Genomic DNA, 288,358 nt, shown 5'->3' on the forward strand with positions numbered 1-288,358 from the left:
AACTAAACCTCTTTCCTTTATAAATTACCTAGTCTCAAGTATGTCTTTATTAGCAGCATGAGAACAGACTAATACAACTGGTTTATTATAAAGGGTACAACTCAGGAACAGCCAAATGACACTGATGCATTAGGCAAGGCATGGGGGAAAGGGGTGTGCAGAGCTTCCATGCTCTTTCTGAGTGTGCTACCCTCCCAGCACCTTGATGTGTTCACTAACCTGGAAGCTTTCTGAAACATATGCTTTTAGAGTTTTTAATAGAAGTTTTATTACACAGATATGATTGATTATATCATTGGTCATTGGTGATTGAACCCAATCTCCATCCCCTCTCCCCTCCCCAGAGGTCAGGGAGAGAGACTAAAAGTTCCAACCCTCTAATCATGACTTGCTCTTTCTGGTTACAGCCCCTGTCCTGAAGCTATCCAGAGACCCTGGACACCAGTCATCTTACTAGCATAGAAGATACTTGCCACTCAGGACAGTCCAAGTGTTTTAGGAGCTGTATGCCCAGAACCAAGGACAAAGATAAAATATATTTTTTATTAAACTACAATAAAGAATTATCAAAAGTCGGCCGGGCGCGGTGGCTCAAGCCTGTAATCCCAGCACTTTCGGAGGCCGAGACGGGTGGATCACGAGGTCGAGAGATCGAGACCATCCTGGTCAACGTGGTGAAACCCCGTCTCTACTAAAAAATAAAAAAAAATTAGCTGGGCATGGTGGCGCGTGCCTGTAATCCTAGCTACTCAGGAGGCTGAGGCAGGAGAATTGCTTGAACCCAGGAGGCGGACGTTGCGGTGAGCTGAGATCACGCCATTGCACTCCAGCCTGGGTAACAAGAGGGAAACTCGGTCTCAAAAAAAAAAAAAAAAAAGAATTATCAAAAGTCAAAATTTAAAAATGAAACAATCCAATTAGGGAATGGACAATAGACATGCCCCGACATTTTAACCAAAGAGGATATACAGATGGCAAATAAACAAAAAGGTGCTCAACATCCTTAGCCATGAGAGAAAAACAAGCTAAAATTGCAATAGTATATCACTATGATATAGATAGGTATGTCGTAGTAATATACTATTGCGAAAACTAAAATTAGTGATATCAAATGCTGGCAAGGATATGCAGAAAGAGATCACTCATATAACTGGTAGGAATGCAATATAGCATAACCACTCTAGAAAATAGGTTGGCAGTTTTCTGAAAACTTAAATAGACTTACCTATGATCCACAAATTGCAATTTTGGCTATATATTTTAGGGAAATGAAAACTTATTTTCATACAGAAATTTGTGTATGTTTAGAACAGCTTTATTTGTAATAGCTCAAAATTGGAACTACCCAAATGTACTTCAATGGGCAAATGCTTGAACAAACTGTAGTGCCATATCCATTCTATAGAATACTATTCAGCAACAAAAAGGAATAAACTACTGATACACACAACTTTGATGAACCTTGAGGAAATTATGCTGAGTGGAGAAAGCCAATTACAAAAGGACACATAGTGCATGAATTCATCTATATAATGTTTGTGAAATAACATAATTATAGAGATGGAGAACAGATGAGTGGTTGTCAGAGATTAGAGATGGAGGAGACATAATGGTGTGCTCTGAAGTCGTAACATGAAGTGATGATACTTTCAAGTATTTTGATGGTGATGACAGTTACACAAAGCTAAACATGCAATAAAATTACATAAAGCTACGCACACATGCAGTAACTGAAATCTGAGAAAGCTCTATGGATTGTACTGATGTTAATTTTCTGGTTCCAGTATTACACCTGGTTTTGTAAGACGTTAACAATGAGGGAGGGTTGGTGTAGAGTACACAGGACCTCCCTGTACATTTCTTGCTATCTTCCTGCAAATCTATAATAATTTCAAAGTAAAAAGTTTAATTACAAAATAAGATAAATGACTAATCTCCCATTCATACCACCTTTTCTAATTTTCACTAAAATGCCCATGAAGACAATGAATAAAGATGAAGATTTACACCAATGAATAATCTGAGTATATCCTAACCTCTCCTAACCAGAAGATAAAAAAGTGTGTGCAGATTTTTTTCTCCAGATTCCCCAGATTTTGCTTAAGGTAAAAGGAATCAAGAAACAGGAGAAGTGGGGAAAGGGGAAAGAGGAGGATAAACAGAAGGAGAAGAAGCAGGAAGACAAGGTGAGAGGGAAAGGAAATAAAAGAAAGAGAGTCAGGGGTGGTGTCATGCCTATAGTCCTAGCTACTCAGGAGGCTGAGGCAAGAAGATCCTGTGAGCCCAGGAGGTCAAGGTTTCAGTGAGCTATGACTGCACCACTGCACTTCAACCTCAGAAACACAGCGAGATCATGTCAAAACAGAAGAAAAGAAGGAAGAAAGGAAGGAAGGAAGGAAGGAAGGAAAGAAAGAAAGAAAGAAAGAAAGAAAGAAAGAAAGAAAGAAAGAAAGAAAGAAAGAAAGAGAGGAAGGAAGGAAGAAAAGAAAGAGAGGAGAGCAGACAAAATCACTTCATACATGTCCACTGTCTGATGGCTAACTCAAAGATGAAGAACTTGTACCAACAAGAAAGGGTTGCAGTAATTCCTCCATCTTCTATCAATGATCTAAAAGACAGTGATGTTCTGTACTGTACCCTTTCCCTGATGCCTTTATTTATCAGAGCAGAGATTCCAAATCCCAGAAAATAATTGAGCAGGAAATAGATAAGGAAATAAGTCTACGTCAAATTCTGAAAATTAATTTTCATTTCAGATAAAGCAATATATGTAGGTCAGAGATTAAAATAACCCTGGTAGCAGTACATGCAAGGATTATACACACACTTTTTTTTTTTTTTTTTTTTTTTTTTTGAGATCTATTACCCAGGCTGGAGTGCAGTAGCATGATCTCGGCTTACTGCAACCTCCACCTCCTGGGTTCGAGCTATTCTCCCGCCTCGGCCTCCCAAGTAGCTGGGACTACAGGCACGTGCCCCCACTCCTGGCTCATTTTTGTATTTTCTTTAGTAGAGATGGAGTTTTGCCATGTTGGCCAAGTTGGTTTCGAAATTCTGACCTCAGGTGATCGACCCGCTTGGCTACCCAAAGTGCTGGGATTACAAGCATGACCCACCATGCTTGGCCTACACACACATTTTATGTTGACAAATTATTTATTTACTGGGACATTAGAAGATCACATGTCAAAGAATGCTTAAAGATATCCATTAACAGAATTTAACAGAGGCTATATAGCTTGCAAAATATGAAGGACAAAATAAAGAAAATGGTATATAGAGTGAAAACTAAATCATTGAATGACAAGAACATACTTTTAAAGAGAAAACATTGAAACAACAGAAATATTATGAAAGAAATCAATTGTAACAACAAGTATAAATAGATGAAGCCTCACCATTAAGACAAAGATTCACATAATGGAAAATAATGATAATAGCGCCTACATCATTTTTTGTTTCACTTTGCTTTAGGTGTTTTTCCTTATGAATAAATAAAACATTTTTAAAGATTTGCAACATTACTGTCAAAAGTAAAATTTAAAAACAAATAGCATTAAATGAAACAAAGAACTTGCTCTACATTATAAAAGATCCAATAAAAATATAACTATCATAAACCACTATGCACCAAATAACAGACCAACAAAATATTATAAAGTAAAAACTACTACGACCACAATAAATAATTAATAAAAACATACAAATAGTGAAAGTTGATGACATACTCAGCAGAATAATTTCACAACGAGTCATGCAAGACAGACCATCCTTTAAGCTGGTTTGGACCTAACACCGAGGCATTGTCCCTCTGAGTATTCTCTTGAACACTTCATATAGTATAAGATTTCTCTACTTCAAATGACAGAAACTTGAGAAATTCCCCGTTCTGTGTGAACAGCAGGAATTTTTCCATCTGCTTCTTTCTGGTAGTTCTTTCCCTTGCCTTAGGTGGGTTCCTCAAACACATGCTCTGAAAACTCAAGGGGAAACTTTCTGGAGGTTGCTGGAGTTCTTTCCCTTTGCAATACTCTTTTTACTAGTTCTTTGTGAATTCTGTCCACTTTGACTTTCCCCAAATTCTCAACGAACTCTGTCTTCTCAATTGAGTAAGACTGGTAGCTTGGAATCTTTCTCTAGGGAATCAGTGGGGAAACCATAGGGCTAATTTCCTTTGTTTATCTTATTTGAGAAATTACTGTTTATACTGCCTGTTGTTCCTAGGTTGGAGAACCATCCTTTATACATTTTGTCTGTATTTTTTTTAAGTAAGAGGGTAAATCTGTCCCTGTGGTTCCATCAGAGCCAGGAACAAAAATCAATTAAAAATAATTTTAGCTTTAAAAAATAATGAAAAATAGAAAATAAAATACATGGCCAGGGAAAAATGAAAAGTGAGCTAGCAGAATTCACAAGAGGAATTAAAGATTTTAAATAAAGAATCAGGAAAAGAAAAGCCACATTGAAAACCACAAAAACATTAAAGGTACAATAATATGAAGGGCAAGATTTATAAAAATCCTATTAAAAACAAAAACAGAAAATGACAAAAAGAAAAATTAGAAAGGAGATAATACAGAAACAGAAAGCAGTAGCTCAACATATGCATAACTGGTATTGCTAAATTTAGAGAACTAATGAAACAGCAGATTATTTGAAATTATAAAAGAAGAAAATCTTGTTAAAATAAGAGAAAATTTGAATTTGCTGATTAAACATGCAAATTTCCTAGGTAAATAATTATGCTGAATAATCAACAGAAAGATGTGTCTAAGAGCAGGATAACAATTACAATAGTAATAAGAATAATTTCACTAAACAGGCAAAACTGCGGGGCAAAAAAATAAAATAAAGTCATCTATTCAGCCTGAGAGGAAAACAGTGGGTTTAATCTGACCTCCTACTCTTCCCATAGCAACATTTAATGGCAGAGGAAAGTGGAGGAATATTTAGAAAATCCTATAGAGGAGGAGAAGATGAGCCAAAAATACAATGCCCAATCCACTCATTTTATGTCTGTGGTAACAGAAGGGCTTTCTTAATTTTGAACAGATTTTGGGAATAATGAACCATTAATGGGTTGTTCTTTGGGAAAAAAAAAAAACACCTAATAAAAAAATCTACTCAAGAAGGATTCAATCAAGAGAAAAATATTCAAGGAAGAGGAATTTATGTTTGTAAAGTACTGGTAGTAAGTAACTGTTGGGTACTGTGCTCAGTACCTGGATGACAGGATCTTTCATACCCCAAATCTCAGCATCACACAATATACCCAGGTAACAAACCTGTGCATGTACCTCTGAGTCTAAAATAAAAGTTGAGAAGAAAAATGCTAGCTTGATTTGTAATGGTTTGCTTTAATATAACAGTGGTGTGTAACTTAGTACAAACATTGAAGGCTATCAGAAAACTCATGAATTTTGATTATGGGAACTGTGAAATATTCTATATATATTTGAAACTTATAGTTACTTGTTTTAGGATATCCATAATAAAACTCTTTCATGTGGTTTTCTGGGTCATTGTTTTAAGGAATAAGCTTGGTGTATAATATTGAATGCTCTTGGAAGACTAGATCTGTATATTTTCTCTTTTATTTCTATAAATTAAACAATATTAGGAACTATCTTTTATGAAATAGAAATTTAAGAAATATGTTAATCACTATCTATAAAAACAAAAGGCTTTTTAAAAAGCACTGATGGTAAACAATGAGAAATTTAAATATATAAAATAAATTATATTTACTGTTGTACAACAAAATGAAAGTTTATAGACTTTGGCAATGTAAAAGATATTTATTTTAAAAGGTGCTTGTTGGTAAAAAAATGTACATTTGCTAATATCCTTATCTTTAAGAAGAAAGGTCGAAGGCTACTGTATTAGCCCATTCTCACACTGCCATAAAGATACTAGCCAACACTGGGTAATTTATAAAGGAAAGAGGTTTAATTGACTCACAGTTCCACATGGCTGGGGAGGCCTCAGGAAACTTACAACTACGGCAGAAGGGGCAAGGGAAGCAAGGACCTTCTTCATTCGGTGACAGGAGAGAGAAGTCAGAATGCAGGAAAACTGCCATTTATAAAACCATCAGATTTCATGAGAACTTACTGTCATGAGAACAGCATGAGGGAAACTGCCTTCATAATCCAATCACTTCCTTCCCTCAACATGTGGGGATTACCATTGGAGATTAGATTTGGGTGGGGATATAGAGCCAAACCGTATCAGCTACTGAAAAAAAGCTGACAAATTTTTTAAAAATTGAAGATAAGCTACAGATGGGGAGAAAATCTTTGCAAAAGACCTGTTAAAGGATTGCAATTCAAAATATACAAAGAACTCCTAAGGTTCAACAATAAGAAAATAAACCACCTGATTAAAAAATAGGCCCAAAAGACTTACCAGGCAGGGGAGATACCATGGCCACAAGGGTAGTTTTTCCCAGGGCAAAGCTTATCTATTGCACTGAAGACATGCTGACCCCTGTGATTTCCCCAAATGTGGGAAACTCAACTGCATAATTTGTGGTAGTAGCATACTGGATGCATCCTTTCCCCTGGTAAATAAAAGGAAAAAATGGGCCAATAACCTGAGCAGACACCTCACCAGAGAAGACATACAGATGGCAACTGGGCATATGAAAAGATGCTCCACATATGTCATTAAGGAACTGCAGATTAAAACAACGAGATCCTATTGCCCACCCATTAGTATAGCCAAAATCAAAAACACTGATAATGCTACCGCTATTGAGGATTTGGAAAAAGAACTCTTATTAATTGCTGGTAGGAATGTTATAAATAATATTACAAAGACACATGTACCTGTATGTTTATTGCAGCACTATTCATAACAGCGAAGACACAGAATCAATCTAGGTGCCCATCAATGGTAGACTGGATTTTTTAAAACATGGTACATATACACTGTGGAATACTATGCAGCCATGAAGAAAAACAAAATCATGTTCTTTGCAGCAACATGGATGCAGCTGAGGCCATTATCCTAAACAAGTTAACACAGGAACTAAAAACCAAATACCACATGTTCTCACTTACAAGTCGGAGCTAACCATTGGGTGCTCATGGATAAAGATGGCAACAATAGAACAAAGGAGAATACAAGAAGGAAGAGGCAGGGCAAGGGGCAAGGGCAAAGTTGAATTTTCTTTTTAATCTTTTGAAAGGACAGTTTTTGGCTCATGAAGTCCAAAGGTAGATCTAGCTTGAATTAGTGCTAACTCAGGGGCTCAAATGATGTAATCAGAATCTGGTCTTTATCTCTCTGCTCTGCTCTCTAAAAATAGATTCCTAGGAGATAGTGGAGACATAATGAATCAGAATCCCTAGAAGTTAAACTCCAAAATCTTTATTTAAAATAAAACAAAATAAAAAACCTTCCCAGAATAATGGCACAAAGCTCTTACTGGTTAACTGTTTTATCCATGTATAGCAAGGTAGTTACAAGATTCTTGCTGGCAAAAACAACTTCTTTAGCATTCTAATCATATATAAGATTGTGCGAGGTGAACATAAAACAGGTACTCTGCAAAGTCTGGTAGATCTGGGAATGCTGGAAGCCTCATTCTTGTTGGCATCAAAAGGTATTTGAAAAAAATTCTGATAAGCTTTGGAAAAATCTGGGCTAGTAAAAGTTCAATTGGATTTAAAGTTTTTTTTAAACAACTATACCCAGAGGGTATTAGTGAATAAACGAAGAGAAGAGTCTCACACAGTATTTCAAAGAACTCTGTTCTTGGCCCCACATCATTCAAAATTCTTTTGAATTTGGATAAAAATACAGATAATAAACATCATATATGCATCTGACAAAACTAGGAGATTGCACATAATAAAAGTGTATCTCATAATGTTCTTGAATAGCATGACCAACCAAACATTAGTCCAATTTTAGTATTCTTCCAGTCTCTGCATTATAAATATGTTTTGTATATATACTGTTGGCTCCATTTGCCCCCTAAGCATCAACATTTTGGCTGCCAGCTTGTCTGAACTTATATGTTTACAACTCTAAATCTAGTGAGAAGAAAAGCTTTTCTTTTCCAACAACTGAAAAAAAAAAAAACAAAAAAAAAAAACAAAAAAAAAAAACTGGCCTAATTTTTTTTTTTTTTTTTTTTTTTTAACAGAACAGGATACCATACTCGTGAAACACCATTCACAGCAGCCGAGGAGACATCACAGTGATTGGCCAAGCCTGAGCTCCATAATCACCACTTGGCAGCTCATGTTGGTGTCAGCCACACCTGAGACACACATAGGCTAAGACTGGCTGGGGACAAGGGATGAAGATGGGGGCGTGTCCCCAAGAAAACTTGCACTAGAAAGCAGACTGGCTCCTGAGCTGCTAAATGATTGATTAAGTCAGGGTCGCTGCTCTCCAGGAGCTTATGTGCCACTCAGGAAGATGTCTATGTGAACACATAGTGTAAGGTGGCAAATGCTGGAATAAGGGTTTGCAAGGTAGAGAGGCATGTAAATTCAGGCTGGGGGCCAGGACTGTGTTTATGGAAGGTTCCAGGAAGAGTTGAAGTCTGAGTCTAGAAAGATTCCCAAGTTTTTATGGGTAGAGAAGTTGAGAATGATCTAAGGATATTTCCACGCAGTCTAAATATAAGATTTGATCCCCTTGAAGGTAGAAATTATGTCTTATCTTTGTCACTCTGGAATGTAACACAGCGCCTGACATGTTATGGACACTCAATAAACGTTTTATAAACCTATTAATATTCCCTCAATAGTCCTCAAAAAAATTCCATGGGGGATTTATAAGACGAGTATTTAATCTCATTATCCAGAGAAGGAAACTGAGATAAAGAGATTAGGTCATCAAGATCATGGTGCCAGCGAGTGATGGTGCCAAGATAACCCCCACAAAGACAGGAACATATGCAGGCCAATCCAAGCCAAAATCTAGTCATGAAGGAGGCCATAAATCCTAGCTTTATGTTATTAAAGCAGCAAAATGAGAAACAAAGGAAGGTCAAAGTCTTACTGTGGTTAGCAGTTCTTCTCATAAAGCCCACACCACCAGATTTTCTTCTAATGATTTCAGATGTCAAGTGGTAAAAATTGATTTTACAATGTTCTTGAGTAAATAAGTACGGGAGAAAAAATTGAGGAGGAAACATGTTTGTTTGGGTGAATTGCTAAGCAACACCACACATGCCAGAAACTCCTTTTGGATTTCCTTTCGAGCTGGAGACCACGAAACCAGTGAGTACTTCAGCTCATGTCTGTTTCATCAGTTCACACTGGAAAATAAAAGCCAAACAGGCAATTCTAATAATACAAGAGTCAGAAGCGTGGAGACCATTAATATTAAATTAGACTGAACTGTTTAAGGCTGCCTTTTAAAATGGCTCCTTCAAGGGTCCACAGTGGCATTGAGACTGAGGTGGGATTTGTGCAGCATGTCAAGGAAGATCTACCAAACTAATGAAAAAAAAAAACAAAAACAAAACAAAACAAAAAAAAAACAACGAACAGCAGCCATGCCATATTATCTGTCCCACTCAGTATTTCCAGACCCTACAGATTATGGAAATTTTTAATGCGAAAACAGGATTGTGGCAATAAGATGAAAAAAACTTTGTGCATGTCACTTATTTAATTACGGAAAACTTCTTATGAGAAGGAAGGTCTTCAGATGGTATTAAAGGAAGGAATTCTGTGGGTAGGGAGAGAAATTTACAGCCTCCGGGCCTGCTTGAGCAAAAGCTGGGCACCCTACAGGGGAGAAACAAGTTAACATAAAAGCACGAAAGGAAATCTTAGTAAGCCAGAAAGAATGAATAAGTATTTGAACAGGAAATATGTTAGATGGCTGGTGTTGGGTTTATGAAAATTAAGATTCAAATTAATACTGAAACTCCCAAAATGTAAGATTTAGGGTGCAATGGACCAAATGCTATTTAAGTTGTATTACATAAAAAAAATGCTGTGACTTTTTAATGATTACGTTTCTTTGTGATAATTTGTAAAGAAAAGTTTGGTTAAGCACAAATATAACTAACTCTGAGGGGTGTATGTGCAGACACATTTCCAATCAATTTGAATTTTTTTAAGGGTTAGGATGTAGTTTCAAGAAGAATATTTCAGATTTTATTTTAATTAGTAACTGACACCATAGAAAGAAAAAAATGCCTATTTATGTTATCATTATTAACTAGAGTCTGTACTCCTTAACATGCATCTGAGCCCTTCCATGACCTGGCCCTACATACCTTCCCTACCCATGCCAGCCTGAGCAATCTCCGAATCCCCTCAAACCCTGTAAAGTATAAGCTCTCCTCCATGAAAGCTGGGCTTTCCCCCTATTTCATGAACTGATGTCTCTCCTAGTGTTGTGCTTGGCATATAGCAGGTGCTTAGTAAGTATTTGTTATGGAAGCCTCTAGGATGGGCACGGAGCTCCTGCCCTCCAGAAACTCACAGTCTAGTTTGGAACAAAGACATCCACAAAAGCAATTATAATAGATGAAAATGGTTGTCATAATTAAGATACAAGAGCTAAGAATAGTTCTAACACTATCAGCATGTACGTGTCAGTGTTCCACATGCTATGGTCTGAGTGTGTGTGTTTCCCCATAATTCATACACTGAAATCCTAAACCTTCAAGGGGATGGTATAAGGTGGGGACTCTGAGAGGTGATTAGATTATGGGAGTGGAGACCTCACAAATGGGATTAGTGCCCCTAGAGAAGAAGCTCAAGGGAGTGCTTTTGTCCATTCCACCATAAGACACAGCTAGGAGGTGCAATCTATGAACCAGAAAGTAGACCCTCACCAGACACCAAATCTGCTGGCAGCATGATATTGGACAGTCCAGCTTCCAAAACTGTGAGAAATAAAGATTCGTTGTTTATAAGCCACCCAGTATATGGTAGTTTATATAGCAACCCAAATGGACTAAAACACACACAGTAGATTAATTCACCTAATCCTCACAACAACCCTATGGAGGTGGGCATTATCATTATTCCTATTTTTGCAGGCAAAGGAGATGAAGTGACTTGCCCAAGGTCACAGAGCTAGGAAGTGGGGAGCAAAACTGGAATCCAGGCAGTCTGGCTCCAGGGTCCTTACAATATATTAGTGACTGCAGGCACAAGCCATAGACTAAGTCTGACTCAAAGACCACTGAAGTTTCTTCTAAGTCTGGGATTTCAGATGATTGCTTCACTAGTGCTAATAGGGAAGCATAGACATACGGGGGAAATATTTATGATATCTCTTCCATTTGGAACACATTGGTGCTTGTTAAACTTTGGATGCCCAAGAATCCCCTGTGAAGATTCAGGATTTCAGCACTGAAATCCGGAATATTTTGAGTCAATAAGGTCGAAATGCGGACCCATTATCTATATTTTTAGAAAGTGCTCCAAGTGATGTTGGAGATCTTCTGATGGCAATCTGAAAACACTGTGCTAGACCTATCCTCCAGAGGACCCTTTGGCTCAGCTTCTGCATTCTCCTTCTAGGCCTAGCTCTCCTCTGCTGGCATGTGTCTGTAAGAATCCTTTGACTCTGCAATGCCCGTGGTGCTATTCAGGGCATCTTCAGCGTTAGAGTTTCCTTGGATGACAGGCACCATAACCCTTACTCCACTTGGTAATCTCTCATTTTTGGTCTGTCTCCTCTTGAGGGCCTGGGCTGGATCATACTCTGCTCTGCATGCCCAGATCTTAATCCAGGGCACAGGAAATGTCTTCAGAATGAATTGATGAATAGCACGACCCAGGCCTCTGCGCCAGACCCACCAGCCTTGCCTTTAAGAAGCTCACAGTTAAAAGAAGAACATGAATATCTAAATTAATAAACTGCAGGATCAGGTGATAGGTAGCCATAACTACCTAAATATTAGCAGCATGTTATAAGTGCATAAGGAATGAATGAATAATACTGCACAGGTGGATGGATGGCATGAGAGACCATGCTAGGGGAGCAGATTAAGAGCTATTATGGCTAAATTGTGTAGAAATCCTAATTTTCTTTTTTTTTTTTTTGAGATGGAGTTTTGCTCTTGTTACCCATACTGGAGTGCAATGGCGCGATCTCGGCTCACTGCAACCTCCGCCTCCTGGGTTCAGGCAATTCTCCTGCCTCAGCCTCCTGAGTAGCTGGGATTACAGGCACGTGCCACCATGCCCAGCTAATTTTTTGTATTTTTAGTAGAGACAGGGTTTCACCAGGTTGACCAGGATGGTCTCGATCTCTTGACCTCGCGATCCACCCGCCTCGGCCTCCCAAAGTGCTGGGATTACAGGCTTGAGCCACCGCGCCCGGCCAGAAATCCTAATTTTCTATACGTTAGAATGTGACCATACTTGGAGACAGGGTCTTTAAAGAAGTAATGAAATTAAAACACTTTGGGAGGTCAAGGCAGGTGGATCACCTGAGGTCAGAGGTTTGAGACCAGCCTGCCCAACACGGAGAAACCCCATCCTTACTAAAAATACAAAAAAATTCCCCAGGCATGGTAGAGGGCACCTGTAATACCAACTACTTGGGAGGCTGAGACTGGAGAATCACTTGAACCCAGAAGGCAGAGGTTACAGTAAGCTGAGATTGCACCACTGCACTCCAGCCTGGGTAACAAGGGAAAAACTATGTCTCACACTCAAAAAAAGTCATTAGAGTAGATCCTAATCCAATATGATGTATGAGAATAGACAATTAGGACACAGATGCATACAGAGGGAAGACTGCTTGAGGACAGAAGAAGCAGGACCATCTGTAAGACCAGGAGAGAGGCCTCAGAAGAAACCAACCCTGCCAATGCGGCATGAAAAAAAATTTTTCTTTTCTTTTTTCTTTCTTTTTTTCTTTCTCTTTCCTTCTTTCTTTTCCTTTCCTTTTCTTTTTTTTCTTCTTCTTCTTCTCTCTCGCTCTCTTTCAGACAGGGTCTCACTATGTCACCTGGAGTGCAATTGCCGCATCTCTGCTCACTGCATCCTCTGCCTCCCGGGCTCCAGCGATTCTGCCACCTCAGCGTCCTGCATAGCTGGGACCACAGGCATCTGCCACAAAGCCTGGCTAATTTTTGTATTTTTTGTAGAGAGGGGGTGAGAAAATAAATTTCCGTTAAGCCATCCAGTCTCTGATACTTTGTTATGGCAGCCCTAACAAACAAATACAGGAACAGATTATGAGAATTTACTAAACCAAACCACAGAAATTAAATTTTATCCTTTAGGCTACCAGGAGCCCACAGAGGTGTCTAACCATCAACGTGACAAATAAGCAGCTTTAGTTTTGGAATATAACCTGGAAATAGTGAGGACACCAACGTGGAGAATAAAGATGGAATTGACAGAGATCAATTGTTCCAATGTCGAATAACGCAAGACATAAGATAAAGCCAGCAAGAGTGAGAAACAGATCATATCAGAGAGATTTGTGGGGCAGAAGTAACAAGAAAATGGGGTGTAGGCGGTGAAGGGTAAAGGGCGAGCCTTCCATGAAGAAGAGTGACCTGGGAAGTGAGGAGGACAGCGAAGCCCCAAACCTCACCTGGGGGTACGGGAAGTGAAGCAGGTTCCAGAGGAGGGGACAAGGTAATAGATTTGGCTTAGGGATGGCTAAGTTTCAGACAATTGCAGAGTATCGCGTTAGATGTGTTAGAAGAGTGGAAATAAAGTTCTGTGCCTAGACCCTCGGGCACGATTCTGTTGCTAGATGTCAGGTCTGGCCGCGGAGGAACCGGAGATCACGGTGGAGGCACCAGCGATCTGAGAGTCCTATGAGGAATCCCTGGGATCCCCACAATGTGTGGAGACAGAAGCCAACCAGAGATCGAGAGAGAATCAGAGACAGAAGGCCCGCCAAATGCACAGCAAGTCAGCCTTGGTATTTTGCAAATGGAAAGATAGATTTCCTCGCCCCGCTGGAAATTTCAGCTCAGGCTGAATGTCACTAATTCACACCATCCCACCAAAAGGTTCTTTCCCTAAACTTTGGTAAATCGAGGTAGAAGTGACTGCCGGTTAATAACGGGCACCCAAGAGTTATCTCGGAGTCCGGCAGGCAGCGACAGCTCCAAGAACCCTTTCCTTGCAGGCGGGCGGGCGGGTTCGCGACTCCCTCCCTTCCCGGGCCTTCCCCCTAATGGAACGTGGGCTCCAGCGCCTGGGCTCTGGCTCCACTAGGAACGCGGGCCTAGGAGCTGCCGGGCAAGCGCGCCGACCGCGTGGGCGGCTCCCTCGCGCCTCCCCCCTCAGCGCGCCGCAGCCGCTGGGCAAGGCTAGGCGAGGCCAGAGGGAGGCGGGCCGAGGGGGCAGGCGAGGGACGCGGGACCGCGGGGAGCTCGGGGGCGGGGAGCAGGAGGCGGCGGGCCCCGGGAAGAAAGGAACATGGCTCCTGAGGCGCACAGCGCCGAGCGCGGCGCCGCGCACCCGCGCGCCGGGCACCAGTGACCGCGATGGTGAACTCCAGCCGCGTGCAGCCGCAGCAGCCCGGGGACGCCAAGCAGCCGCCCGCGTCCCGCTCGCCGGGCCCGGGCCGGCTGATGGCGGGTGGCGCGGCCGTGGGCGCCAGCCTCGCAGCCCGGGGCGGCCTCCGCGAGCAGCGGGGCCTGGAGATCGAGATGCAGCGCATCCGGCAGGCGGCCGCTCGGGACCCCCCGGCCGGAGCCTCGGCTTCCCCTTCTCCTCCGCTGTCGTCGTGCTCCCGGCAGGCGTGGAGCCGCGATAACCCGGGCTTCGAGGCCGAGGAGGAGGAGGAGGAGGAGGAGGAGGAGGTGGAAGGGGAGGAAGGCGGAATGGTGGTGGAGATGGACGTAGAGTGGCGCCCTGGCAGCCGGAGGTCGGCCGCCTCCTCGGCCGTGAGCTCCGCGGGGGCGCGGAGCCGGGGACTTGGGGGCTACCACAGCGCCGGCCACCCAAGCGGGAGGCGGCACCGGCGAGAGGACCAGGGCCCGCCGTGCCCCAGCCCGACCGGCGGCGGGGACCCGCTGCATCGCCACCTACCCCTGGACAGACAGCCGCCCCGAGTGGCCTGGGCCGTGAGGCTGGTTCGCGGGCTGCGAGGTAAGAGCGCGCGACCCGCAGCGGCTGATTCACAAACCAGAACGGCCGGCGCCGGCCGGGGCCATCGCCCGCCGCGGCCGCTCCCCGGGCTCCACCTGGCACCCCCTCTGCGTTCCGCCTCCCTGGGAAGCGCATTCCCCACCTCCGCTAATCCTGCCCTATTTCCGGTACCCGGCGCGGAATTCCACTGCGCTCTCGCTGGTGCACATTTATTGGATACCTCCTTCTTTAGGATATGCCCCCGTATTCTTTTTTACTGAAAATAAGTGAAAGCCTAATTAGAGTGAAAGAGTACATGTGAAGTTTTTGTTTCTCTTGTAGGGGAAAAAAAAAAATGAACCTTAATTGTAATGTAACTGATGGTAGTTGCAACTGCATATTTGCTAATGTCACAAAATCTAAAGGAAAATGTTATAGTCTCCCGCAGTTTCCTTCTTGCCTGGATGCTCCGTTGTGCCCTCATCCCGGTTGAAACGGTAACAGTACAGTACATACAGTGTTATCCAAGCTGTGAGAGGAGTGTGACAGATTGTCATTGATGATTTTTTTTTTTTTTTTTTGGTGATGTGTGTGGTTGTTTTGGGGAGTGGGAGCTGTTGAGAACGCTACAAATAGACTAAAATAATATCCGTGAAGTCATTTGGCTGTTTCTAATTCTAGACCTTTTTCTAAAAGCAGTTGCAAAGGAAAGGTTACATTGTTTAAAAAAAAATTTTGAAGTATGTTTTTAAGTAACTAAATTAATGTTCTTTGAAATTCCACCAAAACGATGAAGTCACCAGATACCAGCTGATAAATGTGTCTGAGTCCAGTCCGCCCAGCTCTACAAAAGGCAGAAGAGGAATTTTCAAATTTGCCCGTGCCCAGTAAGAGGACATGAATTTTCCAGTACAGAGGAAATTCTCTTTTTACAAATTTTGAAAGAGGTATCCTTGGAAAAGTGTTGCATTTGCTTTTACCCTCCAAATTATTTTAATCTATATTTTTATAGAGTTTCTATTTTCAGGTGTTTTGAATTTTTTCATTCTTCCCCTTCTGTTGGTTTTGAAAATCTTGCACAAAAACAGCCTAGATGTTGTTATAGCAATGTGATTAAAACCAGGTCAGGCCTACACTCAAATCCCAGTTCCACCACTCATTTGCTGTATGACCTTGAGCAAGTTACTTAACCTCTCTGATCCCCCAGTTTTTTTATTTATTTTTTTTTTAAGAGAGATGATTATAGTGCTTAGTTCTTGACTCACTGGGAGAATTAAATGCGTTAAGATATGTAAAATCTATTTGCCAGGTTGCTAATTAAATAAGTTAAGATATAGAAAATGTATTTGCCATGTTGTTAGTGCTTCAGAAATATAAAGTAAACATTTTGGTACTTCTTTTGTGGAGGTACTTACGCTACTTAATATAATTCAAGCATGGTGGGGAACAAAAGATCCTTTTTGGATAACCTGTGTGAGTAGATTAATAAAACACTAAAACCATTTAAGGTTCAAAACTGGATTAATACAAATTACATATTATTTTACACCATTTAAAATGTACATTTAAAAATGTTAAATTAAATAATATTAATACAAATTATATATTATTTTACACCATTTAAAATGTGCCTTTAAAAAAACATTCACTGAAGTGAGAGAGAGGTTCCTTTTAAGTTAATAAATAACAACGGTAAGTTGCATGATACTTTTAACTCAGTTTAAGCATTTGATAACACACCTAACCTTGTTTGAATAAACCCAATAACAGAATATAGATAAATAAAAAATATATATAAGTATGTATATAAATTTATTTCTTTTATAGAAAAATTTCAGGAAACAAAATGAATAAGCTCATAATCATAAAACTTCTAGTCAAACTGTGTCAGTGGTCTGATTTGTAGGAAAGCAGACTCAGGACTCAGGAATTTTTTTTTTCTTTTTTCAAGAGACAGGGTCTCACTCCCACCCAGGCTGGAGTGCAGGGAAGCAAACATAGTTCATGGCAGCCTCATACTCCTGGGCTCAAGCTGCCCTCCCACCTCGGCTTCCCAAGTATTTGGGATTACAGGTGCAAGCTGCTGCTCCCAGCTGAAAAGCTTTAATTATGTAAAATTTTAAAATAAATTGGTATTACTTTCTTTTATGAAGAAATATAGTTGATATTCTTGTCACTTATTAAATAAGCAACATTTGTTAAATATTTAGCACCTATTGTGAAGACAGCACTGCTTGCCGCTATGAAGAAATAAACTAGAATGCATATCACTATTTTCATATGGTTGAAAACCCAGAAGTGTAAAATAAATAGCCATGAATGGGTTGAAATTTTTCCCTCGCTTTGGATACTAATGACAGCAATCTTATATGCACTATCTAAGCAGTGCCCTAAGATCAGAACAGAAAGTAACTTGCAATTTTTAAAGGAAGGAGAAATTACTGAAGTTTGGAGTGGTCAGGAGTTTCCCTGGAAGTCTCCTCCTTTATGACTTTACTCAACTCACTGAAACCACCTGAGCCTCAGCTCCTCATTTATAAAATGGAGGAGCTGAACCTGATCTCCAAGGTCCTTTCTAGCTTCACCATGCTCTGGTTTATTGTTTAATGACATGAATCCAAGATGGATAACAAATGGTCATTTTTTTGCTCCTGCTACATTAGATAGATCTATCTTCTTAGCAGAAGAAAAATAGCAAAAAAGACATGTTTGAGGCCTGTTTGCAGGATGCATTGTATCTATCAGGGAATTAAGAATGTATCCCTAGATATTAGGAAGGAGTTGAAAGTTTCTGAGCAGGAAGAGAACTTGCTGAAAGGAAATTGAGTGAGCAGCATGATGTACAGGAGAGCTTGGCAGAGGGAGACAGGAGTAAGAAGACCCTCAGGAGGCAGCCAGTGAGGAGGTGAAGAGGGCCTGAACCAAAGGAAGCCAAGGAAGACTGAAACATTTAAAGATGGTGCCCAGACTTAAAAGTATCCTCAAGTATTTTTTACTCTTTTCTTAGCAAACTCTTTTTAATACAAAGATAAAATGTGGTACTCTGAGTCATCAAACTTTCTGAATTTCAGAAGTTGAATGTTTTTGTGACAGCATCAACCTGTTAAAGTCAGTTTGTATTTGTTATTTTAGGCATATATTCTTGGGCGGTTTTTTTTTTGTTTTTTTTTTTTGTTTTTTTTTTCCTAGAGAAATTATGAAGTATTTGCTGTACAAGTCAGGGTGGGCTAAACTGCTAAAACAGATGCCTCCCTCCCCTTCAGTACCCTGAAGAATAAGAAGTTAATTTCTTGCTCATGTAACATTTCAGAGGGTATTTCAGGTTAGCAGCAGCTTTCCTCCATGTGGTGATTAAGGGATCCAGGCTTCTTCCCTTCTGGGTCTCCCAGGTCCCAGTCATTGCCTCCATGGTCAAGGCTTAACAGCCACGTGCAGGTTCTGGTGGAGAGTGTGAAGAAGGCTCACCACTGCCGTTTCCTTAAATGCCTCATCCTATAAATGGCCCGCATCACTTTCACTCATGACCCATTGGCAGAGTTCTTAATTATTTAGCCACAGATATCTACAAGGGAGGCTGGAAAATGTAATGCAATCATGTGCCCAGGAGGGAAAAAATGAATTTCAACAGGTGGCTAGCAATGGCCTCATTAGGGCTCAGGCTTAAATGAAATAGTAAGTCTACCCTTATTTCTCCTAAAATAATTGGATCTTGACATTGAAATTGGTGTGCTGATTGTATTTAATAAGTGACTCCAATGCAGAATTAGTCACTATTTTATTTTGCCACACTTTATGTAATTTTTATTTTTTCTGGCTTCCCTTTTGATGTCTAAAGGGAAGCATAATTAGTTATTGGAAAGCTTATTAAGACTTAAAAGAGATTTGAACTTGGTTTTGGTTGATGCTACCACACAGAACTGCAAACATCCAACTTACTGCTCTTACTTTCTGCTCCTGATAGTCTATACACAGTGACTGATGAATTTAGCCTGTCTTAAGGCTTCAGAATTTAGTCTGATGTCACCACCAGCAGAGAATTATCCTAAATTACAGGGCAGTTGTGCCCCTCAGGGGATATTTGGCAATCTGTGGAGACATTTCTGCTTGTCATACCTGGGGGAATGCCCCTGGCATCTCCTGGGTTGAGGTTAAGGATGCTACTAAGCTATAGTGCACAGGACAGCCCCCACACACAAACACACACGTGCACACTACAAAGCAGTCTTCCACCGCAATTGCCAGGAGTGAGGACGTTGAGAAACCCTGCCCTAGACTGTTAAATTCAATGAGAAATGATGGTTTATTGCTCACTGTGTGCCAAGCACTGTGTTAAACTCCTTATATACATAGTTTCATTTTTATCCTCACAACAACCTGTGAAGAAAGAACTGGCATCTGTCACCATTTTACTGTTGAGGGCACTAAGCCTTCTAAAGGTTAAATAACTTGCCCAGGGCCACAACTATTAAATGTTGCAGTCAGGATTTAATTCCAGGCACTTTGTATTCAAAGTGTTTCTCATCCACTATGCTATATGCCAGTAGTGCCCAAACTTAACTTTAGCCAGCAATTTTCTGCATCTCTTTAGTTTATGAACAATGAACATTTATTCATTAGGACATGCAGGGTAAATGATACCAACACAGTCCATGTATCCAGAATTCTAATTGATCTAGGGAGTGGAAGAGCCTGCCTCTCTGTTTTGTTTTTGTTTTTGTTTTTGTTTTTTTTTGATTGGGATAAAATATACATAACATAAAATTAGCCATTTAACCATTTTAAATATATAATTCACTGGCATTAAGTAGATTTATTATATTATGTAAATGGAATTAATGCTTATGATTTATTTTCAGAACTTTATCATCCCAAATAGAAACTCTGTATTCATTCAACAGTTTAACTCCCTGTTTTCCCATTCCCTTTTCCCTGTCCGCAGTAACCGCTATCCTACTTTCTCTGTGAGTCTCCCTATTCTAGCTACCTGATACAAGTGAAATCAGACCATGTTTGATCTTTTGTGTCTGGTCATTCACTTAGCATAATATTTTCAAGGTTTATCCATAAGTGCAAACTTTCTTCCTTTTTATGACTGAATAGTATTTCAGTGTGTGTGTGTGTGAAATACTGTTCATTGTGTGCACAAACACACTGAAATACTAAGTCATACAAAGCAAGTTTGCACACATAGGCACACACGTTACATTTTGTTTATCCATTCATCAGTTCATAGGCTTTGCGTTTTTTTCCTACCTTTGACTGTCATGACTTTCCCTTTATTTTCAATCTGAACTTTACTTCATCACTTCCTCTTTTTCCTTTTTTATTTGTACCATAATTTTGAACAACAGACTTTGTATTTTCATTACTCTGGGGATTTTTTGAGGGAGGCTTGCTACCTTTTGGGGTTGTGATTACGTTGTGCCAGTAACAGAATCTATGCAGTCAAAAACGTTTATGGGACTTTCCTTCATGATAGGTATGAGGAATGCAGAGATGAATAATACAAGGTCTCGACTTTCAAGAAGCCCACAGTTTAGTAAGGGAAACAGAGGCGTAAGTAAGTAATTGCAATCCCAGGTCTCAGGTATGGGAGGATTCCAATAAAGAGAGGATAAGGCCAGGCATGGCAGCTCATGCCTGTAGTCAGGAGGATGAGACGGGAGGATCACTTAAGCCCAGGAGTTCAAGGCTACCCTGCAGAACATAGGGAATGGCAATAAATAGAAAAATTAGCCAGGCAGGGTGGTATGTGCCTGTAGTCCCAGCTATTTGGGAGGCTGAGGTGGGAGAATCACCTGAGCCTGCGAAGTTGAGGCTGCAGTGAGCTGTGATCACACCACTGCACTCCAGCCTGAGTGACAGAGTGAGAGCCTATATCTAAAAAAAAAGAGGGAGAGAGAGAGAGGATCAGATCTACCTCAGGAGGTCAGAGAAGGCTTCCAGAGGGAGTAAAACTTGAGCTACAATTTTGAAGAATGAGGGGGGAATACAAGGAGAAAAACATGATAGGAACAAGACCAAGCAAACCTGTAACTTCTGCTATGGAATGGGTACACTTTCTTGTAGACAATTGGAGCCAGTGTGGGCTTCTAGCTTAGGGAGCTGATACGATCATATGTCAATCTGAAGATGACTCTTGAAACAATGCAGAGGATAGAGTGAGGTGGATAGGCTGGTGGCTGACAGACTAAGGAGAGAGCTAATGAAGAGGAGGAGGGGTGATGAGGGCTGCAACCAAGGCGTATGAGCTGGGATGGCAAGAAGCTAGATTGAAGGGAGACAAAAACCATCAGAATGGTGGATCCAACTCCATGGGAGGGATAAAAAGAAGGCCTATTCTAGGATGAAACCCAAATTTGTGGCATGGTGCCAGTAGATTTCCAGAGAAAGAAAAACACAGTTTTGGGAAGGTGAGTGTGAGCTGTCTAGAAAATACGCAGGTAGAACTACGTGTTAACTGTAGCGTATACTTGTCTGCACCTCAGGAGATGGCTGATTAAGAATTCAAGATTCAGGCCGGGCACAGTGGCACGTGCTTTTAATCCCAGCTGCTCAAGAGGCTGAGGCGAGAGGATTGCTTGAGCCCAGGAGTCTGAGACCAGCCTGGGCAACATAGTAAGACACTTGTCTTAAAAAAAAAAAAAATTCAAGATTCAGGAGTCAATAACTATTTAAAGTAGAATGGACTATTCTATAGAAAATGGACAAATATAAATAAAAAGCCACTTCCCTTTCTAAAGGTGTCCCTGCAATCCAAATGAATACTGGGAAGGATTGTATTCATCCTTCTACACGAGGCTCACGTGTGTCTTAGCACAAAAAGAGGATTGTTTTATGATATAAATACATTGAGAATTTGGTCAGGCTATTACAATGAACTGGTAGTTCATATGGATTTGCATCTTTATACCATTCTGAAATCTAGACCAACTGGGCCTCCAAAAGGGCATTTTGCAGATTTGGGCTTGTTTCTGAAGCTACAGACAGGCCTCTTCCAAGCACTAAGTGCTTCACAAACAATATTTCTAATTCCCAGGACAACCCCCCAAAAAGGCACTTTCACTCCATTTTTAGATGAGGAAGTGGAGGCTCCTGATGTTAGGTAAGCTCCCAAGTGGTTAAGGCCTCAGTTTAATATAATTTGACTCCAAAACCCAATGTTGCACAATGCCTTGATAATAGGCCATATGGGTTTCATGTATTTCAGATGGGACAGGTTAGTGTAAGGCAAAAGATCCACAATGAACCTTTTAACCATGGAACTGAAATATTTACAGATGAAATGATACAATAGCTGGAATTAATTCCAAAATAATTGGGGCTGTCCTGGTCCATGGCCTGTTAGAAACCGGGCCACACAGCAGGAGGTGAGCCACAGGCTAGCAAGTATTAAGGCCTGAGCTCCGCCTCCTGTCCCATCAGCCGTGGCATCAGATGGGTGGGGATGTAGATGAACTAGGATTGGCCTTGAGTTGATATTGTTGGATCTAGGTGATAGATTTGTCACTATATCATCCCCTCTTTGTGATATTTCTGATATTTTCTAAAATAAAAAGATTTTTGTTTGTTTGTTTGTTTTTAGACTGAGTTTCACCCTTGTTGCCCAGGCGGGAGTGCCGTGTCGTAATCTCAGCTCACCGCAGCCTCCACCTCCCAGGTTCAAGTGATTGTCCTGCCTCAGCTTCCCAAGTAGCTGAGGTTATAGACATATACCACCACACCCGGCTAATTTTGTATTTTTAGTAGAGATGGAGTTTCACCATATTGGTCAGACTGGTCTCCAACTCTTGACCTCAGGTGATCCACCTGCCTCTGCCTTTCACAGTGCTGGTATTACAGGTGTGAGCCACCACGCCCAGCCAATAAAAAGTTTTTGAAAAACTATTTGGATAAAATAGTTGGGGAAATGGCATTTTTGTTGAAAGCCAACTATTACGTTTGGAATATCTTTTGTTTGGAGTTCTCCATTACAGAGTTCCCTAGTGTTCATGTTAAGAAGTAACATCGTGCAGAGGAATGCACTGTTGAGATCAGCATTCCCCAACCTTTTTGGCACCAGGAACCAGTTTCATGGAAGACAATTTTTCCATGGATCTGGGGTAGGAAATGTTTCAGGCTAAAAGGATTCCACCTCAGATCATCAAGCACTAGATTCTCATAAGGAGCAGACAACCTAAATTCCTTACATGTGCAGTTCACAGTAGGGTTCTCAGTCCTTTAAGAATCTGATGCCACCGCTGATCTGACAGGCAGAGCTCAGGAGGTAATGCACGCTAGCCGGCGGCTCACCTCCTGCTGTATGGCCCAGTTCCTAACAGGCCATGGACCAGTACCCACTTGCAGTCTGGGGACTAGACACCCCTGCTTTAGAGAATGTACTCTGGCTTTGCGTTCTGGCATTGGCTAAGCACCCTCTTAAAGGAAGTTGGGTCAATACTCTCATTCCATGTTTTTCCTAACAGCTGGAAACATTGAATCCCTGCAATACTGGGAAGTTACTCCAACTACAACTAGAATAGTTGTCAGAAAGACAACGGTTGATTTTGACGAATGTCACCAATTTGGACATGATTCCATCCTTAACCATTCTTACCCTATCAGCTTTACCAAATATGGAGAGTAGTTGGCTGCAGGACAGCTATTTTCCCTGCTTGTAGATGCAGCTATTTCTCACCCATCAAGACATAAAAGATCCCTGTACCCTAAGATTGATTTTACATACACACCAATGGGAAAATAGGATGAAAATTTTTAAGTAGTAAATACTTGAGGAAGTAGACAGAGTAATTTAGAAAAAGAAAATATATAGGGTCAGGCACAGTGGCTCACACCTGTAATCCCAGCACTATGGGAGGCCGAGGTGGAAGGATTGCTTGAGCCCAGGAGTTCGAGGCTACCTTGTCAATGTAGTGAGACCCCCACCTCTACAAAAAATTAAAGAATTAGTTGGGCTTGGTAGTATGCACCTGTAGTCCAAGCTACTCAGGAGGCTGAGCTGAGGCAGGAAGATTTCTTGAGCCCAGGTGGTTGAGCTGCAGTGGGCCATGTTTGTACCAGTGTACTCCTGCCTGGGTGATAGAGTGAGACTCTGCCAGAAAGAAAAGAAAAAGAATATATGGATGTATATCATATAAAAATATACACAAGGGAGGCCGAGTGCAGTGGCATGCCTGTAATCCCAGCACTTTGGGGGACCGAAGCAGGGGGACCACTTGAGGCCAAGAGTTCAAGACCAGCCTGGGCAACATATTGAGACCTCATCTCTGCAAAAACTCAAAAAATGAGGCAGGAAGATGGCTTAAGCCCAGGAGGTCAAGGCTTCAGTAAGCTGTCATCACACTACTATACTCTAGGCTGGGTAACACAGAGAGACCCTGCCTCAAAGTAAATAAATTCATACATATCCATTTGAAATGTTTCATTCAAAGGCTAGGATTAAATTGCCATAGGCCATTGCAAGTTTAGCTTGAATAAATTTAATATTTTTTGAGATGGAGTGTCACTCTGTCACCCAGGCTGGATGGAATGCAGTGGCGTGGTCTTGGCTCACTGCAACCTCTTCCTCCTGAGTTCAAGCAATTCTCCTGCCTCAACCTCCCATGTAGCTGGGATTACAAGCACCCGCTGTCACACCCGGCTAAGGTTTGTATTTTTAGTAAAGACAGGGTTTCGCCATGCGGGCCAGGCTGGTCTCAAACTCCTGACCTCAGGTGATCTGCCCACCTCATGCCTGTAATCCCTCCCAAAGTGCTGGGATTACAGGCATGAGCCACTGCACCCAGCCTACCTTGAAAATTTGATAGGAGTTTGTTTTTTCTATTTATAGGCCAAGCAATACCATGTATAAATATTAAGAATCATGGATGTTCCTTAGTGCCTAGTTGTTTATAAAACATGGGAAAGAATGAAATCATTGACCAAGTGAGGCAGGGCAACAGTCTTCCCTGGGAGTAAAGAGACTAGCATTCTCTACTGACATGTATTTTAGGCCTGGCCTCCAAAAGAAATCTACCCAAAGAAGTGGTGTGTTTGTGTCCAGGGTTCCCAAGCCTAATCTGTGGCTGCCTCTGTGTTATTCTAAGTTATAATTTTCCATGTCATCTAAATTTATAATAATTCTTTAATATGACAGTGTTTCAGTGAACAAACATTCTGCTTGCTGCATTTCTTCTGAGTGAGTAATTCCCTGACAACTACCAGATCTTGGCAGAAGCAAACCTGGTCATAAGTTATGCTCCACTCTCAGTGTGGTGAAACCTATGATGCGTAACACAGTGTTTTTGAATTCAGTGCTGATTTTCCTAAAGGACATTTGGGAGGAAAAAAGAAAAGGAAAGGAAATATCCAAATTCAGGAATAGAACTTATATATTATTATAGGACTTAAAGAATACATGGACACTAATTCGATGAACTCATTTATTTGAAGTAAAAGACCTTATGCTATTTTTCCCATTTCTCTGTGTGGCTTGATTGTGGTGAAAGTCGCTGTGTGAGTTTCCATTCTTGAAGGAGTTAAGGTCTGTGGAATCAAAGCGTGAGACAGCATGCAGGGGCCGGGTTGGTTTCCATGTCACAGCCAATCTAATCTTACCGAAAGGATGAAGAGGTTTGTCTTTTTTGGATAACGTTAAGGTTCTTCCAAGTAACCAGCAATGTGACTTTACCACAGTGTTCATTAACGGGGGTTTGGATGGCCACCGTGTCGGTTGCTGGCTGAGTCCAAAACTGCGGTCACCTTCTCCAGCAAGCTCATGCAGGGTTACGTCATCGTCACTCAGCCGGCCCAATGCTTTTTCCATCTGCTAAAATATAGAACATGGTTGCCAATTCTACCCTTTCTACAAAGAGAGACAGGGAACATAGATGAGTTGCTGCTGTTAAAGATTATATGTTAATTGGCATTTTAAAAACCTGTTAAATTAAGCACGCTTAGTGTGGGCAGTCACAGTCACCATGGTGTTTTTTAATAGGACAGTGTCTGCTCTTACGGAGCAGAGCTTTTGTGCCCGTGGGTTAGAAGCATAACATGTTTCTATATTGAAATGATTCTCCAACCAGGACTTCTTTTCATCAGGGGTGACCTAAAAGGTACTATGTGCAATATAGTTACATCTTGTTCTTAACTGGGTTTAGTAGTAGGATAATTATAAGGTTGTGTCCACGTCAAATAGGAAGAGCTGGTAAATTTTGCACAATTATTTAACTCCTCTGTTAGGCCTGCCGTATTTCCTGTTCTCTTTTTGAAATTTTACTAAGATATTGCTAATGGGCTTGGGAGCTTATAAAATGATCAGGATTCTTGCCTTATGTTTTGCATGTTGGGATAACAGTGGACCTAGATGTATTCGTAAATAAAAGGTGGACCTACAAAACCAGTTTCTCAGTTGCTTTCAAAATGTGCTAAGAAAAAATAAAATAAAAATAGGAGAATCTCCCTTATAGGTGATACTTTTCAGTTTGTGCTTTTTGTTGTTGTTGTTGTTGTTGTTGTTGTTCCTTTTTGCCATTTACAAGATTTCTTAAATAAAATATCTTTTCTTTTTTTCATTATTATCTTAAAGGTCTCTGGGGAACAAGACTCATGGAGGAAAGCAGCACTAACCGAGAGAAATACCTTAAAAGTGTTTTACGGGAACTGGTCACATACCTCCTTTTTCTCATAGTCTTGTGCATCTGTAAGTAAAATATTTCCTTCCACTAACGGAAAAGTTTTGAAAAGATTTGACCTATCCAAATCACAATTAAAAGGAGTTGCACCAGAGGAACAACTCAGAGGTTACTTCCTTACCTTTGTATTTAATTCTGATTTTTTTTTAATTTAGGTATTTGTTTATTGACTATCTTCCTATAGTAGAATGCAAGCTTTATAAGAGAAGGGATGTGATTTGTTCTTTGCTATATCCCAATTTCCCAAAACCAAGGATGGCAACGGAAGGTTCTGAAAAATGTACAAGAAAGAATTTGATCAAGTGCTCAGTGATTATGGACTTGCCATTAACACAGGAAGGGAAAGTCAAAGAGTTCTATTCCAATTTAGAATTTGGTCAAGTTCTCTTCTGCACTCTGGTAAACATTAATTAAAAATCAGCATTATCTGACCAGCCAGTTCATTGTCAGCAGTGACAGTTTTCACTATGAGATACACATGGCAACTTGCTAGACACCACAAAACCAAGTTAGAGGATATTTGTCTTAGATTTCTTAACAGTGAATGCAGCGTCGCTATTATTACAGTTGTCATCATTATTGTCATACTGTCGTATTAGTTAACATAAAGTCTGCATAAAAATTATTTCCAGAAAAATGGCTTTCCAAATTTGACTTTCAGGAAATACAAATAATGCCACTAATACTGCTTTTATTGGCATATATATGTAAAAGTCCCCTTCTTTTGGATTTGGATATGTTGTGTCAATGCATTATTTTAATTCATTATTTCTTCTCAATCTTTAAGAATTGCTGGCCTTTTACTCCGCAAGAAACTTGCTATAGACCCATGTCTTTCCTCTTCCCTTCTTTCAGTTTGTCCTCCCATCTTCTGGTAGGGCGAGAGGGACGCCTGAGCTAGACTAGTCATAGGAAACATTTGTCTCGAAGTCCAGAAAGCCACAGTGATGGATTTGTCCTCTGAATCCAAGGGTGTTGGATGATAGATTTCTGTCACCTCTCATTTCTGTCACGTCCTTATCACGAGAACAAATAAGGAAGCAGATTTATGACCCCAGAGTCTTTTACCAAACTCCTCTGAGAAAAGAGTTCCTTTTTTAAAAAAATTAGAGACAGGATCTTGATCTGTTTCCCAGGCCAGAGTGCAGTGCTGCAATCATAGCTCACTGCAGCTTTGAACTCCTAGACTTGAGTGGTCCTCCCACCTCATTCACCCAAGTAGCTAGGACTACAACTGCATACCACCATGCCCAGCTAACTTTTAAAACATTTTTGTAGAGGTGAAGTCTCACTTTGCTGCCTATACTGGTTTCCAACTCCTAGCTTCAAGTGATCATCCTGCCTCAGCCTCCCAAAGTGCTAGGATTATAGGCATGAGCCACTGCATTCAGCCTGGATGTGATATTTTTATGGTTTAAATTGTTAGAGTTTAGAAACTGAGATTGAGTTTGCTGCCTGCATTAAAATGGTGCTTAAATATTAAACTGCAGTGGCCTTGAATATTAACAAATTGATTAGAATTATAAAGTTATTCTCAATCATTACAGACAAATTTCTAATGTAAAATAGAAGGTAACCCCTCTACATAAGTCTAGAATTTCAGCAGTCCCTAAATGTGACTGAGCATTAGAATCACCCAGTGATTTTAGAATATATATGTGGTTTGCCTAGATCTCCTAACAGAGCCTCTAAAATATAACCTAGAGAAATGAGTTTTCAGATGCAGTGAAAGTAAGCCAGAGAAGTAAGCTAAAGACAGACAGTGTTAGAAACATGCCTAAAGTCACGTAATGAATTGGTTTTCTTGTTTGAGAATATTGTTGCTTTTTGTTCTTTTTCACATGAATCACATTTTACTTCTTATATGAGTAGCTATATACTTAAAAATTTTACTTTTGGAATATTGTAGAATCTCGGATTAAGAAGGTAGCTTAATAATCATATGGTCTGACCTCACTGGATGCTAAAATTCTCTTTAAAACGTCCCTCTCAGATGGTTACTCATCCTGCCTCCGATTGAACAAGAGTCCCAGGTTAAGGGACTTACTTCTTTGAAGTAGTTCCTTTCATGTTTCTACAGCTATGTTAGAAAGTTCTTCCTTCAGTGAATCCAGAGTCTATGGTTTGTCACTTCCACCTAGTTGCGCCCTTCAAGCCTATGTATACCAAGTATCTTTTCTGTGCTGCTTTTGCAGTTCAGCTCTTCGGAGGCTGGGAAACAGATACCTGATCTTCCCTAAGACTTCTCCAGGTTAAGCCTTTCCAGTTCATCCAGCTGTTGATTATGTGATTGGAGACACAAGTTTGAGTAACTCCCTTGATGGGCAGTCCCTCTGGCACATGTTCTGTTCATCAAAGTCCCTGAGAAAGCACACGAGCCTCCCTGTGGTGAGTGGGGCCATGAGATTCCTCAGTCAGACACTACACTGTGGCTTCTGCAACCTACCAGGGCCAGACTCATGAGATTGTCTCATCATATAAATGATTCTTTGGTCTCTTCACGAAAAACGGTGAAGCACTGTGTCCCCCAGCTGTATGTGAACTAGTCTGGAATCATAGTGAAGGACTTCTTTTTCAACCTTGTTAAATTTCATCTCGTTAGGATCTACCCATTTTTCAATTCTGTTGAAATTCTCTTGGATCTGGATTCATTCATCTCACATCAGCTACTCCCTGAAGCCTCACAGTATCAGCAGAGTTATTATCTTTGTCCATATCCTTGTAAATTATGAAACCAAAAAATATTAGTCTCAGAACATCAGTGCATTAATCAAGGCTCTGATTGAGGTTCACTTCATTATATTGTCATCCTGCTCTGAGTGTTCATAAACAAGAGGATAGGAAAGACTTTTGCAAATCCTTGTCTGAGTAATTCCACCATTCTTCTGATCTGTGAGCTGTTGACCCATTAAAAAGGAAGTGGGAATAACCAGGTAAGATTTACTCCTAGCAAAGCCTTACTGGTTTCTAGTGATTGAGTCCTTTCCCTGTTGCTTACAGGCCATCTTTTTAATTACTAGTTTTAAAATCTTGCCAGCAATGTCAATATTAAGTGACCAAGAATATCAAATTCATTACTCTGTATGTAAATGAGATAGTATACTTACCTCTGTGCCTGGGGTATTAGGCTGTTCTTGCATTGCTATAAAGAAATACTTGAGTCTGGGTAATTTATAAGAAATGAGGTTTGGCCGGGCACTTTGGCTCACACCTGTAATCCCAGCACTTTGGCAGTCTGAAGCATGTGTATCGCTAGAACCAGAAGTTCAAACCTAGCCTGAATTACGAGGCTTAATCTCCTCTCTACAAAAGATACAAAAATTAGCTGGGCATGGTGGCATGCACCTGTAGTCCCAGCTGCCCAGGAGGCTGAGGTGGAAGGACTGTTTGAAGCTGGAAGTCAGTGATTGCAGTGAGCCATGATTGCACCACTGTACTCCATCCAACCTGGGCAACAGAGCAGGAACCTGTCTCAAAAAAAAAGAGAGAAAGAGAAGAAAAGAGGTTTAATTGGATCATGGTTCTGCAGGCTATATATGAAGTGTAGCTCCAGCATCTGCTTCTGGGGAGGACTCAGGGAGCTGTTCCTCATGGTGGAAGGTGAAGCAGGAGCTAGCACATTATGTGGTAAATGCAGAAGCAAGATAGATTGGGGCCGGGAAGGAGTCACACACTTTTAAATGATCAGATTTCATGAGAACTCACTCATTATCTCAAGGACAGTACCAAGAGGATGGTACTAAATTATTCATGAGGTATCCACCCCCATGATCTGATCACCTCACACTAGGCCCAACCTTCAGCATTGAGGATTACGTTTCAACATGAGATTTGGATGGGGACAACATCCAAACTATACCAGCTTACACAATAGGTATGGTTTTGGAAAGCAGTTTGACATCATAAGAAAAGTATAGATATTTTTTTCATCAGAGAAACTTAAGTTCAAATCCCAGCTTCACCACTGACATGATAGGGAAATGTGGGCAAGTTAATTAACCTTTTTCAGCCTTTATTTCCTCATTCCTAAAACATGTATTTAGAAATATCATTGTGAAAATTAGAAATAATATATGAAAAGATCCTAGGATGCTGTCTGTCATACAGTAGTAGTATTAAGAAGTTATTCTTGCTAAAGATTGTTGAGAGCCGGGCGCGGTGGCTCAAGCCTGTAATCCCAGCACTTTGGGAGGCCGAGGCGGGTGGATCACGAGGTCGAGAGATCGAGACCATCCTGGTCAACAAGGTGAAACCCCGTCTCTACTAAAAATACAAAAAACTAGCTGGGCGTGGTGGCACGTGCCTGTAATTCCAGCTACTTAGGAGGCTGAGGCAGGAGAATTGCCTGAGCCCAGGAGGCGGAGGTTGCGGTGAGCCGAGATCACGCCATTGCACTCCAGCCTGGGTAACAAGAGCGAAACTCCGTCTCAAAAAAAAAAAAAAAAGATTGTTGAGAATGGCAGAATTATCTCAGTTAGTTCTAAGAGCTATAGTTTCTAATTGTTTGAGCACAGACTCAGATTTATTTGGAGCAGCTAACTGCTCACCCAGATCTTATTTTCCATCTTACCAATGAAAGTTTTGTTCCTGTCTTTTAAAAATCAGTCTCCTTAACCAAGAGAACAGAAATGACATGAGAATTAGGTAATCCCACTTTCTCTCTAATTCAGGATTTATTCTTACTTGAAACCTGAGAGTTGCTATGAATTCACCATTAAAATACTTATTAATATACATGGGTTACTGTTATAAATAGCAATAGTATTGCTATTCTGTGAGTTAGGTGTTGACATTAAAGAAAGGAATAAAGAATATTTAGAAGATCTTTGAAAACAATGGCTGGGCATGGTGGCTCATGCCTATAATCTCAGCACTTTGCGAGGCCAAGGCAGGTAGATCACTTGAGGTCAGGAGTTCAAGACCAGCCTGGGGAACATGACGAGATCTCATTTCTACAAAATGTGCAAAAATTAGCTGGGCATGGTGGCATATACCTGTAATTCCAGCTACTCGGGAGGCTGGAGCATGAGAATCACTTGAACCCAGGAGGCAGAGATTGTAGCGAGCCAGGATTGCACCACTGCACTCTAGCCTGGGCAATAGAGTGAGACTCTGTCTCAAAAAAAAAAAAAAAAAAAAAAAAAAAAAAAAAAAAAAAAGAAAAAGAAAAAAATGGAAAGAAGGTATTTGGTGAATCTATGATAAAAATATATTTGCCATTTCCTTTTTCTGTGCTCTCTACTCATTCTATAAAATTGAGTAAAAAATCTACAAGTTTAAACACAATAATAGAAATCACAAAAGTTAGTTGAGCAACATTATAGAAATGTATTTCTATGTGTCAAATAGGCAGCATTAAAAAGCAGAAAGCAATTGCAAAGAATGATTATAAGAAATATCACAAAGCATTAATATTTTAACACATTTGAAACTTAAAAATCACTGAGAAAAATGGTAGACTTCCATAAATATTTTACAGAGTAGAAAAAATAGGCCTGACACAGTGGCTCATGCCTGTAATCCCAGCACTTTGGGAGGTTGAGGTGGGTGGATCACGAGTTCAGGAGTTGAAGACCAGCCTGGCCAAGATGGTGAAACCTTATCTCCACTAAAAAATTTAAAAATTAGTCAGGCATGGTGGCGGGCACCTGTAATCCCAGCTACTTGGGAGGCTGAGGCAAATAATTGCTTGAACACAGGAGGCAGAGGTTGCAGTGAACCGAGATCACGCCACTGCACTCCAGCCTGGGTGAGAGGGCAAGACTCCATCTCAAAAAGACAAAGAAAAAATAATTCATATGTAGGTACAGTGGCTCATGCCTATAATCCCAGTACTTTAGGAAGCCAAGTTGAGAGGATCACTTAAGGCCAGGAGTTCCAAGGCCAGCCTGGGCAACATAGCGAGACCTTGTCTCTATTAAAAATTTTTAAATTAGCCAGGTATGGTGGTGCATACCTGTAGTCCAAGTTACTTGGGAGCCTGAGGCAGGAGGATTTCTTGAGCCCAAGTTTGAGGCTGCAGTGAGCCATGAATGCACTACTGCACTCTAGCCTGAGCTATAGAGTGAGACCTAGTGTCAAAAAGATAAAAAAATAAAAATTAGCCAGGCATAGTGACACATGCCTATAGTCCCAGCTACTCAGGAGGCTGAGGCAAGAGGATGACTTGAGCCTGAGAGATGGAGATGGCAGTATGCCATGATCATGCCACTGCACTTCAGCCTGGGTGACAGAGTGAGACCCTGTCTCAAAAATAAATAAAATTAAAATAAAATAAAGAAAATTTATTCAAATAGGGAAGTGATATGGTTTGGCTCTGTGTCCCCACCCAAATCTCATCTCCAATTCTAATCCCCATGTATTGAAGGAGGTTCCTGGTGGGAGATGATTGGATCATGGAGGTGGTTTCCCCCATGCTGTTCTCATGATAGTGAGTGAGTTCTCATGAGGTCTGGTTGTTTGGTAGGTGTCTGGCACTTCCCCTTCTTTTTCTCTTTCCTGCTGCCTTGTGAAGAAGGTACTTACTTCTTTGCCTTCTGCCATGGTTATAAGTTTCCTGAGGCCTCCCCAGCCATTCAGAACTGTAAGTCAATTAAACCACTTTCCTCTATAAATTACCCAGTCTCAGGCAGTTTTTTATAGCAGTGTGAAAATGGACTAATACAGAGACTTGGTACCAGGAGTGGCGTACAACTATAAAGATAACCTGAAAATATGGAAGCGACTCTGGAACTGGATGACAGGCAGGGTTGGAACAGTTTGGAGGGCTCAGAAGAAGACAGTAAGATGTGGGAAAGTTTGGAACTTCCTAGAGACTTGTTGAATGACTTTCACCAATATACTGATAGTGATATGGATAATGAAGTTCATGCTAAGGTGGTCTCAGATGGAGATGAGGAGCTTACTGGGAACTGGAGCAAACATCACTCTTGCTATGTGTTAGCAAAGAGACTGGCAGCATTTTGGCCCTGTCCTAGAGATCTGTGGAATTTTGAACTTGAGAGAGATGATTTAGAATAATTGGGAATGGAAATTTCTAAACAACAAAGCATTCAAGATGTGACCTGGCTTTTCCTGAAAGCATACAGTTATGTGTGCTTACAAAGAGATGGTTTAAAATTGGAACTTATGTTTAAAGGGGAAGCAGAGTCCAACAGAAGTTTGGGGAGTTTGCAGCCTGACCAAGTGGTAGAAAAGAAAAAGCCATTTTCTGTGGAGAAATTCAAGCTGGCTACAGAAATTTGTGTAAGTAATGAGGAGCTGAATGTTAATCACCAAGACAATGGAGAAAATGTCTCCAAGACATTTCAAAAATCTTCAAGGCAACCCTTGCATCATAGGCCTGGAGGCCTAAGAGGGAAAAATGGTTTTGTGGGCCCAACTGCTCTTTGCAGCCTTGGGACATGGCACCCTGTGTTCCAGTCACTCCGGCACCAGCTGTGGCTAAAAGGAACCAAGGTACAGCTCAGGCCATTGCTTCAGAGGGTGCAAGTTCCAAGCATTGGCAGCTTCCATGTGGTGTTTGACCTGTGGGTGCACAGAAGACAAGAGTTGAGCTTTGGGAGCCTCCACCCAGATTTCAGAGGATGTTTGGAAACACCTTGATGTCCAGGCAGAAGTCTGCTGCAGGGGCAGAGCCTTCATGGAGAACCCCTACTAGGGCAATGCAGAGGGGAAATGTGGGGTTGGAACTCCCACACAAAGTCCTTACTGGGGCACTGCCTCATGGAGCTATGAGAAAATGACCACCATTTTCCAGACCCCAGAATGGTAGATCCACCAACAGATTGCATTCTGTGCTTAGAAAAGCCGCAGACACTCAATGCCAGCCTGTGAAAGCAGCTGCAGGGGCTGTACCCTGCATCGCCAGAGGTGGAGCTGTCCAGGACCATGAGAGCCCACCCCTCGCATTAGCATGCCCTGGATGTGAGACAGGCAATTAAAGGAGATTCTGGATCTTTAAGATTTAATGAATGCCCTGCGGAGTTTCAGACTTGAATGTGTTTCAGACCCCTTTGTTTTGGCCAGTTTCTCCCATTTGGAATGGGAACATTTGGGTGCCTGGACCCCCACTGTATCTTGGAAATAACTAACTTGCTTCTGATTTTACAGGCTTATAGGCAGAAGGGACTTCACTTGTTTCAGATGAGACTTTGGACTTGGACTTCTGAGTTAATGCTGGAAAGAATTAAGACATTGGGGAACTGTTGGGAAGGCATATTTGGTTTTGAAATGTGAGAAGGACATGAGATTTGGGAGGGACCAGGGGGAGAGTGTTATGGCTTGGCTCTATGTCTCCACCTCAGTCTCATCTCCAATTGTAATTCCCATGTGTCAAGGGAGGGACCTGATGTGAGGGGACTGGATCATGGGGGCAGTTTCCCCCATGCTGTTTGCATGATAGTGAGAGAGTTCTCATGAGATCTAGTTGTTTGGTAAGTGTCTTTCACTTCCCTCTTCTCCCTCTCTGCCCTGGTACCTTGTGAAGAAGATACTTGCTTCTCCCTTGGCTTCCTCCACAATTTAGGTTTCCTGAGGTCTCCCTAGCCATTCAGAACTGTGAGTCAATTAAACCTCTTTCCTTTATAAATTACCCATTCTCAGGGAGTTCTTTATAGCAGTGTGAAAATGGACTAATACAGAAAGTATTTAACTTTAAACTCATTAGTATCCAAAGTAATAATGAAAATGGAGAAATGAACAACAAAATCATAGTACAACGTGATATGTACTAGGACAGGAAGAGCCCGAAGAAATCTATGAATTTCCATTTATTTATCTCTGAAAGAAGGAAACTTTCTTTGCCTTATATTCTAAAGAAGAAAGCAATATTTTATTTTACTTTTAAAAATCTTGCAAGGATACTAGTCTAAATATAGTTTTCCTAATTTGCCAGAGAATCCATGAAGATCAAGTTGATAACAAGATTAGTGAAGTAAAGGTCAGTTAGTTAATCTCACAGCAGCTGCAAGCTAATTCCATTTCCAGTGAAAAACGTCCTGATAGCTCCCCACATATCTTTTCACAACAAACAGTTTCAGTCTTAAGATAACAGTTTGCAATCCATGAGAAGTAACTATTAAGCCTTCGACTATGGCTGGAGGACTCCTCATCCTTTCTGATAAATTGACTGGACAAAAACTCAGTTTTAAAATGATAAGAAATAGAAGATGTATAGATGTACTTTACATGTGACCAAAATGGGTTGTGAAAACATAAGACATGGTATCCAAAAATACTGGCAACACAGTACACTGTAGAGTATTGGTTCTTTTATCCTTGCGATCGCGTGGCTGAGCTTACTGCCACTGCTTAGCATTGCAAGAGCATCAAACTGCCTATCACTAGCCTGGGAAAAGATCAAAATTCAAAATTTCACGTACAGTTTCTACTGAATGCTTATCACTTTTGCACCATTTTAAGTCAAAAAATCGGTAAGTTGAACCATCATATGTCCAAGATTATCTGTATGTAAATATTACACATCTTTCTCTCACTGTGAAAACAGAATAATACTAGCCAATACTAGCATTCTCAAAAGCACTTGTGTCAACAGTCTTTACCCCTTAAAGATTTTTCCTCACCATTTTACAATTGTTACTTAAAATTTTCTTTGAAATTTTAACCAAATCTGGATTAAAAGATTTGGGGTTTTTAGTGACTGAATTATTTCACAAACTCTCTCACTGATTCTGCAGTCTCACTTCTGCCTCCTAAAAGGCCCTTACCACGATCACTGGGGATGGTTCTTTTCAGCCTCTTCCTGCCCATTTGGTCCAGTGGTGTTTGGCATTCCAGGACTTCCCTCTTTGGCCTTGATAACTCCCTTTCTTCCTGTGTTCCTCCTTGCTGTATTCACTTGCTTTTCTTTCTTCTTTCTGAAGCATGTTTACACAGTATGTTCTCTGATTAGGCCTGGGATGATCTCTAGGTCTTTTTTTTTTTTTTTTTTGAGACAGAGTCTCACTCTGTCGTTGCCCAGGCTGGAGTGCCGTGGCATGATCTTGGCACACTACAACCTCTACCTCTTGGGTCCAAGCAATTCTCCTGCCTTGGCCTCCTGAGTAGGTGGGATTACAGGCGTACTCCACCATGCCCGGCTAATTTTTATATTTTTAGTAGAGACAAGGTTTCACCATGTTGGTCAGGCTGGTCTCAAACTCCTGACCTTGTGATCTGCCTGCCTCAGCCTCCCAAAGTGCTGGGATTACAGGTGTGAACCACTATACCTGGCCCTCTGGGTCATCTTTTCCACAGACAATGCTTCAATTAGTACTTGCATGCCAGTGACTCCCACATCCCACTCATGAGCTCTGAACCTGGCACCAGCTTCTGCTGGACATCTGCAATGGGATGTCTCACAGGCCTCTCATTGGTAACATGCCCCAGCCTGAAGTCATCTCCCACCCATCCGTCCAGCCATGCTCTCTAGCTCTCTTGAATCCTGTGTGTCTTCCTAGATGCTTCCCCTCCTAGTCTTCTGTGATCAGTCTGCCTCTTCAGAGGCTCTAGAATCTTCTTTCCTGTATCACTCTTGTCCCTATTTTAATCCTTATCATCTCTTTCCTGACTTATTCATTCATTAAGTTGTTTAGTAATTTAATTAAAAACAGATTTAGGCCCTGTCTTTAAATGTGGTAAGTGATACGAAAGGAGATGATTGCGGAAAGGGATTTCCCTACACGGAAGGCCTCTCTGAAGCCTGAACCAAGAATGAGAGAGAGTCAGAGGAAGAGGGAATTGTATGAATGAAGGCTCTGAGGCAGGCAAACACTCACATCATTCCAGAAACACTCAGAAACCAAGTGAAGCCAGTTCCTGGAGAGCAGATCATCAGAGGAAGATGGAAAGGTGACCAGTGGTAAGACCTGTAGTTCTGGTGGGCCTTGGTGAGGGATTTACAGTAGGAAGCCATGGTTTAAGTATGAGAGTGATAAGATTACTTTAAATTTTAAGATGACTCCAAATATGAACCACAGATTGGATGGAAGCTACTCTCCCTGTGTCTGGACTTTTTAGAATTTCCAAGCACTGCTGTTTCTGGAACCAGATTAATACAAGTCACTCTAACATTTATTTATGTATTTATTTAAGACAGAGTCTCACTCTGTCACCCAGGCTGGAATGCAGTGGCATGAACACAGCTCACTGCAGCTCGAGGGCTCAAGAGATCCTCCTGCCTCAGCCTCCCGTGTTGCTGGGACCACAGACACATACCACCAGCTTATTTTTATTTATTTTTTGTAGAAATGAGGTCTCATTTTGTTGCCCAGGCTGTTCTTGAACTCCTGGGCTCAAGTGATCCTTCTGAAATGCCCTCCCGAAGTGCTGGGGTCACTCTTCCATTTGACATGCTGTCTCACCCTCAAGATAAACTTTAAAATAACATAATAGGCTGGCATTTTATTAAGTGATCTTCGCTTACTTCTTCAGAACTGCCACTCCCTATCAACATCTGGTTCTTCAACCACATCAAACCACTTGTGATCTCAAAAAGCTTCGATGTACACTATTCCCTTTCTGTCATTCTAATTCCTTCTCATCCTTCAAAATCAGCTCAAGAGCCAGATCTGGAGAGAAGCTTTATTGGTGCCCACCCGAACCAGCCACCTCCTCTCAGTTGTGCTGCCACTCAGGCCCACCTCTTCATACAGGATTGTCCAATCAGACCAGCTCATGAGTTCACCGCCCTCGCAGGGTTGAGATGTAGCCGCGCACCTCTCAGTGCCCACACCTAGAGAGTCTGATGAAATGTTCACAACGTTACCTGTTTCTGTTTTCTTGTTCACTAGCACTTCTCATTTACTAACACACTGAATTTCCTGTAATATACCCACATAATCAGTTCAAGCTTAATAATTCCTTGATTTTTATATAGTGCTTTGCATTTATATACTGATGGTCTCCAACTTACGATGGTTCAACTTACAATTTTTCAACTTTATGGTGACATGAAAGTGATACACATTCTATAGAAACCATACTTTCAATTTTGAATTTTGGTCTTTTCCCAGGCTCTAGAGAGCCTTTGATCTTTTCCATACTCTAGAGATGGAGCCACAGCTCCAGGTCAGCCATCTGATCATGAGGGTAAGCGACCAGTAGTCTACAGTGTACTGTATTGCCAGATAATTTTGCCCAACTAGCCTAATGTAAGTGTTCTAAACATGTTTAAGGTAGGCTAGGCCAAGCTGTGTTGTTCATTCAGAGGTTGGGTATATTAAATGCATTTTCAACTTACGATATTTTCAATTTACAATGGGTTTATCAAGACGTAACTCCACTATAAGTCAGAGATCATATTGTGTACTGCTTTTGGTTTATAGAGTCCCTTCAAATGTTTGTTTTTATTTTATTTCCACTGCATCCCTGCATCGTGAGGATACGATAAGATACACAGCTAGCAAAGCAGTTAGGTTTCCTATGTGAAGTGGTGGCTTCCTCTTGTGGCAGATGACCTGGAATACTGTAGCTACGGCATCTTGGTTCTGCTGTCTTCATATCTAGTACAGTTATGTTTTTATGGCATCTCTGTTCTTTGGCCCAAGAGTTATTAAGAGAGGGAAAAAATTTCTTAATGGATCTATATATGTTAAGTCATGTATTTAATTCACACTCTTAATATTCCTAAGTAATTTTTGTCTGCTTTCTCTGTCAAAGATTGAAAGATACAGGGTTTTAAGTTTCCAACTACCATTGTAGTTTTGGTGATTCTTTTATTACTAACAGGTTTTGCTCTATGTGTTTTGATGTTCTGTTATTCAATACATAAGAATTCATTTCAGTTAAATCATCATGTATAGTATCTTTTACCAATGTAAAATAACCATGTGATCAAACTGAGTAATGTCCTCTGTCAGATGATTATAATACCACTAAAACCTTTCAAAAAATATTTCGTCCCTGATATGTTTTCTCATTCATTGATTTTTAACTCTGAGTGGGTTTCTTATGTCAATTCTAGAGATGCATTTTTATCTTTTAACCAATATTTAAAAGTTTGTCATTTAGTAAGAGTCTAAACCATTCACATTTCTTGCTTTTTTGTCAAATTTCTATTATTTTATATTTTCCTGTTAATTTTCATTTTTTTCTTTTGTTAGATGGAAAATTTTTTCTTTGCTTTTTTATCCTAGTGATTTGGAATTTACATAATATATACTATTCTGTAATACTCTTTGTTTTTAATATTTGAACCTATATTTTTCAATATTATTAAGAATAAAATAGTATTTGTTGCTATTTTGAAATGATATGCCATGTTTTTAAGGTAACTTTTGTTAGTTCACATGCTGGTTGTTTGGTTATAGTTTCTTTCTTTTTTTTTTTTTTTTTTTTTTGAGACAGGGTCTCACTCTTATCACCCAGGCTGGAGTTCCGTGGTACTATCTCAGCTCACTACAGCTTCCATTTCCTAGGCTCAAGTGATCCTCCCACCTCAGCTCCAGAGTAGCTGGGATGACACATGCACCCCACCATACCCTGTTAATCTTTTGTAGAGATAGGGTCACCCTTTTTCCCAACCTGGTCCCAAATTCCTGGGCTCAAGCGATCTGCCCATCTCGGCCTCCCAAAGTGCTGGGATTACAAGTGTGAGCCATTATACCCGGCCAATACTATGTTTTACCATATTTTGTTCTAGCTTATTTTAGGGAATACAGAAATTCAGAGGTTAAGACAAGGATTAAATAGCAGAAGAAAGATGTGTACATATGTGCAGATGTATTTGTCCTTTACCTTAGATATATTTTAATACTCTTGTCTCCTTTCTGGTCCTCATTTAAGGTTATCTGTTTGATGTGGTAAATTTTTCTTCAAAATTCATTTCATGTAGAGAGTGAATGCCACCTTCCAAGTGGGCTTTCTCTAGTTCCCCTTCAGGGACTTAAAGGAGAAGCGATGTTAACTGTTTTATATTTCCATCGCATTTTACAGTGTGCAGATGTCTTCACATATATTTCTCCATTTGAACTTTACAAAAGCCCTCGGTATTATTCTCACTTTCTAGATTCCAAAAGCAGGCTGAGAAGATTAAATAGTTGTCCAGGATCTCAAGACGAAAGACCCACAATCATGAACAGAGGCAAATGTTCAGGATGGAGGCAAGCCGAAACTCAAACCCGTATCTTTATGACTCCAAATTCAGGGGTCTTTAAGCTGCCACGTGCATGGCCTCATGGTGTAGCTGACCATCATAGTTTGAAGAGCTGTCACTCAGGTGTGCCATGGACTTGCCTGGGGCCTGGCACAGGAGAGGGACTGAATTAATGTTTTCTGATTAAATATCTGTTACAGGCTGGGTGCGGTGGCTCATGACTCAATCCCAGCACTTTGGGATGTGAAGCAGGGAGGATCTCTTGAGTTCACAAGTTTGAGACCAGCCTGGGCAGTATGGTGAAACCCCATCTCTACAAAAAATTAAAAAATTAGCTGGGCATGGTGGTGCATGCCTGTAGTCCCAGCTACTCGGGAAGTTGAGGTGGGAGGATGACTTGAGCCCAGGAGATAGAGGCTGCAGTGAGCTGAGATGGTGCCACTGCACTCCAGCCTTGGCCGCAGAGCCAGACCTTGTCTCAAAAAAAAAAAAAAAAAAAAGTTAATGATCATCCCCTCGAAGCTAGAAGGCATTGTTTGCCTGTCTGTCCAGCAGATGGTGCTACATAACCATGGGAATCTGTTGCTTGCCCTTTGGTGAAGCCATTAAAGCCAATACAGATCCTGAGAATTTCAAAAGCAAAAATCAATACTGGATTATGAGCGCTCAAGAAAACTAAAGAGATAACTTTTCTTTTCTTTTTTTTTTTTAACGCATGATGATTATATTTATTAACACACCACCAACAAAGAAGTTAAATAGATCCTCCAAGTTCAGGTCAGACGGGTAATGTGCCGACGTCGTAACAAGATTCAAGGGTGGCACATGTCACACAAACGTGTGATCACCCAATCATCACGCTCATGAACTGCAAAAGGATCAAGAGATAACTTTTCAATTCAGTAGCTAAGATACTTGTATCTACACACATATATACTTATGCCATGTTTATAAACAATATGTAATAATTTATCAAAATTCCTTTTTAACAGTAACAACCACAATAAACCCGCAGATTAAAAACTCTACAACAGTCTACTAATCAGTCAATACAAAGTACATTCGAATTCCGAGTTAATTTGTAAGTAATCAACTTAATCGTTTGGTTGGCTCTGAGCAGCCTTCGCTGCTTGCTCCTGTGTCATGTTCTTTCTCTCCTCGATTGACTGTAGACTCACAGAAGGCCTTTGCGGAGGGCACTGTACCCCTGTCCATCCTTTGTGGGAGTTGGCTAGGCAGCATGCTCCCAAGAGACACTACAAACTCATCTTGAATGCAGAGATCACATCTTGTTCATCTTCATGCCCAATATATTGTTCCATAAATATAAATGGATTAGAATTCTAAACTTTTATCTCAGCCCCAAGACAATTCTGAGAGGTAACAAGTCATATAACCTCCGAAGAGGCCTGTTCTTGTCCTAATTACATTAGGTCATAGGATGACAGGTGAGGGAACCAAACCCAGGGGACTGGAAATTATTCATATGTCTCTAGATACAGTATAGAAGTTGTGTGTATTATGTGTATTTACTGCTTATTTGATTGCTTGAGATGAACTCCCAAACACACTTGTGTTTGGATCATTATTACCTACCCCTCTTCTTAAATAATCTTAATTTCCTATGATGCTTGAAAGGGGAAGAGGGGCCAGGCATCGTGACTCATGCCCGTAATCCCAGCACTTCGGAAAGCTGAGGCAAGTGTGTCACCTGAGGTCAGGAGTTCAAGACCAGACTGACCAAGATGGTGAAACCCTGTCTCTACTAAAAATACAAAATTAGCTAGGTGTGGTAGCACATGCTTGTAATCCCAGCTACTGGAAAGGCTGAGGTGGGAGAAGTGCTTGAACCCAGTGAGCTGAGATTGCTCCATTGCACTCCAGCCTGGGTGACAACAGTAAAACTCCATCTCAAAAAAAAAAAAATGTTGGGGAGTAGGGAGAAGAGGGCTGTGTGAAGGAGAGATTTACTAAATAGCCCTTAATCCCAAGATGACTTCTATAGGTTTGAATATGATCCCTGAAAATTATTATAGGTTCAGGTAAGTATTAATCACAGGGGTATTCAGAACTGAGGTTTTTAAAAAGTATAAAACATGTTTCTTTCCCCTTGAAACTTTTTATCAGCTAAGTTTAGGAATTATAACATATTATACCTGCAATGATTAAAGTCCAGAATGAGACAGTACTTGGTAAAGTGCCGAAATTTATAATAGATGCGTTATAGCAATCCAGTTAAGGAGGAAGAGCCACCATTATTAAACATTGGTTAAGTGCCAGCCACCGTACTAGATAAAATTTAGTTATTTTTATTTACACACCAAAAAAATCCATGGGATAGTTGGTTATCCCCATCTTACCAAAGAGAAAACTGAAGCTCATAAAGTTTAAGGAACTTGCACAGGTCACATAGCAAGTAAGGAGCATAGCCAGGAGTCAAACCCTGATCTCCTTTGGTCTACTAAGCTTGTAAATGATCGTCCGTCTCCTTCCAAGACAATTCAGTATAATCAGTAAATGTCCATGGCAGGGATGTAGTTCAATGGGTTCCATTCAAGATTTGATTTGTAGGTGGGAAGCAGATATGTCTGCGTCGATCAGCCTCCTAGAAGAAAGAGATGATGAGCTCAAGTGGTGATTAAGGAAAGTTTAATGAAGGGACTAATTATAGAGATGTGGCGGTAAGAGAACCAGCAAGGGGAAGTCATGCACTAAAAAAATGTTACCACCTCCAGGCTTGAGAGGATTGGGGGAGGGAGTGGCACAGTGTGAACCCAGTGTGGCTGTGAGGAAAGGGATTCCCTCAGTGCCTTTGGCCAAGGTTAGAGTCTCTACTGCCAAATTGCATCCAGGTGGTGAGGGAATAGAGAATAGGGGTCGGGGGGACAAACTCTGGCCTCTGTCTCCCCAAAGGGCAAAGGATTCTAGTACAGTTAATATAAGCCTCAAGGAACATAACAGGACAGAGAAGAATGGAGAATTGTTCTGAAGGAAACAAACAATGACTTGCCCGTGTTACTGCAGGGAAGTATGCAGTGTGCCCAGCCAGAGGGTGGGGAGCCCAGCGTAGATAGGCTGGGGCCTGTGTAGATCAGCCACACTGGCCTGGAGGGTCTGAGCCGAGAGGTGGTGGAAGATGAAATTGAGTAGGCAGATTGGAAGTCCCAAATGTCAAGTAAACATTTGTGATCTTACTTTGATACTCAATAGTAAGCCAATTTTGTTTCACATAAGCCAGTATTAATATTATATATTTCTTTTATAAGCCAGAGATACAGGGATATATCCTAGAAGAATGATAGGCAGAAGGAAGGCAAGGGTGAGAGAAGACCCTGTGTGGATATTTGTCCTAAATGTTTATCTACCAGGAACAATCCCTTTGTGAAGGCTGCTGGTGTGTAAATGAGTGCCTGTTCCCTTGCGGAGTTCATTTGGATCTTTCTGTGTTCCAGTGACCTATGGCATGATGAGTTCTAATGTGTACTACTATACCCGGATGATGTCACAGCTCTTCCTAGACACCCCCGTGTCCAAAACGGAGAAAACTAACTTTAAAACTCTGTCTTCAATGGAAGACTTCTGGAAGGTATTTGCAAATAACTTTGAAAGTACCTCTTTATCACAGAAAATTGTTCATTTGGCTTCATCAGTGTGAGACGTAAGTTATGGTGAGTTATTAGAAGTTGCTCTTCCTGCTCTCAAAGGGGATAAACTAACATTGATTGAGAACTTTGCCTGTGCCTTGCACTGTGCTGAGTGTTTTATACCTTACCTTATTTAATTTCCATAGTAACTTTATAAGGTAAGTACTAAGAGTACGCCCTAGTTTGTTAATGAGGAAAGTGAGATTCAGGATGCTTAAATGCATACGGTCACATGGCTAGGGAACAAGAAAGATTGATTTTTTTTCTAGCCTGACAGCTACTTCTTGGTCCTAGTTTATAATTCATTCCATGATTCAAGATTCAATGAATATTTGTTGAGAATCTCCTAGAATGTAAGGCCAATGAGGGCAGTGTGCTTCTGCCTTGCTTCGCCTTTCATGTTTTGTCTCTGTTGGTGATGGTGTGTATCCCCAGTTCCTGGAGCAGTGCTTGATACAAAGTAAGCACATTCTTTCAGAGGTTTGCTGTTGGTAGGGCTTGGTGGCTCACGTCTGTAATTCCAACACTTTGGGAGGCCAAGGCAGAAGGATTGCTTGAGCCCAGGATTTCGAAACCAGCTTGGGCACAGCATAGTAAGACTTTGTCTCTACAAAAAAAAATTAAAGAATTATCAGGGTATGGTGGCACGCACCTGTAGTCCCAGCTACTCAGGAGGCTGAGGTGGGAGAATTCACTTGAGCAATTGCTTGAGGTCAAGGCTGCAGTGAGCCATGACCATGCTATCGCATTCCAGCCTGGGCAACAGTGTAAGACCCTGTCTCAAAAAAAAAAAAAATTCAATAAAAACCTTTAAACAAACAAAAGTCTGCTGTTGTGAAGTTCAACCCAACCCAGCCCCTTCCCAAATTGTCACAAATTCTAACATAACAGTGTAAGCAATGAGTGATATCACAGGAAAAATATTATAGCTGATCTGAGGGATAAGGGGCTTGGAATCTAAGAAAATTGGAAGGGAAATTGAAAAGGAAATGATTATTTCTCCTTGGGGAGATCATTTCTAAAATTCTTACTAAACCCTGGGGTCAGAGCTGTTGATTTTAAGGATAGAGACAACTGGATCCCAGGAACCTATTCATATATAAAAGTACTTGGCATCCAAAGTCACACTTGTATAATATGAATCTTTCACCACCTGAGTAGGGCAAATCAGTCCATCTCTGTTGATCATCTGATAATGATAGCACACTGAGAAACAGGTCTGTCTTCCCTGCAGGCATAGTTGGCTGTACAAACTAACAAGAGACTCTCCTATACACATTTCTTTGTGATAAATTCCAGTCTCCAAAGGGACAAGGAGGGATTGAGAGTTTACCATACAGCAAAACAGTCCAGACAGATAAAAGGACCACCAGATGCCAGGCTGGTAATCAAAACTATAGCCTTTTTCTCTAAACAAGTTTAGAACCATGATTATGTGGAATACTACTTTAATAAGGGAAAGTGAAGTTAATCATGACCCCACCTTTGTCCAAGAACAAAAATCAGAGCTGCCACGTATTAAGTACCCACCCTGTGCCAGGTGTAGTGACTACACAAAAGATAGGTTTTCCAGATTCAGGAACCTTGGTTCAGAGGACCCAGCTCAAGGCCTCATAGCTAACAAGTGATGGAGCAACATGCTATCCCAAATCTCTCTAACAATAAAATTCATTCTTATCACTCTGCTGTTTTCATAGAGTTGCTAAATGCTTGGTTATGCAAACGTTCCAGACAGGAGCAAGACAGCTGCTGAGCTTAGAACTTTTTCAAAGATGTTTCCTTTGCTTTTAGTTTACGGAAGGCTCCTTATTGGATGGACTGTACTGGAAAATGCAGCCCAGCAACCATACTGAAGCTGACAACCGAAGTTTCATCTTCTACGAGAACCTGCTGTTAGGGGTACCACGCATACGGCAACTCCGAGTCAGAAACGGATCCTGCTCCATCCCCCAGGACTTGAGAGATGAAATTAAAGAGTGCTATGATGTCTACTCTGTCAGTAGTGAAGATAGGGCTCCCTTCGGGCCCCGAAATGGAACCGCGTAAGTGTCTGAGTCATTGCCACTTGGTGATATTCACTCATTCATTTTTGACCTCCCACCATCATTCATTCATTCATTCATTCCCTGACACCTTCACCAAGGTGAAAAGAAGTTCAATGACTCTTCAGTGCTTATATTTAAACCTTGGCCAATGTGACCATTGACTTCTCAAGTTTTCACTACTTTTTAACCCCCTTTCAGTTTCTACATGCTATTTTTCAAAAGACTAAATCATTGACTGTATGACCCACAAAAAGTTAATTATCTGAGCCTTTGAAAATTTCATTTAAGACGCCCTGGGCCCTGGTTTTATAGGTCCAGTAACATCATCCACTAGGTTATTTAACAGTATGTTTTCTGGTACAGGAACTCTTTTTTAATGGATCTTACAAACCAGGTATTTGTTCAGAATGCAGTTATTTAATATGTAAGCTTATGAGACAGTTTTCTGTTGGGTTTAAAGCCCATTTTTCTCAAATGTTTGAGATTTTATGTATATATTTGTGCATGTGCATATTTACAGGGCTTTTTGTGCACTTTAGTACCCATACTTAAACACTTAAACATCTTGTCTATTAACGGAGGGCACTTACTATTTTAGAAGTATTATAGTTTTATAAAGAAATGAAAAGACCTCCCAGGCTGTTTCAAGGTGGGCCTTTTGGAATTGCTGTCCCTGGGTATGTCACTGGTCAGAGTGATCCTCTAAGCTTTGCTCAGCTAATTATGTCGGTTCATCTAGGTTTGTTTCTTGGAAACCGAGTTGCCCAGAATCCACATTTGTTACTATGCAATCGGCCATCACCTTTACAGTTAGTATATTCTTCATGTACCATCCGTTGTATACTCTATTTTATACCAGGACTTATAAGAAATAAATCTAGTAAAAATTCAGGTTGGGCACAGTTTCTCATGCCTGTAATCCCAGCACTTTGGAAGGCCAAGGGGGGCGGATCACTTGAGGTCAGGAATTCAAGACCAGCCTGGCCAACATGTTGGAACCCTGTCTCTACTAAAAATACAAAAATTAGCTGGGTGTGGTGGCATGTGTCTGTAGTCCCAGCTACTCAGAAGGCTGAGGCAGGAGAATCACTTGAACACAAGAGGTAGAAGTTGCAGTGATATGATATCTCACCGCTGCACTCTAGCCTGGGCAACAGAGCAAGACTCTCTCAAAGAAAAAGAAACAAATTTAGTAAAAATGCAGAGCTTTAGAAGAAAAGGACTAAAAAAATCTCAAATGACATTATCATCCAAGTTATGATAGTGATTTCACTTTTTTAAAAAAAATTTATTAGAGATGGAGTCTCATGATGTTGCCCAGGCTGGCTTCAAACTTCTGGGCACAAGAAATCCTCCAGCCTCAGCCTCCCAGGTAGCTGGGACTATGGGAACATGTCACCATGCCCAGCTTTATTTTGTTTTCTAATGTGCCTTTTTGTAGTTCCTACAAAGCATAAGCATGCCATCATCTATGGTACCCTTTACAATATTTTATTTATCTCACATCATTAATAAGATACATCTATACAGCCACTACTCTGTGCCAGACATGATTTAAGAAGTTATTTAACACATTATCTCATCTGCCTTCACAAAACAACTCTAAAATAGGTATCATCTCCATTTTATAGATTAAAAAACTGGGGCTCACTTGCCCAAAGTCACAGCTAGCAAATGGAATATAGCCAAGATTTAAGCAGCCTGACCCCAAAACCCACGTTTCATCTACTAACCCTCTTCCATATTAATTTATCTTCCATATTAATTATGTTGTTAGAGTGGCTTCTTGATGCCCTCAGCTCCCCAGAAGTGTTCAAGCTTCCTGATTTTATTTTGTTGACTGCTGTATTCTCAAAAGCTTGAACAATGCTTCGTATATAAAGATCCTAATAAATATGTGTTGTTTGCACACATGAATGAGGGATTTCCACTCCACGGTGGATTGCCAAAGGGGACCTTTCCTGTCATATCTAAACCATCCCTTTATTATTTTACATTCTTAAGTCTCTCCCATTTCTTCTTTCTTTCAACTCCAAACTTCTTGGAAGAATAGGATTCATTTTCCACTTCCATTTCCTTACCCTCGATTCACCTCTTAAAGCTTAGGTTCTTGCTTTTGACATTTCACCTGGAAGCTACCAGGGACCTCTAGTTAGCAAATCCACTGAACAAATTTCAGTCTTTATTCCTTTCATCCTGTCTGCTAAAAGTGGCAGTGTTGACTGCTCATTCTTTTGACTTCCATGAAGGACTCTACACTTTGGGTTCTTTTAACTCTGAAACCCCTTTCTCTCACTTCTTGTCTCTTATTCCCAGGTTCTATATTCATGTGTCCATCTTTTCGTTCTTGATTTTCTTTCCCTTGATATTCGGATGGCTTCCACTAGCATCTTTGTTTGGTGACTTATCATTTCTTTAACGATGTGCCAAGCATGCCCCCATTGCTAGAAGTCCCCCCTCTTCTAGCAGTGCCCTTGATGCTAGAGAAACAAAGCAGCAGGAAACAGAAGCAAACATTCTGTTTTCACGGAGCTTGCATTCTAGTGATACAAGACACATCTCTGTTCACCTGGATGTCCCACAGCTCTTGTGATTCAATATGCCCCAAACTAAACTCATCATTTTCGTATGGATCTGCTCTTCCTTTTAATAGCACTGCCATCTTCCTCTTGCCTTAAAAGAGACTCCAGAGTCGTTATTGAGCCATGTTTCCTCCTTGCCCCAACTTCCAAATCAATTGCCGAGTTCTGCTGGCAGTCACTGCGGTGACACTCTCTCACGCCTTCCTTTCCCTTCCCACCTTCATTGAGTGAATTCAGGCCTCATTACCTCTTGGTTATTGCAGACGTTGCTAATGGAGCTGTGTCAGGGGTCCCTAAGACCACCCCCAGGTTCAGTGATTCACTGGAAGGACTCGGCATAGAGGCATCCTCACTCCTTCTTGTTTGCCCTTCACAAGCTGACCACAGACCACCGTTCTTTATCATATAGGAGCCAAACTAAACTACTTGCTGAGCTGCTTATATGTCTTCTTAGCAATGGCTCACAGTTGCAAATGCCCTTCCCATTTGTATTAAACTGTTCTCAAACTGCTGATAAAGACATACCCAAGACTGGGCAATTTACCAGAGAAAGAGGTTTAACAGTCTTAAAGTTCCGCATGGCTGGGGAGGCCTCATAATCATGACAGAAGGCAAGGAGGAACAAGTCTCATCTTACATGGATGGCAGCAGGCAAAGAGAGAGAGCTTGTGCAGGGAAACTCCCCCTTATAAAACCATCAGATTTCATGAGACTTACTCATTATCATGAGATTAGCATGGGGAAAAATGTGCCCCCGTGATTCAATTACCTCCTACCAGGTTTCTCTCACAAAATGTGGGAATTGTGAGTTACAATTCAAGATGAGATTTGGGTGGGGACTACAGCCAAATCATATCACCATTCACCTGTGTAAGTCCAGATCCTACTCACCCTTCACAGCTCAGGTCCAACAAAGCTTCTTCCCAAAGTCTTTTCTAATCCATCCCTCCATTGCCGTATCTTCAAATAAGGATAGCTTTCCTCTGATCAGCCAGCCTAATTTCTTTATTCTTTTGCTTCTTCTAATTATCCACCTTGTATTTGACTTGTTTAATTACAACTCTTATCTCCCTACTTGTTATAAATTTTGGAGGGAAAGGACCTTTATATTCTTTTAGTGCCAAAGAAGCATCTGTTTTCTAAGAGATCCTCTGGATATTTATTAATAAAATTCCCAAATGCTGTGTGGAGTACAGTTGCTGATCGTGCCACTGGATGAACTTGTTCCTCTTTTGGCTGTAATTTTCTCTGGAGACCTCAAGTCCCTGAGCACAGTTACCCAGAGAAAGCAGCCATATAAACTGAGCAGAGGCTCTAGGGACAGACAGCCCTGGTGTTGGTTCCTAAGCTTTTGGTCTACCCTCAGAAGCTTTGGGACTACATTGACCTCACTAACACTCATTGTTAAAATGAGGCTAATAACAGTATGAGAATTAACTAAGAAAACACTTATGAAGTGCCAGGTCAGGCACAGTACCCAGCTTGATAGGCCTTAAAACATACTTTATTTTACAAGGAACCAACTGTCCTTATAATGCTACAAGTGTGCCACTGATTTTTAACCGTTCGTCTTTTGCTTTTGTTTTTAATCAGTTGGATCTACACAAGTGAAAAAGACTTGAATGGTAGTAGCCACTGGGGAATCATTGCAACTTACAGTGGAGCTGGCTACTACCTGGATTTGTCAAGAACAAGAGAGGAAACAGCTGCACAAGTTGCTAGCCTCAAGAAAAACGTCTGGCTGGACCGAGGAACCAGGGCAACTTTTATTGACTTCTCAGTGTACAATGCCAACATTAACCTGTTCTGTGTGGTCAGGTGTGTACCGAGGGCCTGCATCCCTCCTGTTTCTGTGTAGTTATACGTACATCTTATTCTGGGGATAGGCCAGAAATCCTTTGCCTCTTAGCTAAATGAGGATGCCAAGGACCCAGACAGATAGCAAGGGAGGGGTAAAAACTGAAGGCTTACTGAGATAAAGGATATTTGAGGAAGGGAATTGGGACCTAGAATATTACAAGTTGGAAGGAAACTTAACTCTGGTCCAAGTGCATCTCAATGCTGGAACCTCTCCAGAAAAAGTATTGTGTTTTTCTCATATCTGTCCTTACCCATTATAAGGATGGTCAGTGCTACATGCTCCATCACCAAGTCCCCCGGCCGTCAAATCTTGACTCATTTCCTTGAGTTTCTCACTCTCAGATGAGCTTCTGCTATTAGCACACAAGCACAGTAATTTGAGTTCTTATAGGATACTCGGTAGGAAACCCAGTAACCTGCTAGTGCATAGGGCTATCATAGACACATGAAGTTCCTTCCACAGATCCTGGGATGTTGCCATTATGACCCCTCTGGGAGATAGTGAGGAAACTAACAGATTTCACTGGCTTGTCTGGGACTCTTCGTTTATTCTGCAAATATTTACTAGACACTTAATATGTGCTAGACATTGTTCTAGGCTCTTGGAACACATCAGTGAACAAAACAAAGATCCCTGCAGAGCTTGCATCCAACCAGTAGGATATAGAGAATAGACATTAAGGAATAAACAATAGAAATAAAAATATAGTATGTTAGAAGGTAATAAGTACTATTAAAAAGAAAGAAAAGGCCAGGCGCTGTGACTCAGCCTTAGTACTTTGGGAGACTAAGGTGGCTAGATCACCTGAGGTCAGGAGATCAAGACCAGCCTGGCCAACATGATGAAACCCCGTCTCTACTAAAACTACCAAAAATTAGTCAGGCATAGTGGTGGGTGCCTGTAATCCCAGCTACTCAGGAGGCTGAGCTAGGAGAACCACTTGAACCCAGGTGGTGGAGGTTGCAGCAAGGTGAGATCGCACTGTTGCACTCCAGCCTGGGCAACAAGAATGAAATTCCATCTCAAAAAAAAAAAAGAAAGAAAGAAAAACCAGAGCAAGAGAAAGTCAGAGTTCACTCACTTTAATCTTCCTGGTAAGCATGTCAGCAACACCCAAACATCACTGGCATGGATTACTTGCATGTATATTTACACACAATATAAGAAGGGTTTATTCTCATAACAGTCTTTGTCATCATTCTTGAGGCTAAGCTCAGTTCTCTACATGGCATGCTGAGTTGTCCCAGTCCTTATATTTAACAACTTTTGCAGGAAATATTACCACATTAAATCAATTACAGGTTGAGTATCCCTTATCCAAAATGCTTAAGACCAGAATGTTTGAGATTTTAGATTTTTTTTTTTTCAGGTTTTGGAATGTCTCCATATCAGATAACCTTGAATAAGATATCTTGGGAATTGGACCCAAGTCTAAACACAAAATTCATTTATATTTTGTAAGTGAAATATAATGTACGTAGTCGAAGGTAATTTCATTTTTCCCTTAAGGATGTTGAACAAACTGTTGTGGGCCTGCATGTTGACAATGACCTGTCACATGAAGTCAGCTGTGGAATTTTCCACTTGTGCTGTCATATCGGTGCTCAGAAAGTTTGAGATTTTGAAGCATTTTATGTTTCAGATTTTCAGGTTAGAAATACTCAACCTGTCCTTGCTCACAATTGGCCAAAAAGAAAAAAAGAAAGAAGAAATACTCAAGCAGTAGTCCAGTAGTAGTTGTCATTAGAAATGAATGAGAATCTATTGCAGTTATTATTGAGTTTTTTCTAATTATTGCAGTGAAGATAAAAGGAAGAGAATAAAAACAGAGGCAACTCTGATATTTTAGCAAATTCTGTTGATAGAAGGTCTTGAGTATTTCTTTTGCTTCCTCCCTTATGAACGTTGTTAAGACAAGTGCTTCATTTCTCTATACTGTTTTTCTAAGTTTCTGGAAGTGGTGAGCACTGTAGGGCCAGAATGGGCCAGAGAAATGACTTGACACATGAAGGCCACTTCCTTCACTTTTGAGTTCCCAATGACCTGTCACATACAAAGCCTTTGGCTTCAACGTTCTCTTCTGAGTTTTTGGTTCTCACCCCTACTCTCCAACACGTCAAGTAGGAAAGAAAGAACAGGAGAATTGACAATGCAAAGGAAGGAAAATTTTCACACTTCTCTGACCAGTTCTTATTTACCATAGTCCCTGTTTTTACTTGATTATTGCTCACACAAGCATCCTAGATGCTCAAGTTCCAGGTGCGGCTACCCGTCCTGTAATGGCAGAGATAATGATGGCTAATAGCTGACTAAAGGGCTTTTAAACATGCAGCTAGAGATTCTCTTTCTAGTTAGATAAGGAGTCTGTACCATTAACTGAATCACCCAACTTTCTCAGTGTGAGACCTACAAAATGGGAATTTGACAAGAAAAAAAATCCTCAGTCCAGTTATGGTAAAGCAGTAAAGATCAGAGACATCAATATGAATTTAAAACAGTGTATATAACTGTTTTAGACAATCAGACATTTATTGAGTACCCACCTATTTAACTACAAGGCTCTGGGAAGAAGAGAGAAAAGTCCTGGAGGGCAAACTATTTGATGCTATTTAGGTGTTACTAAATGAATGAATGAGAGAGACAGTTCCTATCTTTATATATGTACAAAATACATCCTACCTCTCAACCAGATCACACGTGTTTTGAGTGGATGGCTTATATTTCTTTATATTCTTCCTGTTGCCTAGTAGAAGGACTTGAATTTACTAGAAGTCCTAGGGCCAGCCACAGTGGCTCACTCCTATAATTCCAGCTCTTTGAAAGGCTGAGGTTGGAGGATCATTTGAGCCCAGGAGTTTGAGACCAGCCTGAGCAACAGGGCAAGACTCAGTCTCTGAAAAAAAAAAAAATTAGTTGGGCATGGTGCTGTACACTTGTAGTCCCAGCTACTGGGAAGGCTAAGGCAGGAGAATCCCTTGAGCCCTGGAATCTGAGGCAGCAATGAGCTATGATTGCAGCCAACACTGCACTCCAGCCTGGGCAACAAAGTGAGTACCTATCTCTTAAAAAAAATAATAACAGAAGTCCTAGAAAAGCTTGTGTGTTGATTTACTTTTACATTAAAAGTATATGGCATTTTTGAGCAGTATAAATATAGAAAAGTAGATGGAAGACTGAGCAGGAAGTACTGCTTTGGGATGGAAAGACCTCAGGAAGTCTTATTACTTTGATGACACCAAATTCTACAAGTATGGAATTATTAGCTGTAGTAAAAATGTTTTGCCACTAGTTTGCGGGGACTCATGGTAACAGTTTTATTACCTTGTAATGCACGAATAGAATAGATGGACATCCTTTCCTGACTATATTCATGTGTTGCTGTTGTTATTGTTTTCATTGTTCTTATTGCCATGCAGGTTATTGGTTGAATTCCCAGCAACAGGCGGTGTGATTCCATCTTGGCAATTTCAGCCTTTAAAGCTGATCCGATATGTCACAACTTTTGATTTCTTCCTGGCAGCCTGTGAGATTATCTTTTGTTTCTTTATCCTTTACTATGTGGTGGAAGAGATATTGGAAATTCGCATTCACAAACTACACTATTTCAGGAGTTTCTGGAATTGTCTGGATGTTGTGATCATTGTGGTAGGTTTGAGAACAACACCAAATTTCCTATAATGTTCTACAAATGTGTTAACTAGAGTCTTTGATATCCTCAATGTTGTGGATCTCGATATTCTCAAAAAAGAATCTAAAAGTCCCCCTCAATTATATCAACTTCTGTTACTAATTATTTTCTTATTTTGCATGAGTAAGCTTTCTGAGTATGAAGTGGAGAGGTATTTACAGTAAGCTCTCAACCACACTAATAACAAGAATATCTCAGTAATTCATATTTGGCTTTAGTATGCCATATGAAGAGTGTAGGAGAAAAGGTTTTTTCTTTGTTTTTTCACTAATGATATTTTTCTTCAACTGCTAGTAAAAATCAATTTATATTTTCCTGCACATGCGTAGTTACAGCAAGAAAAAAACTGGTTGGCCAGGTATGGTAGCTCACACCTGTAATCCCAGCACTTTGGTAGGCCAAGGCAAGAGGATCACTTAAGCCCAGGAGTTTGACACCAGCCAGGGCAACATAGTGAGACCTGTCTCTAGAAAAAAAAAAAAAAATTGTTTTTAATTAGTCAAGCATGGTGGCACACACTTGTAGTCTCAGCTATTCCAGAGGCTGAAGTGGGAGGATCATTTGAACCCAGGAGGTTGAGGCTGCAGTGAGCTATGAATGCACCACTACACTCCAGCCTGGGTGACAGAGTGAGACCTTGCCTCAAAAAGAAAATTATCCTGAAAATATTTTAGGTGGCAGAGAAAACTTTCTGCACTTTAGAATTTTTTTGCAGTCTACAGAGTACAAAATATAAGTTATATTCATCAGTGTTTTCTGTATGAGGTACAAGAAATCAAAGGCAGGCCATGTACAGTGCCTCATACCTATAATCCCAGCACTTTAGGGAACTGATGTGGGAGGATCACTTGAGGTCAGGAGTTTGTTACCAGCCTGGGCAACATACTGAGACACCGTCTCTAAAAAAATAAAATAAAATAAATCAAAGGCAGAGTCATAATCAAGACCATAACACCACATAGATTCTGTGTCTGTCCTTGACTCGATTATAACGTCTAAGATTTGTTCAAGATGTTTTCCCTTCATCTGAATCACTTAATTAAGCATCAGTCACTTCCTTCTAATGGCCTCAGTGTAAAAAGGAATTTTTACAAACTTTTCTCCCTTCAGCAATAATAGGTAACCTTTTGCTAAGTCCAATTTTACATTTAAGCATATGACAACGTGCTTAATTGTTAGATGCTTAAAAGCTTTGCTTGGCATAGGTGTACCAGGATTATTCTCTGTCTGTCCTTCCCAGTGTCATATGATAGCCATTACCTTCTGAAATCTCAGTAAGTGATGCACTACCCTATTAGCATTCTCTCTTCTGTTAGCCCTCCTCATAAGAATTATTCTTTCTCTCATCCCAATCCTAAAAATTCATTTGGCCTATATGAAGCATTTATATCAGGTCATTATGAAACCATTCCCCCCTAGAATTATTAATAGAATTAGAAATATGGAATTGGATGAATACAGAAAATATATTATTCATATGTAAGTGAAAGAACCCTTAAGGCATAAAAAAGAACTGCATGGCCACATATTGCATGGCAATAACAGTATTAGCAGCAATAATTGTAATAGTAATAATAATAATGGCTAACACTTTAGAAGCTACTGCATTAGGCAGCTCTGGGTGCTTTTCAGGGTACAGAAGCTCATTTGTTCCTCATACTAACTCTCTTTACTGCTCTGCCACTGCTTCTCAAACCATGGACATGTGCCCTTTAGCGAGAGTTTTTACTCAAAGTAAAAATTCCTATAGAATAGACAGTGTTGACCCCATCAGGCCGTGATACAGTTAGAAGTGCCTCCCATCTGTTATGGTGGCCATATAACATCACACAAATCAAGATAAAAACCCTTGATCCCCAAATTTTCAATGTATTCATGATCAAGAGAGTCGCACAAGAATTTCCACATGTAAGGAAACAGGAGAGACAATAATACTGGAAATAATTTTTCCGAATAATTCTGTTTGGAGTGATGGCAGAGTACAAGCCATATACGTTGCAAATTATTCCAGAATACAATCATTGTTTGGAACTCTAAGGGTGCAAACCCTTCCTCCTGGCTTACATACATTTATTTATACTTAGGCCATTGAAACAATGGTAAAAAGGCAAGTATGATATGCCAATTAAGAACAGACTTTCTTTTCATTTTTTAACTAAAGAACTCAGTATCAACAAAAGACTAGTCAGTGGTATTCACCCTTTTTGAATGTACACACCTATAAGTGAAAGCTTTGACTACACATCCTACTGTATTATCTTTATTTGTAAATCGTGTGTATATATTGGTGTAACAGGTACATCCGTAAAGCATACACATGCATAGAATACTAAAGATTGGAATAAAAATTAATATAAATAGAACTCCAGCGCTTTCTTACCACCTACCTAGAAGTTGTAACATTTTATTCCCACACCCCAGTGAATTGCTCTGTACTCGCTTTGGAGACCAATAGGAAAAAAGGCTGATGATATCATGGAAATTGTTTCTTTGGTGCAGCAGCCACAGCATTGTGCAAGCATTTCTTTGAAAACTCGGTTTACTGTGCTTTTTCAGTTTTCTTTAAAACAACTCTTAGTACTGCCAGACAACAATTCAGACAGTGTGCTTTTTGTCTGTAAAGAACAAGGAAGGGCTACTGGAATTCTTCTTGTCCTTCGAAACATTTGCTGACCAAGTATCGAAGTGAGGGCATGCTTTCTGCTCACCCGCCAGACACACCCTGTGCTTCACTGGACCTTCAAAACAGTGAAAAGGGCCAATGCTTTTTGTTTCATCTAGCCAAAATTTGCTTATGTTTGCCCAAAACCTGAAAAGGAGTTATATTCTAAATATAAATAGAATGACATCTTGAAATCACTTTGAAATTGTTTTATTTTCCTTTTTTGTTTTTCCCACATACATTCTGAAGTACACAGGCCGCATCAGTCAAGTCATTTGTCCTGAGCAGTAGTCTTTCAAAACCAGCAGAATTACTTGAAAAAAGAAGACAATTAAGGAATTTAAACTCAAATAATTTGTTGACTGCTCGCTAGGTTTTATAGGGTAAAATGACTATATCATTTCTTCAGTGAATATTTTCTGAGCACATACTATGTACTTGGCACTGTTCTAGGCACTGGGGATATAGGAACGAACAAAATAATGCAAATCTCTGCCCTCCTAATTTTCTGGAATGGAGAGAAAGTTCTTATGTTGATAGGGATGAGAGTCCCACAGAAAACTCAGGAGTGACATACCGGTGCGAATGCTCACAAAATCTCTTGCCTCTTTTCCCTCATTCCCTATTTGGAAGGAATGGTTTCAAAGAAATTTAGCATATTATGACATTGGTGTTATATAAATGACCATCTTCTTCATAATTTTATGAACATTTGTCCTGTGCAGAGTAAAAACAACTGGACTGCATAACAAATTATACCTACTGAGAGTTGGGTAAAGAGTTTACTGCAGGATCCAGTCCATCAACCTAAATGCTTTTCTACATGGATTAGCTGAGATGAGCTCCTCATCTCAGGAGAAGCCTTTGGCTCACATATTCCCATGTAGGCCTTCTTGAGCCCTCTTTGTTCATCATTCTCACCAACAACACAAAAATACAAGATTGGCTCTGCAAATCCTTTACAGATAAGAAAATAAAGATGGTGAGATTGGCTTTTTAGCTGTGATCAGCAGCCTGCCTGGTCTTTGCTATGAGAATCACATGGGACCATGTCCTGGATGGCCAGCTCAGGAAGGAAGGGCTAATGAAGTGGTCTCTGGCCATCATTCCTAAGAAGAGAGAATGGACAGCAAAGGTCACAGCACCTGCCGCAGCCCACCTGCTGCAGATTCAGACCCTGCCGTGGGGCCAGGTTGTTATGACTAACCCCTACTACTGTCTACATTTAGTGGTGATGGATGCAAAGAAGGGGCTGGTGTCCCCTTGGATCTGGTTGTAAAGCCTAGAACCAAAGCATATGTGGAAAGTTGTAGGGTCATGAGTTCAGGAACAGAAATGAGCAAGACAGAAGCCCTTGGCTCCTCTGTTCCCACTGCAGGCCTTCTTGAGCACTCTGTTCATCATTCCCACCGTCTTTCTAGCCCAAGCTCATTCTTTGTTCTCATGGGCATGCCTTTTTAGGATATCTTGTGCCCCTCTTCACCTTATGTTGTGTGATACCAATTCTTTAGTAGTTACTTTAGTAGTTTTTTTTTTAACTACTTTAGAAGTTGTTACTTTAGTAGTAGTAGTTAATTTTATGTGCTTATCTGCTCTTGAACCAGAATGTGTCTGGAGGGCAGGATTTATGCAGTTTACTTCTGTTTATTCCTCTTAGCCCCTCACACAGTGCTGTATACATAGACATCTGCTGTATTTTTGTTGAACAGAGCAAAGAATGGCTGGCAATTGAAGAATGAAGATAAACTAGAATATTTTAAATTTTAAAATTCGCAAATAAAAACAGAAAGATTAAAGCAAGAAAGCAAGAGAGTGGAAAGTGATTAAAATGAAGGTGGCAGTGAAAACAGAAAGCATTCCTCTTTGAGTTTGAGTCTGTTGTAGTGTGACCTCTCCTGTGTATGCATGAACGTGTGTGTAGTACATGCATATGTGCACACATGCATGCATGCCTTCATTGGATTTCTATTCCAAAGTAAGGAAATGCAAGCAATGTATTGTTTTATTTATTTTATGGCAGGGCTTAACACTTTCCATTTGAGTGAGTAACTTTTAAGAATGTTATTGGGTAAGTATAATGGTGAGCCCTATAATTTTCTACATTGGTGAAGAAAAACATGCTAGTCATCTTAAGATAAGTGTTATATTTCTGAAATACTGTAATAAAATGTTAATCTTTCACCTTCCAGTTATCAGTGGTAGCTATAGGAATTAACATTTACAGAACATCAAATGTGGAGGTGCTACTACAGTTTCTGGAAGATCAAAATACTTTCCCCAACTTTGAGCATCTGGCATATTGGCAAATACAGTTCAACGATGTAGCTGCCGTCACAGTATTTTTTGTCTGGATTAAGGTAATTTATAATAAATTTCATGTTCTACATTTTAAATGACATTTTCTTTTTTTAAAAAAAAATTATGAGTTCCACAAAATTTTGAAGTAGTTGAATTTGAAATTCAAGCGACTAGCCAAAGCTGCTCCATATTTACTTTGTTTTGAGACAGGATCACACTCTGTCCCCTAGGCTAGAGTGCAGTGGCATGATTACAGCTCATTGCAACCTTGACTTCCCAGGCTCAAGCGATCCTCCCACCTCATCCTCTGAAGTCACTGGGACTACAGGCATGTGCCACCATACCCAGTTAATTTTAAATTTTTTTTTGTCGATACAAGGCCTCACTATGTTGCCCAGGCTGGTTTTGAACTCCTGGGTTCAAGTAATCCTCTCACCTCCGCCTCCCAAAGTGCTGGGATTATAGGCATGAACCACCATGCCAGCCCTCATATTTTACATGTAAAGGAAACTCTTGAGACTCATATGGTCATTCCTCTCATTGTCAGTGATATACTTCACCTGCTATCTGAACTGAGGTAAGATAAGTCCCTATGGGTTTTGTTTAACAAATGTGGTAAGAGGCCTTTCATTGTGTTAGCTAGGCCTGGGGCCCCAGGCTGCTCTGATACAGAGGCAGCTCTGAGTTTTACCTGATATGGGATGAACAGGTGAAGGAAAAGGACCTCAGAGAAAGAGAGGGAAGGATCAGGTGGAGGGAAGGGGAGAAGTACTGCACTCGGAAATTCTCGCTGAATGGGATCGCCCCTTTTCCAGGTGAAGACTGGAAGGGAAGCTTTACATAGAATTAAGCTTGGAACAGACATCTCTTCCAAATAGTTCCTTGCTCACTCATTTCTTTTATTGTCCCAAGACATAATGTTCATTTCCATGTGTATGAAAGGTTATGACATTTCATATACAATGAGCTTCAATTCTGGAGATGCAGGAAATTTCAGTAATTCTCTGGTAGCAGCTGCCATGCTATCAGCAGCACAGGCACTGATGTTCTGTCCAGACAGCAACTGCTAGCCACATGTGCCTAGGTAAATTCAAATTTAAATTCATTAAGGTTAAATACAAGAAAAAAATCCAGTTCCTTGATCCTACTGGCCACATGTTAAGTGTTCAATGGCTATATGTGGCTACTCTCTAGGACAATGGAAATATACAACATTTCCATCATCACAAAATGTCCTCTTGAACAGCACTATTCCAGAAGGTACTTACCAGTTATGTACTTTGCTGAATTGGTATTCACATCTAGAAGGCCTGAGGTTTATCGAAAGGCATAGATTTGGGCCAGGCACAGTGGCTCATGCCTGTAATCCCAGCACTTTGGGAGGCCAAGGTGGGCGGGTCCCTTGAGCCCAGGAGTTTGAGACCAGCCTGGGCAACATGGCAAAACCCCATCTCTACTAAAAATACAAAAATTAGCTGGGTGTGGTGGTACGTGCCTGTAGTCCTACCTACTTGGGAGGCTGAGATGGGAGGATTGCTTGAACCCGGAAGGCAGAGGTTGCAGTGAGCCAAGATCATGCCACTGCACTCCAGCCTGGTCAACAGAGTGAGACACTGTCTCAAAAAAAAAAAAAAAATGCATAGACTTCTTCCTGTATTTCTCATGCTATTTATTTATTGACATGCTTGTTCAAGACAAACCATCACTAAAGCACCAACCTTGATCACAAAATAATAATAATAGTAATAATAATCAAATTGTAAAAATAATAATAGTAATAATGTTCTGTGGTGATGGACATGTTCTATATTTCCATTGTCCTAGACAGTAGCCACTAGCCACAAATAGCCATGGAATACTTACCATGTGGCTAGTAGGACCAAGGGACTGAATTTTTAATTGTATCTCATCTTAGTTAATTTAAATTTGAATTTAAATAGCCATATATGTTTGGATAGCAGAATCAGAGCCTGTGCTGGTGACAGGATAGCAGCTGCTGCCTGAGAATTACTGAAATTTCCTTATTATTAGTTTAATAATAATAAGACAGTACTAATAATCAAGATCTCAGCCAGGTGCAGTGGCTTATGCCTGTAGTCTCGGCACTTTGGGAGGCCAAGACGGGCAGATCACCTGAGGTCAGGGGTTCCAGACTGGCCTGACCAACATGGTGAAACCCTGTCTCTACTAAAAATACTCCCCCGCAAAATATTAGCCAGGCATGGTGGCTGTGATCCCAGCTACTCGAGAGGCTGAGGCATGAGAATTGCTTGAACCCAGGAGGTAGAGGCTGCAGTGAGCCAAGATCGTGCCACTCCACTCCAAACTGGGCGACAGAGCAACACTTGGTTTAAGAAAAAAAAAAGAAGAAAAGATCCCAAGTGAATTGGGGTTATATTAAGTAATGTGATTACAGCAATCCTCAAAAAGTATGTCACTGTGACCAGAAATAATGTATAACAGAACTTTTAAGTAAACCTCTAGAGATTTTCTTACAACTTGTGTCTCAGGCTGTTGTGTTTTATTTACTGCATCGCTTGGAAAGGTCTTGCCCTCAATACTTATTATTAAGGTCTTTAGGGCAGGGATCATGACTCCACTTGTAATATCTCAACGTGTGCTCTTCCACTGAGGCTTCTACCTAGAGCTACGTAATCATTGGCAGCCATCCTCAGTGCCTTATTTACCAACATGCTCAATATAGTTTTGCAGTCAGGCAAAGCAGGGTTCACCTCCTGGCTACAAGCCCCAGCTGACTCCTGGGGATAGAATACCAATATTTCAGACATTGCTGAGATTTGAGGCAATGTGCATAAAGCCCTCCACACATAACTGATGCACAGTAAGTGACAGTTAATATTATGCAACAAGAATTTCCTGGGGGTTTAAAATTAATTTTTATTTGTGTGGAGTTTCTTCCCTCTCTTTTACTTTAATCCTTTTTTGGGGGGAAGCATCACTAGTCACACCTAACGGCAGCTTTGACCTCCCAGGCTCAAGCAACCCTCCCACCTCAGCCTTCTGAGTAGCTGAAACCACAGGTGTGTGCCACCACACCTGACTAAATTATTTTATTCTTTAGTGAAACAGAATCTTGCCGTATTGCCCAGGCTGGTCTTGAACTGGGCTCAAGCCATCCTCCCGCTGCAGTCTCCCACAGTACTGGGATTACAGATGTGAGCCACCGCACTCAGGCTTTTTTTTTTTTTTTTTTTTTAAATTGTAGTAATACATGTAGCATAAAACCTACCATTGTAACAATTTTTAAGTGTACAATTCAGTGGCATTAAGTACATTCACAATGTTGTGCCACCATCACCATTATGCATTTTCAGAACTGTTTCATTACTAACTCCCTATTCCTTCCAGTCCCTAATAACTTCCGTTCTACTTTCTGTCGCTGTGAATTTGACTGTTCTATGTACCTCATGTAAATGGAACCATACAGTATTTGTCCTTTTGCGTCAGGCTTATTTCACTTTGCATAATGTTTTCAAGGTTTATCCATGTTGTAATATGTGCCAGAATTTAATTCCTTTTCAGGATGAAACTGTGTTTTACTGTATACACTCACCACTGTTTACGCATTCGTCTGTTGATGTCTTCTCTCTCTCTTTTATAGCTCTTCAAATTCATCAATTTTAACAGGACCATGAGCCAGCTCTCCACAACCATGTCTCGATGTGCCAAAGACCTGTTTGGCTTTGCCATTATGTTCTTCATTATTTTTCTGGCATATGCTCAGTTGGCATACCTTGTCTTTGGCACTCAGGTGGATGACTTCAGTACTTTCCAAGAGTGTATGTAAGTATATATGAAATTAAGAAGAAACATTTAATCAGAGTTGTCACTGCTTCTCAAGAATAAATCTTCATATGAGATTGCTATGTGACTACCACACATTTAAAACTAGTTATTTTAAATAAGAATTAATTACCTTTTCCCAAAACATTGATCTACCAATGCAGAGAAGTCAATGCATCCTGAAATGCTGATGCTTAAGATAGGAGCCCTAAAGTAGTAAGATAGAGGTGAACAGCCATGGGAAATCAACACTGTTCTGAAGACTGAGGTTTTCTTTGCACCAAATGCAGATGGTAGCTTCTAGAAGGCTGTTTGCCTATATTCTTACTCCTTTGAATATTGTTGCCATATATTTTTAACCTCAAGTTATTTTCTGAGGAAAAAAAAAAGCAACAAGGTATTTCTAATATTCTAGGGTAAACTCAGACCAGTACAAGAATTTTCAGTTTTTTTCCAAAGATCCCAAATAGGAAATAAAACAACAACAAAAAGCAGCCAGTGTCAGATTTCTATGCCATTTAGAAAGGAGTTAGTTTAAAAAGGAATGGAAGTTAATAGGGTTTTGTGCATAGATATCTCTAATAAATATTGCTGTTTGATAAAAGTCAGGAATGGAAATGATTTTACTAAAACCCAGCACTGGCAACACTTGGCCACTTTGACCCCATTTGAGTAAATGTCAGAATATTTGAACACAAACCATTTTGGCTTTTTTTTTTTTTTTTTTTTTTTTTTGAAGCAGGGTCTTGCTCTGTTGCCCAGATTGGAGTGCAGTGGTGCAATCACAGCTAACTGCAATCTTGAAATCCTAGGCTCAAGCAATCCTGCCGCCTCAGCCTGCTGAGTAGCTGGGAATACAGGTGTATGCCACCATGCCTGGCCAATTTTTTTACTTTTTTGTAGAGAAGAGGGTCTCACTATGTTGCCCAGGGTGGTATTGAACTCCAGGCCTCACAGTATCCTCCTACCTCAGCTTCTCAAAGTGCTGGGATTACAGGCATGAGCCACCACACCAGGCCCTTTTTTTTAAAAAAAAGAGATTTTTAACTTTAGACCCAGAGTGACTGTTGTCAAGGTTTAGAGTCAATGTGTTTTATCTAGATTATGTGTTGAATTATTATAGCCAATTGCTTTATAAGTCATTGAATAATAATTGTATTTTCTCTTTTTCTTTTTTGTTGTTTTGTTGTTTTGCTTTTTTTTTTTTTTTTTTTTTTTTTTTGAGATGGAGTCTCATTCCATTGCCCAGGCTGGAGTGTAGTGGCACAATCTTGGCTCACTTCAACCTCTGTCTCCTGGGTTCAAGTGATTCTCCTGCCTCGGTCTCCTGAGTAGCTGGGATTACAGGCACGTGCCACTACACCCAGCTAATTTTTGTATTTTTAGTAGAGACAGGGTTTCACCATATTGGCCAGGCTGGTTTCGAACTCCTGACCCTGTGATCTGCCCACCTCAGCCTCCCAAAGTACTAGGATTATAGGCGTGAGCCACTGCACCCGGGCTGTATTTTCTTTTCAAAATGGAAATAACCTATGTAGCATGAAAGCATGTTATTATTATTGCAGAAGGCTTTAATAACTGATAATCAGTAGCAAGACTTTATAAATGGGATTGACAATTTTCTATTATTTGGCAGCTTACCTATACTGCTAAAAAGATCCAAAAGTATGAAATCATCTTTAAGAAATGTTGCATCAACTACTGGACATTCTTTGTTTTTGTATTGTGGTGTTTTGTTTTATTTTTATAGCTTCACTCAATTCCGTATCATTTTGGGCGATATCAACTTTGCAGAGATTGAGGAAGCTAATCGAGTTTTGGGACCAATTTATTTCACTACATTTGTGTTCTTTATGTTCTTCATTCTTTTGGTATGTACATTTTTATTTATAGTGAGGTTCATTTTAAACTTCATATTCATAAATCCTTGTCTTCTCTTTTCTCTCATACTCTATGTCCTATCATTTTTAAATAAAGACCCCAGGGAATAGAAAAAAGTGTACATGCTGGAAATTTTTTTTTCCTTTTATTAATTCACAGTTTTAAGCCTCATATCAAATGACTTTTTCATGGTCTTTTGTTTCTCCATATATATGTATCTATTCAATGCAAAAAAGAAATTAGATCACGTGCAAATTTATAAAGATACCTAAAATAGTGCTTTGCCTGAAAAGTAGAATATGTTTACATGCTTTTTAAACACATATGTCAGCACTCTTTTAGTCACTTGCTAGCATGACTTTTCATTTCTCTCTTTCTTCTTTTCTTTTTGAAAAATGAGAACTGAAAAGCAAGCTAGGTGCAGGATGTCAAGAACAATAGTTGAATGAATCATTGCATATCAAAATTAGGATATTCTGTTTTAAATTATTTATATTCTATTCATGTAGAGACCACCTACAGAGAATATTCAAATAGTTAAATTTGAAACTAAATGTAACAAAGAATGGAAATTGCATTAAAATATTTTCAAAAATAATTTTTTTATTCTCTTGATTTGGTACCAATTAATATATTTAATGTTTTTGCCTTAAGTTAATTAAGATGTTTTTAAAGGTGTTTTGTTCTTTTTCTTAACATTTGTATATTCACTTGTCCACTGAGAAGGTGTTAAGCAAGCTTAATTTAGGCAATATTTTTCTTCTAAATGCTAACAGTCGTCTTAAGAACAATCATCTTAGGAAAATAACAACATGTTTTCCATTTCAATAAATTGTGTAAAGATCGCTTGTAGAAGATTGAGTGATCACATTTTCGTAATTCAGTGTAATAACTCTAGAATCAGTCCAGGTATTACTGGTTAAGTGTATGGTATTTACTGATTGGGTATTAGATGTACTGTATTAATTTTCTATTTTTTAAAATATGTTTTTTTCTGAAGAGACACAGCCTCTGGTGTAAAACAAAGGTGTGTTCCTTAGCTGTACTTTAACAGGACTGAAAAGGTCAGGGATATCATTCAAGTTCCTTTGTGGCTTGCTGTATGCATGTATCATGGCTAGTATTTAAACTTACGCTTCTTAAGCTTCTTCTTCCTATCATATATTAAAGAAAACAATAGAAAGAAGAATAAGCCTCTGTCACTCTACCATTGGTAGTACTTTGGATTCTAGAGGATCTGAATCTCTACTAAAAAAGTAAAAACCAGGAATTGAAAGTCTTGTACCTGACCCTTCAGTTGATCTTAGGCCACCTAGTTTTCTCCATTTATCAATCTGCCAAACAAAGGATGGATAGAATGGTGACAACTGGAAATGCTCAAATGTGGATTGTTTGAATGTTGTCCTTTAGTAGGTAGAACCTTCTATAGTATTCAGTTATCTTACCAAATCAGTCACCAGAACATGAAAAGAAGCTCTTAGTTTCTATCTTTATACTAAAATTGGTTTTTATATAACTACACAAAAAAGAATTTCTCTTCTTGCATTTCCCAGATATACATAGTTAGTTAGATAGATAGATAGATAGATAGATAGATAGATAGATAGATAGATACATGTATACATACAAACATACATAGATACATTGATAGATACATAGACATATACATACATACATAGAAGGCTGCTTTCAATACAAACCTGTCTTTTAAGGATATGACAAGTTAAGTGTAGAGTTGGCCACCCTTCTGAGCTGATTGCCTGGTGTTAGTCTGTTGCCCCTGTTCAACAAGAAGGCACAGTGGTATGAAGTGGCTCAGCTGAACCAAGATAACCCCACTCTTCCCCCACATCAGTAGGAAAGGCATCCTGCTGCAGATGTCCATCTGATAATTAAGGGAACCTTGGGAGACAGGATAGAGAGGACAGTGAACTTCCTCTTCCCATACCTTCAAGAGCCTTTCTCAAGCACTTTCTGCTTTTTGAAATCTCTTAGCAAATCCTGCTGTGCCCTCAAGTCAAGGATTGATATTGAGAGAGCTTTAGAGGACCCAGACTTTGATCCATTTCAACTAAGATATTGGCAGGCTTTAGTTAACAGCCACTTGAAGCAAAAATAGAACATTAGATGCCTGAGTTGGAAGAGAAAAGGTAGGTGTTACTTGGACTGCGATTATCTGCACTTGGAATTGAGCGTTTAGCCAAAAACTTATATGTATTCTATATTCTATTCTCATTTCTGCTACAGACTCATAAACAATATTCTTCCTTAATATAGAGATTCATAGCCCACTAAAATAAGAGAGCTCTCATTTGTTCATTTCTCAATTATTTAATTAGTATTTACTGAGCCACTGTATTAATATATATTATATATACTGTATAATAGTATAATATACACTGTAGTGATTTTTGTGTATTGTATACTATGAGATAGTATGTTAGATACTGCCACTATCAGGATAAGAAAAACAGCTTGATCTGCCCTTAGGAAGATTCCTCAGAGTTGTAGGGAAAACAGACATTATCAAATACACAACTCTATAGTTAGAAACCACAGTTATGTGTTAAAAGGAAAAACCAAGGAAGAGCATGGCCTGATTTCCTGGATACAGTGCTTTGAGAAAGTATGTTGTTGGAAATACAAACGACTACTACTGGGAAAGGGAAATCAGACAAATGAACTCACCATTAGTGAATAGTAATATAGTAGCTATCACTTAGGTAGCACTTACCTGCATCAGGACCTGTGCTAAGCACTTTACATAGATTGTCTCATTAACCAGCCCAACAAATATGTAGGGAAGATACTATTATTTTTCTCAGTTTATTAATGGAAAACAAATATGTAATTCTTTAAAATTAGTCTTAGAATAGTTAAGCAACAATCTTAGCAGTACTAGGGCTGAAACCCAAGTTTGCTTCACTCCAAAGTCTACCTCTCTTCCAGACACTTTTTCTTTACTTTCTCCCTACTAGGCCTGCTGTATTCCTGTTTGCAACAGCCTTTTAAACTCTAAATGTGTCTTATAAATTTCATATATGATTATATTTAAAAACTTGGAATAAACATACATTTCTACTTACCTGTGTTAACTGTTGAAATTTGAAGAGCTTTTTAGAATTCTATACCCTCCGGTAGCGTATGTAAAAGTTTCTAAATATAGAGAACATAGATAAGCAAAATAACATTAAATAAAATAATCTTACCATTCATAGGTAAATATACAAATATTTTGTATTTTATTCTTGTATTTTTTTCACAAAGTATATCACAAAGTTTTTCCTGTGGCTTGACTTAACAGAGACAATAATCTTCGCAGAAAAATGTGACAGCAAAACTATTGAGTTATGACTTTAGGTCAGGCACAGTGGCTCACGCCTGCAATCCCAGCACTTTGGGAAGCCAAGGTGGGCAGATTACTTGAGGCCAGGAGTTCGAGACCAGCCTGGCCAACATGGTGAAACTCTGCCTATACTAAAAATACAAAAATTTGCCAGGCATAGTGGCACATGCCTGTAATCCCAGCTACTCAGGAAGCTGAGACATGAGAATTGCTTGAACCCTGGAAGTGGAGGTTGCAGTGAGCTGAGATCGCACCCCTACACTTCAGCCTGGGCAACACAGTGAGACTCTGTCTCAAAAAAACAAGTTGTTTTTTTTTAAATGAATAAATAATAATGTGTGTCTTTATAAAGCACTCAGATTAGGGAAAAAAGGATGAACAAAAAGGCATGTGTCAATTTTTTATCGATATTTCCAAATGATATTTATGTTTCTTCCTTTAATTTTTGCCCTCCTTTCATTTACAAACAGAATATGTTTTTGGCCATCATCAATGATACTTACTCTGAAGTGAAATCTGACTTGGCACAGCAGAAAGCTGAAATGGAACTCTCAGATCTTATCAGAAAGGTAGGAAAAGCCTTAATTCTCAGAATTCTGTTTCTGACATAAAATGAGCATTGTTTCAGCCAGATTTCCAAATCAACATTGATCCATTGAAATTGTTTGAAATAAAGAATACATGGCTATATTTCCAGAATAATTTAAATGTTCCCTGTCTTGGAGTCTTGATGGATATATTGCTATCTTGAATTTTAATTCTGGGAATCCTTTCATGCCCTGGAAATAAATTCTCAATCATCTTTTGACTCTTTAAGAACTGAGCTAGTTCATCACCTTTATTATTTTGACATCTTCTGTAGTTGACTCTCACTTCAGGATCCTGAGTTCAAAATAAACTAGAAGGGAAGATTATATAAAGGGATTTCCATTTCTTCTATTTCAATTACCATTTTTTTAAAAATAAGAAAAAGTTTTACAGGAAAATACTTAGTAATTCACCCTTCACCCTTGACCTTCCACAGCAGTTTTAAAATAGGCAAAGGAAAAGACTCATGAATTCAGGCTTTGGCCTGGGGCCTGAGATCTTTTATTAGGGCACCTTCTCAAGAAGGGTTTAATTGTTCAAAGGAAGGGCAGGACAGGAAAGTTGGGCCTCTTTGTTCTTTTCAATGTAACGTCTTTATTTGGTTTAACGTGTAAAACTTATGCAACAACAAATAACCACATTTAAAATACAGTTTGTTTCCTAACATCATTTTGCTAAGTCATAGTGGCTCCTTAACTGTGATTTTTTTTTTATTAGTCCAAGCCTTAGGATTATGTTATCTGTGATTTATGTTGTAATAGAAAACTTCAGCATCTTAAAACAAAGTCCTTAGGATGGGACCTAAGATTCTCATTGTCTTGATTCCGCATAATAGTTGCTTACATTTTAGCAAATCTCCATTATGTATACAAGCATGCCTCACTGTACACATTTCTGATACACACAAACTTTGGTTGCCACAGTTTTGTTATATAACACCAGACCTTCAACAACACAGTTCAAATTTCAGTTATCACAGTGTATTAACTGTGAGTAATAACACAAAGTACAAACTCCACTGCTAGCTCTTCAGTGTATACAGATCGGTTATCAGAGTAACAGATGTGCAGGCTGAGCAGGCTCAGTGGCCAGTCATGACACTATGTTCAGTCTGTTGCTAATTGGTCCCTGAACATCTGCTATCCAATTCACAGACAAATCATGTAGTATGGCTTTCTTGTGTTCCAGTAATAAGACCATATGACATTTTACAAAAATGGATAGTTGAAAAAGAGAATGGGTGCAGTGGCTCACACCTGTAATTTCAGCACGTTGGGAGGCTGAGGTGGAGGGATCATCTGAGGTCAGGAGTTCGAGACCAGCCTGGCCAACATGGTGAAACCCCATCTCTACTAAAAATGCAAAAATTAGCCGGGCATGGTGGTGCATGCCTGTAATCCCAACTACTTGGGAGACTGAGGCAGGAGAATCACTTGAGCCCAGGAGGCAGAGGTACAGTGAGCCAAGATCGCACCATTGCACTCCAGCCTGGGCAACAAGAGCAAAACTCTGTCTCAAAACAAAAAGAAAAGAAAAAGAGAATGAGCTAGCAAAGAAATGAAAAATGGTAACACGAAAGTGAAATTCAAAACAAGAGTAATGATTTATAGAAGAAATAGCTGAGTGAAGAAGAAACAGGGGAGTGTTAGCATTGCAATCATTCAAGAGATCCAGATATGGAGCCAGGAGAACTTAGTGAGGGCAGGTCTATCACCATAAATGAGGAAAATAGTTGTCATAAAATGAATGAAGATGTCTCGAGGAAATGATGCCTGCAAAAAAACTTCACATTAAGGGAAGTCTTGTTAGAGACATTTGACAATAATGAAAGTGCGAAATGAAAATGAAAAAACATTGGGCCCAAGCATGGTGGCTGACTCCTGTAATCCCAGTACTTTGAGAGGCAAAGGTGGGTAGATCAGTTGAGGCCAGGAAGTCGAGACAAGCCTGACCAACATGGTGAAACCCTGTCTCTACTAAAACTTCAAAAATCAGCCAGGCGTGATGGTGCACACCTGTAATCCCAGCTACTCAAGTGGCTGAGGCACGAGAATCGCTTGAACTAGGGAGGTGGAGGTTGCAATGAGCCGAGATTGTGCCACTGCAAACCAGCCAGGGTGACAGAGTAAGACTCTGTCTCAAAAAAAAAGGAAAGAAAAATATGTTGGAAGCTGATTCACATTAGGAAGGAATATGACAATTCACTTATGCATAGAAAAGAAATTCACTCCACATTGTAAAGTGTACAACGTAATATTATACAATGAAAAGGGAAGTGCTGTTTAAACTACTCTGGATACATTTTTTACAAAGAAATAAAACACTTTAGTTTTCAATATTTCTAATGTTTTACATTTTGGTGTACTAAATCAATATAAATTTTCTTTTTAAAGTTCCCTATGGGTTTATAACTGACACTAAGGGAGTGTTTAATGTTTTGATGAAAGGTTTTAAAGGTCACAGAACAATTGTAACTCTTCCCACTGATTATTCAGATCACTTTGCACAATTTCAGCTTTCCTGGTCACTTACAGTGCTGCACTATGTGCAAAGCCAGGTCAGGTCTGAAGTTTGCTAGTGAAAAATCCTCAGCCGGGGGCAATGACTCACACCTGTAATCCTAGCACTTTGGGAGGCCGAGGCAGGCGGATTGCTTGAGCTCAGGAATTCAACACCAGCCTGGGCAATAAGGTGAGACCCTGTTTCTACAAAAAAAAAAAAAAAAAAAAAAAAAAAAGCCAGGCGTGACTCAAACCTGTAGCCCCAGCTATCTGGGGGAGCTGAGGTGGGAGGATCACTTGAGCTCAGGAGGTCGAGGCTGCAGTGAGCCAGAATCACACCATTGCACTCCTGCCTGGGTGACAGAGTGAGACCCTGTCTCAAAAAAAGGGAAAATCCTCATCTACATTTTGTAACCAGGGTTTTTTTTTGGGTGCTGGTGAGGCACAGCTCCCCTGAGAGAATGCTGTGGGTTCTTGGCCTCTAATCTCTTAAAGAATAAGTGGTGGTCATATGCTTGTGAAAGTAAATATTGGACCCAAGAAGTGTTGCAGAAAGGTGATTTTATTTAGGTAGAGAAAAGAGAAGGAAAGGAGAAGAAGAGAAAGACTTCCACGAAGAGTGTGGAAGGGGATTCCAGAGGGGAAATCGCAGAGGGGAAAGGGAGCTCCCACCACGTGGGAGGGGATTCCAGAGAGCTGGAAATCCGGCATGGGTGAAGGAGCAGGGGGATTTACTCTGGGAGAAATTCCCACCTTCCCAAGTTCCTCTGGCCAATGAAAGGAGTTCCTTCAAACTTCCACTGGGGTGATAGACTCTTAGTTTCTTCCTGCGCCCGTGAAATTCAAACATAAACCGTTAAATCTCCCGGATAGAGAGAGATGGGAGGGGGCATGATGCTGGGAAATTCTTGCCCTTAAAACTACAGCCCCTCATGGACCGGAAAGACAGCACATTCCCTCATTTCCCACTTTGAGCAGGAAAATTTAACTTTTGTTGGAATAGAAGTGTTTTTTTTTTAACTACTTCCTGCTGAAATGGGGTGTAGAAGGGGCCCTGCAGTTGAGGTTTTCTTTAGAGGAGAGCCTTTTAGGGGTGCAGGTTGATTTACAGGTTTACGATAGAGCTTACAAGCCAAGGACTTTGGGGTTCTAGCAGCAGGATTAAGTGTGACCTAAATGAATATGACAAGATGGTTAAAGATGAGAGGCCCAGAGTTATAAACGAGCCTAGGAGAGAACAGAGCCAGGTTCTTGAAGGCCTTCAGCCCTGTGTTTGATTGGTTTTGTAACCACTTAACTGGTTTACAAAATGGCAGCTTTTTTTTTTTTTTAGAAAGAAACAGGTTTTCCTTTTTTTGTTGTTAGCAGATTTAGGGCCATTTTATTTTTAAAGCTATGGAAGCTAAAGAATTAAGCTGGTTTGCAGAGAGAGCTGCTTTTTGCAGAGAGAATTAGCAGCCTTTTTTTGTTATTAATTAACTTTTGAGATAGCTTATAGAAACTGAATAGAAGTAGTAACCTTTTTAATACCAGCACCAAGTTTTTTTTATTATTTGAGCGACAGCAAAGGTGAGGGTTATAGATTTATTAATGCCAGGATAAAGTAGACTTATGAGGAGTTGCTTCTCTGAGGATTTTGTTGGAAAAGCAGATGTAGATTTTTTAATGGCTTGCAGGTGTTATTTCCTTGAACTTTAGGCTGCAAAGTGGAGGGTTTATGATTTTTTAGGAGATATTTAAAGCTTTAGCCAAGTGTGATGAATTTATGAGTTAATTTTCACTACTTCAACTGCAGTTAGGGTAGACAGAATAACCGAAAATGGTTCTTTTCAAGACAGGCCTAGAGAGAGAGCGTCTGAGGGGAGATTTAACAAGCACCAAGTCTTTAGGGCAGAACAACTTTTTCCCTTTTTTACTAGGATGTCCGTTAGGCAAAGTTTTGAGAACATGTTGGTACTTAGCCAAGGAGGTTATATTTTTTATTAGATTTGCTGTTTTTGTTTAATACAAGATTATTAGTAAGAAAGGGCCATTTATAAAGCAGTTTATAAGGACTGAGTCCTATTTTTTGAGGAAAGTTTTTGACTTTTAAGAGTGCTATTGGTAATAGAGAAGGCCAGGAGAGGTGGGATTTTTGTGCCAGTTTTTTTAGGTGTTTTTAAAGAATTTTATTTTATTTTTTTTTTTACTTTCCCTGAGGACTGAGGCCTTTAAGCACAGTGGAGATGTTACTGTATCGCTAGAGCCTTGGAAATTCCTTGGGTTACTGCAGCTTTGAAGGCAGGACCATTATTACTTTGAAGACAGCGAGGGAGTTTAAATTTAGGGATTATTTTATTTATTAGGACTTTTATTACTTTTTGGGCTTTCTCTGTTTTACAGGGGAAAGCCTTAACCCAGGTTGTATAAGTATTTTCACATACTAGCAGATATTGATATCCCCAGACTTAGGCATATGGGTAAAATTTATTTGCCAGTTTTTACCTGGGTAACATCCAGCTTGTTTTTTCCCAGGGGGAGCTTTGCGATGGGCCAAAGCAGTATTTTTTTTTTTTTGACATACTTTACATTCTTTGACTATTTGTTGGACAGCCTTGAAGAGACCTTTGTAAATACAGATTTGGCCATTTGCTGTGTATTTTTTACACCCATATGGAAGGTTTGATGTAGAGTTTCAAGTACCTTTCACTGGCTGGCAACAGGTAGAAGCACATTTTCCTTTTTAGTGGCTAACCATTTTGAAAGAAGAATATTGTGTCCCTGGGAGATTGCACTTTACCTTTTTTGATGAGTATTGAGGTTCAGTTTTTTGGAGTGAGTTTTTTTATAAATACTTGTTTAGCTGCCCTGTTTGCCTTTAGGTTAGCTTGGCGATTGCCCTTGGCTACCTTTTTATTTCCTTTTTGGTGTTAAGACCACTACCTTTGTGGGGTTTTGGACAGCTTGTAATAAGTTTAAAATTTTCTTGTGGTATTTAATGGGAGTTCCTGCCGAGGTTAGGAACTTTTTTTTCCCTGTTATATAGCAGCATGAGCATGCAAAACCAGGTAAGCATATTTGGAATTTGTAGATACATTTATTTTTTTAATTTTAGAACTTGGGTGAGGGCTATTAGTTTTGCTTGTTGGGCAGTAGCACTAGGAGGAAGGGAATTGCTTTTAAGCACTGTTTCATTACTGACTACTACATATTTTGCTTTTTAAACTTTATTTTTCGCAAAGGAACTTTTGTTATTGTAAAGGTTAAGGTTAGGGTTGGCTAAAGGAGTATTTAAGAGGTCCTTCTGAGTGGCACAGTTTGAGCTATAATTTGCTGACAATTATGCTTTGTGTTTGCTTTTATTCTAGGAAGAAAAGTAGCTGGGTTGAGGGCTGACATGTATGCAGCTGCAGTACAGGCCCTTTGAGCGTTAAGGCCTGATATTTGAGGAGACGATTGTCAGACAGCCATAAATAAGCCTCCTTTAGAGGCCAGAATTTTAGCTACATTATGTGAAGTCCATACACTTAGATTTTTTTCTTGCTCTATTTTAACTACCTGGTTTAGACCAGGATAGCCACCACGGCTACGACTTGTAAGCAGTGTGGCCAGCCTTTTGCTACTGCATTAATTTTGTTCCTTAGGTATGCTACTGGTTGTTAGCTCCCCAAGTTTGGGTGAGAACTTCCAGTACCGCTTCTGACATTTTTGTAACATATAGCGAGAAGTTGTTCTCTGTAGGAAGGCTTAGATCTGAAGCCTGCAGTGGTGCCTGCTTCGGGGTTTGAAAGGCTGCCTTAGCTATTGGGTTCCAGAATACTAAATGGGTATTAGCTTTTTGGGTTTTCTTAGAGTGTACAGAGGTTTTGCTATTTTACCATATTTGGGAATTTACAATTGGTAAAAAAAAACAGTTATTTCCAAGAATTCCCATAACTGTTTTAAGGTTCTGGGTTGGGGGAAGCCCAGTATGGGTTGAAGACATCCTTTATTTAGGGCCCAAGTGCCCTTAGACAAGACCAGCCCTAGGTATTTTACCTTCTGTTTACAAAGTTGGGCCTTTGGTTTGGAAACTTTATATTCACAGTTGGCAACAAAGTTTAGGAGGTCCTGAGTGGCCTGCTGACCCTGGGTTTTTGAGCTTGCAGTTAAAAGTAAGTTATTTATATATTGAAGAACCTGGGAACCTGGTTGTGAGAAACTGCTACGGTTCTGAGCTGGAGCCTGGCTGAACAGGTGGGGGCTGGTTTTAAAGCCTTGAGGTAATACTGTTAGGTGAGCTGAGAACTTTGGTTTAAAGAATTTTTAAAGGCAAACAGAAAATGAGAGTTAGGATGTAGTGGTACACAGAAAAAGGCATTTTTAAGGTTTAGAACTGTAAACCATTATGCCTTTTCTGGAAATTGAGAAAGCAAGGTGTAAGGATTAGGTACAGCTGAGTATAAAGGGATTATAACTTTATTAATAAGTTTAAGATTTTTGTACCAGCCTTTATTGTTTATTAGGTGTTTCCCTTTTTAAAATTGGAATATTACAAGGGCTGTTACAGGACTTTACTAGATCCTGAGCCTTTAAGTCCCTTACAATATTCTGTAGTTCCTTTTTGGCTTTTGGTTTTAGGGGGTACTGTTTTTGGTAAGGAAAAGATGTAGAATTCTTTAGCCTTATTTGAATTGGACACGCATTTTTTTGCCCATTTCAATTGTTCTTTGCCCAGACTTTAGGATTAATTCCTTTTTGAAATAATGGGCAGCAGAGAGGGATTTTCTCCCTAATGAGGTTTATGTAGATAACGGCTCCTGCTCTGGCCAGCAGGTTCCGCCCTAGTAAGGGAGTGGGACTTTTTGGCATGAGGAAATTATGGGAGAAAAGCAGATCTCCCCAGTTACAGCTTAGGGGCTGGGAGAAATATTGGGAGACTGCTTGTTTTAGGACTCCTTGGACAATTACAGCTGTCCAAGTTAGAGGACAGCTGTCCAGGGCAGGAGAGCAAAACAGAGAATGTTGTGCCAGTGTTTAGGAGGAGATTAACTTCCTGGCCCTTTATGGTTAGTGTTACCCGGGGCTTGTTGACAGTAATGATTTGAGCTGGCACTTGCCCCAGGCACCTTTAGTTTTGTTGTTGGGTTATTTGGTTAGACACCTTAGGCCCTGAGAACCTTTGCCCCCTGGAACAGTGTGCTTTGTAGTGATTTTTTTGGTGGAAAATCCTGGAGGGGAAAGGGAGCTCCCACCATGTGGGAGGGGATTCCAGAGAGCTGGAAATCCGGTGTGGGTGAAGGAGCAGGGGAAATTATCCTGGGAAACATTCCCACCTTCTCAAGTTCCTCTGGCCAATGAAAGGAGTTCCTCTAAACTTCTGCTGGGGTAATTGACTCTTAGTTTCTTCCCATGCCAGCAAAATTCAAACATAAACCGTTAAATCTCCCAGATGGAGAGAGACAGGAGGGGGCACGGCGCTGGGAAACTCTTGCCCTTAAAACTACACCCCTACATGGACCCGGAAAGAGACCACATTCCCTCAGTTTCACTGGGTTTTTGTTTTTGTTTTTTTTACTCACTTAAGGAAATCACTGTCTAGGAGATAATGATTCAGGTTTCTTGATATTCCTAAGAACTATTGCATAGTCCTTTCTGCTCTGAGGCAGCTATAGCATATGTAGTAATTTTTGTTTCTGTCACATAAATTTGAATACACATATGAGTAAAAGACCCTTAGTTCTTCATAACTTACTGAAAGAGCCTGACTTTTTCCATGTAACTCTTCCACAAGTGCTTTATGGAAAACTGGATACATTCTGTATTCATTCATCCAGCACATACTTGTAGAATGGCCAACGTACACCAGGTTTATAATAGTTACTACTGTGAATGGACAGTAAAACAAATGCAAAAGGAGAATACACTAAACCAAGTCTTTTTCTTTTCTCTCTCTCTGATAGGGCTACCAGAAAGCTTTGGTGAAACTAAAACTAAAAAAAAATACTGTGGATGACATTTCAGAGAGTCTGCGGCAAGGGGGAGGCAAGTTAAACTTTGACGAACTTCGACAAGATCTCAAAGGGTAAGAATCATGCTTCCTGAGCTTCTGAAAAATTCCTGCTTTTAAAGATCAGGGTAGTGATTCCTGGTGATAAGGGTATTTCTAGCTCAAGTACACTCATATAGATACTTCTTTTTTCCAGAGGCAGGTATCTTTCTGGATCACGTTATAAGTGGAAAACTTACCCCCATTTGGTGATTTTTCCTTTCCTCCTGCATTTTGATGTCTCTGTGTTTAGGGTGAACAGGATACAAGAATGATTTCATCTGTTTCCTCTCTATAATTTCAGGAAAGGCCATACTGATGCAGAGATAGAAGCAATATTCACAAAGTACGACCAAGATGGAGACCAAGAACTGACCGAACATGAACATCAGCAGATGAGAGATGACTTGGAGAAAGAGAGGGTGGGTCTGGTTTAGGAAAATGGGATTTGGTTCAGTACCTGCAAAACCAAAGATGTAGCAAACACTGTAGAAGAAGTGGGTTTAGTCTCTTGCCCATCCCCCACCACCCTCTCTCTGTCTCTCTGTCTCAGTAGGTTTATGTGTTAGTACCTTGTTTATTCCAAAAAGGATATATAACACAATTATGTATAAGAATGGATTGTTAGCATAATATTAAAAAGTCAAAATGAAGTGAAAAGCAAAACAAAAGTGAAAATAATAGATTACTAATGAAGCTTAAAAAATGCATTCATAAAAACATACGCTTATTAAGATTGGGCTACAGATTGGTCCCTAAGCTTGCTGGAAATCAGCTTGAAAAGAGAAGCCTGATTAGCCTCAGAGTACACGATGTCCATGAGAGTGAAGAAAACAAAAAAAGATTTACCAGGAGATACAGAATTATCCTGGTTAGTTAGTGGCTTTTAAATTGTTAACTTTTTCTTTCTTTCTTTCTTTTTTTTTTTTTTTTGAGATGGAGTCTCAGTCTGTCTCCCAGGCTGGAGTGCAGTGGTGCAATCTTGGCTCACTGCAACCTCTACCTCTGGGGTTCAAGCAATTCTCTTGCCTCAGCCTCCCAAGTAGCTGGGAATGCAGGCACACCCCATCATGGCTGGCTAATTTTTGTATTTGTAGTATACATGGGGTTTCACCACGTTGGCCAGGCTGGTCTTGAACTCCTTATCTCAAGCAATCCGCCCGCCTAGGCCTCCCAAAGTGCTGGGATTACATTTGTGAGCCACTGTGCCTGGCCTAAATCATTAACATTTCTAATAAAACAAAATTGACAGCTGCCTTCCATTTGAATACTTTTTACAAAATAGTTAAAAGTAAACGTAAGTGGGCTTTTATAATCAGAAAAAAGAATAATTGAAAGCTTTACTATTAACTTTCAAAAATAAGTGATTAAACAGCAATGACAAAAATGTATGGCAATTGAGGTACAGAGAACACAGATGAATGTTATTACAAAAGCCACTTTCCTGTGAGGAGAAGCCTAGGACAGTGGTTTCTAAATGCCACTCCACAAAACAGTGCTAGTAGGCAACAGACTTCTCCAGTCATAGTGAAATTGAAGCATAAAGACAATGAGGAAAATTTTTACAAGGCTGTATTTAGACAAAATTCTTATTCTGAGATTATATCCTTCCTATTTTGGAGCTATTGAATGTTTTATCTTTTCTGAAAAGAAGCCGATACAGGTTGAGCATCCCTAACCCAAATATCTGAGTCTGAAATGCTCCAAAATCTAAAACTTCTTGGGCGCCAAAATGACACTCAAAGGTCATGCTTAAAGGAGACGCTCTCATTGGAGCAGTTTGGATTTTGTGTTTTCAGATTAGGGATGCTGAACCAGTAAGTATAATGCAAACATTTCAAAATATTTTTGAAAATCCAAAACACTTCTGGTCCCAAGCATTTCAAATAAGGGATACACAACCTATAATATAATTCTTTATTTCTTTTATTATTATTATTTTAAGATGGCTCATGGCCCACTGCAGCCTCAAACTCCTAGGCTCAAATGATCCTCCCACCTCAACCTCCCAGGTAGCTAGGACTGCAGGCATTCATCACCATGCCTTGCTATTTTTTTTTTTTTTTCAATTATTTTGTGGAGACAAGGTCTCACTTTGCTGCCCAGGCTAGTCTCAAACTTCTGGCTTCAAACGATCCTCCCGCTCAGCCTCCCAAAGTGTTAGGATTACAGGCATGACCACTGTGCTTGGCCCATGTTCTACATTTACTTTTTTCTTTGCCTGTTGTTTTTAATGTTCTTTCTTATTCAAACAAACAGTTGGCTACTCCTTGCTGTTTGTTAAATTTGCCAATCTATGAAACTGAAAAATGCAGGATTTCCAGTCTGATGTTAAACACAAAGATAACTCAGGTAAATGGCACGCACCCAATTCCTGCTTGCCCAAGTCCTTGGTGAAGCTTCAGTGGGATCTCAGTGTTCTGTTCCTCACTCAGCGACCCCTTGTTTTTCAGGAGGACCTGGATTTGGATCACAGTTCTTTACCACGTCCCATGAGCAGCCGAAGTTTCCCTCGAAGCCTGGATGACTCTGAGGAGGATGATGATGAAGACAGCGGACATAGCTCCAGAAGGAGGGGAAGCATTTCTAGTGGAGTTTCTTATGAGGAGTTTCAAGTGTAAGTGTAAACAAATTGGCAGAATTTGTGTTGACAAGAGTCCAAGTGAGGCCAGGCAGTTTCCCTCATCTCTGAATTCACTCCTTTCCATTATTAATCATCTGGCTTTAAAAAATAATTTGTATTGGCTGGGCATGGTGGCTCATGCCTGTAATCCCAGCATTTTGGGAAACTGAGGCAGGCAGATCACAAAGTCAGGAGTTCAAGACCAGCCTGGCTAACATAGTGAAACCCCGGATCTACTAAAAATACAAAAAAATTAGCTGGGTGGGGTGATGGGCGCCTGTAATCCTAGCTACTAGCGGGGCTGAGGCAAGAGAATCGCTTGAACCCAACAGGTGGAGGTGGCAGCGAGCCAAGATCGCACCACTGCACTCCAGCCAGGTGACAGTGGGAGACCCTGTCTCAAAAAACAAAATAACTTGTATTGGTGTTTTGTCTCTTATATGTTTATTATAGGAATTAGGAAATAAGAACAAAAGAAAATATTAACATTTCCCATATTTCTGCCACCCAAAAACGTCTATTAATATGTCAATGTGTCTCTGTTTGCATGTGTTTATCAATGTTTTTATATATTTTTATGGCCGAACATATGTTTTGTCTTGGAGAATGTTCCTTGTGCCCTTGAGAAGAGTGAATATTCTGCTATTGTTGAGTGGAGTGTTCTGTAAAAATTTGTTAGTTTGTTTATAGTTTTATTCAAGTCTCCCATTTCCTGGTTTATCTTCTGCCTAGATGTCGTATTCATGTTTGAAAGTCGGGTATTAAAGTCTGCAAGTATTATTAGTTGGAGAGCATCCCTTAGATTCTGTCAGGTTTTGCTTTGTTTATTTTGGAACTCTGTTGGGTGCATCATATTTATAACTAATATATCTTCCTAATATGTTGACCCTGTTTTCTCTCTCAGTTTGTTGAGGCTGAAGAAAAAAACTGACCCTGTTTTCACTATAAGATCTTATCCACTCTACCTCTATCTCTAGTAAAATTCTTTATTGTAAAGTCTTTTTTGTTTCATATTAATATAGCCACTCCAGCTTTCTTTTGACTGTTGTTTAGATGATAAATCTTTTTCCATGCTTTTACTTTAAACCTATTGCCTAAAGTATGTCTCTCTTGTAGGCAGCATATAATTGGATCTTATCTTTTTATCCAGTTAGACAATTTCTGTCTTTTGATTAGATGCTTAATCCAATCCTTTAATGTTATCATTGATATAGTTAATTTGTCTATTTTATATTTTGTTTTGTAGCTTGTGCCTTTTTTGTTCCTCTTTTACTGCTTTCTTTTACATTAAGTGAATATTTTTCAGTATAACATTTAATCCTTTTAATGATTTTTCACTTCTTTTTAGACATTTTCTTAGGGGTTGCTCTTAGACTTAATTTATGCAAATTAACTTACAAAAAATTACTTCAGATTTATATTAACTAAATCCGGTGAGATACAGAAGTATCATTTCTATTTAGCTTTCTTCCTCTTCCCTCTTTTTGTGCTATATATTCATCTATCTGTATATACATACAGTCATCGATATATGTTGTAAATTACATGGTTATAACAAGATTACATTTTTGTAACAGTGTGTAATATATAGTATATAATTTTATTTCTCTTAATGAAGCTGAGAGAAGAAGAGAAAGTATATATTTACAAATTTGTATATTAAGCTACCTTTTTTTTTTTTTTTTTTTTTTACCATTTCTCATTCTCTTTTGCTCCTCTGGATTCAAGTTGTCATCTGCTGTCATTCTCTTTTTTCTAATACAACTTTGCTACTGCCTATTATTGTCAAATTTATTACATTTCTGTTATAGGCCTTCAGATCTAACTGTGTACATATTTTTGCACAATTGCTTTTTAAATCAGTTAAGGGAAACAAAGGAGAAATATACATATGTACTATACACCTACACAATTGCCTTTACCAGTGCTCTTTGTATTTTCATGTGAATTCTGATTACTTCCTGGAGTCACTTGCTTTCAGCAAGTGAAGAATTTTCTTTAGTGTTTTTTTGTAAAGCAGGTTTGCTAGCAATGAATCCTCTCAGTTTTGATTTATCTGAGAATGTTTTCCTTTCTCCATTTCCTCTGGCCTCCATTGTTTGTGATGAGAAGACAGCTGCTAATTTTACTGGGGTCCCATTGTACATGATGACTCAATTTTCTCTCACCACTTTCAAGATTTTTGGTTTTGTCTTTCAGTATTTTGACTATGATATGTCTGGGTATATATCTCTGAGTTTATCCTACTTGGAAAGTATTTTATCTGCTTCTTTCACTTTCTCTTCTCCTTTGGGACCCCCATTGTGCATATGCTTAATGGTATCACATATTTCTGTTCATTTGTCTTATTTTTTTCCCTCTCTGTTCTTCATATTGCATAGTCTGTATTGATCTATCTTCAAGTTCACTGATTAGTTCTTCTGCCAGCTTGCTTAAATCTCTGTTGAGCTCCTCTAGTTATTTATTTATTTATTTATTTATTTATTTATTTATTTATTTTTATAAAGACAGGGTTTCACTCCATCACTCATGCTGGAGTACAGTGGTGTGATCATGGCTCTCTACAGCCTAAACACGTGGGCTCAAGCAATCCTCCTGCCTCAGCCTCCCAAGTAGCTAGGGCTATAGGCACATGCTATTATGCCTGGCTAATATGTGTGTGTGTGTGTGTGTGTAAATTTTTTTTAATTTGTAGAGATGGCATCTAGTTATGTTGCCCAGGTCTCAAACTCCTGACCTCAAGTGATTCTCCCACCTCAGCCTCCCAAAGTGCTGGGATCACAGGCATGAGCCACTGTCCTTGGCCTGAATTTTTTACTTATTATGCTTTTCAGCTCCAGAATTTGGTTCTTTCTATTTGGTTCTTTTTAGTAATCTCTATCTCTTCATTCTGTATTGATGATATCCTGTATTTGATGAGACAAAGTCATCATAGCTTTTTTTTTTTTTTTTTTTTTTTTTTTTTTTTTTTTTTTTTTTTTTTTTTAAGAGATGGGTTCTCTCTCATCATACAGGCCAGAGTGCAGCAGCATGTTCATAGATAGCTCACTGCAGCCTCAAACTCCTGAACTCAAGCAGTCTTCCCATCTCAGCCTCCCAAGTACCTGGGACTACAGGCATGAGCCACTGCACCCAGCTAATTCTTATTTTTTGTAGAGATGGTGTCTATGCTGCCCAGGGTGGTCTCAAACTCCTGGGCTCAAGTGATCCTCCCTGCTCAGCTTCCCTGCTGGGATTATAGGCATGAGCCACTGCACCCAGCCTCCTTTATTTATTTAACCATGGTGGGTTTTTTTTTTATTGTTTGTTTGTTTTAACCTCTTTGAATATATTATATCATTACCTTCAGGTCTTTGTCTGCTAAGTCTGACATCTATGCCCTCTCAGAGACAGTTTCAGTTGTCTGCTTTTTATTTTTCCTTTTCTTGTGTGTGGGAACGTTTTCCTGTTTTTTTTTTTTTTTTTTTTTTTTTTTTATCATTATTGTTGCTGTTAAAGATTGGACATGTTAGATAATATATTGTAGGAACTCTGGCCCTTTCCTCCCCAGGACTTGTTTTTATTGCTCTTTGCTTTTTTTTTTTTCCTGTTTTCATACACTTCTGTTTTCCAACAGTGTCTGCTTCTGATGTTATTCCTTAGAGGGTGCAGCTGGGCCATGTATGCATGTGGTCACTCTGGGAAGACAGTAGTTTTACCAGGGTGCTCACTGACTTTCTCTGACCTCTCCATTATACCTTCTTGCCTCTGTTGGTATTAGACCCAGCTATTACATTTCATTGTTTACTGATTGGTCTGTTGTTTTCAAAAATGCCTTGGGATATAATTTGCTCCACAGTCTGATCCACTTAAATTCATGCCCCTTTGCAGTGCTAGTTTTTAAGGTCAGTATATATATATATATATTTTGAGACAGAGTCTCTCTGTGTTGCCCAGGCTAGAACGTAGTGGTGCAATCTCAGCTCACTGCAGCATCGACCTCTCGGGCTAGTAGCTAGTACTACTAGCTGGTTAATTTTTGTATTTTTTAAACAGATGGGGTTTCACCATGTTGCCCAGACTGGTCTCAAACTCCTGAGTTCAAGCAATCCACCCACCTCAGCCTCACAAAGTCCTGGGATTACAGGCATCCACCACCACACCTGGCCCCTGAAGCCAGTCTTTAACTGTATTCTTAGCTGTCTCCCTGGTTCTCTCTGGTGAACTAGCTGGTAACTTGTTGATCTCATGAGGCTACCAGATTCCTCTTAAATGCTTTATCCCCACAATCTCCACAGTTTTCAAGACCATCCTTAGTCTTTAATTTACTCACAATTTATTCCAAATAAAGTCAGTTCACTTGAAGAGAGCTCTGTATTCCTATGACCTGTGTCTCCCCTTGAGCAAAACTGCCACTGCTTCACAGAGCCAGGGACAGTGGCCCACCTCTCCGTGACATCCTGCTTTATGAACAAGTCACTGGGCTCAGATGGCAGCCTCTGATTTTGTCACCTTGCTTCTTTTGGCATGGAAGCTTCACCCTACAAATGGGAGCTGAGTAGAAGAGAGCCCCATGCCTCTTAGCCACTCTTGCCAGGATTAGAACCACTACAACATGCATTTAAGAGTGGGAACAGGCTGGACACAGTGGGTGCCTGTAATCCTAGGAATTTGGGATGTTGAGACAGGAGGATCACTTGAGCCCAGGAGTTCAAGACCAGCCTGGGCAACTTGGTGAGAACCTTATCTCTTTAAGAAATACAAAATTAATTGGGTGTGGTTGTGTATACCCGTAATCCCAACTGCTTGGGAGGCTGAAGTTGGAGAATTGCTTGAGCCTGAGAGGCAGAGGTTGCAGTGTGCCAAGACTGCACCATTGCACTGCAGCTTGGGCAACAGAGTAGACTCTGTCTCCAAAGAAAAAAGTAGGAATGTTGAAGCTGGGCATGGTAGCTCATGCCTGTAATCCCAGCACTATGGGAAGCCAAGGCAGGAGTATTGCTTGAGGCTAGGAATTTAAGACCATCCTGGGCAACATAGTGAGACTTTGTCTCTATTAAATAAAAATAAATAAATAAATAAATAAAACAACTTTAAAAGACTTTTTTAAAAAAGAGTGGGATGGCTGGGCACAGTGGCTCAGGCCTGTAATCCCAGCACTTTGGAAGGCCAAGGCAGGCGGATCACCTGAGGTCAAGAGTTCAAGACCAGCCTGGCCAACCTAGCAAAACCCCATCTCTACTAAAAAAAAAAAAAATACAAAAATTAACTGGGCGAGGTTGCGCACACATGAGCTACTCAGGAGGCTGAGGCAGGAGAATCACTTGAACCTGTAAGGCAGAAGTTGCAGTGAGCCAAGATCGTGCCACTGCACTCTAGCCTGGATGACAGAGCAAGACTCCAACTCACACACACACACACACAAAAGAGTGGAAATGTTAGGCTAAGAAATGCTGGCAGCCTGCCCCTCCCTCCCTGAGAAATACTGTAGCCCCAGACTGGGAATTGGGGGACGAGGGAGCTCTGTGCTCTTAGCTGCACCCATGTGAAGGTCTGCTTTTATCATATGAGCTAGGGACAGAAGGCTCATATTATGGTTCAAATGCCACAGATTCTCTTCATACTTAAATTTAGTAGATTTTCTTGAATAAATGCTTTTTCATTTGCTGTATGCCCTTAAAAGTTGCTAGAAATTTTAAATATTTGAGTTTTAAAAAATAATTTTCAACAGTTACAGTATTTCACTGAAGAGAGAGTCTACAGAACCCTCTTGCCACCATTGCAGAGGTTGTTTACAGCTTACAAGTTTTTAAAGTATTTGTATAACATTTTTAAAATTCAAAATAATAGAATGGTAAGTCAACATGCTGTTTTCATACTGTTGTTCAAACTTTATTTATTTAATATATTGTGAACCTAATTCTATTTCATTAAATGTTCTGCCACAGTATAATGTCTGATGTCTCCTTAGAATTTTATTGTATGGATGAACAAAGATTATTTAAATAATTTCCTATCAATTTTGGGGTGTTGTTTTGGTGGTGGTGGGTTTTTTTTTGGGGTTTTTTTTTTTTTTGAGAATAGGTCTCACTCTGTCACTCAGGCTGGAGTACAGAAGTGTAGTGAAATGATCACAGCTCACTGCAGCCTCACCTTCCCAAGGCTCAGGTGATCCTTCCACCTCAGACTTCCAAGTAGCTAGGACTACAGGCACATGCCACCATGACAACCTATTTTTGGTAGAAAGGAGGTTTTGACATCCTGCCCAGTCTGGTCTCTAACTCCTGGTCTCAAGCAATCTGTCTACTTCCACCTCCCAAAATGCCAGGATTACAGGCATGAGCCACCATGCCCCACCCCCCCATCAATTGTTTGATGGAGCCATTTTTCAATGATCCACTATTAATAAGCAGCACTCTAATATCCTTATAGCTAAAAATTACACATATACTTATAAAATTTTTCTTTAGAAAATGTTCTGAAAATGGACTGTCTGAATAAAAGTTTAGGCATACATTTGTAAGACTTCTGATATGCACTGACTTGCAGGAAAGTTGTTCCAGTTAACACTGCCACCAGTGGCATTCGAGAGTTTATCTGTAAAGCTTGAGATCACTTAGAAAGTGTTTCAAAGAATTGTGTCACTTAAGAAATTTTAGCACTTCAATTTGAAAAGCCAGTGTGGCTGAAAAGACAATGACAAGTGCTTTTTCCCTCTGTACTGTGCTTTCCTTACAGCCTGGTGAGACGAGTGGACCGTATGGAGCATTCCATCGGCAGCATCGTGTCCAAGATTGACGCCGTGATCGTGAAGCTGGAGATCATGGAGCGGGCCAAACTGAAGAGGAGGGAGGTGCTGGGAAGGCTGCTGGATGGGGTGGCCGAGGTCAGTAGTCATGAGCCAAAAACACCACTGCCGAGCCCGGTGTTATTAATGAAATCATATGTTGGTGACTGTTGTATTTGAAGTATTGAAGAAGAGTAAAAGGAAATTTACATTTACAGAAAATCACAATGATGTTTCCATTTACTCTCATTTTCATATTTTTTTTTCCTCTGAAACAGAAACTCTCTTTCTATAAAGTATCTTTCTATAAAGCATTAAGGTAGTTATACTGTCTAACTCTTACGCTGAGATGTTTATCTTTCTCCATAACTGCAGGTAAAATTATAATCTGGAGGTGTTACTTTGTTAATAGTCCACATGCTAATGGTCTTGCCTTCACTGGAGGGTAGAATTAAGTGAAAAATTACTCCAGCAACTCTGAGAATTGCTATGAAATGCTGTAAATCTCCAGCATTACCAAACTACAGATTATTTGGTCCCTGGGTTCCCTAAGGCATTTCCTTCTACTGCCCCCAATACCCTGGTTTCCTTTTCCCTTTTTAGGATGAAAGACTGGGTCGTGATGGTGAAATCCACAGGGAACAGATGGAACGGCTAGTGCGGGAAGAGTTGGAACGCTGGGAATCCGATGATGCAGCTTCCCAGATCAGTCATGGCTTAGGCACGCCAGTGGGACTAAATGGTCAACCTCACCCCAGAAGCTCCCGCCCATCTTCCTCCCAGTCTACAGAAGGCATGGAAGGTGCAGGTGGAAATGGGAGTTCTAATGTACACATATGATATGTGTGTGTTAGTATGTGTGTTTCTAGTAAGTGAGGAGGCGGCTGTCCTGAATTGCTGTAACAAGCATACTATTTATATGCCCTGACCACCATAGGATGCTGGTCTTTGTGACTGATTGCTAATCTTCTGCACTTTAATTTATTTTATATAAACTTTACCCATGGTTCAAAGATTATTTTTTTCTTTTTCTCATATAAGAAATCTAGGTGTAAATATTGAGTACAGAAAAAAAAATATTTGTGAAGTATATTGAGTGGTACGCCCAGTTGCCGCCATGACTGAGTCTTCTCAGTTGACAATGAAGTAGCCTTTTAAGCTAGAAAACTGTCAAAGGGCTTCTGAGTTTCATTTCCAGTCACAAAAATCAGTATTGTTATTTTTTTTCCAAGTGTGTGAAGGAAAATGGGGCATACCTTTCCACTATGGCATAGATCATGAGCTTAATACATAGCTTTCTGTTAAGAAAGGAACCTTTTATTTCAACTACCTTCCTGGAGTAAACTTTTCTAGAAGATGAAATGGAAAAGAACTCCAAATCACAGAATGGGTATGTGGTCATTATGATAGATCTGTGTGAATGGCTAAGATGAATGTTAAACACGATGCTTTTTTGTAATTTTATCATAGCTAACGTCTGTTGGACTAACCGTATCACTTAATTTTTACATTATTTTGGCTCTAATTTGAATGAGCTGAGTAAAACCATCAAAGATCAGTTATGGAATAAATGGCATCTCTAACCATAACCCAGGAGAATTGGAGGGAGCCCTAAGTTGTCACTAACTTTAATTTCTTTTAATGGTTAGCTTAACATAAAGATTTGTCTACATATTCTCTTTCCCATGTGGCTCTACTCATTTGCAACTGAATTTAATGTTATAACTAATCTAGTAAGACCAACTTACTAAATTTTTAGTATGCACTGAAAGTTTTAATTCAACAGTTATGTTCATTTTATGCAAAATGTGGAATTTTGAATTCATAAAGCCTTTGGTTTTATACTATTTTAAGAATATAGTACGTGGCCAGGCACAATGGCTCACACCGGTAATCCCAGCACTTTGGGAGGCCAAAAGCAGGCAAATCACTTGAGTCCAGGAGTTCAAGACCAGCATGGGCAATGTGGTGAAGCCCCATCGCTACAAAAAATACAAACATTAAAAATATAGTACTCAAGTATTCTTGATCCTGTTTCAAAACTAGAATTTATAATCCAAATGGAGCTCAATCTAATTTAAAAAAGAGGTTTTGGTATTGAAAGGGCATACATTATTAGACGGTATCAGCCAAAATTTGAGTTAGCAACAACTGTTTTCATCACAAGAGGGTCTCACCCAAATTTATGGGGAGAAATTTCTCAAAACAAAAATCTTCTTTTACGGAAGTGTTGAGTAAGATGACATTTTGAGAACTAATAAGCAAAAGAGAATGCAGTCCTCTTGAATAACCCTCACTTGGAGAACCAAGAGAATCCTCTCATTTAATGCTATATTTTAAATTCACAAGTTTTTCATTTAATTGGTAGAATATGTCAGACCAATCTCCAATGAAGGCATGAGCAAATAGTTTTTGCAGGTTGAAAATGAAACATACTGGGTTTCTTTAAGTTTTCTTCATGGCTTCATCTCTGTCTTTACATTCTCTTGAATGCGTGACACAAAGTTCTTTATTACTACATACTAAAGTTTCCATTCCAGGGATATTGACTGTACATATTTATGTTTATGTACCATGTTGTTACATGTAAACAAACTTCACTTTGAAGTGCAGCTATTATGTGGTATCCATGTGTATTGACCATGTGCCATATATCAATTATGGTCACTAGAAAGTCTTTTTATGATACTTTTTACTGTACTGTTTTTCATTTCACTTGTAAAATTTTGCAGAATTCCTCAATTCTACCCGTAAATTACATATATTTTTCTTCCTTAGTCATGGAGAATTCCCCCACTCACCTCTTCCCTATGATCTCTCCCTAATAAAAAGATGTTACATATGCAAATCTTTCTCAACAATCAAGAATGTTACTAATGTGTAATACTGAGCACTTTACTGCTTAATAAAAACTTGATATAGTAGCAGATGTGAGAGTTGTCTGTTTTCTAAGTAGTAACAGTTGGGTAATGTGCCTTTTATCATGAGACTTTGACTTTGAAAAAGGCACTTTCTCTGAGTCCAAAGCAACATTAATTGGCACATTTCTATGTTTATTACACCAACTACACATTTCAGGTACCCAATTAGCCTTTAAGCACAGGGCTGTCTTTTATGGCATTTTTGTTTTGATTTTCCTGAAACAAGGATTCCGGGGCAAGTGGTTTATTTGAGAGGTGTAGGCAATAGGGATAGTGGAGTGGAAAAGACAGGGAAGAGAAGAAGAGAAGGTGCCAGTAAAGGGCATGTTGTCTAGCTGCATAACAGCATAGGCTGCCGAAGCCTAATTTGTGTGGCAAAATTCTGAGAAACAGTGTAGAACAAACTAGAACAAACAATTCAGACTTATCCCAGCTGAGGGGCCAGGACTTTGGTTGGAAGACCACTCTGGGAAAATGATAGTAATTCCCTAGCACGTCCAGTAGACAGAGCAGCTCTTGCTGGCTTCTGAAGCCTGAAGGCCAAGAAATGCAGACGCCGGTAGATGAAAACCAGCAGCACACAGTGAAGTGCCACATGGGTAAGGTGCCCACATTATGCAATATGTATGATCACGCATGGTTCAACCCCAAGGGATTCCATCCCCTTGGAATAATGCAAATGGGACTCCATGGAGTTGTGCCACATGGTGACTCTCTACATAGACCACCCATAAAACAGAGAAGTTTAAGAGTATAAGGAAAATAGCAGTAGGCTAAGACTTCAGTCCTCACTCTATACTTGTTAGCCTTGTGATGATGCCAAAACACCTGATCCAATTTCTCTGAAGACTCCATTTCCTCATTTGTCAAATGGGAAAATGAATACATGTTTCCCTCATAGGATTAAGGTTGCATCATAAGACTATATATGTATGAAAGCACTTTAAAGCTGAAATTTCCATTACAAATGGAAGAAGGTGCTATGGTACCTAGCCCAATGACTTGCTCAGCAAGTTACAATCTTTTGAATCAGCAAAAAGTAAAGGAATTCTTGACAATTGCAAATTTAAAAGGTAAATAAAGAAGATTGATATTGCCAAATGATAACTCAAAACTTTAAAAGTCTTCTGTGTTAGTATTTCAGAATTGGGATATTATTTGTACAGTTGTGTGTTTTCACTTTATATTGTATCATAAACATGCTACAAAATCCTGCTTTCTATTAATGGCTACCGAGTGAATCAGTATAAATGAATATTATTTGTTAAGGCTGGACACAGTGGTTCACGCCTGTAATTCCAGAGCTTTGGCAGACTGAAGCAGGAAAACTGCTTGAGGCCAGGAGTTCAAGACCATCCTGGGCAACATAGTGAGACCCTGTCTCTATAAAAATAAAAAAATTATCTGGGCACAGATAATAGTGGTACAAGCCTGCATTCCCAACTATGCAACTGAATTGGAAGGATGGCTTGAGCCCAGGAATTCAAGGTTACAGTGAGCTATGATCACACTACCACTGCATTTTGGCCTGGACATCTGAGTGAAACCCTGTCTCTAAAATTTAAAAAAAATATATAGAATATATGAGTATGTGATATATATCGATTAATTCATACATTTATAATTCATATGAATTACCCACAATACATCTTCCCTGTTACTGGACATTTATTTTGCTCCCATTTTTTATTATTACATGACTAATATAGGTCAACATAAATTTTTTTCACACATCTGGTTATTTCTTCATGGAATTCTGTATAGAAAAATATCTGGAAATGTAATAATTAGGTTAATCTGTATGAACAAATAGTCTTAACACATATTACCAAACAATTTTGTAGAACGTTTACACCAAGTCATATAATAACCAAATTTATATGTGTACTATTTGTCCACCTGCAAACACAGAGACCTTTTTTGTAAAAAGTGTTTATTTTTATCTAAATTTAAATGGAAGAAAATTATGCACAATAATGAAGAAATTATGAATTTCAGATATTACCTCACAAAAGGCAGGATTTCTTAGAGTTTCTTCTAACTCTAAAAAGCAGTAAACACCAACCTGGGCAACATGGCAAAAATCCCATCTCTACAAAAAATACAAGAATTAGCCGGGCATGGGCATGGTGGTGCTCACCACTGCACTCCAGCCTCAGCAACAGAGTGAGACTCTGTCTCAGAAAAAAAAAGCAATAAACAAAAACTTTAAGAGGTAGAGATTTTTTTAGTAGATGAAAATTTAAGTTTCAAGACAGTAAAACATGGCCCACATTTTTAGAAGAAAAAAAAAAAAAAATCACAAACCACCACTGATCTCTTAAAGGAAAACACAACCTTTGATAGAGTAATATTTGTCAGCAAGTAAAAGTGGTATCAATCTTATGGTTCCTTAAGGGTTTGATTTTTTTTCCTATGGATCATCTGTGTTTTTTCTCTTATGAACTACTGGTTTTTGATTAAAAGAAATATTTATCTGGTTCAAGTTGGTGTTTAGATTTTAAAAAGAAAGAAATAATTAATACTATTGGGGAAAGGGTCAACCCAAAGATGTACTTAAAATGACCGGCTGGGCGCGGTGGCTCACGACTGTAATCCCAGCACTTCAGGAAGCCGAGGCCAGCGGATCACAAGGTCAAGAAATCAAGACCATCCTGACCAACATGGTGAAACCCCGTCTCTACTAAAAAATACAAAAATTAGCCGAGCGTGATGGTGCACATTTGTAGTCCTAGCTACTCGGGAGGCTGAGGCAGAAGAGTCACTTGAACTGGGAGGCAGAGGTTGCAGTGAGCCGAGATTGCACCACTGCACTCCAGCCTGTTGTCAGAGTGAGACACCGTCTCAAAAAAAAAAAAAAAAAAAAAAAAAAAAAAACCAACGGGTCCCTTATCACACCACGTAAGTGGTAAGAAGGAAAGGGCATGCCATTGAAATGGTAGTATTATTATAAGCCACTTGAGCCCTGCTGCATCCAGAGGGATGGAAAAATTGAATATGTAGCACCTTTCACCATGAACCTGTCAAATGGAGGAACCCATATTGGGAATATTTGGTCACCCAAAAAATGGAAGGATCATAGTAAGAGCTATCTTGAAAATATAAGCTATTTTCTATTTATACGTAATAGTTGAAAGAGATCAGTAGCTTGGAAAACAAAATGACTTTGAGAAATGCAATATTCATTAAACAATGGAGGCAGCTGTGCTCCCAGCAAATCCAAATCCCTATGAATTACAACTCTAAAGAGATAGATGTCCTGAATGGTCATAGAGTTAATGCTGTTAACACAAATTGTCTTGTTTATCCTGATCAGTCTATTAGTTTATCAAACAAATCTGAACATACCATTAAGTTGAATGTGCAGTTGCAGGTTCAAAAGTTATTCATTGTTGTCTATTTAATCTGAGTCCAGTCTTTGAACTTAAGAAAAAACAAACTAGAAACAAACTAGAAATTTTCTAATACCTTATTTATTTTATCCTAGTCTGTTCTTTAAATGAAGAATACACATTTGTTTTTCATTTGATCAAAGCATAAGATTTTAAAAGTTTGAAAAGCAATCCTCCAAGTTTCATGCTGAGTTCAAAATAAAAATGTTTTCATTTTCAGGCCATTATATGTTGCCTAGTTTATCCTGAAATCTCTTCCTTTGAATAATACCAAGTAAAATCTGTTCAAAGTCTTTACAAACCAAGGCAGTTTCTTGGTCCTTTTTACCATTAAGATTGCTAATACCATACATTCTGAGTGCCTACCAATTTGTTTTTGAAGCTCCCTTTATGTGTATTGTGCCATATGCTTCTCACATCAGCCTGAATAAATGCTTTAGGTTTTTTTTTATCTTATCCACCTCTATTACATGCTCTCCTTCATCTCCAGACTACCCATTTCTGCCATCGCGTTCACAGAGACCCATACTGATTGTTTTGGATATGCAGAAAAATAAACCCTGTTTGGGTGTTTAAATAAATAAATTTATACTATAGACCTTATGTTTTTTCTTACAATGCTGTTATTAAAGTGTATTTCTTCTGCAGTGTAGCTCGAGTAAGGTATCCTGTTGATTCTGTGGTACTTCTGGCATGCAGCCACATTTTACATAGTATCCATCACTATAGCAGATGGTTGGCCCTAATTCTATTTCAAAATCTTTGGGCCGGGCATGGTGGCTCAAGCTTATAATCCCAGCACTTTGGGAGGCTGAGGTGGGTGGATCACTTGAATCCGGGAGTTCATGACCAGCCTGGCCAACATGGCAAAACCCCAGCTCTACTAAAAATACAAAAAACTAGCCAGGCATGGTGGTGCATGCCTGTAGTCCCAGCTGCTCAGGAGGCTGAGGCAGGAGAATTGCTTGAACCTGGGAGGCAGAGGTTGCAGTGAGCCAAGATTGTACCACTCCACTACACTCCAGCCTGGGTATCAGAGTGAGACTCTGTCTCAAAAATTAAAAAAAAAAAAAAAAAAAAAGAATCTTTGTAAATTCCCTTATTGACTTTTCATGAATTTCTCAGTGGGTATGTAACAGGAGTTGGAGTGCTGAATCCCAGGCATATACCCTACCCAGAAACATCAGGTCTCCCTCCAGAATGACTGCACCAGCCTGCAATTCCACTACATACATGAGAAAACTGGATTTAGCCATACTTTCACCAGCACTGGTACCATCTACCTTCTCAATCTGTGCTAAATTGAATGTTTTAAAAGTGAGACTTCATTTTATTTTGCATCTCTTGGATTCCTAATAAAGTTGAACATCCATCCCCTCATCTAGTCATTAGTTACTGGGGTTTCTCTCTTTGTAAATTACCTATCAAACCTTTAAAATCCTACAATTTGATCTAATGGGAAACAAACATGTTTTTGTTTATTGCCTATTTTTCTGCTGAGTCACTCTTTTTTATTGTTTGGTACAAGTTCCTTATATGGTTTAAATATTAATCCCTTATCAGTTTGGACCCTGTTAATGGCTCCCATCCACCTGATAACTTTGTCAATGCTTCCTTCCTTTTTCATAGAAAAATTCGTCAATGTGTTTTGGAGGTCTTAAAGAGACCTTTATAATGTCACAAAATTTTTATTTGTTAAACATATGCCTTTACTTTTCACATTTAATATGTCTTAAATTTGTACAAAAGGTCTGTCTTTTTGTCTACATAATGAGCCAGTTTTATCAACGCTTTATTAAATAAGTCATTTTTCCTTAGTAGCTCATGATGTCATCAATATATTTCAGATTCATGTACATATGTGCCTGTTTTTGAACTCTTTATCCTGCTTCACTGATCTATGATCATTCCTGCAAATGATTTCTAAGACTATGTCTTTGTAATATGTCTTCAGATGTGGTGAGGTGATGCCTCTCTGGGTTTATTTTTTGTTTTGCAAACTTGACTAAGTGAATTTTTTTTCCCATATAGATGTTAAAACAAGTTTGATGGTTCCTGAGAGGAAAAATAGGGACAAGTCTCATTGAAATTTAATTTGAATTGTGTTGAATAAATTGGTTTAAGGAGAATTAACATCTTTACAACATCAGAAACATGACAATGTGCCCTTTATTCAGATCTTCCTCCATCATGTCCTGTGTCTTAAAATTCCTTAAAGATCTTACGCATTGTTTAATATGAATAGTCATTGCCACTATAGCTTTACTATTTTCTGGTTTTATTGCTTAAAAAAAAAAAAAATTCCTTAACAGGATGAAAAAAAAATAACAAGCTCTCCACAAGCCCTGAGGCCAGAATGTCTCATCTCAACTGATAACAGACTCTCTTACCCCTCTTACCACACTAACTGCTACCACACAGGGCTGAGTGTACTCAGGGCAACCTTGAAACTAATGCCAGATGTAGAAACACCCCCTTTTTGCGTTTTGTTGATGCAGGGCAGAGAGGTAGGGGAGAGAATGAAGTATCAGGAAGCACTGCATTTGCTCTATTAAGAAATAACAGGATTTCAATATAATATCTTGAAAATTAAAATTACAACAAATTTCTTAGAACTTTGGTTTATCAGCATATGAATAGGGTCTTACACGAAGCAGGAATAACTGTCTACAACAGGCATCTCTGCCAACGATGGCCTCTGGGCCAGTTCACTGGCTGTGTTGTACAGCCCTCCAGCTAAGAAGAGTTTTAACATTGCTAAAAAATGATTTTTAACTTTTTTATAAAGTTGTTTTTTTAAAAGAGGCAAATCGCAAACAAACAAACCCCAAGAGAGAAAGTATCAGACCCTTCTCAGAAAGTTTGTCAACCCCTGGTTTACAAGAATCATGAACTCCCTTCCGTCCTGCCTCCATCAACCAAAACAAAATCTTAAAAAAAAAAATCCGCAAGACCAACCAGAAGCACAAGTGGAGAGCTGAATTCTCTAATAAAAGACCACCCTCCTCTCCTTGATCTTAGCAACTTTGAATCTGCATGACAGAAGATTCAAATTTTTGTAATAAATCAAAGTAATTAAATTATAGGTTGCACTGAAAAATTTAGTGGACCTTGAAAAAGTTAACTTGGCTGGCTGCTCTTCTTGAAGTTAGTTGAAAAATTAACAGTTTAATGTAAATAACCTTGCATTCACAGAACTTTAAAGGTAGAAGAAACTCTCATTTTACAGATGCCTACAGGAATTTGGGGAATGAAAGGTTCTATGGAAACAAAGAACATGAAATGTAAAAAAGAGTAATACTCTTAGAATTACTTAGTCATTTGGATCTCCATGTGAGGTAGGGAGAGCAATATTCCCAGCATAAGCATATACATTATCAAACCAGGACACTCAAAATAATTAAAGAGATGGATATAACTATATAACTTTGAAAACATGTATTTCTTGACTGCATATTTGCTTTATTATATTGATAGACCTATAAGATAGATTTACTCAAACTGTATTTCAAAAATATCTTTCAGATTGCACCATGAGAAACTTGAATACCAATCAAAAAAGTTTTAAAAATACTGCAATGACTTGAAGGTGGGTGTTGTCAAGCCAATGAGCTTTTACAATCCTACTGCAGCATCCAAAAGAAAAGTTCTTTAGACAGTGCAGTCAGGTATCATAAAACATTATATATTGCCATTAGGAATGCAAAACAATATAGATAGTATACATTTATAGAATAAACAGTATAAAGAGCCACTTATATTCATTCAACTGAGGTTTTCTTTTATGTTAAACTACATTAATTTGTCTCCATTACAGATTAGCCTGACATCCAAGAAAATAAAATCAAAAGAATATACATATATAACATAAAATAAGCTCATAACATAAAATTTCCCCTCTTAACCATTTTAAAATTAAGGAAGATTTTTTAAAGTGTGGTTTATTAGCCAAGAGTGGTGGCTCACACCTGTAATCCCAGCACTTTGGGAGGCCAAGGCAGGCAGAACACAAGGTCAAGGGTTTGAGATCAGCTGACCAACATGGTGAAACTCTGTCTCTACTAAAAATACAAAAATTAGCTGGGTGTGGTGGTGCACACCTGTAATCACACCTACTCAGGAGGCTGAGGCAGGAGAATGGCTTGAACCTGGGAGGTAGAAGTCGTAGTCAGCCGAGATTGTACCACTGCACTCCAGCCTGGGTGACAGAGCAGGACCCCATCTCTCAAAAAAAAAAAAAAAAAAAAAAGTGTGGTTTATTGTCTTATAAAGTAGAAATTTACTTAAGGATATATAAGATATAAGTTATATACGGGATATATATAATATATATGATATAAAAACATAAATAGGGTATACATAACATATGGATATCTATATCCTTAAGTAAATTTCTACTTTATAAGAAAATAAACTGCACTTTAAAAAATCTTCCTTAATTTTAAAATGGTTAAGATGGTAAATTTTATGTTATGTAGCTCTTACCACAACAAAAGTATAATAAGGCAATTTTAATATAAAAAGAGGATAAATAAAATAGGATATAATTAAATTCTCATTTATTTAAAAAGTAGTTGTTAATAATTTCAGGCTGTTTTGTTTTTTCTGAAGTATATTTTGTGTAAAAAGTATAGATGCATATTTCTCTCTGTGAAATGAGGGAAGGGTATGCCTAGGGAACTGTAAGGCACAGTTATGTGAAAAGTAGGAATTGTATCAAGAACAGGGAAACTGATTAATCTTTATGATGACATAACCAAGAAAAAAGATAATGCATTACAAGAAGATGTATTAATCGAATGTCATCCAAAAAGAGAAAAGTTCAAAGATAAAAATATAATGCCAAGTTCCCAAGTTGATGTGACAGAATGGCAGGGCACCCACTGACAAACGACATGAATTTCAAGATGATCAGTCTCAGGGTGTCTACACTCCAGTGATGCCCCAGATCATTCAATTCCTGTAAGTGTTGAAAATTAATTACTTTTAAAAAGAGGGCTAGATGCAATGTGGTTTCCTGAATTGAATCCTAGAACAATGAAAGAATATTAGTGGAAAAGTGGTAAAATCTGAATATTGTTTAATTAACAGTGACTGTACCAATGTTAATTTCCTAGCTTTGACAAATACACCTTGCAAAATAAAATGTTAACATTAAGGAAAGCTGGGCAAAGGGTAGACAGGAACTTTCCTCACTATCTTTGCAAATTTTCTGTCAATCTAAAGTTATTTCCAAATTAAAAGTTTATTAAAAAGTGGGGAGAGAATTAAGTATCAACCTATGCACACAAAAACAGAGCACTTGGCTGTAGTGATGTTCTGATAACAGCAACAGAGGGGAATACAACAAGAGTCATTTCAAAAATAACCCAGGGAGAAGGAAGGAAGTCGTGACTGGGACAGTGGCTGAGTGGGCTTTTGTGTGCTACAGTCTTCTATTTCTTGACCTGGATTGGTGGTTGCACATATGAACTCATTTTAATTCACTGAACTGTACTTTTTGGTACATTACCCTTCAATTAAAAAAAATTAAAACATGTCCCTATTATAGATGAAGGTTAGAATCAAGAGAAGATATGGAAATAAGAATATAAATAGGGAAGAAAAAAAACCTATGCAGGGACAGATGTAACAGTTATTAAATCCTGAGTAAAATTTTGGAAAGGATCTTGGAAATTGCCAAATCCAGAAGTGGTCAGATTCTTTTATGAAAGTGGATCTGGAGATACTTATGCACTGCAAGTAGGCAGAGGCCAGACTTCAGTATTTTAGCAAAATTCCTCAGATGATTCTGATGCACACCTGGATTACAAACCACTGAACTACCCCAAGAAGGTTATGTGACCTTCCAGAGCTACAATCTTCCAGAAATGGCACAAGAACTCTATTACCAGATTCCTGGCCTTCTACTCTACCTACAGTTCAAAACCCTCAGCCAGGATTCCTGAGTTGTTATACCACTAGAGAGAAATATCTGTAAGTTCTATTCATTTTAATGCGTTTATGACAAAGATTTTTTTTTTCTATCACAGTGGCTTTTTTACTCTATAAGGCTCTTTTTTTCCAAAATATTTTTGATTTTACATTTCCAGGATAGCATTAATACATTTGTCATTTATTAAATAATGGCAAACCATAGCATCATAAAGTATTGAGACTGAAGGGCTCCTAACCTACCTATTCATTTTAAAGATGAAGAAACAAATGCCAGAGATAGTAGTAACTTGTCAGGAGTTTCCAGAATTCAATTCTCCTTTTTTAAGGTAAATAAGTTAGACTAGGTATCTTCCCCATGATTACTGTCTTGACGAGATGAACTAATATGCAATACGTGGTATCTTGCATTCTTTCATGTATAATTCAGTTTGTTATGATTTCTATGACTGTTTCTGTTTGAAACAATAATATTTATGTTATATATGTACATATGTTATAAATACATATTCTGATAGATGCATACAATATATAATAATCACATTAGGTTAAATGAGATATCCATCACCTCTAGAATTTATTTTTTGTATTACAATCAATTCAATTCTACAGTATTAGTTATTTTAAAATGTACAATTAAATCGTTATTGACTACATGGTCATTTTTGTTATAATTAAAATTATATAGAATATAAATGAAATGTACATGTATCTGAATATTGAATAAATACTTTTTAAAATTTCTCATATTTTTTCTTTGAATATGTGGTATAAGAAAATTACGGATTGTGTTTGTTTGTTTGAGTATGAGTTTGTAACTATTTTCAGAATAAAAAATAAATATTGGAACAAAAAAATTGTTGCTGAGCAACAGTGTGATGGCAAGGGAACAGAAGACAACAAAAAAGCCTGATTGAACACTTAAATCAAGGTGCTTCTTACATGTGAGGATAAATCATAGTGAGTTAAGGGAAATTTAAGAATATTTTTTAAGAAATAACAATTTTAGGTAGGCAATTGTGAGGAAAATAACAATCATACAAGCCAAGGCCACGTGATTCTTCCACAAGCCCCAGGGTGAGAGATCAATGCCCTGGTTTGTCAAATGTTCTTCGCCAGTACATCTGAAATTCAACAGAAAAAGAATATAACTTCTAGCACCTGTCAGATTTTACTCAGTATATCCACTGTTCCTTAAAGGAGCCTAAAAGTTAGCCACGCCTTCAATAATTATCCCTTCAGATATCATAGCTAACAGTCATTGTGCACTTACAATTTTGCCAAACACTAATAAGCAACATGAACTTCATTTAGTTAATTCCTAAAACAGTCCAATGTGACAGACATTGTACACACTTAAAAGATGAGGAGACTAAGGTTTAAGGAACTTGACCAGGTTTACAGAGTCATACTTTGAATCACCAAGTTTTTAGCCTACTCAAATTCATTGGTTTCCAAATCTGTAATGCTGCTCTCTCCAAAGGGCAGAAACATTTATCAAATAATATTTCCCTTGTCCCTGATAGAGAAAACATCAGATTAAACAGATGACACCTCTGACCCTTACTACGATGATCAAAGCTCTTACAGTACTCCTTACCCTTACAAACAGCCATAAAAAACAACACAGGCTAAGAATTCCAAAACCAGGAAAAAAGGTATGCAAGGGCTTCCTGCACAAGTCACTTTCTGTCAGTTCTTACACCAAGACTGTGATGAGCATCATAGATACCCAGCTACAAGATATTCCCAGCAGACTCAGCTATTAGGTTAAAGCCATAAGTGGTAGCTAGAATAGAGTAGAGCAGGGTGAACTCCTGTCTGCAGGTTAGGAAAGCACCTGGTACTAAAAATACCTTGGACAGCCACAATTACTGCTTGATACCATTTTTGTGCAACTCTTGGGAATTCAGCAATTCCAAAAACATACAGAGCCTCTCTTTTACTATACAAGTAGCTTCTTCCTTTGTCTTCTGAGGATGAAGCCTCACCTTCCATTACCATGAAGCCCATGGTGGCTCCTGCTTATCTGGTCCCACTTTTCTCATCCATTTCATCCTGACCACCCCGATCAAGCCAAAAGATACAGGCAGAATAAAGAAAACCTCTGTATAGAGGATTTCCTATGAATAATTAAAAAGAATAATTTGTTCTGTTGTTAAGAATTATTTATATTCTACTTGAACATCTGGGAGATTTAGGATAATATCATTCTCTTTTCTCTCATTAATTTATGTATCAAAATCAAACCATTAGCAATCACAGAAAAGGAAAGTGTTACTAAATTCTTAAAACAATATTATCTAGTGTTATTAGACTCTGTTTTAACATTATGTAAAAACAGTGTTTCCTTTTCAACTTACTCAAGTGTTTCTTATTTTTTTAGGGGCTAAATCATTTCATAGGGAGTATTCCAAGTTAATTTAACAACAACAACACATGACTAAGCAGCCTTTGATTTCATGATGTCTTCAAAATGCATGAAACAGTAGAAGTGCCAGGATCTTGGCAGGAAAATGTTCACTTTCTTTGTGCTATCGCTGCCTATTTCATTCTTACCACTGTCCATGGGTTGGGCTCAGAGGTACCCATGAGCTCATGGACCCACAGATTTCATATAATCCATACAGTTCAGGGACCATAAGCCCTTGACAAAATATCAAAGCACCTCACTTCCATCTGAAATGCTCTGAAACCTAAGAACTCAAACCCATAATCAAGACATCCAAAGGGTCTTTTAAAAGGCCCAAAACAAACAAGAAACAAACATAAGAAACCTTGCTGCACGTTAAAACAAGTCTTAGACTGCAGCAGAATATTAAGGATTTGTGCCACATGTTCTTGTACATTTGTGCACAACAACTCACTTTATGGATGAGAAAACACAGGCTCAGAGAAGTTCAGCACCCCAGAAGGACTCATGCAGATCTAAGCCCAGAGCAGTGGCTTTTCTACATCACACCATAACAGTAAGCAAACCCATATGACACTGAACACAAACTTACATGGCATATTCACAAGTACTGTTTGATGTTGTGTTGAGTCCTGGGCAGAAGTTTTGTCCCAAAAATTCATTATGTTGTAAAGCCTGTGACACAAGTGGGAGCCGGGCAAGGTAAACAGTTTTAAATTTCAAGACGTTTCCAAAGAGTTATCACAATCATACCTTCTGAGTTTAATCTTTATTGTTATTTCAGAAAACATACTCACAGTCTTTGTCTCACCAAAGCAACTAAAGTTATTTTCCCTGGCCATCAGGAAGCCTAGGGTTGGGATTTTGGCTTCCAATACAAAAGAAGTCAAGTATTTGGCCAAAGAGGGAGACCTCTAGCTATATTACACCATAGCTCCTTCCCTCTTCTCTCCCAATGTTATAACCCCAGAAACATTCTAATTAAAATGATACCGTGGTGCTCAATGAGTGTTGTTAATTTACAGTAACAGTTTTGTGTTCTTATTGTTTTCATTAAAAACAGTTGTAATTCTTGGAAGCTAGAAGCTTGGTTAAACACATAGTTTACTTTGGAGTCAATGAGCTTGCAAAAGCCAATATGACAATGCTTATTATCTGGTCTTTGTTCTTCTAATTTTCCTTTCATTATAAACTTCTCCCATCCGCTCATTTATTTCCTTATTGAACTGAAATGCAAAAATATGTTTTTCATCAAATAGCTAATCTTTCTCCTTTACTAGCAGGTATCTCCCTACTCTTCAGCCCTTTAAAGGATGACTGAGGAAAGTAGCAAACGACTCCCGGGCCTTGTGTTAACCAAGGCCAGTAGGGAATTCTCATTCCTTGCTTCTAAAAGGGAGTTTCTCGATGGGAGACTTTCATAGCTCATGGCCAAAAATGGAGAAACTTTATTTCCATTGTTCCTAGCTTGGGAACGCAGTCAAAAGACAGACAAGGAAGACTTACTGTAAACCCGTATCGAGGAATGCTGAAGTACTGAAGCCATGAGAGCCAAGATGCGATGGTTGTGAGATTTACCAACAAACCTGAAAAAATCTACAAAAAGCAAGTTTTATGAGTCAGGACTGCTTGAGTAATTTCATGCAGAATTCTAGAGAATACCCTCTTCAAGTCCCCACCACTTTCTAAGCATTTCTTTTAAAACCAACTCTTTCTTGAAGTTCATTCAACTAACTTTAAACACTCACTAAATTATTCTCCTCTGTGTGCACGCATCTCTGTATAGCTAAGGTTGTTTATGGTTTTAAAGGAGGAACAAAATATCGAATATATATTATGTATTCCATTTAATCGGAAGATCCTCAATTATCAAGACTATGTACTCAACTTTCTTTGTAACCGCACACGATGGAAGGTCAAGAAGCACTGACTATTCTAATGACACAACCACTATGTGTGCTCACCAATACACCTGGCTTTGGAAAAATCTATACCAGATCAATCCTGAGCATCATATGCCTTCCGTACTTCAAACGATAAGATTTGCTATTTACAAAGTTTTGCAGTCTATATCCACATGACTTTTGCAAGGATGTGAGGTTTAGAATGCAGGCTTAAGATAACCCAAAGCCTAGAACTGATACAGAGCATAATGTGGCAAGAGGTAGAATACAAACAGGATCGATGCTATCATTTAAAGCTACCAAACCGCAATAGTGCAATGGAGATGCCAGGAAGACCTGCTGCAAATTGACAAGAGAACTAATTGCCGCCACCTCAAGCATACTGGTATATGCTAGGCTGATCATATATATTCAGACTTGACCTGACCCAGGTCTTAGTATATAACACAACATCTCTGAGTAAAATACAGTCTTATGACTATTTTTTAAACTTCTGTGTGGAAATCTTTAAACAATAAATCAAACAAAACCTTTGTATTTGTTGGATTATAGTATGGGAAAAATAAATAAGGCTTATCACTTCCTCATTAACGTTTACATTGGTAGTTTTCAAATCCAGAAATGGACAAATTAAACTCTGGCAAGAGTTTGTGCTAATTATTTTCATTTAAAGACATTTACTCTAGCAGATGGGACATGTTTCTGTGTATTTGATGCTGAAGGGGAAAAAATGTAACTGGTTTCATTCATCTGTTGATTTACCTATGTGCAAAATTTAGGGGCATGTAAGATTAAGATTAAGTAACCATTTAAAAAAAAGATAAGCAGAAACATATTGAATGTCAGGAATGAAACCCAGAAAGGAGGTACTTAGTAGTGTGGGAACTCTGGAATTTTCCAATATTTTTAAAACATTCCTTTTCCAAATACAAGAGGGAGCCAAGATAGACTACTCATATCATACACTGTTCTGATTCTTATAAGGCTTAATGTGTGCCTTGGAGAACAGTATTATAAACCCAACCAAACCATCTCTGCTGATGAGTAAACAAGCTACCAGTTCAATGCTATATGTGGAAACTTTAAAACAGAAATAAAAAATGTACAAAAACAAAGATAATAAGCCAGCAGTTCTCTATCACCAGCATGAAAGTCGGGCAAAGAATCTGTCATTCTCATGGCAATCTGCCAGTCAAATGTTTTCTGGTTTTTGAAATTCTAATTTATTTAGGTTTCATAATGTCACCAAGAAATACCTTTTAAAAGCTCATTAGTAACAACATATTAACTAAAATTACTGGAACTACATTAGAACAGTCACAAAAAAGGTTGGATAACGGCAGACAGAAGTTCATATATTCTCTAACATAAACTATTTCAGTAGGTGGCCTTAAAGCAGAGTTCCATTTACAGAATCCTTAAAACAGGTTTTATATGACAAGTGAATGTGCAGGAGGAAATAAAGGAAAAAACAATTCCTTCCTAGAGAAACACAGTTCAGACTCACCATCATAAACACAAAACAGATGGTCATGAGAAGTGTTGCTATGGAAACCACACTCTGACCTGCTGCTATGGCCAGCGCCATGGAACTGGCCGAATAAGCCACCATCATAAGGGTAAATACCATGATGAAGAAGGCATCTGCCTTTGGTTTCAATCCTTAGAAAGAAAAGAAGAAGTTAACCCAACTTTCTAGGTCCCCGTATGTTTGGGATTGCTTATTGTGCAAATTTAACACTACAATATTTTGAGAAATTAATATTAGAATGAAAAAAAGTCATCCACTCTCTAACCACCCTGGGTCTCCAATGTTGTTTCCTTCTATGTCACTGCATAAAGTTCTCATTGTTTCCCTTTTTATACCAACGACATAAGCACTGGTCCTTATAACACCTATGTGGCATTACGTATAATTATGAACAATTTCTGAGTTCCTATGAAGAGCTACAGGCAGTACAACTGGCCAAAATTTAACTGCCTTCTCTTTTCACAGGAAACTCATCAATTCATCAATCGCACATTCATTTGCCCATACATCCCCACAGTACTCATTGCGTGCTGTAACTGCGTGAGTGAAGAGACTAGGACGATTAGGATGGCATGACCTCGCCGTGGTTGTAATATCTGTGGGAGGAAGAGGGAACCTTCAAAACCCAAGCCTCCCTAGACAGATCACCACATCACTCTGGATTGAAACAGGACTAAATTAAGTTTCATAAACTGCTTTCTGAACTGTAGTGAGCTAATGCTACAGGTAATAAAATCTGAAGATTTGAAACAGCCACAAGAATACCTATCAGGAGTCTGGAGATCCAGATCCTATCCCTGATTGTTTAGAACACACCTATTATTTGTCAGATGGAAGGTTTAAGTTCAATTGGTAGTTCTTATCTTGTAGTACTGTCAAAAATAGATTATTTCTGGGGGTTGTGTGTGCATATGTGTATCAGTGAAATATATGGAAATCTGATGCAAGGAGCCTGGGCTGAAGCCTGAGCATGGTGCACAAATGAATCTCCACATCTCTCAAACAAGTATTTTTATTAAATTAATAAGCCCCAAAAGTCACCATCTTTCTCTCATTAAAGAAGCAGAGATGGGGAATATATATTAAATAAATTCATATCTCTAAGAGATTAAATATATATTTAATCATTCTATACATCTCTAAGTATGTATGTGTGTATGTGTATATATAACATGTAAATATAGATAGTATATATAAATATACATATATATAGAGAGAGACAGAGAGATAGACAATACATAACAGCTTTTCCATCATAGTCTCAAAGTTTTATAATTTCTTTCCATATTTGTGTATAACATAAGTATCTCTCAGTATAGTTTTATAAGTAGTTTTAAAAGTTTAGGCTGGGCATGTCAGCTCATTCCTGTAATCCCAGCACTTTGGGAGGCTGAGGTGGGAGGACTACTTGAGGCCAGGATTATAAGACCAGCCTGGGCAACACAGTGAGACCCCATCTATACTAAAACCCAATCTTTATGTGTGCCTGTAGTCCTAGCTACTCAGAGGCTGAGGTAGGAGGATCTCTGGAGCCCAGGTGGTTGAGGCTACAGTGGGACATGATCACCCTGCACTCCAGCCTGGGTGACAGAGCAAGACCCTGTCTCAAAAAAACGAAACAAAGCAAACTAATAAAAAAGTTCAATTGGGAAACAGTCTTGACAAAAATAGCTGAGAGCAAACAGCTATTTCAGAGAGAGCAAATAGACAGACAGATGCTTCTTATCTCATGGTTTGGCTTATAGTTTTGAAAGCCAAAAACATGCTTGCAAGGCACAATTGATTTCACCTCATAGGCAAGACTAAAGACATGTCCTTTGTTGTCTTGTTACTTACCTAACATGAAGTACACTATACAGGTAAATATAATACTTGGTAACGTCCTCATGGGTATTAAATCGGATAACAGTTTTCCAAAGAAATAAGATGACACTCTGTAGTATCCACTGATATATTCGTGTCTATAGAACAGAAATACACATCATACAATCCAGATTAGTTTAAATAGCCACAGGGCAGGCTAGACTGTCTGCTATAGACTTCTGCTGACAGCAGGGGTCAAACAAGCCAGCTTCCCACATCCTCAGGGCTAGACCCACCATGCATGCCCAGAACACCTCGGGTGCCAGCCTCACTGGGACAGCATCCTATGAAGCTCTGGGACAGCCCCTCTTCTCATGACACAACACCCTCCTATTGTTGCTCTTTCTAGCTCCTGAACACTCAGTCCAGGGAAACAGATTCCACACATCCTCCCTCTCTTCAAAGAATGCTTCTTTTCCTTCTTTGACGTTGGCTTTCCCTGAAGAACAGTAGCTGATTTTGGTAGGAAAAGAGGCTTTTATTTTCCCTATTTCTGATTAGGAAGGTGGCCTGTTATTCTCCAAGCACCACAGTGCAGCTTCAGATCACTAAACTCTTCTTACTTCTACTCTCAAGTTAAAAAAAAAAAAAGAAAAAGGCTACTTTTTTCAATGACCATGTCTTCCAGCCATACATCCCTGTCAACTGTCAAACTGTAATCTTTCCTCTTCCTGACATCTTTCTCCCACAATTCCAAACCCTTCCACCTCCTGCATTCTTTCCCTTTCTAATAATTCCTATACGTTATGTGTAAATTTGGGCAAATCGGATAGATCCTTGAAAAATACCCAGCCCGGGAAACAGAGAGAGACCTTGTCTCTACAAACATTAAAAAAATAAAATAAAATAGCCAAATGGCTGGGTGCAGTGGCTCACACCTCTAATCCCAGCACTTTGGGAGGCCAAGGGTGGGTGGATCACCTGAAGTCAGGAGTTTGAGACCCCAGCCTGGCCAACATGGCGAAAACCAATCTCTACCAAATATACAAAAAATTAGCTGAGTGTGGTGGCGGGCACCTATAATCTCAGCTACTTGGGAGGCTGAAGCAAGAGAATTGCTTGAACCTGAGAGATGGAGGAGGTTACAGTGAGCTGAGATTGCACCATTGCACTCCAGCCTGGCAACAGAGTGAGACTGTCTCAAAAAAAAAAAAAAAAAAAAAGGCCAGGCATGCCAGTTACTTAGAAGGCTGAGGTGGGAAGACTGCAATAGCCCTGCAGGTCAAAGCTTCAATGAGCCATGATCTTGTCTCTGCACTCCAGCCTGGGCAACAAAACAAAACCCTATCTCAAAAAAAAAAAAAAAAAGAAAAAAAAAGAAAAGAAAAAAAAAAAGAAAAAGGGAAATAGAAGAAATTAAGCCAGGCTGTTCTTTACTACTGTAACAATGTCTTCCGGCTTGTGCCACTCCCCTGGTCCACTGAGGGCTAAGCATGGTCACATTCTTTGTCAATTTAATCTCCCCACTTCCAAGTTGCTGCTTAATCCCTAGCCCCTCAAACTTTCCTGGTGAAGGTCATCAGCATTTCCTAAAAACAAAAGATACTTTTCAGTACCTTTATTGCTTGCTCTTTGCAGCATTTGGATTTTCTGGCCATACCCAAATCTAGAAAAACTATTTTCTCTGGATACCAGGTCCCAAAGGCTCAGGATTTTCTTCCCCACCTCTGGCTCATTTTTCTCAGTTAATATTGGTAACCTCTATACCTATTTTCAAAACATCACGTTGTACATTATCGATATGTATGACTTTTATTCATCAATTAAAAAATACATTTTAAAAAGTACTGGTAATCCTTAGGACCCCATTCTTGGCCCCAATTCCAGATGTGATCAGTCTAACCAATAGCCCCTGCTGCTGGACAGCCCTGTTCCCAGAGCAAAGACCTACTCACATGAAGAGCTTCTTCTCTACCACAAAGAGTTCCACAGCCGACACGCTGCTGAAACACTGGTTAGTTGTCAGAAAGAAGAGAACCCCGGCTCTGCCATGAAAAGGGAACAAAAGCACCGCAGTCAACTCGGCATTCTTAGGTAGATTTTCTACCCACAACACTCTTTCCACAAATGATGGTATACAAAGTTAGGCAGGAAAAAATGGGAAACGGTTCCGGTTGAAACAGAGGGAAGCATGAACTCCACCAGGCCTCTCCCCTGGGACTACATATTAGAGCTCATTTTGAAATTCACAGTCTTGGATTGTTGTGAACTGAATTGCCTCTCCCCCCACCAAAATTCATATGTTGAAGCCCCACCCAGCAATGTGATGGTATTTGAAGATGGGCCCTTTGGGAGGTAATCAGGTTCAGATGAGGTCACAGGGGTGGGAGGTAGGGAGAGTGTAATAGAGTAGTGTCCTAATAAGAAGAGAAAGCAGAGCTCTTGCTCTGTCACATAAGGAACAGCAAGAAGGCAAGTATGCAAGCCAGGAAGAAGCCCTCACCAGAACCCAGCAATGCTGGCATCCTGATCTCAGACTTTCAGACTAGAACTGAGATAATTCTGCTGTTTAAGCCACTTGCTCTATGGTATTTTGGTATGGCAGCCAGGTCAACACATCATTTTAACTAACAAAAATACCAAGTACCATTCCTAATGTACAAACAGAGAAGTGGTAAGCTAAATATGATTTTTAAAGTTGAACAAAGAATGTAAGACATGTGGAAGCAAAATGAAAGACAGTGAAGGGAACCCTCAATCAACTCCTTACTATATGCATAATCTACATGCACCACACCACCATCAGCAGGGCCATGACATTATCCTCAACATGCTAAGACAGCCAGCCCTCTATGAGGTGTTCAGAGTGCTCAAAGGAAACCAAGTGATGTTACTGATTAAGAAAAATCTAATTTATGTATTGTAATGCAAAGAAACACTATTAATGCATATTTCTCAGTGAAGTAATCGAGATTTAAAAAGAAAAATGCTAAGTTAATCTACACTTTGATACAAATATGAATATTATGAAAGCATGCCAACATCCCTGAAACGCCATAACAAAACGATATAATTGATAGTGAGAGAGTGAGTTGAAACTGAAAACGAGGTAAGTGATACATCATTTAAACGACGTAAAAACAAAAGAACATCTTTTAAAACGTAAACATGAAAGAATAACACAATTACATCAAAAGAAAGAGTCCATAGATACCTAAAGAATAAAGATCTAAGGGAACAGGCTAGGGTTTTTTAGTTTGTTTTATTTTACTTTTAGAGACAGAGTCACACTCTGTCACCCAGGCTTTAGTATGATCATAAACTGTGATCATAAACTCATTCACTGCAGCTGAGTTGAATTCCTGGGCTCAAGTGATCCTCCCACCTTGGCCTCCTAAAGGGCTGCAGTTGCAAGTGTAAGGTACTGTGCCCAGCCAGAACAGTTTTAAAAGTATTTATATAGTAATTGAAATGAATGAAAAATATCCAGGCCTGGTAGACATGCAGTTATCTAACTTTCTATACAGAAATGAACCTTATATCAAGTTAAAAGCTAATTTCGGAACATGGAACATAGCAAAGAGTCAGTGCCATTTGTTGTCTTCCATCTATCTAACAGTATGGCAATGTTCATAATGATTCTGAAAAAGCAGACAATGAAAAGATTCCTTCTAAATCCTAAGATGATTTATTTTAAATACAGTTTTTTCTTATTAAGGAAGTTAATTCATTCTAATTTTTTCAAGGTGGTAATCCACATCTGTCATGTCTACTTACTGGTCCAAATACGTTTTATTTTGATTTTTTTAAATTAAAAATTGACACATTACAGTTGTATATATTTGTTGGGTACCAAGTGATATGATTTATAAATCAAAGTGTGAAATAATTAAATCAAGCTTGTTAACATATCCACTACCTTAAATACTTATTTTTTATGGTAAAAGTATTTTAAATTTTAGCAGTTCTGAAATTTGTGTTATTATTTGCCATGTTCACCACACTGTAAAATGTATCTCCAAAGAAAAGTCCTTATTTGTTCTGGGTAATTGAGGTTTCATACCCTTTGACCATCATCTCTCCATTCCCCACCAGCTCCTGGCAACCACCACTCTACTGTCTCTTTCAGTTTCATTTGTTTCAGATTCCACATTAAGTGAGATTATGTGACATTTCTGTGCTTAGCTTTCTGTATTTGGCTTATTTCACTTGGCATAATATTCTCCAATTACATCCATGTTATTACAAATGACAAAATTTCTTTCAGTTTCCATTGTGTATATATATCACATTTTCTTTAGCAAATCAGATACTTAGGCTGATTCCATATCTTGGCTATTGTGAACAACGCTGCTATAAATATGAGGGTGCAGAAATTTCTTCAACAAACAGATTTCACATCTTTGGGGTAAATACCTAGAAGTGAGATTACTGAATCTGAATACTATTTTTAAAGTCTATCTTTTCCCTTTATATACACTAATTTGTTTAGCTACCACCACAACTTGTAAAGCAGTTATTCCAGAGGTAGCTATTATAATTCAAAGATGCTCATAACTCTACATGTGATTAAAACCCAGTTTCTCAGTTACACAGGTAAGAGAGTGCTTGCCTCTCTGGGAAAATTCATCCCCAAAGAAGAGAACTAAACCACTGACCTCTGAGGAGTTTTAAATGATGAAGTACTAATATTCACCCCTGAACCTGCTTCCAGAGATGACACTGAAATACTTTTTCCTAGTCAGTAAATTACTAATCATCCCAAGAGGGATTAAGCCATATACACAGGCCAGTTTAACATAGTCCAACTGCTTTTATAAAAAATGATAGCAGAATCTGTGGGGGAAAGGGGGAGAAAGAACATCAGGAAAAATAGTTAATGCATGCTGGGCTAAACACCAAGGTGATAGATTGATAGGTTTAGCAAACCAACACAGCACACTTTTACCTATGTAACAAACCTGCACATCCTGCAGATGAACCGAACAACTTAAAAAAATGATAGCAAATTTAAGCAAAAATACAAATTATGAGCCCAGGAGTTCAACGCTGCAGTGAGCTATGACTGCACTATTGCATACCAGCCTGGGCAATAGAGTGAGATTCTGTTTCAAAAACAAACAAATTAAATAAGATTAATGCCCTATTTCTCCAGAAAACATTGGAAGAAACACTTAAAGCTTTTCTTTATTTCTCTGGATTTTTCTACCAAGAGTTTTAATGGCCAGATTTCCAGTCCTCTTTAAAGTTCCAGTTGAGGACAGGTTACTCCGTGTCCTTTCCAAATGCTTCCTGCTGCACAATATAAAAGGCCCATAGCCTCTAGATCCTGTGATATAGTCTGTGCTGGATTAAGAAATGCCATCTACACAGGAAATAACCATCAATTACTAGCAAGTCTGGAAATGATCCAGATACCTCAGCCCTCAGGGAAAGTAAAAACATGAACAATGACATCACTCTGGTAAACTGCTGCTTAATAATAGTCTCCTTGTAGAGTCACACTATCTGAATCCATACAAAAGAATTTATTTTACTTGAGTGAAGAATCAACTTTTATGCTTATTCTTTCAAAAATAATCCACCTTTTTCAGACATCAAAATAGACTGAATATAAGCATCTTCAACTTTCCTCAGTAGTAAAATGGGGATACCAACCACCCCCTCTAAAGCACTGGGAGGTAACCTGAGACTAGCCTAGAGCACAGTGTCTGGCACAAGTGTTCTCCATACATGAAATAACTAGAACTCTGAGGGCTGGACATTCCTGTACATTCAGCACACAATGCAGCCATTAAAAAGTCTCCTCATAGGCCGGGTGCAGTGGCTCATGCCTGTAATCCCAGCACTTTGGGAGGCCAAAGTGGTCACATCACTTGAGGTCAGGAATTCGAGACCAGCCTGGCCAACATGGTGAAACTTGATCTTTACCAAAAAATTAAAAAATTAGCCAGGCATGGTGGTGCATGCCTGTAGTCCCAGTTATTTGGGAGGGAGAGATGGGAGAATGGCTTGAACTGGGGAGGTGGAGGCTGCAGTGAGCTAAGATCATACCACTTCACTCCAGCCTGGGTGACAGAGTGAGACCCTGTCTCAAAATAATAATAATAATAATGATAATAGAAAAGGCTGGCTAGGTGCAGTAGTTCATGCCTATAATTCCAGCACTTTGGGAGACCAAGGTAGAAGGATGCTTGAGGCCACGTGTGTGAGAACAGCCTGGGCAATAAAGCAAGACCTTATCTTTACTCTTTTTTTTTTTTGAGATGGAGTCTTGCTCTGTTGCTCAGGCTGGGGTGCAATGGCATGATCTCAGCTCACTGCAATCTCTGCCTCCCAGGTTCAAGCAATTTTCTTGCCTCAGCCTCCTGAGTAGCTGGAACTACAGGTGCCCACCATCATGCCCAGCTAATTTTTGTATTTTTAGTTTCACCACATTGGCCAGGCTGGCCTCAAACTCCTGAACTCAGGTGATCTACCCATCTTGGCCTCCCAGAGTGTTGGGATTACAGGCATGAGCCACCACACTCAGCCAAGATAAGACCCTATCTTAAAAAATAAAATAAAAAGGTAAATTTCATTTTCTCTGTATTTTACCACTCCCTATATATATGTGTGTGTGTGAGTCCAAAACAATTAACTCTTCCATTCAGCTTTCAATTTACTGACTCATCCTACCCTCAATAAAAGAGGGTAGGAATTTAAGATAATTACTATACTTATCTTAAATTCAAATTCTTAATGGATTTTCATAAGCTTGAAGAAAGTAATAGAATTTTCTTAAAATCAAGATCCAAATTTACTTACCTATTCTGGATTCCAGTAGAATCATTTTTTAGCCCAAAGTAAATGGCACCTATAACCAGTCCCAGTATGACTGTGACAATGATCTTTTCAAAAAGAAAAATGCAAATAAAAAAGAAAAGAATTTCAATTAGAGGTAAAAACGTATACACACCATTTATTATTATAATATATATGGTTACATAATCAGATATCTCCATTAAGATAAACACTCAATGGCTTGGCCAATGTCCCTGGGAGAAAATAAAACAGTAGACATTATTTAGACTGCTTCCTAAATTAAGTTATCTGTGGTTTGGGGGGAGTGCTAGGACACAAAACACATGACTGGAAAGCTGGGGGCTTCCTCTCATTGCAACACCCAGCAGCCAGTTCAGGATCTGCCTCAGGTTACTGGGCTCATAATTACTACAGCGCGTAGCAGAGCAATGCAAATACACAGCAAAGCAAGGTCCAGGTGATTAAGAGTTTTGACCCTGAACTGAACTCTCGAACTTTGTGCCAATGAATATGCACCATTTTATGTTTCAAGAAATTAAAGTGAAAACAGGATATCTTTACTCTTAACATTAAAAATAAATAAAAATTTAAAAGCACACATTTAAAAAATTCTAACAATGGAATTTTGCACAATAAGGAAATAGGGGTGAAATGGAGCCTGCTTATCCAACCTCTAGGGAGTCCATGCCTGCACTGGAAAAGTGCATTGTCACTGCCACCAAAGCATTCAGCCAGCTTTCTCTGTGCACACTCTGTGTGCTTCCATGACCCATCTCCCATCACTGCTTCCTCACCGCTTCAGCCAATGAGACCTACAGCCAATGCTGCAGACCTAAGCTGCCAATTCTTTGCCATTCTCACCTGTCTTCACCACTCAATCTATATCTATGGCTCCTAAGGAGACTGGACAAACAATACTCTTGCTTCTAGGATAAAAGTTTTCCTAAGGACACTTCAATAAGCAAAGGGTTAAGAGTTATGTTATAATATAATTTATTTGAGGAAATCCTACTTATATTTACTCATGAGTTACATATTAAAAAACAAGAATTTTTTTTTCTTTCTGGGCTTGGTGGCTCATGCCTGTAATCCTAGCACTTTGGGAGGCTGAGGAGGGCAGATTGCTTGAGCCCAGGAGTTCGAGACCAGCCTGGGCAACATGATAAGACTCTGTCTCTACTTAAAAAAAAAAACACACACACACACAAAATAAATTAGGTAGGCATGGTGGTATACGCCTCGTAGTCCCAGCTACTCAGGAGGCTGAGGCACAAGAATTGCTTGAACCCTATAGGTGGGGGTCACAGTGAACTGAGATCGCACTACTCTACTCTAGCCTGGACAACAGAATGAGACTCTGTCTCAAAAAATAAATTGATAAATAAATAAATAAATAAAAATAAGAAATGGTAATCTAAAAAAAAAAATACCACCATATCTTGAAATCATTAAAGTTAAAAGAAAATCTCATTACTGCAACAGTCTAGTGGCATCAAGATTTAAAGTAATGGACACTTTTAGCATGAAGCAAACCAAACTGTGAAAACAGAACCATGATCTGTGATAACTTGTTTGTGGAGAACCTAGTCTGGAAAAAATATTACTTCAATGTTTCTACTTATGTCTTTTAAAATTCACTTAGAAATTCTGATGGGAAATCCATTATGCTGGCATATTTTCATTAATCTCGTAATATACTTTAACAGATCAAGCTTCCAAAATAAGTGCAAATGACTATATCAACATGCATGCATGTGTATACAAAAGTCTATATTTTCACATAGTAAAACTTTTAAGAATATTCAATTCAGTATTGTCTCTTTTTTTTGAGACAGAGTCTCGCTCTGTCACCGAGGCTGGAGTGTAATGACGTGATCTCAGCTCACGGCAACCTCCACCTCCCAGATTTAAGCCATTCTCCTGCCTCAGCCTTCCAAGTGCTGGGATCACAGGTGTGTACCACCATCCCTGGCTAATTTTTGTATTTTTAGTAGAGACGGGATTTCACCATGCTGGCCAGGGTGGTCTCGAACTCCTGACCTCAGGTGATCCTCCCATCTTGGCCTTCCAAAGTACTGGGATTATATGAGCCACCATGCCAGGCTCAGACTTTTCAAACTAGACATTCCACATGCTTTGTCAAGTTTGCTTTCAAACTTGTTATCATATACTAACACTGAGTATTATGATTAAGATGTTTCCTAAAAATTTCAAAGTTCTAAAAGTGTTTTCAAAGTCAGCTTTCAAACATATTGACAAAATCAATCTTGTAACCTTGGCATGCTTTCATAAGGTGTGTCTGTGTTATTCTTTCTGGCATTAAAGAAAAGAAAACAAGCAGGCAAACTAAACAATGCACAATGGAATGCACAGACCCCATCTACTTCCAAGTTGATCTGTTCAGGAAACCCTTGGCACATTAAGTGAACATTAAATCTTCTCACACAGATAATCCATTCATTGTAAGATTTTTCCAAATACAACCTTTGGAAGATGTACTATCAGAGGCCAAGTTTGAATCATGTAAAGAAATAAAGTCAAAGTACAGCTGTAAAGCAACAGATACAAAATTTATGAGCAGAGAGCCATAAAACATTTTAACACCTCAATTTTCAAGAACTCAGAATTCAAACAACATACAAAATTACAAACCCTAAATCAGTAATCATTAAGCTGTAGCCCACAGGTCAAATAGGGCCAGCCACCTACCTTTGTTCACCCATGAGCTAAGAATGATTTTTTACTTTATTTTTTCTCATTTTTTTAGAGGCAAGTTCTCACTCTGGCACTCAGACTGGAGTGCAGTGCTATAATCATAACTCACTGCAGCCTCAAACTTCTAGGTTCAAGCAATCCTCCCACCTCAACCTCCCTCCTGAGTAGCTAGTACTGTAGACATGCACCACCATACCTAGCTCATTTTATTAATGGTTGAATAAAAGTCAAGGAGAATGATATTTCTTGCAATATAAAATTTACATAAAGTTCAAATTTCAGTGCCCATGTATAAAATTTTATTGGAATACTGCCATGTTTGTTTATTTATGTTATTAGCTACGGCTGCTTTCACACTAAAATGGCAGAGCTGACTACCTGAGACAAAGATACTTGGTCTGCAAAGCCTAAAATATTTACTACCTGGTCCTTTACAAAAAAGAAAAAAGTTTGCCTACTCCTGCCCTAAGCTAATATTCCAGTTTTTTACAATTCTAAACAAAACTTGTCCTGCTAAGCAGATGCTCAGGGAGATACAAGGTTCTATTCTTATTCTATGAGACTGCCACTGCTCTGAACATGGCTGGAATTCCTTTTGTGAAAGTGAGTTCACTGATGAGGCAGGGAAGCTAAACCTGCAGGCACTAGGCCAGATGTTAGCATTAGAAGGAAGCCTAGTATCACAACATGCAGAAACTTAGTGTGTGACAAATAGCTCTGTGTTCTAATTATGCCCTCTCCAGAACTACCATGTAGGTGATTTGGACAAGGCATTTATAAACCACTTTTTGAAGCAAGATAATTCAAGTTATTTTCCGAGTAAGAAAAATCCAATGCATACATCACACTACAAGAGCAAATCGTTACATCATTTCACTGCTGACAATAAGTAACCCAGGTTGATCCTACCAGACTGATTTCCAAATGATATCAAATCTGCACTCAAAGAATAACATTTTACCCTTAAATGATATATAAAAGTGCCAATGTTCTCACAGAAACACCAAATTATAAGTACCAAAACCATTTGGAGCAATTAGCAGTATGGCTCAACTAGGGACACAAGCTAGATATATTTACATATATTCTTAAGTATGGAAATGACGATGCACAAGTTTAAACGTCAGTAATATTTTGCTAGAGCCGACAATGTGCCATTCTTTAGTACTCAACAGAAACTCAATATTGTTAACAAAAATAGTAGCCCCAAAATAACGAGCCAAATTGATTTATTTGAAGAACAGACCAATTAATTGGGAGTACTAATGTTTTGGGTGACAGAGGGGTTAAGAATAACAGAAAAGGCCAGGCATGGTGGCTTACACCTGTGATCTCAGCACTTTGGGAGGCCAAGGCAGGAGAATCGCTTGAGCCCAGGAGTTCTAGACCAGCCTGGACAACATAATGAGACCCTGTCTCTACAAAACATTTAAAAATCAGCCATGTGCTGTCATGCACACCTGTAGTCCTAGCTACTAACGAAGCTGAAGTGTGAAGATTGCTTGAGTCAACAGTTTGGGAATGCAGTGAGCTATGATTGCACCATGGCACTCCAACATGAGCAAGAGAATAAGACCCTGTCTCTAAAAAAAAAAAAAAAAAAAAAAAAAAAAAAAAAAAAAAAAAAAAAAAAAATTTAAAGAAAAGAATAACAAAAACCATAAGGAGTAATAATCACCAACTACCACAGAGTCAACCAAGGAATAAAGAAACATTATCTCATTTTGATGAACAGAAAGTTAATCTTTTGTGAACTCAAATTTGATTACTACCTTTGTATCACCTGTTAAGGAAGGTCAAGGTCAATGATAAGGCATAGCACTTTGCACACAAGCTCTTCCCTTGGAGAGGCCGGCCCATGTTCTCTTCAGGTGTATTCAGTGACAGTAGGTGAAGGTTTCCCTGACCACCTGATTCCAACTGCAAATCAACCTTCTTCTCCTTATTTCTCTCTCTTCCTCCCCTTTCTCTGCTCCTTCTTTGCTTAAACTTTCCCCATAGTTCCTCTACTATCTAACATGCTATATATTCAATTTCTTTATTATTTATCATACCTGTCCTCATCAGAAAATTAGCTCCGTGAGCAGAGTTTTATTTTTGCCCATTTTGTTCACTACTGTATTCACATCCCTAAAGTACAGCACATGCCCCACGAGAACGTTTTGAATGAATCAGTGAATAAAAGTGAACAGCTACCAGAAAACCCCAAACATAGCTGACATTTCCTTCACGTTTTCCAAATAAAAATATTTTTCTACTAAGATTATTCATTACAGCTTATCTAAACCAACAAAAATTCTGAGTTAGGTAGTCTAAGAAACCACTAAAAACAAGCTGGCCGGGTATGGTGGCTCACTCCTGTAATCCTAGCACTTTAGGAGACTGAGGCAGGAGAATCACTTGAGCCCACGAGTTCAAGACCAGCCTGGGTGGTGGAACTCTGTCTCTACACAAAACACAAAAATTAGCTAGGCAAGGTGGGACATGCCTGTAGTCCCAGCTATTCAGGAAGCTAAGGTGGGAGGATGACTTGAGCCTGGGGAGGTCAGGGCTGCAGTGAGCTGAGTTCATGCCACTGCGCTCTAGCCTGGGCAAAAGAGTGGGACTCTGTTTAAAAAAAAAAGCAGCTTTCCAAAAGTAAAACTTAATTGTGCTTCATCGTTCTGCTGACTGTTTCTATATATTTGTTCTGCTGTTTCTAGTTATTTGTGAAGATAACAAACAACTGCAAGGGTAGGTTGAAGATAAACATATCCTGAAGCAGGTGATAACAGAATCATGTTGTTCCCATTTGACTATTTCAAAAGAATCTGCTGGTTACCTGAGCTATAGAGGCCTGGGGATTACCCAGCAAGTTTTTGAATGAACGCTTGGAAACCCATCTGAGTTGATGACAGAAGGAGGTGGTATAGGTGACCTCCCTGAAGACCGTGGTCTTCTTCTTCTTCTCACCCCTTGAGAGTTGATCTAATTCCGCTTTTGTCTCTTTGTAGAAGGAGGAGTTGATATAAATCTCGGCTAATTTTTCTATGAGTGGCTTATCCTGCTTGGAAGGCTCTATGATCTCCGTGGCTTTGCAATCAGTGGATAAAAAGGAAACATGAACAAGATAACAACTAATTTAGCCCATTTTTCTGTGACCCTTTTCTTGGATTCTTCCCAAACACCTTCATTCTAAAGCTTTAGAAAAAAAAAAAAAAGAAATAAAAAATTTATTAGCTCTGTCATTAGAAAAATATAACAGGCCAGGCACAGTGTCTCACTCCTGTAATCCCAGTATTTTGGAAGGCAGAGGCAGGAGGATCATGCGAGGCCAGGAATTCAAGACCAGCCTGAGCAACAAAACAAAACTCTGTCTCTGTAAAAATAAAGTAATAAATTAAAAATAAACTTTAAAAGAGAAAAAGGGAAAAAAAGAACAGTGCACTAGCCTGTCTACTGCCACAGTCTTATGAATACAGCAAACCTACTGACATTTTCCTATTTGACCTTAATTATTTTAAAATAGACTTCTTATCATATAGTTCTAATTCTTAATATAAAATTATGGTTGTGGCCAGGTGCGGTGGCTCACGCCTGTAATCCCAGTACTTTGGAAGACTGAGGAGGGAGGATCACTTGAGGCCAAGAGTTCAAGACCAGCCTGACCAACATGGTGAAACCCTGTCTCTACTGAATATACAAAAATTGACTGGGTGTGGTGGTGCAGGCCTGCAATTCTAGTTACTCGGGAGGCTGAGGCAGGAGAATCACACTCCAGGAGGCAGAGGTTGCAGTAAGCTGAGATTGTCCCATTGCACTCCAGCCTGGGTGACAAGAGCTAGACTCTGTCTCAAAAATGCAACAACAAAACAATCTGTTCGTTGCTTCCAACTATATGCAAATGTATACATTGCCAAGTTTCTTATTTTAAAAACACTATATAAACAATAAATGTTTTTTAAAATGGTAACTCCTATTAGAACTGACAACATCATATAAATTCTCATTTATAAATTAAAACACCAACAGCACTCACACACAACAAAATATTTGTGTTGACTAGTATCAGAAGACTGCATTAATAGAAATTCACAAAGCTGCATTATAATTAGCCACCACATTGCTAAACTTCAGCCAATTCAATTAGACAAAAATCTGGGACTATAACAGATTCATACACCTTTGAAGTCTTCTTCTCTGTTTAATACCACAGCAGTGGAATCTCCATTAATGACATCCAAGAAGAAGTCTGCAGGGTTATTATAGGCCTCACAGTGATAACCTATGAAAGAAGGGAGGCAAAAAACACAAATTTGATGGTCTTGGAAAATAAAGAGGGCTCACTTTCAGAGGGTAAGGGAGGTGAGGCTAGAGAAAACAGAATCTAACGACTTCTCCCTACCTTTGTTTCTCTCTTCTTCCCACGCCAGTTTTATCCTTTCTTTTTATATATTCAATCACACAATTTTTTTTTTTTGAGACAGGGTCTCCCTCTGTCACCCAGGCTGGAGTGTGGTAGCACTATCTTGGCTCACTGCAACCTCTGCTTCCCGAGTTCAAGTGATTTTCCTGCCTCAGCTTCCCAAGTAGCTGGGATTACAAGCATGCACCATCACACCCAGCTAATTTTTGTATCTTTAGTAGAGACAGGGTTTCACCATGTTGGCTAGGCTGGTCTCGAACTCCTGGCCTCAAGTGATCCACTAGTCTTGGCCTCCCAAAATGCCGGGATTACAAGCATGAGCCACTGTGCTTAGCCTATCTCGCAATATTTCAACAATTCTTTGTCTCCTGGCCAAAAGAAAAGAAAACACTCCAAGACAACCTTGGATTTGCAGGACATTTTACATTAGTGCTTGGTCCTTATTTATCGTAATTCATGAGACCTGAAATAGCTATCGGTATGCTCTGGTGCTTAACAGTACTTCCTCAAAAATCTAAATATAGGCCCAAGAAAAAAAATACCAAAGCCCAGGTGTGTTCTGCTGTCTGAGTTCACCTAGGGAATGCCAGAATGATGGAATCCACATTAGCAATGATTGCTTCCCCACATACTAAATTCAGAGGTCCAGGGCCAGGTGCAGTAAAGTGGCTCACGCCTGTAATCCCAACACTTCAGAAGGCCAAGGCCAGGAAATCGCTTGAGCCCAGGAGTTCGAGACCAACCTGGCCAACGTGGCAAAACCCCAACTCTACTAAAAACGCAAAAATTAGCCAGGTGCTTGTGACTACAATCCCAGCTACTAGGGAGGCTGAGGCACAAGAATCACTTGAACCTGGGAGGTGGAGGTTGCAGTGAGCTGAGAAAGCACAACTGTCAAAAAAAAAAAGAAAAGAAAGAAAAGAAAGCATCACTGCATTTCAGCCTGGGCAACAGAGTGAGACCCTGTCTCAAAAGTAAATTAATTAGTTAATTAATTAATTCAGAAGTCCAAATTAACTGCTGTGCTGCTATAATTCCAAGCAGAGAACAAATCCCCCAAGCAGTATTCTCAGTAGAACATGGCCAGCACAGCACACTTGAACCAACCAGCTCAGATGATGAGATCATCTGAACTCAGCATGACATGAAGTCTGACTCTTAGTTCTTCCCCTTTATTAAAAACTAATTCAGACATATGGCCAATGAATATCTAAAATTATATTTAGAATCATTTATAATCATATCCAAATATCTCTCAAATGAAGCAGGCTGCACAAGCCATTTAAAAAAATCACACATTTCTATCTGAAATTTTAAAAATCACACATTTCAATTTGAATAAAAAGAACCATGCAGCCCAGAATTGTTAGAAATTTTGGCCCATGTAAGTCAGATTTAGGATTAACCACTCTATTGACCAAAAAGCCACCTCATACACACTCAAGGGCTAAAGCTGCAATCTATAGTTGCCAGAAAATTAAATAGTGTCTGCCAGGCACGGTGGCTCACACCTGTAATCTCAGCACTTTGGGAGGCCAGGGCACATTGCTTTAGCTCAGGACTTTGAAACCGGCCTGGGCAACATGGCAAGACCCTGTCTCTAAAAAAATACAAAAATTAGGTGGATATGGTGGTGTGTATCTATAGTCCCAGGTGCTTGGGGGAGCTGAGGTGGGAAGATGGCTTGAGCCCCGGGGTTGAGGCTGCAGTGAGCCAAGATTGTGCCACTGTACTCCAGGCTGGGTGACAAAGTGAGATCCTGTCTCAAAAAAAAAAAAAACAAAAAAGCCTTAAAATATAAAATTAAGCAGCATCTCCATGGGTGCTCATCGAGGCAGACCAACATCATGTGCAAGGAGAAAAATTATAAGGCCTCATCTGTTATACAGTCAAGACAATCATATTATGTCCATCCAAATAATGTACATGTGACAGAATAACTGGCTATAAGGCAAACATATTAATTACTGAACTTTTAAGAAATGGTCACTATAACTAGGAAGCAGAATATAGGCCCAGTAGAAATACTGATACACAGCTGCAGGCACACTCAAGTAAGACAAAAAAGAGACCTAAATAACAAGCTGGTGCTGCACAATGAAGAAAAATACTAGCGCCAGATGGAACAGGTACATTTTGAAGTGATAGATTGTCATGGTATGTCTAGCCAAAGACCAACAGCACTCCTGCAGACCCCCTTTGCTCTCCTTCAGAATTCTATTAATGAAAGGTCTTACAGCATGAAAACGTCAACCATACCAGCTGATTCAAAGTATCCCAAGGCCTCCTGAGCAGGCCCATGGAACATAAGTCTTCCTGAGGCCAATAAGGTGAGGCTATCAAACAACTTGAAGATGGAATATCGAGGCTGATGTATGGAGAAGATGATTGTTCGTCCCTGCTTAGACATCCTAAGTTAAAAGTGAGACAATTATGAGTCATTAAATATCTGAAACTTGTACTTCTTCGTAAAATATTCCTGCCTTTAGATTGTTTGCTCCAAGTTTAACTTGACTCTCTCTTATTAACTTTTCATCTCATATTATTTATCTAGTTAAGAAACCTAAATTCATTTCATTAAAACAGAATAGGAATTTTCAAAGCGTGTTGCATTGACAATCTAGAATCAACTAAAATGGTTATTAATAATGCAGATTCCATGACAGTCTTCCCAGACATTGAATTAGAATCTCTGGGAGTGGGTCTAGGAAATCCTTTTTTTTAGATAGAGTCTCACTCTGTTGCCCAGGCTGAAGTGCAGTGGCACAACCTTGGCTCACTGCAACCTCCACCTCCTGAGTTCGAGCAATTATCCTGCCTCAGCCTTCCAACTAGCTGTGACTACAGGCACGTGCCACCACGCCCAGCTAATTTTTTGTATTTTTAGTAGAGATGGGGTTTCACCGTATTGCCAGGATGGTCTCATTCTCCTGAAAACATGTGATCTGCCAACCTTAGCCTCCCAAAGTGCTGGGATCACAGGTGTGAGCCACCACACCCAGCCAGGAATCCACATTTTTAAGAAGCAACCCAGATAATCTGTAAATATGTTCAAGCTTGAAAACTAATTATGGACTACATGTTAAAACAACAGTCATTTATCCTATTCTGACTTACCATTTAGGTCTTCTGGCTGTTTAGAAATTAGTTTCAACTCTTCTGCTCTAATATTGCAATTAACATTACTAAGTACTTACTATGTCTTTGAAAAATACTTTAGGAATAACTTCATTTCAATTTTCACAATATTGTTGTGAGGCAGTTCCACTATTATTATTACCCCCATTTTATAAATATGTCTTAAAGGATCAAGCAACTGGCCTAGGGATCACAGTTAGTAAGGGGCAAGGCTGGGATTTAATCTCTGGTCTAATTTCATGACCGAAATAGTACTGAAGTACCTTTTTACAGGAGTCACAACTCAACTTACAGGTTGACATGGTTTGGCTGTGTGCCCATCCAAATCTCATCTTCAATTGTAATAATTCCCATATGTCAAGGGTGGGGCCAGGTGGAGATAATTGAATCATGAGGGCAGTTCCACATACTGTTTGCTGGTAGTGAAAAAGTCTCACTAAATCTGATAGTTTTATAAATGGGAGTTTCCCTGAACAAGCTCTCCTGCCTGCTGCCACGTACAACATGGCTTTGCTTCTTGTTTGCCTTCCACCATAATTGTGAGGTCTCCTCAGCCATGTGGAACTGTGAGTCCATGAAACCTCTTTCCTTATAAATAACCCAGTGTCAGGTATGTCTTTATTAGCAATGTGAGAATAGACCAATATAGTAAATTGGCACTGCTGCTGTAAGATACCCAAAAATATGGAAGCCACTTTGAAACTGGGTAACAGGCAGAGGTTGGAACAGTTTGGAGGGCTCAAAAGAAGACAGGAATATGTAGGAAAGTCTGGAACTTCCTAGAGATGTACTGAATGGCTTTAACCAAAATGTTGATAGTGATATGGACAATGAAATCCAGGTTGAGGTGGTCTCAGATGGAGATGAGGCACTTGTTGGGAACTGGAATAAAGGTGACTCTTGCTACCTTTTAGCAAAGAGACTGGTGGCATTTTGCCCCTGCCCTAGAGATTTGTGGAACTAAGAACTTGAGAGAAATGATTTAGAGCATCTAGCAGAAGAAATTTCTAAGCAACAATGCATTCAAGATGTGAGTTGGGTGCTGTTAAAAGTATTTAGTTTTATTCATTCACAAAGAAATAGTTTGAAATTGTAACTTATGTTTAAACAGGAAGCAGAGCAAAAAAGTTCAGAAAACTTGCAGCCTTATGATGCAATAAAAAAGAAAAACCCATTTTCTGAGGAGAAATTCAAGACTGCTACAGAAATTTGCATAAGTAATAGGGAGCCAAATGTTAGTCACCAAAACAATGGGGAAATGTTTCCAAAGCATGACAGAGGTCTTCAAAGCAGCCCCTCCCATCATAGGCCCAGAGGCCTAGGAGGAAAAAATGGTTTCCTGGGCCAGGCCCAGGGCCTTGCTGCTTTGTGCAGTCTCGGGACTTGGTGCTCAATGTCCCAGCCACAGTTAAAGGGGACCAACAGAAAGTTCAGGCCATTGTTTCAGAGGGTGCAAGTCCCAAGCCTTGGCAGCTTCCATGTGGTATTAGGCCTGCCCTTCACCTAGATTTCAGAGGATGTATGGAAATACCTGGATCTCCAGGCAGAAGTCTATTTCAGGTGTGGAGCCCTCATGGAGACTCTCTGCTAGGGCAGTGCAGACAGTAAATGTGGGGTGGGAACCCCCACACAGGGTCCCCACTGGGGCACTGCCTAGTGGAGTGATAAGAAGAGGGCCACCATCCTTCAGACTCCAGAATCCACCAACAGCTTGTACTGTGCACCTGAAAAAGCCACAGACACTCAGTGCCAGCTTGTGAAAGTAGCCAGGCAAGGGGCTGTACCCCACAAAACCACAAGGCTGGAGCTGCCCAAGGCCCTGGGAACCCACCTCTTGCATCAGCATGACTTGTATGCTAGATAGGGAGTCAAAGGAGACAACTACAGAGCTTTAAGATGTGACTGCCCCTTTGGATATCTGACTTGCATGGGGCCTGTAGCCCCTTCATTCTGGTCAATTTCTCCCATTTGGTACAGGTGTATTTACCCAATGCCCATACTCCTATTGTATCTAGGAAGTTATTAACTTGCTTTTGATTTTACAGGCTCAAAGGTGGAAGAAACTTGCCTTGTTTCCGATGAGACTTTAGACTGTGAACTTTTGAGTTAATGCTGAAATGAGTTAAGACTTTGGGGGACTGTTGAGAAGGCATGATTGGTTTTGAAATGTGAGGACATGAGATTTGGGAGGGGCTAGGGGCACAATTATATGTATCCCCAACCAAATCTCACCTTGAATTGTAATAATATTTGTAATAATTATAATAACATTATACAGGTAGAAGAAAAAAAGGCCAAAATCACTGTTTAAAACAGTTACTATTCAAAATATTTTATGAGAAGAGTCACTTAAATTTCTTTTCTTTTTTTTTTTTGAGACAGAGTCTTGCTCTGTCACCAGGCTAGAGTGCAGTGACGCAATATCAGCTCACTGCAATCTCTGCCTCCCAGGTTCAAGCGATTTTCCTCCCTCAGCCTCCTGAGTAGCTTGGACTACAGACATGAACCACCCAGCTAATTTTTATATTTTTAGTGGAGACAGAGTTTTGCCATGTTGGCCAGGATTGTCTCAATCTCTTGACCTCATTATCCACCCATCTTGGCCTCCAAAAGTGCGGGGATTACAAGTGTGAGCCACCACACCTGGCCTAGAAGAGTCACTTCAATTTTAACATTTTCTAAGAACCTACTGTACACTAGCAGTATATACAAGGACATTCTGCCTCAAAGATCAGATCAGGCCACTAGGTCAACAATTTCAGTACAATATGAAACAGGAGAAGCTAAAGATTCCTTGTAAGCAAAATAGGAGACTCACAACCCAGTCTGAAGATTATATAAGTAGAGTTAAAAAGGCCCAACAGGAGTAAGCTAAGAAGAAGAAAAAAAGCACTCGAGGTGGAAGAATAAGATGAACAAAGTGTGAAACAAGAAGGTCTACTATGAAAACTACAGCATGTTCAGTGTTATAGAGAAGAAAGAGAGAAAAAATGTGTGTGTGTGTGTGTTGGTGTTGAGTAAAGAAGCTAAAGAGACAGTGGCAAAACAGGCCCAGCACCGCCATCCTCACCAAGGCCATCCTTCCCTACACTCTTACCTGCTTTGATTTTCTTGATAACACTTTTCACATTTGTTAACTGACTTTGCCTCCAACAGAAGAGGAAGAAATTGTTTTGATCTTTTCTGAATCCCCTGCACCAAGAAATACCTGGGATATAGCAGTGATGAGATATTAACTAAGGAATAATATTCCCATAGCATTTACCTTTTCAGGAGCAAAAGGACAGCATTTGCTGTGCTCGAGTCTAAGCCAGTTGTGGGCTCATCCAAGAACAAGATGGAAGGATCAGTAATAAGCTCCATTCCAATACTAGTCCTTTTTCTTTCTCCTCCAGACACACCACGGATAAACTGAGTTCCAACCTAAATCACAAATATTATCATTGTCAATGATAACAAGCAATCACTATAGTTTGGTGAGCTCCTAACATGTGTCAGTCCTGTAAGAAACACTTTATCTCATTAAGCTCATTTACTCTGAACAGGAAATAAGTGGATACCTGGAAGAAAAAGTAGATTTCTCTTTTATCAGATGAGTAAACTTAGGCTCAGGTCAGAGCTGGTCAGTAACTAAGCCTGATATAAAGCACCTGCTTGGGTGGGGCACTGCCTCACCTGGGAAGCACAAGGGGTGGGGGAACTCCCTTCCCTAGCCAAGGGAAGCTGTGAGGAACTGTGCCATGACAAACAATGCATTCTGGCCCAGATACTATGTTTTCCCCATGGTCTTCACAACCCGCAGACCAGGAGATTCCCTCGGGTGCCTACACTACCAGGGCCCTGGGTTTCAAGCACAAAACTGGGCAGCTGTTTGGGCAGACACCGAGCTAGCCATGGCAGTATTTTTCATACCCAAGTGGCACCTGGAACATCAGTGAGACACAACTGCTCACCCCGCTGGAAGGGGGGCTGAAGCCAAGGAACAAAGTGGTCTAGCCTAGCTCAGAGAATACCATTCCCATGGAGCCCAAGAAGCTAAGATCCACTGGCTTGAAATTGTCTCTGCCAGCACAGCAGTCTGAAGTTGACCTGGAATGCTCAAGCTTGATGGGGGAAGGGGTGTCCACCAAGACTGAGGCTTGAGTAGGCATTTTTTTCCTCATTGTGTAAAGCTACCAGGAAGTTCAAACTGGGAAGAGTCCACCACAGCTCAGCAAAGCTGCTATAGCCAGACTGCCTCTCTAGATTCCTCCTCTCTGGGCAGGGCATCTCTGAAAGAAAGGTAGCAGCCCCAATCAGGAGCTTACAGGTAAAACTCCCTTCTCCCTGGACAAAGCACTTGGGGGAAGGGGTGGCTGGGAACACAGCTTCAGCAGATTTAAACGTTCCTGCCTGCTGGCTCTGAAGAGAGCAGTGGATCTCCCACCACAATACTCAAGCTCTGATAGGGGACAGACTGTCTGCTTAACCGGATCCCTGGCCACCATGCCTCCTGACTGGGAGACACCTCCCTGGGGGAGTCTATAGACACCTCATACAGGAGAGCTCTGGCTAGCATCTGGTGGGTGCCCATCTAGGACAAAGCTTCCAGAGGAAGAAACAGGCAGCAATCTTTGCTGTTCTGCAGCCTCTGCTGGTGATACCCAGGCAAACAGGGTCTGGAGTAGACCTCCAACAAACTCCACAGACCTGCAGCAGAGGGGCCTATTACAAGGAAAACTAACAAACAGAAAGGAATAGCACCAACATCAACAAAAAGACGTCTACAGACAGAAACTCCATCCAAAGGTCACAAACATCAAAGACCAAAGGTAGATAAATCCACAAAGATGAGGAATAACCAGCATTAAAAGGCTGAAAATTCCAAAAACCAGAACTTCTCTACTCCTCCTCCAAGAATCACAACTCTTCCCTAGCAAGGGAACAAAATTGGAAAGAGAATGAGTTTGACAAACTGACAGATGTAGGCTTCGGAAGGTGGGTAATAACAAACTCCTCTGAACTAAACAAGCATGTTCCAACCCAATGCAAGGAAGCTAAGAACATTGAAAATCGGTTAGAGTAATTGCTAACTAGAATAACCAGTTTAAAGAAGAACAAAAATAATCTAATGAAGTTGAAACACACAGCACAAGAATGTTGTGAAGCAAACACAAGTATCAATAGCGAAACAGATCAAGCAAAAGAAAGAATATCAGAGACTGAAGATCAACTTAATGAAATAATGCATGAAGAGAAGATTAGAAAAAAAAGAATGAAAAGAAACAAACAAAGCCTCCAAGAAATATGGGACTATGTGAAAAGACTAAACCTACATTTGACTGGTGTACCTGAAAGTGATGAGGAGAATGCAACCAAGTTGGAAAACACTCTTCAGGATATTATTCAGGAGAATTCCCCCCACCTAGCAAGACAGGCCAACATTCAAATTCAGGAAATACAGAGACTATCACAAAGATACTTCTTGAGAAGAGCAACCCCAAGACATATAATCATCACATTAGCCAAGGTTGAAATGAAGGAAAAAATGTTAAGGGCAGCCAGAGAGAAAGGTCAGGTTACTCACAAAGGAAAACCTATCAGACTAACAATGGATCTCTCTACAGAAACCCTACAAGTCAGAAGAGAGTGGGGGCTAATATTCAACTTTCTGAAGGAAAAAAACTTTCAACCCAGAATTTCATGTCCAGCCAAACTAAGTTTCATAAGCAAAGAAGAAATAAAATCCTTTACAGACAAGCAAATGCTGAGAGATTTTGTCACCACCAGGCCTGCCTTACAAGAGCTCCTGACAGATGCACTAAATATAAAAAGGAAAAATCAGTACCAGCCACTGCAAAAACATACCAAATTATAAAGACCATCAACACTATGAAGAAACTGCATCAACTAATGGGCAAAATAACCAGCTAGCATCATAATGACAGGATAAAATTCACACATAACAATATTAACCTTAAATGTAAATGAGCTAAATGCCCCAATTAAAAGACACAGATTGGCAAATTGGATAGTCAAGACCCATAGGTATGCTGTATACAGGAGACCCATCTCATGTGCAGACACACATAGGCTCAAAATAAAGGGATAGAGGAATATTTACCAAGCAAAAGGAAAGAAAAAAAAAAAAACAGGGGTTTCAGTTCTAGTCTCTGATAAAACAGACTTTAAACCAACAAAGATAAAAAAACAAAAACAAAAACAAAAAAACACACACACACACAAAGAAGAGCATTACATAATGGTAAAAAGATCAATGCAACAAGAAGAACTAACTATCCTAAATATATATACACCCAATACAGGAGCACCCAGATTCATAAAACAAGTTCTTAGAGACCTACAAGGAGACCTAGACTCCCACACAATAATAGTGGGACACTTTAATTCCCCACTGTCAATACTAGACAGATCAAAGAGACAGAAAGCTAACAAAGATATTCAGGACTTGAACTCAGCTCCGGACCAAGTGGATCTAATAGACATATACAGAACTCTCCACCCCAAATCAACAGCATATACGTTCTTCTCAGCACCACATTACACTTATTTTTAAATTGACCACAAAATTGGAAGTAAAACACTTCTCAACAAATGCAAAATTATGATAATCATAACAAACAGTCTCTCAGACCACAGTATAATCAAATTAGAATTCAGGATTAAGAAACTCACTCAAAACCACACAACTACATGGAAACTGAACAACCTGCTCCTCAATGACTACCTGGTAAATAATGAAATTAAGACTGAAATAAATAAGTTCTTTGAAACCAATAAGAACAAAGATACAATGTACCAGAATCTCTGGGACACAGCTAAAGCAGTGTCTAGAGGGAAATTTATAGCACTACATGCCTACAGGAGAAATCGGGAAAGATTTAAAATTGATACCCTAACATCACTATTAAAAGAACTAGAGAAGCAAGAGCAAACAAATTCAAAAGCTAGCAGAAGACAAGAAATAACTAAGATCAGAGCAGAACTGAAGGTGACGGAGACACAAAAAAACCCTTCAAAAAAATCAATGAATCCAGGAGCTGGTTTCTTGAAAAGATTAACAAAATTGATAGACCACTAACTAGACTAATAAATATGAAAGGAGAGAATAATCAAATAGACACAATATAAAATGATAAAGGGGATATCAGCACTGATCCCACAGAAATACAAACTACCATCAGAGAATACTGGTCATCAGAGATAGTGGTCTATTGATTTTGTTAATATATACACCTCTACGCAAATAAACTAGAAAATATAGAAGAAATGGATAAATTCCTGGATATATACATCCTCCCAAGACTAAACCAAGAAGAAGTCAAATCCCTGAATAGACCAATAACAAGTTCTGAAGTGAAGGCAGTAATTAATAGCCTACCAACCAAAAAAAGCTCAGAACCAGATAGATTCACAGTCAAATTTTACTAGAGGTACAAAAGGACCTGGCACCATTCCTTCTGAAACTATTCCAAACAACAGAAAAAGAAGAGGGACGCCTCCCTAACTCATTGTATAAAGCCAGCATCATCCTGATACCAAAACCTGATAGAGACAGAACAAAAAAAAGAAAATTTCAGGCCAATATCCCTGATGGATATCGATACAAAAATCTTTAATAAAATACTGGCAAATAGAATCCAGCAGCACATCAAAAAGCTTATCCACCATGATCAAGTTGGCTTCATCCCTGGGATGCAAACCAATAAACATAATCCATCACATAAACAGAACCAAAGACAAAAACCATATCATTATCTCAATAGATACAGAAAAGGCCTTCGATAAAATTCAACACCTTTTCATGGTAAAAACTCCCAATAAACTAGGTATTGATGGAACAGATCTCAAAATAATAAGAGTTACTTACAACAAACTGACAGTCAATATCACACTGAATGGGCAAAAGCTGGAAGCATTCCCTTTGAAAACTGGCACTAGACAAGGATGCCCCCTCTCACCACTCCTATTCAACATATTGGAAGTTCTGGCCAGGGCAATCTAGGTTATATGCTCCTTATGAGAATCTAATGCCATGATGATATGTCACTGGTTTCCTATCACCCACAAATGGCTCCATCTAGTCGGAGGAAAACAAGCTCAGGGGGCTCCCACTGATTACATATTACAATGAGTTGAATAATTATTTCATTATATAGTACAGTGAAATAATAATAGAAATAAAGTGTACAATAAATGTAAGGCACTTGAATTATCCCAAAACCATTCCCCTACTCTGGTCCATGGAGAAACTGTCTTTCACTAAACTGGTCCCTGGTGCTAAAAAAGTTGGGGACTGCTGATAGAGAGCAAGAATCCTTGGACTCTCATCACTTATCAATCCCACAAATATACCTCAAAAGCAATGGAACGAAGTCCCATGGAGGAAGAGTGGCTAAAAGACAAAGAGAAAAAGAGGAAGAAGAAAAGTCAGTACGGATACAAAATGGGATGTGACTTAAACCATGAGGTAAGGAAGGAGCATAAGGAAAGGCCAAGTGATTAACACTTTCACATACAACACCACATTGCCCCTCTTTAGGTGGAGAATTCAACCACTGTGGAGATTTTTTTTCCAGATTAATTTCCACATTCATATTATGTAACAAGCCGCTTTTCACACTGTTATGGAAAGCAACCAGTTTTGACCGTGCACATTATAAGGAACTTCCAAATCAAAGTCATTTTATCCACACAGGGGAGGTCCTATTTATGCTGGTCACGATGCTTTCAGTTTTTTCAACATTACCTTGGAATCTGCCACTTTATCCAGACCTAACTCTTGAATGACTCTGTTAATCCGTTCGTTTTTTTCATGATTCGTCATAGTTGTTGGAAGCCGAAGAGCTGCTGAGAACTGTAAATTTTCTCTCACCGTCAGAGTACCCATCACAACATCATCCTTAAGGCAAACAGCATTTTAATGAGACATAATGAGTCTTTTCTAAGACCATGACTGTTTAGCATAGGTAACTTAATCCACAAAAATAACATAACAAAGGTAAAGTTCTAGTTAATGATGAACCTGCAATTCTACAAATGGCCGTAACTACATAGAAGTCTGCAAAGCCTGATATAATCATTTTTACCCCTTATCTGTACACCCAAATAGAACGCAAGTAATTATATTAACTATCAGCAGACATTTCCAGACTGTTTCATACAAGGATTGGCCAAAATATCTTTCTAAGCTAGGGGGGAAAAAGGTGAAAGAAAGACAAAAAAGGATAACAATAGTATCTTTTAGAAATGACACAAAAACTAGAATTGGTATCATTGTCCTTACAAGGGCCATACTCCAGATGCTCCCTGCCTTTTCACATAAGTGTCTGTGGGAAATTAAGAAAAGCTGCTGTTAAAAAAAAAAGTCAGTTCAATGATCATGTCACATAATCAATTGGAAGCACACTGAACTATCAGCCAAAGCTCTTACCCATATAGAAACTGAGGAAACAAAAAATGCAAACCCACTAATACTTACTTGTACCACGTAACCTGAATTACATTTGAAATTGGCAGGTCTCAGCGCTCCATTTATCAGAACATCTCCAGATAATCCACTTGGATCTTTCCTTGCAGCTAAGACATCTAATAACCTATAAGAGGACATACATGTTGTGGGTCTAATAATCTATAAGAGAATATATATGTTGTGAATTTTTTTCTCTCCAACACAGGGATATAGCATATAAGTTGTGGAGTTTTTTTCCCTCCAACACAGGGATATATCTCATGGCTACTTTGAATCCAAATTCTGCTTTAGTTAGAAAATTAACTGGTTGGCCAGACACAGTGGCTCACACCTGTAATCCCAGCACTTTGGGAGGCCAAGGCAGGAGGATCACCTGAGGTCAGGAGATGGAGACCATCCTGGCCAACATGGTGAAACCCCGTCTCTACTAAAAATACAAAAAATTAGCTGAGCATGGTGGTACATGCCTGTAATCCCAGCTACTTGGGAGACTGAGGCAGGAGAATCGCTTGAACTGGGGAGTCAGAGGTTGCAGTGAACTGAGATCATGCCACTGCACTCCAGCCTGGCTACAGAGCAAGACTCCATATCAAATAAAAAAAGAAAAAAAAAATTAACTGGTCAAGAAATTCTGTGGTTTAACTAGAATTATATATTTTTTTAATTCTCATCTTTCTCTTTCCATCAAACATTACAAGAAAGCCCCAAAACATAAGGCAAGACATCATTGGCTGATCAAGCACAGATCTCCCAAAGAGACCTTCCAGCTGTCTGACCTTGGATGTAGCAACAGAGGCAATGTGTTCTTTTGTCTAAGACTCATGCCTTTACTTACAACTTCTGCTCCTTTTCCCTACTTTCAATATTCTCCCATTCTTTTTCCTCCCCATTAGCTGATATCATGGTCAACTGCTATATGTCAATCACTTTATCAAGTCCTATTAGTAAAGCTAACCTAATAAGACTACTGATCCTTGGGATAGAACCACACAAATACAGTTATCCACAGCACCTAGAACCAGACCTGATATGCACAGCAAATGCTCAATAAATACCTGGTCACACAAAACAGTGGCTTTTAAAAGCACATTAAAAGTGCACAGAAAAAAAGTTTACTTATACTCTCTTATACTCACGAAGATTTGCCTCCACCTGTGGGTCCCAGGATGGCATTGAGGCCAGGTTTCATGATCCCACTGTAAACACAAAAAAAGACTGATTTACTATTCTGCTTTAAATCAGGTGCTATTAATTTAGGGTCTGCATTGAATATACTCAATGAAGGCTGATGAAATTACAAACAGAAAACAAGCACAAACCAGCTCTTAAAGAAAACAAAAACAAAAACAAAAAAACAGGCCAGGCATAGTGGCTCAGGCCTATAATCCCAGCACTTTGAGAGACCAAAGCAGAGGAATTTCCTGAGGCCAGAAGTTCGAGACCAGCCTGGGCAACATAGGGAGATACTGTCTCTACTTAAAAAAAAAAAAAAAAAAAGATTGTTGATTTGATGTGCAATAGACAATGGATGTTAATCACTGGTCAAGTCCTACAAGAAAAATGGCATAGATTTCTCTAAATTCCTTTCACTTATTCTCTAACCCATTTATATTTTCTGGAAAATAACATTCAACATTCCTTGAAATAACTAACAGATTCTTGTGAAGCATCTCTTACTGCTCTTAACACAGTGTGAAATACATGCAGTGTTCTGAGCACTGCTTGATGATCAGTACTGTATCTTCAAGTGGTCTCTACATAGTTAATAAGTTGCCGATTTGTGGAATACAGATAGATGTATTCTCACTGCTAAAATCTAATTAGCCCAAGAAACATTTAAGTAGAAATCCAGAGGCTAGGAAAAATCACTTCAGGATAAAAAGCAAAAATTACCCAAAGGAAAAAAAAAGGTCCTAATCCATTTAGAAAAGTAAAAGATATACCCTCAAGATATATCATTTTCTTCCTTTTTAAGAGTCAGATAAATACACTGGAAAATTCCAAGTTTAGAAGCAGGAGACATCACTTTTGTAAGGGCATCCTTTAAGAATATGAAGACTTGGTACAGACAGAACGCATGTTTCAAACAAAGTGGGTGTCTGAGGGTAGTGAATATTCAGATAGAGTAGAATGGTGGGAAAATGTATGGCAGTGCTGACTGTGCTGAGACCCAAGAAGACAGCAAATAGTTTGATTTTATCCTAAAGATAGCAAGTAGAATGATAAGTAGAAGGAACTGGAGAAAGGAGAATTTGGTCAGGCACGGTGGCTCATGCTTATAATCCCAGCACTTTGGGGGGCCGAGTTGGGCAAATCACTTGAGGTCAGGAGTTCCTAGACTAGCCTGGCCAAGATGGCAAAACCCCATCTCTACAAAAAATACAAAAACTCGCTAGGCGTGGTGGCAGGTGCCTGTAATCCCAGCTACTCGGGAGGCTGAGGCAGGAGAATCACTCGAACCCAGGAGGTGGAAGTTACAGTGAGCCAAGATCAGGCCACTGCACTCCAGCCTGGGCAACAGAGCGAGACACCATCTCAAAATAAAACAAAAAAAGAAAGGAGAATTCAGGGTGGGGCCTGGCTTGATCCTTTCAAAATACCAGTGTCTATGCCCAGTCTCTCCTTAGAATTGGTAAGTAGGTTACAATGTATTCTATAGAGAAAGTAACATCTACTCCAGATGGAAGGTCAAAGTCAGACTATTTCATTCACAAATAATGATTAGCACAGAGGCCAGCCCTATGATCCTATGCAATTATGAGTGATAAGCAACTGCACCACAGTGCTTACACCCAAGACGCCCTAAACATTTACTACTGCCTGTTGTCCTTGAACTGTCACAATTGTACAATGGCTGGTAGGTAGCAGGGTGAAATGTAGCTTGCACTTTGCTCTTTAACTGGGGTATCTCTCACTGAAACACTGGACAAAGACAATGGGAATTAGGTAAACTAAGAGCAAGATATAACAGAAAAATCTCTTATTCTTTCGGTAGCCTTTCCCCGCTAATGTGTAAAACAACACACTAATGATTGGGCAAATTTTCAAGGTGCATTTATGTATAGCTCTTGATGCATCTTCTTTATAAATAGCTTCCTAATAACTGCCTCTAAAATTAGCATAAGCTTGTTATTCACTAAGGCTTCATTGTCAGAAAAGCTTTCCAGGTTTCTAAAATACCTACTCAAAGGAAGACCCAGAGATCCTGAATGATTAACCGAAACCTCAACATGAATGTTCTAAGACAAAGAGCTTGGCTTACTACTTTGGCATGACACTGACATTACAGAAAACAACAGTGTCCAGTTATAAATGCCAAGACTTGCCACTGGGAGCAGTGGCTAATTCCAACTCCATCCACTTGACACAATGATCAAGTGTTTACTATATACATACAAGATACTCTTCTAGGGCATGGGAGAGTTGAGAACAAAACAAACAACGAACAAACTAAAAACAAAGTCCGAGGCCTTGAGGAGTTTACATTCTAGTCCAGGGACCAGCATTTTTCTTATACAAAGGGTTTTTGGAACAGGGCTGTGCTCATTCACTTACGTATTACCTAGGGCTGCTTTCAGGCTACACCAGAATTGAATAGCTGCAACACAGATGTGTGGCCCCATAAAGCTGAAAATATTTATTAATACTATCTGGTCCTTTATGGAAAGAGTCTGCTGATCCCTGTTCTAGTCTATGGTCTATATTTCACTGACCTACCCACTCCATCTTCCACCCTTTTATCATCCCTGAAACTGCATTTCCCACGCTTATTTACTACTTTACAGCATTTACATGCAGGTTGGTGTCCCTCTCTCCACACAGTAAAATCTGTCAACATGAACAGCGTGCCACAGTCCTACCAGCTCTCACACCCTCCTGCCCATGACATACAGCACAGTGGTTATAGACCACTGAACAATAAACCTGGAACACAGGGAATCAAATTTACCCCCAAATTTCCTGTCACTTATATCACATTCTAGTGGATAATGATCAATCCCTTGGTCTTGACTCCAATTTAGGGTCTGGGCTCCCACTGAGTCTTCTAATCCTTTTATCATAGTGAAAGTGTGTTCTGAATCCCCCAGTAGGCTTTAAGGCTTCGCTGAACAGAGGATTTACCTGTGTCTCTAGCATCTTGCACAATGTCCTGCAACAGCAGGCATTCAAACTTTGTTGAATAAATAAATTTCTGCATTTTTATGGGAATTTACTTCTAAAAAGACAAAAATGTTTTCACTTTTTAAAAAGTTGAGAAGAGATAGCTAGAGGGTGGGGAGATTGTTTATATTATGGAATATGAAAATCAGCAAGTACATCCTGAAGGTACATTCTTAATGTACTTGCCAATTTTTGTATTCTATAATATAAACAATCTCCCCACCCTCTCTTGTCAATTACAGCTAGATTTTTCACTTTTTGAGATTTTACAAACATGGAAATATAGACAGAATCTTGAGGGTTTAGATTGGAATTGGAGATATTAATGAGAAGTCATAGGTTTTAATCCCATATACAAAGACAGCTATAGAAAGAGAGAGATCGAAATTCCCAGAGTGCTACGGGAATGGTCACCCACTGCTCCTCTGGCTCCTCTCCCATCTGCTTTAGCCAGATCTGTATGTGCCTACGCATGGGAGGTAGTTTTTTAAAAAGTTATACATGTATGTGTATGCACATGTGTGTAGACATATACGCATAACATATATTCTCTAGGTCTCACTCCACTGAGAAAGCCTAGAAGCAATGACAAGATCTCCCACGGGATGACTCCTGCTGTCACACCCTCCTGCCTGTAATCCCAGCACTTTGGGAGGCTGAGGCGGGCAGATCACAAGGTCAAGAGATGGAGACCATCCTGGCCAACATGGTGAAAACCCATCTCTACTAAAATACAAAAATTAGCTGGGCATGGTGGCACGTGCCTATTGTCCCAGCTACTTGGGAGGCTGAGGCAAGAGAATTGCTTGAACCCAGGAGGTGGAAATTGCAGTGAGCCAAGATCGCGCCACTGCACTCCAACCTGGTGCCTGGTGAAGGAGCGAGACTCTGTCTCAAAATAAATAAATACATAACACATAAATACATAAATCTGAAATCATTTAAAATGTTATTAATTAAACATTCTCCAAGAGTATAATGAATTTCTCTGAAGATAACAGGACATCCACATATCTATGAGAATGAATAACATTTTTTCATAACATCTTCAGTGTTGGTGAGGGAAAGCTCAAATGCTGGGTATTCCAACAAACTAAGCATAAGAGAAGGCTTTTCCTAAGGCAGAAGAATCACAACTTTTAAAATTCTCATGGTCAGATTTTGTTTTATCTTCTTGCCCACACAGGTTATAGTGACTTAGTTCTAGAAGTGAAATTACAAAATGTCATCAGCGTTTTTGGAATGCAGTTAACTTAACTATTTGAATGGTGATGGTGCTATCAAACACAAATCAAAAGTAAGATAAGTGACAGCAGCCTTTCCCTTACCCCCAGAAACTGTATTGAGAGTTGGAGCCAGCAGATAGGAGAAAGACTGGAAATACTGCAGCCAAAAAAGATATGATCTTTCTCAGGGATACTTAAACAGGAAATGTGAGTAAGCAAAAACACCAGCCCTTGATGTCCTTTCAACTAAAACGTGAAAGAATTGCAAGACCTAATTGCATTTTTATGAGCCTAGTAACACAATTCTATTCACGCAGTAAGAATGAACTCATCTATTGCTATAATGCATGCCATTTGACCATACAAAAAAAAAAAATGTGAAGCCTTGAGCAGATGAGCCTTCTAGTGCATCAAGTTACTAATCTACTAGCTTTAAAAGATAAGATAAGCAAGGTAAATGTACCCTCACAAAGTATGCTTTTGTTTTTCTTTTGAGATAGGATCTCACTTTGACACCCATTCGTACAGTGGAACAGTTATATAGAGCCCACTTCAGCCTCAATCTCCCAGATTCAAGCCATACTCCTGCCTCAGCATTCTGAGTAGCTGGGACTACAGGGGCATACCACCACACCTGGCCAATTTTTTTATTTTTAGTAGAAACAACATCTCTCTATCTTGCCCATGCCTGTGTCAAAATCCTGAGTTGAAGTAACCCTCCTGCCTTGGCCTCCCCAAAGAGATAAGAGGCATGAGCCACCATGACCAGCCTGCATTTTCAATATATCCAACCTGCACAAATTCAAGTCATTTGTTACCTTCTACCTCTCTCTGCAAAAAAAAACCTGATGTAACCAACATTTGCTTGATTATTACTTTACAAAAAGCTTGTCAGCTTTTGAAAACAGTTTATCTTGGCACACAGTAAAAGATTGAAGCTTTGCATCACCTTTATTCTTTTACTCAGGTTTTCTTAACCTGCACAAGAATGCAACAAGAAAGTAGGCATGACAGCAGGTATCGCTACGTACAGAAAGTTCTCATCCTGCCCAGCTCCTGGCATCAGCCCAGACAAGTCTCGAATCCCCAAGTTACTCTCCCACTCAGCCCGCAAATTTTCTCCTGACCTTGTCATTTCCTAGCCCTCCAAGAGGATTGGCTGCTATTAACAGAAAAGACCACAGTCCTGTACAAAACATCAAGAAAACCTGAGAACATCTGATTCCATAAAGGTTTGTAGCCACACCTGGCCAAAGTGCTTGTCTATAACCACTCCTCCATTTGCTTTGTCTAGGAGTAATTATTTCCCCAATTAAATGCACAAACAAAACAGGCCATGCCAGGCGTCCCCAAACTATGGCCCGTGGGCCGCATGCGGCCTCCTGAGGCCATTTATCCGACCCCCCGCCGCACTTCAGGAAGGGGCACCTCTTTCATTAGTGGTCAGTGAGAGGAGCACAGTATGTGGCGGCCCTCCAGCGGTCTGAGGGACAGTGAACTGGCCCCCTGGGTAAAAAGTTTGGGGACGCCTGGGCCATGCTATCGGAGCAAACCCAAATTCACTCCCCACACCACAGAGGTGAAGAATTGGAGTCAATTCTCTAGAACTCAGGAAAACAGTAATAAAACAGCTAACATCTGTGAAATAACAGAGACACCTGGAAGGGAGTAGCTTCTATAGAAATGCGCACTGCCCTCCCTGCTCTACCACCTACTTCACCACCCCATGATAAATTCAATGCTGGATGAAAAGAATGAAACTTATAGTTACTAGGTGCTTTAAGGAATTAAATGCGTTGATTTGGATCCTAAGTTCTCCTCACTTTGGACTTCAACTGCATAACTTAAGCTAAACTCTAGTTGTCTTATATTTAAATATTTTCTGCCAGTTTGTATATTAGAGGGAAAGCATTAAATAAAATTGTTAGAGATTATAAACTACTAAAAATGGACCACCCATTTTAAACAAGTCTATTTGAAAAACAAAGTACTTTCACATTATACTGTCATTTCAGCCTCCTTTCCTCTAGAACATAAGGGAACATTTCACAGATTAGAAATGAATGCTCAGAGATTACAACTATACGGCCATGATCAAAAAGCATATACAGCCAGGCCTCTTCCACCAAATCACGAGTCTCAACCAGGAAAAACTAAATAACACATTGACTTAGCTTCTCAAACAAAAGTTGATTACATGTGGCAATTTTTGTTTAGACAGAGTCTTGCTCTCTGGCCAGGCTGGAGTGCAGGGGCACAATCCTGGCTCGCTACAACCTCCGACTCCCTGTTCAAGTGATTCTCCTGCCTCAGTCTCCCAAGTAGCTGGGATTACAGGCATGCACCACCACACCCAGCTATTTTTTTTTTTTTTTTTGTATTTTTTGTAGAGACAGGGTTTCACCATGTTGGCCAGGATGGTCTAGATCTCCTGATCTTGGGATCTGCTGGTCTTGGCCTCCTAAAGTGGTAGGATTACAGGTGTGAACCACCACACCCAGCCACATGCGGTACATTTTTAAAAAAGCTTGGCAGTTACTTTGAGAGTTGTTAAACCTATGCTTAGTATGTGACCAAATCATTTCAATCCTAGTTTAGCCAAAACAAATGAAAGCATGTGTCTGTATATCTGTGCAAAGACTTGTACAAAAATGTTCATAGCCACTTTCTTAGAAATAGGCAAAACATGTGAGGTTCACTGTAGGTAAATTAAAAAGCTATCTTTTTAAAAGTTCATGTACATACTTGATATTTGACAGTATTTCTTTCTGAACTGGTTTTCGACCAGGTAGAAAGCCATTCTTCACTTTCACTCGATAGCAGATGTTATGAAAACTTAACACCGCTCCTTCAGTAAATGCCTTCAGATCATTGGAAGTTGTCGAGGGGAAGCCATTGGTGTTTCCTTGTGACATTGGGATAAAAACTTCGACATTACTAGCAGACATCTGGAGAGTTTTTGTCTTTTTGTCTTTCTGTAGACAGAAAAGCAATCGTAAGTCGACAGTCCAGATAAATGAGATTGTAAACACTAGATAACAATACACTTAAAACACTCCGTTTTCAAATGTGCGGCAATAAGTAGCTTGATTTCCAATGAACAGCCTATACCATTGTGATAAGAACATCCTAAAAACCTAAATGGGAAGACAGGCACAACTTTAAATGCATAAACTCCAATTAAATGTCGAATACATCCCTAATAAGTAAATAGGCCCCCTAATAAGTAAATAGGAAGGGTATGAAAATTACTAAAAACTGATAAAGCTGGAAAAGGATGGGTGAGGGTTAGACTTGTCTGGGTTGAAAAGTATATTACAATGTTACTCAAGTGCAGGGACAGGCTACATGATCATCATCAGAACCTCTGTTTGTTTTTTGTTTTTTGTTTTTTTTTTTTTTTTTTTTTTGACAGTCTTGCTCTGTTAGCCAGGCTGGAGTGCAATGGCATGATCTCAGCTCACTGCAACCTCCACCTCCTGGGCTCAAGCAATTCTCCTGCCTCAGCCTTCCGAATAGCTGGAATTACAGGTGTTTGCCACCATACTGAGCTAATTTTTTGTATTTTTAGTAGAGACAGGGTTTCATCATGTTGGCCAGGCTGGTCTTGAACTCCCAGCCTCAGGTAATCCGCCTGTCTCAGCCTTGCAAAGTACAAGGATTATAGGCATAAGCCACTGTGCCCGGCCTATATTTTATTTTCAAGACCAGCCTGGCTAACATGGTGAAACCTCGTCTCTATTAAAAATACAAAAATTAGCCAAGTGTGGTGGCATACACCTGTAATCCCAGCTACTGGGGAGGCTGAGGCAGGAAAATGACTTGAACCCAGGAGGCAGAGGTTGCGGTGAACAGAGATCGCCACTGCACTCCAGCCTGAGTGATAGAGCGAGACTCCATCTCAAGAAAAAAAAGAAGAAAAAAGAACCTCTGTATTTTTTTTTTTAACTGGGGAGTTTTAGCATCATTACTATCAAAAGGGGCTTAGCCAAGCAGTCCAAGACAGGAGAAATTTCTCTGAATTTATAGCTCCAGACTTTACACTGCTGGTTGTTATGTACCTTCAATCAGCAAAGAAGGTAAATTCCAAAACTGACTGCAATTGCATAATCATTTCCTTAATGAACAAACATATTTAAATTCTAGGAAGATTTAAACTTAGGTATGAAAATCATTAAGTAAATCAAATCAAAAGTTAAGCCAAAAATTTAAAACAGAAAAAGAATGTTAAATATATAAATAAAATGTGAAATATTTCATTCAATAAATTACAAAAGGCCTCAAAAAGATTTATTAGAGTAAGACCTTAAGATGAGTTTAAGGTCAGCTTGTGAAACAGGTTGGAAATGTTAACTTCAATAAATGTAGTTTTAATTTTTGAAAGTCAAAGCAATCCATGACGAACTTTCTCTCTGCCTGTGACAGAGTAGTTGTTCCAAACAGACAGTCCTTCTAAGCACAACAACAAATGTAGACAAAAAATGTAAGAAGAACCCGTTGAAGAGTTCTGTCTGATCAAAGCAACGAAAGTGGCCAGGTCGTGAGGAACCAAAATCCTGGAACAGAGGGACTGAAGCACTGAAATAAACTCTGTATTCTGCATGCCCTTTCCTCTTAAGATGGGTAGTTGCACATGAAAATTGCACACACCTGGGGCACAGCTCAGAACAGCTAAGCAAAAGGAAGCTGCCAGAAGGAATGAGTCTGCTTATTGAAGCCTCTACTATTTCTGAGCAAATATTTCAGCAGTCTCTCAGCACTAAGGAGACAAAATTTTGCTGGAGTTGAGGGCCTAGCAAAAAGGAGCCCTGGAAAGAGATCCCAGAAGCATTATCCTCTGGGAATGTGAGCAAACCAAAAAACCAGCCTCTGCTCAATCAAGGCAATCTGCCCAGACTGCTAGAAGAAAGTTAAAGCCACTCTGTAAGAAGGTATCATGTAAATTTTCAATCAAAAATTTCCAGGCATTGGGAATCTCTCTGAATCTGCTGTGATTCTGAGGGCTGCCTGATTCACGAATTGTAAGTTTAAAAATAATGAAAAAAATTTTAAAAATTGCAAGGCATGCCAAAAAAAAGAACCTGATGTTCCAGAAGTGAGAAAATGGGAACCGACCCACAGGTTACCTGGATTGGAGTGAACAGACATTGACATTAAAACAAAAGATTGATGTGTTTAAGAAAATTAAAAGGACTGTCACCAAGGAACCAAGATCTATAAAAACAAATGAAAATTAAGAATTCAATAGATGAGTTTAACAGCAGCTTTCCTAATTATGACACAAAGTAGGAGAGAGAACTTAGTGAACTGGAAGACTGGTATACAGAAAACATCCAGGATGAAGATTAGGAATGATGAAAATCATTATCATGAAAGAGGGAAAAATCTCCTTATTAAAAAAAAATGAGAACTACATAAAAGAGTATAACAAACAAATGGGATAAGATGAAAAAGGTCTGTCATACATATACCTGGAGACCTGAAAGAGGAGGGAAAATGGAGCAAAACATGTACTTAGACAGAATCAGTATTTGAAGAAATACTGGCCAGTATTTTCCAAAACTGACAAAGATATTAAGCCACAGATTGAAGAAAATCCTAGGAACACCACAGAGGATAAATACAAGGAAACCAAATCTAGGCATTTCATAATAAAACTGCCAAAAACCAAAAGTCATCTCCTAAAAACTGTTTCTGTAATCCAGAAACATACCATATTTACAAGTCTATTCATTTGGAGCCTGGAAAAGTAGAAAACTTTTAAAGACTGACATCCAGCAAATTCAAGGTACATGCATGGGTTTTAATCTGTGAACACAATGAATGGCCATCATTAGCCAAAATTCTGTTCTCTGGAAGCAGTGAAAGAGAAGGTACAAATACAGTCAGCAGCCCTATTCTTAAGTTCTGTATCTGAGGATTCAACCAATCGAAAATGGAAAATATTTAAAAATAGGGCATGGTGGTTCATACCTGTAATCCCAGCACTTTGGGAGGTAGAGACAGGAAGATCACTTGAACACAGGAGTTCGAGACCAGCCTGCACAACATGGTGAAATCCTATCTCTATCAAAAATACAAAAAATTAGCTGGGTACGGTGGTGCCCGCCCATGGTCTCAGCTACTTGGAAGGCTGAGGCAGGAGGATCGCTTGAGCCCAGGAGGTGGAGATCGCAGTGAGTCAAGATTGTGCCACTGCACTCCAGCCTGGGTGACAAACCAAGACCCCATCTCAAAAAAAAAAATTTTTTTTTAATAAATATAAATGGATGGTTGTGTTGGTACAAAACATGTACAAAATTTTTTCTCATCATTATTTCCTAAATAATACAGTATCACAACTATTTATATAACATTTACATTGTATTAGGTATTATAAGTAATATAGAGATGATTTAAATTATATGGGACGATGCATGTACATTATATGCAAATACTATGCCATTTTATATCAGGAACTTGAGCATATGTGGATTTGGGTGTCCGAGGGGAGTCTTGGAACTAATTCCCCATGGATCTCTAGATATAACTGTAATGTATGTAATGTATGGACTTCACATCTTTAAAAAAAGTTTTAAACCATCTCTTCATGTCTTCAGAAACTAAAATACACCAATTCCAACACTAGCAATCACTTCTTCTACTGCCATCCCCATTTGATGTTCATTCAGCCACTGAGGACCCTTTCTAACCTCTCAAGACTTCTTAAGAGTATCAAATAATTTATTGCTTGAATTTAAATAGGTCATTGACTCAAGATGGAAATTTTAAAGAGATTTTGTGAGGCTTCCACAAACAAAAGGCAACAACGAGAGCTAAAGTACCCAAAAAAAGAGTGATCACCCATGCCCATACAAGACAGAAGGTAACACTTATAAATACAATCACAATCTTGGAAGTGTGTGCAGAGAAAGAGTTTGCCTTTTTTGTGATAAGATTAAATGTATGATTCACATTACCCAAGAGTGGCTTCATTCCTGGCTGGGACTCTAACAATCTTCCTTGGGGCAATGCAGGGCCTTAGTCATTCATGAGTCACAAACCAAGTGATTAGACAGGTATAACCAAGGCACCATCCAGCTGAAGCACGTTACATCAGAAAGAAAGGAGAAAACTAAACCAAACTTCAATTCTTTTTATTTTGGAGATGCCGAGTCTTGTCTTGCCCTGTCGCCCAGGATGGCACGATCTCAGCTCACTGCAACCTCCACCTCCTGGGTTCAAGCAGTTCTCCTGCCTCAGCCTCTTAAGTAGCTAGGACTTGCACACCACCACACTCAGCTAATTTTTTGTATTTTAGTACAGATGGGGTTTCACCATGTTGCCCAGGCTAGTCTCAAACTTCTGAGCTCAGGCAATCCACCCACCTCGGCCTAGCAAAGTGCTAGGATTACAGGCATGAGCCACCATGCCCAGCACCCAAACTTTAATTCTAACACCAATATGGATCAATACACTTACTCTAAGAAAAAAATATAGTAAGGACTAAATAAAGAAAATACAACAACTCAGCACCAGACTCATCTCAAAGTGCCCCATCTCTAATTAATATAGTATTCTGGGTCTAGGGAACTCTCTAAATGTAACAACTACCTTTAAGCCAACACCAGTCTTTTCCCTATGGTCAGAAACTTTCTGGTCATGTGTGCTGCTCTCATTAAATTAGCATCATCTTTTTATATCAAGGAAAATACCCAATCACACAACTAGATGTCCCTGCAACAAAAATCAACCTCCCACCTGTTGCTGTTTCCTTATTTGCAGAATACTTGCCAATGCTAATCTGGTTTTTTTTCTCTTTCTGTGTCCTAGACAGCCTGCAAAGACCTTCAGTAAAAGGAAGCCTCCAAATGGCTTTACACCTTGCCTTATCCCAGCCTTTTCATGTTATCTGACCTGTTTATGTATCTTAGCCAACTCCAAAAGCCCTTTCAAACAAGACAGAACAGCTTTGCATACGGAGATTCCCCAGCCCTCCTGTCCCTTTCCTGCTGGTCTACCTATATTATTCATATCTCACCTCTCTTGTTGCTTTCTAACTAGCAAGGCCACATTTTTGCCTTTTTTTTTTTTTTTTTTTTTTTTTTTAGATGGAGTTTTGCTCTTTTTAGATGGAGTTTCGCTTTTGTTGCCCAGGCTGGAGTGCAATAGCACAATCTCAGCTCACTGCAACCTCTGCCTCCTGGGTTCAAGTGATTCTGCTGCCTCAGTCTCCCTACTAGCTGGGATTACAGGCAGATGCTAATTTTTGTGCTTTTAGTAGAGACAGGGTTTCACCATGTTGGTCAAGGCTGGTTTCGAACTCCTGACCTCAGGTGATCCGCCCGCCTCGTCCTCCCAAAATGCTGCGATTATAAGAGTGACCGACTACACCCGGCACATTTTTACTTTTTTGAGAAGTTTAAACATTTGTCTTCAATATATGCTGGTACTCTATTATCAAAATAATAATCTGCATTAAAGATAACATATTTCTCCATTTTTTTTACTCTTTATCAAACTCTTAATTATATAGACTGCTCTTTACAATTGGAAAACTCAAATTTTGTGCAACTCAAAACAGCATTTTCATACAATGAAATCTGAGACAGCTGGAACGATTGCACATGTTGGTAGAAGCCAAGACAGTCTCAAGTTGAGAATTCTAGGCTCTACTCTTCCATTTTTTTTCCTAGGATGACACTAGTATATGAAGTTTCACTCTGCAGTTTCACTCTATAGGGCATGCTACATAAGTTATACACCTCTTTAAACTGTTTACTGAGGTTAATCCCAAAAGATAACAATCCTGAGCAGTTAGGGACCTCATATCACTGTCAGATGATCCCTACAAATTTAACAATGGAAAGGAAAAGGAACACAAAATCTGAAGTTTCACTTCCATAAATTGTTTCTTGTCTTTAAAAGGTATTATCTTTTAAGGTATTTCCTTTAAAAGGTTGATGCACAGGTTTCCATGTTGTCTCTGATTTGACAGATCATAGAGATTAGGAAGCACCATTAAGAGATGTGTAATTTGACAAAGCTGAAAATTAGCAACTTCGTTCATTCCCACAAATAATACAAGAAGCCACTTATAGACAATAATCTGGTTCCTGATATGTAAAAAAAACCTACAAACAGAGTCCAAAAAAGTGATTTATTATGTACTGCAGTTCAGCATCACTGGGTAAGACTAATGAAAATTATCTATGCTGCTTTCCACTTTCTCTAGCAACATGTAAGAGAAATAAGGGAAAACAAAAGTAAGAGCTCACCACTAGATATATATAGTTGCTACTCTGCACATGAAATGTGGCTCATGTGACTGAGAAACTCCATTTTCAATGCTACTAAATTTCGATTCACTTAAATTCAAATACCACTTGGGCTGGTGGCTACCATATTGGACAATGCAAATCTAGTGTTTATTCTTTCAAGATACATTTCTCGCCCTTGGGCTACTGTAAAAAGCAAGTTTATAATACCATAAAAGATACACATAGGCCAGGTGCAGTGGCTCACATTTGTAGTCCCAGCACTTTGGGAGGCCTAGGCGGGTGGATCACGAGATCAGGAGTTTGAGACCAGCCTAGCCAACATGATGAAACTCTGTCTCTCCTAAAAATACAAAAATTAGCTGGGCACGATGGCACACCTGTAGTCCCAGATATTTGGGAGGCTGAGGCAGGAGAATCACTTGAACCCAGAAGGCGGAGGTCGCAGTTAGCCGGGATCGCGCCACTGAACTCCAGCCCAAGTGACAGTGACAGTGCAAGACTTTGTCTCAAAAAAAAAAAAAAAAAAAAAAAAAAAGATACATGCAGTTGCTGTATCTTCTATCAGATAAACTCATTCTGAGTTTCAAAATAGCACAAAACTCTGGTAGTACTATTATATTTCTTTCAAAAATAAGTAAGTCCTTTACACTTCAGTTTGAGAAAAACAAATCTGTAAGATGAGCAAGTGTGGCAATAGCCGAAACAAAAATGTTTAATTCTTTAGAACTATCTTTCAAATAATTACTAAACTGAACTCAACCCCTTTCCTCAAGCAAAACAAACGAGGAGAATCCCAAAGAGTTAAAAAACTGATCTCTAAATAGAATTCACATTTACCAAAATGACATTTTTTCACCAAACATAACAATCCCATTTCTTAAGTAAGTTTCATAGTTTTACTCAGAATTTAAAATACCAATGGGATGTCAATGAAAGAAAACCTAGCCAGGCAAAGTGGCTTAGCCTGTAATCACAGCACTTGAGGAGGAATGATTAAAGTATTACTCACTCCTCGGCTCAAGAGGTCCAGGAGGCGGGCAGATCACTTGAGCCCAGGAGTTTGAGACCAGCCTGGGTAACATGGTGAAACCCTGTCATGTTGGGGTTATTTTTTTTTTACAAAAAATTAAAACCCATTATTTTTTATAAAAAGCTTAGCCAGGCATGGTGGTACACACCTGTGATCCCACCTAATGGGAAGGCTGAGGTGAGAGGATCCCTTGAGAGTCCATGAGATAACAGCTGCAGTGAATCATGACTGTTCCACTGAAACACAGCCTAGGAAAGAGTAAACCTGTTGAAAAGAAAAAGGAGAAGGAAGGAAGGGAGGGAGGGAGGGGACAGAGGAAAGAAATGAAGGAAAGAGAAAGAAAGATGGAAAGAAAAGAGAAAGAAGAAAGAGAGAGAGAGAAAGAAAAAGGAAGGAAGGAAGGGAGGGAAAGAAAGAAGAAAGAGAAAGAAAGAAAGTAAAAAAGAAAACCTAAAGAATCCATTTAACCCTTCCAGGCACCCTCGAGGGCTTCCCTGTAAAAGTCCCAAAAAGCCTGGCAACATTGTGACCAAAATCCTAGCTGTGAGGCTGAGGCAGGAGGATCTCTTGAGCACAGGAGATCAGCTTGGGTAACATGGCAAGACCCTGTCCCAAAAAAAAAGTCCTTAAGATCTCTAGCAATATATGCCAGTATTTAGATTATAGCTTTAACAATTCAGCAATAAAACGTCCTTCAAGCTTGGGTCACAGAGCATGAACTTTATTTGATTCGCGCTCTTTGCCCTCATGTATATCCTACACTAAGTACATAGAAAAATGATATTTATAAAACTATTTCCTTTAGACTTCCTTGCAAATCCGCAATTTCTGAAAGTCATATTTGCATTTGAAAATTGAATTTCCCTAGAGATGCTGGCTATCATAAAAGCAGAGACCTGATAGCTACTATTTTCGTGTCCTTCAGAGTTACTCATATCCTGTTTTCAATTATTTCTATTACGTGAAAGATTAAATCAATGTGTCATACGCTGTTACAAGGTAGTTCATGCCTGTAATCCCAGCACTTTGGCAGGCCAAGGAGGGTGGATCACTAGAGATCAGGAGTTCAAGACCAGCCTAGCCAATATGAAACTCTGTCTCTACTGAACATACAAAAAATAGCCTGGCATGGTGGTGGACGCCTGTAATCCCAGCCACTTAGGAGGCTGAGGCAGAAGAATCGCTTGAACCCGTGAGGCAGAGGTTGCAGTGAGCTGAGATAGTGTCATTGCACTCCAGTCTGGGCAATAGAGCAAGACTCAGTCTCAAAGAAAAAAAAAAGGAAGTATCAACATCATGTACCCAATATGACACCCTGAGATAGAAACTTTACTTCTGTAACATTTTTCCCAGAATATGGAACATTCATCTAATCATGACAGTAAACATCAAACAAATACAAACTGAGGGGCATTCTACAAATTAACTGACCGGGTCTTCTTCACTAGTGTCACCACGAAAAAACAGCGAAAGGCTGTGGAACTGTCACAAATCAGAGAAAATTAAGGATATTTAGCAGTTAAACACAAAGCGAGATCATTCATTCAAACCCGGGCAGAAAAGGGACGGTGGAAAGACGAGTGAAATCGAAATGAAGTCTGTAGTATAGTTCATTGTATTATAGTAGCATACCCATGTTATTAGTTTCTTTTTTCTTTTGCAAATTGTCAGTAACACTCAAATTATTTCAAAATCAAAAGTTATTATAAAGTAAATAATAAAATAACCAACACGTTTCAATGTTTATAATGGAAGGGTAATGTTAGACTTAACATGCCATTTGTGTTGTTGAAATCTTCCTCACCAAGATCTATACAATCCAGTCAAAGCTGCACTCTGAAAGCGTTGTTTTGCAAAGAATATCACATCAAAAACATCTCTTCCTTTTTACTCTCGCGTATTTACCACTAGCTGACATTCAAATGATAGGAGAGCTGTGAGATCCTCCTAAAAACCAAGCTTGAGAGGATGTCTGTAGCACTGAGAAGGGAGTGAGAGCACTCAACCCTTTATGTTCCCGGGATAGATAAATGACAAATTAGTCGTCAATATTTTAAAAATACTAGCTTTAACAAATTTTTCCTCCACCTGTAGTAACTTCTATGCTCAGTGGGTTTTTATCCATCCAATATCAACTTTAGCTTCATATATTTGGAGAAAGGCCAAGAGTTTTACAAACCCACATTTAACACACTATGGAACCCCGAATCAGTTTGCACCAGAGCATCATTTTCTGAAAAACCACTCTGAATTGTCAGTTTTAAGTTACACACCCACTTTCAAATGAAACTGAGAGAGGCTAAAAAAACGTAGTCATCTCGTTTCAACGGTTATCTATTTTCAAACAAATACATACACAATGCCCACGGACCTTTCCAGACACCCACACTCAGCGCATTGGCTTTTACCATTTACTCACTCAGCTTAATAGCGCTCGGACTTAACCACAGGCTCAGGGTCTCCGGATGCGAACGCTCAGAGGCAGAGCTTTAACGATCATTGATATAAATGTTGGTAAATCATCAATGTAAATTGTGTGAGCCGGAGCGTCCTAACAAACCCTAAAGCAGCGGTTTACCCTTAACAAGGCCACCAAGCTTGTGCACAGTGCATTCCCAAATCCTCCCCAGCTCCTCTGCAGGCTGCCTCCTGGCCAAGTCTCAATCTCAGCGGGAGTGGCGGGAACGCTCTCTTCCCACAGCACACAACCCGTCCGCGGCACAACCCCTTCCCAGGACCACACCAGGCGTGCCCACGCGCTCCCCTGGAGCCGGACACTCACCCGCGTGGCGGTCGGCGAAGACACTATCGGAACCAGCGGCGGTCGGCTGCCTCAGGAGACCCGGACATTGGCTGAGCTCAAGCAGCGCCTAGGGCTGTGGACAGCCAGAGCACAGCGCTCTGGCCCCTCCCCCGTGTGCCTGGTTTCCCCTGGGTCGGGGTTCGCCGGCCGGGGTTAGGCGTGGCACCGCCTGCCTGGCCGCGATAACCGCCCTGCGACCCCGCTGAGAGCGCACACATGTCCCGCGGCGCTGAGCTGCCTGCTGGACGGGAACCGCCCTCCCAATGGACTAGGGCCACCGAGACGACTATGCCAGGACACGCAGGGACAAGCCAAACGGGGATAGTACGAAATAGATCGGGGTGATTAACTCCGAGAATCACCTGGCGCTCATCGGGCTGATCAATACCTCGTCTGATCTAGATGGGTTTGATCGCCGCCAGCGGCTGGAGCGCCGAAGCACCGGGGACGCTGACGCACACGCTGGCCAGCCACAAGGGCTCCTCACCCCCAGAGCAAGTAAGTGGGTGGTTTCTGGTGAATGGGCTTCTAAGAAAGTGAATGCTTGCGCCCCAGGGCCTTAAAGAATCAGAGACTGAATCTAACCCAGGGAGGGAAAGGGGAGAAACCTTGAATGAAAATATTACCATAGTTTAAACATTATTCTTCACACTCCTGTGATTGATGTACTTCTGTGCAATATTCTGATTGTGTGGAAAGGCTGGAAAATGATTGTGTAGGTTTAGGAAAGGAGCCCTCAGGCTTTCTGAGTATAGCCATTCGAACATCTACCTTCGGGTACATGCATCTACCCCAGGAAATTAGTACCTGCATGCAGATATTTTCTGGTTTGTATTTACAAACAAAAATCATGATATCACTTAAATTGTTTAAATCAGCACTAGGAATAACTTATTAATTGTTCACACAATGCAGGAAAGTTTTAGCCAGGAAGCCTACATAAGAAAATTGACGGTACATAATTTTTTTAAAGAATTTTTAAAATACCATACCGCATGCTTTTTAAAAGAAATTTAAGATATATATTCATGATGTGCCCCAACATTTGGGTAAAATTATTCTTTTGAATTAATTTCTGTCAGTTTCAAGACCCTTAAAGACCCATATAGAAATACATTTTAGTCATACTTCAGTTTAAGGCCATCATGGTGGCTCATGCCTGTATTCCAGCACTTTGGGATGCCAAGGTAGGCGGATCACTTGAGGCCCGGAATTGGAGACCAGCTTGGCCAACAAGGCGAAACTCTGTCTCTACTAAAAATACAAAAGTTAGCTGGGTGGGTGGCAAGCCACTTGGGAGGCTGTGGTCGTAATCCCAGCTACTCAGGAGGCTCGGGAACAAGAAGTGCTTGAACCCTGGAGGCCGAGGTTACAATGACCCAAAATCCTACCACTGCACTCCAGCCTGGGCCACAGGGTGAGACTCAGTTTCAAGAAAAGAAAAAAAAATAAATAAGATAAAATTTTCTTTTTTTTTTATTATACTTTAAGTTCTGGGGTACATGTGCAGATCATGCAGGATTGTTACACAGGTATACACATGCCATGGTGGTTTGCTGCATCCATCCCCCTGTCATCTACATTATATATTATAAAGTTTTCAGACCTGGCCTTTAATGATTGTTTGCGAAAACTGAAAAATCTCCAAAGAATAAATTTTATTTTAATTTTCTTTTTAGCTCACCCAGACAAGTGAAAAGAATAAAATTTTATGACACCAGAAAAAGTGAAAACATTTCCACCAAGATCTGAAGGCACTAAGGAGGAGACCTAATAAAAATGGAGAAAACACACATGAAATTAATTTTTTAAAATGGGTACTAAGTTGAACATAGCATTCTGTAATTATGTAAAATAAAAACAAATCAAAAACCTAAACATAGAGGCCAGGCACAGTGGCTTACACCTATAATCCTAGCACTTTGGGAGGCCAAGGTGGGTGGATCACCTGAGGTCACGAGTTTGAGACCAGCCTGGCCAACATGGTGAAATCCCGTCTCAATTAAAAACACAGAAATTAGCCAGGCATGATGGTGCATGCCTGTAATCCCAGCTACCCCAAAGGCTGAGGTAGGAGAATCGCTAGAACCAGGGTGGCAGAGGCTGCAATGAGCCAAGTTCACGCCACTGCACTCTGGCCTGGGCAACAAAGCAAGACTCCATCTCACCAAAAAAAAAAAAAAAAAAAAAAAAAACGAAAAGAAAATTGCAGGGCAAGGAGTCATAGCTCACCCCTGTCATAGCTCATCACTTTGGGAGGCAGAGGCCAGAGGATCGCTTGAGCCCAGGAGTTCAGGACCAGCCTGGGCAACATAGTGAGACCCCATCTCTACAAAAAAAATTTTTTTAATTATACTGGGTGTGGTGGCTCACACCTGTAATCCCAGCACTTTGGGAGGCTAAGGCCAGAGGATTGCTTGAGCCCAAGAATTTGAGACCAGCCTAGGTGACACAGGGAGCCCCTGCCTCTTAAAAAAAAAAAAAAAATTTAGTTAGCTGGATGTGATGGCACATGCCTGTAGACCTAGCTACTTCTGGGGCTGAGGTGGAAGGATTGCTTGAGCCTGGGGGTTCAAAGCTGCAGTGAGCCATGATCAGAGTGAGACCCAACTCTTAAAAAAAAAAAAAAAAGAAGGCCGGGCGCGGTGGCTCAAGCCTGTAATCCCAGCACTTTGGGAGGCCAAGGCAGGTGGATCACGAGGTCAAGAGATCGAGACCATCCTGGTCAACATGGTGAAACCCCGTCTCTACTAAAAATACAAAAAATTAGCTGGGCATGGTGGCACATGCCTGTAATCCCAGCTACTCAGGAGGCTGAGGCAGGAGAATTGCCTGAACCCAGGAGGTGGAGGTTGTGGTGAGCCGAGATCACGCCACTGCACTCCACTCCAGCCTGGGTAACAAGAGCAAAACTCCATCTCAAAAAAAAAAAAAAAAGAAAAGAAAAAAAAAGAAAGAAAGAAAGAAAGAAAGAAATAGCAGGAAAGTGTTCATTTTTTTCTAGGTAGTAACATGGAATGTCTTTTATCTTGTATTTTATTGTAATTTTCTAAATTTGATGTAACAAATTTAGAAAATTGTAACTTTTATAATGAAAAAGTGGATTTTGTTTAAAATAAATTGAAAATATACATATAAAGACACGTGACAATACTTAGAGTCATATCCTCACTTGAAATAGGACTAAAACTAAAAAAATTTCTGGCTTATTTTTAGTCTAATTGTAAAAATATTTTAATTATAGTTTTTTCATATTTATAAGTCTGTTTATTTGTTAACTAAAGTTATATTGGGGACAGTGGTAAATTAAATAAATAAAAATTAAAGCTATATACCAATATATACTAGGATGAGATTCCTAACATATATTAGGTTCCTAACCTCATCGTAATACTTTATCAAATTCTATTTGATAAGTTCAGATTAAGGCCAGCATTTTATAAATGTATTGCATTGTATAGAAATGAGTCCTTTTAACTTATAAGTTAGCATTGTTTATGGAGCTAGTCAGAGAATTTTAGAGAAAAAGGACCTTCCTCTTTAGGTCAGATGTTAGATGACCTTCCTCATTTTATAGATAAGTCACTGGTCCAAAGGAGACTGATTCACACAAGGTCGAAGGTTAAATGACTCAGTCTTCCAGGCCACTGCCATCTGCCCTCCACCATATGACCTCTCTTTTATCTTACCAGACAAGAGTCACTGCCCAGTATTTACAGAGCCCCATATTGGGACTTCTGCAGAATGCCTGTGCATCAGTTGCAAAGAGTTGTTAAGGCCCCAATATGGCACATTTCTTAGTGCTTACTCCAAAGGTGAAGTCCAGAATGGTCAATTTTCCCCTGGCAAGTTCAGGTTTCAGACAGAATTCACCATGGGCCTGGTTACATATATAATGGAGGTATTCAGTCCAAGTGTATCTATTTTCACTACCACTCCAAGTTAAAATACAAAACAGTAGAAGAGAGGCTCTATGCACAGTATCCCTCACAGTCTGCCTCACAGCAATCAGGGCCTTTGACTAATTTGGCAAGAGAAAGTTCAGTCTATAATGGTGCAAAAAGTTATTGTAAATAAAATAATGGAAACAGTTTAAACAACTCTTCCTAAAGATTTCAGTATAAAAGGGAGGTGAGGGAAAGGAATATAGCTAGAGGCTCTCTTAGGGTTCAGAGAAAATATTCGTTTGGTTTGAATTAGACGGGCTAGAACATGTGTGCATGCCAGAAGGACAAGCTATAAAGAAAGAAAGGTGGTTATTGGTAGTAATGGGATCCAGAGGAATTAGAAAAGAAAAGGGAAACTTTAGAATCCCTCATGCTCTTCTTTTCTAACTTGGCTCAGGCAGAATGGCTCCCACAAAGAAAGGTGGTGAGAAGAAGGGCCATTCTGCCATAAACGAGGTAGTGACCCAAGAATACACCATCAGCATTCACAGGTACATTCATAGAGCGGGCTTCAAGAAGTGTGCCCCTGGGGCACTCAGAGAGATCCGGAAATTTGCCGTGAAGGAGATGGGAACTGCAGATGTGTGCATTAATACCAGGTTCAACAAAGCTCTCTGGGCCAAAGGAATAAGGAGTGTTCCATACCACATCTGTGTGCATTTGTCCAGAAAATAAGGATAAAGATTCATCAAAACAAGCTCTATAATTTGGTATGTACCTGATTACCTTTGTACCTGTTACCACTTGCAAAAATCTATAGTCAATGTGGATGAGAACTAACCAGCATCAAATACATCAAAGTTATAAAATGGCCTTTATTAAAAAAAAAAAAAAAAAAAAAAAAAAAAAAAAAAAGATATGGTTTTGCTATATCCCTACCCAAATCTCATCTTTTTTTTTGAGATGGAGTCTTGCTCTGTCACCCAGGCTGGAGTGCAGTAGCGTGATCTCAGCTCATTGCAATCTCTGCCTCCCGAGTTCAAGAAATTCTCCTGTCTCAGCCTCCTGAATAGCTGGAATTACAGGCATGTGCTACCACACCCAGCTAATTTTTATATTTTTAGTAGTGATGGGGTTTTGCTATGTTGGCCAGGCTGGTCTCAAACTCTTGACCTCAGGTGATTCACCCCCTCAGCCTCGCAAAGTGCTGGAATTACAAGCATGAGCCACCACGCCCAGCCACATCTTGAATTGTAGTTCCCATAATCCCCACGTGTCGTGGGAGGGACCTGGTGGTAGGTAATTGAATTATGGGAGCGATTACTCCTATGCTGCTATTCTCCTGATATAGTGAATTCTCATGGGATCTGATGGTTTTATAAGGAACTTTTTCCCTTTTGCTTGGCACTTCTCCTTCCTGCCACCATGTGAAGAAGGATGTGTTTCCTTCCCCTTTTGCCACAATTATAAGTTTCCTGAGGCCTTCCAGATATGCCAAACTGTAGCCAATTAAACCTCTTTCCTTTATAAATTACTCAGTCTCAAGTATGTCTTAATAGCAGCAGCAGAACAGACTAATACAGAAACTTTTTAAAAAATTTATAGCAAAAGAGAAGGAAGTTTGATATATCCTCATGAAGGTAAATGGGTTTTTTGCTGTTGTTTTTGTTTCTGAGACAGAGTCTCTCTGTTGCCCAGGCTGGAGTGCAGTGGCACAATCTCGGCTCACCGCAATCTCCACCTCCTGGGTTCAAGCGATTCTCCTGCCTCAGCCTCCCATGTTGCTGGGACTACAGGCATGCACCACCACACCTGGCTAACTTTTGTATTTTTAGTAGAGACAGGGTCTCACCATGTTGCCTAGGCTGGTCTCAAACTCCTGGCCTCAAGTGATCTGCTGCCTTAGACTCCCAAAGTGCTGTGATTACAGGTATGAGCTACCACGCCTGGCTGAAGTAAATGTTTTAATTAGAGAAAATTGAAATAAATATCTGGCCCATAACTATACTTTCTCTCTGAAGTTGATGGATGTGCTGAGGGTATGGGTGTGAATGGCTGATTTAGGATTTGGTAAAATGATGAATATTTGCATAGACTTTATTAGTTTTCTATTGCTGTCATTAAAAATTGCCACAAACTTAGTGATTTAAGACAACACAAGTATCTTACATTTCTACAGGTCAGAAGTCTAAAATGGGTCTGGTAGTCTAAAATCAGGATGTCAGTCCGTCTATGTTTCTCTCTGGAACTTTTTTCACCTTGTAGAGACCACCTGCATTCCTTGGTCCTTTTCTCCATCTTCAAAGCCAGCAGCATAGCAGCTCTGTGACCTGCTTCTGTCATCACGTCTTTGATTTTCTTCTGCCTCCCTCTTCCACCTTTAAGGACCCTTGGTATTACAATGGGCCCACTGGATAAGCCAGGATAATCTCCCTATTTGAAAGTCATTTGATTGACAATCTTCATTTCATCTGGAACCTTTAATTCTCCTTTGCTAAGTAACCTATCATTCACATTCTAGGGAATAAGACATGGACGCATTTGAGAGGCCATTTCTTCTGCTCACCACTAGGCCGCAGGAAATGAAAGCGGATGCTAATGGAGGAACACACTGTTACCCACTGAGTTGGTATGAAGAGTATTTTAAACTGAAACATTTAAGACACAGCAGATACAGAAAGAAGCCTTTCTGGAACTTGCCTTACTTGGACTAAAGGCAGAGCTTTCAGAGAGTGAAGCTGCCATAAATTCCCTCTTGGGGAGCTTTGCTGCCAATAAGGAGACTTCACTGCCAGGAAGAAAGCTCCACTGCCAGGAAGGAGACCACTTGCACCAGAATGACAAATTGCATAACCGAACATAATCACAAATTGTCATATCTTCATTTGTTTCCCTAAAATCCCATTTGTCTTTCCATAAAAGCATATTTGTTTTCTCATAGATCCCTTTTCTCCTCCTCCCTTTTCCCATATTGTTGGCATATAAACTCTCATCTCTAACTGTACAGAGAGCCTCTTCACCTGAATACGTGTAAATAAACTTCGTATGTTCTGTTAATCCACCTATTGCCAATTAACTTACTGGCCCCCAACCACTGGACCTAAGTTGGCAGAAGAAGAGTTTCCTCCCAACACTAATATGAGACATACAAACTGCACAGCAACGCCAAGGCCCCTACGATGGGACTCTATAAACAGTGGTTTGAAAGCTGCAAATGGGCATGGCTTTCTCATTCACAAATATGTGAAGGTAAAGGGTTAGATAAATTCTAGGGTATGGTTTTGCTGGGTGGGTAAGGCAATAGAAAGATGAAGCAAAGGAGTTGTGTGAGTGAAGTGATCCATCATCACAGGAAAGCGAAGTACATGGAGGGGTCACATGGAGATGGCGAGAGTTGAAACAGGAGGATCAGGTCACTAAGTGGGATGCCGGCATTTAATATTCACATTCCAGGCTTTGATAAGGTCTCACGGTTTGAACATGAGAGTGAGGTTATGGAAGTAGAAGGGAAGCATATTTGTTTTCTATTGCTTGAGTAACAAATTACCATCAAGTTAGTGTCTTAAAACAATACCCATGTATTATCTCCCAGTTATGGAGGTCAGAAGTCTAGGTTAGGTTAGGCTCTGCTCAGGGTATCAACAGGCCAAGTAAAAGTGTCAGCCAGCTGAACTCTTAGCTGGAGGCTCTTCACTAAAGAACCAAGCAGAGTCAGGTTGTTGGCAGAATCCATTTCCTTTTGGTTCCAGGACTGAGTTTCCTGTGTCCTTGCTGAATGTCAACCAGGGGCATGCTCAGCTCCTCCAGACTGCCTGCATTGTCTTCCCAGGTGGCCCCTCTACTTTCAGAACAGTTTGAGTCCTTCTCAAACTTTGAATCCAACTGTGCCTTCTGCCTTTTCTTCTTCTTCTTTTTTTTTTTTTTTTTTTGAGATGGAGTCTCACTTTGTTGCCCAGGCTGGAGTGCAGTGGTGCAATCTCGGCTCATTGTAAGCTTCACCTGCCAGGCTCAAGTGATTCTCCCACCTCAGCCCCTTGAGGAGCTGGGACTACAGACATGCGCCACCATACCTGGATAATTTTTGTATTTTTCGTAGAGACATGGTTTCACCATATTTGCCAGGCTGGTCTTGAACTTGTGACCTCAGGTGATCCACCTACCTAAGCCTCCCAAAGTACTGGGATTACAAGTGTGAGCCACCATGCCCAGCCTCCTTTTGCATTTTAAAGGGCTTATGTGGTAAAATAAGGGCCGCCTTTACAATCTCAGTATTTTAGAGTCAACTGACTTAGGACTTTAGTTATAACTTCAAAATCATTCAGATCAGAACCTAGATTACTGTTTGATAAGGTAACCAGGAAATGAACTGGAATTGGGGTTAGGGAAGAGGCAGATCTTTAGAATTCTGCCTGTCCTGGAGGTGGAGTTGAGATGAGACAGCACAGAAGCTAGGGTAATGGGATGATCATCAAAATAAGCACAGAAGTGCTTATTACCAAGATAGTAATAATCTGAGATTATTATGATGTCAGAGAGCAGGTGTCAAAATCTTTTAGATATGGAAAGTGAACAGAAAGTGAGTATATGATGGCATTTACACACAGAGAGACAGCATGAGGGTGGGGGGAGGGGATTGGGGTAGTAAGAGCCCAGATGCTGGAGCCAGAACACCTTGGTTAATATAATTTGCTTTATACACCAGACAAGACACCAATTAAGAAATTAATTCATTTGGTTATAAAGTTCATCTGGGGCCAGGCACAGTGGCTCACACCTGTAATCCCAGTACTTTGGGAGGCCAAGGCAGGTGGATCACAAGGTCAAGAGATCAAGACCAACCTAGCCAACATGGTGAAACCCTGTCTCTACTAAAAATACAAAAAACAGCTGGGCATGGTGGCATGCACCTGTAGTCCTAGCTTCTTGGGAGGCTGAGACAGGAGTATTCCTTGAACCAGAGAGGCGGAGGTTGTAGCGAGCCAAGATCATGCCACTGCACTCCAGCCTGGTGACAGAGCAAGACTCCATCTCAAAAAAAACAAACAAAAAAAATTTCATTTGGTTATAAAGTTTATTTAGTTATAAAGTTCACTCCTAAAAATTACACAGACTGCAGTAAACAAAAATGTTGGTATTGGTAGTTAACCTGCTGAGTCAGATAGTATAGTAGAGTGTATAACAGTTGTCTCTGCAAATTAGTTTGAAAGGTTAAATGCTGAGTTCAAACTACATTTCAGTACCTATAAAAGTTTTCTGTTTAAACTTTGGAGGATAGTATAACATACACACCAAAAAAGTACAGAAAATCTAAGTGGATAGCTTGATATGTATTTACAAAGTGAACACACCGATATATCTGTCACCCAGATTAAAAAAAAAAATAAGAGTGCTAACAACACCACAGAAGCTTCCTTCAAGGGCCGGGTGCGGTGGCTCAAGCCTGTAATCCCAGCACTTTGGGAGGCCGAGGTGGGTGGATCACGAGGTCAAGAGATCAAGACCATCCTGGTCAACATGGTGAAACCCCGTCTCTACTAAAAATACAAAAAATTAGCTGGGCATGGTGGCGCGTGCCTGTAATCCCAGCTACTCAGGAGGCTGAGGCAGGAGAATTGCCTGAACCCAGGAGGCGGAGGTTGCGGTGACCGAGATCGTGCCATTGCACTCCAGCCTGGGTAACAAGAGCGAAACTCCGTCTCAAAAAAAAAAAAAAAGAAGCCTCCTTCAAGCTCCATCCCTTCCAAAGGTAACAACTATTCTGAGTTCTATCATTATACATTAGTTGTGTCTGTTTAAAACTGTATATAAATAAAGTAGTTTTTTGTTTTTGTTTTTGTTTTGTTTTGTTTTGTTTTGTTTTTGAGACAGGGTCTCACTATGTCACCCAGGCCAGAGTGCAGTGGCACAATCTCAGTTCACTGTAGCCATGGCCTCCTGGGTACAAGCAATTCTGCTTCAGCCTCCTGAGTAGTTGGGATTACAAGTGTGCACTACCAAGCCTGGCTAAGTTTGCATTTTCAGTAGAGATGGGGTTTCCACATGTTGACCAGGCTGGTCTAGAACTCCTGACCTCAAGTGATCCACCCACCTCGGCCTCCCAAAGTGCTGGGATTACAGGTGTGAGCCATCATCCCCGACCAAGCAATTAGTTACCCTTTTGAGACTGGCTTCTTTTCTTGAATATTTTCTGCATGAAATTCATATATTTCACATGTGATGTCATAAAGGCTTATTCACTCTTTACGTAGGATTTCACTGTATGAATACAATGTCATTTATCTATCTACTCTTGATGGGCCTTTGGGTCCTTTCCAGTTTTGCAATACACCCTAAAGTGTTTGACTGGAAAAGAGTTCTAATGGTCAATTAACCCTATTATCCACAAGTATGGCTAAATGGAGGCCCAAAATGTGAAGCCATTTTCTCCCTTTGATTATGCTCCAAACAGCACAAACAAAACAGAAAATAGCAAGAGGATCAATATTGTACAAGAAAGTAAATAAGTAAATGATGGTTCCATTTCTCCCTCAAGCAGATGTTACCCAACCCCTCATTAAGCAATGTTTTATTGAGGGCTCCCTTACATTAGGTCACATGATTGGCATTGAAGAGAAACAAGACACAGGTCCAGGCACAGTGGCTCACACCTGTAATCCCAGCACTTTGGGAGGCCGAGGTGGGTGGATCACCTGTGGTCAGGAGTTCAAGACCAGCCTGGTCAACATGGCAAAACCCTGTCTCTACTAAAAATACAAAAATTAGCTGGGCATGGTGGCACGCACCTGTAATTCCAGCTACTTGGGAAGCTGAGGCAGAAGAACCGCTTGAACCTGGGACGCAGAGGTTGCAGTGAGCTGAGATCATACCACTGCAGTCCAGCCTGAGTAGCAGAGTGAGACTCTGTCCGCCCACACACACAAAAAAACTGCATTTTAAAACCTTTTTCTTTCCTCCTTTCTTGCCAGTCTCAAGACGCAGCTTTGAGACAAACCGCAGATATGTTTCTGTCATCTTGAAATATGCCTTAGAATATGCTTTAACACTCTATTCCCTTCCCTTTCCCACCTTATGCTTCCATGCCTAATGCACATTTATTTACCTGGATGCTTGTTAAGCTCACACCATACTCAGTTATCTAGCCATATATTTCCTCAGAGGCTTCAGGGACCTAATCCTACACAAAACAGGTACTTCTGGGATTCTCTCCCCAGCAGGAGATTACTTACAGGCCGGAGTTCACTCCCAGCTAGATACCGACTGCAAGACTAACTGGGATTGATTTGTAACTTGGCCGAACCCACCAAGGTGCTGGCCCCTTCACCTGGTGGAACAATAATTCAAAACAAGCCACTGGGGCAAGCCACACCACCTGGCACCTGCTAGCCCCCTTGTCTCTCCTGCATTCAAAGCCCCTCATTTGAAACCCCTGCCCTCTCTCCAGAAGTTGGAAAGTAGAAATTTTGGGAAAGTATTCTGAGCACTTTCCCCCTTGCTGGCAATGGATAATAAAATTCACTCTTTATCATACCTCGCTCTTGTTATGTTGTCTTCATTCCACAGGCGGTAAGCAACCGGCTCCTCTTTCAGTCATAAACATAATGTTTTAGAAAAGTTCATCTGATCAACCTAAATGCCCATAATTAGCAGATGGGATAAAATGCACTGGTGTATATGTAAACACCATGAGGGTGTAAGACATATACACCATGGTATACTATACAACCATAAAAAAGAACGAGATCATGTCTTGCAGGAACATAGATAGAGCTGGAGACTATTATCATTAGTAAAGTAACGCAGGAACAGAAAACCAAATGTCACATGTTCTCACTTATAAGTGGGAGCTAAATGATGAGAACTTGTGAACATAAAGAAGGAAACAACAGACACTGGGGTCTACATGAGGGTGGAGGTTGGGAAAAGGGAAAGATGCAGAAGAAATAACGTGGATACTAGGCTTAATACCTGGTTGATGAAATAACCTGGACCACAAGCCCTTGTGACACAAGTTTACCTATATGACAAAACTTCACATGTACCCTTGAACTTAAAGTAGAAGTTAAAAAAAAAAGATTAATCTGTTCCTGTATAGAATGGAAGGGGGATGTGGGAAGGCAGAGATCAGTCTGGAAATTTTTTAAAAAATGATTGAACTAAGCAGATGACTTAAACTGGGGAAAGAGGTATCAAAGAAACATTGTCAATGAAGAATTTACAGAAGCTGGTGACTGATAGAACATTGAAGGTAAAAGACAAAGAAGCTAGAGCTGACTTCAAGGTCTGAAATTCTTGGGGTTTCATAAATGGAAACTATGAGGTATAGGAAAGTATATCTTACACCTCAGTGTATTTCCATATATTACCTAGTTCAGTGCCTTGAACACAAGCGATATGCAATAAACACATGTTTTCTGAATAATAAAAGTGAGCTTATCTTATGTGATTCAGGACCCTATTTACCCTCACCTGAATCTCCCTTGCTTGAAAATGGAGAAGAGTTTCATGAAAGACTGACCTTTCATATAATCCATCTCTGACTACTATAAACATTTTATTGCCTATAGAGATAAGATTTTATTTGAGGGAGCAACTAAAGTTAAAGCACAATCAGCATTAAATAAACTTGTGATTCATTGTACAGTGACTTGGAATTTTTTCATATCTGGTTGACATCCTTAATATATCATGTCAACATCTCACCTAGAACTACATTTTAGTCTTCCCTACGTCATCATAATATTAGACCAAGAAACACATTATACTATGTGTAACAAAGCCATCAGCCAATCTATTTTTTTAATTCTTAATTTTAATTTTTGTGGGTACACAGTAGGTATATATATTTGTATATACATGAGATAATGTATAATAATCATGTCATGAAAAATGGGGTATCTGTCTCCTCAAGATTTTGTTCTTTGTGTTACAACAATCCAGTTATACTCATTTCGTTATTGTACAATTAAATTATTATTGGCTGGGCAAGATGGCTCACACTTGCAATCCCAGCACTTTGGGAGGCCAAGGCAGGTGGATCACCTGAGGTCAGGAGTGTGAGACCAGCCTGGCCAACATGGTGAAACCCTGTCTCTACTAAAAATACAAAAAATTAGCCAGGTGTGGTGGCAGGCACCTGTAATCCCAGCTATTTGGGAAGCTGAGGCCTGAAAATCACTTGAACCTGGAAGGCGGAGGTTGCAGTGAGCCAAGATGGCACCACTGCAGTCCAGCCTGGGGAATAGAGCAAGACTGTCTCAAAAAAAAAAAAAAAAAAAAATGTTATTGACTATAGTAATCCTGTTGTGCTATCAAATACTAGGTCTTATTCATTCTACTTTTTTTGTACCCATTAACCATCCCCCACCTCCATCTCACCCACCAATACACTTCCCAGACTCTGGTAACCATCCTCCTATTCTCTAACTCCATTTCAATTGTTTTGATTTTTAGATCCACAAATGAGTGAGAACATGCAATGTTTGCCTTTCTCTGCCTGGCTTATTTCACATAGCATAATGACTTCCAGTTCCATCCAACTTGTTGCAAATAACAGGATCTCATTCTTTTATATGGCTATATAGTACTCCATTATGTATATGTACCACATTTTGTTTATCCATTTATCTGTTGACAAACATTTAGGTTGCTTCCAAATTTTGGCTATTGTGAATCATGCTGCAACAAACATGGGAATGCAGATATCCCTTTGATATAATGATTTCCTTTCTTTGTGGTGTATACCAACCAGCAGGATTGCTGGGTCATATGGTAGCTCTATTTTTAGTGTGTTGAGGAGCCTCAAAAATGTTCTCCATAGTGGTTGTACTAATTTACATTCTCACCAACAGTGTATAGAATTCACTTTTCTCCACATCCTTGCCAGCATTTGGATTTGGCTTGCTCCGCCTTTTCTAGTAAGAAGATGCATCATTTGGCTGTTTATTTGAACTTTTTCCTCTTTGTTGATGTAAGTACATACAGCTATAAATGTCCCACTTAGTATTGCTTTTGTTGTATCTTACAGGTTTTGGCATGTTGGATTTCCATCATCATTTGTGTCAAAAAATTGTTCAATTTCCTTCTAAGTTTCTTCATTGACCCACTAGTCATTCAGGAGCATCTTGTCTAATTTCCATGTATTTGTATAGTTTCCAAAATTCCTCTTGTTATTGATTTCTAGTTTTATTGCACTGCAGTCAGAGAAGATGCTTGATATAATTTTAATTTTTTTACTGTTTTAAGACTTGTTTTATAAGATAACATATGATCTGATAGGAAGATCCAAGATGGCTGAATAGGAACAGCTCTGGATTGCAGTTCCCAGCAAAAATGCAGAGGGTGAGTGATCACCGCATTTCCAAATGAATTTTTACGGCTGACAGACCAGGAGATTCCCTGGCGGAAAAGCACCACGAGTCTCCAGCATGGCTGTTTCAGCCGACACAGTGGGTCTCCGCACAAAAAGTCACACAAGTCTGGACACTATTTCAACTGGCACCTGGAGCACCTGGGAGACAGAGTCACCCATTCAACTGAAAAAAGGGGGCTGAAACAGGAAGCCAGGTGATCTGGCTCGGCTGGTCCCACCCCCACAAAGACCAGCAATCTGAAACGCTCTGGACTGAGAGTTTCACAGCAAGCACAACTGGACCTGGGACAGTCCAGCTCTGTGGGGGGTGGGGAGAGCCTCTGACATTACCAAGGCAGTCCACCACTAGTGAGGCAGTCCACCATTACTAAGGCAGTCCGTCATTACCAAGGCAGTCCACCATTACCGAAGTAGTCCGCCATTACCAAAGTAGTCTGCCATTACCGAGGCAGTCTGCCATTACGGAGACAGTCCACCATTACTGAGGCAGTCCACCATTACTGAGGTAGTCCACCATTACTGAGGCAGTCCACCATTACTGAGGTAGTCCACCATTACTGAGGCAGTCCACCATTACTGAGGTAGTCCACCATTACTGAGGCAGTCCGCCATTACTGAGGCAGACCACCAATACCGAGGCAGTTCTAACTATACCTCTATAAACAAAACTGCAAGGAAGTTCACACAACAGCTGCGCAGAGTCCATGGCAGCTCAGCATGCCTCTGCTGGCAAACTGTGACTAGGCTACCTCCCACTGGGCAGGGCATCCCTGAAAGAAGGCGAAGCTCATCAGGAACTTATAAATAAAGCCTCACCTTCCCAGAACAGAGCACCTGGAAAAAAAAGGCATTTATGAGTTCCACTGCAGCAGACTTAAATGTACCTGCCCAGCAGTTCTGAGCAGAACAATGGAGCTCACAGCTCAGCACTTGACCTCCTCTAAGGGACAGACTGTCTCCTCAAGCAGTTCCCCATGTATCCAAAGAGACGCCTACTAAAGGAGAGCTCAGGCTCACTTCTGGAGGGTATCCTTCTGGGACAAAGATAACAGAATAAGAAACTGGCAGCAACCCTTACTGTTCTGCAGCCACTGCAGGCAATCCCCAGGCAAGCAGGGTCTGGAGTGAACCTCCAGTAGTACTACAGCAGAGGCAGCTGACTGCTGGAAGGAAAACTAAAAAACAGGAAGAAATAACTTCAACATCACTCAGAGACTCCATCTGAAAGTCACCAATGACAAAGACCACAGGTCGATAAATCCACAAAGATGGGAAGAAACCAGTGCAAAAAGAATGAAAACATCCAAAATCACAACACCTGTCCTCCTCCAAGGGATAACAGCTCCTCACCAGCAAGGGAACAAGGTTGGATGGAGAATGAGTCTGATGAATTGACAGAAACAGGCTTCAGAGGGTGGGTAATAACAAACTTCACTGAGCTAAAAGAACATGCTCTAACCCAATGCAAAGAAACTAAGAACCTTGAAAAAAGGTTTGATGAAATGCTAACAAGAATAAACAGCCTAGAGAGGAATATAAATTAATTGATGGAGCTGAAAAACACAACATGAGAGCTTTGCGAAACATACACATGTTTCAATAGCCGAATCATCCAAGCAGAAGAAAGGATATCAGATATTGAAGATCAACTCAATGAAATAAAACGAGAAGGCAAGATTAGAGAAAAAAAGAGTAAAAAGAAATGAACAAAGCCTCCAAGAAATATGAGATTATGTGAAAAGATGTAATCCACATTTGATAGGTGTACCTGAATGTGACAGAGAGAATGAATCCAAGCTGGAAAACACTCTTCAGGATATTATCCAGGAGAACTTCCCCAACCTAGCAAAGCAGAGCAATATTCAAGTCCAGGAAATATAGAGAACACCACAAAGATATTCCTCAAGAAGAGCAACCCCAAGGCACATAATTGTCAGATTCACAAGGGTTTAAATGAAGGAGAAAATGCTAAGGGCAGCCAGAGAGAAAGGTCAGATTACCCAAAAAGGGAAGTCCATCAGACTCACAGTGTATCTCTCAGCAAAAACACTACAAGCCAGAAAAGTGTAGGGGCCAATATTCAACATCCTTAGAGAAAAGAACTTTCAACTTAGAATTTCATAACCAGCCAAACTAAGCTTCATAAGTGAAGGATAAATAAAATCCTTTATGAACAGGCAATCACTCAGAGATTTCATCACCACCAGGCCTGCCTTACAAGAGCTCCTGAAAGAAGCAATAAATATAGAAAGGAACAACCAGTACCTGGCACTCCAAAAATGTACCAAATGGTAAACAGCATCGACACAATGAAGAAACTGTATCAACTAATGGTCAAAACAACCAGCTAGCATCAAAATGGCAGCATCAAGTTCACACATAACAATATTAACCTTAAATGTAAATGGAAGAAATGCCCCAATCAAAAGACACAGACTGGCAAATTGGATAAAAAGTCAAAACCCATCAGTGTGCTGTGTCTAGGAAACCCATTTCACATGCAAGGACACACATAGGCCCAAAATAAAGGGATGGAATAAGATTTACCAAGGAAATGGACAGCAAAAAGAAAGGAGGAGTTGCAATCCTAGTATCTGATAAAATAGACTTTAAACCAACAAAGATCAAAAGAGACAAAAAAGGGTATTACATCATAGTAAGATCAATGCAACAAGAAGAGCTAACAATCCTAAATATATATGCACCCAATACAGGAGTACCCAGATATATAAAGCAAGTTCTTAACAACCTACAAAGAGACTTAGACTCCCACACAATAATAGTGGGAGACTTTAACACTCCACTGTCAATATTAGACAGATCGATGAGACAGAAAATTAACAAGGATATCCAGGACATGAATTCAGATCTGGACCAAGCAAACCTAATAGACATTTACAGAACTCTCCACCCCAAATCCATAGAATATACATTCTTCTCAGCACCACATCATACCTACTCTAAAATTGATCAGATAATTGAAAGTAAATCACTCCTCAGCAAAAGCAAAAGAATGGAATTCATAACAAACACTCTCTCACACCACAGTGCAATCAAATTAGAACTCAGAATTCAGAAACTAACTCAGAACCACACAACTTCATGGAAACTGAAAAACTGGCTCTTGAATGTTGACTGGATAAATGATTAAATGAAGGCAGAAATAAAGATGTTCTTTGAAACCAACAAAAATGAAGACACAACGTACCAGAATCTCTGGGACACATTTAAAGCAGTGTCTAGAGGAAAATTTATAGCAATAAATGCCCACATGAGAAGCAAGGAAATATATAAAATCGACACTCTATCATCAAAATTCAAAGAGCTAGAGGAACAAGATCAAAAATGCTCAAAAGCTGGCAGAAGACAAGAAATAACTAAGAACAGAGCAGAACTGAAGGAGATAGAGATGAAAAAAAAAAAAACCTTTAAAAAATTAATAAATCCAGGAGCTGGTTTTTTGCAAAGATCAACAAAATAGATCGCTAGCCAGATTAATAAAAAAGAAAAGAGAGAATAATCAAATAGATGCAATAAAAATGATAAAGGGCATATCACCACAGATTCCACAGAAATACAAACCATCATCAGAGATTACTACAAAAAACTCTATGCACATAAACCAGTAAACTTGGAAGAAATGGATAAATTCCTGGACACTTGCATCCTCCCAAGCCTAAACCAGGAGGAAGTTGAAACCCTGAATAGACCAATAACGAGGGCTGAAGTTGAGGCAGCAATTAATAGCCTACCAACCAAAAAAAGCCCAGGTCCAGATGAGTTCACAGCTGAATTCTACCAGACATACAAAGAGGAGCTGGTACCAGTCCTTCTGAAATGATTCCAAACAATCCAAAAAGAGGGAATTCTTTCCAAATCATTTTATTAGACCAACATCATCCTGCTACCAAAACCTGGCAGAGACTCAATAAAAAAAGAAAACTTCAGGCCAATATCCATGATGAACATAGACGCAAAAATCTTCAATAAAATACTGGCAAACCGATTGCAACAGCACATCAAAAAGCTTATCCATCACAATCAAGTAGTCCTCATCCTAGGGATGCAAGGCTGGTTTAACATATGCAAGTCTATAAACATAATTCACCACATAAACAGAACCAAAGACAAAAACCACATGATTATCTCAACAGATGTGGAGAAAGCCTTTGACAAAATTCAACAGCCCTTTATGCTAAAAACTCTCAATAAATTAGGTATCAACAGAACGTATCTCAAAATAATAAAAGCTATTTATGACAAACCAACAGCCAATATCACACTGAATGGGCAAAAACTGGAAGCATTCCCTTTGAAATCTGGCACTAGACAAGGATGCCCTCTCTCAACACTCCTATTCAATATAGTATTGGAAGTTCTAGCCAGAGCAATCAGGCAAGAAAAAGAAATAAAGAGTATTCAATTAGGAAAGGAGGAAGTCAAATTGTCTCTATTTGCAGATGACATGATTGTATATCTAGAAGACCCCATTGTCTCAGCCCAAAATCTCCTGAAACTGATAAGCAACTTCAACAGTCTCAGGATACAAAATCAATGTGCAAAAATCACAAGCATTCCTATACACCAATAACAGACTTAAAGAGAGCCAAATCAAGAAGGAACTGCCATTCACAATTGCTACAAAGAGAATAAAATACCTAGGAATACAAGTAACAAAGGATGTAAAGGAATCTTCGGGGACAACTACAAATCACTACTCAATAAAATAAGAAAGGACACAAACAGATGGAAAAACAATCCGTGTTCATGGTTAGGAAGAATCAATATTGTGAAAATGGCCATACTGCTCAAAGTAATTTGTAGATTCGATGCTATCCCCATCAAGCTACTTATGACCCTCTTTACAGAACTGGAAAAAACCACCTTAAACTTCATATGGAACCAAAAGAGAGACCATCCTGGCCAACATGGTGAAACCCCATCTCTACTAAAAAAAAATACAAAAATTAGCTGGGCGTGGTGGCGTGCACCTGTAGTCCCAGCTACTAGGGAGGCTGAGGCAGAAGAATTGCTTGAACCTGGGAAGTGGAGGTTGCAGTGAGCCGAGATTGCACCACTGCACTCCAGCCTGGCGCCTGGTGACAGAGTGAGACTCTGTCTCAAAAAAAACAGAATATGTCATATCACTCTCTCCTTGCCTATAATGTGTCCACAGAAAGTCTGCTGCCAGATGTATTGGACTTCCATTATATGTTATTTGTTTTTCTCTTACTGCTTTTAGGATTTATTCCTTATCCTTAACCTTTGGGAATTTGATATTATTATTACTTTTTTTTTTTTTTTTTTTTTTTTTTTTTTGAGATGGAGTTTCACTCTTGTTGCCCAGGCTGGAGTGTAAGAATCTTGGCTCACTGCGACCTCTGCCTCCTGGGTTCAAGCAATTCTCCTGCCTCAGCCTCCTGAGTAGCTGAGATTACAGGTGCTCACCACCACTCCCAGATAATTTTTTGTAGTTTTAGTAGAGACAGGGTTTCACCATATTGGCCAGGCTGGTCTCTAACTCCTAACCTCAGGTGATCCACCCACCTTGGCCTCCCAAAGTGCTGAGATTACAGGTATGCATCACTGCACCCACCCTGTCTCTCTCTCTTTCTCAAAATATCTTGTTGTACTGTACTTACCTATATTTAGACCAAGTTTGAGCACATGTAATTGAAGTCACAGAAGACAAACCTGTGGATAAGGGTGGACTACTGTATACAGTCTGATGGACCTTCTTTCTAATCTTTACATATTTTCTACATCTTTATCTCCCTATAGTTGGATCTTGGGTAATTTCCTCAGATATATCTTCCAGGTCACTACTTTTTTTTGTTTGTTTTGAGATGGAGTTTCACTCTTGTTGCCCAGGGTAGAGTGCAATGGTGCGATCTCAGCTCACTGCAACCTCCACTTCCCAGGTTCAAGCAATTCTCCTGCCTCAGCCTCCTGAGTAGCTAGGACTACAGACATGCACCACTATGCCCAGCAAGTCTTTCTATTTTTAGTAGAGACAGGGTTTCACCATGTTGACCAGGATGGTCTTGATCTCTTGACCTTGTGATCTGCCCTCCTCAGCCTCCCAAAGTGCTGGGATTACAGGCATGAGCCACCATGCCCGGTCGTCACTACTTCTTTATACAGTTGTATTAACCTCCTGTTTAACCATCTATCCATTTGATTTCTTAATTTCAATTATTAGGGTTTTAATTTCTATTATTTTTATATTTTAGAGATGGGGTCACTCTCTGTTGACAGGCTGAAGTGCAGTGGCATAATTCATAACTCACTGCAGCTTCAAACTCCTGGATTCTGGGAAGCCTCCCATCTCAGCCTCCAGAGCAGCCGGGACTAGAAGCACATGCCAACATGCCCTGCTAATTTTTTTTTTACAATTATTTTGGAGACAGGGACTCATCACATTACCCAGGCTATTCTCAGACTCTTGGCCTCAAGCCATTCTACTGCTTCAGTCTCCAGAGCAGCTGGGACTACAGGCACACACCACCACACCTAGCTAGGGTTTATATTTCTAAAAGTACTTATTTTGTTCTTTTTCAAATCGGCTAATTATTTGTCTCCTGTTGTTCCTCATGTTTTCAATGCCATCTTCATATTTTAAAGCATTTGAAGCAGAGTTATTTACTTTTATTCTGATAATTATAATATCCAGTCTTTTGTGTTTCTGGTTCTATCATCTATCACTTGCTTTACCTCTTTTTTTATTATGAATTTTTTATTGGCTGGCTATCTGTAGGAATTCTTTGAGGATTGAGGAGGATACACTTATCAAGGAAAGTTTGTGTTTGTTTTTAGACACCTGGGAATATTACCAATTCTGACAGCCTTTGAATTGTAGATGTGTAGGGCTGGCATGATGGCATGTGCCTGTAATCCCAGCTACTCAGAAGGTCGAGGCAGGAGGCTCACTTGAGGCCAAAGGAGTTCCAGGCCACAGTGTGCTATGATTGTGCCTGCAAATAGCCTCTGCACTCCAGCCTGGGCAACATAGCAAGACCACGTCTCTAAAATTAAATAAATAAGGCTGGGCACAGTTTCTCATGCCTGTAATCCTACCACTTTGAAAAGCCGAGGCAGGTGGATCACCTGAGGTCAGGAGTTCAAGACCAGCCTGGCTAACATGGTGAAACTCCATTCTACCAAAAATACAAAAATTAGCCAGGCATGGTGGCAGGTGCCTGTAATCCCAGCTACTTAGGAGGCTGAGGCAGGAGACTTGCTTCAACCTGGGAGGCGGAGGTTGCAGTGAGCCAAGGCCATGCCACTGCACTCCAGCCTGGGCAGCAAGAGCAAAACTCTGTCTCTCATCATCATCATCATCATCATCATCATCATCATCATCATCATCATAATTCCCAGGCATGTTGGCTCACACATGTAATCTCAGCACTCTGGGAGGCAGAGGTGGGTGGATCACCTGAGGTCAGGAGTTTGAGACTAGCCTGGCCAACCTAGTGAAACCCGGTGTCTACTAAAAATATAAAAATGAGCTGGGTGCAGTGACATGTGCCTGTAATCCCAGCTTAATTGGGAGGCTGAGACAGGAGAATCCCTTGAACCCAGGAGGCAGAGGTTGCAGTGAGCTGAGTTGTGCCTCTGCACTCCAACCTGGGCAAAAGAGCAAGACTCTGTCTCGAAAAAAAAAATTAAATTAATAAGTAACTAAAGTATAGACTTGTGGTTTTTCAATCATACAAAGAATGTAGATTCAGATCCCAAACCACTTAAGATCTGGCCAGTGGCTACAAATTCTTAGAGGAGGCTTTCTTTCCCCTTTTAAACTTCCATTCATAGCCCAGCCCAAGATGGAAATGTTTTCTTCACTTTTGTAGGATGGGTGTTTCTTCTGGCTTGCCCATCCTGAGCTCCAGGCAGTATAGATGAAGATAAGCTTTCATTCTGTGTGGACTCAAGGCTTTGTCCTCTGTCTTCCCTGTGTAGTGATACCAACTCAATCACAGTAGGATAGGGCACCAGTCAGAGTTGTGAGGCCCGAATTCTTGGATAACATTTCTAGAAACACCCTGGGCCAGAAGGAAAATTGCTGCCTTGAAAAACAGTCTTCTGCAGGATTTATCACCTGCTGACTAAGAGCCCTTAGGCCTTTAGTAATCAGTAGCAGTACCCAGGCAGTACTTGCTGTGGGATTGGGTAAGACTCAGAGATTTGCTGTTTTAAGCTGTGACTCAGCACATTTCTAGCTGTGGTGGCTATGGGGAGGGGCTACTTCTGCTTGAAAAAAGGCGTACTCTCAAGTGTAATGAAGACTTTGTCTTGCAGCTTAGGTACCAGCTGAGCACAGTGAGATAGAGCACCAAATGGGCTTTTGGGGTCCTTGATTCCAGGCCTTGGTTCTTAAACGATATTTTGGGACCTGACCTAAGCCAGAGGGGAGCCTACTGCATGAAGGGAGAGTCCCAAACCTAGCAGCATTCAACACAAGCTGACTGAAGACGCCTGGGCCAGGCAGTACTTGCACAGGCCTGGGACAGTTCTGCTTATGGAAATGAGAGGGAATTGCAAATGGGTTCCAGCTCTGCCTCAGTGGAATACAGAACCTGGTAGATTCCTCAGGCTTCCAACTGCAGTCCCTGGCTCACAGACAACATCTATGGACCTGCCCAGGACAGGGAGATCTTGCTGCCCCGAAGGGAATAACATAAGCCTGCTGACTTCACCACCTGCTTATGGTCGAGCCCTGATACCTTGAGTGAACATAGGTGGTAGACAGGCAGTGGTTACCACGGGCCTTGGGCAACACTCAGGGCTACGCTGGCTTTAGGTCTGACCTGGTACAGTCCCAGTGGTGGTGGCCACAGGGGTGCTTGTCTCACCCCTCTCTTAGCTCCAGGTGGCTGAGCACAGAGAGAGAGAGAATCCATTTGTTTGGGAGAAAGTAAGGGAAGAGAGCAAGAGTCTCTGCCTGGGTAACTCAGAGACTTCGGCATCTCATCCAAGACCAAATTTGTACCTCTAAGAGTCTGCAAGAGCCACAGTGTGACAGGGCTTGAGGTGCCCCCTAATGCAGATATGACTACAGTTACAAAAAACTTAGATTACAGCACCCAACTCCCATTGGACACCTGGAAAGCCTTCCCAAGAAGGATAGGTAAAAACAGGCCCAGACCACAAAGACTACAATAAATACCTATCTTCAATGCTCAGATACTGAGGAACATCTGCAAGCGTCAAAACCATACAGAAACACATGACCTCACCAAATGAACTAAATAAGGCACCAAGGACAAATTATGGATAGACAGAGAGATGTAACCTTTCTTTCAGACAGAGAATTCAAAATAGCTATTTTCAGAAAATTCAATGAAATTCAAGATAACACAAAGAAGGAATTTAGAATCCTACTTATAGGAATCAGTCCTAAAAATGTAATGAAATGATTGAAATAACTAAAAGGAATCAAACAGAAATTATGGAGTTGAAAAATGCAATTGACATAATGAATAATGCATTAGAGTATTTTAATAGCAGAATTGATCAAGCAGGGAAATAACTAGTGATCCTGAAGATAGGCTATTTGAAAATACACAGGCAGAGAACACATGTACACACAAAGAATAAAAAATAATGAAGCATGCCTACAAGATCTAGAAAATATACTCAAAGAGGCAAATCTAAGAGTTATTGGCCTTAAAAAAGAGGTAGAAAGAGGGTGGTAGAAATGTATTCAAAGGGATAATGACAAAAAACTTTCCAAAACTAGAGAAAAATATCAATATTCGAGTAAAAGAAGGTTATAGGACACCAAGCAGATTTAACACAAATAAGATTACCTCAAGATATTTAATAATAAAACTCCCAAGGTTAAAGATAAAGAAAAGATTCTAAAAGCAGCAAGAGAAAGGAAATAAGTAACATAACACAGCTCCAACATGCCTGGCAACAGACTTTTCAGTGAAAATCTACAGGCCAGGAGAGAGTAACATGACATATTTAAAAGTGCTAAAGGGAAAAAACTTGGATCCTATGTCTGGAGAAAATACTCTTCAAATATGGAAAAATAAAGCCTTCACCAGATAAACAAAAGCTGAGTAACTTCATCAACACTAGTCCTGTCCTACAAGAAACAATAAAGGGAGTACTGCAATCTGAAAGAAAAAAATGTTAACCAGATGCAGTGGCTCATGCCTATCATCCCAGCACATGGGAGGCCAAGGCAGGATTGCATGAGCCCAGGAGTTCAAGACCAGCCTGGAAAACATAGTGAGAGCTTGTCTCTACAAAAATTTTAGAAAATCTTTTAAATTTTTTATGGAAATGGTGGTATGTACCTGTAGTAGCAGTAGCTACTCAGGAGGATGAGGTGAGAGGCTCACTTTAGCCCAGAAGGTACAGGTTGCAGCAAGCCGAGATCATGCCACTGCACTCTAGCCTGGCTGACGGTGAGACACTGTCTCAAAATAAAAATTACAGTAAATGAGGAAAAAATTAAAACAATGTTAATGAGCAATAAGAAATCATCTGAAGGTACAAACTCACTGGTAGTAATAACTATATAGAAAAAAACTATATAGAATATTATAACAGCAATTATGAAGTGTAAACATATTTTGAGTAGAATGACTAAAACACAAACCAATGAAAATAACTACAACAACTTTTGAAGACATAAAAAGTGCAATAAGACACAAATAGAGAAAGTAAAAAGCTAAAAAGTGAGAAGATAAAGTGTAGCATTTTTATTAATGTTCTCTTCATTAGTTTGTTTATGCAATCTGTATTAAGTTGTCATCAGTTTAAAATAATGAGTTACAAGATACTATCTGAAGCCAAGCATGGTGACTCATGTATGTAATTCCAGCAATTTTGGAGGCTGAAGCAGAAGGATTGCTTGAGTTGAAGAGTTTAAGATCAGCCTGAGCAACAGAGGGAGACCCCATACCTACAAAAAATAAAAGAAATAGCCTGGGGCCAGGCACAGTGGTGCACACCTGTAATCCCAGCACTTGGGAGGCCAAGGACAGGCAGATCACCTGAGGTCAAGAGTTTGAGACCAACTTGGCCAACATGGTGAAACTCTGTGTCTACTAAATACAAAAAATTAGTTGGGCATGGTGGCACGTGTCTGTAATCTCAGCTACTTGGGAGGCTGAAGCAGAAGAATTGCTTGAATGCAGGAGGCCAAGGTTGCAGTGAGCCAAGATCACACCATTGCACTCCAGCCTGGGCAACAATAGTGAAACTTCATCCCAAAAAGAAAAGAAAAGAAATAACCTGGTGTGGTGGTGCATACCTGTGCTATCAGCTAATCAGAAGTTCACTTCAGCCCAGGAGGTTGGAGTTGCAGGTAGTTATGATTACACCTCTGCACTACAGCCTGAGTAACAGAGTGAAACTCTGAGTTAAAATATATATGTTATTTGTAGGCCTCATAGTAACCTCAAATCAAAAAAGATGCAACAGATACACAAAAAATAAAAAGAAAGATATTAAAACATACTGCCAGAGAAAATAACTTTCACTAAAAAAAGATAGGAAACTAAGAAAAACAACAACAAACATAAAGCAAATAACAAAATAGCAGGACTAAGTCCTTACTTATCAATAACACTGAATATAAATGACCAAATTCCTCAATAAAAAGATATAGAGTGGTCAAATGGATTAAAGAAACAAAACTCAATGATCTGTTGACTACAAGAAATACACTTCACCTATAAAGACACATATAGATTGAAGATAAATAAATGGAAAAAGACACTCCATACCTATAGAAACCTAAAAAGAGAAGAGGTTGCTATATGTATGTAAGACAAACAATTAGAAAAGACCATTATACAATGATGAAGGAATCAATTCAGCAAGAGGATATAACAATTGTAAACATGTATGTATCTAACATTATAGCACCCAAATATATAAAGCAAATATTATTAGAGCTAAAGAGAGAAATACACTCCAATACAATAATAACTGGAGACTTCAACACCCCACTCTCAACATTGGACAGATCTTCCAGACAGAAAATCAACAAAGAAAAATTGAACTTAATCTGCCCTTTACACCAAATGAAACTAATAGATACTTACAGAAAACTTATCCAACAGCTACAGAATACACATTCTTCTCCTCACCCATAGATCTTTCTCAAGGATAGACCATATGTTAGGTCACAAAGCAAGTCTTTAAAAATTCAAAAAAAAAAAATCCAAATTACATTGACTGTCTTCTCCGAAAAATGGAATAAAACTAGAAATCAACAACAAGAGGAATTTTGGAAACTATACAAATACATGAAAATTAAATAATGTGCTCCTGAATGACCAGTGGGTCAATGAAGAAAGTAACAAGAAAACTGAAAATTTTCTTGAAACAAATGGAAATGGAAATACAGCATACCAAAACCTATGGGATACAGAAAAAGGAGTGCTAAGAGGAAAGTTTATATAAGCACCTACATAAAAAAGTAGAAAAACTTCAAATAAACAACCAAACTATGCATCTTAAAGAATTCGGAGAGGAAGGGCAAACCAAACCCAAAATTAGTAGAAGAAGAGAAATTATGAAGGTCAGAGAAGCAATAAATGAAATTGAAACAAAGAAAACAATACACAAAATCAATGAAACACAAAGTTGCTTTTTTGAAAAGTTAAACAAAATTGACAAACTTTTAGCCAGACTAATGAAGAAAAAAAGAGTAAATAAATAAACAAATAAATAAATAAATAAATAAAATCAGAGATGAGAAAGGAGACTCAACAACTGATACTGCAGAAATTCAAAGGATCATTAAAGTCACTATAAGCAACCATATGAGAATAAATTGGAAAACCTAGAAGAAATAAGTAAGTTCCTGGTTACACACAACCTACTAAGAAGGAACCATAAAGAAATCCAAAATGTCAACAGACTAATAACAAGTAACAAGATTGAAGCCATAATAAAACGTCTCCTAACAAAGAAAAGCTCAGAACCCAATGGCTTCACTGCTGATTTCTACCAAACATTTAAGGGGAAATGCTGATTCTACTTAAACTAGTCCAAAAAATAGAGGAGGGAATAATTCCGACTCATCCGATGAGGCCAGCATTACCTTGATACCAAAACCAGACAAAGACACATCAAAAAAAGAAAACTACAAGCTAGTATACCTGATAAATATCGATGAAAAAATCCTTAACAAAATACTAGCAAATCAAATTCAACAACACACTGAAAACATCATTTATCGTGACCAACTAGAATTTATCCCAGTGATGCAAGGATGGTTCAACCTATCTAAAGCAATCAATATCATATATCATGTCAACAGAATGAAGGACAAAGACATGATTATTTCAACTGACGCTGAAAAAGCATTTGATAACATTAAATATCCCTTCATGATAAAAACCTCCAAAAAACTGGGCGTAGAAGGAATATTCCTCAACAAAATAAAAGCCATATACAACAGACCCACAGCTACTATCATACTGAATGGGGAGAAATTGAAAGCCTTTTCTCTAAGATCTGGAACAAAACGAGGATGCCCACTTTCAACACTGTTATTCAGCATGGTACTGGAAGTCCCATTTAGAGCAATCAGACAAGAGAAAAAAATAAAGGTCATCCAAACTGAAAAGGAAGAAGTCAAATTATCTTTGTTGGCAGATGATATGATATTTGGAAAAACTAAAGACGCCAGCAAAAAACAAACAAACAAACAAACAAACAAAAAAAACTATTCGAACTGATAAATTCAGTAACGTCGCAGGATACAAAATCAACATACAAAATATCAGTAGCATTTCTATATATCAGCAGCAAATCATCTAAAAAAAAATCAAGAAACTAATCTTATTTACAACAGCCACAAATAAAATAAAGTACCTAGGAATTAATTAAAGGAGTAAAATATCTTTACAATGAAAATGATAAACTAGCAATGAAAGAAATTGAAGAGGACACCAAAAAATGGAAAGATATTCCATGTTCAAAGATTGGAAGGATCATTATTGTTAAAATGTCACATTACTCAAAGAAATTTACAGTTTCAATGCAATCCCCATCAAAACATCAGTGGCATTCTTTATAACAGAAAAACAAGTTCTAAAATTTATATGGAGCCTCAAAAGACCCACAATAGGCAAAGCCATCCTGGGCGAAAGCAACAAAACTGGAAAAATCATATTACCTGACATCAAATTTTAGTATAGGGCTATAATAACCAAAACAGCAAAGTATTGGCATTAAAAAGACACATAGACCAATAAAACAGAATAGAGAATCCAGAAAAAATTCCATACATCTACAGTGAACTCATTTTTGACAAAGGTCCCAATAACATACACTGAGAAAAGGATATCTCTTCAATAAATGGTGCTGGGAAAACTGGATATCCATATGCAGAAGAATGAATCTAGACTCCTATCTCTTACCATATACAAATATAAAAGTAAAATGGATTACAAACTTAAATATAAGACCTCATGGCTGGGTGAGGTGGCTGACATCTGTAATCCCTGCACTTTGGGAGGCTGAGGTGGGTGAATAACCCAAGGTCAGGAGTTCGAGACCAGCCTGGCCAACATGATGAAACCCCAGCTCTACTAAAAATACAAAAAGTTAGTCAGGCATAGTGGTGGGCGCCTGTAATCCCAGCTACTCAGGAGGCTGAGGCAGGAGAATTGCTTGAACCCAGGAGCAGAAGGTGCAGTGAGCCGAGATCACACCACTGCACTCCAGCCTGGGCAACAAGAGTGAAATTCTGTCAAAAAACAAAAACAAAAACAAAAACGCTATGAATCTACTGAAAGAACACATTGAGGAAAATCTCCAGGACATTGAATGAACTGGAAAACAGTTTTTTTTTGAGTAATATCCCATGAGCAGAGGAAACTAAAGCAAAAATGGATAAATGAGATCACATCAAGTTAAAAACTTCTGCACAGCTAAGAAAACAATCAACAAAGTGAGGAGACAAACCACAGAACCACATTAATGGGAGAAAATATTTGTAAACTACCCATCTGGCAAGGGGTTAATAACCAGAATGTATAAGGAGATGAAAAAAACTGTAAAAAAAAATTAATAATCCAATTTTAAAAAGGCCAAAATATCTGAACAGTTATATCTCAAACAAATACAAACAAATGGCAAACAGGTACATGAAAAGGTGCTCAATATCATTGATCGGAGAAATGCAAATCAAAATTATCATGAGATATTATCTCATCCCAGATAAAATAGTTTTTGTCCAAAAGACAGGTAATAAATACTGTGAAGGATGTGGAGGAAGAGAAAGGAACCCTTGTGCACTGTTGGTGGGAATACATGTTAGTCCAATCACTATGGCAAATAGTTTGGATGTTTCTCTAAAAACTAAAAATAGAACTTACATATGATCCAGGAATCCCACTGCTTGGTATATACCCCCAAAAAAGGAAATCAGTATGGCAAAGAGATGTCTGCACGCCCATGTTTATTGTAGCACTATTCAGAATAACCAGGATTTAGAAGCAGCCTTAAGTGTCCATCAGCAGATGAATGGATAAAGAAAACGTATACACAATGGAATACTATTCAGCCATAAAAAAACTAGATCCTGGCATCTGCAACAGTATGAACGGAACTGAAGGTCATTAAGTCAAGTTGTTGAGAGAAAGGCTGATGCATAGCCTGCCTATCTGGCACAGGATGGGAGTTAATGGAAGACCATGCTCAGTGCTCAAAGCAAGGAAGACGACTTAGAAGCACCAGAATGTGGCCAGACTTGCTAGCTCTAGCTGCAGCCTTTACCCTGTCTACTGATTGTATCTAAAGTAGAGCATGTTCTATACCTCCAAAGGAAATGCCAAACTACTAAAGTTATAGATCATTTGCTTGATGCTTCACTTCCTTTTCACCACCCACATCCCTGAGCACATGCTTCTTTGTTTAAACACTGAATAAATAGTGTGGGTCTCCAGTGTGGGTGGCCTTCACATCCTTCTACTTGCATCGGCCCCCTGGAAGCCCAACTTCATCAAGTGAAATAAGCCAGGCACAGAAAGACAAACTTCTCATGTTCTCACTTGTTTGCATGAGCTAAAAAAAATCAGAACAACTGAACTCATTGGAGATAGAGTAGAATGATGGTTAAGGGCCAGGCGCAGTGGCTTATGCCTGTAATTTCAACACTTTGGGAGGTTGATGTGGGAGAATCTCTTGAGCCTGTTTGAGACCAGCCTGGGCAACATAGTGAGACCTCATCTCTATTACATTTTTTAAAAATGGTTGTTATGAGGCAGGCACAGCAGCTCCTACCTGTAATCTTAGCACTTTGGGAGGCCAAGGAAGGCAGATCTCTTGAGGTCAGGATTTCAAGACCAGCCTGGCCAACATGGTGAAATTGCATCTCTACTAAAAACACAAAAATTAGCCAGGCGTGGTGGCGGGCACCTGGAATCCCAGCTATCGGGAGGCTGAGGCAGGAGAATCACTTGAATCCGGGAGCAGGAGTTGCAGTGAGCTGAGATAGCACTACTGCATTCCAGCCTGGGCAACACAGAAGGACTCCCTCTCAGAAAAAAAAAAAGAAAAAGGATAAATGCCTGAAGTGATGGATATCTCATTTATCCTGATGTGATTATTACACATTGTATGCCTATGTCAAAATAGCTCATGTACCCCATAAATATATGTACCTACAATGTACCCACAAAAATAAAAAATTATATTAAAAAAAACTAAAAGGATGAGCCAATTTAACAATTTGTACTAAGAATAGTGGGTAGAGAAGACACCCCACCAAATGGAGCAGTTTCTTACCAATCCCTGAAAATACGCCATTAACAACACACACAAATATCTTTTGTATCTTTCAGTGGATTCAACTATGGCCAGGATGTTTGGAAATGTCCAGTAGCATTTTCGGTCATCATAATATCTAGTGTTTCCATTAGCATGTGTGGTCATGAGTTGAGGAGGGAAAGCATCCTATAAAATAAGCAACAGTGTCATAGCCTAAAAAGCATTGCCAAATCCAGTGTCATAATGATTTTCTCTTATGTTTCTTGTAAGAGTTTCATAAGTTTAAGTCTTAGATTTAGGTGTTTTATGATTTTTGTATATGGTACTACATAAGGTAAGGGTCTAACTTTATTCTTTCATATGTTGCTCTCCAGCTTTCCAAGCCTGATTTGTTGAAATGTCTATCATTTCTTGACTGAATTAGTCTTGGCAAACTTGTTGAAAATCAATTGCCCACATAGGCAAAGGTTTATTTCTGAGCTCTTTATTCTATTTTTTTTTTTGGTCTAAACGTCTGTCCTTACGCCCATACAACACTATTTTAATTACAGTTAAACTTTGTTGTTGCTGTTTTTAATTCACAGAGATGGGGTCTCACTATGTTGCCCAGACTGGCCGCAAACTCCTGATCTGACCAAAGTGCTGAGATTGGAAGCACGAGCCCCCACACCCAGCCATAACTTCATAATAAGATTTAAAATCAGGAAGTGTGAGACTTCCATCTTTGTTATTCTTTTTTAAGATTACAATTCATTTGAATTTTAGAATGGATTTTTCTATTTCTACAAACAATGGTGTAAGAGCTAGATAGGACTGCATTGAATATGTAGATTGCATTGGGTAGTATAGCCATCTTAACAATATTAGATCTTCCAGGCTGGGCAGTGGCTCATGCCTGTAATCCCAGCACTCTGGGAGGCTGAAACAGGCAGATTATTTGAGCTCGGGAGTTGGAGCAATATTTGAGCCTGGGAAACATGGCAAAACCCATGTATACTAAAAATACAAAAATTAGCTGGTCTTTGTGGTGCATGCCTGTAATCCCAGCTACTTAGGAGGCAGAGGTAGGAGAAATCCCTTGAACCCAGGAAGCAGAGGCTGCAATGAGCTAAGATTGCGCCACTGGACTCCAACCTGGGTGACAGAAGTGAGACCCTGTCTAAACAACAGCAACAACAAAAACACCATATTAGATCTTCCAATTCATAAACACAGGATGTCTTCATACTCATTTATATTTTCTTCAATTTCTTTCCGCAATGGTTTGAGGTTTGCAGTATGCAAACATTCCAGCTCCTTGGTTAAATTTATTTATAAGTATTTATTCTTTCTGATGATATTATGACTCGAGTTGTTCTCTTAGTTTCCTTTCTGGATTGATTATTCATTGCTAGTGTATAAAATGCAACCAGGCCAGGTGCAATGACTCACGCCTAGGCCAAGGAGGGAGGATCGGGAGCTTGAGACCAGTCTGGGCAACAGAAGTAAGACACTGTCTCTCCAAAAAATTAAAAACTGAGCTGGGTGTGGTGACGTACCTGTAGTCACAGCTACTTGGCAGGCTGAGGCAGGAGGATCACTTGAGGCAAGGAGTTCAAGGCTGCAGTGAGCTATGATCATGCCACTCTACTCTAGCCTGGGCAACAGAGTGAGACTCTGTGTCTAAAAATATAAATAAATAAGTAAATAAGAAATAAAATAAAACGCAACTGATTCTTCTGTGTTGATTTTGTTTGCCTCTATTTTGCTGAACTTGTTTATTGATTCTAATTTTCATGTGTGGAATATTTAGGGTTTTCAACATAGAATATTATAACACCTGTGAACAGAGATAATTTTACTTCCTGTTTTCCAATTTGAGTGCCTTTCTTTTTGTTGCCTAATTTCTCTGGCTACAATTGCTAAACCATGTTGAATATAAGTGGCAAAATCAGGCACTTGTTAATAATGTTAGGGAAACAACGTTCAGTTTGATGGTATCACTGATACGCAGTTAGCTGTGGGTTTTTCATATATGGTCTTTATTATGCTGAGAAAGTTTCCTTCTATTCCTATTTAGTGATTTTATCATTAAAAACCAGAGTACATTGTTAATGGAGGAATGAATGAAGTTAGTTTAAAGGGGTATTAATGATTGAGGTTAGTGATGTACAAAAAGAAATGTACACGAGTCATAAATGCAAAGAAGGCATGGGATGATTTGAGGTAAATATGCAAAGTCATCCCTTATATACTGTACACAATTCCTTTAACTGCAAGAGTTCTTGTTTGTTGAGTTTCTTTTATTCTTTTTAAAACAGTCTTTGAGGTGAATTTGTATTATTAAAGCCTGTTTTTGGAGTTCAGCGTTCTTCCTTCCTTCTCTTTGATGCCTAATCTCCTTTATCTTCAGCCAGCAAATAAATCCCTAGTGCTATCAGGAAATACTGTTTTTCTCATCTATACCCCTGTCCTAGTGAACTTATTAGTCCCTAGTCTCTGTCTGTTGTCAAATCGAAGCCATGGGCCTCCATGCTCTATAAAACCTGGCATCTAGAAATTATAGTTAAGTCATTCAAATATCCAGGAGTCTATTTATAAAATTAGAAGGGCATCTGGTTAATTGCAAAGTCCCTTCCAACTCCACCAGTGCATGATTCCACTGCAAACGAGTTATTCAGCTTGCTAAATTTCAAGGTTGCTGAAACACTTGCAGTAGATTTCATACCGTGTTCCAATAAGCCTAGGTTACTAAGTAGAGGATTTAGGGACTCCAAGCCTTTTATGGAAACATCATTTCTAAAATGTATTTTAACCATTAAGAAAATGAAAAGACAAACCACAGACTGAGAGTTTACAATTATTTACAAATCAAATATCAGATAACTTATATCCCTAGTATAGACTTTTTTCCCCACAAGTAAAAATATAGACAGCATGTATACATTTCAGTTCCATTCCGTAAACTAAATTTAAAATGTAAATATTGCATGTGCCCTTTTCTAAAAGTACAGAATAGAGGAACAACTTTTATCCAGGTTATATAAAGAACCATTACAACTCAATACCAAAACAAATAACTCAGTTTAAAAATGGACAAAAATTTACAAAGCCATTTCACCAAAGATATATGAATGGCCAACAAGTACATGAAAAGATGCTTGGCATCATTAGCCATTAGGTAAACACAAATTCAAACCCTAATGAGATCCCCCTTCGCACCCACTAAAATGGCTACAATCAAAAAGACCTACAGTAACAGATGTTGACGAGATAATGTGGAGAACTGGAATCCTCATATATTGCTAGCAGGAATTTTAAAATGATAAAATCACTTTGGAAAACAGTTTAGCAGTTTCTTTAAAAGCTAAACATATGTTTAATATATGATTCAGCAAATTCATTTCTTGGAATCTGTCCAAGAGAAATGAAGCCTATGTTTACACAAAGGGCTGTAAGCAAAGGTTTACAGAGGCATTATCCATAGCAACTAAAAATTGGAAACCTGAATATACCCATCAACTGATAAGTGAATATACAAAATGTGGTACATCCATACAATAAAAAAATCATGGCCGGGCACGGTGGCTCACGCCTATAATTCCAGCACTTTGGGAGGCCAAGGCAGGCAGATCACAGGATCGAGAGATCGAGACCATCCTGGCCAATATAGTGAAACCCTGTCTCTACTAAAATATTAGCTGGGCCTGGTGGTGCATGCCTGTAGTCCCAGCTACTAGGGAGGGTGAGGTAGGAGAATTGCTTGAACCCGGGAGGCGGAGGTCGCGATGCGCTGAGATTGCGCCACTGCACTCCAGCCTGGCACCTGGCGACAGAGCAAGACTCTGTCTAAAAAAAAAAAAAGAAAGAAAAAAAAATCATTCAGCAATAAAAATTAATTAATTCATGCTACAAGGTGGATAAACCCCCAAAACATGTAAGTATAATAAAAGTACAAAGCAATTAAAAGATTCCATTTAATGAAACATGTAGAAAGGTAAATCTTTATTGTTAGAAAGTTGTCTGGGGCTTTGGGAGGCTAAGGTAGGCAGACTCCCTGAGCTCAGGCATTCGAGACCAGCCTGGGCAACATGGCAAACCCCATCTCTACAAAAAATATAAAAAATTAGCCGGGTGTGGTGGCACATGCCTGTAGTCCCAGGTACTCAGGAAGTTGAGGAGGCTGAGGCACGAGAATCGCTTGAACTCAGGAGATGGAGGTTGCAGTGAGCGGAGATTACCACTGCACTACACAGCCTGGGCAACCAAGTGAGGCTCTGTCTCAAAAACAAAAGAAAGAAAGAAAGTTGTCTGGGGTTTGGATGGGAAAGAAAAATGACTACAAATGGGCATGAGGAATCTTTTTGGGGTGATAGAAATGTCCTTAAATTGGATTGGTAATAACTATATTATTCTACATTTTTATTTAAATTCACTGGATTGTATACTTACAAAAGGTGAAAATTTTGAGACCTAATGTCAATGAAGCTATTTTATTTTTCTTTTCTTTCTTTTTTTTTTTTTTTTTTGAGACAGAGTCTTAGTCCGTCACTCAGGCTGGAATGCTATGTGCAATCTCAGCTCACTGCAACCTCTGCCTCCCAGGTTCAAGCAATTCTCCTGCCTCAGCCTCCTGAGTAGCTGGGATTACAGGTACCTGCCACCACACCCAGCTAATTTTTGTAGTTTTAGTAGAAATGGGTTTCACCATGTTAGCCAGGATGGTCACAATCTCCTGACCTCATGATCCACCTGCCTCACCCTCAGAAAGTACTGGGATTACAGGCCTGAGCTGTGGCCCTATCTCAGCTCACTGCCACCTCCACCTCCTGGGTTCAAGTGACTCTCCTGTCTCAGCCTCCTGAATAGCTGGGATTACAGGCATCTGCCACCATGCCTGGCTAATTTTTTTTTTATTTTTAGTAAAGAAGGTGTTTCACCATGTTGGTCAGGTTTACCATGTTTGAGTGTTTGAGACCACTCAAACTCCTGACCTCAGGTGACCCAGCAGCCTCGGCCTCCCAAAGTGTTGGGATTACAGGTGTGAGCCACCATGCCTGTCCGAAGCTTTTTTTAAAAAGCCAATAAGTAACTATGTGGCCCTTCAAAATATATTAAAAATATATAATTATTTATTTAAAACATTAAATAATTTTTATAAAAACATATTTACCATACCTTCTCACATATTATATACTGAAGTTTAACATATTGGGGACATATATGTTAACTTGTGCTATTTTTATTTGTATCTCAGAATAAATCTTCTCTTGCCATGTCTGTTTAATCAGAACTGTAAAATTATAAGATGAACAAAAAAACACAATAACCTAAAACCATTTCTGACTGCTAGTCCATGAGATTTTTCTCAATATTGTACAATCAAAATAAATGCAGAAATTAGTTTCAGAGGCTTACTACAGCTGAAATCAGTAAACCTTTCTCACAAGCTTTTTCTGCTAAAAATACTGTTTTTGCTTATAACTTCCTAATAAGTAAATGTTATAATTTTAGCACATCAAGTACTTACATCAATATATTATTCTTTTATACATTGCCATTATACAATTAATTTTTAAAATGTTTCTGTTGCTAAAACAAAAAGTATCTGAATTATCTGCATCACAGGCAATACAATGAGATAACACTTAACTATATTTTTACTGGTAGGCTGATTAGAAACAAATTCAGTTGAAAGGAGTACCTCGTTACCCTCTAAGGCTGCCATGAGGTAGATGGGATTTTACTTCACATAGCAAAGGTTTGAATTTTTATTTATTTATTTATTTATTTATTTAGAGACAGAGTCTTGCTCTCTCACCCAGGCTGGAGTGAAGTGGTGTGATCTTGGCTCACTGCAATCTCCACCTCCTGGGTTCAAGCGATTTTTATGCCTCAGTCTCCCGAGGAGCTGGGACTAGAGGCGTGTGCCACTACACCTGGCTAATTTTTGTATTTTTAATAGAGATGAGGTTTCACCATGTTGGCCAGACTGGCCTCAAGCTCCAACCTCAGATGACCTGCTCACCTCGGCCTCCCAAAGTACTGGGATTACAGGTGTGAGCCACAATGCCTGGCCAAAGGTTTGAGTTTTTATAAAACATTTTCAAAGAATCAGATGTTCCATTTCCTCTTTCACCTGACATTTGATAGAAACAGAGTGCTCTTTGCCTTTTCCTCTTTCCTCTTGGCTGGAATCCAAGCCCAAGGACTAGAGTTCCTGTAGCTATCTTGTACTGTGAAATGACTTTGAGAATGGAAGTCGCATATGGCAAAGCATAAAGACAGAAGGAGTGAGGGTGCTTGAAACCATGAAACTGCTATACTGTCTTTGGAATGACTACTTCTGTATTCCTTGAACATGAAATAAATAGTCTACTTTTTTCTCCCACTACTTCCAGCTAAACTTGATCCTAAGACAGGAGTGGTTCAGACAGAGAGCTGTAGGCACGAAGGCTGAGATAGGAAAGTGCTTGGCATCTTGAAAACATAGCAAGGTAAATGTAGTTGGAGTACCAGTAATGGGAGGGGAAAGAGGAAGAGGACAGTGTGGGAGTTAATGGGAAGCCAGATGGTGCAAGGCCTGGTGGCTCACTGGGACTTCGAGCTTTAATTTAGATGTGAGAAGCCATCAGAGAACTTTGAGAAGAAAAATGACCCAACTCGTCTATGTTTTAACGGAATCTCTTTGTGGAAAAGAGACTTATGCCAATGCTTAGAAGTCATCATTGAGTAAAATGAGTATTTATTACAATATTCTTTATACCTCTTTTATGCATTTGAAATATTCTACTGCCAGGCATGGTGGCTTACACCTACAATCCCAGTGCCTTGGGAGACTAAGGTGGGAGGATCACTTGAGGCCAGGAGTTCAAGGCTGCAGTGAGCTATGATGGCACCACCGCACTCCAGCCTGGGAAACAGAGTGAGACCCCGTCTCTAAAAATAAAAAATAAAATGAAATATTCTAGATTATAAAATTTCACAGAAAGCTGATCACAGTCACATTTATTAACTGGCCAAAGCAAAAACTGAATCATTTATAACTACAGTAACATATCAGAATAAAGACTGTGTTAACTTAGGAGGGTTTGTTCTGAGCTATCCAGAAAACAGATAGGGTCCATATAATGTATGGTCAGCTTGTTAGCAGCAGAACACATCCTAGTCACGTGGCACCAAAATATATTAGTAGTAGCCAATCCATACAGGTCTGTAACAACCTCAGTTCTTGCCTTTTCAGAACAAAGAATTTGACAGAGGGGCATAAGGCAGAGTGAGAGAGCAAGACAAGTTTTAGAGCAGGAGTAATAACAGTTTATCAAAAAGCTTTAGGACAGTAATGAAAGGAAATAAAGTACACTTGGAAGAGGGTCAGGTGGGCAACTTGAGAAATCACATGCACAGTTTGACCTTTGACTTGAGGTTTCATACACTGGCATCCTTCTGAGGTCTTACGTCCCTTCTCCCCTGATTCTTCCCTTGGATTGAGCTGTCTGCATGCGAAGTGGCCTGTCAGCACTTGAGTGGGGACACACGCACAGTGTGTTTACTGAAGTTGCATGCATCTCAACTGAGTTGTTTTTCTCTTACCTGTCAAAAGTTCTCAGGAAGCATGTGCCAGTTGAACTCGCGATTTTGCCTCTTAGTGCGCACACTCGAGCCCACTCGCCCCGCTCCTGAGATCTTATCAGGGAGCGGCTGATCACTAGTTTCAGGTGTTTCTATCTATTGGGAGAGGGCCTTTCCCTGGCGCCAGCTGCAACCAATTACTATTTCACAGAGACAATGTTAACAACTGCCTGACCATCACCTGATGGCAGCCTGATAGTCCTGGGCTAGGGGTGTGGGACTCTCCCGCCCTGCACGTGTCTAATTAGATACCTACTGTAACAGACTAGCGGGCTCTGCATTGGAACTTGCCTCTTGGTTGTACTAACCTGGAGGGTGACTCTGACTAAGTCATTTAACCTTCCTAATCTACCAAAGTGTGGTCATCTTTACCTACAAAGGTTTTGTGGGGATTCAGTGCTTAGCATCGTTCATAGTTCTCAGCACAGAATAATCAGCCTGTAAGTGGTGTCTTAATTATTTTTAGTCACAATTACCAGAATCTGAGAAAACTACACTTTTAACACTGAATCAGGGCAATATAAAATTGCCAGGTATAAGGAAGTTTTTCTGTTATGAGTGGAGACAGCTTCACACAAGGATTTCCCATTCTTGGATGAAAAAGCTCTCAAGTGCATCTGCTTTTTTTTAAATCTGATACCTGGAAGTGCTTGTGGAAGAAACCTGAGTATCTCAGTCACAGGAACTTTCCATAAGAAAACCAATAAATTACCATTCTGATTCATACTTTAATTCCTTATGATTCATAAATTATTATGAATCAGCAGCTATGAACCTCATCTGCACAAGCATACTGAAAAGATCATTTCTGGACCCATGTTCTGTCTCCTGGAACTTTATGATGCTCTTACACTGAAGATGAAAAAAAAAAAAAAATCCCTTTAGCATTGGACTGTGCAGAGGAAAATTAACCATTTTAATTATACCAGAACATTCTGTTCTTCTTAACAAGACCTGCCTTTAAGAGAAACTATTTTGTCAGAGGCTAACTTATTGAGGTTTTGTGAGCACTTAAATGATCTTGGTGAGGGAAATACCCAACTCCGACGCTGTCTGGCCATATTGTGCTATTTAAGGTGGGAGGCTGGGGAGACCGGGAGGCACTGTGAAGTTCACAGCCCAGGAGCACAGGCTTACTAAAAAACTGAGACCTACTCACAGGACTATGTAATACTTGCTCCCACCCCCCACCACACCTCACTAGCACATCAGGAAAGGCCTAGCTACTACAGTTCTTTTTACCTAGTACATCATGTCTGGCTTTCAACCAAAAAATTATAAGGCATACTAAAAGGCAAAAAATAGTTTGAAGAGACAGAGCATCAGAACCAGACACAGATATTTTAGGAAGGGTAAAATTATCAGGGTAGGAATTAAAAACAACTATGATTAATATGATAAAAGCTCTAATGTGGCCAGGCATAGTAGCTCACACCTATAATCCCAGCATATTGGGAGGCCGAGGTAGGATTGCTTGAATGCAGGAGTTTAAGACCAGCCTGGGCAACATGGCAAAACCCTATCTCTACAAAAAATACAAAAGTTAGCTGGGCATGGTGGCGTACGCCTGCAGTGCTAGCTACTCAGGAGGCTGAGGCCGGAAGATCCTCTGAGCCTGGAGAAGTCAAGGCTTCAGTGAGCAGTGATCACGCAACTGCTCTCCAGCCTGAGCAACAAAGTGAGATCCTGTCTCAAAATTAAATTAAATTAAAAACTAAAAAATTTAAATGAGGTGTGTGGGCTGGCATGTGGGTGTATTCCTAGCTACTTGAGCGACTGAGGCTGGTGGATCAGTCAGACCCAGGGGTTTGAGGCTATAGTGAACCAGGATTACACTACTACTACACTCCAGTGTGGACACAGTGAGACCCTGTCTCAAAAAATAAGAGGCCAGGAATTCGAGACCAGCCTGCCCAACACATTGAAACCCCATCTCTACTAAGAATACAAAAATTAGCCTGGCATGGTGCTATATGCCTATAATCCCAGCTACTTGGCAGGATGAGACATGAGAATTGCTTGAACACAGGATGCACAGGTTGCAGTGAGCTGAGATCACACCACTGCATGCCACCCTGAGTGATAGAGCAAGACTCTGTCTCCAAAACAAAAAATCATTTGTTTCCAGCCAGGCATGGTGGCTCACACCTGTAATCCCAGCACTTTGGGAGGCCAAGGTGGGTGGATAACCTGAGGTTAGGAGTTCAAGACCAACCTGGCCAAAATGGTGAAACTTGGTTTCTACTAAAAATATAAAAATTAGCCAGGCATGGTGGCCCATGCCTATAGTCCCAGCTACTCAGGCAAGAGCCAATATTGCGCCACTGCACTCCACCTGGGCGACAGAGCCAGACTCCGTCTCCAAAAATAAAAATAAATAAATAAGCTGGGCATGGTGGCTCACACCTATAATTATAGCATTTTAGGAAACCCAGACAGGAAAATCAGTTGAAGCTAGAAGTTTGAGACCACACTGCAGAACATAGCAAGAGCCCATCACTACAAAAATTACAAAAAATGCTCAGACACAGTGGTGCATGTCGGTAGTCAGAGGTGCTCAAAAGGCTGAGGCAGGAGAATCACTTGAGCCCAGCAGTTTGAGGCTGCAATGAGCTATGATCATGTCACTGCACTCTAGCCTGGGTGACTCAGGGTGCACTCTTTTTTATGCCTCTAAAAAAGAAAAAGAAAAAAGAAAAAGAAATAAATGAAAACGCCAATGGATAAAGGTAATAAGACCGATGGAAATTCTGAGAAAGAGCCAAAAAAAAAAAAAATGCTAGAGATTAAAAATACTATGAAGATTGCCATTCATGAGCTTATGAGTCGACTAAACACAACTGAGGAAAGATTCTCTGAGCTTTAGGATGTTCAGTAAAAACTGAAAAAGCAAAGAGGAAAAAAAAAAAAAAAGCAGGTCAAGGGCGCTGGCTCACGCCTGTAATCCCAGCACTTTGGGAGGCTGAGGTGGGCAGATCACGAGGTCAGGAGATCGAGACCATCCTGGCCAACACGATGAAACCCCGTCTCTACTAAAAATACAAAAAAATTAGCAGGGCATGGTGGCGCACTTCGTCTCAGCTACCTGGGGGGCGGAGGCAGGAGAATTGCTTGAACCCAAGAGGCAGATATTGCAGTGAGCCAAGATCGCGCCACTGCACTACAGCCTGGGTGGCAGTGGAAGACTCTGTCTCAAAAAAAAAAAAAAAGGGAGGGGTAGCAAAATATTCAAGAACTGCAGGACAATTACAAAAAATTATAACTCACAGAGAGAAAGGAATGAAAACTAGATATATAGATACGTAGATTTTCTTTTTTTTTTTTTTTTTTAAGATGGGATTACATGGGAGTAGATGGGATTACAGGCTCTCACCACCATGCCCAGCTACTTTTTGTGTTTTTAGTAGAGACAGGGTTTCATCATGTTGACCAGGCTGGTCTCAAACTCCTGACCACAGGTGGTCCACTACCAGGGCCTTCCAAAGTGCTGGACTTACAGGTGTGAGCCACTGCTTCCGACCAAAAACAATATTTGAAGCAATTATAAACTGAGCGTGTCTCCCAAATTAATGTTAGCTACCAAACTACAGATTTAGAAAACTCAAAGAACACCAGGAAGAATAAATCCCAAGTAAATTACACATAGGTATATCATATTCAAACTGCAGGATATCAAAGATAAAGAAAAAATCTTCAATGAAGCCAGAGGGGAAAAATATTCTTACATGTAGAGGGACAAAGATAAGAATTATATCTGACTTTTTAGAAACCATGCAAGTAGGAAGAGAATGCAGTATATTTAACATGTTGGTAGAAAAATACCACCAACTTAGAATTCTGTATACTGTGAAATTTTCCTTCAAACTTAAAGGAGAAATAGACTTTCTCAGACAAATAAACATCAAGGGAATTTACTATCAGTAGATCTACCTTGCAAAAGTGATTTTTAAAAGTTTTTCTATTTTGTTATTTTTTTAAAAATAGAAGGCCCTCCATGGAGGCTCATCCCTATAATCTCAGCAACTTGGGAGGCTGAAGTGGGCAGATCATTTGAGCTCAGGAATTCAAAATCAGGCTGAGCAACAAAGCAAAACCCCATCTCTACTAAAAAAACAAAAAAATTAGTCAGATATGGTGACACACACACTGGTAGTCCCAGCTACTTGAGGGGCTGAGGTAGGAGGATTGCTTGAGCCTGGGAAGTCAAGGCTGCAGTGAGCCCTGATCCTGCCTGTGCACTCCAGCCTGGGAGTGCATAGGCACGATCAGGGCTCACTGGAAGTGCACAGGCACGATCACAGCTCACTGCAACAAAAGAAAAAAGGAAAGAAAAAGAAAAAAGGAAAAGAAAAAGAAAAAAAACTTGAGATAGGATCTCACTATGTTGGCTAGCCTGCTTTCAAATTCCTGGCTTCAAGTATCCTCCCACCTCAGCATCCCAAAGTGCTGGGATTATAGGCATAAGCCACCATGTCTGGCCAAAAGACATTCTTCAAAGAGAAGAAAATTGATAAAGGTCAGAAAATCGATAAAGGTCAGAAAAGGAAATCTACATAAAGAAAGGAGGAGCATTAGAGAAGGAATAAGTAAATATAAAAAGATAAAAACTTTTATTTTTCTTATTCTTAATTGATCTAACAGATAACTGGTCAAAATAATAATAGCAACAATGTACTTAATTATATATGTAGAAATTCTGAACTAAATAAAAATGAAAATATAATTTGTGGGATGCAGCAGTAGCAATGAAAGGCAAATTTATATCATTGGACACATATATTAGAAAAAAAAAGACAATTCCAAAATCAATAATCTATGCTACCTCCTTAGAAAACTAGAAATAGAAGAGCAAATTGTAGACAAATTAAGCAGAAGAAAAGAAATAATAAAAATCAGAAAAAAATGAAACTGAAAATCAATAGAGAAAATTAACAAAAAAAAAGCCAGTTATCTGAAAAGATCAGTAAAATTAATGTCTCCCCCCAAAAAAAGAGAGAGGAAATAATTACTAATATCAGAATTAAAAGAGTAGGCATAACCTCGTTGGCCCTGTCAGTACAAATTAAAAAAAAAAAAAAAAGTAGACATCACTTAAGACCCCACAGACATTAAAAGGATAATAACAAAACTATTTCCACAAATTTGATAACCTAGGTAAAATGGACCAATTTCTTGAAAGATGCAGTCTGCCAGAATTCACACCCACAAAAAATAGGCAATCTGTAAAGACCCAGGATTATTTTAAAAATTGAATCAATAATTAATAAACTTCCAAAACAGAAACCCCCTAGGCCCAGATAGATTCACTGGCAAATTATATCAAACACTGAAAGAAGCAACTGTATGAATTCTTTATAATTTCTTTCAGAAGACAGAAGTAGAGGGAAGACCATTGTGGGCTTCACTTGGGAGCTGGTTAGAAATGTGGTATCTGTGCTTGCTTTTTTTTTTTTTTTTTTTTTTTTTTTTTTGACACAGAGTCTCATTCTGTAGCCTAGGATGGAGTGCAGTGGCGTGATCTCAGCTCACTGCAACCTCTGCCTTCCGGGTCCTTGTTCAAGCAATTCTCCTGCCTCAGCCTCCCGAGTGGCTGGAATTACAGGTACGCACTACCACACCTGGCTAATTTTTGTACTTTTAGTAGAGACGGAGTTTCACCATGTTGGCGAGGCTGGTCTTGAACTCCTGACCTCATGATCCACCTGCCTCAGCCTCCCAAAGTGCTGGGATTATAGGCATGAGCCAACGTGCCGGCCTCTGTGCTTGCTTTGAGAGCACATATACTAAAATTAGAACAATACAGAGAAGATCAGCGTGGCCCCCTATCAAAGATAACCCAAATTTGTGAGGTGTTCCATATTTAATAAAAATACAGTTTAAAAAAAGCAGAATTTTGTGCCTCAGCCTAGACCTACACTCAAAACCTGCAAGTTCATCAAGATCCATAGGTGATTCATATGTACTTTCAGTGTCAAGAAGCACTGGTCCTTAAACTATCTGCATACTGGAGTCTCCTGGAAGAGATTCTGATTTAATTGGTATGAGTGTGGCCTGGGATTTTTAAAAGCTCCCCAGGCAATTTAAAATTCAGCAAAATCTAAACAGAGTTCCTAGAAACCAAGATCACAGAATGAATACAGGTGAAGTATCATTCTGCTTACCTCAAAGGGCCTTATCAATGGCAGTATTTGTGGGCTGCCATCTAACCCGCCACTAATGGCTAGCGTCCCATAATGCCCCCCTCAACTTTCCGCCAAGAACTTTGAGAGGCTAGGCGTTATGTAATGGTTCACACCAGTAATCCCATCACCTTGGGAGGCCAAGGCAGGGGGATCACTCGAGGCCAGAGCTCAAGATCAGCCAGTGCAACAAAGCAGGAACCCATCTCTACAATTATATAGGTGTGTATTTTTAATTAGCTGGACACGTAGTGTTGTAGGACTTTCTCCTTAGGATCCTTGTCACATGACCAGAAAAGATTAAGCTTGCAGACATTTTGAAGGGTGAGAGAAATAGAATTTATTGTGTGAAAAGGGAAAAGGGGAAACAGGGACTCTAAGCAAAGTGAGAGTCCTGGTGGCTGGTCTCCCGCCTCACAGACTGAATCCCAGGTTACCATCCTGGAACAGGAGAGTCCAGGCTCCTCCCCACTGCAAAGGGCGCAAACTTCCCGTGGCTCCACCCTCTTCTCCCAGTGCGCAGGCTGGTCAGACGTTCTCCAGGGACCCCTATATATTTGGCTGTCTCAGTAGTACACACGTGTAATCCTAGCTACTCAGGAGGCTGAGGCAGGAGGATCACTGGAGCCCAGGAGTTGGAGGTTACAGTGAGGCTTGATTGCACCACTGCACTCTAGCTGGGGCAACAGAGAGGGACCCTGTCTCTAAAAATAGTAAATAAATAATAAAACCTATTTGAAAGATTGTATTTTTAGAATTGTGTGTTTCAGTGGTTTAGTAGCTTAGAACTCTCTGTACTTTACCTTTTCTCTTTCACGCCCACCAAAATTCCTTACACTAAAAGGGTAGGTTTCCATTTAAATCGATGTAAATTAATTAATTAAAAAATGTTTTATTTAGCCTGCCATTAAGCCACAAATTATACTTTAATGAAATTTGTGTTCGGCAAAATGATAGTTTAATGGGGTTCCAACTTAAAACCAATACAATATTGAGGATGATTCAAAAGAACTGTATTGCAAATTAGGAACTGGAGAGGTGAGAAGAGTGTGGGGGACAGAATTGAGGAGGAAGCAAAGAAATGAAAGAACTGAGGGAAAGACCAGAGAAAGGAATACTCCCCTGTTCTTTTCGGGTTTATAAACTGTTAATGACAACTGGATTCTAGAAGCTGGATTCAGTGATCCAGGGCTCCAGCAAACTGACAGTCATGGCTGGTTTCCCTAGTGAACAAACTGTAAAATGATTTCTTCAAAGAGGTTTAATTAGAATGTTCCAATATTGGAGCTTCAATATAACTTGAGAGCTATGCCAAAGAAACTTAAAATCAGGCTGGGCGCAATGGCTCACACCTATAATTACAGTACTGTGGGATGTTGAGGTCGGTGGATCACCTGAGGTCAGGAGTTCAAGACCAGCCTGGCCAATTTGGCAAAACTCTGTCTCTACTAAAAATACAAAAATTAGCTGGGCGTGGTGGCAGGTGCCTGTAATTCCAGCTACTCAGGAGGCTGAGGCAGGAAAATTGCTTGAACCCAGGAGGCTGAGGTTGTGGTGAGCCAAGATTGTGCCATTGCACTCCAGCCTGGGTGACAAGAGTGAAACTCTGCCTCCAGAAAAAAAAAAAAAAAAAAGAAACTTAAACTCATGTTTAAGACTTTCCTTAAACAAAAGGGCAACTAAATTTTTCTGATATTATCAGAATAAAATTATTCTAGTAGCACAAGATATTATTTTTTACAGATCACCCTGAGATAACTTCCTACTTTTGTACCAGAAAATCTTAAAGGCACAGCTGGACCAAAGGTATTTCAGTTGCAAACTTGAAAAGAAAAGGTGACTCTATAATTATTCCTTTTTAATCACTTCGCAAATTTTCTCTTTCCTCTTCTTTCTCTAGTTTTCTTCAAGTAGGAAATGATTTTTGTTTGCTTCGCAAAGAGCTAACATAACTCAGCTATAAAGAATTCAAGCCGAGATGAGATCCAAGATGGCTGATCACTAGCAGCTCGGGGTTGTAGCTCCCAGTGAAAGCGCAGAGAACGAGAGGACGCCACACTTTCAGATGAATTCTTGTTGCTCACGCACCAGGAGATTCCCAGCGGAGGAGCCAGACGGGTCGCCAGCACGACTCTTGTGACCAGCGAGGCGGTTTTGCTGGCGCCTTGGAGCGTCGGTTCTTGGTGCAGAGTCAGAAAAGCACCATCAATCTTAACGCCGCTGATTTAGTCGGCACAGTGGGTTGCTCAGATTTCAGCGCTGAGAATCAATAAGTCGGACGTCCACTCAGAAACCCAATTACAAAGATGGTAAATACAAAGACCACAGATGGATAAATGTACAATGAAGGGAAGAAAACAGCCAAAAAAGGCTGAGAATACCCAAGATCAGAACGCCTCTCCCTCAGCGGGGGATCACAGTTCCTCATCAGCAACAAAAAAAAGGCTTGATGGAGAACGAGTGTGTTCCAATTACAGAAGCAGGCTTCAAAATGTGGATAATGAGAAACTTCTGTGAATTAAAAGAACTTGTTCTAACCCAATCCAAAGAAACTAAGAACTTTGAAAAAAGGTTTGACTAAATGTTAACAAGAATACACAATTTAGAGAGGAATATAAGTGAATTGATGGAGCTGAAAAACACAATACGAGAACTTTGTGAAGTATGCACAAGTTTTAACAGCCGAATTGATCAAGCAGAAGAAAGGATATCAGAGGTCGAAGACCCACTCAATGAAATAAAACGAGAAGACAAGATTAGAGAAAAAAGGATAAAAAGGAACGAGCAAAGTCTCCAAGAAATATGGGACTATGTGAAAAGACCTAATCTACGCTTGATAGGTGTACCTGAAAGTGAGGAAGAGAATGAATCCAAACTGGAAAATACGCTTCAGGATGTTATTCAGGAAAATTTTCCCAACCTAGGAAGGCAGGATAATATTCAACTCCAGGTAATACAGAGAACACCACAAAGATATTCCTCAAGAAGTTCAACTCCAAGGCACATAATCGTCAGATTCACCAGGGTTGAAATGAAGGAGAAAATACTAAGGGCAGCCAGAGAGAAAGGTCAGGTTACCCACAAAGGGAAGCCTATCAGACTTACAGCAGATCTCTCAGCAGAAACCTTACAAGCCAGAAGAGAGTGGGGGCCAATATTCAACATCCTTAAAGAAAAGGACTTTCAACCAAGAATTTCACATCCAGCCAAACTAAGCTTCATAAGTGAAGGAAAAAAAAGTTTTTTGTGAACAAGCAAGCACTCAGAGATTTCATCACCACCAGGCCTGCTTTACAAGAGCTTCTGAAAGAACCACTACACATAGAAAGGAACAAACAGTATCAGCCTTTCTAAAAAATACCAAAAAGTAAAGAGCATCAATATAATGAAGAATTTACATCAACTAATGGGCAAAACAGCCAGCTAATATTAAATGGCAGTATTAAACTCACATATATCATTATTAATTCTAAATTTAAATTAACTAAATCCCCCAATCCAAAGACAGACAGGCAATTTGGATAAAAAACTAAAACCCATCGGTATGCTGCATCCAGACCCATCTCACATTCAAGGATACACAAAGACTCAAAACAAAGGGATGGAGAAAGATTTACCAGCCAAACAGAGAGCAAAAATAAATAAATAAATAAAAAGCAGAAGTTACAATTTTTGCCTCTGATAAAATAGTCGTTAAAGCAACAAAAATCAAAAGAAGCAAAGAAGGACATTATATAATGATAAAAGGATCAATGCAACAACAAGAAGATCTAAAGATCCTAAATATATATGCACCCAATACAGGAATACCCAGACATACAAGACTAATAAAGAGACTTAGACTCCCACACAATAATAGTGGGAGACTTCAACATTAACATTAGACAGATCAATGAGACAGAAAATTAACAACGATATCCAGGACTTGAACTCAGATCTGGAACAAGTAAACTTAATTAACATTTATAGAACTCACCACTTTAAATACACAAAATGTACACTCTTATCAGTACCACATCATATCAACTTAGAAGTTTAAACGAAATATTGGTTGGCTCCTTGTTTGTTATTCTCTTCCCTCATTTTCTTTCATGTCTCCATTATTAAGCACAATTATAGGCATACCCATATTTAGACTGCATTCTAGCCCGGGCAATAAAGCAACACCTCCATTCTCTCTCCTTCTACCTCTTTCTCTTTCTTCCTCTTCTTCATTCTTTTTTTCTTTCTCTGTTAAAAAAAAAAAAAAAAAAAAAAAAAAAAAGAATTCAAGCCAGCCAGGCATAGTGGCTCATGCCTGTAATCCCACCCTGGCCAACATGATGAAACCCCTTCTATACTAAAAATACAAAAATTAGCTGGGCATGGTGGCACACACCTGTAGTCCCAGCTACTCAGGAGGCTGAGGCAGGAGAATCACTTGAACCCAGGAGGTGGAGGTTGCAGTGAGCCGAGATTGTGCCACTGCACTCCAGCCTGGTGACAGAATGAGACTCTGTCTCAAGAAAAAAAAAAAAAAAAAAAAAAAAAAAAAAAAAAAATTCACGGCAGGCAATTGCCTGCTGCAAAAATATGTAATATTGATGATATATGTTTAGTGTGTCATTTGGACATGGAAAATAACTTTGCTACAGATACTTAATATAACGAAGAGCATAGGCATAAAAATACAGTTGCCAATAGTTCCAAGTGTATGCACACATTTTGCACATCTTCAGTATATTTTAGATCTTAGTTCAGTTAGCCTTACTTGGTAAAGCAAGAAAGCTTTTATTTCATTTTATTTTATTTATTCTGTTGCCTTAAAATAAAGGGAGATAGTTGACAGTGTTTTAAAGGCATAAGAAGATGGTTGCTTTTAGCAGAAGGGAATTTGTCATTCTCTCCACCAGAGAAGGATTAATTGTGTTGTTTTGGAGGCAGTGGGGATTGGGATGGGAATATTTGAATTTCATTATTAAAGTCGGTGGGTGCAACATGGAAATACACTTGAAACTAGGGTCTTAAGCTGCCAAAATGTTTAGCAGTTAAGTGCAAAATACGTTTGCAATTCCCACAAAACAGGAAGACCAGACTGTCTTGAACAATGTTGCTCAGTGTCTTAAGAGTACTGCCAATTCTTATTATTGGGTTTGTTTTCTGAAAGCTGCTTCCTCTTTGGCTAGGAGCTGTTCACCTTTTCCTGAAGCACGCCTAGTAACAGGGGTACACTAGGAAATGTCCAGTGAATTCCTGTAGTTTTATTTTCTTTAAATTCCACTGACAAAGAGCTTGACAGTGTGGTGAAATCACTAAAGATGTTAGTGCTTGGGCTTTTCTCTACAAAATCATTGAAAAGTCTTCCAAACACACCAGCAGATTGCAGCATATCAGTTTATCAGTATGTATGTTATTAGCCCTCTAGGAATCTGTTGCTGAACTCTCCACAGGTTTATTTGCTAAAGCCAAGATTCTAATCCTTTTTTTTTTTCCTCAAATTCTTTTCCAAGTCTCAGAACAATCTTAATCTTAAAATGCATAAGAATTAAACTCCTAAGATACGTGTTCCAATTATGATTTGAAAGTTGTTTTCTCTGAAAAAGCAGGGATCTAAACTTTTCACACTACCTTTCAATATACATACAGACTCCAACTAAGCATTAAAAATAAAAACTATAATATAAATGACCCACAGATGCACATATTATTCTGAAAACTTACCATTCTGTTCCACTTTCATAAACTTACTCTTATCCTTTGTATGTGGTCACCAATCCCATCAGGTCTTCCTTTCCAATGTTTGAGGAATCTGTCTCTCTCCATAACCTCCAACCTTACTTTATCTTAACCCTTTATTATTTTGTATCTGGGCTGTCTTCCAACTTAGTCTCTGCTACCAACATTTCATTCTCTAATCCAAGCTAAACTGTCCTGTATTCTATATCCAGTATTATCTTTATTCTAGAAACATCAAACTCTTTCTTCATATTGTTACCTGTTGAAGATCCACTAATTCTCCCAACTAAAAGAATCTGTCCTGTCCTGGCCAGGTGCAGTGACCTGTAATCCCAGCATTTTGGGAGGCCAAGGTGGGAGCTTTGCTTGAAGCCTGGAATTCAACACCAGCCTGGGTGATAGAGCAAGACCCTGCCTTAAAAAATAATAATGAAAGAATCAAGGCCAAGCTCCTGACCCCTGGAAGCACAGCCACCACATCTTGATGCTACACAGCCTTTCTCCACACTTCTTTTTAAAATTGTGTTTGTATTTGTTTAATTTAAAAAAATAAAAATAAAAATGATGGTTGGATGCCATGAAGTAGGTGGCAATGCCTTAGCCATATGCTTGTTGTCAGGCCCCAGGGCCTCTTCCATCCCTGTCAAGGGAAGTGTTAACTTTCTCTCCTCTCATACAACACTCCCCACTCTTCTCTTCTAAGACAGTTAGGCCTCTTATAATCATGCCTCTTATTTTCTCACTTCTGTCCTTTGTTCACACTCTTGCTACTCATGCCATTCCCTGTTGTCATATTTTTAAATCCAATGTATTAATTTTAATACCTAGATCCAGGTCCACCTTCTCCATGAAACTTTTCTTCACTACCCCTCTATCCCACAGTGGTCTCACTTTTCTTTGAGCTCTTAACATGTATTCTTGAAACAACAAACCCAGTAGTCCCATAGATAGTTTGGGGTTTTTTTTTTTTTTTTGAATAAACACAGAAACTGACCCTTCTGATCTTAAAGTTTGAGACTTATCTTTGTTTTATCTGAGTTCTTTCCTCAGAAAAGAACCCCAGGCCTCTCAAAAAGTACCAAAGAACTGAAACTCACTAGATCATCATATCCAGTGAGACATCAGGCCCTGCCTTGATCAGGATTGCTTCCTTAGGCCTCCCCGGCTCCTATTTTCCTACACGTTGTTGCATTTCTTCCCTGCTACATAAACCCCTGATTTTAGTTGGTCAGGGAGAAGGATTTGAGACTGAGCTGGCGTCTCCTCAGCTACAGCACCTGGTTAAAACCTTCCTTGGCAATACTTGTGAGTGATTGGCTTTCTGTGTGGTGAGCAGCAGGACCTAGACAAAGCCCTGGTGTTTCCGTACTAGTCTCACTTCTATTCATTTAGCAGCTTAGCATTTAATCACTCTTTCCTATCTCCAAACCGTTTCATTTTAGAAATGTTTACATCTTATTATCTCTATTATACATCATGATCTCTTCCATTCATTGAACAAATATACACTGGACTTACGAGTACCAGGTACAACAGTAGGTATAGGAGAAAGTCCCTGTTTTCTCATTAAACTGCGGTTTGCAAAGCAGTGTTTGTTGTTGTTGTTGTTGTTGTTGTTGTTGTTTGAGATGGAGTTGTGCTCTGTCACCCAGGCTGGAGTGCAGTGGTATGATTTCAGCTCACTGCAACCTCTGCCTCCTGGGTTCAAGTGATTCTCCTGTTTCAGCCTCCCAAGTAGCTGAAACTACAGACGCATGCCCCCCCCCCCACCACTCAGCTAATTTTTGTATTTCTAGTAGAAACAGGATTTTGCCATGTTGGCCAAGCTGGTCTCCAACTTCTGACCTCAGGTGGTCTACCCACCTCAGCCTTCCAAAGGGCTGGGATTATAGGCGTGAGCCACCGCACCCAGTCTCAAAGCAGTGCATTTTTATGCATAACAAGTAGGTTTCAGGCCTGACTACTTTACTTGAGACCCTTGCTTCATAACCCAATGGAGAAACTTCTAGAACATTAAAGAATATTAAAAGACTAGGAAGACGAGTTTTTATTATCTTTTTCTGGGCTTTTAACACTACAGAGTTACCAGCTATTACATGAGTTCAATTAGACTTCTTACTTACTGTTTTTTTTTTTTTTTTGTAAAAGTCACATTGTAACATTACCATAAGAGGCAGACTCTATAAAGTGGTGTGATACAGATTCCTGTGAAGTGGCATAAACAGGGCTACATCCTAGTCTCCTTTTTAACTGAAATCTTAGTGATATGAAACTGTGGACGATTGGGGAAAAAAAGTCTTTCTGTGTGAGGACAAGAAATCTGCTATCAGGTTGAGATACATTCAATTTGAGTTTTTTTGATCTTCTCGAGGGATGTTTTTATTTCTCTTCTCATGAGACAGAGTCTTGCTCTGTCACCCAGGGCTGGAGTACAATTGCATGATCTCAGCTCACTGCAGCATCGAACTCCTGGGTTCAAGCAATCCTCCTTCCTCAGCTTCCCTAGTAGATGGGACTATGGGCATGCCCCAGTACACCTGGCTAATTTTTTTCATTTTTAGTAGAGATGAGGTCTCACTATGTTATGCAGGCTAGTCTTGAACTCCTGAGCTCAAACAATCCTCCCGCCTGAGCCTCCCAAAGTGCTGGAATTACAGCCATAGTCACTGCACCCAACCTCATTTTGTTTCTTCAATATCCCTATCGGCACAATGAGGGATATATGTGTGGGCTGAAAAGTCTATTCACATGTTTATGTGGATTTTATAAATTAATATTCTATAATTAAAGTTGTAAATTTAACTCTGCTTTTTCTTAGGGCTGTAAATTCAGTTTACAAATATTATTGCTCTCTTAGTTTAAGTGTAGCAAATTTCAGTATTCACTTCCAAGGAATCGCTATATAATGTTTGGTCTAATTTATAATCCTAGTTTATTAAACATTTCTAAACACTTTAAACTGTACTTGGCAGTTTAAAACATGCAGTTCCTTAGAGGGTCACTGGGGGTGCCCTAAACCACCTCCCTGTTCAGAGATTCACTAAAACAATTTACATAATTCAGCGTATATGATCGTTCTACTCATAACGACATGCAAGGATACATAGTTGATGATAAGGGAAAGCTATCGGGAGAGTCTGAAGTCCCTGGGCAGGCTTCCTCAAGCTCTCTCCTTCCCACAAAGGATCACACAGAGCACACACTTCTTCCAGCAATGAAAATGCAACACGTGTGCAATACTTTGGCCCAGAGAACCCCACTAGAGACTTAGGGAAGGTTTTTATGAGGCCTGGTCACATAGATACACTCTGAAACCAAAATTTCAGAGTCTCAGAAGGAAAGAAAGCAAATGTGTAACCCACCTTTATCAGTTAACTGTTAACTGGGAACACTCTGAACCAACTTCCAGATGCTCCCGAAGAATCGAGCTCAAAAGCAGGCCTTTCTCAGGATAGCGGTCTCAGACAGATCTGCTTGTTAACTTTTTCTGCATACCAAGGTACTCCCATTTTCTAACTTAAAAAACTAAACTTTCTAAGTACTCAAGCAACCCAAAGAAAATACATTGAAATCATAAACATGGCCAACCTTAGTTCTTTTAAGTATCCCACTATTTTCTCCAAATTTGTAGAATTACAACTTTAAGTCAAAAGCCTAAATTACTTATTTACTTATAACTTTTGAAATTAGACTGACAAAATTGGTCTTAACCAATTAACCTGGGAGACGGAGGTTGCAGTGAGGCGAGATCACGCCACGCACTCCAGCCTGGGTGATAGAGCAAGACTCTGTCTCAAAAACAAAACAGTTCATACCTCGGTGAGGTGCAGTGGCTTAAGCCTGTAATCCCAGCACTTTGGGAGGCTAAGGCCGTCGAATTACTTGAGGTCAGGAATTTGAGACAAGCCTGGCCAACATGGCAGGCAGAGGTTGCAGTGAGCGGAAATCACACCACTGCACTCCAGTCTGAGTGACAGAGCGAGACTCCATCTTAAAAAAAAAAAAAAAAAAAACCCACAATATAAATAAAAACAAAGTTCAAGCCAGGCACGGTGGCTCACGCCTGTAATCCCAACACGTTGAGAGTACAAAAAATAATTACCCTATTTTTCCCAAGTACAAAAAATAATTACCCTATACTATAGAAGATAAAAGATGTACAAGATGTACATAAAAAGAACTTTGGAAATTTAGAGAACTCTTTACTTTCAAATGATCAAGTTACTTTGGGGAATAGAGCAATTCTCTTAACTTGAAGATACAGTCAAACTAGGATTACACTAAAGGGAAAAATGAGATAAGCAATAAATATAACTAGAGATGTGAACCAGCCAGAGGGGAAAGTCTTTCTCAATCCTGTCTTCCAGATAAAATCAAGCTTGGCCATTTTTCTCTTATCTAATTACAAGTCAAAAGCATTTTGAGTGATTTACGGGAATTAAAGCATTTGGGGCACAGCTAGTTCATTCTTAAATTACTCATGCTTATATAGTGTAGGAGAAGGTGTAAGCTTATGTCCCAATTTACACATATTGCCCCCAAATAATTATTAGTAGTGACCTCTTCCTCTCAAAAGTAAGTAGGATGCCCTAGCTTTGGGTGAAAACCAAAAGTAATTTTTTGCCGGACTCCAGCGCCCTCTTGTGATTAAAATTTCACATTCTGAAATTGCTTATTCTGAGAGGAGAAACTACCAAAAAAACAGGAACATCTCAAAGTTGATCGTCTAATAACTTTCCCCAAAGGATCTCAGCTTTGACTTTCATGCCATCGCACTTTAACACTGAGTGCTCCTGCATGGTTGCTGCCCTCTTCAGATTTCAGAACTATCTCCCGCACGCATCAGTAATCGTAGCTCCTCGTACTGTCACTCTCGGTAACACTACTTCTGCCTTAATTCTTGGTGAATTCAGTATATCCGATAACAGTCTCCCCAGCACTCTGGCCTCTGACTACCTCCAACTTCTCTCCTCCGGTGATCTTGTTCTCCACCCTGCCTTAGCTATGTGCTTGCAGGTCATGCCATAGATTTTGTAAGCATAGTCTATCTCTCCACCTAAACCCCTCGAGTAACCCAACTGCGGCAAACCTTTGACCTTCCTCCACCAGGTCCTACGATCCACTAATTATGCCAGTATTTCACTGTGCCTTGCCCCTCACTGCTTTCTTTAGTCACCATACCGGCCGAAACTCCATGATCGTTATAATCACATCTTTGCAAACGCCCTCAGTTCCTCTGCTTCTCTTTTGATTTGGCACTCACTTGGCAAAACCATAAACCCCAGTTAAATTCCTGTCTCCCCTGCTCTGTGCCTGTACCCCTGCAGTTGAATGTGGGTGGAGAAAAACACAGACGAATATTAATTATTTGACTTTATTTTATGTTTGAAGTTATTATAATTATCATTATTTTGAGACAGGGTTTCGCTCTGTTACCCAGGCTGGAGTGCAGTAGCGAGATCTTAGCCCACTTCAGCCTTTGAACTCCCAGGCCCAAATGATCCTCCCACCTCTGCCTCCCAAGTAGCTGGGACCACCAATGAATGCCACCACACCCAGCTAATTTTTAAGAACTCTGTGTAGGGACAGGGTCTCACTGTATTGCCCAGGGTGGTCTCGAAGTCCTGGGCTCAAGCGATCTTCCCGCTTTAGACTTTCAAAGTGTTGGCATTACTGGAGTGAGCCACCAAGACCTGTAATTGTCTGATTTTAAATTCATGATTAAGAATCTCAATGCCAGGACCCTCAGTAATGCCTGACAACTCATACTGCATTTCCTTAGCCCATCCACTCTTCTGTTTCCTATTTGAACACTGTCACATGTTCATCTTTCCCCTCCCATAGTCATTCTCAGCTGATAACGTTACGCCGTGCTTTACTGAGAAAACTGAAGTAAGCAAAAGAGAACTTCAGATTCTGATCACCATATCTGCCCACCCACCAGCATTCTCTGCCTTCTCTCCTCTACTGCAACCTAGAGGAGTTATCTATGTTACTAAGGCCTAAGGCAATGTCTCCACGTTGCAGAAGTCCCATCCCCTTTTCCTAACTCAATGACAGCCCTCTTCCCCTTCTCTTCTATAACATCACATATATATATTCCTCTCCACTGGTTCATTTCCCCACAATATAAACATACCATATCTTTTTTTTTTTCTTTTCTTTTCTTTCTTTTTTTTTTTTTTTTTTTACAGAGTCTCACTCTGTAGCCCAGGTTAGAGTGCACTGGTATGATCATAGCTCACTGAAGCCTTGAACTCCTGGCCTCAAATGGTCCTCCCACCTCAGCCTCCTGAGTAGCTGGGACTACAGGTGCACACCACCATGCCTGGCTAATTCCTGTATTTTTTGTAAGGATGAGGTCTTGCTATGTTGCCCAGGCTAGTCTTGAAGCGATCCACCTGCCTCACCCTCCCAAAGTGCTGAGATGACCACAGCTGGCCCACTGTTATTTATTTCCCTCATCCTCAGAAATATTCCTTTTGATCCCACATCTTCTTCCAACTACTGCTCTGTCGTTTTGTTCTGTTCTACAGCAAAACTTTTTTTTTTTTAGATGGAGTCTTGCTCTGTTGCCCAGGCTGGAGTGCGGTGGCACAATCTCAGCTCACTGCAGCCTCTGCCTCCCAGGTTCAAGCTATTCTCCTGCCTCAGCCTCCTAAGGAGCTGGGATTACAGACACATGCCACCGCGCCCGGCTAATTTTTTGTATTTTTATTTGCGACAGGGTTTCACCATGTTAGCCAGGATAGTCTCTATCTCCTGACCTTATGATCCGCCCACCTTGGCCTCCCAAAGTTCTGGGATTACAGGCATGAGCCAGCGTGCCTGGCCAAAAAAAATTAAAAACTCTTCGAAAGAACTCTATATACTCACTTCTCCAATCCCTCCCCCATTCTCTCTCAAATCCGCTCCAATCAGAACAATGAGACATATGACAAATTGTTTTAAGCCTTTCAGTTTTAGAGTGGTTTGTTAGGAAGGGATAAATAACTGGAACAATATGCCAGAGAGAGTAGTACAGGTCTTCTCTAGGAGGAGAAAGAACCTATATACTTGAGACTTGGGCCAGGTGTAATGGCTTACCCCTGTAATCCCAGTATTTTGGGAGGCTGAGGCAGGAAGATCACTTGAGCCCAGGAGTTCAAGACGAGCTTGGACAATAAAGACCCTATCTGTCCAAAAAAAAAATTTTTTTAACGATTCTCCCATCTCAGCCTTCCAAGTAGCTGGGGCCACAAGTACATGCCACCACACTCAAATTTGTTTTTTGGCTCTTTTGTTTTTGTAAAGATTAGGTCTTGTTATGTTGCCTAGGCTGATCTCAACTCCTGGGCTCAAGTGATTCTCCTGCCTTGGCCTCCGAAAGGTTTGGGATTACAGGCATGAGCCACAATGCCTGGCCTACAAAAATTTTTAAAAATTGTTAGCCATGCATGGTGGTGCACACCTGTAGTCCCAGCTATATGGGAGGCTGCAGAAGGATCATTTGAGTCAGGACGTTGAGATTTCAGTGAGCCAGGATCATGTCACTGCACTCCAGCCTGGGTGACAGAGTGAGATGGTCTTAAAAAAAAACAAATTGGAAAAAAAAAAGAGAGAGAGAAAGTTGCATGACTTTGTTAGATATCAGAAGAAGACTGGAGAAGAGCTGAGAGCATAAATTATAAAGGTATTAGACCAATGGGGATAAAGTATAATATTCAAGCCAAATTCATTGACCTTGGTGTACTCCCTCAGGATTTAGAATATAGCATGTTGGCTGGAGTACTGGGGATGGTCCTAACAGTCTGAAAAGGTTACCTAGTGAAATCCTAGACTAATAGTCTGGAGTTAATGAGGTTGAAATGCCAGAAATTCCCTAACATACAAGGGAACATATAGGCAAAGGGTTACAAAATTCAAGGAAATAGGACTGCGTCCATTACGATCAATCTTCTCAACCATCTACTAACTTGACGCTGCAGGGAAGGTCCGAAAAACTCGCCTTTCACTAAGACATGAGGAAATGCACTAGCCAGTCGGACCAGCATCCTCCAGGAGCACTGTAGGTCAGAGGTGTTGCTGGACGAGGCTGCAGTGAAAATGCGTGCTTTCATTTCAGTGGGAATAATGGAGTCCTGGCATGTCAAACGCCAGGCAGCAACTTCACTGTGAGGGACAACATGGTGCAACTACCATAGTAAGCCACGGAGATGGAATAGTAGTCAAACTGCTTTGATCTGCTCTGCCCTCTGGCAAGGGCTAATTGATGATGGGATCCTGAAAAATCATTAATCCACTGCTTCCTAAGATGCCACTTGACATATGGAGGCAGAACAAAATCTAGGTATTAGGTAGAAACCTAACTCAAGTTGCCAAATTGTGCCTTGTATCTAATTCCCAGACCTAAGTCGGTTCAGAGAGTGAAAGCCCCTCTGAGAGGGAAATTTCCCTCTCCGATGGATACCATGACTCTTCCTTCAAGCCGCTGTTTCTCAACCTTGGCCCTACTGACATTCTGGGCAGCGTATTTCTTTGTTAGGCAGGCTAGCCTTTGCGTTATGGATCTGAAAATGATGCTGTCACCGACAAGAAGGGGACGACTATACTGCAACCCACTTGGGCGTGACTGTGGCGGCTGAAGGGAAATCCTCCCAGAGGACAGAACCTTTGGTGATATACCTGGTTGCTTACTTCATGGCTTAAGGCACAAAGATCTCCAATGACTTTTGAGCTGTGGCTACTGGATTGGCTGGCTGGCTGGAGACTTGAAAAAAAGTAATCGAAAAATTGGCGCTTAGGTGGACTATGCAGGGACCTTTTGGAATGGACCCAGAGGGTGGGAATATTTCTGTGCCGCATGTATGTCCAGTAGATGGTATCGTGATGGTGGAGGTTCTGAAAAGTCAGATAATCATGATCATCTATTCTGTGAATGTCAGTAAGCTTCTTTCTCCAGGTATCCCAGTGCTTGTTTAGCGGCTCCGTGTGCAAACTGTGCCAGCATGGAAGGAAGTTACGTGTGCGCTAGTAACGTGGTTTTCCCTCACCAAGGCTGCTCCGACTATCCCTACTGCTGAATGTCCCATTGTCTAACAGCTGAAGTCAACACTAAGCCACCGATAAGGCACTATTGTCCAGGGTGAACAAATGGTCACCTAGTAGTAGCTGCTTGTGTGGACTCTTCCCAACATAAAAGGAACATCCTTTTATCCTCTCAGGGATAGCTACGTATTCTGGATAAAATTTTGCATTGTGGCTGAGTGCAGTGGTTCACGCCTGTAATCCCAGCACTTTGGGAGGCCAAGGAGGGCAGATCACCTGAGGTCAGGAGTTGAAGACCAGCCTGGCCAGCATGGCGAAACCCCTATCTCTACTAAAAATACAAAACTTGGCTGGGTGTGGTGGTGGGCGCCTGTAATCCCAGCTACCCGGGAAGGTGAAGCAAGAGAATCGCTTGAACCCAGGAGGTGGAGGTTGCAGTGAGTCAAGTTCATGCCACTGCACTCCAGCCTGGGCAACAGAACGAGACTCCATCTCAAAAAATAAAAATAAAAAATTGCATTGTATTCCCTGCCTGCAGAGCTTCTACGAATACCACTATTATGAAGTTACAGAATGCCTTATCTCTTGCCTTAGCATTCCATATAATATTGTCTCTGATCATGGGCATATATTATGGTAAGAGAAGTCTTATGTTCTCAAAATTCAGTATATACCTAGATCTTGCAGAAGCAGCTGGCTTGATAGAACAGTGAATTGGCCTGCCTAACGCTCAATTATAGTGTGAGTGGGGAAACCCTGCAAGGTTGAAATGTTGTCCTACAGGAAGGGGTAGATGCAGTAAACCAGCAGTCAATATTTGCACATACCAACAATGCATGGAGGGCAGGTGTAGTGGCTCATGTCTGTAATCTCAGCACTCTGTGAGGCTGAGGCAGGCGGATCACTTGAGGTCAGGAGTTTGAGAGCAGCCTGGCCAACGTCTACCAAAAAACAAAGGAGTTTGAGACCAGGCTGGCCAACCTCTACCAAAAAACAAAAATTAGCTGGGCGTGGTGGCGTGTGCCTATAGTCCCAGGTAATCGGGAGTCTGAGGTGGGAGAATTGCTTCAACCCAGGAGGTGGAGGTTGCAGTGAGCCAAGATCATGCCACTGCACTCCAGCCTGTGTGACAGAGCAAGATCCTGCCCCTCTCCATAAAGAATGCACGGATGCATGGAGCTAAGCATGGTGGCTGATGCCTGTAATCCCAGCACTTTGGAAGGCTGAGGCAGCAGGGTATCTTGAAGCCAGGAGTTCAAAACCAATCTGGGCAACATAGATCCAATCTCTAAAAATAAAATAAAGTATTAGCAGTGCATGTGTAGTCCCAACTACTTAGGAGACTGAGGTGGGAGGATTAAGTCCAGGTGTTTGAGGCTGCAGTGAGCTATGATCATGCCACTGCACTCCAGACTGGGTGACACAGTAACACCATGTTTCTAAAAATTAACAAAAAAATAAAATAAAGGAATGCATGAGTGTGAGAACCTGAGTAGAATGGTTCTGCTAGCCACACTGGTCTCCAAGGTGTTTCTCTAACACACTAGACATGCTCCTGCCTCGGTGCCCTCTACCTGAAATACTTTCCTCCCAGATGTTTTCTTCATTCCCTCAGGCTTTCTTCAAATACTTGCTCAAATGTCAACCTCTTAACAAGACCTCCCCCAACCACTGTATTTAAAATTGTAAAACCTTTCTTTGCCTTCCTGATTGCTCCTTACCAGGCATCTCTCTGTAGCCCTTCTCACCATCTAACATACGTTATTTATTTGTTCATTGTTATTGTTTGTCCTCCTCCCTCTGGAAAGTGAGCGGCATGACAGCAGGGATTTCTAGTTCATTCACTGTTCTATCTCCAGTGACTAAGGCAGTGCTGGAAACAAAGAACTCAATAAACGTTTCTCTTTTTTAAAAAATTAATTTTTTATTTCCATAAGTTTTGGGGAAACAGGTGGTATTTTATTACATAAGTTCTTTAGCGGTGATTTGTGAAGTTTTGGTGTACCCATCACCTAAGCAGTACACACTGAACCCAATTTGTAGTCTTTTATCCCTCACCCCTTCCCACCCTTCTCCCCTGAGTCCTCAAAGTCCATTGTGTCATTCCTATACCTTTGCATCCTCATAGCTTATCCCCCACTTATGAGTGAGAACATACGAACATACGATGTTTGGTTTTCCATTCCTGAGTTACTTAAAATAATAGTCTCTGATCCCAATAAGCATTTCTTGATTGACTCGAATGACTATCATGAAAGTTCTTGTGAAGAGCAGACAATATCTTTGGTCTATTATCTTTACCTACGATATGGGTTGCCTGGCAAACTTTTCCCGTAAAAGGCCAAGTAGTGAATATTTTAGGCTCGTGAGTCATGCAGTCTTTTCCCAATCACTTCACATTCGCATTGGAGCACCAAAGCAGCCACTGATGGCAGGTAATTTCAGATAGTGATATGTCCTACAAGGAAATTACATAGAGCAACAGGAGAGCTTCCCTGAGCATACGCTATTTAAGCAGGAAACTGAAAAATAAGTAAGAGCCAGACATACAAATGCTGAGGGTAGAGTTGTTTTCTTCTACTGTGGTAAAATATTCAGAATATAAAAATGCACCATTCAAATCATTTTTTATTTTTGAGACAAAGGTTTTCTCTTGTTGCCCAGGCTGGAGTACAACCGTATAATCTTGGCTCACCACAGCCTCTGCCTCCCAGGTTCAAGAAATTCTCCTGCCTCAGCCTCCCAAGTAGCTGGGACTACAGGGCCATGCCAATATGCCCAGCTAATTTTATTTTTTTTGTTTGTTTGTTTGCTTGCTTTTGAGATGGAGTCTCCCTTTATCATGCAGGCTGGAGTGCAGCAGTGCGATCTCACTGCAACCTCCACCTCCCAGGTTTAAGCAATTCTCCACCTCAGCCTCCTGAATAGCTGGAATTACAGGCACGCACCACCACACCCAGCTAATTTTTTGTGTTTTTAGTAGAGATGGGGTTTCACCATCTTGGCCAGGCTGGTCTTAAACCCCTGACCTCATGATCCACCTGCCTTGGCCTCCCAAAGTGCTGGGATTACAGGCTTGAGCCACCGTTCCTTGCCTAATTTTGTATTTTTAGTAAAGATGGGTTTTCTACATGTTGGTCAGACCAGTCTTGGAACTCCCGACCTCAGGTGATCCACCTGCCTTGGCCTCCCAAACTGCTGGGATAACAGGCTCAAATCATTTTTAAGTGTACTGTTTTATGGCATTAAGTATATTCATTGCTTCATAACCATCACTACCATCCTCTCCAGAACTTCTTTCATCTTCCAAACTGAAACTTCATGCCCATTACACAACAACTCTTCACCCTCTTCCCAGTGGCAACCATTCTACTTTCTGTCCCTATGAATCTGATTACCCTCAGTACCTAATATAAGTGGAATCAAACAGTATTTGTCCTTATTTCTCTTAACAAAATGTCTTCAAGATCCATTCATGCTACAGTCAGAATTTTCTTCTTTTTTGAGGCTAAATGATCTTCCTTTCTCTGTGTATACCACGTTTTATCATTCATTCAACAGTTGATGAACATTAGGGTTGCTTCCACTTTTGGCTCTTGTAAATAACACTGTTTTGTATATGGGTGTATAAATACCTGTCCAAGCTCCTGCCTTCAATTCTTTTGGGTATATACCTAGAAGTAGAATCATGGAATACTGTTCTCCACAGTAGCTGCACCATTTTATATTATACCAACAGTGCACAAGAGTTCCAGTTTCTCCACATTCTTGACAACAATTGTTATTTTCTATTTGTTTGTGTATTTCTTTCTTTTTTTGAAAAAAAATATCTAAAATGTGTTTATTGGGATGGTTTCCCACTCATCTTGATTCAGGGTACTTTTAGTGCTGCTTTCTCCTGAAGAAGAAGCATCCTTCTGTCAGCCTTGCTTTTCCTCCTGTAGACTATCAGAGAATGGTAGAGGAGTGATATGGTTTGGCTATGTCCCTATCCAAATCTCATCTTGAATTGTAGTTCCCATATTCCCATGTGTTATGGGAGGGACTTTGTGGGAGATAATTGAATCGTGAGGTGGTTACCCTCATGCTGTTCTTGTGATAGTACTCATTAGATCTGATGGTTTTTTTATAAGGGGCTTTCCCACCCACCTTTGCTTGGCACTGCTCCTTCCTTACACCACGTGAAGAAGGACATGTTTGCTTCCCCTTCCACCATGACTGTAAATTTCTTGAGGCCTCTCCAGCCCTGTGGAACTGTGAGTCAATTAAACCTCTTCTCTTTATAAATTTCCCAGTCTCTGGCTAGGAACTGTGGCTCACGCCTGTAATTCCAGCACTTTGTGGGGCCAAGGTGGATGGATCACTTGAGGTCAGGAGTTCAAGATCAGCTTGGCCAACATGGTGAAATCCCATCTCTACTAATAATACAATAATTAGCCAGGTGTGGTGGTGCACACCTGTAATCCCAGCTACTAGGGAGGCTGAGGCACAAGAATCACTTGAACCTGGGAGGCAGAGGTTGCGGTGAGCTGAGATTGTGCCACTGCATTCCAACCTGGACAACAGAGTGAAATCATGTCTCAAAATGAATTCATGAATGAATGAACTAATTAAATACAATAAAAATAAATTACCCAGTCTCAGGTATTTTTTCACAGCAGCATGAGAATGGACTAATACAGTAAATTGGTACCACAGAGAGTGGGCTGCTGCTATAAATATACCCAAAAATACGGAAATGACTTTGGAACTGGGTTACAGATAGAGACAGAACAGTTTGGAGGGCTCAGAAGAGGACAGGAAAATGTGGGAAAGTTTGGAACTTCCTAGAGACTTGTTATCACTATTTGACCCAAATGCTGATGGTGATATGGATGATAAAGTCCAGGCTGAAGTGGTCTCAGATGAAAATGATGAACTGGTTGGGAACTGGAGTAAAGGTCACTCTTGCTATGCAATAAGACTTGAGAGAGATGACTTAAGGTATCTGGTGGAAGAAGTGTCTAAGCAGCAAAACATTCAAGAGGAAACAGAGCATAAAGGTTTGAAAAATTTGCAGCCTGATGATGTAATAGAAAAGAAAACCCTGTTTGCTGGGGAGAAATTCAAGCACACTGAAGAAATTTGCATAAGTAACAAGGAACTGAACGTTAATCACCAAGACAATGGAGAAAATATCTCCAGGACATGTCAGAAACCTTCACAGCAGCCCCTCCCATCACAGGTCCTGAGGCCTAGGAGGCAAAAATGGTTTCCTTGGCTGGGTCCAGGGCCCTCTTGCTGTGTGCAGCCTTGGGACTTTGTGCCCTACATCCCAGCCACTCCATTTGTGGCTACAAGGGGCAAATGGTTCAAGCCATTGCTTCAAGGGGTGTAAGCCCCAAGCCTTGGAAGCTTCCATATGGTGTTGGGCCTGGCAGATGTGCGGAAGTCAAGAACTGAAGTTTGGGAACCTCAGCCTACATTTTGGAGGATGTATGGAAATGTCTGGATGTCCAGACAGAAGTCTGATTCGGGGGCAGAGCCTCCATGGAGAACCTCTGCTAGGGCAGGGATATGGTTTGGCTGTATCCTCACCCAAAGGTCATCTTGAATTCCCACGTGTTGTGGGACAACCTGGTGGGAGGTAATTGAACCATGGGGCACTGTTCTCGTGATAGTGAATGAGTCTCACAAGATCTGAGGGTTTAAAAAAAATAGGGGTTTCTCTAAACAAGCAAGCTCTCTCTTTGCCTGCTGCCATCCATGTAAGATGCGACTTGCTCCTCCTTGCCTTCTGCCATGATTGTGAGGCTTCCACAGCCACATGGAACTGTGAGTTCACCATTGAACCTCTTTCCTTTGTAAATCGCCCAGTCTTAGGTATGTCTTTATCAGCATTGTGAAAATGGACTAATACAGGCAGTGTGGAAGAGAAATGTGGGGTTGGAGCCCCAACACAGAGTCCCCAGTGGGGCACTGCCTAGTGGAGTTATGAGAAGAGGTCCACGATCCTCTAGACCCCAGAATGGTAGATCCACCGGCAGTTTGCCCCATGCGCCTGGAAAAGCCATAGACACTAAATACCAGCCATGAAAGCAGCTGGGAGGGTGGCTTTACCTAGCAAAGCCACAGCAAAAGAGCTGCCCAAGGCCATGGGAACCTACCTCTTCCATCAGGGTGACCTGGATGTGAGACATGAAGTCAAAGGAGATCATCTTGGAACTTTAAGGTTTAATGACTGCCCTATTGGATTTCATATATGCATGGGGCCTGCAGACCCTTTGTTTTGACCAAGTTATCCCATTTGGAATGGGTGTATTTGTCCAATGTCTGTACCCACATTGAATATAGGAAGTAACTAATTTGCTTTTGATTTTACAGGCTCATAAGCAGAAGAGTCTTGCCTTGCCTCAGATGAGACTTTGGAGTTGGACTTTTGGGTTAATGCTGGAATGAGTTAAGACTCTGGGGGACTGTTGGAAGGGCATGATTATGTTTTGAAATGTGAGGACATGAGATTTGGGAGGGGTCAGGAGAGGAATCATATGATTTGGCTGTGTCCTCACCAAAATCTCATCTTGAATTGCAGTTCCCATAATCCCCATATGTCATGGGAGGAACCCAGTGGGAGGTAATTGAATCATGAGGGCAGTCACCTCCATGCTGTTCTCATGATGATGAGTGAGTTCTCACGAGATCTGACGGTTTTATAAGGGCCTTTCCCCCCACTTACTCAGCAATTCTTGCTGCTGCCACGTGAAGAATGATGTGTTTGCTTCTCCGTCTGCCACAATTGTAAGCTTCCCGAGGCCTCCCAAGCCCTGCAGAACTATGAATCAATTAAACCTCCTTTATAAATTACCCAGTCTCAGGTATTTCTTCATAGCACATGAGAACAGACTAATACAAGGAGCCAACACACACCAGTACTGTGTGTGCATGGCTAATGAACATGATGATTGTAACATAGAGGGCATTTGACATCCCTGAAGTAGCGACTGGGGCTCTGTACCAGGCACCTCTTCTTGTATTTCCTCTTTTCCTAATTTGGAGAGGGATAAAGGAGATTTTTGCAAGAGCTATGTTCACATGGGGAGGTCAGAACCACCAGAAAGACTTTTTTTTTTCCCCCTCAAATAATGGTCATTTTAATCAGGGCAAAGTGGTATCTCATCATGCTTTTGACTTGCTTTTCCCTAGTGACTAGTGATGGTGAGTATCTTTTCATGTACTTATTAGCCATTTATATAGTTTCTTTAAAGAAATGTCTATTCAAGTCCTTTGCCTATTTTTTAATCATTGTTTTTTGTTGTTAAGCTGAAGAAATTCTTTATATATTCTGGACATTAACCCATTATCAAATGTATAATTTTCTCCCATTCTATGGGTTGTCTTTTAACTCTCTTGAAAGTGTCTGGACTGGGCACAGTGGCTCACACCTGTAATCCTAGCACTTTGGGAGGCCAAGGCAGGTAGATCACTTGATCCCATGTGTTCGAGACCAGCCAGGGCAATATAGCAAAACCCCCTCCCTACTAAAAAGTACAAAAATTTATCTGGGCATGGTGGTGAGTGCCTGTAGTTCCAGCTACTCAGGAGGCTGAGGTAAGAGGATCACCTGGGCTTGGGAAGTCCAGGCTGCAGTGAGGTGAGATGGTGCCACTGCACTCCAGCCTGGGCAATGGGAATAAGACCTTGTCTTGAAAAAAAAGAAAAAAAGAAGATAAAAAAGTAATAAGTGTCCTTCTTTTTTGTTTGTTTTTTCGAATAGGGTCTTGCTTTGTTGTCCAGGCTGTAATGCAAGTGGCATGATCATGACTCACCACAACCACGACTTCCTGAGCTCAAGCAATCCTCCTGCTTCAGCCTCTGGAATAGCTGGGACTACAGGTATGCACCACCACACTGGGTTGAAAGTGTCCTCCTTTGGTGGATAAAAGTTTTTTATTTTCTTTTTTAAATTTTGATGAAGTTCATTTTATCTAGTTTTTGTTTTGTTGCCTGTGCTTTTATCATATCCAAGAAATCACTCCCACAGCCAATGTCATGAAGCTTTTCCCCATGTTATCTTCTAAGAGTTTTACAGTTTTAGCTCTTTGTGTCTTTGGTAAATTTTGTATAGGGTGTAAGGCAAGGGTCCAGTGTTATTCTTTTGCATGTGGCTATCCAGTTTCCCCAGCACCATTTATTAAAAAGATTGTCCTTTCCCCATTGAATGGTCTTGACATCTTTGTCAAAAACCATTTGGCCACGTATGTGAGGGTTTATTTCAGGGCTTTCTATTATATTCCATTGATCTGGGTGTCTGTCTTTATGTCAGGACCACATTGTTTTGATTACTGTAACTTTGTTGAGGATAGAGTTTTAAATCAGAAGTCACAGCAAGTTCAAAAGGTTCCAGCAGGGGTTGTAAAACTTTTTTTGGTAAAGGGCCAGATAGTGAATATTTTGGGCTTCACAGGCTGTATTGCATGGGCTGTGTCACATCTTCTCTACTCTGCTGTTGTACCACTAAAGCAGTTGTCGACAATGCATAAACAAGTGGGTGTGGCTGCATTCCAATAAAACTTACACATAAAAACGGTTGGCAGGAAGGATTTGTCACAAAGGCAGTAGTTTGCCAACCCCTACACTAGAAGTCACAGTTTGGCATTTCCAAAGGCTTGGCGGAAGGCAATGTGTTATGAACAGTGGGAAGAATGAAGCATGATGAGGTGGGAGAGAGGGGCAGTGGCCAGATTACAAAGCTTTGGACACCACAGCAGGATTTCATCTATTCTTTACCCATTTATTCACCAAATAGCTATCTAGGACCTATTATGAGCCAGGGCTGGGGCTCCATAGGAGGTAGACTCTATCTTAGTTCTCACAGGGCTTCAATGTAGATAGGAAGCATAAGCTAAGTGTTTTAATATGGTATCATATTTCCCTTCTGAATCATGACAGGCTCCTGATGGGATCTCTGCTCAGAGCTTTACCCTACTGCTTTAGTGTATTAGTCCGTTCTCACACTGCTGATAAAGACATACCTGAGACTGGGTAACTTATAAAGGAAAAGAGATTTAATGGACTCACAGTTCCACATGGCTGGGGAATCCACATGTCTTTCTCAATCATGGTGAAAGGCAAAAGGCACATCTTACATGGTGACAGGGAAGAGAGAAAAAAAGAGCCAAGTGAAAGGGGTTTCCCCTTATAAAACCATCAGATCTTGCGAGACTTCACTACTAGGAGAATAGTATAGGGGAAACTGCCCCTGTGATTCAGTAATCTCCCACCAGGTCCCTCCCACAACACATGGGATTATGAGAGCTACAATTGAAGATGAGATTTGGGTGGGGAAACAGGCAAACAATATCACTTAGTTTAAGTCTTACTTACTATTTCTCTAGGATTATTGCAACAGTCTATTCAAACAGGTTTCTGCCTCTAGCCTCACCTGCTTCCTACCTGGCATCTACGCTACAGCAAGAGACATTTCTAAAATGCAATTCTGATTGCACTCCCCAGCTTGGAGCTGTGTTGATGGCTTTTCATCACTGTCAGAGTCAAGTCTAATCTGTCAGAATGATGTGGAAAGCCCCACATAACCAGACTAGCTGACAGCCCAAGACAACTAGTCTCTCCCTCACACACACACAAGAACTAGTCTCTCACATGCACACACACAAGATCATGATTAAACCTGGGGAAACACCGACATCAAAGAAGAACATTTGAGATCTGTGTGAATTCTTGTTGTTGGTGTTTCTATTGTAAAGCATAATTATTGAGCAACACTTAGTGATAATCATAGCAAACTCACATAGAGATACTCTGTGTCCTGCACTGCTAACTCATTTAATCCTCACAACTACTCTATGGAGTAAGTAGTATTATTATTCCCATTTTACAAATTAGGCAACTGAGGCATAGGAAGACTAACTTTCCCCAGGATCTCATAGCTTGCACATGTGATAGCATTAATATTCCAACCCAGGAATTCTGGCATGACAATCTGTTATTAGGCACACTGACATGCTTCTTTTAGCAGCATACATACTAAAATTGGAATGATACAGAGAAGATTAGCTTGGCCTCTGTGCAAGGATGACACGCAAGTTCATGAAGCATTTCACATTTAAAAAGAGAAACCACTGTTCAAGCCTGCAATCCTAGGACTTCAGGAGATTGAGCCGGGACAATCATTTGAGCCCAGGAGTTTGAGACTAGCGTGGGCAAAATAGCAAGACCCAGACTCTACAAAAAAGTTTTAAAATTTGCTCTGTGTGGTGGCATGTGCCTGTGGTCCCCGCTACTCGGGAGGTTGATGTGGAAGCCTTGAGGTAGAGGCTGCAGTGAACCGTGTTCACTGTACTCCAGCCTGGGCAACAGAGCAAGATCCTGTCTCAAAAATATTTTAAAAATAAAAATAAATAATATACATATACAAAAGTGTATTAGCCCCCCTCACTTAACCTTAAATGTATTCTTTTAAAATATTGACTAAAGCTGTGACTTTTGCTTAAAAGTGTGGTCTCTGAGTGGTAGCACCAGAATCACCTGAGAGCTTAATAGAATGCCAATTCCCACACCTGGGACCTGACCCAGGGAAGCAGAATCTCTGGAGTTGGAGCCCAGGGATTTGAGTTTCAGCAAGCTCCCCAGGTGACTTCTAAGCCTGAGAAAGTTTGAGAAGCGCTACTCTCAAACATTTTTTTCCTGAGGAGTAAAGGCCTTACTGTAGATAAAGCTTAAGGCAAACACATGAGTAATTTTGACCAAAAAAAGGTAGAAATAGGATTATTTTTAATGCAAAGATTTCAAACTGTGAAAGGAAACAAACGCTTGTACAGAACAAGAGGTCATCAGAGGTCTTGAGAAGATGTCAAGGCCGGAAAAACACAGGATGCACCTGAATTCGGAGCAAACCAGCATGAGTTCAAATTCAAGCACACCCACAGACCAGCTGTGTGCCTTTGGCAAATTGCTTCACTGTGACCTTTGTTTCTCCATTCGGAGCTTGAAATAACAATCTCTTTGACCCATATACTCCAGGAAGGTTGTGAAAAATCAAGGGGGATCATGTATGGGACAGTGCTTTGTACAGTTGGATAAGCGTGGTAATCAGGTTTCATGTTCTGCTGTAACACTTCACAAGACAATATATGTGCTTTCCCTTCTCCTGTTCAGGAAGCAGATGGGATTTGGAGTCTTGTAGTTTCCTAGGGGAACTCTATTTTCTGAAGTATCAGCTGCAGGAGTAGACAGCTAGACTGAAGGATTACTCCAGGCTTGAAACGAGAGAGAAATGGCCTCATCCGAGAGTATGGGGCCAGAGAATTGACAGATGATGGTAGAAACCAGACTATATGTCTCTAAACTCATCTGCAGCCTTAGAATTTCTACCCCCAAAAAAGTTTAATTCAGACCTGGGATAGCTTAGACTGATATTCAGCCCCATACAAGCTTACTGACTACCCACCAACTGCTATTGGATGGTCCGAGTATGTTAGCTTGTATTCTGATTGGTCAGTGCTCACGCTACAAGGGTTATGGTTTTCCATAACACCTCTAATGATAGACCGTAATAGAAGGAAATGTTATCTGAAACTCAGTTCAAACAGAAGAGACTTCTATCTGTCTGGCAATGGTTCCACGGACTCATGCCAGGCCTCACCCAGGCCTGCACACTTGTCTGACCTCTGCTTGCATAGCCCTTCCTTGATTTAGTGACAAACGGCTTCAGCATGTTCACTAGCACAACAAAACTGGCTAGACACGGTGGCTCACACCTATAATCCCAGCACTTTGGGAGGCTGAGACGGGAGGATCACATGAGCCCAGGAATTCAAAACCAGCTTGGAGAACATAGCGAGACCCCCATTTCTATAAAAAAAAAAGAGAACAACACAATTTACAACTTACCTACTCTGTCTCCATCACATTTTTCCAACTAAGAAAGATGCAAGCTACTACTCTAGGAGAACTCCCATGCGTGTGTGGGGAAGACTCTATTTCCAGGCTAGGGTTTCTTTTATTCATTTTGTGAAGCTGTGTCTCCTGTCAACTCCTGGCTACCATTCTTTGTTTCTCCCCCTTTTTTTCCCATTGCTATTTCCACCCCCCTCAGCTGGGGACAGAATAGGTATATTTCCTTTCTATTTTCTTTTTTCCTCTTGGCTTATTTCTTCTAGGTTAAAGGCAACTTTCAGATAAATGTATGTGGTTCAGGACTGGGAACATACTGAATTTAAAGAACACTACCAGGCTTCTTACAGGAGGATAAAATATATTCTATTCCCTACGCAAACTGATTTTCAACAATGTAATAGATTCATATACCTTATAACCTTCAATTCTGAATGGTAGGAGAAAGAAATCGGCTCTTTTTCTAGCATGCATTATTATTATCATTATTACTTTTTGAGATGGAGTTTCACTCTTGTCGCCCAGGCTGGGGTGCAATGGCACAATTGTGGCTCACTGCAAACTCTGCCTCCCAGGTTCAAGCGATTCTCCTGCCTCAGCCTCCCCGGTAGCTGGGATTACAGGCATGCCACCATGCCCAGCTAAGTTTTGTATTTTTAGTAGAGCCAAGGTTTCACCATGTTGGCGAGACTTGTCTTGAACTCCTGACCTCAGATGATCCACCCACCTCGGCCTCCCAAAGTGCTGGGATTACAAGCATGAGCCACTGCACCCAGCCATATTTTTAATTAAAGCCGAAATGTTCAAAGTGACCACCAACCACACCAGCGGAGGCGTTATACAGACAGTTATCCAAAAATTACAAAATGATTTCTGGCTCTGCTGCAAGTGACCTATATAATCTAAGGAGAAGCCAAACATCCTCTTTCACTTGGGGGTAAACTGGCTGACCACACCTAGGATCTGTTTAACAGAAACCGCAAAACAGAGATAGCCATCAAGGTAGGTACAACCAGGGAAGGGATGTTGTCTGATTGTCTTCTCAGGTGCTCAACTTAAATCATGTGTTCAGCCAAATACCTTCATCCTGCCTACAATGCTCAACCCACCCCTCCTCCACCAAGAAAAGCAAAACATCTACAGAGTTTGAGCCCTTTCTACTCAAGGTGTGGTCCATAGAGGTCAGTTGAGACATGCAGAATCAGAGCGCCCCCCCACCCAGACCCCTGAGTTCTGCAGAGCCTGTGTTTTAGCAAGATCTCCAGGCGATTCCTATGCGTGTTAATTTATGAAAAGTACTGATTTAAGTGACATATTTGTTAAAACACATATCAAAAAAGAAACAAGATTTTCTACTAAGTATGAAGATTGGAAAAAATGAAACAACTCACCTCAATTATGATGTATGATGCTGGAAGCAAAGCAGTCCAAATCTCAGAGCAGAAACAGTGGTAATACCGAGATAGATGTCTATATTTGTGAGTTTTCCTAGAGAGACTTCAACCAAGGCCCACGCCTAATAAACAGACGAACATTAGTCCAGAAACTTTCCTTCCTGCCTGCTCTCAGGGCGGGAGAAAGAATCAGAGGGGAAACTTGGCAGCCCCCAAAGTAGATCCTGCAGCTAGGGAGCTAGGGAGCATTGAAGCTTTCCAAGTCAACTAGCCTTGAGGAAATGTCCAGAGTGAAATTAACAGCTCTACTATCTCCTTGAGTTCCTTTTTTCTCTACTACTCACTGATTATTAACCACATTTCTTTCCTGATCACTGGGATTCAAACAGACGACCTAATGCTTCCAGTCAGCGTGGGATCCTCTTCCGGCATTCCCAGCAAGGGGACAGAAGAAGGGCGAAAGTCGCATGTCAGAGAGATATTTTTATATCTTTCTCTTTGTGCCACAGAATTCTGATGACAGCATCTCCAACACAAACAGCAACTTTATTTTCGAAACGGAAGAATCAAAACCAATTCTAGCAAATGGCTTTGCTCTGTGTGTAAACTTCCTGTGCTCTGTTAACCCTGATGTAGCTGAGGGTCTCCTCTCACAGGCCCTGCTTTCTACACACATAAAGAAACAACAAAGCAGGACTATGACATAGATTTGAAAAGGAGGCGAATTAAACCAAAACAAAGACCGACTTAGGTTTCAGCGCAAAGGCCCAGCAGAGTTTTAAAGAGGACCGAGAAGCTGTACTATTCGTGCTATTCTTTCCTAAACCAAAAGTAAAACAGGAAGTCAAGGCTATATAAAATAGGTATTTCTGTGTGTGTGTGTGTGTGTGTGTGTGTGTGTGTGTGTGTGTGTATGTATGTATGTATGTATGTATGTATTTTAAACAGAGACAGAATCTTGTTATGTTGGCCAGGGTGGTCTCAAACTCCTGGCCTCAAGCAATCCTCCCACTGCAGCCTCCCAAAGTGCTGGGATCACAGGCATGAGCTACCAAACCTGGCTTTTTTTTTTTTTTTTTTTTTTTTCTGAGGCAGGATCTCACTTTGTCACCCAGGCTAGAGTTAAATAGGCATTTTATATTCCAAAAACATGATAGATGTCAAGGGAAAAAATATGACATTTACTAAGCGCTTCTAATTCCACTGTTTACAGATCTTGAAAAGTTTTTTAATCCAAGCCTTCCCCAGGCCGCTGCACAACAGCCTGGACAACAGAGTAGGACTCCATCTCAAAAAACAGATACAATTTCAAACACACACTTAGAAATTCACATTTTAACAGCAAACTTACATGCAGATAAAGAGAAGTATAGTTTTATACTCCCAAGTTACATAGCAAGCTGAAATGGAGAATATTTTAATGTTCATTTTAGATTTATTCTTTCTTCTAAGTCTCAGAAAATGAGCAAAAAGGAGACATAAAACTCAAGCTATGTCTATAGCAGTATCAATCAATGTGGTATTATTTTTACTAACAAATTACTCAATTGCTTACTCTATAAGTGATACACACATACTATAATACCATTTACAAAACACAAAATAGAGTTAGCGATAACAAATGAAAACTTTATGCAAAATACTTGATTCCATCAGTATTTAACTTTTGACCAGAAGACCCTTAGACTGTATATTCTTTTCTGATATTAAGGAATAGTCACATTTTTATAGTATTCTTAACTGCAAAAAAATAGGAATGAATGGAGAGGAGGGCTGATGAGACAGTTGAAATACACATTTATAAATATGTATACAATTTAGTAATATCATATCATCTGAATTAATATCTTTTTTTTTTTTTGAGATGGAGTTTTGCTCTTGCTGCCCAGGCTGGAGTGCAATGGTGTGATTTCAGCTCACTGCAACCTCCATCTCCAGTGTTCAAGCAATTCTCCTGCCTCAGCCTCCTAAGTAGCTGGGATTACAGGTATGCACCACCACGTGTGACTAATGTATTTTTGTTATTTTTAAATGGATAATTAAATTATTTTTGACTATAGTCACCTTGTTGTGCTAGCAAATACTAGGTCTTAGTTATTCTTTCTAATTATTTTTGTACCCATGCACCATCACACTTCTCCCCACCTCCCCAATACCTTTCCCAGCCTCTGATAACCATTCACCCACTTTCTATCCCTGTGAGTTCAATTGTTTTAATTTTTAGCTCCCACAAATAAGTAAGAACATGCTATGTTTATGTTTCTGTGCTTGGCATGTTTAACTTAACATAAGTACCTTCAGTTCCATCTATATTGTTGCAAATGATGGAATCTCATTCTTTTTTATGTCTCAATAGTACTCCACTGTGTATACGTACCACTTTTCTTTATCCATTTGTCTGTTGATTGATACTTGGGTTACTTCCATATCTTGGGTATTGTGAATACAGCTGCAACAAATGTAGCAATGCAGATATCTCTTCAATATACTGATTTCTTTTAGCTGTATACCTAGGAGTGGGATTGCTGGATCATAAGATAGCTCTATTTTTAGCTTTTCGAGGCACCTCCAAACTGTTCTCCATAGTGGCTGTACTAATTTATGTTCCCACCCAACAGTGTATGAAGGGCTTTCTTTTCTCCACATCCTCACCAGCATTTGTTACTGTCTTTTAGATAAAATCCAATTTAACTGTGGTGAGATGATATCTCACTGTAGTTTTGATTTGCATTTCTCTGATTATCAGTGATGTTGAGTACCTTTTCACATACCTGTTTGCCATTTGTATGTCTTCTTTTGAGAAATATCTATTCAGATCTTTCACCCATTTTATAATTGGGCTGTTAGATATTTTTCCCGTAGAGTTGTTTGAGCTCCTTGTATATTCTGGTTAATAATTCCATGTCAGATGGATAGCATACAAATATTTTCTCCCATTCTGTGGGTCATCTCTTCACTTTGTGAATTGTTTCCTTTACTGTACCAAAAGCTTTTAAATTTGATGTGACCCCATTTGTACATTTTCGCTTTGGTTGCCTGTGCTTCTGGGGTATTATTCAAGAAATCTTTGCCCAGTCCAATGTCCAGAGAGTTTTCTCAAACTTTTCTTTTAGTAGATTCATAGTTTGAGATCTTAGGCTTAAGTCTTTAATCCATTTTGATTTGATTTTTGTATATGGTAAAAGACAGGGGTCTAGTTTCATTCTTCTGCATACAGATATCCAGTTTTCCCAGCACCATTTATTGAAGAGACTGTCCTTTCCCCACTGCATGTTCTTGGTACTTTTGTCAAAAATGAGTACACCACAGATGTATGGATTTGTTTCTGGGTTTTCTATTCTGTTCCACTGGTCTGTCTGTTTTTATGCCAGTACCATTATGTTTTGGTGTAAGAGTTCAGTCAGGGCGGTGGGAAAAAATTTAGAGGAAAAACTTAAAGATAGCTATGGGAAATAGTCACAAACCTTAGAAGGCTGCGGCATTGCATGGCCTCAATAAAAGATTTGGCTGAAGGCAGCCTAATCCTCTTTACCCTGAGTTGATCACAGAAAAGCAAATAACGACAGAATGTGGGAGAGTTTACCTAAGTAACTTGTTTACTCACGTGGTCCTAAAACTAACCTTTAATTCATGGGCAAGATGGCTTTTCTGGGGGAGGGTGACCAGGTTAATTGACATCTAGTGGTATTGACTTAAAGCCTTTGTCATTGAATGTGTGCTGAATAAATGCCAGGAGGGCTAGCGAGTCAGGGCTGCCATGGCTGCTACAACTCTTTCAGTCAGTGGCCTGGCCTCCTGGTCCACTCTTTCACTGAATATTGGTGTGTTGAGTATGTTATTCATCTGTTGTACAGCGAGGATCTGTGGGACAAACCCCAGCATTTTGGTTACTATAGCTCTGTAGTATAATTTGAAGTCAGTGTGATTCCTTCAGCCTTTTTTTTTTTTTTTTTTTTTTTTTTGCTTAGGATAGCTTTGGCTATTCTGGGTCTTTTGTGGGTCTATATAAATTTTAGGATTTTTTTTTTCTATTTCTGTGAAGATGTCTTAGTATTTTGATAGGGATTGCATTGAATCTGTAGATTGCTTTGGGTAGTATGGACATTTTAACAATACTCATTCTTTGAATCCATTTACACTCAACGTTATTATTGATGAGTAAGGACTAACTCCCACCATTTTCTCATTTGTTTTGTGGTTGCTTTCCTTCTTTCCTTCCTTCCTGTCTTCCTTTTCACCAAGATAATTTTCTCTGATGGTACCATTTAATTTGTTACTTTTTATTTCTTATGTATCTGTTTTATGTTTTTTGATTTGCAGTTACTGTGAAGCTTGCAAATACTATCTTAATATCCTCTATTTTTAGCTGATAACAACTTAACACTGCATGTTTAAACAAATTAACAAGCAAAGAGAATAATAAAGACTAATAATCTACTCCTTAATTTTGTCTGCAAACTTTTAAACTTTTTGTTGTTTCTATTTACATCTCATTGTACTGTCTACAACTTGAAAGGTTGCTGTAGTTTCTTTTTTTATTGGTTCATCTTTTAGTATTTTTACTTAAGATTGGAGTAGTTAAGTGTACACTTACAGTGTTATAATATTCTGTGTTTTTCTATGGGCTTACTATAATATTATCAGTAAGTTTTGTACCTTCAGATGATTTCTTTCTGCTCATTACTGTGCTTTTCTTTCTCATTGAAGTTCTCCCTTTAGCATTTCTTGTAGAACAGGTCTAATGTTGATAACATCCCTCAGCTTTTGTTTGTCTGGAAAAGTATTTCTCTCATACTTGAAGGATATTTTTGCCCCAACTTACTATTCTGGGGTAAGAGTTTTTTTATTTAAGCACTTCAAATATGTCATGCCACTCTCTCCTGGCCTGTCCAGTGTCCACTGAAAAGTCTGCTGCCAGACTTACTGGCACTCCATTGTATATTATTTGTTTATTTTCTCTTGCTGCTTTTTGAATCTTTCCTTTATTTTTGATTTTTGGAAGTTTGATTATTAAATGCCTTGAGATGGTCTGCTTTGGGTTAAATCTGACCAGTGTTCTATAACCTACTTATGCTTGCTGATAACTTTGTGTGGGTTTTGGAAGTTCTGTGTTACTCCTGTGTATAAACTTTCTATTCCTATTTCTTTCTCTAGCTCCTTTTTAAGGCTAATAACTCTTAGATTTGCCCTTTTGAGGCTAATTTCTAGATCTTGTAGACATGCTTTATACTTTTTTATTCTTTTGTCTCCTCTGACTGTATATATTCAAGTAGCCTGTCTTTAAGCTCACTAACACTTTCTTCTCTTTGATTTATTCTGGTGATGAAAAACCGAGGCATTCTTCATGTCAATTGCATTTTTCAATTTCAGAATTTCTGCTAAATTCATTTTAATTATTTCAATCTCTTTGTTAAACTTACCTGACAGAATTCTGAATTCTTTTTTTGTGTTAATCTTGAATTTCTTTGAGTTTCCCCAAACAGCTATTTTGAATTTTCTGTCTGAAAGGTCATATATCTCTGCTTCTCCAGGATTGTTCCCTGGTGCCTTATTTAGTTCATTTGGTGAGGTCACGTTTTCCTGGAAGGTCTTGATGCTTGTGGATGTTCATTGGTGTCTGGGCATTGAAGAGTCAGATATCTATGGTAGTCTCTGAACTCTAGGCTTGTTTGTACCCATCCTTCTTAGCAAGGCTTTCCAGGCATTTCAAAGGACTTGGGTGTTTAAATCGAAGACATATGTACATTAGGGGGGCACCCCAAGCCCAGTAACACTGTGGTTCTTCCAGAGCCATTGGGGAACTGCCTTGATAATCTTGGATAGTGTCTGGAATAATTCTCTGGATTACCAGGCAGATTCTTGTTCTCTTCACTTACTTTCTTCCAAACAAATGAAGTCTGTCTCTCTGTGATGAGGTGTCTGGTGCCAGGGGTGGGGTGACACCAGCACCCCTGTGGCCACCACTACTGGAACTGTGCTGGGACAGACCTGAAGCTGGCAGAGAACTGAGTCTCACCCAAGGCCTGCTGTAACCAGTACCTGGCTGCTGCCTATGCTTGCTCAAGGCCCTGGGGCTCTACAATCAGCAGGAGCCAAAGCCAGCCAGATTTGTGTTCTCTTCAGGGCAGCAAGTTACCCTAGACCCCATTCTTGTCCAGAGATGCCATCCATGAACCAGGACTAGAGTAAAAATTCTTAGTAATTTACCTATTGCGGCTGAGCTAGCACACAAATTATGTGACACAGGCCTTTCTACTCTTTCTTCCCCTTTCCACAGGCAGAGGAACCTCACCCCAGGGCCATCACCTCCACAGGCCCATGGGCAGTGATGCCAGGCTGCCACCGATGTTCACTAAGGCCCCAGTGCTCTACAGTCAGCTTATGGTGAATGCTGCCAGGTCTGGGACTCACTCTTCAGGGACATGGTCTACCTTCTGGCCCAGGGAAGGTCCAGAAATTCCATTCAAGAGCCAAGGCCTCTAACTGGGGGCCCTGAGAGCCCACTTGTGACTATACCCCACTACTCCAGAGTTAGTACCTAAGGTGCAAGGTAAAGTCCTCTTTACTTTTCCCTCTGCCTTTTCAAGCAGGAGTCTCTCACCATAGCTGGGACTGTGCTGGGTCACATCTGGAGCCAGCACTTCTCTGAGTCTTACCCAAGGCCCATGGCAAGTATTGCCTGGGTGCTGCTGCTGATTATTCAGGGCCCAAGTTCTCTTTAGTCAGCAGGTGATGAGTCCGGCCAGGATGGGTCCTTCCTTTCAACGCAGTGGATTCCTTTCTGGCCCAACGTATGTCTAGAAATATTGTCTGGCAACTAGGTCCTGGAATGAGGGCCTAATGGCCCTGACTGATGCACTATCCTACTGTGGCTGAGCTGGTATCCAAGTTGCAAGACAAATTCCTCTTTACTCTTCTCTCTCTGCAAGCAGAAGGAAAGGTTCTCCTTTGCAGCTGAGGGCTGTGCTTCCTGGTGTTGTGGGACGGGTGGTGCCAGCACTCCTGTAGTTGCCCTGGCTGGTGTCTCAGTAGGTCACATGTCCCCGATGTCCACTGGCCACAAGCCCCGCTCAGCCCTAAGACTTGCCTAGGAGTTGCAGTCCTTATGGCCTAAACTGCCTTTCAAGTTTATTTAGGGCTCCAGGGCATTTTAGGCCATAATGATGAGACTTATGGGAACTCAAGTACTGACTGTCAGGATGGGCCATTCCCCTCTGGCTAGGGCTAATCTAAATGCTCCCTCCATGGGCAGGCATCATTTGAGTTCAGCCCAGTTTTGCCTACCGTTGTGACAGGGCAGCTCTGAGTTCAGTGTGTCTCACAATCGCTGCACTGTCCCTCTCCCAGGCGCACAGATTCTCTCTCTGCACCGTGAGGCCATTGCCAGAGGACAGGGTAGGTTGTCATCAGTAATTCAAGACTATCCTTCTTACACTCTTCAGTGCCTTTTTCAATAATAAGAAGTTAAAACCAGGCACTGTAGGTGCTCACCTGATTTTTAGTGCTTAGGAAGGTACTTTATTTTGTATTATGTTTTTCATGACTTCCTTGCCTGAAGGAAGGTGTTTCTTATGTGTAGTTATTAAATTTGGTGTTCCTGTCTGGGGACCATCAGTAGAGACTTCTATTCACGCATATTGCTCTGCCCTCTCTCTCTGATTTTGTTGTTTTTATAAAAATGGGGTTTTACTCTGTTGCCCATGCTAAAGTGCTGTGGCATAATCACAGCTCACTGCAGCCTCAACCTCCTGAGCTCAAGCAATCCTCCTACCTCAGTCTCCCAAGTAGCTGGGACCCCAGGTTTGCCTCATCATGCGGGGCGAGTTTTTTAAATGTTTGACATTTTTTGTACAAATGGGGTCTCAAGTTGCCCAGGCTGGTCCTAAACTCCTGGGCTCAGGCAATCTTTCCACCTCAGTTTCCCAAAGTGCCGATATTACGGCCATGAGCCACTGCACCTGGCCAGGGTTTTGTAACTATGAGGATCACTTTTTCATTTGGGGGGATACCCTACTTCCTCATAATAGTATTTGCACTTTAAGTATCCCAGAAGAGAAAGTACAAAATGCCAAGAATAACATAAGTCACTCTAAAATAAATTTATATTTTAATCACACAACACAAATCTTCACACAGTTGAAATAAGTGTGAGATGATTCTTTTTCCCCCTAGAAATGGGGTCTTGCCATGTTGCTCAGGCTGGTCTCAAACTTCTGGCCTCAAGCAATCCTCCCACTTCAGCTTCCCTGGTAGCTGGGATTACAGGCATGCCCCAGTACCCCTGGCAGATTATTCTTTATTCCAGGTAGAAACAAAGTTTAGAACAAACCTTGGTTTGAAATTTCTGCCATTTCTGTGGATATTTCTGAACTCCTTTTATTATTTATTAATTTATTTATTTATTTTGAGATGGAGTCTTGCTCTGTTGCCCAGGCTAGAATGCAGTGGCCTGATCTTGGCTCACTGCAACTTCCACTTTCTGGGTTCAAGGGATTCTCCTGCCTCAGCCTCCGTAGTAGCTGGGATTACAGGCATGCGCCACCATCACCGGCTAATTTTTGTATTTTTAGTAGAGGCAGGGTTTTGCCATGATGGCCAGGCTGGTCTTGAACTGATCTCAAGTGATCCACCCGCCTCCACCTCCCAAAGTGCTGGGATTATAGGCATGAGCCACTGTGCCCGGCCTAATGATACACTTAAAAGAAGTTCTGATACAGCCATAGAGATGGTAGGACTTTTATTTTAAGGTTAGTTCTAAACAAAAGGAAACTAACCTGGCAAATACAATTTTAAAGATAACTAAAACATATTGAAAGTAAATAACTATGATTCTCAGGATCAGCTAGACACTGCTGGGGAGAAAAAGGGGTGACTTCTGTCCCCCAGGGGTTGGTGTCAAGGTTTAGTTGACAAGACTAACACACATGCCCTGAAAAGTGTTGGCTGAGTGCCACATTGGTTCAGGCTATAGGCAATTGGAGAAGAGAGCCCAGTGTGGAATGCGGCAAGTTGTGGTATTAGATCCTCACTTTCTACTACTGTAGACTTAATGTTGACTTGGCCAAGATGACCAAGTACACTCAGCAAAGCTGAGAGAAACTGGGCTCAAGCTCTCAGGATCCCCATCTGTTCCAGAATAATAAACGTTAGATAAGTCCTTGCTTAAGAAGTAACCAAAGACTCCTTTTCCATTGGGGCAAATCTAAATGATTCCAATTTAGAAAACACATACTGTTTTTTTCTGACGGAAGGTAACACTAGCTTTACTTTTCAAATTTCCTCCCATTGCCGGGCGCGGTGGCTCAAGCCTGTAATCCCAGCACTTTGGGAGGCCGAGGCGGGTGGATCACAAGGTCGAGAGATCGAGACCATCCTGGTCAACATGGTGAAACCCCGTCTCTACTAAAAATACAAAAAACTAGCTGGGCGTGGTGGTGCGTGCCTGTAATTCCAGCTACTTAGGAGGCTGAGGCAGGAGAATTGCCTGAGCCCGGGAGGCGGAGGTTGCAGTGAGCCGAGATTGCGCCATTGCACTCCAGCCCGGGTAACGAAAGCGAAACTCCGTCTCAAACAAACAAACAAAAATTTCCTCCCATGTTTCATGTGAAGGAGTTAAGGGCACACTGCCCCAAAATATACTGCTTTGGCAAGTTAATTATTTTGAGCTGAAGGCACTTGAGAAACAGCAGATGCAGGAAGGGCTCTTTAACTTCCCCTCTTCTACTCAAGAGCAGGCCATAAAACTTCCCCTGAGAAAGATGCTCTCCTTTTACCAGAAAGACAAGAAATCTTTATCACCAGAGACTGGGAATTGACATCGAAATGGATCTGTATAAACCAACTGAATAAATAATCTTTATCTCCCACTAGTTTTACCCCCATTCATACATCTCCCAGTCATTTCCCACAGTTTATTACTCCAGTCCAACCCCTTTGTCTTATTATTTCTTCATAAATACATCACTTATTTGTCAAAAATGTTTAAAAATATTTCTGCTCTGGTCACTTCTTTAGAGTATCATTTTCTTGCGAAGGCCCATATACATGGAAAAAGTTAATAAAACTTGACTGCTTTTCTCCTGTTTATCTGTCTTATGTCTGTTTAATTTTTAGTCCCAACCAGAGAACCTGAGAAGGTAGAGGACAATGTGTTTCCTCCCCAACAGATGTAACATGTCATTTTATGTTATTAAATATACTATTAAGACCATTGTAATTCAATGTAGAAAAAAAAAGAAAAGAAAGGAAAGAAGGAAAAAAACTAGCGCCTAAATGCTTACCTGCAAGGGCATGAGTAAGTAAAATGCAGCAAACGCATACAATAGAATGTTACGCAACAGTTGAAAAGAATGAGATATAAATACATGTGCGATATTGATGAAGACCTCCAATACGTATTAACTGAAAACAGCAAGCTGCTAATTAACACAGGGCATATAAATTCATTTATATTAAAAGACCCAGACAGACACACATACACCTCATGAAACAAAAGTATGTATTTCTATAGGTACCTAGTATTCATTTATTTACATAATCACATAGTAAAACTCTGAAAGACATGCCCTCAGATGGAAACAATCTCTGGGAAGTATGGCATTGGCAGGTAGGATGCAAATATACATCTGTATTCTTTAAAGACTTCCCATCCTTTGAGCTGGAGCTACAAGGTAAAAATAAAAACAAATAAATAACAAAAAGGATTTCCCAATAGACATTCATATATTTCCTTGTTTTTCTTAGAGTCAAAATCAAAGAGGGCTGGACACAGTGGCTCATGCCACTAATCCCAGCACTTTGGGAGGCCAAGATGGGCAGATCACTTGATCTCAGGAGTTCAAGACCAGACTGAGCAACATTGATGGTGGCAGGGGTTTGTCTGGAATAGCCCCTGCGAGGATGTCAGCTGCAGCTGTGGGGGCACAGCCAGGGCTGCAAGGACTATGGATCCAGCCGGGCCAGGAACAGATGATCTCAGCAAAAGCCCCGTGCCCTGTAGTCACCCAGCCATGGCTCTGTACCCAGGCATGTCTGTACTCTCAGGGCCCTGTGAAGACCTGCAGGCTCCCACTCCCTGTCCTCTCCTGGCTCTCAGCACCAGGACACCACTGACACGCCACCCCCCTGCCAGTGCCACCTCAGCCCCCTCCGGAAACTGCATGCCCTTCCTCCATTCTGAGCCCACAAAATCCTCAGAGTCAGCCAGACTCACACTCAGGAGGACCTGCCTGTGAATCGGAGCTACCCACTTATGGTCTCCTCTCTGCTGAGAACTGTACCGTAGTTCAGTAAAGCACCTCTCTGCCTTGCTAACCCTCCAGCTGACTACATAACTTCATTTTTCCTGGAAGCCGGACAAGAACCTAGGACCTGCTGAATGGCAGGAGCAAAAGGAGCTATAATACTTTCCTAGCTGGCTCCCTGAGCTGTGGGGGTGGGGAGGAGCTAAAGGGGCTGTAGCTCTGTAGCTCTCCTGCCCTCCGTGGGCACTAGGCAGCTGTCCCATGTGACAGGAAGCAGTGGTGGGGCAGGGCCAGCCCAGGAGCCCCGGGCTGAAGCAGGGCAGTGGGACTGAAAGAGCTGCAACACAAATGGGCTGAAACATGCTCCCCTCTCCCCTCACCTCACCTCACCATGCTGGAGGTGATGAGAAAGAAAAGAGAGGGCTCTCCTTCCTGGAGCCCAGACCTCAGGGCTCCCAGAGTCAGGGCTCTGACATACTGTAATGCCCTCTTTGGGACTCTGCAGTTCCTGACATCTCTGAGCTTTTGGGCGCCACTGCATTCCCCACGTCCAGATGCTGCTGCCTGCAGTGGAAGTGACTTGCAATACATCTGGTCCCCCTGTATCCTTGCACAGAGCCAGTGCTTGTGCTGATGCCTGGAGCTGTCCACCCTGCCACAGCAACCAGTCTGCCTGACTGTGCACAGTGGCCAGACCCCACGCTCACTAGCTCACACACCCCATACCCATTGCCACTCAATGCCTGGCTCACTCTTGGCATGCATGGGACCTGGGCCAGTAGCACCAGCTGAGATCAGCCTACCAGGTCGAGTGGGTGAGCCCAGCGAGCACAAGCAAAACTCAAGCATAGGTGCCGCTGGTCGGCGAAGCATCCCTAAGAATCCTGAGACAACATGGCAAAACCTGATCTCTACCAAAAATGCAAAAATTAGCCGGATGTGGCGGCGCACACCTGTAGTCCTAGCTGCTCAGGAGGCTGAGGCAAGAGGATTTCTTGAGCGAGGAGTCGAGATTGCATTGAGCCATGTTCACATCACTATACTCAAGCCTGGGCAACAGACCCTGTCAAAAAAAAAAAAAAAAAAAAAAAAAAAAAAAAAAAAAAAAGAATCAAAATCTGCATTCCCTACCCCCTACTTCTCTGATCTCATTTTCCCTTTTACTAATTGATTTTATTTTCCCTTTTACCAATTCCCTACCCATTCTTCTCTGATCTCATTTTCCTTTTTATTAATTGTAATCTCCTTGTTAAACTTCAAATATACATGCACTGATGCACCTTAGGGCTTTTGAAAAGGCAGCTCCCTTTGCAAAGAATGCTCTGCCTCTGTTTATCTATATTGCTCATTAATTCACTTCCTTCAAGCTTTTCAAGAGATAACTTCTCTGTGAGGCCTGCGGTGATTTAACTACAATTCCCACTACTAACATTCCCAGTCTGCCTCGTCTTGTTGATAGCATTACTCACCTTCTAACATATTATGTATAATTTGTTACTTATTATGTTTGTTTTTCTCCTTTCACTAGAATGTAAGTTCTATGAGGGCATAGATTTTTACTTCCTTTGTTCATCAATGTATACTTAGTTCTTAGAATTGTGCCCGGTATACCCATCAGTGCTTGATAACGTGTAAACTTACAAATCTTCACAAGAATATATTCACGTGCTTTGCATGTTTTTAAAAATCAAAGACTGTGAATCAAATATAATCACCAATTATACAAACAAAAGTTAGAATGAAATGTTTGAGGAGCTCCTGGGTTCTGTGGAACAAAGTTTGAAGACCTCTGGCTAAAGCAAACTCAGACAGAGCTCACGTTGATTTAGGGACACCACTTGCAATGGATACTATTTTACCCTGGAATGTCTATTTTTCAAAACACTGGAAATAAACTAACCCCATTCCTAGGAGCCTCTGTGACATCCCCAAGGATAGCTTTTTGTTTTGTTTTTGTTTGAGATCGGGTCTGGCTCTGTTGCCCAGGCTGGAGTGCAATGGTGCAATCACAGCTCACTGCAGCCTTGAACTCCTGAGCTCAAGCAATCCTTCCACTTCAGCCTCCTGGGTAGTTAGGACTACAGACACATGCTACCACACCCAGCTAATTTTTAAAAAAATGTTTGTGGAGATGTAGTTTCCCAGGTTGCTCCTGAACACATGGCCTCAAGCAATCTTCCTGCCTCAGCCTCCCAAAGCACTGGGATTACTGGCTTGAGCCACCACACCCAGCCTCCCAATTTTCTCTCTCTCTCTCTCCTCTTTTGTAGAGGTGGAGTCTCTCACTGTTCCTCAGGTTGGTCTCAAACTCCTAGGCTCAAACCATCCTCCTACCTACCTCTTTGTTATCAAGATTCATAATTATATAATTATTATTTATAAGCTCCTCAACTCTTGTAGTTTTGACTTCTCATTTTGCTAATTATATTATAAACTTCCCAGAGTTACAGGCAGATTTTATGCTTCTATAGTCCAATCATGCGATTCTGTTCACAAAGCAATTATTATATCAAGGCTTTATAATCAGCATTGTAAACGAAGTGATAATATAAATGAGCCTATAAACATTACCCGCATTCACACAGAACTTTGAACTGTGGAATACTAAATCTATTTCAATGACTTTTTCTGAATGTTGAAAGCCTATTACCAGAACAGAACATTGGCAACTGACAAGTTTTTCTCGTTAACTTCAGATTTATGTACTGCAAGGTGGCACAAAGAACTCTCAGACAGGAAAACTCAAATCAAAGCTAATATTTTTGCTAAACACACCAACCCCACCTCTCTTTATTACCTGGCGTATGCATGTGGCTGTTCATAAATGTTTGGAGTCTGAGAATCTAGGTCTAAGAAAGTTTACGATTGGTACCTAGATCAGCTTGACAGAGAATAAAGACTCCCAAGAGCACAGTGCCACCTGGTTGGTTATTTCATTTTCAAAAAGCTGACTATCTAGACAACAAATGCAGCAAACTTAATGCATTTACACAATGAAGCACTTGTCTGTTTGTATATATGTTTTGCGGCAGAGGAGGCAAAGGAAAATGGCATAAAGTAAGGAGAAATTTTTAAATAGAAAAAGAATAAAGAATTTATAATTATAAAAAATTATAAACAATTTATAATTGTAATTGTAAATTTTTAAATTAAAATTATAAAGAATGTATAACTCGCTAGAAGAGGATGTGACATCAACTGGCATACGGTATCATAATCTTAAAAATTAACAAGTATTTGACACATAGCATACATATAAAGTTATCTTAGGTGAAGAAAATCAGAACTTAATATAACACAGTCATTGATTTTGAAATGTAAGAAAAAATATTCATGAACTGGCAGCTATCAGAAATTAATTTAAGAGAATGAAAATAGTTTTGTTTTGTTTGGTTTTTAAGACAGGGTCTTGCTATATTGCCCAGATTGACCTCCGACTCCTGGGCTTGAACTCCTGGGCTCGAACTCCTGGGCTCCAGGGATCCTCCTGCAAAAGCCTCTGAGTGGTTGGAGCTGCAGGCACAAGCCACCACGCCTGGCTCAGAAAAAGAAAGAGAAAGAGAGAGAGAGAGAGAGTGTGTGGTGTGTGTGTGTGTGTGTGTGTGTGTGTGTGTGTGTATTTGTTTCTTTCGAGACAAGGTCTCACTCTGTGCCCCAGGTTGGAGTGCAGTGCCACAATCTCAGCTCACTGCAACCTCTGCCTCCTGGTTCTAGCAATTCTCCTGCCTCAGCCTCCTGAGTAGCTGGGATTCAGGAGTGTACCACCATGCCCAGTTGATTTTTATATTTTTAGTAGAGACAGGGTATCACAATGTTGGCCAGGGCGGTCTTGAACTCCTAACCTCAAGTGATTGGCCCGCTTCAGCCTCCCAAAGTGCTGGGATTACAGGTGTGAGCCACTGTGCCCGGCTAGAAATAGGGTTTTGATAGTTATTACTGTTTCTTTCTCTATCAATTTCCTAAAGTTCATCACTGTCAGTATTTTTTTAGTGAAAAAGAAGCAAAAGAATATTAAGAAGAAATTCAGTCAGTCAGGGAAAGAGGTAGTTTTTAAAAAAGAAAAAAGTAGGAAGATACTAAGAAGAAAAAGGCATATAAGAGAAGGGGGGAAAACATAGAAACATTTGCTAAAAAAGCAAAACCTGGAGAGACAGGAACCAGTGGCAGAAAGAAGGATCTGTTACTGTGCAGGTGGGATATTAATGCAAATGAATCTCAGATGTCTCACAACAACCCTACATGGTATTATTGTCATCCTCATTTTCAAATGACAAAACCAAGTGACAGTGTGGATTAAATAACTTGCTCAGTTATTCTAGGGGACCGTGGAGGGAAATGAGATTGAGGCAATATCACTCTCCGTTGCTGTTGCTGTTGTTGGTAGAGACAGGGTCTTGCTTTGTTTCCCAGGGTAGAGTCAGTGGCACCATCATAACTCACTGCAGCCTGAATCCACTGGGCTCAAATTGAGGAAATGTGTTGTCTTTCCAGGCCTATGAGGGGGCGTCGTTTTAAGGGCAAGAATTTCCCAGCACCATGCCCCCCTCCCATCTCTCTCCATCTGGGAGATTCAACGGTTTATGTTTGATTTTCACCGGCTCGGGAAGAAACTAAAAGTCAGTCACTCCAGTGGAAGTTTGAAGGAACTCCTTTCATTGGCCAGAGGAACTTGGGAAGGTGGGAATTTCTCCCAGAATAAATTCCCCTGCTCCTTCACCCACACCAGATTTCCGGCTTCCACTTTCACCTGGCTGGATTTCCCCTCTGGAATCCCCTTCCACACTCTTCATGGAAGTCTTTCTCTTTTTCTCCTTTCCTTCTCTTTTCCCTACCTAAATAAAATCACCTTTCTGCAACACTTCTTGGGCCCGACATTTACTTTTATGAGCATACGGTGCACCTGCGGTGGTCCCATTGCTTATTCTTTTTTTTTTTTTTTTGAGACGGAGTTTCGCTCTTGTTACCCAGGCTGGAGTGCAATGGCGCGAACTCGGCTCACCGCAACCTCCGCCTGCTGGGTTCAGGCAATTCTCCTGCCTCAGCCTCCTGAGTAGCTGGGATTACAGGCACGCGCCACCATGCCCAGCTAATTTTTTGCACTTTTAGTAGAGACGGGGTTTCACCATGTTGACCAGGATGGTCTCGATCTCTCGACCTTGTGATCCACCCGCCTCAGCCTCCCAAAGTGCTGGGATTACAGGCTTGAGCCACCGCGCCCGGCTCCATTGCTTATTCTTTAAGAGACTGGAGGCCGAGAACCCACAACATTCTCTCGGGGAAGTTGTGCCTCACCGGTACTCAAGAAAAAAATCCAGTTACAAAATAATCCACCTACCTTGACTCCCAATGCACTGGGATTACAGGTATAAGCCACCATGCCTGGCCTAATTTCATACTCTAAAGCATTTTTTTCACCATCTCTTATGGAAACGCGTAAACATTCCAAAAGATAAGTTTCCACCATTCTTTCAAATAGTGACAACTGATTCAGCAATTTAACATAAATCTATTTGCCTTTGTTCTAATATACTTTAATTTTTAGAAAAATATTTGTTTATTTGTTTTTGAGACAGAGTCTTGCTGTATCATCGCCCAGGCTGGAGTGCAGTCTCGGCTCACGGCAACTTCCATTCCCTGGTTGAAGTGATTCTCATGCCTCAGCTTCCCAAGTAGCTAGAATTATAGGCATGTACCGCCATGCCTAGCTAATTTTTTGTATTTTTAGTAGAGACAGCGTTTCACTATGTTGGCCAAACTGGTCTCAAACTCCTGGCCTCAAATGATCCACCTGCCTCGGCCTCCCAGAGTGCTAGAATTACAGTGAGCCACCATGCCCAGCCTAGACTTTAATTTTGAAGTAATTATTTTTCTCCCCCAAAATTCTAGAGGTTTCCATCTTTGGAGAAATGGCAGTGTGCTCTTTCACCTACACCAAAGCATATTCGTTCATTCCTTCATTCATCAATTGCATGCCTATGTGCAGAACTGTGATCAGTACCATGTGTTTGTGACAGAATAAAACACACCTGGACACCTGGCTTGTACTCTCCAAGAACTTACACAGTGACTTTTAGGGGATAACTTGGAAGATGTTCACTGGTTTAGCATCTAATAAACTGTGTAATTTTGAAAACAACGAGTTAGATGAGAAAACTCAACATTAATATTATCTGATCTTTAAAATGTAGACATTGACATGGGGATTCTCGCTAGTGAGCTTGGGTTTAAGCTTTGGGTTAGACAGGCTGCTCACATGTCTTTGATCTTTAAGAGCAGGCATGGTGTCAGGGAAACATCACAGTGTCTTGGCAGGACCTAAGAAGACTCTTAGATTTGTATCTTCTTATGTTATCATCATTTCTTACTTCAAGTACCATTGTCGTATTTTGTCAGTTGTGCTGCAAAACTTTCTAAAACTGATTGAACACGATCTTCACACAGTGCTGGACCCACCTACTCCATTTGGTTCTAATTGGAGAAATCTGAGGACCTCATTCTTCTTAGTAACACAGTGATTTTAACTTTCTCCATGATTAATTTTTTTGGAAGGCTGCCTTGTCAGGTTTCAAAAAAGGCTCAGGAGTTACATAGCTCTTCTCTATTCTAAATATGTCATTCATGTATTCAAGACTTTTGTTGTTGTTGTTGAATGCCTGCAATGTGCCAGACCCTGAGCTAATTGTTAGGATTATATAGAAAGAAGACCTAGGCTGGGTGCTGTGGCTCATGCCTGTTATCCCAGCACTTTGGGAAGCCAAGGTGGGCAGATCATGAGGTCAGGAGTTTGAGACCAGCCTGGCTAACATGGTGAAAGCCCGTCTCTAGTAAAAATACAAAAACTAGCCAGGCATGGCAGCATGCACCTGTAATCCCAGCTACTTAGGAGGCTGGGGCAGGAGAATTGCTTGAATCTGGGAGGCGGAGGTTGCAGTGAGCTGAGATCGCACCATTGCACTCCAGCCTGGGTGACAGAGTGATACACATCATGAGAAGATGGTTGATGGTAGACTGAGAAGCTGCTGTTGGATATTTAGAAGGAAAACAAGAAAAGTGACGATGGGAAAGATAAGACTGTTTAATGAGAGAGGAGGGACCGAGATGGTTAAATGCTAAAGAGATCAAGTAAGCTAAAAAGAACTGCTGTATCTAGCCAGTAAGAGGTCAGCGTGGATCTTTGAGATGACTGTTTCACTGTTGTGGTGGAGTCAGAGGGAGGAATGCAGGGAGTTGAGTTATAGCTTCATGAGAAATGGGAACATGAAGTTATAAATGTGGTCAGGGAAGTCTAAAGTCTAAGAGTTTGGATAACTTTAATCTTGTTCTTGTTTACTTTTACTGTGTGTTTTCCTTCCTGCCTTGACACATTTTCCACTTACTCTCTTCTACCTGGTTTCTGATGACTGGCTGAGCGTTCTCAGGTTCCTTCTGGAAAGTTTTTCATTTAATTATTAATGTATAAGTACTTATTAACCTTATCTGACTTTTGCAGTGGAAAATAACTGACTTTGGGATGAAATAGGGCTGGGTTTGAATCCCTTGCTAGAGTCCTCAGGGGCTGCTTTTTGTTACCAGCAGGAGTCTCAATCTGTACAGAAATCCTCTCAAACCAGCCCGGAGCTGGAGCTGAGACGGCTGGAGCTGAGGTAGCTCTTTCCTCCACTTCTGTCTCTCTGGGAAATGTCTGTTCTCATCCCTGCTTTTCTCTGTACTTAACAGTCCGCACGTTTTCTAGAAACTGCTAGGCCAGTTTGACATATCTCTCAATCTTAGCTCCTTCCATGACACAGCTCAGGAGCCTGAACTTCTCTCAGTATACATTTTTAAGAGAATATGGTTGTTGACTAGCCAGGAATTGACTTCAGGATCATGTAGTTCAAATAGCAAAAAGTGGCCGGGTGCGGTGGCTCACATCTGTAATCCCAGCACTTTGGGAGGTGGAGGTGGGACAGTCGCTTGAGGTCAGGAGTTTGGGATCAGCCTGGCCAACATGGTGAAACCCCATTGCTACTAAAAATACAAAAATTAGCCAGGCATGGTGGTGTGTACCTGTAATCCTAGCTACTTGGGAGGCTGAGGCAGGAGAATCGCTTGATCCCAGAAGTGGAGGTTGCAGTGGGCCGAGACCGTGCCATTGCACTTTAGCCTGGGCGAAAGAGCAAGATTCTGTCTCAAAAAAAAGCAAGAAGTGTCAGTTGGTACAAACAAGACCAAACATTTAAGCAAGAGCTGTGAGTAAGGGGCAGTTTCCAGGAATGAAGGTTTGAACTGGACAGAATCTGGTGTGGAATTTTGGACAAATCCCTCAATCTTTTCAGTCTTATACACAGAGTGAAGTTAAAACTTAGTGAATGCAAAGCAGGGCATGGTAGCTCACACCTGTAATCCCAGCACTTTGGGATACTCAGGCAGAGGGATCGCTTGAGGCCATGCATTTGAGACCAGCCTGGATAACATAACAAGATTCCCATCTCTACAAAATAATTGCAACTGTAGTTTTAGCTACTCAGGAGGTTGATGAGGGAGGATTTCTTGAGCCTCAGGAGTTCAAGGCTGCAGTGAACTGTGACAGTGCCACTGCACTCCAGCCTGGGTGACAGAGCAAGACTGAATCTCTAAAAACACAAATAAACAAAAATCTTAGTGGACGCTGTGTTGTGCGGGAAGAACTCTATCTCTAGCTGCTAGGAGCCCTGCCGGGGACAGCTCTCATCTGTCATCCTCTCCAGGTATTTCCTGATGGCAGAAGACAGACTCCTTGTTCAGTCATGTCCTCTTTCCAAGGACTGTATGCATCCAATTAGTGCATGATGTGGGGATAATGAAAACCTGTTCCCCAGTCCCCCATCAAGTGGGTACAACTCTAAGGGACATTGCAATTCCAGAGCTCCCTGCAGAGGATGGTGGACCTCTGTTGTGACATGACAGGCCAACTTCTCCCTCTGCCCATTCCTGCTTCTGTCCTTTCCCTGACGTAAGTGTTGTTTCCAAGAATATTACCTAATAAATTTCCTGCACACTAATCTCAGTCTCAGAGTTGGCCTCCTAGGAAACCCAACCTGTGGCAATATCTCACCTCCATCTTACAATTTTTTAGAAAGAAATGAATGAAATAGGACAATTCTTGGGACACCGTAATTGAAAGCGCATACTCAGAGCTCTTTCCATGACATTTTCTGCTATGACTTTTTTTTTTTTTTTTTTTTTTTTTTTTGAGAAAGAGTCTCACTCTGTTGGTGTGATCCTGGTTCACTGAAACCTCCCCCGTCTGGGTTTGAGTGATTCTCATGCCTCAGCCTGCAGAGTAGCTGGGACTACAAGCCTGCACTACCACACTTGGCTAATTTTTGTTTTTTTAGTAGAGACAGGGTTTCACCATGTTGACCAGGCTGGTCTCGAACTCCTGGCCTCAAAAGATCTGCCCACCTCAGCCTCCCAAAATGCTGAGATTACAGGTATGAGCCACGACACCCAGCCTTCCACTACTGCTTTTATTGAGGCCTTCTGCTCTCCAAGCCTCTGTATATGTGTGTGTTGTAGAGCACTACTGGCTTCTTTACATTATGCTCCCTTCTCTTTTTTTGTGCTCTGCAGCAACTTAAGATTTGCTCTCACAGGGTATTTTCCCTTTGGTTAGGGTCAACTTCATGAATTAGTCCTATGTAGCTACACAGGGCCCAGCACCTGGAAGGGTCCCAGGCTTGATTTAATGCTCTATTCTTGCCATCTTGAAATTCCTTTTCCCTTTTTTTGAGATGGAATCTGAAGTCTTGCTCTCTGTTGCCCAGGCTGGAGTGCAGTGGCATGATCACAGTTCACTGCAGCCTCAGCCTTCTGGGCTCCAGCGATCCACACATCTCAGCCTCCTTAGTAGCTAGGACTACAGGCGTGCACCACCACGTCTGGCTAATTTTTCGATTTTTTTTATAGAGACAGGGTCTCACTACCTTGTCCAGACTGGTCTCAAACTCCTGGGCTTAAACGATACACCCACCTTGGCTTACCAAAGCACTGGGATTACAGGCATGTGCCACTGCACCAGACCCTTTATTAAACTCTTAATTTTTAAAAAATGGCTCTGCATTTTCATTTTGCACCAGGCTCTGAGGAAAAAAAAAAAAAAAGACCATGTAACTGGTCTTGCTTTTGGCTCCCTGCTTCCTAGGACATGAGATACATGAGATAGATCTCCTGATCCTGGATAGAACCTACCCTTGGTGTGTTACCAAAGTTTCAGTGACTTCACTGGTTAGATCTCTGTTGCCCCCACATTTGCTTCACTTGTTCAGATGAACATGCTCTCCTTCTGGTATAACTCACTTTCCTCATTTTTCCATCTCCTGACAGTCTCTCTGGGAAGATAATCAACCACCATTGTCCCCAAGCCCTGCTACATCCACCCTGGTGTCTTTTACAGAAATGTATGTTAGGTCATAGATTCTCAATACTTATCACTGGTAGACTGATTTATTAGGCTTCTCTACATGTTCATTTGTAAATCTTATGCTGTTTGAAGTTGTCATTCTATTCACTCCTTCACACTTGCTCCTCGGTTATGTTCATTTGGCTTGTACATAATTTAGTTCTCTATCCTAATTTATGTGACAAATGCTCAGTTATCATCTCTAGTGTTCATTCATCCACTAAGTTAGAGTTTCTGAACTATGTCCCCCTTTTTTTTTTGACTGTCACCCAGGCTGCAGTGCAGCGGGGCAATCTTGGCTCACTGCAACCTCTGCCTCCCAGGTTCAATTGTTTCTCAGGCCTCAGCCTCCTGAGTAACCGCATGCCACCACACATGACTAATTTTTGTATTTTTAGTAGAGACGGGGTTTTGCCATGTTGGCCAGGCTGGTCCCAAACCCCTGACCTCAAGTGATCTGCCCGCCTCAGCCTCCCAAAGTGCTAAGATTACAGATGTAAGCCAATGTACTGGGCCGTTGACTCTTTTATATCACATATACAATGTTGCAGTCTGGATGCCAAATAAACACAGCTGGATTTTTAAAATTATTTAATGCATGTACTTTATTAACACTGAGATAATGTGATTTTATTCTGTTCACAGTTACTCTAATACATACATTTAAAACAATGGTCAAAGCAGCAATTACATTAACTTGCTATAAAAGTCATTAGACACTCAGGTAGTACTTTGGTAAATTATAAAACAAATGTACACAAGAGCACTTCAGTAGAAATTAAATCAGTTTGGGGACACATCAGGCTGCTAAACTCCATACTAGAATCCAACAGCAGATGAGCCATTCTTGGAGGTGGAAGAACTCCATGATTTCACAGCCTTGAACACTAAGTATGACCACGAGTGGACCATTTCAACCATCTAACAACCAATGGGAGGGTCAATTGGTCTCATCCCAAATGCCAAAAGTGACAGGCAGGCCATCACAACCTTGGCTTGTTCACCTTGTCAAGACATGACTTTATTTCTGCTTAAGTCATCTATATAAGTGAATCTAATAAATACAATAAAATGTAACCCAACCAAAATCACATGTCACTTTTTATAGACATGGGTATATGAGAACCATAGAGATGCTAAAGAAAAATGGAAGCATTTTATTATCATACTACCATGAAACTAAATTGACGCCCATTCTTAGGAAAGAAACTAAAGTGTCTTGTTTGACATTGATGAGTAGGCCTACTTATTCTCTACCAAAATCCTAAAAAAAAAAAAAAAAAAAAAAAAATCAAATTTCACTTAAAATAACTTCCATCTTTTAGATTATGTGCTAATAATTCTTTGAAGTAATTATTTTTTAAGTGTTGAAACATGGGGAAAGTTCACATTATAGGTAGAGTACAAAGGATCAAAACAGATCCCTCCAAAGTGGACATCCCCCCGGAAAAATGCATAAGACTTTGAAGCACTTAAGAAATACAAACATCTGTAACAAATGAACAGCTGATGGAAAACAGGACAGTGTTTACTTCTGAATCTATAAGGTACTTAAGAACTTATACTTGTGGAAAATCACAATGACTCTAGAATATTTCACCAAATAGATGGTGGCAAATAGTTTGGCAACACGTATTAGAAAGGTGATTTATATACTACACATAAATGAAAGACAAACCCAAAGACAAGTGATGTGTTTTACTTATATTAATGTAAATTACACTACACCTATACCCACACGGCAAATTAAGTTAGAACTAAAAAACTAGAGCAGTCCCTTTTTAAACTACTACTTGCATATTTTCCAGTATCCTAATACATGTATACTTATCTTTTATAGATTATAATAACTTAAAGTTTCATTTTAATACTGTGGCATGAAAAATACAAACACCAGTATAGTATGTTTTCTGCTTAGTCAAAGTTAACTGGCTTAAGGTTTTAAAAGCTTCCCCACAGTCAAGTCTACCTTATATCCCTCTTTGTCAAACCTGTTAATTTCAGTGAGCTATGATCGCACCACTGCACTCCAGCCTGAAAAGCAGACTGAGTCTCTGTCACTATTAAAAAACAAAAACAAAAACAAAAACAGACACACTTAGCTATCTACTTCAATCCATCAATCACCCTCATGCCTTTGAACCTGACAACATCACTCCTAACCTTAAAGTAAAAGACAGGAATAGTAATGTAAAGCATTCAAAACAAAAATGAAACCTGCATCTTTATTTATTTATTTGAGATGGAGTTTTTGCCCTGTTGTCCAGGCTGGAGTGCAATGATGTGATCTCTGCTCACTGTAACCTCCGCCTCCCATGTTCAAGCAATGCTCTTGCATCGGCCTCCCCAGTTGCTGGGATTACAGGCGCCTGCCACCATGCCCGGCTAAGTTTTTGCATTTTTGGTCAAGAGAGGATTCACCATGTTGGCCATGGTTCAAGACCTCATGTGATCCACCTGCCTCGGCCTTGACCTCATGTGATCCACCTGCCTTGGCCCCTCAAAGTGCTAGGATTACAAGCTTGGGTCACTGCGCCTGGCCAAATCTTGCATCTTTAGAATGTCATTTTTGTGCATTAGTTTTCCTTTGCCTGTTGGTTTGGAAATTCTCTTTCTTCCTAAAGGTAGCTTCCACATTTCTGTTCCAAGAACTGACTAGAAAAAGCAAGATGGTTTCCTGCTTTAGCTGCCTCCCTTTGGTTTCTCACCTCTCAGCCAACAAACAGGACATGATGGTCTTTCCTGTGATGTTTTTCCTTCTTTCATCTAACTTCTCTTGGGAAAAAAAAAATTGAAATACTTATTTAGCACTAAAGGACAATTCCTGATTAATAGAGGCAGAAAGCTCAAGATTTATTTTCTTCTGTTCCGAAAAAGGTAAGAAGATGTGAATATTTATATTGGGCTCTCTCCCTCCTCATACACCTTTACCTAAAGCTTAAAGGAAAAAAAAAAGTCAAAAAAACAGCTGAAGGAGGATACATCAACTTTTTCTTTTGTTTATGCTACAAAATTCCACGTCATTCTTAAGATTCAGTATTTTTCTCACATCCTATTACCTTATATGCAAATTGCCATATAGCAATTTTTAATCGATTTCCTCATCTTCTGATAATCACTGGTTATCCACTATAAGGAAATTGCCACTAGTTTGTCAAGAGTCCTTAAAAATAATATATCAATAATTTACAACTGGTGAAAGAACTATGTGAGATTGTTCCCTTTAACTTTGTATTACTCCAAAATATACATATGTACATATACCCACACATATAACAAATTTACATAGTTTGCAGAAATAAACTACAAATCTAATTCCAAGCACACATTTAGAAATTCACATTTTAACAGCAAACTTACATGCAGATAAAAAGAAATATAGTTTAATACTCCTAAGTTATATAACAAGCTGAAATAGAGAATATTTTAATGTTCATTTTAGATTTATTCTTTCTTCTAAGTCTAATTTTAATGTTCATTTTAGATTTATTCTTTCTTCTAAGTCTCAGAAAATGAGCAAAAAGGAGACATAAAACTCAAGCTATGTCTATAGCAGTATCAATCAATGTGGTATTATTTTTACTAACAAATTACTCAATTGCTTACTTTATAAGTGATACACACATACTATAATACTATATACAAAACACAAAATATAGTTAGCAATAACAAATGAAAACTTTATACAAAATACTTGATTCCATCAGTATTTAACTTTTGACCAGAAGACTCTTAGCCTGTACATTCTTTTCTGATATTAAGGAATAGTCACATTTTTATAGTATTCTTAACTGCAGAAAAATAGGAATGAACAGAGAGGAGGGCTGATGAGATAGTTGAAATATACATTTATAAATACATATACAATTTAGTAATGTCATATCATCTGAATTAGTATCTTTTTTTTTTTTTTTTTTTTTTTTTTTTTTTTTTTTTTTGAGACGGAGTTTCACTCTTGTCGCCCAGGCTAGAGTGCAATGGTGCGATCTCTGCTCACTGCAACCTCGGCCTCCTGGGTTTAAGTGATTCTTTTGCCTCAGCCTCCCTGGTAGCTGGGATTACAGGTGCCTGCCACCACTCTCAGCTAATTTTTTTTTTTTTTTTTTTTTTTTGGTATTTTTAGCAGAGACAGGGGTTCACCATGATGATCAGGCTGGTCTGGAACTCCTGACCTCAGGTGATCTACCCATCTCAGGTTCCCAAAGTGCTGGGATTACAGGTATGAGCTACCATGCCTGGCCAAATTACTTCCTTTTGCAGGGTTATTTTCACCAGTAAGTGGTCCAGAATACAAAATATGGTAACAGAAAACTGTTTCTATACTTATTCGTTGGGACAGTTATTTAAAATAAAAACTTGCATTTTAGAATTAGGGAAACCTGGAAATTTTTTTTTAACTTGGAGATCACATATTAAATAGCTGTCAAAATTAAAACTGACTAGTTTTGAAGAACTTCAAAACATGTTCAAATGAATAAAGAACAAAAATGATCAAAAAAACCATAGCTGCCTAAGAGTCTTAAAAATTATTAATTTAACACTCTCGTCTCTTATCAAGTGTATCCAAACCACTTCTTACTTGCTCTTTCAATTTAAAGACTCACAGTTACATCACTACACACATATTTACACGGAGCACCTACAGCTGAACATAAATATGATAAGTATTTATGGAGAAAACTAAATGGTTAAGTTTACACTGACTTGTGCACTGCTCTAGTGAGTCACAGGGTCACCCAGATACAGGAGACTTTTTTGATCTCATCAGTTTCTTGACATGCTCAGTGAAAAACTGTTGCACAGAAACTCAAAGTCCCAGCTGGTAATCAGGCCCATCGTCCACTGGAGGCAAAGCTTCGGCTGAATGAGAAGTTGACTTCAGAGTTCTTATATTTTCCCCAGGCACCAAAAGGCACTACTACTGCAGTACTGTTATCTTCAGTACCATACTGTATTGCCTGCAAGGTTCGGCAAGAAGAAAGAGAGAAATCAGCCTTCCCTTCCCTTGGAAATCCCCTTCCCTGGAAAGCCAAACTGGTCTTACATGCAGTTACTAACCTAATTATTTCACAATGGTTTGTGATTTTCACCCTGTATTAATGCCCACAAGGTTTATTAAATTGCACGTGAAATAACAGATGACCCAAAACAACCATATTAACTATTTCTGCTGTAGCAATTTTAGCAACAGAAACACCAGTGGACTAAGGTGCCTTGGTATGCAGCTCCTGAAAATGAAGATACGTGTAAATCATTTAGTGTAGGGCTTAACACATGGTAAGGACTTGGTAACTGTTAGCTCTTACCAGGAATTCATTTCCCTTTAGGGAAATTTACCCTAACAGAATAAAAACCTTGGAAATTGAAAGACAAAAAAACTAGCCATAACCATAAAAGAAATACAAATGGCTAATAGGCCTATACAAATAGCTAACTCCACTAACAAAGAAAAAAAGATATAAATGTCTACACTAAAATTTGATTTTTCCACCTATCAAATTGGCAAAAAGAAAAAAATATGCTAAGAATTTGGAGAAACACAAACTGTAGAACATGCTAGTGTAAACAGGTATAGTATTTCTGGTGGAGAATTTGGCAAACTTATTAAAAGCTCTAGAACACTGTGTATTCTTTTATCTAGAAATTTGTATTTATTTATTGAGACAAGGTCTTGCTCTGTCATCCAGGCTGCAGTGCGGTGGCACAATCGCGGCTCACTGCAGCCTCGACAGCCCAGGCTCAGGTGATCTTCCCACCCAGCCTTCCAAGTAGCTGACACCATGGGCATACATTACCATGTACAGCTAAGTTAAAAACATATATATATTTTTTTGTAGAGACTGGGTCTCGCCATATTGCCCAGGCTGGTCTCAAATTCCTGGGCTCAAGCAATATTCCCATCTCAGCCTCCCAAAGTGCAGGTGTAAGCCACCACACCTGGCCTATAAATTTTCTTTCTTTCTTTTTTTAATGGAACTTTCTTTTATTTGAGACAGGGTCTCAAAAATAAATGATGTACATTTGATCATATAATCTTATCACATACATAATATAATTATATACACACAGAATACTCTTCACACAGAGAATATTCATATCACTTTGGGGTTATTTTTGTTTGTGTGCTTTCTTGGGGTTTTTTGCGACAAGGTCTGGCCCTGTCGCCTAGGCTGGAGTGTGGTGGTTCGATCTCAACTCACTGCAACCTCCACCTCCCACCTCAGTCTCCTGAATAGCTTTGTGCAGGCATGCACCAAACACACCTGGCTAACCTTTGTATTTTTTTGTACAGATGAGGTTTTGCCAGATTGCGCAGGCTGGTCCCAAACTCCTGAGCTCAAGTGATCCTCTAGCCTCGTCCCCCTAAAGTGCTGGGATTAGAGTACAAGCTACCGAACTTCACCCATACTTGTGTATTTCTGTTCCTTTTTTTTTTTTTTTTTCCTGAAGGAGTCTCACTCTGTAGAAATTTTATTTCTAAGGACTCAAGCAATCCTCCCACCTCATCCTCCCTTGTAGCTGGGACTACATGTGCATGCCACCACACCTGAATACTATTTCTAAGAATCAAACCTATTTCCTGAAGGAAACAGATATGCACAAATAGACATCAGAATATTTATTACAGTGCTTCCTCTATAGTACAGAAAACATGAACATAAACTAAATTTTTTGACCAGGGGAACTGTTAAATGAATTATGTATAAGAATAAGATGGAACAGTATGCATTCATTACAAATTTCATTGCCTTTGTGAATTAGAATGCAAATATCTGCAAGACAGGCAGTTGAAATTGGGAAAGAAGTGTTCATCCATGGAATTGGGCCTATTTCCTCAATTTCATGAGCACCCTGGTTAGCACAGGTGAAGGCCGTAACCCAAGTGAATAACTCATGTATTATGATGATGTTGCCCATCTATTTCCAAGCAAATAATACTTTTAAAGTAAGGTCTGTTATCTTATTTTGGGAAATGTAAAAATAGCTGTTGAATTAAAACATACTTTAAATAATACAAAGCACAGGTTAAGTTTTCTTTACTGGCTATTACCCAGCTTTCTTCTAATTTTAGTTCTGACTGACATGCAACCTCATCCCTATGCCTTTTTGTATTTTGGTTTATCTTTTCCACATACCCATTCTGAATAACCAGAAGGTAACTATGCTATATCCTCAAGTTGGATATTTGCTTGGAGCACTCTAGTTTAATGGTCAAGTGGTTGGACTTGGGAACCTAGTTGTCTGGGTTTGAAGTCCAGTTCTGCAATTTAATAGTTTTGTGACCTTCAGTGAGTTACTTAACTATGTAGCCTCTGTACCTGTTTTCCTCATCTGTGAAAAGGGACAGTAATAGCTCCAACTTAATAGGGTTATTGTGATTACCATATATGTAATTGTATATACTGTTCGATACATATAGTAATGAGTTAATATATATGAATACCGTCTGACACAGTAAGTGTAAGTGATATATTAGTTTACTACTATTATAATTTATTATTGCTGTTACTATCATTTCAAAGTATATGCAAAGCCAAAGAATAAACAAAGGTCATTTCCTTGGCATATTAAAATTTTAACTTGGGGAAATAATAAAAATTTTATACTTGGAAATATTATGGAATCAAGTGTAAAATTCACTGCAACACTCAAAAGCCAAAACACAATGCCTGGGCTGTCCTTTCCTTCTCCTTAGACTCTTCAGGCAGAAGCTCTGGGTCACCTGTTCAGTCACTGCGTGGGCTGCTTCCTTGGGATCGTGGCACTGATTGACAAAGTCACAAATCTCTTGACTATTCACCATGAAGTTAATTCCATCTGTGGTGAGGACCAGGAAGCTGTCATCAGCATGATGTAACTGCAATCAGAACCAAATGCCTATGATTATTACGTAGACTCTGACTTAGAGTAATCTTGCTAATTCAAAGATTTTTATCTGTTTTGCTGAGTGGTCATCTGTGTAAGAGCTTGTAAGCTGATACGGTTTGGCTGTGTCCCCACCCAAATCTCATCTTAAATTGTAGCTCCCTTAATTCCCATCTGTTGTGGGAGGGACCCAGTGGGAGGTAACTCAGTCATGGTGGTGGGGTCTTTCCCATGCCGTTCTCGTAACAGTGAAGAAGTCTCCTGAGACCTGATGGTTTTGTAAAGGGGAGTTCCCCTGCACATGCTCTCTTTGCCTGCCACCATGTAAGACATGATTTTGCTCCTCTTTCACCTTCCACCATGATTGTGAGGCCTCCCCAGCCATGTGGAAGTATGAGCCTATTAAACCTCTTTGCTTTTAAATTACCCAGTCTCAAGTATATCTTTATCAGCAGTGGGAGAACAGACTAATACACAGGCAAACAGTGAAAATGTAAAGCCTGTATGTTGGGCAAAAGTAGTAACATTTAGAATTAACCACCAAGGATAAAGCTAATATTTAATTAGTAAAATATAAATAGCACCTAATAGCAGAAAGTAAAGAATAAAGAAGTTGCAATCCTCTGAAATCTGATCACCAGAGGTAATCAGTCCTAACCATTTAGCAAACACCCTTCAAGATATCTTGCTTTACTTGCATAATTCAACATCGTAAAGAGAGAATCCAGATAGTCCAATGCTGAGAGGTAGCTCAGTGTAATGGTTGTGAATGCTGTCTTTTAAGCCCAGGCTTCTAGGATTTGAATCCTGCCTCTATTTCCGGCTTGGGTGAGCAGCAGAGGTGCATTGACCTCTGTATGCTTTAGAATTTCCTTGAAAAAATTGAAATAGTAGTACTTATTTGGAACAAAGCCTAGCTCATAGTAAACTCTGCCTAAGTATCTGTTAGATAAAATGAAGTAGGATATCTGTAAGACACAAAGTGGGATATCTGTAGACTTGAAATCCTTCATGCAATTAACAAGTGTTTGCTGCCAGTTTTGGAAGCCTACGCTATACTGTACTAGGGACTATAGTGGCTCAGGAGTTTTAGAGAAGTGTCAGTTCATGTACTGGATGTGTGCTGGGGGCCGTTTAGGACAATGAGGACACTGATCAGTAGCATGCAAAGGATGCTGCAAAAGTAGAAGTGGGCAATTATTTGGTTTGGTGGAAAAGGGAAGTCGGGGCAGCTTCCATGTGGAGGTGATGTTGATTGATTGGGTGCAGGTGATGCTGCCTGATTGGACACAGGTGATGCTGGCTGACTGGGTACAGGTGATGCTGGCTGACTGGGTACAGGTGATGCTGGCTGATTACATGCAAGTGGTGCTGGATGATTGGGTGCAGGTGAGTAAGAACAGTAGGACCATTCCACCAGGAGAATTCCATAGCTGGAGTGAAACAAAAACCTAACACTTCTTCCTACTGAGGGAAACCAAAATATTTCTCTCCCAAATATTGAGGATTGCCAAAGTAACTGAAAAGGCAGGGGAACACTTCCTCAGCCTCTACTTGCCTGCTGGCTGGAGACAGCACTTGTTTATCGGCCCAGAAAAGAAACCAGCAGGCACTAGGGAAATCTGGGAACAGGTTTTACTATCTCCACACATTTTTCTGCCTTTTAAAAGACTGAAAGTGTTTTATTCTTTATCTTGTCACTATGTAGGATTTGTGGCTCTTTGTTTAAATACTATTTAAGCAAAGCCCCTAAGCCACTGCCTTGAGAGAGAAATACTTTGAACTGAGGCCTTTCCTGCACAATGGGTATAGCACGCTGAACCGTCTGCTTATTTGTAGTTGTTGTAGTTAATCTGACTTCTGTTTTCAAGAAAGTGTCTCAGCTAAGAACCTAAAAAGGGTAATTTATGTTTTCTCCTCTACAGTATATTAGGCCAGAATAGTAGCATCTTATTTTACCTGAAAAGTTTTTTTTTTATCCTTCCATATATTACTCCCTTTTAAAAATCATTTTGGCTTCAGTTAAGGCTTACAAGAAAGTCTGCAGCGGAGACATTCCTACATTCACTCTCTGCAGGTGCATCAAGTGCTTGCAGGTCCTTTCTTACCTTAATTCTCTTAGTTTCAGGTTCTGCTATGACACCACTGGTTTTAAGATCCAAATCTCCAATACTTCTTGTCATTGCAAGCCTGCCATTTACATGAGGCTGCCCCAAACTATTCCAAGCCACGAAACCACCACATTTCTTGATCCTGTTCAAAGTTAAATGACAATGATGTGATATGCAGAAAACCAAGTCACTGTTAAACTTAAGCATGACATCAGTTTAAAAACTGTTATGAACTAAAAGCATCACCCACATAGAATGATGGATCAGTGGTGGTAGTACCTTTCTTTTTCATCTTTTCTTTCTGGAGTATGGTCAATGGTCAGCTTCATGGGTTTTCCTTTTCTACACAAAATAGCCCGGCTGTCCCCAACACTGGCTACAACCAGTTCAATACCATCTCGCAATAGGGCTACTGTTGCAGTAGTCCCAGAGGTCAGAAGAGTTGCTAAAAATATTATGAAAAAAGAGTTCAAGTTAGTGACAGTCAAATGATTGGATATGGAATTTTTATTACAAAATAGAAGCACAACTAATGCTAGAATATATCATTCTAATTTAACTAGAGCTAAGCAAATAAAATGCAAATGAACTATGTAAGTAACAGCATGCAGAGAAACAACTATTTAATTCAGTAACAAGGCTCCATGCAAACAGGAAAGGTTGCTAACCTAATCTGGCAAACACTGTATCACTATCTACAAATGGCCTCTATTCATATCAAGTAGTGCTGACTTGAATTTGTAACAACACCTTCGTGGATATCTGGTGTCTGGACTGAAAGTATTAAAATTTAGTTAGGTTGGCTCTGTTGGTGGGATGACTTAGGTCTACTTGAGCCCACGCAGGCAAGCTGATTTTTCTACAGTCTACGGATTTAGAAGGTTTTCCCTTCCATTTGTTATTCCTATCCTGTGAACATATTATCAGTTAGTCGGCTAAGTGAGATATGTCAAGGGCATACCATTTGCATATTCTACCTCTGTATGCTTCTAAAACTGTTTTAATTTTATAAATGTTCACCAAAAACTCCTAAATGGTTACAGGCTCACATTCTTTTCTGTTTATCTTTGCCCTTCCCTAGACATGAAACAAAGTTACAATCATCATTATTGAAGCAGAAAATCTGGGGAAGGAGGGGTAGAGAATGAAGTTCATTCTAGTTTCTCATAAACTCGGTGTAGTCAGCACTCCAAACTCCAAACGCAGGGCGGAACTGCCAGCTGCAACTCCTGGGGTGCTGCTTGGGCCAGAGCATCCCACACATAGGAATTTTCTCTAATAACAAATAAAACTCATTGTTACTGGGCTTGAGGTCACCACTGTTTCCTCCAGCCACTCACACTGCACTTTTGCGTCTTCCTTGGATTTCTCCTAACAGTGTTTGCCCTAAGTTCTTCACCACTTGCTAAAAATTGTTAGGGTGCATTGAGCCTTGTCAAAAGTGAGAATATTGTGAAATTATGCGCTAAAAAATAAAACACAGCGGAATAAATTGGAAAAGATAACTTATTTAAAGCAGGTATTGTCTTTAGTAACACTGTTAACTCTTTAAAACATTCCAAAAATGACTTTGATTTTAAAGGCAGATTTAGGAAAAATGAAGTGCTACTGATTTGACCGATTAAGATTCAATCTTTCCAAGTTTTTTTTTTTTTCCCCCCAAAAAGATAATTTTGAAAACTTCATCAGTAATGCACTGGAAGGAGATATATACATATATATAATATACATATACAGATGTTTCCAATTGGTATATTAGAATGCCTGCTTTAATCAGAAAAGTAAAATGGAAAAGCATGAATAAAGACTACTTAATCTTTTATAGTCATGCTGAACTTTTTTGAGAAATAACATTTATAGTTGCACTATCTTCCCATTTTTCTCTTGATTTTGGAACTGTTGTGCCAACGTAATATTTCTGCAATGATGAAAGATATATTTGTCCATCATATAACATAAATGTTTTAGCATAAGTATCAGTGATATTTATATTACAAATGTTAACTCTTAACTTTAAATTACCCAAACGAATATACAATAGAATCTTTACAGTTTGACTAACTATAATATTTCAAATGATTTAAAGAGCCAGGTAAGGGAACACAGGCATTTATTCAGATGCTACCTATCCTGGGAATTTAATATTCCTTCCCTTTGTTTAAACCATCAGCAATAGCTTTCTTAAAAATGGTTTATTATTGGCCACAGTAGTTCAGTTATTTAGGCTTGTAATTCATGGCTCTGTCAGCTAGAAATTTTAAAAGACTTTGAGCGTCTACCAACCCAACTTCGCAGTTCCAAAATCCCAGGATTTATAGGAAAGGCTTCAAAACTAACTGTCAATTCTGATTTGCTAAGCATTTAAGAATATAAATATGAAATCAGCATTCATTTTCATTTAACATTTAACATGGAAGTAAAATTCTCATTTTGCCCTAACAACAGAATTAGAAAACTAAGACATCTTTCAATAAGTTCTTAACACTCACTGGACAATTTCTACTGCAAGTCATCTCAACTAATGGGACAAAGAGGATGTGGGGACATTCCCGTAGTCCAGGCTAGGACCCGCTGGACTCCTTCACCTGGGACAAAATTAAGCAGATCTCTCTTTCCACTGAAGCCCAGCATATAGTGTCCACGGGCTCCAGGTCTAGAGCTGCTGACCAGGCACAGTTCTCTGCCACAAATAACACGCACAGAGGCAAATAGGAAATTTCACCCAGGAATTGTGCTCAAACATTACAAACCTGCAACACATGGGAGAGCAGAGAAAGAGCTGCAAAATAAGGGAAGCGTTTTTTACTTTGGTGAAAATTTCACTAGCAAATTATATAATATTCCAGGAGATGCCAAATCAATGATTCCAAAACTCAGTTTGTTCCAGTTGATGGTATTTTATACTTGGGTCTATTTTTTTCTTCACAGAGTAACACTTCTTTCTCAATTCTGTGGTTTCTAAGGTTGAAAAAACTATATACATAATGTATCTGTACCAAGACACGTAAGTGGTGACACAGATACACATTTAACACTCAAAAAAACACTCATGCACATACACATTCACTGAAATAGTTTGTCTTAAATACAGTCAAGCAGTACCTTTACTGAGTTAGAAAAAAATGCACTGTAAATTTGTTTGGTAGCAATATTAGAATTGGCTCAATAATAGATAAGTCTACAGTTACAGCACTGAAGAATTTGTCTCTGACAAGCAGGATGTAAACTACAGTATACCACCAACTTACTGGGACTTAAATATATATCAAGAAGGAATCAAAGCCCCTCCTATAAAAGATGCATGCACTTGTTGATGGTGCTTAATGCAGATTTAGTACCTAGAAAGCATTTTTGAGTAGAATGGTTAATTTAAATTCACTGTTTAAATAAAGGCTAGTGAGACTCTTGCGCTCTAATGCATGTTTATAATTTTATATAATTCAAAAAACAGGTATTTCTGCAGCTCTCTCTTTCCCCGGTGTTGCAGGTCGACACATCAAAAGAAAAATGATCAAGATTTTGAATGGCAACATAAAGAGCAAAAGCTATACTTTTCAAAGAATAATGACTCCTACTAATTACTCAATTGTGTAAATAATATTATGTATAAACAATACAGTTTCAATATTTATTAAAAATGGGTGTTCTAGACTCATGACTCATGAACACTACAATCAAAGTAATGAGGCTGAAGCAGTAGCAGCACAGTAAGAACATTTCTCTTCAATGCGCTCCCTATTTTTTTTTTTTTTTTTTTTTGGCTGCCCAGCATAGGGGATTCAAAAATGCTGTGTTTATAGCCCTGGTTATTTTGTAGTTTAATTCTTCCATAAAGAGGTTACAGGATATGAAGAACATAAAAGTTTCTGATGAGACTCACAATGCCATCAACGTCCCCCACTCTGAATGTCAGAGCAAGTCTTCTCTTTTTGTTCCATTTGTCCCTTTCGAAGCTTTGTTGCTTTCAAAGTTTAAGCAATCTGGAAACACTCTGAAGAGCTTATAGGAAATATAGAATTATAACCTAAGTCTTCTACCATCTAGTTTGTTCTAAGTGGCTATCTGTTTATAAACAACAGAAGACTGGCAGGATATCATTCGAATTTACTGGCTGCTTTTATTAATTGTAAAAGTAGACATTACTGGTAAAATTGAATGCAAAAAATTAAAAGATGGTGATGAAATTGGCTACTGAGAACTAAGGACAGATTTAAAATGCATTAACAAAAAAGGAATAAAAATAGCTGGCAATTTCTTAAAGACAAGGGAATCTTGTTCTTGCCATTTCTTGATAAGTGGCATTTTGATTTTATTCTTTTCAAAATATCCCCAGCTACAAGAGTAAACTTATTTTATTCTACTCAAATGATAAGCTTTTATTGTATGTTACAGATCATTCATCCAGGACACATAGCATCTGTGTTTGGCATCATCTCATTTTTGAAAGGACTGAGTGCACATAATAATAGTCTCTTGCCTATGCTGAGCTCGCACCTGCCTGGCAGAGAAGAGCCCTCACTGAGTATAACTTGAATGTGAACTTGCTTAGGCAATAGCAGTGCCATTCAAGAGTAAATATTCTAAATGTTAATAATATAAATTGAAATTCTTTATGTAGATGTAAAAGCTTTGGAACTGACGTTGAGATAAAAATGTTTTATGTTCACTTAATTTATCTTAAGAAAGCTAATATGGTATTGATACAGGAGCTAGAAAGAAATTATTTAGGCAGATAGTGAGGGTAAATGAGTCCTTGGCAAGGCTTCCCTTTTAACAAAAAGCAGCTCCCAAACCATTCTTTTCTAACAAAAAGCAGCCTGAAAAATTGAGCTGCAAACATAAGCGAGCTGGAAGCTTGCACAGGTGAATGCTGGCAGCTGTGCCAATAGCAAAGGGCTACCTGGGGCCAGACATGTTCAATATGCTCCATCTTCCCTTTTCTTTGTCACCACAGGTACAGTAAAGGAATGGGCAACAAGGCACTGGCCAGGTAGCGAACCATCTGCATAACAAAAGATTAGGGTGGGGGTGGCCAGATTCTTGAGCACTCTGCAAATGGCACACCTAGACCTAACCAGTTTTTCCTGTGCTATGCAAATGGTACACCTGGTCGGACCAATCTTTCGTGCCCTAAGCAAATCAGACACTGTCTCCTCAAGCTCATCTAAAAAGCCTCCTGTACTTCACTGCGACTAGAAATCTGTTTTGGACCCCTCTTTTTGCAGGAAAGAGCTTAAATCTTAACTTCACTCCTTGTGTGTCCGCATCTTCGATTTCCTTGGAGTGAGACAATGACCCTCGGATATTATGCCAGATGAACAATGCTGCTTCAGTATGACTGAGGGGCACCTCTACCACTTAGACCTAAAATCTCACCATTAGTGATTCCCCTCTATGGTTTAACTAAGCCTTTTCCAGGTGTCTGCTAATTAAAAATCAAAGCTACCCAGGAGTGACAATTCATTAAAATGCATACAGTTTATTAATAATTTGATTAAATCAGCTATATGATAATCAAAGAATAAATTACAGTAACTTCAGTGAGAAAGAGTAGGCAGTGGAGATCTCAGTTCAATTCAAATAATTATTGAGTACCTGCCAGGTTCTATGCAGGGTGCTGCACACTGAAGATTCAAAAATGAATAAGCCACAGTCCTACACCTCACAGGAAGGGCTCAAGAGGAGGGGAAGAGACTAATATTAAAGGAGAAAAGATGAAAGAAACTGGAGAGGGCGAACTGCACTTACTACAAAATTTTCTTTCGCTAGTACTGGCCCTACCTATATTCGTAGGCTGAAAAGAATATTATCTACTTTTACAATACTGATACTGCTTCAGTTCTTGCTAAAAACTAAAGTTTTAAACTTAAATAATAACTTTCAAATATAAAATGACATTTTTAAAAATCCACAAATTGAACAGTTATACAACATATGCCATTCTATTTTTAGTGGCTTTAATATATTTGATAAAATAGGCCCTAAATATCAAAAGGCAAGTTTTGCCATCTTTGAAAGCTTTGGCAACTTATTAAGAATACAATTTTTAAATGTTCTCAAAACATTAATTTTTAAAAAACACAGACTGATAAATATACAAAATAAGATTTAATAACAGTATTATAATAGACTTTTTCTTTGAGTACAACTAAGGGCATCATCCCATCTTGCTCCATTATACTTTCAAACAAATGACCATTATATAAAAAATAAATTTTAAAATATCTTAAGGATGTTCTGTGATCATTACCTCAAAGTATATGACAGAGGAATTAAATTAAATAATGCATTTTAATTTCTTTATTAAAAATGAATTAATTTTATTAAGAATGAAAAATATGGAACACCTCATGCATTTGCCTGCCATCCTTGCCCAAGGACCATGCTGATCTCTGTATCATTCCAATTTTAATATATGTGCTGCTGAAGCAAACATATGAATTGCAGTTTTGTGATTAATTTCTTTACACAACTGTTTGTTTTTATGACAAAGGTATCTTTAGAAAGTTTAAGATAAGCAAGTTAATTTATTTAAGTTCAAAATTCTGTTGAGTTATACTTTATTCAATAATAAAAGGAGTCCTCTCATATTTTACATCAAGTCAATCACTGATTGGTTTAAACATCTACATTGACTAGATCCTTTTGAAAAAAAGGCTGATGGCACCATGAAGGTCAATGTTTTTGATTGGTGGTCACATGCCTGGGATAAATATGGACATTCTCATCCAAAACCCTTGCCCAGTAAGCTGCAGGTATTTACAGAACAGCTGGGGCACACCACAGGCACTACAGTCTAATAAACATTGCGGTGTGAGACAAAGCCAGACTCACAGCCAACTTGGTTATCATGAAGTAAGAGTATATCAAAATTCAGAAAGTAATAAAACCATAAGAAAACATTTTATTTCCTCTTCTCCTTCGTGTGTTTTAACCATTTGGAACAAGAGCTAAATCTTATACATAAAGTTTACCTCTTTGAACTTCTGTCTTCTTAAAGGTAAGGATCCAGTTGAAAGGAAAAAAAATCCAAAGGAATGAGAGAAAAGAAAATGGGCCTAAATAAACTGGAAAACATAACCCTGAACAGAGTGGATTGTAATGCTTTCCAGAGGAGTGTGATATTAAGGTTCTCAATAGCAGCTAAGGAAAAATCTCAAAATGGTAAATAGAGCCAACCCAGAGTTACCTTCTCCTCTCCCCTTGGGAGGGAAGAGAGAATGCTGGTTGTCAGGAAAATCCCAGCCTTAACTCAGCACTGACCTTTACCATTCTAATCTTCAGTTCCTTAGCTGTGAAATGCAGAAAATCTCTATACTTATGTACTCCAACTGAAAACCATACAAATGACATTTCTGTGGTGCCCCCCTTTTTTTTTCTTAAGAAAAAGATGAGCCAAATACAGATCAAGATTATTGCATGATTCATTTTCAAATCATTTACAAAATTACATGCATACATTCATTTGGCTGGTACAGAAGTTTTCAGGGTTAACTTTAACAGCAAAAGATTAGAGGCTAGCTAACTAGGAAATATTTGCTGTGTTTTCCTGAAATGGTTTTGATAAATTTAGTCAAAACCAGAACATTTCACTGTCAAAATTTAAGGACATACAGCACACAAAATCTTAAATTCAACTAGCATGCTCTTATGCTGAAAATATCACTAGTTGCCAGAGGAAAGCTGCAAGATTGAGCTTTTTAAGAAGTGACAGAAAAACATATTCCTTTTAATTATACAAATTAGCTGTTGTCTTTTTCTATTTAGGATCTATTTGCAATTTTTTTCTTGTTGGACAATGACTGCCTTAGCTAGATGTAATTACCCTGTAGTGTATTTCAGCATTTGGTCACCAGATCCATCTAAAAAAAAACAAAAACAAAAAACAAAAAAACAAAACTCATAGTATGGACATTTTGTCCATAAAATGAGCAACAGATTAAACATTTTTTAAATCTTTTAAAAACTAAAATACTACATCAGAACTGTTTTGGGGTTTCTCTTTCTAAAAAATTCTCCAATATATTTCATTTAAAAGTGAGGTATTTACATTAATTTGGATTCAAAACAGCATTTAATGTGATTCTTCATATAAAATCATTTCTAAATAAATCCTTACAAACAAGTTTACATTAAAATCCCCTCCCACAAAGGACTTCAACTGTTTATTTTTTACTCCTCCCCAACCCCACATACTCCCTAACACCCAAGGAATGTGATAGTCTTACATACCATCAGCAGACAGGCGGGCGTGACTTGAAAAGGCTTTATCTATTTCTAGAAAAGCCAAGATCAACACAGTTTCCAAGTTCTTCTCCTTAGGAAGCAAATCCCTTTGTGTGGAGGGAATAAAAAAACATCAAACAATCATTTTACAATAGGTTTCTCTCTTCACTGTTAATGCTAGGTAGCAGCCATTCCACACAATGGCCTCATAATTTTCCTGTTAAATGCTCAAGATTTACTGACTAAGGAACACTTACTTAGCATGTAATAAGATTCAGGCACTGTGATAAGCTTTTAAGGGCACAAAAATGAAAGTCCAGATCCTTGTCCTTGAAGAATTAATCCTCACTACCACAACCCTGAGAGGTTAAGAATTCCTTCCTATTATGAGTTCTTTTGTGGAAAGAGGTATACACAGGAAGTGAAGAAGGGGTCACGTGGGAAGTCAAGAATAGTTACATGGTCATAACTCTATCACATGTTCTCCCTTTTTTAATGTTAGCAGTAATGTGACCCTCAAAAATGCATTAATAATAGTTGAAGTAAATAAACTGAAGAGCTCCAGAACATCTGCATTAAATGCATTTTCTCCACACTAATGCCAATCATCCAAAGCTATTTTCAACAAGTCAAGTATTCAAAGCTATTCACACCACTTGAAAGAGTAATTACCATTTATTGAAGCACTTATACTTCCTATACTGATGGGAGTAAATGCTTCTCATAGGTTATCTCATGCACATTATGCCACTTCACTTGAAATGATCACAAATTAAGTGCTATAGATTTTGGTTAATGCTTTCCCCAGGGGAGTTGTTAAAATATGCATTTCCGAAATTGTTATATCCACTTAAAACTACTTCTCATTCATTAACTACTTCTCATTCATGAAGCAGCAGCATGCAACCACTTAAGTAACTATGTTCACCCTGGAAGCCTCAGCCAAAGGGTGAAAGTTTAAGCAGGAAGCATAGGGGAACTGCAAAGTCAGGAGTGAAAGTCATTGTACATACGTAATACATTTCTCCATGTGGGTATGACAGAAATCAGCTGCTGCAGGTCCACCATGTCCATCATATACTGCAAAGTATAGGACCTCATCTGTTAGCTGAGCAAAGTCAAACCGATCTTCATTCTCTTTCCGTTTGCCAATCTGTGAGGCACAGCCCACATTTTCCAAGCTGATTTTGGGAATTGGCTTGCCATACTTAATGCTGGGTGGTAGCAGAATTGGCTCATCAATGCGGTTATCCCAGATCCCAAAATTGTCCCAGGTAGCTGGACGCCCACTACCATCTGGGTCAAACCGAGAACACCTAGGCTCTGAAGTGGAACTGTTGCACGTGGGTGTCACCTGTCTGTCATCCTGCAGCAGGCGGGAGCTTAGCAGCACTCTCCTTCTCAACTGGTTCCCACCACTTCTGACCAAAGTAATTAAGGCAGCTGTTGACATAACTCAGCTCCAAAGGACCCAGTGATGAGGGAAAGGTCAATGGAACAATAACAGAATGTCTTCAAGAAAAATTATGCAAGTCAGGGGGATGGGTTGGGGGAGAGAGAGAGAGAGAGAGAGAGAGAGACCATCAGAAATTTTGAATATAACTGATATGTTATCAAATATTACCAAAAATGAATGTCATAAAGGATTTGACAGAAAATACATATATTTACATTATATATTGGGTAGACATCCAATAGCCTACTTCTAAGAACAGTGGATCAAAAGTGAATTGATTTTCCTACCTCATTCAAAGCATTTAAGTTCTATAAAAATTTGACAGTGTGCACATACACTGAACATGTGTCTCTCAAACTTGAACCTGCAATCATTTGTTAAAATGCAGATTCTGACTCAGTGGCTATGGCGTGGAACCATTCTGCATTTCTAACCAACACCCTGGTGATATGGAAGCTGCTGGTCTGCAAGTTGCACTTCACGTAGCAAGAACACAGAATACAGGTATAATTAAATATACTTCCCTTCATTAATTCTATTGCTTTCAAGAAAAGGTAGGGGTAGATATTAATAATATCAGTCTCTTCAGGAAAAAATAACAAGCTAATAAAATACATAAAATAGTTCTGTTTCCAAAGAATGGCCAAGTTTTTGGGTGCGCTAGCGCACGCCTGTAAGCCCAACACTTTGGGAGGCCAAGACAGGTGTATCGTCTGAGTTCAGGAGTTCACGACCAGCCTGGGGAACATAGTGAAACCCCGTTTCTACTTAAAAAAAAAAAAAATTAGCCAGGCATGGAGGCATGCATCTGCAATCCTAGCTACTCGGGAGGCTGAGGCAAGAGAATTGCTTGAACCCGGGAGGCACAGGTTGCAGTGAGCCAAGCTCACACCACTGCACTCCAGTCTGGGCAACAGAGCAAGACTTCATCTCAAAAAAAAAAAAAAAAAAAAAGAATGGCTAAGTTTTAGCAACAACATAGTCTAGCATTGATCTAAGTTTTTATTTTGAGATTTCTCAACCTACTAAACTTTACATACCATATTACTGTGGTAAATATAAATTGGCATGCAAATACCCCAGAGGCACAAAGAAAAGCCAGTTTTGATGATGCTCCCCTTCCTGGTAGACTCTCACTAGAAGGGTGTGTGGGTATGATCTCAGGAACCCGGCGGCACTGCATTTGTGACAAGCAGCCCTAATTTCTGAACAAGTGATCTATGCATTTACATTTACAACTGCAGCTCTCTCCATTCCAAACCCTAGCAATCCACTGACACTTCAGACTACATTTCTTTGAAACTATTACTCTATACCTCACCCACCCCAAAACTCAGTCCTCAGTCTTAGCATTACAGGGTGTTACCAGGGGGAATTCCTACCCCACTGTGGGTAGGGCAGTTTCTGGCAATTTTCCATACAAATAAGAAATTTGTCTCCATAGGATTGTGTTCTATTACTTCATTAATTTAAAATCAACTTGAAAAGATGGCATAATACTAAGGTTTAATAATGTTGGTGGATGGTCTACTGGTAATATTATTCACAATAAAAATGAGCTTGAGAAAATGTATTTTTCCAAAAGGTATAAACATACATCAATGAAACCCAGCTTGAGCGCAGCTATGAGAAAATGCACTACAGGTTTCAAATAATTACTTTCAAGTGAATTTTTGGAAATCAGTCTAGCTATGCATAGGGAAGTCCTCTTTCAGTGAGTAAAACAGGCAAAAGAAAGAATGAGGTTCCAAAGAACATCCTTAGATGTTTATTTGTTTTTATTTCTTGTAGAGATAGGTTCTCACTTTGTTGCCCAGGCTGGTCTCAAACTCCTAGCTTCAAGTGATCCTCCCATCTTAGCCTCCCAAAGTATTGGGATTACAGGAATGTACACAGAGCCTGGCTTCAATTTTTAGATACTTAAGCAATAAAAAATACATGAGCTCTGCTGTCACAGAATTTGGAATAAAGATGACCACCAAAACAATTAATGATCATTAAAGACTCAGGAAGTCATCCCTTCTGGGCTTTTGGCCAAGATCCTGTACAGAAGGCTGAAATTCATTTCTTTATAAGACAACATTGGTGGTGGGTTAGGGAGTGGCAGAGACACCAAATCTCTGGTTATCCAAGAGAAGTTAACACGGCCAGACGCATTGGCTCACACCTGTAACTCCAGCACTTTGAGAGGCCAAGGTAGGCAAATCACTTCAGGCCAGGAGTTGGAGACCAGCCAAGGGCAACCTTGTGAAACCTCATTTCCACTAAAAATACAAAAATTAGCCAGGTGTGGTGGCGTGTGCCTGTAGTCCCAGCTACTCAGGGGGCTGAGGTAGGAGGACTGCTTGAGCCCAAGAGTTTGACACCACCCTGGGCAACGTGATGAAACCCCATCTCTACAAAAAGTACAAAAATGAGGTGTGTGGATTGCTTGAGCCTGGGAGGCAGAGGTTGCAGTTAGGCAAGATCACGCCACTGCACTCTAGCCTGGGCAACGGAGCAAGACACTGTCTAGTAAGAGAGAGAGAGAGAGAGAGAGAGAGAGAGAGAGAGAGAGAGAGAGAGAGAAATAACACTCTGTTGCAAGAGATATTTGTTCTTTTGCTTCTAATTGAGAGTTAGATTTTATTCAGCAACAACTATGAATTCAAGCCAGCAAAAGTATGTTAAAAAAATTTTTTTAACTCAATTATGTTAACTATAGGTGATGAATTGAGATTTCAAACTAGAATACAATATACCAGGTAATAAAATACTACTTATTTGGAGATAGTTCCTAAAGCAGCTTTATATCATATAGAAAAAGAACTTTAAATAAATATATTTAATAGAAAATATTCATATTTGAAGAGTTAATTTGAGATTACCAAAATGCTATTCTTTTGACTTTGGTCTGAAAGTATACATGCCATATTCAGCCTTGGGCTACTTTGCAGTCATGCACCTACTTTAAACCAGAGTTCTAGAATTACAAATAAAATTAAATAAAGTTTTTCTGCAGCTCTTCTAGTATACTCTTGCCTTTTTTTCTCCTTTCTATCCCTTCCCCCAATTTTTAAAAGAATAATAAAGTAGAACTGCATTCTCACAGAGAACAAATATCCACTGAAAACATTTTTAAGAATGAGATAAAATGCAAATTGGGCAAATTCTATAAACCTGCATATTTAAAAATCAATCATCAACTTGGCCTCCTTCCTTGTGTATTATATCTATAATCCTCTCAGAAAGCAGGCAGTCATAAGTAAACACCTACTCTAAGGCATATTACCGGCAGAAATGAAATGTGACCCAGATATACAGCTGGTTTACAAAAGCGAGGCAAACAACAACAACAACAACAAAAAAAAAAAAACAAAACACACAAACAAACAAACAGGTCAGCATAACTTAGGCAAATAAGAGATGTTATGAAGTGGTTCCATGTCCTTTTCCATCTGCAATGTAACTAAGTCATACCAATCCCCTCCATATTCCCTAAGAAACTATTCAAAGGCAACTGGAGTTCCCAAAGTAACAACTTTGAATTAAACCTGCACATCAAGAAAAGTTTCCTCCTCCAAAGCTTCAAAATCAGGATCTGATATCATAGACCCCACAGCTCTGCTGATGCTCATAGGAATGATTATACAAGGCAAGGGAAGCAGAATTTGTGATGTGACAAAAACAAACAAACAAACAAAAAACAAAAACAAAAAACCTTAAGGAAAATAAAAGCAATCAGTGTTCTCTACAACAAAAAGAGTGTAGAACAAATTAGCAAACAACTAAGAACTGTCTTTGTCAGTTCTCAATTACAAATTGGGATGAGTTCATTATTCTGCAAACTGAGAGACAGAGGAATCTTCCTTTTTAAGAAAGCAGGGGAGATTTAGCTCAATGTTTCAATGGGAAATCACGGCTAGTTTATTTTACAAACCATTTTAACATTATATTCCATCTTTGGAAGTCAAGTCATCCAAAAGGGAAGCACTGTCTCTGGCAGAAAGGTGCACTGGATTTGAGTTAAACTGTTCTTGAATGTTGAAAGCAGGTCAAAAGGGCAGTTTAAGCACATGCCAAAATTATTCAAAAGTTCTAAAGTTCTGAAACCTGCTTAGATTTTATACCTCTAGAAAAAAATATTTTAAGAAAGCATTCCTATCTGCCCTTCATGAAGTGGCACTTAAGTACCTACAACTTCCATAATGAGAACACAGCCATTTTAAATATTCTTTTTTTTTAAAATTGCATTTTAGGTTTTGGGGTACATGTGAAGAACATGCAAGATTGTTGCATAGGTACACACGTGGCAGTGTGATTTGCTGCCTTCCTCCCCTTCACCTATATCTGGCATTTCTCCCCATGCTATCCCCCCCAACACCCCACCCCCCACTCTCCCTCCCCTATTTCACCCTGACAGACCCCAGTGTGTAGTGCTCCCCTCCGTGTGTCCACGTGTTCTCACTGTTCAACACCCGCCTGTGAGTGAGAACATGCAGTGTTTGATTTTCCACTCTTGTGTCAGTTTGCTGAGAATGATGGTTTCCAGGTTCATCCATGTCCCTACAAAGGACACGAACTCATCATTTTTTATGGCTGTGTAATATTCCATGGTGTATATCTGCCACATTTTCCCTGTCCAGTCTATCATCGATGGACATTTGGGTTGGTTCCAGGTCTTTGCTGTTATAAACTGTGCTGCAATGAACATACCTGTGCATGTGTCCTTATAATAGAACAATTTATAATCCTTTGGATATGTACCCAGTAACGGAATTGCTGGGTCAAATGGAATTTCTATCTCTAGGTCCTTGAGGAATCGCCACACTATCTTCCACAATGGCTGAACAAATTTACACTCCCACCGACAGTGTAAAAGTGTTCCTATTTCTCCACATCCTCTCCAGCATCTGTTGTCTCCAGATTTTTTAATGATCGCCATTCTAACTGGTGTGAGATGATATCTCAGTGTAGTTTTGATTTGCATTTCTCTAATGACCAGTGATGATGAGCATTTTTTCATATGTTTGTTGGCCTCATGTATGTCTTCTTTTGCAAAGTGTCTGTTCATATCCTTTGCCCACTTTTGAATAGGCTTGTTTGTTTTTTTCTTGTAAATCTGTTTTAGTTCTGCAGAAAGCAGAAACTGGATCCCTTCCTGACACCTTACACTAAAATTAACTCCAGATGTATTAAAAACTTAAACATCAGACCTAACACCATAAAAACCCTAGAAGAAAATCTAGGCAAAACCATTCAGAACATAGGCATAGGCAAGGACTTCATGACCAAAACATCAAAAGCATTGGCAACAAAAGCCAAAATAGACAAATGGGACCTAATCAAACTCCACAGCTTCCGCATGGCAAAAGAACAGTCATTAGAGTGAATCGGCAACCAACAGAATGGGAAAAAATTTTTGCAGTTTACCCAACTGACAAAGGGCTGATATCCAGAATTTACAAAGAATTAAATATTCTTAAACCAAATATTTATTAACCTTTTTAGAAAATCAACTAAAGCATCCCGATAAATTCAAATAGTATGGAAATTTCCAGAATGTATTTCAGCTAATTTGGACCCCAATACCTTCTTTATCAATACCCTGCTAGGAGGAAGGGAAAGAAAATTTACTGCTTTAACTGAGGGGAAAAAAGAAAACAACAATAAAAACTCCAAAGGAACCCCCTTAGGTTTAATGTGAATATGTCTATGTTCAAATGTGTGACTGGATTAAAGTATTGAAATGTGAGCGTGAAAAGTACTCAGTATTCTACTCCCATAGATGCCTTTTACCATGTTAGTAAATACTCATACAAGCCACAGACTATATCCCAAACCTGTAACTTTATAATGCCTTTAAGAAGTTTCCTTCACGGCCGGGCGCGGTGGCTCAAGCCTGTAATCCCAGCACTTTGGGAGGCCGAGGCGGGTGGATCACAAGGTCGAGAGATCGAGACCAACCTGGTCAACATGGTGAAACCCCGTCTCTACTAAAAATACAAAAAATTAGCTGGGCATGGTGGCGCGTGCCTATAATCCCAGCTACTCAGGAGGCTGAGGCAGGAGAATTGCCTGAACCCAGGAGGCGGAGGTTGCGGTGAGCCGAGATCGTGCCATTGCACTCCAGCCTGGGTAACAAGAGCGAAACTCCGTCTCAAAAAAAAAAAAAAAAAAAAAAAAGAAGTTTCCTTCACATTCTATTACATCACCAGCCACTCTCCCCTCTTCTTTCCTCTTCTCTAAGGATTCCAGTCAAGGAAGCTGCCTGTGTGATCAGTAGTAATGACTAAGGTGGCAAGAAAAAAATCATTAGCGAGAACTCACTCCTCAACGATTATAACTCAGGCATTTTACCAGACAAACACACACCTACACGTGCTGCTCTTATTCCTGCCACGGCTGCCTAACCAGAGTACCACAAATCATGGCTGTTTTTCTTTTTGAGACAGGGTCTCGCTCTGTGGCCCAGGCTGGAGTGCAGTGGTGTCATCTCAGCTCACTGCAGCCTCGACCACCTAGGCTTAAGCAATATTCCCACCTTAGCCTCCGGAGCTGAGACAATAGGGACATTCCACCACGCCCTGGTAATTTCTGTATTTTGTATAGAGTTAAGGTTTTGCTATGTTGCCCAGGGTGGTCTGGAACTCCTGGGCTCAAGCCCGCTTTGGGATCACAGGCATGAGCCACCGTGCCCGACCCCACTGCTCTTTTTCATGGTCATTGTAATGTTACTTTAGTAGCTCATTCTGAAACCAAAGGACAACCTCATTCCTCTGCCCAGATGGAAAGACGGAAAGAACGGATGAGGCCTTGGTGCACGTTAATAGTGAGAAGCTCAGAAAAGCCAGTAGAGCTTTAGAGACTGCAAATTTCCCGGCTATTTCCCTGGAGCCTCTTTGTCACTGTGAGGCCAGTTGCCTCGCGGGGAAGGGGGGGGGGCTCGGACACGCCCATCTCTCTCTGCGCCTTAGGTACCTCAAGAGCACATGCTCTCCTGGAAAGATCCGGCTAATGCAACCCGAGCTGGATCTCACAATCTCACACACACAAAAAATCCCGCCGAATAATCTACCAATAGCAGGTTGCCCCGTCCATGTCCCAGGCTCCTCCTCTAACCACCCACTTCTGCACCCGGCACTGGTTCTGCACTCAGCCCACCAGGCTAACTCCCACCCAGCAAACTGCCAACCAACAGCAAACTGCCCTGTTGACCTCCCGCTTCCCTAGAACCAATCAGAGCACCCTGCTCTTCCTCGCTGCTGGCTACAAAAACCCTACACCTCAGGAATTCAGCGGGACTTCTCTGGTCCGTTTCCCCAGACTATGGAACCTTGCCGGGGAGCTGAATAAATTGGCATTTAATTTTCTTATACTGGCCTCAGTTTCCTCATTTTAAACTCGTCAATGGACCTTACAGTCAATTCCGATGAATTCTCTCATTTACAGAAAGCAGCTGCTGAAAAAGACATCAGCAGCTACAAGGCCTTGAGACAACAGTGCTCTCCGCGGCAAAGTAAAACCCAAGTCTTCGGATCAAAACCAGTCGGGGCTGTGCATCCTTCCCGATGCCGGACCTCCTGAAAAACTCACCTGGGGACAGTCCAGGATCCTGGGCTCGGCTCCCTGGCCCCGACAGGCGAGTGGCCAGGGTGACACACGGCGGGAAGCACACACCCCCGCCCGCCCAGCCTCGCAGATGGCTGGGCTCCCTGGGCACCTTCCGCCGCCAGGTCTCCGCCTCCCGACCTCCCTCTGGGCGTACGGAGCCCGTGGTCGCCACGTTTCCCTCGCCCGGGCGTTGACGCGGCGCCCACCCCGCAGCATCCTCGCGTCCAGGGCCTCTAGTCTTCGCCGGCCCACACACCCTACCCCGCTCGCGCCGCGCTTGCCTCCAAGCAGCGACCACATTCAAGGCCGAGAGCAGTTTGGACTGGAAACCCGCCGCCCCGGGCGCAGGCAGCCAAGCTGCACCCCGCCCCGCCCGGACCAGCTGCTCCTGAGCTCCAAAGGGAAGAAAGCGGCGCTCTGAGAACCCAGACACACCGACCGCCAGCCCAGCGCCGACTGGCGGGGGCGGGGGAACCGAAACCTACGTCTCCCCTTCGCCTTCGCGGGAAGCCCTTCTCTGTTCACTGTCCATTTCGAGGCCGCCCATAAAGAACATAATGCACGGTTAGCAGTAACAAATGAATTGCACTCTCTAGGCTCTTACCTCTGGATGGCTACGTCCCTGAAAAGTGTTTTAATTAGCTAATAGAGGGAGTGGGAGGGGCTTTCTTGGTCGGTAAATACGAATGCCTTCTTCGTCGTCTCGAATCTCCGGAGCAAGCAGTCAAAGCGGCCACTGCCTCGCCTCCTGGAAATTCTCGAAAATTTCTCTCCGTCAGTTGACCCGATGGAGAGAGAGAAATCTGTTCCCGCTGACTGACGGCAAATCCAGCCAGTCGGCGCTCGACGAGACGGCTGGCCGGCCGTCCGGGCCCTCGATCGCAGCCAATCACAGGCGCCAACGGGAACGAGCCTCCCCGCAGCTGCTGTTTGGCTTCCAGCAGCGCGCAGCGGAGCGACGTCGCCCTGGGCCAGTGGGGGCTCTCGGCGGCGCCCCGCCCGCCCGAGGTTGGCGCCGCAGCCAAAAAGGGGGCGCGCTCGGGCGGTGGGTGGGGCCGCGAGACTTGGTACCTCGCCAGAGGGCGGAGCGGGGAGGCGGTTTCGCTTCGGGCAAAGGGACAGGTGGTTGTGACAGCCAGGAAACCGAGAACAGAATGCCAACACTACCTGGCTTAGAGCTTGAAAGGCATCTGATTTCACTGCCATCTCTTTGAAAAGCCGTGCACAGTGCAACGTTCTTGGCTGAACAGGTATCTTGTGATCCTTCGAGAATGTTTGTTCATTCATTCAACAAGTATTTCTGTGTTTATTGAAGGACGTCTTGTATGTCAGGCATTTGCTGGACAATGGGGATACACCCCTAACACAGACAGACATGATAGCCGCCCTCATAGAATTTGCAGTCTAACGAAGAAGAGGGAGAAAACCAACAAGTAAATAAGCACATACAATAGTAACTAATCGTGTCAAGAAAAGAAATAGACATGGTGTGGTCACTGGGGGATGACTTCAGATACGGTTGTTACATGAGAACCTTGTAAGATGGCATTTAAGCTGAGTTAGTCATTCAGCCATGGAACCAATAAAATGATGAATTGTTCTGGCAGAGGGGACAACAGACAAAGATCTCTAGGTGGGACAGCCTGGCGTTTTGGAAGAACAGAAAGTAAGTCAAAGTGGCTCTAGCATATTGAGAGAGGAGAGGAACAGCCTGATGTGAGGGAGATGAGGCAGATGGGGCCTGGTGATGGCATTACATTTTAAATTTAATGGAGTTCTACTGAGGCATTCGAAAAAAAAAAAAAGAAGTGAAAGGATCTAGGTTTAGACTATATCACTTTGGTTAATGTGCAGAGAACAGTTAATATAAGCTATTGGGAAACTGGGCGATTATGACAGATGAAATTTAAAGTGGAAGATGACTTGGATTAAACTATGGCAATATAACTGAAGGGAGGGAAAAGCAGAGAGCTTAAAGATAAATAATTAACTTGATTTGACATTTTAGTTATTCTAGGCCAGGGACAACTATTCTGAATCCAGTGCATTTAATAAGCTGGTTGGAGAGGACTCTCATACTGATGGCTCACAAATTATAGTAATAACCTTGAGTAATATTATGTTGAGTTGATGTCGTTTATAGATTTCCTGGATTGTTTCTTTTATTTATTTATTGAGTTTTGAGACAAGATTTCACTCCTGCCCAGGTTGGAGTGCAGTGGTGCTATCTCAGCTCCATGAAACCTCCGCTTCCCAGGCTCAAGTGATCCTCCCACCTCAGCCTCCCAAGTAGCTGGGACTGCAGGCATGTGTGACCATGCACAACTAATGTTTATATTTTTTGTAGAGACAGGGTTTCTGCATGTTGCCTAGGCTGGTCTTGAACTCCTGAGCTCAAGCAATCTGCCCACCTCAGCCTCCCAAAGTGCTGGGATTACAGGAATAAGCCACTGTACCTGGCCTGGAATTTTTTTAAAAATGCATTGAAATATACATCTTAAAAAGTGCACATATCCTAAATGTAGACAGCTCAATGAATTTTCACAGTCTGAAAACACCTCTGTATCCAGCACACATATCAAGGAACAAAACATTATTAACACCTGGGAACCCCATCAACCTGCCTTTCAGTCACTGCCTCCTTCCTAGGGGAGTTTCTATACTGACTTTCAACAGCATAGGTAGTTTTTCCTGTCTTTATACTTGATATATATAAAGCCATAAAGTATGTGTTCTTTTATTTTTGGTTGCTTGGACTCAGCATTATACTTGTGAGATTCTTCCATAATGTCGTATGCAGCTGTAGATCATTTTTTTTTTCCATTATGTGGATACAGTGTAATTTATGAATTCATTCTTCTGATGGACATAAGGGCAATTTGTCATTTAGAGCTGTATAGATAGTGCTACTATGAGCATTCCAGTACATATCTCTTGGTGCTGGTCTTTTCATTTGATGGCGTATTTTGGTAGCTAAGTTACAATTAAGTTTTAAAGAACCTGCTCATCAATAATGTATCATGTGTTGCAATATCTCAAGCATTTGGATCAAAATTTGGTGCAGGTAATGAAGGACTTTACTTTCACAAATGTGAACATATTTGGCAACAAATAAGAAGAAAGATGTGGGAAATTTTAAGCTTGGAAGTGTAAAGTATTTTGAATTGTCCTGGAGTTTTACCCTTTTTTACAAGCATTTGCATGCTCAGCATCTCAGAACATCATGACTTTGCCAAATCCTTGTACCAAACTGGACTGGAATCCACATTCATATGATAAGCAAAGCCAGTTAGGCTGTTCTGAAGAATACCTTTGATACTAAAACAGTCCTTGAAATTGCCTTTGAAAATCACACCATTTCATACTCTACCACAGCTCATTAAAATTAAAGCCAGGAGTTTACGTCTTTTGAATTATATGCTTCTAGGTTTTGAATCTCTGAAGCATAGCCAAATACACAAAAAGAATTCGTGGCCAGTACAGTGGCTCATGCCTATAATCCCAGCACTTTGGGAGGCCAAGGCTGTGGATCACTTGAGCCCAGACTTCGAAACCAGCCTGGTCAACATGTCAAAACCTTGTCTCTACAAAAAATACAAAAATTAGCCAGGCATGGTGGCACGTACCTGTGATCCTAGCTGCTTGGGAGACAGATGAGATGTCACCTGAGCCTAGGAGATCCAGGCTGCAATGAGCCATGATCTCACCACTGCGCACCAGCCTGGGTGACAACAAAAAACAATTCACAATTATCTGTACACCAAACCCCCATGACACACAGTTTATATAAACCTAAAATAAAACCTAAAATAAAAGCTTTTAGAAATGCAAATAATGTGTAAAGGAAATCATTATTTGATATTTGACCAAACAATTTAAAAATGAAAAAGAATTCACCATAGAGGCTGACTTGGCATGACAGATCACTGTACAATGTACAAAATAATCAAGGGGATATAGCACTCCATACATTCATTAAGTTGAGCTACTTTTTATTTACTTATTTTTTTTTTTTTAGAGACAGGATTTCCCTGTGTTGCCCCAGGCTGGAGTGCAAGGATTATTCACAAGTGTGATAATAGTGCACTATACCTTTGAACTCCTGGGCTCAAGTGATTCTCCCGTCTCAGTGGAAGAGCTGGGACTACAGGCATGCACCACTGTGCCCAGCTCAGTTTATATTTTAAAGATTGAACCATCTGCTGAAAACCACTGGCTATCAAAAAATTATTCCCAAAACAACTCATAGGGCTTTTGATGGGTGGGTGGTATATATAATTGCATAATTATTAATATTCACTAATGAATCATTTGTTGTTAAAAATTAGATATGGATATTTTTGTATACTCAGAATCAGCAATCTTCTAGAAAGTTATCTATGCTACTTTTGGCCTCATGCCTAAACCATGGGCCTGGGATACTAGGATGTATTTTTCCAAAGTTCAGACTGTTCCGTCCTGAATTGATAGCCCAGATGTCCTTTCTCTGTGTTACCAGGATAATCGCCAAAACACTGAGACAGAGAATTTTTAGGCCTGTCTCAGTGGCTCATTCCTGTAATCCCACCACTTTTGGAGGCCAAGACAGGAAGACAACTTGAGGCCAGGAATTCAAGACCAGCCTGGACAACATAGTGAGCCCCCTGTTCTCAAAAAAAAAAAAAAAAAAAAAAAATTAGCCAGACATGGTAGTGCATACCTGTAATCCCAACTACCTGAGAGGCTGAGGTGGGAGGATTACTTGACCCCAGGAGTTTGGGGTTGCAGTGAGCTGTGACTGTCACTACACTCCAGTCTGGGCAACAAAGCAACATCTTGTCTCTTAAAAAAAAAGAGAGACAGAGAATTTGAAATCTTGTTCTTGGTTGCAATTAAACTTGCAGCAGTGATTTTGTTTTAGAATGTGATTGTTTCTTCCCCCACCCTGTGTAATTTACCCCCACAAATTTAGAATAAATAAGTTTTAGACTGGGCACAGCGACTCAAGTCTGTAATCTCAGCCCTTCGGGAGGCCAAAATGGGCAGATCACCTGACGTCAGGAGTTCAAGACCAGTCTGGCCAATATGACAAAATGTCATCTCAACTAAAAATACAAAAATTAGCTGGGCGTAGTGGCATGCACCTGTAATCCCAGCTACTCGGGAGGTTGAGGCATGATAATTGCTTGAACCTGGGAGGCGGAGGTTGCAGTGAGCCAAGATCATACATACCACTGCACTCCAGCCTTGGCAAAAGAGCAAGACTCCATCTCAAAAAAAAAAAAAAAAAAAAAAAAAAAAGCTTCAACCACTACCAGTGCTACAGAGATTTGACATGTCTTTCCATTTCCACCTCTGACTATTTGACTATTATTTATTCTACTTGATCTTATTCACGTCTTTAATTGCATGTTTCCCATTAGAGCTGTTGTGAGAATAACCATATTTTGTAAATGTATTTTGTAAGAAAGGTATACAAAATTGTGTTTTGTTATTTAAATCACAAAAGCTCAAAATCAAGGAAGTGAAATATGATCGTCATTATTAGCATTGTTTGCCAGATCTTTACTGCTGTTCATCACCCAAGCCAGTAGTGCCAGGGGAGGGCAGGCACCTGTGACTTATCTTGGTCAATGAATTGTGAGTGGAGGTGATGGGGTAATTTTTGAGCTTGAGCATTTCATGTCCCTGTGCAAGACCCTCCAAGGCTCACTTGCCTCTGCCACTGCAACCAAAAATGTTCCAGAGAATGGCTGCTCCCTGAATGACTCCAAAGAAGAGAGTTCCACTGCCAGCCTATGATTGCCATGGAACGTGAGCAAGAAACAAATCTTTGATGTTGTTTGCTACTGGATCTTAACCCAACTTCACCTATCCTACCTCAACTGATACAACTGTTAGCCCTAACTTAAGATTGTTTTTTTGAATCGTTCTTGGGATAATTTTAGCCTAAGGGAAATTTTCATACATTCATTCAATAAATATTCATGAAGATCACACTATCTATCAGGAACTATGTTAGGCTATGGATTTACGGCAATAAATAAACAATAGAAACATGGTCTCTGCTTTCATGAAAATTGGAAGTAGGCAAGTACCTATGACGAATGCTACAAGTGGGAAAGTGTAGTGTTACTCAGTGGTTGAATACTATGCAAATCTACCAAGAAATGATGGAAAAAGAGAAAACAAGTTTTTAATTCAAGAAGTATCTTGAAAACATAGAAAACATTCCTCATATTTGAATATGACGCCCTGCAGTGCTGACATTGCTTTTGACCAATATGGGTCCTCAGGCAAATACCGAACCTCCTGTGCCTCTGTTGTATTATCTGCAAATCAGCACTAAATATAACCTGCCCTGCCTAACTTACATAATCACTGCCAGAATTCAATTAGGTAGAGAACATAAGTGTCCCATAAAAATAAGCAGTGTTATTCTTTGAAGCTTTTACAGTGCATTGAGGAAGCCTATAAATATGCAGTTTAAAAAATTGAAAACCCTATAAAGCAACATACAAGCACATTTAAATTTATGTCATATCCTTCTAGCCGTGGGAAATGGTGCAGAATAACACAGTGAAAATTATACCTTGGATAATCTAAAAGCCAATCTTTATTGCCAAGTAATATCTGCTAATACACTGCTATTAGGATATGGTGAAACAGTCCAGAAATTCCCTTGTGATCCCTAAAGAGAATATTCAATAAATATTTTTCTTGTCAGTGGAATGAAGTCAATGTATAAGTAACTAGTTTTATGCAAGCCAAACAAAAGAAAAATGCACGCAGTATTAAGAGAAACTGCCTTTGTCTTTGAAATCTGTAATGCTGGAAGTGTGTATGCTTATATCCTATTGGAAATAATGTCTAGTTTTCTAAACTCATTGCTGTCTTCTGAGCCTCATTTAGATTAGGGTTTGGAATCTCAAGGTAACATTGTAAGAGATGATGAAAGGCCTGTTTGTCATTGGTTGTCAAGCAACCAAATGCATGTACAAACACCCTCCTTATTTTGTACAGAGTGGGTGTAGGTGCTGAACTGCTCTTCTATTGGTCAGTTTCTCTTCCAGTGGCAGAAAAGAAAGTATTATTTTTCCAGCTAATTGACATACTCTGGGAAAGTAACCAACTGTGTTTCTTTCCCTAGCAATGTTAAATACAGACTTTAAACCGGGGTAAGTTTCATACGTTATTGTGGCTTTGGGCAATTTAGATTTTATATACAAAAATACTCCAGAAAAAGTTTAAAAATTCAAATTTTGTGCTATGAGAAATATGCAAGAGTGATCTGCTTTCTTGAAGATGCTTTAACATAAGGAAATAAGAATTCACAGTCATCTTCCCACAGTGAAACCAAGAAGGACCTTACCCAGGTCACAAATGAGAACAAAAATGATGTTCCCTAACCCCACCCTGCCCTCTCATAAACCATATTAAGCGCCAGGAAGCTGGAACCTGGAAGGAAGGAGAATTACAACAAAGGGAAAAAGGGAAGGGGACCAAGAGAGGGACAGCAGGCTGCCCACATGAGGGACCTCCACATGGCCTGACATGAGACTCAACCTAACAGTAAGGAAACAGATGCTCATTGCTCTTCCAGTAACAAACTGTATATACCTGTATAATGCAAGGCTATACTATTTTTTATCTGTTCCCTCTTTTCTCCCTCCTCCTAACTAACCCTGCACCCTTTGATACTTCATCTTATGACATTATTTCATAAAGTTTCACTAGCTCCCCATTTCCAGTAGGGGAAAAAAGTCCTAAGCCTCTGAGGCTGGTATTCAAACTCTTCCATGGGCTGCTCCTGCCAGGGAGCAGGAAGAATTCCTGCTTCTTTGGATAACTTAAGTCTTTTTCTCTTAAGGACTTCAACTGATTGGTTGAGGGCTTCCCCCATTTGGAGGGTAATCTTCTAGATGAGATCTGCTGATTTAAATATTAGTCCCATCTAAAAATATCTTCGTAGCTAGACTAGTGTTGGACAAAATATCAGAGACCCTCGGCCTAGCCAAATTGGCAAATAAAATTAACCATGATACTGACCCTTACAAATGGTTCCTCTGTGTAGGCACTGCTCTAAATGTTCTACATGTATCAACTCACTTAATTCTTACAGCAGCCCTAAGGGACAATGCTATTATTATCATCCCCATTTTACAGATGAGGCACAGAGAGAGAAGTTAAGTAACTTGCCTGAGGTTCTACAGCTTGTAAATGATGGAGCTGGGATATGAATCCTTGCAGTCTGGCTCCACAGTTTATATTCCTAACTACTGTGCCATTTATGTCTCAAAAATAGCAAATGAAAGCTGAACTGATTGATAGTTTACATGTTCTTCCTGTAAATGTCTTTGCCCACCATTAACATATATTCAATGTCAATTTTTAGAGAAACCTCACATATATCCACACAATAATCCTTTGATGTAGATAGTACTATTCCAGTGTTACAGAGGAGGACATTTTGAGGCACAATGCTAATGATTTGCCTCCAGCTGTATAGTGAAAAAGCAGGGATTTGAACCTAGGCATAGTCTTCAAGGTATGTCCTCTGATACTATATTACCTCTCTGTACATAGTTCATCAATGTTAAACGTTTTGAGGATGTTCTGCACTGGGCCCGGTGGCTCAGATTTGTGATCCAGGTGCTTTGGGAGGAGGCCAAGGAAGGAGGATCAGTGGAGCCAAGGAGTTAGAGTGCAGGGAGCTATGCTTGCACCACGGCACTCCAACCTGAGTGGCAGAGTGAGACCCCATTTCCTCAAAAACAAAAAGAGAAAAATGTTCTGAATAGTCTCTGTTTAAAAGGCCTTAAATTACTTTAATAAAAGTTAGACTTCTGTTTTGATCCATTCCACAAGTGAAATACACTGTACATAAAGAATAAGTTTCTGACCATTTCATGCACCAGAAAAGAATCAAGTAACATGTTATTCAATAAGACTAGAACTTATATTACAAATTTTTTTTATCAATATATTTTTGTTCTTTCTTTTCTTTCTTTTTCCAGACTATCCCCTAGTCTTTTTTTCAAGACTATCTTCTCTCTATTCCCTAGAGTGCAGTGGCATGATCTTGGCTCACTGCATACTTCACCTCCTGGGTTCAAGCGATTCTCATGCCTTAGTCTCCCAAGTAGCTGGGATTACAGGCAACCGCCACCACACTGGGCTAATCTTTGTACTTTTAGTAGAGATGGGGTTTCACCATGTTGGCCAGGTTGGTCTCAAATTCCTGACCTCAAGTGGTCCTCCTGCCTCAGCCTCCCAAATTGCTGGGATTATACATATGAGTCACTGCATACAGCCTATTTTCTAGAAGAAAGAAAATGAGGAATGGTGAACTATTTTAATAATTGACTTCAGTCATCTTTTAGAAGCCACAGTAGGTCCTGTGTAATTATACGTATATAGATACTAAGATTTTGAAAAATTACGAGGTTTCTATGAGATATTTTTAAAAGCTATCAAAGCTGCTGAAAATAGGAATGGATATTTTAGAGCTGAAGGAGATCAGTAGACATACTAGTGTAGTCATTATTGAGAAACTAACATAGTTGCTCCCAGGAAGTTAGAGCCATTACATATTGTGGCATGTACAGCTAAATGCCTAATCTGATTTCCATTCTGTGCTTCTTCCTTATAACAGAACCCTGATTCTTATGTGGGCACATTGCTGACCAAAATATAAGATTGTTTTATAACCTTTCTTATAATTAGTATGTCCTTATTGCTAAATTCAGTGCTGTAAGATGTAAGTGGATATATGTGAACTTCCAGAAAGCCACAACACAAGGATGCAGGCATACCTTTCCCTCACTGCTGTCCTAAAACTTGAGAATCATCTTGGATCATGAGGTGACATGGTCGAGATGGCCGAGCAGTACCATCTTCCTTCCAGGGAGGAACCTTTCCACCTGCACAGGGGTGGAAAGATGTGATACCTTTTCTCATTCATCATAAGGTTTGTGGCTGACATTCCTATACCAAAAGACAAGTTAACAAGAGAAAGGTGCAACAACTTCATTTAATCAAAGGTTTTTTGTGACATGAAAGGCTTCAGATATGAAAACCAAAGACCCAGAGAAGACGATCTATTTTTATGTTTAGGTTCGATGAAAAATAGACAGCCATGTAGAAATGTGATGGGACAAAAAGAGAATAGTCTAATGGTGATAGATTGAGTAGCAAAACCCAGCAAGGTCTATTTGTTCAGATTCTTCTGAGTCTCTGCGTGGCATTCCTTTCTCTTGGGTATAGGATAGCAACCCTGTGGAATGAGGGTCTTATGACCTACTATCAGACAAGTTAGGTCAGAGAATATTTTTATGGCCAGCTCCTACACAGAAAGGCAAGGGAAAGTTAGAATAGTATTTCGACATTTTATGACTGGCTTTGGAGGAGATGGATTCTTAGGGAAAGAATTCTGATTGGCCTGATTCGGGTTTTATGCTCAATCTTTGAGCCATTTGAGGGTTAGCATTATAATCTGTCCAGTTGCGGGCCAGGTATGGTGTCATGCTGATAATACTAGCACTTGGTGAGGCCAAGGTGGGAGAATCACTTGAGGTCAGAGTTTGAAACCAACCTGGGCAACATAGTAAGACCCTGTCTTTGCAAACAAAATCAAGGTGGCCATGACAAGTGGCACATGCCTGTCGTCAGGGGTAGGGAGGGGAGGTTGTTTGAGCCAGGAGTTTAAGGCTGCAGTAAGCCATAATCATGACACTGTACTCCAGTCTGGGTGACAAAGCAAGACCCTGTCTCAGAAAAAAAAAAAAAAAAAAAAAAAAAAGAAAAGAAAAACAGGATATTTTTCCTCACTTTAGCTTAAAACAACATTCATTTATGTTCTTCTACAGCTTAGCTGGGCAGCTCTGCGTCTCACTGCGGGGCTGCAGGTTTGCTGGATCAGCTTTGCCCTCCATGTCTCATTCTTCTTGAACAAGTACAGTACCCGAGGCCTTTTCTTCTTGTGATGATGGCAGAAGCACAAGAGATTGAGAAGAAACACTCAAGCGTTTTTAACACCTAGACCTGGAACTGGGCACATTGTCATGCTGTCTGCATGCCATTGGCCAAAATGAGTCACACATCATTATGGGATCTTTGGGGTGTCACTTTTCTGGCAGAAACCTCTGTGGCCAATGGTGCCTTTGCATGGGTTTGCTTGGCCCCACTGGGCTCATTCCACTCACTTGGCCTGGCAGGCTGCTCTCAGCTCACACTACTGGCCTGGATCCCATGCCTGCCAAGGGAAACTGCATGGACTGGTGAAGGATGTGTGAGCAAGCATGATCTCTGACCACTGCACAGACATGCCCCTGCTGTAGCAGAGCAGGCAGTTGCAAGGGCGAGCACAGGTGCTGGCACCCTGTGAGGCTGTGACTGGACCAGGTGCACCACAAGCAGCTTTCACAGCTGGCATCGGGAAACATGGTGGCACCCAGAAGCTTGAAGATGTCAGGAACTTCAGGGCCCCAAAGAAAGGGTCACAGCCCTGGCTCAGAGGGCTCCCAAGTCTGGGCTGCCCAAAGGGCTGCAGCTCTTCTTTCTCTTTGCCCACAATGTGGTGAGCAAGGGGCATGTCTCAGCCCTGTTTGTGTTACAACTCTTAGCCTCATTTGGTGGGTCCCAAATTCTTTTCTCCATCGAGGAAGAATGAGAGAAGCAGACAAGTGGACGATGAGCAATATGAAGAGGAGCTCTACTGAGTGATAGTATCTCAGAGGAGACTCTGGAGTGGGTAGCTCCTGTCTGCAGCTGTTTGTACTGATGTCTGCCTCCTGCAGCTGTTTCATGGCACCCAGGCTGTAGGTGCATGCAGGCCAGTGCCAAGCTGCTTTCGGCTTCCCCCCACTTCAGTTTCCCTCCTATGTTTGTTAGCACCCAAAATCTGGAGGGGGCCAAGGCAGCAGGGGGCTGGTGTGTCAACACTGCCCCGAGTGTGTGCACATCTGGCCTGGCCATGATCAGCACCTGGGTTTGGCCCTGACTTTGCTCCAAGATCAGAGCACGTACTGACTGCAGGGAGGAGCCAGGCAGTGGGAGCAGGCATTTTCGAGCCTATGAGGGCAGGGGTGGCCTTCCAGGGCCCCCAAGAGTGCAGGGATGTCTGGGTCCATAACCTCAGTTTGCATGGCTGTAGCTGCGCTGGGGAGAGTAGGGCTCCTTTCTGCTTCTTGGAACAGGAGGACTGGGTCTGCAGCCACAGTTTGGGCAGATGCAGCTGTGCCAGGAGGGTAGGGCTCCCACCTAATCCCAGGCCCCAAGAGCACAGGGATTCCCAGGTCCATAGCTGTGGCTTCAGTGGTGGCAGTGGCACCCAGGAAGCTCCCGCCCCATATTGGACTGGTTGGGTCTCCCACTTGTCTCTAGCTCCCGCCAGCTTCATGGAGCATGCAGCTCCAGCTGTGCCTCCCTGCTGCAGCCAGTGTGATGGCAGCAGCTGCTCCAGATGGCCAACTGCTGCCATTAATACGTAGTAGATTCAGCATGACCATAAATCAGTTGAAGTTCCTCCCATCAAGAGGTAGAGTTTTTCCCCTGCACGTGTTCCTTGCCCCTTGAATATGAGCTTGTGACTTGCTTTGACCAATAGAATGCAGTAGAAGTAAAATTTATGGCTTGTAAGCCTTAGTCTAAAAAGACACTTGCAGGCCCGGCATGGTGACTCAAGCCTGTAATCCCAACAGTTTGGGAGGCTGAGGCGGGGGGATCACGAGGTCAGGAGCTCAAGACCAGCTTGGCCAAGATGGTGAAACCCCGTCTGCACTAAAAATACAAAAATTAGCTGGGCTTGATGTGGGCACCTGTAATCCCAGCTACTCAGGAGGCTGAGGCAGGGAATTGCTTGAACCTGGGAAGCGAAGGTTGCAGTGAGCTGAGATCGCACCACTGCACTCCAGCCTGGGCAACAAAGCGAGACTCCGTCTCAAAAAAAAAGAAAAGAAAAGATCCTTGCAGTCCCGTTCACGCCCTCTTGGAATCCTACAGGCAAGAAGGAGGATGAGGAAGCCCAGCTCACGTTAACCTCTCTATGGATGAAAGCCCACGTGGAGAGAGGCCAAAGCGTCCCAATTTCCTAGCTCAGCTCTCAGCTGACCAGATAGCTGACCGTAACTTCATGAGTGAGCCCAGGTGAGAGCAACAAAAGAACCCCTATCCAACCTGCAGAATTGTTGCATAGTCGTTTTAAGTCACTAAATTTGGGGATGGTTTGGGATGCAGCAATAGATAAAGTATACAATATGGCTAAGCCCAAAATCAAAAGGCAGGGAAGTATACTCTCCATATGACAAGTGTGTGAATGCAGGGACGGTGAAGGTTTGAGACCAACAATTCAATCCACTATCATGTATAAATCTGAAGTGTAATTACTTTAATTCTAGATTGGTCTTCAGTTGTTAGTGGCTCCTAACATATTAAATCTGTTTTCTAGCTCCCCAGCCCATTCTGTCTTTGTGACAACTTATCTCCAGTTCTTTCCTTGCTGTATTCACATGCTATTCCTCCATCAAGAGGTGAATTCTATTTCTGCACACTCTTGAATCTGGACCAGCTGTGATTGTTCTGACAAATAAAATACAGTGAAGTCATCCTTAACCTTTTAGAGGACTGGCAACTTCCACTCCTGCCTCTTCGAAGTCTGGCACCATGTAAGAACAACTATCCTAACTACCCTGCTATGAGAAAGCAAGTTTTTGGCACCCTACTTTTTTTTTTTTTTTTTTTGAGGCAGCCTTGCTCTGTTGCCAGGCACCACACTAGAGTGCAGTGACGTGATCTCGACTCACTGCAACCTCCACCTCCAGGGTTCAAGCAATTCTCCTGCCTCAGCCTCCCCAGTAGCTGGGACTACAGGCAAGTGCCACCACGCCCAGCTAATTTTTGTATTTTTTAGTAGAGAGGGGGTTTCACCATGTTGGCCAGGATGGTTTGGATCTCTTGACCTCGTGATCCGCCCGCCTCGGCCTCCCAAAGTGCTGGGATTACAGGCGTGAGCAACCACGCCCGGCCTTTTGGCACCTTATTAAAGACAAATGAATACTTACACATATGTGTGGAGTCCTATTTAGAGAAAAGGAGTTAGGCCGGCAGGACTGAGGGAAAGCAAAAAGAGAAAGAAGATAAGGTAGAAGTCTGCCTTTCTTCATGATCCGGGACACACAGCCCTTCTGCACAAATAGCTCACAATCTTCCCGCACCTAGCCATCAGCAGACACCTGCAAGTTAACTCACGGCACCTTGGCGCTATCGGTGCTGCCCTCTTCAGCATACAGCATAAACACTAGTCTGTAAAATCTGCAAGTCTTTGTTTGACAGTCAGCTTTTCTTCTGTTGAGTCTACCTGTTGCTCCCTGGCAACATATTTTCATACTTTCTCTAATAAATCTGCTTTTCTTTATCTACAACTGCCATGGTAAATTATTTTACACACACACCACTGGTCCAGATAGCCATTGCTCACCCACGACATTATGTTTAGTAAAGTTCTATTCTGCTTTTTCATTATTTTAAATGGTAGATATTACATTTTGTTTATCCATTCATCAGTTGATGGACATTGGGTTGTTTCCACTTCTTAGCTATTATGAATAATGCTGCTATAAACCTTCTCATATC

General features: G+C 40.2%; 3 protein-coding genes, 1 long non-coding RNA gene, 5 other non-coding genes and 1 pseudogene across 17 annotated transcripts; 5 read left to right on the top strand and 5 right to left on the bottom strand.

The window, feature by feature from the left end:
* The first annotated feature begins 6,400 nt into the window (after positions 1-6,400).
* Positions 6,401-6,565, top strand: LOC120363870 (U1 spliceosomal RNA). Its single transcript, XR_005579295.1, has one exon. It is a non-coding gene; the product is annotated as a U1 spliceosomal RNA (small nuclear RNA).
* A 7,767-nt stretch (positions 6,566-14,332) lies between these two features.
* On the top strand, positions 14,333-90,027 carry PKD2 (polycystin 2, transient receptor potential cation channel). The gene is made up of 15 exons (XM_003924159.4): positions 14,333-15,056; positions 26,602-26,715; positions 44,255-44,388; positions 46,238-46,488; positions 50,667-50,891; positions 54,351-54,579; positions 59,474-59,641; positions 63,205-63,386; positions 65,137-65,257; positions 69,084-69,182; positions 77,624-77,745; positions 78,014-78,131; positions 80,163-80,326; positions 87,050-87,197; positions 87,702-90,027. Exons 1-15 carry the CDS (start codon positions 14,450-14,452, stop codon positions 87,936-87,938), a joined length of 2,919 nt encoding a protein of 972 aa, XP_003924208.2. The 5' UTR covers positions 14,333-14,449; the 3' UTR covers positions 87,939-90,027.
* Positions 41,579-41,682, bottom strand: LOC120363833 (small nucleolar RNA U13). Its single transcript, XR_005579266.1, has one exon. It is a non-coding gene; the product is annotated as a small nucleolar RNA U13 (small nucleolar RNA).
* A 5,652-nt stretch (positions 90,028-95,679) lies between the features above and the next one.
* ABCG2 (ATP binding cassette subfamily G member 2 (JR blood group)) lies at positions 95,680-225,380 on the bottom strand. Of its 6 annotated transcripts, none has more exons than XM_074396417.1 (17): positions 224,831-225,380; positions 149,356-149,471; positions 141,663-141,892; positions 134,667-134,726; positions 133,540-133,654; positions 132,808-132,960; positions 127,324-127,481; positions 123,180-123,331; positions 120,678-120,779; positions 119,337-119,587; positions 113,804-113,886; positions 108,952-109,041; positions 107,030-107,154; positions 105,170-105,324; positions 103,265-103,354; positions 102,351-102,433; positions 95,680-100,469 (listed from the first exon to the last, which is right to left on the bottom strand). In XM_074396417.1, the coding sequence occupies exons 3-17, from the start codon at positions 141,863-141,865 to the stop codon at positions 100,322-100,324; spliced, it is 1,968 nt and encodes a 655-aa protein (XP_074252518.1). In that variant the 5' UTR covers positions 141,866-141,892; positions 149,356-149,471; positions 224,831-225,380; the 3' UTR covers positions 95,680-100,321. The 6 variants fall into 6 exon arrangements, with proteins under 6 accessions (XP_074252518.1, XP_074252519.1, XP_010333085.1 ...); XM_074396418.1 differs by lacking the exon at positions 149,356-149,471 and adding an exon at positions 200,931-201,035; XM_010334783.3 differs by lacking the exon at positions 149,356-149,471.
* On the top strand, positions 152,180-158,958 carry LOC141584015 (uncharacterized). 2 transcript variants are annotated; one of them, XR_012516874.1, is made up of 3 exons: positions 152,180-152,508; positions 156,440-156,667; positions 158,419-158,958. It is a non-coding gene; the product is annotated as an uncharacterized LOC141584015 (long non-coding RNA). The 2 variants fall into 2 exon arrangements; XR_012516875.1 differs by lacking the exon at positions 156,440-156,667 and having other exon boundaries at positions 152,193-152,508.
* On the top strand, positions 196,386-196,490 carry LOC120363762 (U6 spliceosomal RNA). The gene has a single exon (XR_005579210.1). It is a non-coding gene; the product is annotated as a U6 spliceosomal RNA (small nuclear RNA).
* Positions 203,077-203,202, bottom strand: LOC120363830 (U6atac minor spliceosomal RNA). The gene has a single exon (XR_005579264.1). It is a non-coding gene; the product is annotated as a U6atac minor spliceosomal RNA (small nuclear RNA).
* Positions 221,547-221,653, top strand: LOC120363737 (U6 spliceosomal RNA). The gene has a single exon (XR_005579190.1). It is a non-coding gene; the product is annotated as a U6 spliceosomal RNA (small nuclear RNA).
* Positions 225,381-247,072: 21,692 nt separating the features above from the next.
* Positions 247,073-274,515, bottom strand: PPM1K (protein phosphatase, Mg2+/Mn2+ dependent 1K). Of its 3 annotated transcripts, none has more exons than XM_074396422.1 (9): positions 274,353-274,515; positions 265,713-266,211; positions 264,706-264,806; positions 264,299-264,335; positions 259,224-259,252; positions 256,753-256,918; positions 256,471-256,615; positions 254,220-254,354; positions 247,073-251,454 (listed from the first exon to the last, which is right to left on the bottom strand). In XM_074396422.1, the coding sequence occupies exons 2-9, from the start codon at positions 266,150-266,152 to the stop codon at positions 251,323-251,325; spliced, it is 1,185 nt and encodes a 394-aa protein (XP_074252523.1). In that variant the 5' UTR covers positions 266,153-266,211; positions 274,353-274,515; the 3' UTR covers positions 247,073-251,322. The 3 variants fall into 3 exon arrangements, with proteins under 3 accessions (XP_074252523.1, XP_074252524.1, XP_003924052.2); XM_074396423.1 differs by lacking the exon at positions 274,353-274,515 and adding an exon at positions 273,731-273,816; XM_003924003.4 differs by lacking the exons at positions 259,224-259,252; positions 264,299-264,335 and having other exon boundaries at positions 274,353-274,512.
* Positions 262,806-262,905, bottom strand: LOC120363755 (U6 spliceosomal RNA; annotated as a pseudogene).
* Positions 274,516-288,358: the final 13,843 nt, after the last annotated feature.

This window comes from Saimiri boliviensis, chromosome 3 (assembly GCF_048565385.1).
Source record: "Saimiri boliviensis isolate mSaiBol1 chromosome 3, mSaiBol1.pri, whole genome shotgun sequence".
Classification (NCBI taxonomy): domain Eukaryota; kingdom Metazoa; phylum Chordata; class Mammalia; order Primates; family Cebidae; genus Saimiri; species Saimiri boliviensis.

Excerpts from the sequence above, each read along its gene's own strand:
- PPM1K (XM_074396422.1), bottom strand. The coding sequence starts at position 266,152 with ATGTCAACAGCTGCCTTAATTACTTTGGTCAGAAGTGGTGGGAACCAG. Across the intron at positions 264,336-264,705 it reads CGCCCGCCTGTCTGCTGATG|ATGGATCTGGTGACCAAATG; the intron begins GTATGTAAGACT and ends GTTTTTTTTTAG. Across the intron at positions 254,355-256,470 it reads CTGAAACTAAGAGAATTAAG|TTACATCATGCTGATGACAG; the intron begins GTAAGAAAGGAC and ends TTCTGATTGCAG.
- ABCG2 (XM_010334783.3), bottom strand. The coding sequence starts at position 141,865 with ATGTCTGCTAGTAATGTCGAAGTTTTTATCCCAATGTCACAAGGAAAC. Across the intron at positions 134,727-141,662 it reads GAAATACTGTCAAATATCAA|TGGGATCATGAAACCTGGCC; the intron begins GTATGTACATGA and ends TTGTGTTTACAG. Across the intron at positions 133,655-134,666 it reads ACAGGTGGAGGCAAATCTTC|GTTATTAGATGTCTTAGCTG; the intron begins GTGAGTATAAGA and ends GTCCTCTTATAG.
- PKD2 (XM_003924159.4), top strand. The coding sequence starts at position 14,450 with ATGGTGAACTCCAGCCGCGTGCAGCCGCAGCAGCCCGGGGACGCCAAG. Across the intron at positions 63,387-65,136 it reads AGTACTTTCCAAGAGTGTAT|CTTCACTCAATTCCGTATCA; the intron begins GTAAGTATATAT and ends TTATTTTTATAG. Across the intron at positions 77,746-78,013 it reads CTTCGACAAGATCTCAAAGG|GAAAGGCCATACTGATGCAG; the intron begins GTAAGAATCATG and ends CTATAATTTCAG.